Source organism: Pleurodeles waltl, chromosome 1_1, assembly GCF_031143425.1.
Source record: "Pleurodeles waltl isolate 20211129_DDA chromosome 1_1, aPleWal1.hap1.20221129, whole genome shotgun sequence".
NCBI classification, from domain to species: Eukaryota; Metazoa; Chordata; class Amphibia; order Caudata; family Salamandridae; genus Pleurodeles; species Pleurodeles waltl.
In genome coordinates this window covers 130,817,937-131,106,294 of record NC_090436.1, presented here as the reverse complement: position 1 = coordinate 131,106,294, position 288,358 = coordinate 130,817,937, and the positions used below count along the sequence as shown (strand labels likewise).

The window sequence follows — 288,358 nt, the reverse complement described above, 5'->3', positions numbered from 1 at the left end:
AAGATGCCAAGACCCCCGCCAGCAAAGGATACCTCCCTGATTGTCATCCAACTGTCCCACATTGACACCCTGTCCATTCTTACACTGCCCCTGCTCCACTTTCCACAGGCATCTAGACAATGCACCTGTGATACTGATAGTCTGGACTCTGCCATGGACAATCCTCCACCATCACACCTCAACCATTTGCAACCACCCACCAATTTAGAGCACTGTAATAAACACACTTATTGCATAAAACAATCTGGAGTCTGGCTGTGATTATGTACAAATGTATTAGACATTACCGTGCCAAATGGCATATTCACATTGTGATGCCAACATACCAATGTCACACAGCTGTAGTCCATGGGGAAATAAAGCAGATGTCACGCAGTGGGGCCCACATCTCTGAAATTGGAAGGGAAAGTCACAACTCAGTTACCATACACTGGGGGGAAAAGGACAGACAGTAGAGAGGTAGTAGGGGTTAAGTATATGTAATATGCCGGAGGGGATTCTTACCTGTGTGTCATTGAAAATACTGCTGTATTACTGTGTTCCTGTTCTCTATGTCGTCCTCTTCGCCTTCCTCCTCTTCACTTTCCACAGGCTCCACAGCTGCTACAACACCACCATCTGGACCATCCTCCTGCAGAAAAGGCACCTGGCGTCGCAAAGCCAGGTTGTGAAGCATACAGCAGGCCACGATGATCTGGCACACCTTCTTTGGTGAGTACATTAGGGATCCACCTGTCATATGTAGGCAGCGGAACCTGGCCTTCAGGAGGCCGAAGGTCCGCTCGATCACCCTCCTAGTTCTCCCATGGGCCTCATTGTACCGTTCCTCTGCCCTTGTCCTGGGATTCCTCACTGGGGTCAGTAGCCATGACAGGTTGGGGTAACCAGAGTCTCCTAATAGCCACACACGGTGCCTCTGGAGTTGACCCATCACGTAAGGGATGCTGCTATTCCGCATGATGTACGCGTCAAGCACTGACCCAGGGAACTTGGCATTAACATGGGAGATGTACTTGTCCGCCAAACACACCATCTGGACATTCATGGAATGATAACTCTTCCTGTTCCTGTACACCTGTTCACTCCTGCTGGGGGGGACCAAAGCAACATGTGTCCCATCAATGGCACCAATGATGTTGGGGATATGTCCAAGGGCATAGAAATCAGCCTTCACTGTAGCTAAATCCCCCACCTCAGGGAAGACGATGTAGCTCCGCATGTGTTTCAGCAGGGCAGACAACACTCTGGACAACACCTTGGAAAACATGGGCTGGGACATCCCTGATGATATGGCCACTGTTGTTTGAAATGACCCACTTGCAAGGAAATGGAGTACTGACAGCACCTGCACTAGAGGGGGGATCCCTGTGGGTTGGCGGATTGGTGACATCAGGTCTGGCTCCAACTGGGTACACAGTTCCTGTATAGTGGCTCGGTCAAGCCTGTATGTCAGTATGACATGTCTTTCCTCCACTGTCGACAGGTCCACCAGCGGTCTGTACACTGGAAGATTTCTCCATCTCCTCGCATGTCCCAGTGGACGGTGCCTATGAAGGACAACAGCGAGCACAGGTACGTAACTACAGCTTGCACATAACACGATTCCCAATGCATTGAATGGCTTGTATGAGTGTCGATGCAAGGCCTAGGTATGTGTGACGCAGTAGAAAATAAGGCATGTGGGCCCTTGAAATGGCGGCTGCCTGACCTGTGAAGTGCGACAATGGGATGTGAGGTCAATGCGCTGGCGTGGGACACTGTGGCGGTAGGCGGTCGAAGACCGCGGCGCAAAGCTGCATTGGTTAACATTGAACCCTATGGGTCTCAGGAGCCAATGACGATGTGCGCCGGCGGTTGCGGTACGCACCACCGCGGTACGCACCGCCGCGGGCGTGACCGCCATTTTCTATCAGCTTAATCACTCAATACCTGATATTCCACAGGAGAGGACCTACACTGCAAGTGCTACTGTGACCACGGTCTGGAAGAGACAATGGCTCATGCGACTGGGGAAAGGGCCCCTGCCTTCACTGCTCAGGAGTTGGAGAAACTCGTGGATGGGGTCCTCCCCCAGTGTGCGCAACTCTACGGTCCTCCAGACCAACAGGTAAGTACACTGAGACCATGCTTTGTGGGCAATGCCTGTGTTGAGTCGGTGGATGAAAGATGGTTGGGAGGGGAGCGATTGAGGCATGCATCAAACGACAGATGAGAGCATGTGCCACATGGCAAGAGTGGGGATGGGGGGGCCACTCACATCGAGCATGCAGAAGGTGATGATTATTCTTCTCTCCCTGTACATGTCACATAGGTCAGCGCCCACCAGAAAATCGGTATTTGGCGTGCCATCACCAAGGAAGTCCGGACCCTAGGGGTCCACCAGAGACGGGGCACCCACTGCAGGAAGAGATGGGAGGACATCCGACGCTGGAGCAGAAAGACGGCGGAGGCTCAGCTGGGGATGGCCTCCCAACGTGGAAGGGGTGCACGTCGTACTTTGACCCCCCTGATGTCCCGGATCCTGGCGGTGGCCTACCCCGAGTTGGATGGGCGCGTGAGGACATCGCAGCAGACACAAGGGGGTGAGTACACTCAAATCCTGGTTACTTTGCGCGCAGTGGAGGTGTCTGGGTGGGGGAGGAGGGCTGTGGGTATCCCTAGGCCAGTGCGATATCTGTAGGCTAGGCCTCTCTGTAAGGCATGGCCCTGTGCCCCCGCCCCCCACCTCTGTAGGGTGCCAAGTACAGCTATTCATTGCCCTGTGTCATGTATGTGAGCAGAGGTCGCCCATAGGCTTGTAGGCCATGTCCCACGGATTGCGTAGTCGACCCCAAGTGCGCGGCGTAGTGCAGGGGGCTTCTGTGTCTGTCCTGTCCGCCAACGGTGTCGCCAATGCATGCACTCAACATTTCTTTATTTTGTTGTCTTCCTGTTCATTTGTGCATTAGCATCATCAGGCGGAGGAGAAGTGGCATCGGAGCACGAGGGAGCTGCATCTCACATGGCCATGGCGGGCCATGCAACTGACTCGGATTTCACCAGTGAGACGGAGGGCGAGGGGAGCTCCACAGCGGGGACTTGTGCGGATGTCAGTGACAGCGACTCGTCCTCTGAAGGGAGCTCCCTTGTGGTGGCGGCAACATCCGTGCCCCCGCTACAACAGGTACAGCCGCCACCCAGCGCACCAGCACCGCCCTCCCAGCAGCCCCTCAGCGTTTGCCCCGTGCCCGCTCACCCAGTAAGTTGGGCATCTCCTTCGCCCCAGGCCCTGCCCCAGTCACCCTGCTGCCCTCAGTGAGGAGGTCATTGACCTCCTGCGGACGCTCATTGTTGGGCAGTCTACCCTTTTGAATGCCATCCAGGGTGTAGAAAGAGAGGTGCACCAGAGTAATGCATACCTGGAGGGCATTCATTTGGGTCAGGCTGCCCATCAGCGATCGTTCAACACTCTGGCCTCAGCACTGATGGCAGCAATTGTCCCTGTCTCTAGCCTCCCCCCTCCAACTTCCTCCACCCAGACCCAATCCCCTGTACCTCTGCCTATCCCAGACACACCATCAGACCAGCCTGCACACACCTCAACACCCAAGGGAAGCTCATCCAGACATAAGCACCACACATCACACAAGCATTCACACAAGCAACATCCACATGCAGACATACCAACACCCACTGCCTCCACTGTGTCCCTCTCCTCCTCGTCTCCCTCCTCCCTCCCTGTCACGTCTACACTCACACCTGCATGCACAACATCTTCAGCCACTACGTCCATCACCAGCACACCCACCAGAACCCCCCGCACACGTGCAGTCACCAGCCCCACTACCATTCACACGTCCCCTGTGTCCTCTCCCAGTCTGTCTGTCACCCCCTCTTCCAAGCTACACAAACGCAGGCAGCCACCCACCCAACAGCCATCCACCTCACGACAGCCTCCAGCACAAGCACCTGCACCCAAAGACACCAGACTTCAAACTCCTACAACCACAACCTCCTCCTCCACTCCCATACCTACTACACCTACCCGTCCCTCTCTTCCTAAACTTATTTTCCTTTCCAAACTTGACCTCTTCCCAACAACTCCCCCACCCCGTCCATCTAAAAAGACTCCAGTCAGCACCTCAGCGACCACAACAGCGGGCCCTCAGAAGACAGTCTGCCATGGACTGTGGAGTCCCCCACCCACAAGGGCAGGCAGCTCAGTAGGGAGCCAAGGCACGGGCAACCCAAAATTGTCAGTGCCCAGCACGAGAGGCCTAAAACACCTGGGACAAAAATTCCTACCATGGCTCCGGCAGGGAGTGTGGTGCCACCTGGCACACCGCCAAAGGTGGGGAAGGGCCACAGGCGACCAGGGAAGGCTGGGAATGGCAGCACGCCCGACAAGACCGCCAGCAGCCCAGCTGAGCAGGAGGGCCCCGCATGCCCCATCCCAGGTGGGTAGGAGGAGACCAACAGGCCCGGGACTGCAGCCCAGGAGGGCCCCACCAGGCCGATCCCAGGTGGGCAGGATGGCGCAGCCAGCCACAGGTCAGGTGGCGAATGACCTCCACGCCATGGGCTGATCCGCTGAACTGGGCACTCATCCGAAGCACCGCTCCGCTGGGCCCTTCATCTCAAGCACCGCTCCGCTGGGCACCGCCGTCTCAAGAACCGCTGAACTGGGCCCTTCATCTCAAGCACCGCTCCGCTGGGCACCGCCGTCTCAAGCACCGCTCCGCTGGGCACCGCCGTCTCAAGAACCGCTGAACTGGGCCCTTCATCTCAAGCACTGCTCCGCTGGGCCCTTCATTTCAAGCACCGCTGAACTGGGCCCTTCATCTCAAGCACTGCTCCGCTGGGCCCTTCATCTCAAGCACCGCTCCGCTGGGCACCGCCGTCTCAAGAACCGCTGAACTGGGCCCTTCATCTCAAGCACTTCTCCGCTGGGCCCTTCATCTCAAGCACCGCTGAACTGGGCCCTTCATCTCAAGCACCGCTCCGCTGGGCTCTTCATCTCAAGCACTGCTCCGCTGGGCACCGCCGTCTCAAGAACCGCTGAACTGGGCCCTTCATCTCAAGCACCGCTCCGCTGGGCACCGCCGTCTCAAGAACCGCTCCGCTGGGCACCGCCGTCTCAAGAACCGCTGAACTGGGCCCTTCATCTCACGCACTGCTCCGCTGGGCCCTTCATCTCAAGCACCGCTGAACTGGGCCCTTCATCTCAAGCACTGCTCCGCTGGGCCCTTCATCTCAAGCACCGCACCGCTGGGCACCGCCGTCTCAAGAACCGCTGAACTGGGCCCTTCATCTCAAGCACTGCTCCGCTGGGCCCTTCATCTCAAGCACCGCTGAACTGGGCCCTTCATCTCAAGCACCGCTCCGCTGGGCCCTTCATCTCAAGCACCGCTCCGCTGGGCCCTTCATCTCAAGCACCGCTCCGCTGGGCACCGCCGTCTCAAGAACCGCTGAACTGGGCCCTTCATCTCAAGCACCGCTCCGCTGGGCACCGCCGTCTCAAGCACCGCTCCGCTGGGCACCGCCGTCTCAAGAACCGCTGAACTGGGCCCTTCATCTCAAGCACTGCTCCGCTGGGCCCTTCATCTCAAGCACCGCTCCGCTGGGCACCGCCGTCTCAAGAACCGCTGAACTGGGCCCTTCGTCTCAAGCACCGCTCCGCTGGGCACCTCCGTCTCAAGCACCGCTCCGCTGGGCACCGCCGTCTCAAGAACCGCTGAACTGGGCCCTTCGTCTCAAGCACTGCTCCGCTGGGCCCTTCATCTCAAGCACCGCTCCGCTGGGCACCGCCGTCTCAAGAACCGCTGAACTGGGCCCTTCATCTCAAGCACCGCTCCGCTGGGCACCGCCGTCTCAAGCACCGCTCCGCTGGGCACCGCCGTCTCAAGAACCGCTGAACTGGGCCCTTCATCTCAAGCACTGCTCCGCTGGGCCCTTCATCTCAAGCACCGCTGGCCCATTGGCGGAAGGGGCAGGCCCGCATCTGTGTCGGGCAGGGCTGCACGAAGCACTCTGGGCACTAGTCCCCCTCCAGTACCATTGGAGACTGATATTGACTTGAGAGACTGTGGCTTTGCACTCCCCAGGATTGAACTGTGGGCAAACCACCCACTGTAGAGACTTGAGAGACTGTGGCTTTGCACTCCCCAGGATGGCACAGTGGGCAAGCCACCCACTGTAGAGACTTGAGACACTGTGGCTTTGCACTCCCCAGGATGGCACAGTGGGCAAGCCACCCACTGTAGAGACTTGAGAGACTGTGGCTTTGCACTCCCCAGGATGGAACAGTGGTCAAGCCACCCACTGTAGAGACTTGAGAGAGTGTGGCTTTGCACTCCCCAGGATGGTCCAGTGGGCAAGCCACCCACTGTAGAGACTTGAGAGACTGTGGCTTTGCACTCCCCAGGATGGCACAGTGGCCATGGAGGCCCCTCGTGGATCTGGCGTCGTGGACTCATCTGGCTGAGGTGCCCCCCCTTCCCCCTGAGGTGCCTGTAGTTTTCCTATCTGATGCCCCTGCAGTGTTCTCTCTGTTGGAATCAGGTATCCTGTGTGGGCTTTGCCCATGTGATTTTGGCCCAAGGCCCACGAACAATGTCTGATACACATATCGGACTGGACAATTTATGTATATAAAGTTATAGATGTGTGATATATTTTATACTCAGTCATACAATATATTTCTAAGTTTATAATCATTTCCTTTTGTCTTTGCATTCTTCCGCGGGGTTTGGGGGGGTAACTGTGATGTGTTGCTATGCATTGATGTGTGCGTTGTAGTGGGTGAGGGTGAGGGTGGGTGTGTCGCATATGTGTGTCCCCGAAATGTTTTGCCTCCCCCCACCCCTGTGTCGTAGGTGCAGTACTCACCGTTGTCTTCTGCGTCGGCGTTCGTGCTCCTGGTAGAGGAGCAGGAAGACAATAGCTGGGAGGATGTGGAGTTCGGGATCCATGCTGTCCATATTCCTCGTGGGGTGTATGGAGGTGAGCGTTTTCCGTTTGAAATGTCTGTTTCCGCCGTGTTTTTATCGGCGGGGCTACCGCCTCTGAAAAGGTGGCGGATTGGTGGGTTGTGATAGGGTGGGCGGTACATTGTCTCCCGCCTGTCTGTTGGCGGTGACCACCGCACTGTTTGTTTGTCCCGCCAGGGTCGGAATTGCATTTTTTTTACCGCCAGCCTGTTGGCGGTTTTGCCGCCGCTTTAACACCGACCGCCAGGGTTGGAATGACCCCCTATATGTTTTACGGCTCTGAGTGTAGAATATTCAGTTATCCAGATATTTGTTTTTGTCACAGTGCAGGTCTTATCTCTTCCTGCTCTCTGGTACTCTGTTGACCGGGGCATAGGAGACCAGGAGGAGCAGGTCAGCTATCCACATCACCAGCGTCAAGCAGAGGTGCTCAAGGGCATATTTATACTTTTTGATGCAAAACTGCGCTAACGCAGTTTTGCATCAAAAAGTATATTGCGGCCAGGCCATTCCTCAGCGCCAGCCGGGTGCCATATTTAAGGAATGGCGCAAGCCAGCGCTAAGCTTGGGCTAGCGTCCAAATAAAAGGCGCTAGTCGGGTGGGGGGTGGTGGTATGGGAAAAGGAGGTTGTGTGACAGAAAATGGAGCTAGCCAGCCTAGCGTCATTTCCTGACTCACAACCACCCAAAAATGACTCCTGTCTTACTAAAGACAGGAGTCATGCCCACCATCCCAATGGCCAGTACAGGAGATCAGTGTCCCCTGTGCCTGGACATTGCACCCAGTGCCAGGCAGGGGGCTCCTATGTAAGGGCCCCCAATGGCACTTAACATGAAATATAAAAAATACTTACCCTACTTACCTGGGATGAGGTCCCCCATCCTCTGGTGTCCCTCTGGTGTGGGTGTTCCTGGGGCTTGGGGTGGACACCTGTGGGCCCATTCCATGGTGTTTGGCCATGGAAATGGGTCCACAGGTCCCCTAACGCCTGGTCAGACCCAGGCATTAAATAATTACATTAAGCAAGCTTCACGTCATTATTTGGGTCTGCCTCTCACCTGTGCGTCATTTTAGCACGGGGATAAATATGGCGCTAAGGCTATAGCGTCCTTTTTTGGATGGGAATGCCTACCTTGCATCTCATTGACGAAAGGTGGGTTCACGCATCCCAAAAATGGCGCTAACTCTAATATTTTGACACTAGACATGTCTAGCATCAAAATATAAATATGGAGTTAAGTTTGCGCCATTTTAGCGGCAAAAAAATTATGCTTAAATGGCGCAAACAGAGTATAAATATGCCCCTCTGCGTCTTAAACGGCCTGCACATTGATGATTGTACACTCCCATCTAATACAGTAGCTGTGCCAAGGCTAAACCACCTCCTACTCCTACACTTATAGGAGTGTGGTGTACAGAGTCCCATATTTATGGGCTTTGTGGATCAGGGCAGTGCAGCAAGTCACCTTGCTATGCTGCCCTGCGTCGGAGGGAAAGGGCAGGCATGTGCGGCATTTATCCAATATGGAGCATTCCTGCCCTTTCCCCCGTGCTGGTGCCCTTTTGGCAGCCTAGCACCAATGCAGACACCCTTGCACCATGGTGCAAGGGTGCCTGCGTTGAATGCAGGATTGTTTTTGTGCAGGAAGGAACACCTTCCTGCACAAAAACAATCCTGAGAGGCTTGTGCAGTACACATAGAAAGAGGGAAAAACAAGAAGAAGAAAACATATTTCGTCATGGTCCGCCTCTCCTTAGTGGTATATCTTTTTGGGGCATTCCCAGGTTTACAGGTTCTTGTAAATCTTGTATTGTGTCAAAATCCATAGATGTTCCTTGGGAACACCCATGGAAACACATCTGTGTGCGCAGAGTAATGTAACAAAGTGATTACTCGAGATTTATGAAGCCACACGGGGCAGAGGAAGGTAGCCATGTGTGGCTTCATAAATCTCACATTGCGTGGTGGAAGAAATATAACCCTGAGTCCTCAGTTAGACAAGATCTTAAACTGGCAATGCAAACTGGCAATGCTCAGAACTTGTATGTTTAGAGGGAAATAGGGAGATGGGGACATTTTCACTTTACTCCTAGCATCCAAGTTCCGGATCTATGATGTAAGATGTTTCACCGTCTCTCATCTAAGCTGGTGCATGTAGGGAAGCACGAACATGCAAGATTTTTTAGCATTCCCGGCAAAGTAGCATTTTCTCTGCTGGAACCCTTCTAGTGCGCAAAAAAGGCCATTTTCTGGCCGTTTACTTTGATTTGGCACCACCGTGGGAAGCAGGTATAACATCTGCACCATGTTCCATACATACATTTTCTTAAAGCTGTTTGTACCCACACACTAAGGAATGGTACAGCCCTTGAAAAGTTTAAAAAAAATAGCAGACCTGCAGGGTTAGTAACAGTTTATACATCTGACCACCTGGTCCATGACCTGTGCCCCGTATTTCTGTATTAGCAACAACAGCACATGATAAACTGCTTTCATATCGGTGGCCTGCGAGGGAACAAAGGACAACATAACAATTATCAGTAGCATTAGAAGTCTAGTTATGAAAACAAAAGCACAAAGCTTCTGCTTGGGAATTTTCATTTTTAAAGTGCCCAGTACATCATTATTTCTGGACTTTAATTGTGCAATTTATTTTTTAATTGGTGAGACCATTTCATAATTGATGCAAAGCACAATAACAAAGCAAATTACCTACTGAACATTTTTAGGCAGACAGTAAACAGCGATTCTAAGCAGCCACAGGCAGGAAACTTATTGCATCCTGAAGCATCGTAAAGTTCTTTCTTCAGGCCATCCCTTGTTGCACTTGCTCATGAGGATTTAACTGGCAGCTGCTAAACAAAAACAGACAAACTCACGGATAAATGTACTCCACCTGTCTCCTCTTCGAATGATCCCACAGATATATTGTAGGCTCTTGAGGTGAGTCGCCTTCTTGGTGGGAATATTAAACCAGTGTGAAGTAGGCATCACAAGAAGTGGAGTAGGCAGAGGAGAAAGAGATTGTATCGAGGTGAAGACAGTCAAAACGACACAGAATAAAGGTAATAGATGTAAATATCATCGCCACCTGCAAAGAGAGTAAAAGTTAGCTCCAGAGAAAACAGTGAGACTGTGTACATCTTTGAGGACATTTCGACCACAATACTTGATTTCTTTCACATGAGTGCCTTCACCATTGTCTGGGTAGTTTGGGCATCCCATGAGTTATGGTCTTTGCTGGTAAAATAAGAGGGATGAGGGGAAATGTGGATCCAAGTGGAAGGGAGCAATACGATTGGGCAAATAGAATTGTATTGAACAGCGGTTCGTAACTTTTTAAGTTTTGTGGATCTGCACTGGATCACTACTGAACGCTGGGGACCCCGGCCTAAGCAATTTCTATATTTTGAACCTCGAGACAATACACAAAAAATCCGAAAGAATTATTTCACAATAAAAATATAAACATTTTAAAGTGAAGGCTGACTTTTCAAAATGTAGTTCTATTTCTAAAAGACGAAGAGATGCTAGACTGCAGCATATCACTTTGTTTTTTTTTTGCTCCAAAGTTATTTTCTCTATTTGTCAGAGTAAACCAGTTTTTCAGTTGAGGCTGCCAATCATTTGTGCTTGATTCTGTTTGATGTACTTTTACTGCGTCCATTGTTCAATCTAAGCTCCCAACCTAATTTTTAGCCACCAATTTCAAAGCCCTACACATTCACAGACCGTCTTAAATTTTTAAATGTTACTTTTTTATGCATATTTCCTTCATTTATCTGCTAACAGTATTTAATTTTTTAAACAGTGACTGAACCCCTGAGTAGGCGTCTTGTACCTTAGGTCAAGAACTACTGGTGTAGAAGAATTGTTGGGAAACTTGTCAATTATTTAGAACCAAACCAGAGCAAGCCCACATTTAACAGATGGCGTAGGAAATGTATTTTCTGCATCGTCACCCTGTTTTTTCCACTTTTTGCTGGATCTTATGTTATTGCTGGTTTTAGAACTCTGTGCACTCCACTCCTGCTAATCAGTAGTGAAGTGATTTTGCTCCCCTTTTAAACATGATTGAATTGGCATATGGGTAACTGGTATATCTAACTTACCTATAAGTCCCTAGCATATGGTACAAAGTGTACACAGGTCCTGTACCTTAAATGTCACCAGTGGACTGGAGCACCTATTGTGCCCTCCATTACATTGAGAGTGTAAAATATGACTTCTGGCCTACCAGTGTAGCCTGACTATGGTAGTTTAAACACTAAAATTCAACCTGGCAAAATAACCTCTTTTGACCTCTGTAGATGCTCTAAAATACACTAAGATTCCCCTTCGATCAATACATCACACAAAAACTAATTTAGCACCAACACAACCACCACAATTATATAAACTCCCACACTCAATCACCAGTGATAACCAAGAGATACAAAAATATTCTTCTTTTTAATATAATAATATCAATGATATAAATAACACACCTTTAAAATCCCCCGCAAAATATCACTCCAAAATAACTCCTCCCTTTAATAAAGCCTCCTAAATCTTTTCCTCAAAACATAAATGTAGGAAGTTGGCTCTGTATATACTATTTCAAAGTAAGAAATAGTGTGCACAGAGCCCAAGGGTTCCCCTTAGAGGTAAGATAGTGGCAAAAAGAGATAATTCTAATGCTCTATTTTGTGGTAGTGTGGTCAAGCAGTAGGCTTATCAGAGGGTAGTGTTAAGCATTTGTTGTACACACACAGGCAATAAATGAGGAACACACACTCAAAGACTTACTCCAGGCCAATAGGTATTTATATTGAAAAATATATTTTCTTAGTTTATGTTAAGAACCACAGGTTCAAGATTTACAAGTAATACTTCAAATGAAAGGTATTTCACTTAGATACTCTAGGAACTTTGAATGAACACAATATCATGTACAGTCTTTGTAAAAATGTCAAGAAGCTATTTTAAAAGTGGACACTGCAAAAATCAACAGGTCCTGGGGGAGGTAAGTAAAGGTTAGTTTTGCAGGTAAGTAAAACACTTACAAGTCTCAAAGTTGGGGCCGGGGTAGCCCACCGTTGGGGGTTCAAGGCAACCCCAAAGGTACCACACCAGCAGCTCAGGGCCAGTCAGGTGCAGAGGTCAAAGAGGTGCCCAAAACACATAGGCTTCAATGGAGAACAGGGGTGCCCCGGTTCCAGTCTGCCAGCAGGTAAGTACCCGCGTCCTCGTGGGGCAGACCAGGGGGGTTTTGTAGGGCTTTGGTGGGGGACACAAGAAGGCACAGAAAGTACACCCTCAGCGGCACAGGGGCAGCCGGGTGCAGTGTACAAACAGGCGTCGGGTTTTAGGTAGAAAGTAATGGAGGGACCCGGGGGTCACTTCAATGATGCAGGCAGGCACGGGGGCTCCTCGGGATAGCCACCACCTGGGCTAGGCAGAGGGTCACCTGGGGGTCGCTCCTGCACTGGAGTTCGGTTCCTTCAGGTCCTGGGGGCTGCGGGTGCAGTGTTGGTTCCAGGCGTCGGGTCCCTTGTTACAGGCAGTCGCGGTCAGGCGGAGCCTCTGGAATTCCTCTGCAGGCGTCGCTGTGGGGGGTCAGGGGGGTTGTCTCTGGCTACTCACGGGCTCGCAGTAGCTGGGAAGTCCTCCCTGTAGTGTTGGTTTTCCACAGGTCGAGCCGGGGGCGTTGGGTGCAGAGTGGAAAGTCTCACGCTTCCGGCGGGAAACGTGAAGTCTTTAAAGTTGTTTCTTTGTTGCAAGAAAGTTGCAGGTTGTTGAACAGGGCCGCTGTTCACAGGAGTTTCTTGGTCCTTGGTTGCAGGTCAGTCCTCTGAGGCTTCAGAGGTCGCTGGTCCCTGTTGGATGCATTGCTGTTGCAGTTTTCTTCGAAGTTGGGAGACAGGCCGGTAGGGCTGGGGCCAAAGCAGTTGTCGTCTCCGTCCTTTTTCTTGTTAAGGTTGCAGGAATCTACTTTCCTAGGTTCTGGGGAGCCCCTAAATACTGAATTTAGGGGTGTGTTTAGGTCTGGGAGGGCAGTAGCCAATGGCTACTGTCCTGGAGGGTGTCTACACCCTCTTTGTGCCTCCTCCCTGTGGGGAGGGTGGCACATCCCTAATTCTATTGGGGGAATCCTCCACTCACAAGATGGAGGATTTCTAAAAGTAAGGGTCACCTCAGCTCAGGACACCTTAGGGGCTGTCCTGACTGGTGGGTGACTCCTCCTTGTTTTTCTAATTATCTCCTCCAGCCTTGCCGCCAAAAGTGGGGGCAGTGGCCGGAGGGGCGGGCATCTCCACTAGCTGGGATGTCCTGTGGCGCTGTAACAAAAGGGGTGAGCCTTTGAGGCTCACCGCCAGGTGTTACAGTTCCTGCAGGGGGAGGTGAGAAGCACCTCCACCCAGTACAGGCTTTGTTCCTGGCCGCAGAGTGACAAAGGCACTCTCCCCATGTGGCCAGCAACATGTCTGGTGTGTGGCAGGCTGGCAGGAACTTGTAAGCCTACACTGGAAGTCGGGTATGTTTTCAGGGGGCATCTCTAAGATGCCCTCTGGGTGTATTTTACAATAAATTGCACACTGGCATCAGTGTGCATTTATTGTGCTGAGAAGTTTGATACCAAACTTCCCAGTTTTCAGTGTAGCCATTATGGAACTGTGGAGTTCGTGTTTGACAAACTCCCAGACCATATACTCTTATGGATACCCTGCCCTTACAATGTCTAAGGTTTTGCTTAGACACTGTAGGGGCATAGTGCTCATCTACATATGCCCTCACCTGTGGTATATTGCACCCTGCTTTAGGGCTGTACGGCCTGCTAGAGGGGTGACTTACCTATGCCACATGCAGTGTGAGGTTTGCATGGCACTCTGAGGGGAGTGCCATGTCGACTTAGTCATTTTCTCCCCATCAGCACACACAAGCTGTGAGGCAGTGTGCATGTGCTGAGCGAGGGGTCCCTAGGGTGGCGTAAGACATGCTGCAGCCCTTAGAGACCTTCCCTGGCATCAGGGCCCTTGGTACCAGGGGTACCAGTTACAAGGGACTTACCTGAGTGCCAGGGTAGTGCCAATTGTGGAGACAAAGGTACAGTTTAGGGAAAGAACACTGGTGCTGGGGCCTGGTTAGCAGGGTCCCAGCACACTTTCAAGTCATAACTTAGCATCAGCAAAGGCAAAAAGTCAGGGGGTAACCATGCCAAGGAGGCATTTCCTTACAATAAACATGCAGGAGACACACATAAGATGTTCAACAATTGCCTAAGACAGTATTTCATCAGCATGCTGAATGACCGTTCCTTCTATCTCACAGTCTAATTATAGCATGTTCCTGCTAATGCAGTATCACAAATGTGTTGACGCATTTCAGTAGTCTTCACCACTTTATTACCACCTTCCTCAGGACAGTGACAAAAATATCAACGACTTATAAATAATGTTGGTTGCCTGAATATGCTTTCTCAGCTCTGGCTTGTATCAGGGGGAGTGAGCTTCTTCCTCCTGTCCAAAGTATCCCCTTTCTCTTTGAGACTCCCCATGGTAGAGTAGGGTATATTTCCCTACTTATTTCAATCTCCCATTCTTCAAATTTTAAATCCCTGGTCATTTTTGTCAAATAAACTTCCACAGTCTTTTTCCTGTGGAAACTGAGTCACGTTTTCTTATAGCCTCGTCTGCTGTGTTTCATCACAGGACCTTGCTCCCCACATCCACAATCAAGAAATTATACACTGCTCTGTCCCCTTGTTTTTAGGGGCCCTCTCTCTGTAAGTGCCCTCTGTAGAAAATCAGAGAATAAATTAAAATCTTACTACTGTATCTCAGGAGTGGGATGTTGATGCACACGATAATACGGTATCTCTGTATATGAATGATACATGTTCATATTCAAACGGAATTGCATCGCCGCCGTTAGATTCCCCCATCGTGAACTCTCCATCAACCCCAGCATGAAGGTATTTGGTCAGGCAAGCAATGTGACACAGGCCTGAAGGTTAATGACTGACAGGTCACAGGTGGGATAACATTTAGCTGACAGCAAAAATTGCACACAGGACATCATACATTAAGATCTGACAGATAGGCAGCTACACCACAACAGTTCCAGGAGACTGACCCCAATAAAGCACACATGGCCAGAGGGACACAGACATTCCAGCACACCAGATAGTTAGACACCGCATGCAGTTAGGTACACCCAGCCAATCATGATGCAACACACACAGCACACAAGGTGACCACGCGCACCTCAGGCCGGACATCTGGACAAGAACTTGCTGACCCACATTTGTGTCCACACCAGTTCGGGACCCACCTGCGTTCGCTCTCTACAATTTATGTTCATGGCTCCAGGGCAGCTGTTCTCATTTTATGGTCCTCAACAATAATACAAAATGTGTCCCGAATGGAAGTACTTTGAGAGACAGTCCTCAGACCCAATATTGTAACTGTTCTCCCGGACGTAATGGTTGATTAAAAAAACTGTTTTCTGCTCTGCCAGACGCCCCTTGTATTTTGTTTTTTAAAGTAAAATCTAATTTAAGCAACATTTTAGCAAGCTAGCCAGGAGAGATTGGCATTTTGGACCTAACTGCAGCTGAAGGAAGAGGACCCAGCCCAAACAGATTCACATTTGCGCAAGAACGAGTTTTGGCCTTAGGGACTAATTACGACATTGGTGGTCCACACTCCAGGCGGTCCGCACTCCACACATTACGAGCCTGGCGGTGAGACCACCAAAGGACTGCTGTCCCCACCAGGAACATGGTTCCTGACTGGCTGACAGTGGTTGGAGTCCTGGTAAGCCACGGTGGTGCTGAGTTCAGCACCACCGCACTGATCACGAGTCCAGTTTCTGCCAGCCTTTTGATGGTGGCGACCCAACTGTGAAATGGCTGGTAGAAACACAGTGCAGGTGGCCACAGGGGGGGCCCTTGACCTGCCCACAACCCTCAGAATGCGCACTGTCTGTAGGGGTAGACAGTGCGCATTCTGAGGGTGCTGGGGGCCCCCTCTGTGCAATGACTTTGGCCTTGGCTCCATGAGGAGCCGAGCCCAATGTGGCTGCACGGTGTCCACTGGGCTGACTGGCAGAAACCTCTGACTTCAGAGGTTTTCACCGCCGGTCAGCCCAGTGGAAACCTCGTAATAGGCTGGGGAGGGGCGGGTAGACAGCCAACTCTGCTGCAGTCTCCTCCCCACGGTGCTGCCGGGCTGACTGTCGGCCCACCAGCTTCGTAATGAGGCCTTAATTCAAAAGGTAAAATCTTTGACCGGGATGACTCTGGTTAATATATCTGATTTGCGCTCCATCTTGGTCTTTATGCTTCCTATTCCTACTTAAAACCTTAAATTGAAAGTTCATGTCCCCAATACCCTTATTGGATTTTTATTAAATGTTACCCAGTTTTCTAACTCATTTGGGGATTTTTATTGTGTAACATTTCAACTTTATTACTGTCTTGTTACAGCGTTATTACTTTATACATTGCCGTGAGTTAAGCCTGTCTACTCTGTGCCATATCTGCTAGGGAGATGAGCTCAGGTTAATTTAGTGACTGTGAGAGTTCTCCCTGACACAGGATGTGTCCACCCCAAATAATAATTCAATTTTTACTGAGGGCTCATAAAATGGATATTTTGAAAGATGTGGTTTAGGATAAACTCAACTGTTGTAGAACCCTTCTGACTGGGGTCACCATAATGCGAAGTTGCCTGTGATTGTCACGACTTACGTGCTGCTTTAACCTGGAGTCCGCAGAACGAGTGGCGAGGATCTTGTTCCTGAATGTTCGGCCTTGGCCCAGGTAGGGGCGAGTCTTTCTGGTAGCCACGTTGCTGCAGGCAATGGAAACGCCAAGAGCTGGCTGTGTCCCTCAACAGTAGTGCCAGAGAGAAAAAAACCCTGAAAGGGGAAAAAACCTCCAAAAAGGAAAGGTTCCTAAAACAGGAACAAAATGAATAGGTAAATACAGGAGCAAAAGTACAGGAAAAAACACTGAAACAGATGAGAGCCAGTATAGAATACGAGGAAGCAGGAGCGAAGACACCATCCAAACAGAAAGTGTTGCAGCGCAAGGAGAGAAAGAATCACAGCCCTTAAATACCAACAAACAGGAAGCGACCAACAGGAAGTACAAGGGCACCATCTTAGATAGGGAAAAACACATAGAACATAATGGACTAGGAGCCATAGAGAGTAGGGAACAAGGAATGCTGGGAAGAGAGGGGTAATATGGGAAAAGGAAAAAACATAAAGGAAGGCACAACAAAACAACAGGAAAGGAAGAAGAAAAGAAGAACAGGTGAGTGGGGGAGGTCAGACCTGCCTGGAAGCGTGTCGCGCTAAAAAAGAACGAGGCCCCATGCCCAATTTGGGGCCTCTAAATGTGCACAGCAGGCTGGGTACGCGGCACGTCTTCAGACCGCGTGCCGCGGCCCGAGCCGAATGTTTGGCTCGTGCCGCGCGCAGCGGCGCGTCAATGATAATATATAGCAGTTCAATAGTCAGTCATAGTACAAGTCTCTATGGGTTTTTTCGGTCTATGGCAGACCCAACACGGCAAAGACCAATCCTGGAAACCCTCTTTGGGTTCTAACTAGTGACAGAAAGCACAATGGTAGTTTTACTTGTTTAGATGGAGTGATGGGTGCTATAGTTTGCAGTGCAAATGGAAGACATTCTGGGTTGTGATGAGGTTCCAAATATCTCATTTCCACCAATCACAATATTGGCGCCAAAATTCCTAGAGAGCTGTTGTTGGTCTATCAGAATGTAACTTCGGCATCAGGTTCGCTGTCTGTTCTTGGTGATACAGTGAAAACAAAAAACAAAGAGCCCCTCTTAAGCCGGTCCTCATGGGGCCTCCTTCTTTAGGAATGACTTCTGTTATGTATATTTATATGGTGAGCATTTCACCCAGTAGGGTATCCTGGCGCCTCAAGAAGGAGGGGTGGCTCTAGCCGAGGGCCTCCTGGAAATTCAAGGACAGCTGTTGCTTCAAATGTACAAGGGGTGGTTCCAGGCTTTAGGAGCCAGGTATGAGAACGTGCACTCGCAGAATTTGGCTGTTTGGTTGCAGGGGATCTGAGCAGGTAGGAGGCCAGCCGTGGGGAGGTTTCTGGTAGGGGTATGGAGGCTGATGTGGTTGTTCAGGTAAGCAGGGCCTAAATTCTACAAGGCTTTCAATATGTGTGAACTTTTGGTGCTCAATTATGGAAAAATGATACTGGCTACAATAGACCAATGGCAATTTGAGTACCTCAGATGTGCTAGTGGCTAGAGGTGGGGTGGTTTCCTTATGTGGTAGACGTTTCCTGTTAGGCCTTCAGACCTCTGGATGCCATGATCCAAACAGTGACAAGCAGCCAGTCGTATGTTCATGTAATTTTTTACTTCCTTTTGAGGGATAAAACGTCTTGGAACCTCAATGAAATTAAGGCATCAATCCTGTCAAACACTAGGGATGCTAACCACAGATGGGCGGATCTTAGTCCAACAAATATGAGCAAGTACAATATTGGAGTATATGAATAAAACTCAGGTACAATTAACAGGCAGAGGCTTGCCATTCTAAGCTACCCAAAATGTGGAAAAATAGAATCCTGGGAAAATGATAAGGCCACTGTCTCACACCCACTTGGATTGTAATCTGATCTGGGAACATGGATTACAATGAAGTCCTAAGGAATATCAAAGGTATAAAATATTGTTTTAGTGTCGTTTTTAATATCATTGTAGGAAATATAAATGTAGAAAATATTGTTTGTGTTAATTAGTATGTAATTTATTGTAGTGTATTTGATTCTCTATGTTTATTCATTTTCTATTTGTGTCTTTAGTAAGATAATTTATTAGTTAGGAAATTGTTGATATTTGTATCTGTAGTTGTACTATTGTATATAAATAATGCTTTTGTACTTTTGTTTAGTAGCAGGATATTGGAGTTTAGGAGCTAAGGGTAGAGAGATGTTTTGTATCTTAAAGAAAATGTATGTTAATTATGTTAGTTGAATGCAGAATAATATTTTTTAATTAATTTTCTTACATTAATATGTTTAGTGCATCTTAATTTAAAATGAATTAAAATTTATATTAATGGTATTAAATTTAAAAAAAAATGAAAATGTGAAAAATATTAAAACGTTAAAAAATATTTCACTTTTGAAAATAATTTATCAATTAAAACATATACAACATATTTTAATGGAGTAAAATCATTAGAAATGTTTTTATAGAGCTATTCTATATTGTTTTGTGAAAAATATATTTAAATGATACCAATATGTCATTTTTTCTTTTTTTTTTAATTATGATTTTATATCAAAAAAAGATTTCTTTTTAATAAAAAATGGTTTGATATATTTGTTTATTTCATGATTGCTAAGTTTGGATTATGATGTTTTTGTTATTTTATGGTTTAAAGTTTAGGAATGGCAGTACATATTTTAAATATCAATTTTAATAAAATATTTATTCTATATGTTAGTGTTTAAATATGAATAAATAGGTTTGTTGTTTTGGTTAGTGTGTTTTTAGATTACATTTTAATTTATTTTATAGTTCAAGAATTATGTGCGAGTATGGAGTACTGATTGTGTATACAAACTATTTAATGTGTCTTACCTTGCATAAATTGTTTTAGATTGCAGTGCGTCCAACACCTTCTTTAAATAGCATTAGATTGGAGTGGGAATAGTAAATGTTACTCCTTGAGAGTCCAGCACCTTCTCCCAGTATGGTTAAATTGGAGTGAGAATAGTACATGCGACACTTTTAGCGTCCAGCAGGTTCCCCCGGTATGGCTAGATTAAAGTAGGAATAGTAAATGTCACCCCTTTAGTGTCCAACATCTTCCCACAATGTGGTTAGACTGGAGTGGGAATAGTAAATGGCATCCCTTTAGTGCTCAAAACCTTCCCCCAATATGGTTAGACTGGAGTGGGAATAGTAAATGCCATCCCTTCAGTAATCAACACCTTCTCCCAATAAGGTTAGATTGGAGTGGGAATAGTAAGTGTCACCCTCTTAGTGTCCAACACCTTCCCCAAATTGGGTTAGATGGAATGGGAACAGTAAATGTCACCCTTTTAGTGTCCAACACCTTCTTCAAATTGGTATTGTAAATGTTAACCCTTTAATGCTCAGCACCTTCTTCAAATTGGTACAGGGTGGAGTGGGAATAGTAAATAACACCCTTTAGTGTACAATATGTTTCCCAAATTGGTTTGTATAGGTGTGGGAATTGCATTTTCACCCCTTTAGTGTTCCATACCTTCTTCAAATTGGTATAGATTGGAGTGGGAATAGTAAATGTTACCCTTTTAATGTCTAACACCTTCCTAAAATTGGTATAGGTTAGAGTGGGAAAAGTAAATGACAGTTTTAGTGTCCAACACTTTCTCCAAATTGTTTTGGATTAGAGTGGGCATGGTATATGTCACCCCCTTAGCCTACAATACTGTCCCCAAATTGGTTTAGATTGAAGTGGTATAGCATTTTTCACCCTTTTAGTGACCCACACCTTCTTCAAATTGGTATAGGTTTGAGTAGGAAAAATTATTGACACTATTTAGTGTCCATCAGTTTCTTAAAATGGTCTATGTTGAAGTGTGGTTATTTAATTTTGTAATTTAGTCTGAAGTCCTGTGTTTTAATTTTATCTGTATATAGTAAAAAAAGTTTTGTTAATATTGTGGGTGATAGGAACTATAATAAAAATACTTGCAGCGGTCCGGCTGCCACATTAGGAGGTTGGTGGGCAGACAGCCAACCTACCACCATCCGCTAGGATCTTCGATCCAGATGGGCTGACCGTGGGTGCAGGCTGTAATCAGCTAAGGTGGTGCTGAAGTCAATGCTGCCCTGCTGATTACAACCTTGTTCTCTGCCAGCCTTTTCATGGCGGTACCACTGCCATGAAAAGACTGGCAAAGAATAGGTGCAGGGTGCCACAGGGAGTGCCCATGGCATGAGCAGTGCAGGGGTCCCCCTGGCCAGCACCCTTGACAGTGCTGTAGAAAGTGCACATTTTGAGGGGGTGGTGCCCCCTGTGTGTGGCAGCATTACCGCCGGCTCAATTATGAGCCAGCAACAATGCTGCAGCTGCTTTCTCACTGGGGTGACCGACAGAAACCATGGTCTCCACCAGTCAGCCCAGTGAGAAAGTCATAATGGGGACAGCGGGGAAGTTGCCAGCAGGGTGGCAACCACCCCATCGGGAGTTTGCCAGACAGGTGTTCCAGTCCGACAAACTCGTAATCGGCCCCTTAGTTGTAGGTTTTAAGTAATATTTATAATTAATTACATTTGTTATAGAATAAACAGAGGTAACACATTTTTCTCATTTTATTTATATCTTCAAAATGTATTAAATACACAGGTTTTCAAACTGCAGTGCGCGCCCCCGGAGGTCTGTGGCCATGTACCCATGGGGGCCAATGTCTCTAAATGAAAGATGGCCTTTGTCGCCTTTACAGGCTATCTTCTTTACAAGAAGCGCTTCAACTGCATAAAAAAGCAGGACAATTGTAATCCTGAACTCTGTGGGTGCAGGATCAAACAGGTGGTTAAACTGAACAAAAATATTCCAAGGAATTTTAATATTTTTTTCACCTTCAGAGAACTGAATATAAAATAATGCACGCAGGTTTAAGTGAAAAATAAATACAAATTAAAGTAATGGTGGGATAAGCACTCTTTTACGTAATGAAATCTCACTTGGTTAATGCAATAACTCCAGATGTCTGTCTGGAGACTACATAGTCACAGAACTGAATCCTAGTTGGCACAGTCTGGAAGAGTGACTTGTATATATACTGCTAGGGAGCCCCACTGGGTAACATCCAGCACTGTGATTATGTCATGATTTAAAATTGTATTACAGCATTTGGCTGATTTCTGTTGCCAGGAGCCTGGAAGGGACTCGCAGGCCCATAATGCACTATTTGCCTCAGGAGGAGGGGCTTCCCTGCAAGGAGGGTGTTGCAGGTGACGCGCTATAAAGCACTTGTATCATCCCTGCAGCGCGGGATGCATTTGGCTGATTACTGCTGCCAGGAGCCTGAAAGGGACTTGCATGTTCGTAACCCACTATTTGCCTCAGAAGGAGGGTCTTGACTGCGAGGAGGGCACTGCATCTTCCCCGTGGCACGGGCCTCACCTGAGCGAAGTACAGGCAAAGTCTGGGCCAAGGGCAGGCCTGTCCCATATCCATCAGTGCCAGGAGGAGTCGGACGGGGCCATCCCCCTTGGCTCTTGGACATGACATTGCAGGAAAGTAACATCTTTATGGAAAGCTGGGAGAGGTCTGTAAGTTCACATTGCGGTGCCTTTCTGAGTTTGGTTGTGCACTTGTTCTAAAGTGAAGAGGGTTTGCTAACCAAGGGTCACATATTGCCTATTGATCTTCCTTTCTGATTGGTGAGAGATCGGCATGAGAAAGGCGAGACCTTCTGTCCTCAAGTCCCCCAGACAGCGACGATAGAGGGATTCCTATCCCGGGCAGTGAGCGTGGTATCTAAAGAGATAGAATTGGCTGAAAGAAGGCTGTCTATGTCTAGGGAGGATCCCCCACTGTTCTCCTCTGCTTCAGATAGCCCTGTGGAGATTTTAGCTACACCTGTAGAGCCAGATACCACTGCCAGGGCACATTTATTGGGGCAAGGGGAGGGGGTGCACATGTGGATTTTTGTTTATTTTCAGGAGATGTTATTAGCGAGGGGGAGCTCAGAGATCTTGCATTGTTATAAGCCCCACCACTGGCCCAAGATTTAGGCGCAGAAGGCGGTTGGCTATTACTAAACCACAAGATGTTTTTGTTACGGTGGGGGTGCAGACAGTCTCCTCTGTGCCTTCTGCCTGCAGGACAGGTGGGTCGGGGGCAGGAGACCACTTCTGGGGTGGTGAGTGGCATGGGGAATTTGAAGTTTGATGCAATCTCCTCTAGGCTGGAATTAATTGAGGTGAGTATTGCTCAGCTGGGGTCCAAATGAAAGCCCTAAATGTCTTATATAAGCATTTGAAGCATCCAGTTGAAGAAGGCCATTGAACCAGCAGTCCAGAGAAGCCTCAGTATTCTGTAGTTAATCAGGAGAAGGTGGCCGTCTCATCATCACAACCAACCAGGCTATTGCCAGCTGTTCCCTATACAAACTCAAGCTCTAGTATCTCCTTGTCGGGGTTATGTCCCCCTGTAGTCACTCACACATGAGCCCCCCCCCCGGAGTTGTGATTAACTTGCCCCCAAAAGCATCCCCTTATGTGGTAGTTTTAGGGAAGGCCCCTCAATACAATGGTCGAAGTCCAGAAACCTTAGGGGAATTTAAAGAATAAGGTTGCACATTGGTTAAAGGTTCATGTGAACTTAGGCATGGAAATTTATAACTCTATCATAACGGTTAGGAAGGTGGTCTGGATAGGACCGGATGATAAATGGGCAAGGGATTGTGTGGTGGTTAATTTTAACAACTCTCACATTCCAGCATATATCTTGACTAGGCTGGTCTTAACTTAACAAGTCGTTTAAAATGACCAATATCTAGGCACTCCCTTTGGTTTTCTTTTTCACAAGCCAGATATTGAATGTAATACTCCCTGGATACCTATAAACAGTGGTCCAGGGTGTTATGGCCTCCCCATATCATCTTTAGCGGTTCCCTCTCTGTCCATGAGTAACAAATTTGAGCTCCTGTGTCACTTGGACTCTTGTGATTGACTCCCAGGGAAGGAGTATTCTTTGGTTTCAGTAGAGTCCTTGGTCCCTCTGTGATGATTTGGGATTGCTGTCTTTGATCATCGCAGGTTTTTCCGCGAAGCTCAATGATAGAAACTGGGTGCAGTTTGTTAAGACCTACCATGTGATTTGTCTCCAGGAAACATGGGATAATTCCCTCTTCCTTGAAGGTTATAAAACCTTTTTTGTTCCTGCGGTGGTGTCTGTATCAGGGAGGATCAAGGAGGGGGGCTTGTTTATCTTTGTAACATTACTGCTATGTGGTTATTAAAGACCTTAAGTGGGATTCACATTTGTTTCATGCCCTTAATCTGCATGTACTGGGTTCTATAACAATTGTCCTGATTCATTTTTACAATGCACGGTCCACAGCTCCTGGGATAACTAATCTCCATAGCTTATGGTCGGCTATTAACACCCTGGAGGGGTAGGGCATGGGTCGGAGAAGCTTATCCCAGCGGGTGACTTCAACTGTCATCTGTGTCCTAGCTACTTAGATTTTGGTGACGCAACCTCAAGATGCATGATTGAGGAGGTATTTCACATGGCACATACACCAGAAGGCAGCTCGCTTAATATTTTCTTACACACTCACAATTTGGTTTTCGCTTTAGAGAAGCTAAGAAACGCGTCTAATCACCATAATACTCAGACATTCAAAGGGAGGGGTTGTGCCCCGATAGTAGATTTCATTTTGTTTCTGCTTCTTTGTCCTCATTCATTTCAAGTTGTAACATAATACACAGTCCTTTTAATGATCATAACCCCCTGTCATTGTCCACTGGGGGAATAAGGAGTGGGATTAAGCCAGTATCAGCAATAGAGAGTGAATGTATCCCCTCTAATCAAGGCAGTCGGTTTAGATAGTCTCTTGTGGACCCCAAGGCATTCAACCGTTCACTCTTGGATCACTCTGTTTGGATGTGGGTGCCTCAGATGTGTCGATCCTTTCTGCACTTGAAGGGATTGCGCAGAAGGTGTCGGCTTTACTTGCGGTCCAAGTGATTAGGTCCAAATCAGATCATCCCAAATGGTTTGACCAAGATTGTTAGAAGAGTCTTTGCCTTTTGAAAGATGCTCTCAAACAGTCCCCTAGAGATAAGAAGCTCATTGATAATCCCCCCTGCTTTATTCTGGGATAATATTGACGTTTGGGGGCCAGTCCTTACTCTGGTTGAAAATGCTGCGGTCAGGGAGGAAGCTCCACTCTTGTGATCCTCGGCGATCATTGTTCTGATTTTTAAGAAGGGGGATAGGGACAACCCACAGTGGTACAGCCCAATATTGTTTATAAATGCTGTTGTAAAGGTTTTAGGGAGGACTTTGCTAAATAGGCTCTTGTTGTGGACAGACGAAAATAACATACTTTCTAAGGTACAGTATGGCTTATGGCTGGGCAGGTTGACTATTGATCAGTGCCTCAATTTATATCTAATCATAAATAAATATGTCGCCCAGCACGGCTCACTCCTCCTAGCATTCATGGACATCACATCTGCATTCCATAGGGTAAATCGTAGTAAGCTCAGGGACTTGCTCCTTCTGATGAAGTGGATCCACAAATTGTTTTGCTTCTCCAGAACCTCCACGCCAGTACCCCTGCTGGGGTGAGGTATTCTCAGGAAGGAGAACACACAGAGGCCCGTATTTATACTTTTTTAGCACTCACATTGGGTACAATTAACCTCTGAGTACTTTGCAGGATTAGCATCAAATTCTTTTACCCTAATCATGCAAAGCGCCGAACTAGCATGGAAAATTCTTACATTAGTTCCGTAACTATCACCATGGTGCACCGAATATTAAATACGGTGCACACATGGTGGCGTAAGGGGGTGCTAAGGGGCTCAAGAAAAGTTGTGTTGACTAGGTGCAGCGCCACGTTTCATTAATCTGCCCCCAAGTCTTTTAGGGTGGAGAATCACATCTTGGCCAAGATCCCAGCCTCACCCTGCCTGGGGGTATTATTTGATGTTCATATGAGCTAGAACCCCTTGATGGAGAGGAAGGCTTGTGAGCTGGTTAAGACCACATGGTTGGTAAAGAGTTTTGCTCAGAGGTTGGGTTCTTGGTCGCTGGCTACTTCAGTTAAGCTCTTCCAGTCTAAGTGTACCTCTAAAGTATTATATCGCAGTGACGTATGGAGCTGCAGATAAGTGGACAAGATCGAAACCGCAGAAAATATGTTTCTAAGGTGCATCCTTAGGGTCCCACACAGTATCTTGGTGTTGTCTGTTCACGAGGAGGTGGGTCTGAAACATATTAGTGACCTGATAGCTCTCATGGCGTTGCTCTGTTGGGTTACGTTATGGACTGGGGAAGGCCTTCTGCTTAATAGATTGATCTTGTCAGATTGTTTATCTCTTGATCTGAATAGTGTGAGCAAAGGCGACTCTGTCCATGCGAAGGCGACTTTGTCCAGCATAGTGCGGGCAGACGTGAATATAATCATCATTCCCTGCATCCGTCGGGGAAGAAAAGGGTAACAGAATTGTTTTTTTAGTGTGCCTCTATTCACCATGACCCTTAAGAGCTTTTGACATCCATGGTTCAGGGTCATTTCTTGTTAAAAACTGTTTGGGGTATGAAGCCATACCTTTTATTGTTATCTAATGCAAGGGATGGGTTTGTGGTGGCTCGTTTCAGATTCGTTTTGCTACATCACTTCTTGGCCTCCCCAAGTGGCTGATTTAGTCTAGGCTCCTTAGGGGCCTGTGGCTGCGACATTGTTTCTCCACAGGATACCCTATATTCTGTATTGTTGTGTACATATTTTAGTGTCCCCAGGCAATGATCCCTTTTCCAAATTTTAAAAACTCTAGGTTTTGCTCAAGTTCGCCGGCCCTTATGTACCTCCAGCTACTGCCAGATGTGCTCGTGCTGTCTGCTGTTTTACGTTTTTTTTGTGCTGCTGTAAGATTAAGGCACTCTAGGCCGTATTAACTTTCTTGTTGTCCCAGAATTTTATTTGTTACTTGCTGTTTTTTAATACTGTTGATCTTTTATTCTTTTACAGGTTGATACAAGGATGTATTTATGGTTGTTTGTGCTTCTGTGATGGTATTCACAATCCAATAAAGATTTTCAAGCATGTATTAAAGCACAGTGTAAGCAGGGCCACTGGAATTATGTGGCAGCAGAAGACCAAATGATGCAGCGGGGTTGAATACATTAAAGGCCAAGAAAAGAAAAATTATGTGGCATAACGCAGCACATTTTGTGATAGTATTGCTTTATTTTTTGAAGTTTTTACAGATTGCAGCACTGCCTGGGCAAAGATTTTACCTGATTACTACCAGTTAAACACCCAAATACAGCAATATTTCATTGAAAGATGACCAGTCAACCTTTGTGAGAGGCTTTCCACTCCATAGGGACTCATGTTTCCTTGGTTTTAGTAATTTCTGTTTTATATGAAGCTACAAACAACGTTGTTTGTTTCATATATTTATTCAACATTTTTACATTATTTCTCATGAATTTCTATGGGGAGATAGTATTTTTTAAGTATTATTTAGCAGTCATTTTTTTTACCGCTACCTTCAATTTTATAATCTATCAGTGTTATTTTTAGTCTATTTTCCTGGAACTAGGTTGCGGTAAGATGCTGCTGTTCTTTAGAACAGGTAAGCCCTTTTTAAGGATTTTTAAGGGTTTTGAGGTTGGGGGGATTGGAGGGGCAGCTCTAGAAGTTAGTTATTGTATTGTTTAGAATTTTTGGTATATTTAGATGTATTAATAGTAGTGTTTTTCACTAGTTTGTAGTTTTCGGTTTTCGTATACTATTTTAGTAATGTATCATTATGTTATGTTAAATTGTGTTGTATTAATTATATTTTTATGAGTGTGATGTACATTTATTTTTAGAAACATAATGTATTCTGCGCGTGGGTTTTCGTGTTTACTTTACAGGTTTTTGATTATGAACGTTCAATGGGCATTGGGAGTTACCTTTTTTTCAAAGGAAGTCACTTTTAGTTTATAATAAATCAAGATTTTTATGTTGGGTTTGATATTTTTGGTTTCCTATGAGAGTTTCTTTTTTTTTTAAACTTTGGGTCTCATTACGAGTCTGGTGGTCAACACACCTCCAGACTTGCAGTGGTGGTCATGTCTACCGCCGGTTTGGCGCTCCCACTGCCAAATTAAGAGTTTGGTGGTCAGATCGCCAAACTACTGCTGTCTCTGCTGAGTTCCCAGCAGGCTGACGGCAGGTGCAGGTTGGAATCAGCCAGGGTGATGCTGAATTTAGAGCCGTCCTGCTGATTACAAACTGGTTCTCAGCCAGCCTTTTCATGGTAGTTTCACCACCCTAAAAAGGCTGGCACAGTACAGGTGCAGGCTGCAACAGGGGGGCCCCTACATTGCCCATGCCCATGAAATGGGCAGTACAGGGGTCTCCCTACCCCACACCCTCGTAATATGCACTGTCGCTGACAAGAGTGTTGGTGCCCCCTGCGGGCGGCAGCATTACTGCCAGCTCGATTACGAGTTGGTGAAAATGCTGCTGCCACCTTCCCGCTGGGCTGACAGGTGGTTATTTTATGTGACTGAGTTTGTTCCTTGAACTTTTTGGTCGGTGAGGTTTAGATTTTTCGTGTAAATAAATGATATATTATTTTATTATCAGTCTTATTTAACATTGTAGGTTTATTTAATGTTTAGACTGATGTAAAAATATGATGTTTATTATTTATATAAAATTGATTTGTTATGTTAGTTTACATTTTATCACAGGTTGTTTGCACTTTTGTAGGTTACTATCATTATATATCATATGCTTCTGGCTATTATTTCTAAGTGATCTACTCCTCTGGTTGTTTATGAAGATTTTGACTTTGCACTGTAGCATGCTGCACATTCTTTTGGTTTGTTTGCGTGTCGGTGGGGCAGGCTTTATGGCAATTTCCGGCACAGGGACTGGAATCCTCTTTGGGTTGCAGAGTTTTCGGAACGCCCCGGGGACGATGCGTTGAAATCCTGGGCATGCAGGACGAAGTCAAAAGGGTTGCGTTGATCTGGTAGGCGTTGCGTGGAAATTTATGCCGTATGGTAGGCGCTGCGTCAATTCCTCTCAGGAAGTCGGGCTGCATCGTTCTGGTTTGGCGTGCAGTGATTTTCTCACCACGAGGCAGGTGGTGCATCGTTTCTTGCAGGCTGCGCATCGATTTTCACCGCACAAGGAGTTATTTTGCAGGAATTAAGTATTTTTGGTGGTCCCGAGACTTCAGGGAACAGGAGGCAAGCTCTATCCAAGCTCTTGGAGAGCACGTCTCAGCATAGCCAGAAAGCAGCAAGGCAGCATGGCAACAGCAAGGCAGCAGTCCTCCTCAGAAAAGCAGTCCAGGTGAGTCCTTTGGTCAGCCAGGCAGTTCTTCTTGGCAGGTTGCAGGTTCTGGTTCAGGGATTCTTCACCAGTGGTATCTTGTCCAGAAGTGTCTGAGTTGGTAGGGTCAGAGTCCCTGCTTAAATACCCAAATGTGCCTTTTGAAGTGGGGGAGACTTCAAAGAGGGGCTTAGAAGTGCACAAGGTCCCCTTTCAGTTCCATCCTGTCTGCCACGGTCCCAGTAAAGGGTGTGGCAGTCCTTTGAGTGAGGGCAGGCTACTGTCCTTTGACATGTAAGTGTCAGGCCCTCCACCCTCCCAGCCCAGGAAGACCCGTTCAATATGCAGATGTGTGCAAGTGTGACTGAGCATCCTGTGTTTGGGGTTTGTCTGAGTGGAATGCACAAGGGAGCTGTCAACTAACCCAGCCAGATGTGGATTGTAAGACACAGAAGGATTTAAGTGCATATAAATGCCCACTTTCGAAAAGTGGCATTTCTAAAATAATATTATATCCAACTTCACCAGTCAGCAGGATTTTGTATTACCATTCTGGCCATACTAAATATGACCTTGTTACTCCTTGCAGATTAGAATCTGCCACTCAAGCAGTATATGAGGGTAGCCCTAATGTTAGCCTATGAAAGGAGTAGAATTTAGGAGTTTTACACTACCCGGACATATAAACTGCACAGGTACATGTCCTGCCTTTTATCTACATAGCACCCTGCCCTATGGGTTACCTAGGGCTTACTTTAGGGGTGATTTACATGTAGAAAAAGGGGAGTTTAAGGCTTGGAAAGTACTTTTAAATGCCAAGTCGAAGTGGCAGTGAAACTGCACACACAGGCCTTGCAATGGCAGCCCTGAGGCATGGTTAAGAGGCTACCTATGTGGGTGGCACAATCAGTGCTGCAGGCCCACTAGTAGCATTTAATCTACAGGCCCTGGGAACATGTAGTGCACTTTACTTACAAGTAGATTAAATAAGCCAATTGGGTATTAGCCAATGTCACTATGTTTTAAGGGAGAGAGCATATACACTTTAGCACTGGTTAGCAGTGGTAAAGTGTGCAGAGTCCTAAAACCAGCAAAAACAGTGTCCAAAAAGTGGAGGGAGGCAGGCAAAAATGTAGGGGTGACCACCCTAAGGCTGTCAGGTCTAACAGTAGGTAACAACGACACCAAAGGTGTAGTGCCGCATGACAACCATATATTAACATTTTTATAAAACGCATGTACGTACAGGCCCAAGGGCCAGTCCAAAACCATAGTGCCCGAGCACACTGGGCACAAGATGACACCCCAGCTTGACTCCTGGCTGCAAAGTGCAATGGGGAATGCAGGCACCTCAGGGGTGGGGGGGTGTATGGGCAGTGGGGAATTTGGGTTTGGAGGGGGGTCCTTCTGTCAGGGCCTGGAGGGGGGCCTCTTAGGTGTGCCCTTAGATGGGGGTCCCTGGGCTTGCTCCTGGATGGTGGTGGCTTAGCAAGGGGGTGCGGTTTGGGCTTGCCCATGGATGGTGGAGGCTTAGCAAGGGGGTGGTCATGGGCTTGACCATGGAGGTGGATGGAGTGGGTTTGGCCTGGGAAGAGAAGGGAGTGGGCTTGGGTTTGGCAGCAGGAGCATTAGATGTCACAGGGGCAGAAGTGGCAGGTGGCAGAGGGGCACAGGCAGGGGCAGTGGGGACTGGGATGCGGAAGGTTGGGCCAGAGGAAGGATAGCAGGGCGCTTGGGGGGACAGAGACTGGATCTGTAGTGGGGAACAGTGAAAACTCCTGCAGGAAATGTATTTTGGGAACACATTGGAGGTCACTGAAAAGACGTTTGGGAGTGGAGGGAGTGGGTATGGTTGTGAGGTGTGTGTGTGGGTGCGCCATGGGTGCAGGTGAACGGGTGGATGAAATGTGTGTGCTGGGGACTGTTGGGTAGGTGAGTGTGTGTGTTTAGATGTACTGGCAGGAGGTGGGGAGGAGATGCAGGGAGATGGCAGGGGGAAGTGTGAGTGTATGTTGGGGTAGTGTCTGCAGGTGTTGATAGTTGTGGTGTCTGTGCCAGCGGTGTATGGGGTAAATGAATGGGAGTCAGAAGTGACGGTGGCAGTGAGGGCACATGTGGGAGGAACAGTGACTGATGTGATCCTGACTGCAGGTGTGAGTGTAGTGTGGACTGTGAGGGGGAGGTGGTTGGAGAGTCAGTCCAGGGTGTGGATGTTGACATGTCTGCATTGTTGTGTTGAGTGTGTGCATGACGGTGGTGGGTCTGTGGTGCCTATGTATGTCCTTGCGTACCGTGTCTGTTGATGTGGATGTATGTGGTCAGTAGGTGTGCCTTGGATGGGTGAGGGGAGAGGGATGTGGGATTGGGAACAGGTAGCTGGAGGGGTGATAGAAGAAGAAGGGACACTGGCTGCCGTCAACGAGGAGGCCAGAGCCTGAAACGATTTCTGTAGGTCAGACAAGGCACCGTGAATGTCTTCCAGGAACGCATTCGTCTGTTGCATCTGGGATGCCAGTCCCTGGATGGCATTCATGATAGTTGTCTGCCCCACAGAGATGGACCTCAGGAGGTCAATAGCCTCCTCATTGAAGGCAGCAGGGCTGACTGGGGCAGGGGCAGAGGTGCCTGCGGCAAAGGAGATGCCAACCCTCTTGGGTGAGCGGGCGCGGGCAACTGGGTGAGGAGCTACAGGGAGCGCAGTGCTGGTATGAGGGGTGACAGACAAGGATGGTGCTGGGGTGGTGCCATCGGAGGAGGAATCTGAAAGTGTAGTGGCCGATCAAGTCTCCCCTGTGGCTCTCCCCTCACCCTCCGTCCCACTGGTCCCCTCGGCTCCACTGGTGTCAGCCTCCTCGGTCCCGTGAGCTGCAGCTTCTCCACTCGCCAGTGCCCCTTCTCCTTTGCCAGATGATGCTGATGCACACAAAGATAGAGAATGACAGGGAGGGAGAGAGAGAGACAGGGTGCAATCGGTCAATGCCAGCACAACAGTCACACAGGGTAGTACATCTGCATTTGATGCAATGCCATGATACATTTTGCCAACCCTGTACATCCTACTTCTTGGTGACACCATGGGGGATGGAGCAACAATGCACATGTCAACCGCAGACGGTCTAACTCGGGCATATCTCGACATAAGGAGTGCCATACCTGCTGTCGTAGTTTGGACTCTTGCTCTAGGCAAGACTGCTGGTTAAAGGATGACAGTACTTTTGCTTGTAGGCGACTAGGCCTATCCTACAACAAGTCGCAACTGTTGTCCCAACCTTACCGGCTCACTAGCAGCACCTCACCAGAAACACAATAGTAAAAGGTGATTCGTGGCAGCCTTTACGCATGGACTCGAGAATAAGACATCTCAGGGAGTGTCATGGTTAAATGGAGATTACCCCTTTCTCACAGATATATCATGTCTCATACAAACACAGGCAATGACAAAGATGCAGTAAAGTTTAAATCGTTTTTTTTTAACACAACGGAAATTTGCGATATGTTGCATGGGCTGCAATGATTAGGATAATGAATAGTGCAAGAAACAGAATTGTGAAGACGAGAGTCATTATTACAAAGACCCCCACCATCTTGCAATGTGTGTAAAAGACATATAAGATGTAATATGCCCCAATACCCTAATGTGATAGGCCTAACCTCCTACTTAAAGGAGAGCTGGGTTTGCTAAACCTAATCTGCCAATGCCAGGTCCATGAGAGGAGCCCCCAACCCTCGTTACCTTGGAATGAGGTGTCTATCTCAGACTCCGCAGGGACACGAAGACTGGGTCAGCGTCAAGATGATGTGCAGCATCGATATCAGCAATGGTGACGATGCCCTCTGGTCGGAATCCCTCTGATTATCTGTCTAAAGTGCGATGTATTTATACAGATCTACCAGGACCCCTGACGTAGGTGTGTTCCCAAACAATAACAGACATGCTTGGGACGGCAATTATTATAAACAATCCCTCAAAAATATAGAGAGGGAAAATCCCTAAGTGTGAACATCTACTGTTTGTTTGTCTTTGTTGCTTAATCTTGACGCCTTAGCATGGTGGCACTGATAATGCAAAGCATAACAAGTGGCCTAACTATAAACAAGGCAGCCATCTTAGATGAATTAAATAATTAATGGGGCTAAGACAGAGCAAGCTAAGTAGGTTAAAAGTCACTAGGTGACGGGGCATAAGTCTGCAAGCCAGAGGCTAAGCTAACTCCTGTTATCCCATTAAAACAAACTAGAATTCACTACACCCTCCCCATTGCCGTAACAGGTATGATGAAGGTACTGGAACCCAAACGCTAAAATTGCTCTGAACTAAAAGCTAAATGCATAAAAACTAGCTGAAAAACTCTTTAAAATGTGTTAAAAAAGATTAAAAACAGTTCAGCTAAAATACATACAGAGATGTTAATGTCAACCATGACAAGCACAGCGTGCCAAAGCAAGTTAATTTAAATGCATAATTTTAATCGGGAATGGCAAATCAATTCATCAAATTATTTGCTGTACGCGTGATCATCTAAGTCACCAACCAAGGACCTCAAAAATGAGTCCACATCATCTGATGTTAAGTTGAGTGCCGGGCGGAAAAATGGATCCACAGAGCAGTAGTGAGCAGTACTTTCTGGTGTAAAGTCATCCGTTGCAGTGCCGTCGTCCATAGTAGATCTCAAAACGGAAGGCTCATAGGTGGCCTCGCGGAGCAACCTCAGTCTCAAGGGGCATGACCGTGTATGAACCCTCATCGGGGACATCAGCAGTTCGTGGCCCACAGGAGATGTCGGTGCAATAGCAAGACAGACCATAGGCAGATGTTCAGAGGCACCATATGCAGTGGAAAACTGGTTGTACGCACCAAAGAAGGGGCTGAAATGACAACGACCAGTCATGCTCCAGTTCCACCTGCAAGGGTGCACCGAAAAACCGAACCATGCGTTCACGGCACAGCGGAGTTGGTGGGAGCGGTTCCATTGCTCAGCGTAGCTGGAAAGAAACAACCACTGCAAATCAGAAGAAATAGCAGTAGTAGTCTGCCAATCAAAGCCAAAATAATTGGAAAGCCACTTAATACACTCGAAAAGAGCGAATGGATGGCTGACGGGATGACTCCGAAGACAGTCTGGAAGATGGATATGAAACCAGACCCGACAGCCTTAAAGAAGTGGACAATCCCAGTGGTGCATTGAATATTCTGGATACCAGTTCTCCAAAGTGCTTGGGGAAGTTGGTATTTAATAGGGATTGTATCTCGGCTGATGATCTCGCAATCTAGAGAGCATAAGTCTCTCTTGCGGATGTCAAGGCGATCTGTTTTTGAAACAATAGCGCCTTTAGCCTGCTCAGCTTGTCATAGTTCACATTAATACTATCTATGTGGGGCCACATGTCAGATACTTTTATCTCTCGTGTGGGGGGAATAAAACATGTCCACAACACATAACGACCTTCGAGACCGAGATTGCGTAGGCAATTCCTGGTCGCATGCCGCAACAACTTTGATCGTTCAGTACCACATAACTTCCATTGGAAAGTACATGAAATACCGGGTGAATCACAGGGACCGGAGTACCCTACAGTAAACAGGCCAAGTTTGCGACCCCCGCATTGCAAAGACCGTGAAGGGACACCTGCTTACATATCATCGAATGACTAACAGCAGTCTCACATTCGCTTCCGCTAAGAAAGACCTCTGTTTCGCCGTTCAGACATTTATAATCAAAGGGCAACTCCCACTCTTCCTTTATATAGCTATCTCCTAGTTGCTCATACCTTCCCACTGCAAGATGCTTCAGGCAGCTTGAGAAACAAAAGGTGGAAACGGGTAAAATAATTATGCCATGCAAGAGCCAGATAGTTGAAGGACACTCTGCTACCGTGAAGGACAACTTATCTAATTTTTCTACGTGAAGCATGGTGAAACTAGCCTCCCTTTTAGCCATTGTCTGTTGTTCTCTGGAAAAATTAAAAGCAGTGAAGAATTCACTCCCATTAATGTACTTCCATGGAATACGGCCATTTTTCAGTGTCTGTAAAGTCCAACCCAGCTGCATGATGGAACATAGCTGTGTCTGACCATGATATAACTGGGACAAGTCTGTCTGAGTGATATCAATAGCAGACAACACTATATTTGATAGTGAATAGATCCTGTTGGACAAAGTATTCATGCCGTTGTTGACAACTGCTAAAGCCTTCTCTAAATTTTCCTTATCCAATTGCTTTAAACGCGCAGCAGCCTCAATCTGTGAAAGTTTCCAGATTTCATTGTACATAGCATATAGGAACCTTTTCGAGCACTGTTTTCTAGGACCCAGCAGAAAATCCTGCAAGTCTACATCTTCGGAAAAGGGGGTTCAGATGTTTCTTAACTGCGGCTAATGTGTTAGTCTGCATCCTTTGCTGGCACAGTTTACCCACACTGTATGTCGTAACTATACCTGTATGTTGACCCGATACAAAGCGAGGGTCTAGCCTGTTAATTTAAAAAAAACCTGAAGAGTTCAACAAACGCGCTTGACACTCATTAATGTCAGTGGGCCATATTAACCACCCTCCGGGACTGAAAAGTGAAGAATTATAGGTACCAGCCTTAACCATTGCATCTAGCCTTTCCCCTGTGATATTAAGGAAATATTGCCAATCTTTAAACCTTGCCAGAGTGGGTATACTGAGCGTGTTCATGTCCTTAATTTTTGCTAACCCCAGACATGATGTCTGCTGAATAGTGTCATTTAGAAAAATCTTTTGCACAGGAATCAGGCATGCTCGAAATAAAGCTTCCCTACCCTGTATCTGCCAATCTTGTGTTCCCCATACACTTTTCAAGTCAATCGTGCTCTTCCAGTATTCATAACCTTCAACTGCGAGCCGGGAAACAAAGGGATCTGAATAAATCAGTTTTGTGTCAGTTAGCAAAAAAATTCTAATTTGTCTGGAGGTATTTTAAAATAACACGACTGCTTTTTTGTGTCATGCCCAGAAAAATATGTAAATTTATCACTATAGTATTTTGTGCTCCCCACTGGTGGTGTAGAACAGTGTTCCCACTGTGTGTAGTTTAATACTGGCCTGTATCTAGTGGCACGGTGTAGGTAGTAATGTTCCCCAATTGTTATAGCAGAACATTTCCCCATAATTCATTGTGTGTTCATATACATCATCACTTTCAAAAGCAGAATAGTTCTTCATTTCAGTTGGCATGGAATCAACGGTTTGGACATCCCAATCATCAGAGACAACATCAGGTGTAATTACATCTGTAATAGATATTTTGAACACATATGGTATTTGAATAATCTCTGTAGGCCCGTATATATCAAAGGGAACTTTGTTTCACACAATCCCATCAGAAAACAGGGGACAAGTCACTTCGGACCTTATGTGAGGAATGGTATGGAGTTAAAACTTCATCAACAAGCTCAACAGAGGAGCGATCAGGTATATAGTGACCATTTATAAGCAAAAAGAAAACAGTCACAAAACCAACCCATAAAAATAATGCTGAAAATGTCAGACAGAACCATAAATAGTTCCATGGGTATAGCAAATAGTTCTTTTTAAGCCATCAATACAGATTACTTCTTGTTGAGACGTTGTCATTCACAGTAGTGGATGTGTCTGAAGAAAAGACATCAATATCTATGAAATAGCCAGAGGCAGTCTCTGCAAACACTGGAGCCGGTGCATTATCTGCACTTTGGTCTACTACACATGCAGGCTCTTGGTAGACAGTATCAACAGTCTGTGAAGTGTTTCTGTAAAAAGCAGCCAAATCTTGGACAGGAGTAGTCACTAAAGTGGTGACTGGAACTAGCAAGAGTTAATTTTCTGCCCTCTCCATGGTCGAGGAGGTACCTGGAACAGCGTTGGACATTGTTGCACAGTCCCTAGTAGTGTTGTTCATCCTACTGTGTAGACGTATGTCCTGTTGGGTAGTGAGACGGGATCGGGAACCACCCAAGGGACCTCTTGGTCTACTGTGAAGGATCGGCCACATGGTGTAGTTTGATGTCATCAATGGAAATAAATCTGTTCGTTCGAGAGCCAGACAGTGGTGGTAAGATGACAGTCCTGGTACCTTGAATTCCCAAGACCGGTACAGGTGCTCTGTATGATGGACTGAATTCCTTCTTCACAGCGATCTTCTCACAAACCAGATCCCCAACTTTAGGAATCCAGCCAGTTGAAGTTTTCGCTAAATCCCTTATTCCTAAGGTGGCAGCACCGGTGGATGATTTATCATCACAATATTACTGAAGCTCCTGTAAGACAGTGAGATGTTCATTTATGTCAAATGGTGCTTCTGCTGCCACCATACCAGAGGCATCCAGATCTGGAACATACATAGGTATCCCAAAGAGAACCTCATTAGGAGTGCGTCCCTCCAAGGACCGTCTTGGCAGATTATTTAGTACTCTCTTGACCCCATATAGGTGATATAACCAACTGCGGCCTGAACCTAATACTCGAGCTGTTAAGGACTGCTTTAGATCACGATTCCACCTCTCCACAACCGTATTTCCCTCAGGATGGTATGGTGAGGAGTAATGGAGTTCAACACCCATCGTGCCCATGGTGTCCCTGAATGCCTTTGAGGCAAATGCAGGGCCCTGGTCCGAATGGAATGCTGCAACCGCATATGTACTGATAAAGATCAGCAAGTCTTTTATAACAGTCCGAGCGTCAGCTGACCGCTGTGGCCATACCCACAGGAATCTGGAACAAGAATCTACAGCGACTAGAATGTATTTGTATGCACCATCAGGCTGTAAGGGACCACAATGTTCTAGGTACACACACTGTAGTGGCCTATTGAACACTAAGAGGGATGTCTGCGGTGGGCGTTTGATATTAGAGCCCTTTATTTGCTGGCAAATGTCACAGCAAAGGACATATTTCTTTGTCCGTCTGCAAAGACCAGGCCACCAGAAGCATTTCTGTAAGAGTGTTATCGTGGCCGATATACCAGCATGTGCAGAAGCGACACCCTCATGCGTTGCTTTTACTAGATCTAATCTCTGGTCTTCATTGGGGATCACACGATCTCCAACCCCAGGAATTGTTGCGTAGGTAACATTCTGTGCACCAATATGGTAAGTATAGTTTGTAGGGTATCCCTTTGGAAGGGGCTTGCCTGCAGCCGAAGCTTTCACTGCAGTCAGTATTTCATTATCCGCTCTCATTTGTGAACGAGTAACTGCAGCCACAGAAGCCGTAGCTACTGCTGCATTGGCTGCTTCATCAGCCAATGTATTGCCAGTAACGTGTACTTCTACACGTTGGTGGCCCAATGTATGTACTACACGGACACACTGTAGCTTATCCTTAGGATCAACCACCCTCCCCCACAATATTTTGTGTTTAATGGTGTTCCCTTTAGAATCTCTAAACCCGTTCAGCTTCCAATGATTGAGATAATCATTGCATGACTGAACGCAGTAGTATGAGTCACAGACTATTAAATTCAGGCTTCCTGGCTCAGTATGTTCTAGCGCTAGTATAAGAGCTTTAAGTTCAGCCAACTGGGCTGTGCAGTCCCCTAAGGTCTGCGTGTAGGTATTATGAGGGTGGAAGACTCCATCTTCCATCACTCCGCTCACAGCTGCGCAAGCTGCTGAGTATTGATGTTTAGTACCTACAGCTGTTTGTGCTGAACCATCAGTGTATATGACAGTATGGTACCTGTCTAGTGACAAGATATTTAGAGGAGCGGGGTACTCTTGTTCGTGCTGGAGAAACTCTTGTGTCTGAAGTTTTGGATCAAAAATGTAATCAACATCAGTGGCGGTCCGAGACGTTGCCCATTATATCCAACATGGATGTAATGCTTTAGCGTTAGAAACACTTGCTTTGGTGACAGCCTCTAAGGCTGGCACTGGGGAGACAACAATAATACGTTTCCCCTGGGCAAGTGGCCTCTCCTTTATGACGGCCATCTGAACTGCTGTCAGAATCTTTTCTGTAGGTGCAAAACGCTGTTCTGCATTAGATTTTAAATGTGATTTATATGCTATGGGTACCGTGTCACCCTCGTTGAAGGTGACATGAGTAAATCCATTGGCACCAGCAATTATTCTGATGACCAAAATTTGTTTTATTATCACATGTGTGTAGATGTGTAGCTTCTAGCGTGTCCTGTTGCATTTCCCTAAGGATGCGTGTGTGTTCAACTGTCCAGTGCCTGCTAGAAAAATTCAGCTGAACCAAGTCATAAAGTGGCTTGATACATTGTGCATAATCCGGAATGTATGTTCTGCCAAAGTTAAAGAAACCTAGTAGTGACTGTAGTTTCTTAAGTGTGTTAGGAGGGTGCAGTTGAGCACATTTCTCTAGAAAGTGCAGGGCCAGGCTCTTTTCCCTCGTTTGATAGCTCATATCCCAGGAACAATACATTGAGAAAGGCGATCTTGCTTTTCTTAAAGTTGAATTTGTAGCCGAGGTCTGCAAATCCCAAAATGATCCGATCGACCCTTGTATGATGAATGTCCAGGCCGTCGTCTGTGAGATATATGTCATCCACATAGGATAACATCTCGGAATCAATATCATGTAATATTGATGTTACACGGGCTGAAAATAGCCCCGGGCTGTTTTTATAGCCTTTTAAAGCGTTTTTGAGAGCCAAATGAGAATGCACTCATGTCCCGACTTTTGTGTGCTAAATTCTGGCAGAAAAAGCCATTAGATATGCCTAATATTGTTTTATATTTTTAACGCACTATATTAGTTATTAGTGTTGTGCTATGTGAGTTTTGTATAGCATATGTGTATGTACCACTATTTAAATGTCTATAATCAATGACTAGTCTGTATGAATGGTCTGGCTTTGCAACGGAGAATAACGGATTATTCATAGCAGATGTGCAGGGCTCAATTACTCCCTGGTACTCAAGTTGGGTGAGGATCTCCCTCACTGGAGCTTTTGCTTCATGTTTTACAGGATATTGTGGCTGCGGTTGGGGTGTACACCTAACGGCAATAACATGACAAGGAGACGCCTTGTCCCAATCTACATGATTGCCGTATAATGCAGGTGCCTGCGCTAAAGACCATTCAGCAGCATAGGCTTCTTTTTCTGCTTCCGGAACAAGATCGGAGAAAGAAGGCAAAATGACATCTTCCCCATGTGGGAGCTTACGGACGTGCTCAGGTGGCCAGTCTCTTTCGGCAAGTAGAATATCACTAGTAAGTTCATCCCAAAATATCACACTAATGGTGTGCTCCATGTCTCCCTCTATCTGAATTTTTAGATCATAAACCCTGTCAGGTGGCGGTTACGCGGCCGTCGGCACTTTCAACTGCGATGAAATCGCTAGTTGCTGTCGCATCCAGATGATCTTTCAGACTCTGGTGACATATTGTGACCTCTGCTGCGCTGTCTAACAGAGTCACTGCCCACGTCTTGTTCCTCAACAGTGTTCTCAAGTGTACTGGCATTTTTAGCTGTCAGTGCTGCCACCTTTTTCTTTTTAAACTGTGGCTTTTGCTGAGGAGTCTTTTCTTCTTTTTTAATGGTAGACTGTGGTGAGTCTTTCTTTTGTTTCACGTATTCAGGACGTCGGTCTGGACAGCCCCCTCTCTCGCTATGTCTATCCAGTGCGTCCTGAAAGGAACGAGAGGGACGTGAATCAGTATATCTGTCAGGAGCTTTAATATTCTCCCTATTTCTGAGATTGTATTTCCTTTTGGAGTTCTCCAGGTGTGGAGAATCCGATCTCTTATTTTTTCTAACTTTGAAATCTTTTTGTTTTTCCCAGCACTTCTTAGGGCCCTCTTGTGCCTGCTTTGTACCCTCCTTATGGTACCCTGTAACTCCAATTTCTTTGGCTTGGCTCCCAAACTATCCCGTCCTATACTAGTATAGGTGTCGGAAATAATTTTGGGTAGCTGTCTCTCTTGTTCCTGGTGTGGCGTTTCCCGGAGACGCTGGCGTATTGCCAGTGCTACCACTTCCCCTTTAGTATTATTGAGGAAACTGCATCAAAATTACGCATTAATTTCATCCCCAAATCCAAGGCTGGTGCAGCCCCGTGCTCATTTTGTACTTGTTTTAACACCTCCGGTAAATTGGCAAGTGTCGGGGTACCATGTGTGGTAGTGTAAATAGCAGCGAAGACTGCACCCCATGTGGCACAGTCATCCACCGAGGGAACCATCCCAAAGGGCAAGCACATAGTGAGCTGTCTATGTTTTTCCTGTGGTCCCGTATCGGGAAACACAGCTTCCAGCTGATTAGTTTTCTGGGCAATCCAGAACGGTATTTTCTCCCGTTCTGTGGGTACTTTACCCATGATAGTATGCACTGTTTGTGGATTAATCCCAGTAGCCAATTGGTAACCACCAGGTGCTGGTGGTGCTGGACGCGCTGGTGTGGTGTTAAAAGTTCACATTACAAACTGAACTAGTCGTCTATATAATGTCACCAATTCATTATATAAATCTCGCAGATCTGCTATTGGCATATTTTGTATGCCTGGATGAGGTGTGTATGTGGCAAACATAGGCCACGTTGGTCCATCATTACTTAAGGGACCTAGCCTCACTCTTTGTAATACATGTGGTAGGGCGCCTTCAAACCAGTTCAGGTGCTCTTGGTATGTGAGTGATATTTCATGATACTGGTATACTCGGTACCGAGGAGGTACGTTTGCAATTTCATATGTGTGGAATGTATGTGTTCTTTGGTCTACCTCAGGAAAGGTGACCCAACAGTAAAATGTTTCTGTTTTGTATGCTTCATTAGCCTCTATTATAAGAGTAACATCGCTGCCCTCATCTGTAAGGCCATGTGTTAATAAATGTTGCGTTAGTGCATGTCTAGCATTTTCAAGAATGTCAATGGCAGCAGCCATTTTTGTTTAGAAAAACGGAACACCAAAAATGGAGAGTGTAAGTCCTTTTATGAGCTCGAGCTCGAACAACCTACAGCTTAATCAGGTGTCACCTTTTCAGCTGAGGAGAATTTTCCCAAAGACCATGGACGTCTCCGTATTATGGTACTTAGGGTACCTGTTGTCTGTGAGACAGTGATAGTCGGGGTATCCGTAAATTAGTGCCTAAACACCATCGTTAGTGGTGCCATGTCATAGTTTGGACTCTTGCTCTAGGCAAGACTGCTGGTTAAAGGATGACAGTACTTTTGCTAGTAGGTGACTAGGTCTATCCTACAACAAGTCGCAACTGTTGTCCCAACCTTACCGGCTCACTAGCAGCACCTCACCCGAAACACAATAGTAAAAGGTAATTTGTGGCAGCCTTTACGCATGGACGCGAGAATAAGACATCTCAGAGAGTGTTGTGGTTAAACACAGATATATCATGTCTCATACAAACACAGGCAATTACAAAAATGCAGTACATTTTCAATTGTTTTTATTTAACACAACTGCAATTTACGATATGTTGCATGGGCTGCAACGATTACGATAATAAATAGTGCAAGAAACAGAATTGTGAAGACGAGATTCATTATTACAAAGACCGCCACCATCTCGCAATGCGTGTAAAAGACCTACGAGATGTAATATGCCCTAATACCCTAATGTGATAGGCCTAACCTCCTACCTAAAGGAGAGCTGGATTTGCTAAACCTAATCTGCCAATGCCAGGTCCATGAATGAGGTCTCTATCTCACACTCCACAGGGACACGAAGACTGGGTCAGCGTCAAGAAGACGTGCAGCATCGATACCAGCGATGGTGGCGATGCCTTCTGGTAGGAAACCCTCTGATTATCTGTCTAAAATGTGATGTATTTATACAGATCTACCAGGACCCCTGACGTAGGTGTGTTCCCAAACAATAGATAACAGACATGCTTGGGATGGTAATTATTATAAACAATCCCTCAAAAGTACAGAGAGGGAAAATCCCTAAGTGTGAACACCTACTGTTTATTTGTCTTTGTTGCTTGATCTTGACGCCTTAGCGTGGTGGCACTGATAATGCAAAGCGTAACAAGTGGCCTAACTATAAACAAGGCAGCCATCTTAGATGAATTAAAAAATTAAATGGGCCAAGACAATGCAAGCTAAGTAGGTTGAAAGTCACTAGGTGATGGGGTACGAGTCTGCATGCCAGAGGCTAAGCTAACTCCTGTTATCCCATTAAAACAAACTAGGATTCACTACCTATCCAACATCTGCCCACTACCCAAGGCCATTGTGACACGCATTCAAAGGACTGGACACCCAAGAGGATCCTGCACGACTAGTTAGATGGCCCCCTTGGCTGATGTCAAGAAGCACTCTCACCACTTGGTGCACCCACCCCACCATACATGCAGTGCCTGCCAGCTGATTGAGATCATAGATACACCCCTGGCACAGTGGTTGGCCAGGGCCAATCACAATGCCCTGACACCGCAGCTCTGAAGATCCAGTTGCCATGCGTTTGCAGGCAGATCTAGCAAGTAGGTGGCCAGACAGTACTTCATTGAGGAGTCTGCCCCGCTACCACTGACTGCATGGCATTATTCACACCTGTGATGTCAATCCTGCCCAGATGGACACAACCCATAGTGGAGATCAGTGTAATAAGCATCCACCGTACAGCTATCTAATGGTGCACACACAGAGCCACCATGTCAACACATGTCACATATGAGAGTGAGTAGTCACCCCATGTGGCTGCTTTGCTGCCCTCAAGCGCCCATCCACCTCAGGGTAGGCCACCGCCAATATACAGGCCAATAGGGGGGTCAGGGTCCGAAGAGCCCCTCTCCCTCATTGGCAGCTGGGCCTCTGCGGTCTTTGGGGCCCACTGTCTCAGATCCTCCCACCGCTTTCTGCAGTGGGTGCTCTGCCGGGCATGGACCCCCAGGGTCCGCACTTGCTCGGTGATGGCACGCCAAATCCCCCTCTTCTGATGGGCGCTGGCCTGCATGGGTGACACAGACAGAAGAACATAGTCATGTAGGATGGCATCCCTGGGACAGTAGTGGACAGCACACATCAGACATCCACACCCACAAGTTGTTAGCCAACCTAGCCCTCGGCCCCTCACCCATATCCATGCTCCATTTACACTACCACCTACCAAGGAACCCATCCCATGGGCACAACTCACATACAGGACAATGACAAGAGGCTCACCTGCTGCTCTGGTGCCCCATACAACTGTCCATACAGGGGCAGGACCCTGTCCACAAGCCGCACCACCTCTTCTTGTGTAAAGGATGGGTCCCTGCCTTCTACAGGACGCAGCATCTTGGCTACCAGAGTCAGTACACAGCAGCACACGCAGTGAAGGTGCTCAGTGCACAAGGTTCAGGAGTCAAGTGAGCAGATGAATTGGTGGTTACGGCCGCTGCGGACATCACCGTCACCACCAGCGGCAATAACCATTGGCTCCTGCCTCCAATTGGGAACTGTGTGAGTCGATGGCGAGTTGCACAGCAGTCGTGACTGCCTAAAGCCATGACGTGTTATGCTGGCGGGATGATCTCACTTCCACCTGTCCGCTGCATGCAGACAGGGGGCAACCATTTTACAATTACAATGTGTGATGTGTGTGAAATTTAGTGCATCATACTTCTATGCTGCCTGACATCCTACCACCTCGCTCCTGTTCCCAAGTACTATGCATGACTGAGGATGAGGAATGTACTGGTGTACAGGCACCTAGTCGACCTTGCTGCCCTGGAGGAGCATCACATTATCCAAACCTATCGCCTGAACCATGTGACTATAATGGAACTATTGGCCCAGTTAGAGCCAGAGCTGTTGTCTGCCAGACGGAATCCCAATGCCATCCCTCCCACCGTGCATGTGTTGTCAGTACTCCATTACCTTGTCGCTGGCTGCTTCCAGGTCACAGTGGGCCTTGCAAGTGGGATGTCACAGCCCATGTTCAGCAACGTCCTGCGGGATGTACTGTGTGCCCTGGTAAAACATATGGCCATCTACATCCGGTTCCCCCAACAAGCAGATCTGCCCACTGTCATGGCTGCATTCTACGCTGTGGCAAACGTCCCACATGTTATTGGTGCCGTTGACAGCACGCACATTGCCCTGGTGCCACCCAGGAGGAATGAACAGGTGTACCAAAACAGGAAAAACTTTTATTTGGTCAATGTGCAGATGGTTTGTCTCGAAGACTGATACATCTCCCAGGTGACGGCCAAATAACCAGGCTCTATGCATGATTCCTACATCCTGCGGAAATGTAGCGTCTCACACATGATGGCACCACTCTAGAGGGACCGGCCTGGCTCATCAGTATGTACCCCTGCATATGTGTGCCCCTCAGCTCACTGCAGCCTTGTGTCCCTGCCCCATTGCCCTCCCGGCCTTGACTTGCCTCTTCACTCTATGTACACAGGTGACTCTTGCTATCCCAACCTGCTTTGGCTCCTGACACCCGTGAGGCGTCCATCCTCAGCTGCAGAGGACCATTAGAATGAGGCCCACGGTCATACCAGACGGGTCACTGAGAGATGCTTTGGTGTGCTGAAGTCCAGGTTCCAGTGTTTGCATGTCTCATTGGGTGCCCTGCTCTACAAGTTACAGAAGGTGTGCCAGATCATTGTGGCCTGCTGCATGCTGCACAATCTGGCCCTGAGGCGTCACATCCCATTGCTGGATGAAGAGGAGGGGGTAGCTGTGCCAGTGGCTGATAAAGGGGACCTGGGGAGTGATAAAGAGGAAGATAAAGAGGATGAAGCTGACTCCAGGACGGAGCTGATTCAACATTACTTCGACTGAGATGCAGGTATGTGCAAATTGTGTGGTATGTGTCCTCTACAACTGTCTGCCATATATCCCTGCTGCCACCTGTTGTGTATGACCGCTGATGGTATTGGTTGCAGCTCTACCTCAGGGTGTGTTTGGGGGGGTGTCACATATAGCCATGACTGAGGTTGTAACAGTGTACAGGTCTGGCGTCTAGTCAGGCAGGGATTGTGCTGGTGCACTGGTGCCATCAATGTGTATGTGGAATGTTCCCTGATTTCCTAGTTTAAGTGCTATGCGTTTGCCACACAGGGTTTTGCATGTGTGCAGCATCCATCCTGGGAGTCGACATTGGGTGGCAGTACAACATTGTTGTTGGTGTCAATGGGTGTGGGGCCATGTCTGACGCTGGGCGTTGTGAGGGTGGGACCATTGGATTGGTATGTATTGTGTATGTGTGTTGGTACTGGCCATATGGATTTGGACCTGCCTGGCATGTCTGCCCTGGATTCCTGTTCCTACAGTGCCTTTTTGTGGAATTGGCATCTGTGCCTCCTACAGTGATAGTTGTCCCTGTATTGGTCTCCTTTCAGGACAATGTAGTGGTGTTCTGTGTTCCCTGCCTGGGCTGTTGCCTCCATTGACACATATGGCCTGCCACTGCCTGCTACACAATCGACCTCCCGGAATTTTGCACACCACGCTGTCACCCTCCCATGAATGTGCTGGGCATGGGTTTGCACTTGTACACATATTGGCTGTTCAATGCATACTCATGGGAAATAAACATGTAGATATGGACTGTGCATAGTTGTTGTTTATTTGTGATCTACAGGTGCAAGGGGTCATGAGTGGGGTCATGGCGGCGGAGATCATCAGAATGGTAAGGCCAGCTGTAGGTAGTCGAGGTCCTGTCTGCTGGCCATGGGTAGATGGTGATATGGGAGTGGACAGTCGACAGGGTGTCACACACACGGGAGAATGTTCAGGAGAGGTTCACTTCCTGGTGGTGGTCCTGGTCTGGGCATCATGTCTGACTGGATGTCTACTTGGACGTCCTTGCTTGTGTGGGGGTTCCTCAGCTACAGGGGTAGGGGTGGTGGTGTCCTGCGAGACCTGTGGTGGGGCCTCCACACCACTGGCTGCCGCTGACATGGAGGGCTGTGATGGGATGTGGCCAGTGGTAGGGGCCTTCTGGTGGGTGGTGGACTCATGCATGTCAGTTGTCAGGTCCTGGAGCACCCCTACAATGGAGGCCATGGTGGTATTGTGGGCCTGCCACTGTTGCAAGGCCTCCAGATGGTATTTCCCCTGAAGCCGCTGGGTCTCCTGCCCGGTGGCGAGGATCTGGGCCACTGTGTCCTGGGTGTGGTGGTATACACTTAGGACTTGGTTGAGGCCCTCCTGGGCAGTCAGTTGGTGTGGCTGTGACAAACCTTGGGTCACGGTTCCCCTCCCTGTGCCTGTGCTCCTGGCACAGTGTGCCCACTCCCAGTATCAGCAGGGCCATCAATGTCTGGGGTGGGTGCTTTTGACCCTGGTGGCTGTACTATGGGGCACATTTCTGATTGTTGGGTCCCTGTGGCACAGGTTTGGGGTTCAGGATCTGGCTGTGGTGTTGTTGCCACATGGGTAGGGTCTTAAGGGTGCCCAGGGTGGGTGTGCCATTGGTGGACTGTCCAGTGGCCCCAGATGGCCCAGGCAAGTCATCCTCATCCAGACATCCAGTGGTGCCTTCATCCAGAGGTGTGGGGGCTGTCTGAGCCTGGCATCATCTGCAAGGTGTCAGTGGCAGGGGTACCTGTGGATGGATACGGTAGATGTTAGTTGTGTGACTGTTGTTGTTGTATCCCTGTTGTGATGCATGCAGTGGCTTGACTTGTTACCCAGTGACTGCAATGACAGCTTCTGCATTACAGACATTGGTTTGGATTGGATTGTGGGAGCTGTGGTTCTTCCACATTGTGCTTGACATCCATGCATTCGGGGATGAGTAAGGATGATGGGAGTGGGGTGATATGGCATGCAGAGGAGGGGTGTGGGGTGTTTGGCACCGGGTCAGTGGGGTGGGTTGCATTGGTTTGCTCAGTGGTAGGGAGGCATGCTGGGCATGGGTGGTTGATGCTTGGGGTGTATTGCTGACTTACCAGTGTCAAGCCCTCCACTGATGCCAGTCAGGCCCTCGGGATACATGATGTCCAGGACCGTCTCCTCCCAGGATGTTAGCTGGAGGGGAGGAAGTGGGTGCCCACTGCCGTTCTTATTACTGGCTATCCTCTGCCTGGAAGCTATGGACCGGACCTTCCCCCTGAGGTCGTTCCACCCCTTTCTGATGTCCTCCCTTGTGCGTGGGTATGTGCCGACTGCGTTGACCCTGTCGATGATCCTCTACCATAACTCCGTCTTTTTGGCTATTGAGATCTGTTGATCCTGGACTCCATTGAGCTGTGGCTCTACTCTGATGGTCTCGTCCACCATGACCTGCAATTCATTGTTGGTGAAGCGTGGGTGCTTCTGGTGTGACATCTTGTGGGGTGGGTGTATGTACTGCCTGTTGGGTGCAGTACGGGGTGTGTAATGATGTGGGGGTGTTTGGCTGTGTGCGCTGGTGTGCTGCAATGTTGATTTGTGCAATGGGTGCTGTGTGATGTTTGTAGCTGTGTTTGGGGTATGCTTCTTCTTGTCTTTGGCTGTGGCTGCTCGGATCTGACGTGGGGGATTGTAGGTGGGTGGGGTCATATGGTGGTGTGGTCAGGTGTTCATGATGAGTGTATGGTTATCAGTTGTGGGTTATTGGAACTGGCCAATGTGGTGTTGGGTACTTTCCGTGGTGCCTTTTTGTTCCGCCTCGGTGCGTACTGCCATCGTTTTCCGCCATGCATATTCCGCTGTGCTGGAGGTTGATTCATAATATGACGGTTAGAATGGTTTCGGCGTGGCAAGCCAGCAGTTGTTCAGGCACTTGTGGGTTGACCTGATGGTGTTGGTTTTGTGTCTGTATTTGGGCGGTTTGTGTTTTGTGACTCGTAATACGGCAGTCGCTTTACCGCCACCACTGCTGGTATAGTGGCGGCATTTTGCATGCCGGTCTATCCCGGAGACCGCCAGACTTGTAATGAGGGCCTTTGTGCAGATTGCTAGATGTGTCTCCATATGCTTTGACTGAAACAGTATTAACAGCCTTGTATCTGTGTTGGAGTAAGTTTTTAAAATGGTTTGAATCTTGGCTTGCTCAAAGTCCATGATTTGTTTTGGGGGTAGTAGTTAGTTGTTTTACGTTTAATGTAGTTTAAGAGGTCACAGCAAGTCCTGCTTTGTTTATTTGGTAGTATGGCATATACAAAAGTGATATTTGTGTTCCGATATTCACTGTATATGGTGTATATCTGAGTGAATGGTTTGAGACATATTTTGAAGGTACCATCCATCATCCAAGTTGGACAATGGCTTAGGTATAGAAAATTATTTGCTGTAGAGAATGCTAGGATTAGTTTATCATTGTTCAGGTTGTCATATAAAAGGAAAGCGTCCTCATTATGTGTCATTGTTAGTGGTAAATGTTCATGTATTTCTATGTCTTGATATCTTCTAGGGGCAGGAGGAGTATATTTGGTGGCTTTTTTAGTTTGTGCAATTAAACATTTCAAAGTGGGTCTAGGTAGTAATTGGCCTCTGATGTGTTCTGGGACTTTAGGCAGTATATCTATAAGGAATTTGGCTGTGGATTCCTGGAAGCTAGTGCATGCCTCTACTTTATCCTGCATTACTTCTTTTTCAGTCACATTCGTGGGGTAGTTTTGCTCTCTTACATGAATTACAACATCATCTTTTGTAGCTGCACTCACTCCCATAGCATGCATTAGAATATTACCTGGTACATTTCAAATTTATATTTTCTGTTGATGCACTTTCTTGGCTGTACGTGTAGCCCATGTGATTTAATAACTGTTTTCTATTTTGTGATTTTATGAATTTTGCTGTCTCTGGTATTGTATCTGAAAATTGTAATAGAGTAAATGTATACAATATCTTGTTTGGACATTTGTTATTTACATGTAAGATTAGGCAACAACTTCTCTTTCATATACTTACATGTTCTTTTTAGATGTTTTCACATTGTTTTGCTGCATTTCCGCTGAGTGTGTTCTAATGTGGAGCAGATGCTTTCTGTTCTGTTGGATGGAGAAAAAAATTCATTTAAAATGTTTATTTGTTAGTAGTTTATAGAATTTGAGGTTGTTAGGTTTATTTTTACTGGCCATTTGGGGGAGTTTATAGTTGTTTGTTGATTTATGTATACTTACTTTGTTATATCTTTTTGCTGGCTTCTGATAGTTACTTTTTTCTGGCAGATTATCACTTTCCAAGTCATAGGTTTTTCTTTTAAGAAGTCTTTGTAAAGAGATAGAAGTGGGAGAGTTATTACTTATTTGCTATTTTACATTTTTAGTTTAATAACAATTACATATTAGTTTAAATATACATTTTACTTACTGGTTAGGTAGTTGTTGAGTCATTTTTAATGTATTTATTTGTTTAAATTAGTGTGCCTTTTCTGCTGTTGATTCAATTGTCTGTCTCGTTTTATTGGTTAAAGGTGTTTATACTTTGATTTTATTGGTTAGTTTAGTTTTAGTTTGCTTTTTTTATCAGTTATGTCCTTCTATGGTAAATGCTAATTTAGGTTTTATTTATAATGTATGATATATAGTTTGCTAGCTTTCAGTATAAATGTGCTGAGCCAGCGGGCATAGAAACGCTAATCATATAAACGAAGCCCTTCTACGGCAACAATCAACATTGTCTCAGGAAAACGCCTGCACCCCAGGACATTGCTTTCACCATTGTTTATTAAAGTTCATGCATATCGACCTCGTGGTCTTCTTCCGCGCAAGAAGACCGCAAGGTTGAAACTTGTAAGCTTCAATAAACAATGATGAAAGCAATGACCTGCAGTATGGGGACAGCCAGCTTCCCGGGGCTCAACTCATTATGTGTGCAAGTGGGGGGCGCCTGGTCCCCCCACAGGCTCTGGGACCACCACCGCCTCAGGGCTTTAATAAAATAGAGTGCAGAGGGTGAGCAGCCCCTCACCCCGCAGTCTCAGGGACCTCCACCTCCGCAGGGCTACAATAAAATAAAGAAGAGGGCCTGTTGCAGAGCCCCGGGGACCACCACCTCCCTGGGGCAAATAGAACATTAAAGGGGACCGCGCGGCCCACCTCATAGAGCCATACATGACCCTGGGGGCCACCACACCCTAGGACCAGCTTCTGCTATGTCCCGGGGTGCCCACCTCCCGACTTAGCTGTTTTCTCTGACTTGGCAGTAGCTTTGACAGCTCAGCTAAGTCAGAGCAAACACTCCTGTTCCAGCAAGTGAGAGCTGTCAAGCAGCTCTCGCTTGCTGAGAGCAGAGGTTTCCTCGGTTTCCGTGCCCATGGACAGAGAACAGAGAACAGAGAAATCAATTGCTCTCAAACAGAGGGAGCTGCATCTTTAGCAGCTCTCTGTCCGTGACGGCAATGCTGGCTCCAGCAGGAGGCAGGGAGGCTGCTGGGACTGTGGGGGCCTTCTGGTTCCCTTTGCGGTCCCCAACTATTTTAACTGGGTACCCTGGATGGCCATCAGATTACATGGTTGGGCTCTGGGGGATGAGGTTCCAGGGCCCGAGATTGGCCTGGGGATGGGGGCCTCCCCCCCCAAAAAATGTTTAGGCCTGGTCCTGGGGGATCAGTGCCATCATCTCCAGACTTAGATGCTGTCCTTTACATAGTAGATGACTACATGATTTGTATTTGTTAGGACTGTTAGCAGAACCGTCCAATGATATCTGTTTGATGATGCCTTATTCATGATGTTACGGGAAACAAAATGTCACTTTGTCTGTGTTTTCCTCAATAAAAGAAAAATACAATTTTAAAAAGGTATGCCCTAAGCATTCCACAGGGTAGGGTGCATTCTATTTAAAAAGTAAGGCATGTGGTTTTAGTTTTATGTATCATGGCAGTGAAATAGAGCTAAATTTGCTTTTCACTACTGTGAGGCCCATCTCTCCCATTGGATAACATTGGGCTACATTATTACATGTAATAAGTGCTAACTTCTGATTAGGAACAGGTAGAAATGTCAGGTTTGTACTCAAATGAACTGTCATTTAAAATCTTCTTTAATTAGAAAGTTGGACTATAAGTCCCTATTCTGAAAGTGCTACTTTTATGAAGTTGTCATTCTCTTGTCCAAACTATTTGGTGATTGAAGCCTGAGTCCTGGGTCACATGACTGTGAAAAGTCTGTCAGTTGGGCTTTGTGTATTCCTCCCAGACAGTGAGACAAAGGGGGAGGACTGGGTGTTGGCAGGATGGATCATTCTTCCGGGATGGGTCGGCAGTGCTGTTCCATGCCCCACTTGCATTTGAAAGGGCTGCCTCCAACACACTCACAAAGGAATTTGACACCAGTCTTTTGTCATCCTAGACTACTTGGAGCCTGGGTAGTGGAAGGAAGGAACTTTCCAGAACCACATGTGAGGGTAGCCTAGAAGTCTCCCCTACTTCAAAGATTGGCACCAGGTATAAATATTTTTTTCACCAAAAAGTGTCCTGAAAACTGACTAAAGACCAAGATCTACCTGCTCACTGACCCACCCAAGGTGCATTACTGGTTGGTGTGACTCCGCAGTAGCTCCGCCTATGTTCTCCCACTGAAGGCATTTGGCCTTGTGAAGCCCCTGTAAGCTGCAGTCTGCAGCTTTGTCCTGCTGGAGATTTTCAACTTCCAAAAAAGTGACAAAGTCACCCAATCTCAGAGAGTTATGGTAAGTATTGGGCACTGATTAGAACCACACCAGTCACTCCGGGCATCACTGGTGCGGCTGGGAGCAGTGGTGTAGCAAGGTGTCGGGTGCCCAGTGATTTTTAATGGAAATTGGTCTTCATGGTAACAGGCCCCAGGCTCTGGCTAGGAAAACAGTTGGGGAAAACAAACAGGTAGGTTGTAGACAAAGGGCACTTGGGGATCTAGGTACACCTTTGGTCCTTTTCTCCAAGGCCCAGGGGCGATGGATCTAGGGGTGTCATTAGGCGTTGGGTTTTTCTGCCCGGGAGCACTCGCTGTCAGGGGGTCCTGGGTGTTGAAGCTGCCGGCATCTTAAGGGAGTCCAGCAGGGGTGAAACCAAGGTGGACTCGAGCTCAGGGGAGCTGGGGGAAATCGTTGGCACCAGGGACCCACCTCGGGTTGGGTCATGGGCGACGGGGGTAGTGGTTGATGGAGGTGTCAGGTTTTCTCTCACCATAAGGCCATGGGAGAGCAGGCCTGCACGCAGAGGCTGCAGCCAACTTGAGGAGAGTCCAAGAGGGATGAAACCTAGGTGGACTCAGACCTTGGACAGATTGGGAACCTTTCTGGCACCATTGGTTTGCTTCACCTCGGGTCGTGGACATCGGGTGCAGTGGTCCCTGCAGGTGTCGGGTCTTTTTTGTTCCCAAGGCTGCAGATTCCTCTCTTGGGTCTTTGTTACAGAGCAGATCTGCTGCTCATGGGAGGCTTGAGTCTTTATGGAAGCCAGGCAATCCTCCTTAGTTTCTCAAAGCTCAGCAGCAGGACAAGCCGTCTTTTTGGGCAGAGACTGTCGAGGTCAGCAGGCAGGCTGGTAGGGAGGGTACCAGGTCAGCTGCTTTTCTTTTCCTCTTCCGCAGGTGTTACTCCTCTGTGTCCTTTTCTTCATGGGTCATCAGGATCTGTGTTCCAGGGTTCTGGGGTGCCACCTAAATACTCAATTTAGGGGCATTACAGTGAGTGCCAGGTGGTAGCCAATGGGCTGACCACCTTTAAGGTGACTACACACTTTTCATGATCATTTCTGCTGGGAAGTGGGCATAGCCCTAACCCTAGTGGCCTAATTTCTTCCAAACAAAGACGGAGGGATTCTGCTTCATTAAGTGGCATTAAGTGGGCACACCCCCAGATCTGCCTCATTTTACCGCCTGTTCTGCTCCCAAAAGTGGGATCAGAACAGGGGGGTCGGTCACCTTCACTACTTGGAGGACCTGGGTCACACTACAAAGGTGGCTAGGCCTTTGAAGCTCCCCGCCCTGTAATGTCCATCCTGCCTGGGTAAGGTGCTAACAACCCCGCCCAGTGCAGGCTTTTGTCTCTGGCCCTCAAGAGCGCTGGCTCTCACCTTGGGGGGCCAGAAACATGTCTAAGGTGGTTGAACTAGTGAGGACCAGTCAGTCAACACACTAGTAGCTGGTAGGTTTTCAAGGGCACCTCTAAGGTGCCCTTCAGTGCAGTTATTAATAAATCCCTCACTGGAATCAGCGAAGGTTTACTAATCTGAGATGCTGGATACCAAATATCCCTATATTCAGTGAAGCCTTCATGCAGCTGGGAATCTCATAGAGATAGAGACAAGTGTCCAGCACATGCATTTAAAATGGCTTCCCTGTTCCCTTACTATGTCTAAGAATCGACAGAGACATGGCAGGTGCATATGTGCTCATGCACATATACCCACACATGTGTCAGGGTTCACCCTGCCTTAGGGGTGTCTTGCACCTGGCATATGCAGTGGTAGGGGACCTGGCACACAGGGGTCTGTGACAAATTGTGTTTTTAATTTCGACCTGCACCAACACACTCAGTCTGCAATGGCCGCACTGTGTGGGTTTGGTGAAGAGTCCCAGGGGGAGGCACAACTGGTACTGCAGCCCTCGGGGACCTTTCTTTGGTACCCCAGGCCTTAGGTACCTGAGGTACCATTTACTTGGGACTCACAGTGGGTGCTAAAGAATGTGCCAATTGTGGTAAACAATTGTGGAGGTGTGGGAAAGAGCACTGGGGACCTGGTTAGCAGGGACCCAGTGCACTAACAGTCAAAATTTACCTCAGGTACCAGGCAAAAAGTGGGGGGGCTAAGCATGCCAAAAAGGATGCTTTCCTACACAATACTAATTACTAATACTAATCAGTCAACATACCAATGTCCTATGCTATCTGGATTGTATTATAGCACTGCTGCCTTTGGGCAATTTTACCCTAGATGTACTTTCTTCTTTGTTGGGAACCAGTAGTGCACTGTATATTGCAAATGTGCATTTATTGCAGGACACGGGCGTTCTATAAACATTTTGACATGCTATTAACTTTGGTAAACTATTACCTTGTGGATGTTTATTTGCTTCATTGTACAACATTTATTAGTAATTAATCTTCTAATAGTAGTCTATAAAGAATTGTAAGGTATGCACCAATTCTGGTTTTGTTACATTCTAAGACAGTGGCTCGATTTACACACAAACATTGAGAACCATACTCACCAGTCCTCTGTTGTAGTTTATGGTCACGTTTTGTATATGAGGTATGGGGAACACAGCCACCCCGTGCGTGGACAAGCCTTAGTGCCGAAACGCATTGCAGGGGCTTGATTTCAAGAATAAAGCATTTGTATTACTCTGAGTGCGCACGTATATCTTCTGGGGATTTTTAACTACTGAAGCCAGGATCCACACCCGACACCACGTGCCACTCCCGAGGGGGCTGCTCGGCATCTGCAGCACTATTTGGTGGTATATATATTTCCACACTGACTCATGCTTCACACATGCAGCAAAGGCAGACCATTTTTTTATGGTGCTCCTTTTTTTGTGGGTGGCACAATAAGTGCTGCAGGCCCGCAAGTAGCTTTCAATATACATGCCCGGAGTACATGACGAACAAGTAGTACTATAATTAGTGTATATATATGGAAAATGTCACTTACCCTGTGTACACCTGTTCGTGGCATGTTCGGTGTGGTCAGTGGTCAGCGGTGGTCAGCCTGTAGGAGTTGAAGTTGTTTGAAATAATGTTCTTAGTACAGCCTGTCCTACTGTGGCTTGTTGTGTTGCTAACACATCTACACAGTAGTGTTTGGTAAACGTATGAGGTGTGGACCAAGTGGCTGCCTTACAAATCTCTGTCATTGGTATGTTACCTAGAAAGGCCATTGTTGCCCCTTTCTTTCTAGTGGAGTGTGCCTTTGGTGTAATGAGTAGTTCTCTTTTAGCTTTTAGTTAACAAGTCTGTATACATTTAACTATCCATCTGGCTATACCTTGTTTGGATATAGGGTTACCACTTCTGGAATGCGATGAACAATTGTTTAGTTTTACGAAATGGTTTTGTTCTGTCTATATAGTACATTAGAGTTCTTTTTATGTCTTTTTATGTCTACTGTATGCAGTGCTCTTTCTGCTAAAGAGTCTGGCTGTGGGAAGAAGACTTGAAGTTCCACTGTTTGGTTTAAATGAAACGGTGAAATGACCTTTGGTAGAAATTTTGGATTTGTGCGGAGAACCACTTTATGTTTGTGTACTTGTATAAAGGGTTCCTCAATAGTGAAAGCCTGTATTTCGCTAACTCTTCGTAGTGAAGTGATAGCCACTAGAAATGCCACTTTCCAAATTAAGAATTGAATTTGACAAGAATGCATGGGTTCAAAAGGTGGGCCCATGAGTCGTGTAAGTACAATATTAAGATTCCACGAGGGTACTGGTGGTGTTCTTGGCGGTATGATCCGCTTTAGTCCTTCCATGAAGGCTTTAATGACTGGTATTCTAAATAGTGATTTTGTGTGTTTAATTTGCAAGTAAGCTGAAATTGCAGTGAGGTGTATTTTGATGGATTAAAAAGCAAGATTTGCTTTTTGTAAGTGTAGTAAATAGCCTACGATGTCCTGTATGGACGCGTGCAATGGTGTGATGTGTTTTGCTTGGCAGTAGAAAACAAATCTTTTCCATTTATTAGCATAGCAATGCCTGGTAGTAGGTTTTCCTACTTTCCTACTTTTCCTACTTTCCTACTTTTCCTACTCCTACTTTTCCTAATGACTTCCATACGCTTGTTTGGAAGATTTGGATAGCCAAACTCTAAGACTTCAGGAGCCAAATTGCTAGGTTGAGCGTCGCTGGATTAGGGTGCCTGATCTGTTGTTTACGTTGTGTTAACAGATCTGGTCTGTTTGGAAGTTTGATGTGAGGTACTACTGAGAGGTCCAACAGTGTGGTGTACCACGGTTGGCATGCCCACGTTGGTGCTATGAGTATTAGTTTGAGTTTGTTTTGACTCAGTTTGTTGACCAGAAAAGGAATGAGTGGGAGAGGGGGAAAAGCGTAAGCAAATATCCCTGACCAATTGATCCATAGAGCATTGCCCTTGGACTGAGGGTGTGGGTACCTGGATGCGAAGTTTTGGCATTTTGCGTTTTGTTTTGTGGCGAACAGATCTATGTCTGGTGTCCCCAACTGGCGAAAGTAATTTTGTAGTATCTGGGGATGTATTTCCCACTCGTGAGTTTGCTGGTGATCTTGACTGAGATTGTCCGCTAATTGATTGTGAATGCCTGGAATATATTGTCCTATTAGGCGAATGTTGTTGTGAATTGCTCAATGCCAAATTTTCTGTGCTAGGAGGCATAGTTGTGATGAGTGTGTTCCCCCTTGTTTGTTTAGGTAGTACATTGTTGTCATATTGTCTCTTTTGACAAGAATGTGTTTATGAGCCAGAAGAGGTTGAAATGTTTTTAGTGCTAGGAAGACTGCCAGCAGCTCTAAGTGATTTATGTGTAGTTGTTTCTGTTGACTGTCCCACTGTCTTTGTAAATTGTGATTGTTGAGGTGTGCTCCCCACCCGATCATTGATGCATCTGTTGTGAGAATGGCGTGAGGCACAGAGTCTTGAAAAGGCCGCCCTTTGTTTAAATTTACGGGGTTCCACCATTGAAGCGAATAGTGTGTTTGGCGGTCTATCAACACTAGATCTTGTAGTTGACCCTGTGCCTGAGTCTATTGTTTTGCAAGGCACTGCTGTAAGGGCCGCATGTGTAGCCGCGCCTTTGGGACAATTGCGATGCATGATGCCATCATGCCTAGGAGTTTCATGACTAATCTGACTGTGTAGTGCTGATTTGGTTGTATTTTTGGTACCATGGTGTGGAATGATTGTACCCTTTGTGGGCTTGGACTGGCAATCGCTTTTTGAGTGTTGAGTGTTGCTCCCAAGTATTGTTGAACTTGGGCCGGTTGCAAGTGTGATTTTTGGCAATTTATAGAAAACCCTAGTGTTTGTAGGGTATCTATGACGTAACGTGTGTGATTTTGACACTGCTGTTGAGTGTTGGCTTTTAATAGCCAATCGTCGAGGTATGGGAATACGTGCTCCTTAAATGGGCTGCTACTACTGCAACGCATTTTGTAAATACTCTGGGGGCTGTTGTTATCCCGAAGGGTAATACCTTGAATTGGTAATGTTTTCCATGTATGACAAATCTGAGGTATTTTCTGTGAGATGGATGGATGGGTATATGAAAATACGCATCTTTTAAATCCAGTGTTGACATGTATTCTCCCTGTTTTAGTAATGGTACTACATCTTGTAGTGTTACCATGTGAAAGTGTTCTGATTTGATGAATAGGTTGAGAGTCCTGAGATCTAAAATTGGTCTTAGTGTTTTGTCTTTTTTGGGAATAAGGAAATATAGGGAATAAACCCCTGTTCCTTTTTGTTGGTGAGGTACTAGTTCTATGGCTTGTTTTGTTAATAGTGCCTGCACCTCTGTTTGTAACATTGCTAAATGTTGCGACAACAGTTTGTGCGCTCTTGGTGGAATATCTGGAGGAAAATGTGTGAATTCTATACAGTAACCATGTTGGATAATTGACAGGACCCATGTGTCCGTGGTTATGTCTGACCAATGTTTGTGGTAAAATCTCAGTCTTCCTCCCACAGGTGATGTGTGTTGGGGAGGCTGGAGGGCAAGTCACTCCTTGTTATTAGTGGCCTGCTTAGTGGGCTGAAATTTCCCCCTTGACCTTGGGAACTGTCCCCTGAAGGAGCCGCGAAACCCCCCTCTCTGATATTGTGACTGGTAGGTGGGTTTTGTTTGAGAGGTGGATGTTTCTGAAGACTGTTGTCTAAAACCTCCCCTATATTGCGGCTTCCTGAATGTCCCTCTATATTGAGATGAGTAGAGCGCGCCCATGGCTTTGGCCTTATCAGTGTCTTTCTTCATCTTTTCGATGGCTGTGTCCACTTGTGGACCAAACAGTTGTCGTTGGTTAAATGGCATGTTTAAGACTGCTTGTTGTATCTCTGGTTTGAAGCCTGAGGATCTCAACCAAGCATGGCATCTAATCGTGACAGCATTGTTCACTGTTCTTGCGGCATTGTTGGCAGAATCTAATGCAGATCGTATCTGATTATTAGATATTGCTTGTCCCTCCTCTACCACTTGCTGAGCTCTTTTCTGATATTCCTTGGGGAGATGTGGATGATATCGCTCATCTCGTCCCAGTGAGCTCGATCATAACGTGCAAGAAGGGCCTGCGAGTTTGCGATGCGCCATTGATTGGCAGCCTGTGACACTATCCATTTTCCTGCTGCGTCGAACTTCCGACTCTCCTTATCTGGAGGTGGTGCATCTCCAGATGACTGTGAGTTGGCTCTCTTTCTCGCAGCTCCAACCACTACAGAGTCCGGGGGCAACTGTTGTGTGATGACCACTGTGTCCGACGGTGGTGGCTTGTACTTCTTTTCCACCCGCGGTGTGATGGGTCTCCCTTTCACAGGCTCCTGAAAAACTTGTTGGGCATGTTTAAGCATGCCTGGGAGCATAGGCAGGCTTTGGTAGGAAGCATGTGTTGTGGACAAAGTATTAAAGAGAAAAACCAATGGCTCTGAATGCATGCTTACGTTATGGAATGCAGCAGCCCTGGCCAAGACTTGGGTGTATGAGGTGCTATCCTCAGGTGGAGAGGATTTCGAAGGGTAGCACTCAGGGCTATTGTACGACACAGGGGGGTCGTAGAGGTCCCAGGGGTCTGCATCGTCTTGCGACTGCACAGTGTGTGTGGGTGACTGTGCAGTGTGCGTGGCAAGAGGTGACACTGTTCTTGTGGTGAATGTGGAGGAGAAAGTTCTGGTGAAAAATGGTGAATGGGCAATTTTTCCCTGGGCACCTTAGCCTTTGGCTGTTCAGTCTCTGATGGTCCCTGGAAAGCCAGTTTTCTTTTTAATTTGAGAGGAGGGGCAGTTTGGATCTTCCCAGTATCCTTATGGATCTGTATCCTTGCCTGTGTTTCGTCAAACTCTTCCATTTGAATGTCCTCCTCAAATCTGTGTCTTTCCTTTAGTTGTTTAGAGAGTCCATGTTCCTCGGTGTACGAGGCTTTTTTCGGCTCTGAAGCTGTTTTTTTCGGCACCAAAATTCCCATGCTGATGGAAGGCCTCGCCTCCAAAAGGCTTTTTCGAGGCTTCGTCGACTCGACGAGTCAATGCCGAGTTTTTTTCGGTGACGGATTCTCGGCTCGAGTCCGAAGACTTCTGCACGATTTTGCCCTTTTTCGGTGCTGAAGGTGTAACATGGTCACCGTTTGATTTTTTATGGGTTGAGCCATGGCCTTGCGGCAGTGACGTCCCCGAGGCCTTATGCTTCTTAGGTTGGCTGTCGGCTTGGGTCGGGGCAGGCGTACTCACGTGTTGGCCTGCTGTAGGCAGTCGGTCTGCATCGAAGTCGTCCGAGTCAGATCCTTGGATGAAGATAGCCATCTTCTCCTTTTCAACGGAAAGGGGTCCGGTCCATTAGGCTTCGACGTCTTCTGCAGTCGGGCCAACCAGGCCCTGTTGGGCGCGGGAGCCCCGTAGGGCTACCGAAGCTGTGTTTCGCCGGTGTCGATGCAAGATGTTTCCCGATCGAAAACAATACCGACGCTTTTCGGTGAAATCTAGTCTTTTTCCGATTCGAATAATGGAGCGAAGAGGAACACGTCCGAACCCGATGGCGGAAAGAAAACAATCTAAGATGGAGTCGATGCCCTTGCGCAATGGAGCCGAAAGGGAGGAGTCACTCTATCCCGTGACTCGAAAAGACTTCTTCGAAGAAAAACAACTTGTAACACTCCGAGCCCAACACTAGATGGCAGGAACAGTGCACAGCATGTGTATCTGCAGCTACACATGCCATCGAACATATATATATATATATATATATATATGTGTGTATAGACTTACAAGTAAATTAAATGTACCAATCAAGTGTAGAGCAATCTTCCCATTTTCAAGTGAGAGAGTACAAGTCTTTTAGCACTGGTTAGAAGTGGTAAAATGCACAGAGTCCTAATGCCAACAAAAACGAAATTCAGAAAACAGAAGGGGAGAAGACGTACATTTTGGTGGAAGACCACACCAAAGATGTCAGGTCTAACATTGCCTCTTCCCCCTTCCAATTCATTGTGCAATACACTGTTATTTGTGGCTGCCCAGTGACGCTAACTACGCCAGCCTAACATGTCCTGCATTTTTAGGAGCTCCAGCCACTCCCTCATTCACCTCCATTGTTCTGACACCACACCTCTGTTACTCATTTGCAGAGCTGTTTGGATAGCTTGTACTTTATCTTCTGGTCTGGTATTTCCACAGGTAGAAATTATGGGGGTTATTCTAACTTTGGAGGAGTGGTAATCCGTCCCAAAAGTGACGGTAAAGTGACGGATATACCACCAGCCGTATTATGAGTTCCATAGGATACAATGGACTTGTAATACGGCTGGTGGTAAATCCGTCACTTTTCCGTCACTTTTGGGACGGATTAACACCTCCTCCAAAGTTAGAATAACCCCCTATGTTACCTGGGGCCAGATGTAGGAAACTGTTTGCGACTCGCAAACGGCAAAATTTGCCGTTTGCGAGTCGCAAAACGCAGTTTCCTATGCAGAAATGCATTTTGCGAGTCGGAACCGACTCGCAAAATGCATTTCCGACTCGCAAATAGGAAGGGGTGTTCCCTTCCTATTTGCGACTCGCAGTGGGATGCAATACCATTTGCGACCGCGTACGCGGTCGCAAATGGCATCGCAGTTACCATCCACTTCAAGTGGATGGTAACCCACTCGCAAATTGGAAGGGGTCCCCATGGGACCCCTTCCAGTTTGTGACTGGACCCAAAAATATTTTTTCAGGGCAGGGAGTGGTCCAAGGGACCACTCCCTGCCCTGAAAAAATACCGAAACTAAAGGTTTCGTTTTTTTTTTAAGTGCAGCTCGTTTTCCTGTAAGGAAAACGGGCTACACTTTAAAAAAAAAAAACTGCTTTATTTAAAAGCAGTCACGAACATGGAGGTCTGCTGACGACAGCAGGCCTCCATGTTTGCGAGTGCCTATACTCGCTATGGGGCCGCAATTTGCGACCCACCTCATGAATATTCATGAGGTGGGTCATTGCGACCCCATAGCGAGTCGCAGTCGGTGTCTGAGACACCGTATGGATACCAAATTGCGAGTTGCAATTTGCGAGTCGGATGGACTCGCAAATTGCAACTCGCAATTTGGTTTGTTGCTACATCTGGCCCCTGGTTCCCACTTCTGGTGCTTAATCAGCTGGAGCGTAATGCAGGGCGTGGGTCTTATTTGCATCACATCCTATATACTGGGCTGCGCTGTGAATTTTACCTCCTTGTGGGATGTTCTGTGAGAGAGGGGGACTGGTTTTTGCCATGAGTAAGACACATACATATCACATCATATCATGGAACATTAAAGGAGTGCACTTCCCAGCTAAACAATTCAAAATCCACTCATATTTGAAACATAAAGGGGTCCACAATGCACTGCTGCAGGAGACTCACATTACTAAACTGGAAGGAGTTTACTCTACAGACGTTTCAGCTGTGCTAGGGGTACCCTGATAAAGGTTAAGGTGAGTATACCCCCTTTACAGTCTTATCTGAAGACATCGACCCTGAAGGCTGCTTCATCCTACTAGAGGCCAGGCTTCATGGCTCCCATAATGTAATTGGTAATATTTATGCCCCGAATTCTGATCAACCTAAATTCTTAGAGTACCTCTTGATCCACCTAGCTAAATGGGGCACACGTTCCTTGGCTGATGGTGGGGGACTTCAATTGCTTCCTTGATGTGATGTTAGTCAGATTACATCCCCCACACCCTAGACCACCAACAGTCACTAATGTGCGAGCTCCTTCTTCATGGCTACAACAGTGGTCCCTGCAATACACGTGGTGTAATTTTAGTCCTGAGGCTACTCATTCGGTTTATGACCTCTGTGTCAGACTTGTTAGAATAATTGCTCAGATCTCACATGCAAGTTTATATCCTCTCCAAACTACTTGGGTAGGGAGCCAGCAGATCAATACCCTCTATTACTCACCTTATCCTGGGTCAAAGTGGCCTTTTGTATCCCCACCTGGCGCTTACAACCTACTGCCTTAGGGGACCTAGTGTTCCGGGATATCCTAGATGATAGCATCAGTGTGTACTTTGAAACTAACACAGGGCTGGCCTCCTCCGCCACAGTGGAATGGTAGGCATCCAGTGTTGTGGTCCGGTAGTGGAGGCTTAAACCCACACTTCAGGACTTATTCAGCTTCAAAAATGAGTATGTTGATACAAAGAGATGAGCATAAGAGGACCCGACGCTTTGGAACTCCTGTGTGAGAGGGAGGCGGTCCTTCTGAAATGTATGCAATACCTAGATTATTCAGTCTCTAAGCACTCAGAGAAGGACAAATCTGGCCACCTGCTGGCATGGTCACTCAAAACTTAAACGAAGCAGCTGCAGATGGAAGTCCTCCGAAAGAGAGACTGGGTGCTGTAGTATTCCTGACAGGCATTTTATGATTACTTTTTGATAGAGACTTCTATACACACATTCTTCACCTTAGAATATCCCCCAAGCTTCACACAGGTAGAATGCGTTGTTTGGCTCTGTATCGGCATTGTCCACGTCAGAAGTGACATTTTTTGACTAACCTTTTTAGACTTTTTGACATTGTTGAGATTTCGCTCCTTGTGTGCTAGGGATATGTCCTCTGCAAAAACTTCAGATTTCAAGCCTCGAGGGGATTGTCCCATCCCCACTTGGTCTGTTTCTGGTGCCTGGAGTTTGCGACACGACCCCAAGGCCTATGTGGATTGCAAGTCAATGCACTTACGGGTGATTTGCAAGTGGAAAATGAAGCTCCTGGCGATGTGGTAAATAAAGGCTCTGCTGTGCCCTGTCCCTTGGAGTATCTTGGAGCTGCTCCCAGAGAGGTTCCCGCAAATGATTATCTTCCTGCTCCAAAACCTCCTCGCCGAAGATAACACAAGCTGAAGAATCACAAGCACTAGAAAAAGGAGGCTCCCCTCCTGATCTTGTGCTTCTAGACCCTCTCCCACATTCCACCTGTGGAGCCAACGTCAGGGCCCGCTCCACCTGACCCTGAGATTCCTGGCCCTGGAGCGACACCCACTCAACTTAAGGGATACTATGATGCCATGCATGCCATCTTTGGGCCACCCAGTTGTCAGTGATTACATCTGACAAGTGGGTGCTCAGGTCTTGCAGAAGGGATACACCCTACCATTTGCAGAAACACCTCAGCCTCTACCACCATCCCAAGGACTTCTGACAGAGGCCATCTATCCTTACTCCATCAGAGGCTCTTTTAGCCAAAGGAGCCTTCGAGATGGTGCCTGCACCAGAAGGAGGGTGTGCTTATTATTCCAACTACTACCTAGTGCCAAAAAGGACAGAGGCCTTCACCGTATTCTAGATCCTAGCCCTCTCAACTTCTTTCTGAGGAATGAGAAATACAAGACGCTCATGTTGGCTCAGGTTAAGTGTGCACTGGATCCCGGAGAAGTGATGGCAGGGCTGAAGCTGCACGACCGGTGTCAACACATCCCTGTCCTGCTGGCCCACAGATGCTACCTGGGGTTCGTAGTTCACCTCAATCGTTTCTATTTTGCTGTGTTCTCCTTTGGCCTCACCAGTGCCCCCTGGTGTTCATTTAAGGGATTAGGTTGGTTGCAGCACATCTGTGGAGGCCAGGGGTTCCAGTCTTCCCCTACCTCGATGACTAGCTTTTGAAGGTAGGCTCGCCCCAGACAGTCATCACTTACCTCAAAACTTTGGTGAACTTTCTGTATTCACTGGGGTTCACTAGCAACATGCCAAAGTCACTTCTGATCCTTTCTCAGATGCTCTCTTTCATCTGAGCCATTCTCAACAAAGTGCAGCACTGCGCCTATCCTCTGGACTGAAGAGTCTGGGATATTCACAGTATGATTCTAATGTTTCAACTTCCATCCTGGATTTCGGGGAGACTGACTTGGAGGCTGATGGGTTTCATGGCCTCCAGTATCTTACTGGTAAAGCATGCCTGATGCATATGTGGGCTCTGTTGTGGGTGCAGCATCAGGGGAAACTTTTCAATCTGATCCAGATATCAGGGTGAACTGTGAAAGATCTGCAGTGGTGGCTGATTTACCGCGATTGGGTCAGCGGGAGACCCATCTCCTTCTCCTTCCAGAGTTCACAGTGGTGACACATGTGTCACTCCTGTGTTGAAGCAGCCCCCTTGGAGAGGAGGACTGTGGTCTCTGGGGGAGTACCAGCTCCAAATCAACCTTCTGGAGCTGAAGGCAATTCTCTTGGCACTTGAAAGACTTCCTTCCATCCATCAATAGGAGGTACGTTCAGGTGTTCACGAACGACACCACTGCCATGTGATATTGCAACAAATAGGGCTAGGGTGGAATCAATGGCCCTGTGCCCAGAGGCCCTTCGCCTATACATCCCGGCTGAAGCAACAGGACATCTTCCTAGTCGTGCAGCTCCTGCTGGGTTCTGTGTGCCAGAATGGACGAGCTCAGCTGCCGATGCCTTATAGATCCTGAATGGTGTCTACATCCCGAGATGGCGCGTGGTCTCTTCCGGAATTGGGGAGAAACTTGGCTCGACCTATTAGCCCTACCAAAGAGAATGCACAATTATCAGCACTTCTGCGCATTGAAGTTTCAAAGTGGCTCTTACTTGAGACAAGGTCCATTTAGACTGGAACCTGGGACAAGTTCTACTTAGACTGGAACATGGGACTACTGTATGCCTTCCCCCGCAATACTGCTTCTGCCTCGAGTTGTTAAGGTCAGAACCGACTGGGCCTAAGTGATCCTAATGGCTCTGGACTGGGCAAGAAGAGTTTGGTATCCAAAACTCCTGAGCATAAGTGTTTGTCCTACGTTTGCCCCTTCAGGAGGACCACCTGTTGCATCAACAGGCCAGGGTTCTGCCTCCGAACCTGTGTATACTCCACCTTTATGCCTGGAGATTGAGTGGTGGCAGTTGGGGACTTTTGATCTCCCTCTGGAATATTCCTGAAGTTTGTGATGTCACAGTGGTAGCAAGCCACTGGCCTGATGTTCCTCACGCCAAGTGGACACCTTCTCTGCACCTTTGTCAGCGATTTTGCTGTTCTTTATATCTTTGCCTCGCCAAGGTCTTGCCTTGTGCACTGTTATGGGTTACTGTTACTTGTCAGCTATGTTTGGCTTTTCTGTGCCTGTTGGAGCTACCCCTTTGTCCCAGTCACCTGTTGTGACTCGTTTTTTGCAAGGTTTACAACATTTATTCCTGTCTGCTCACTTTGAAATGCCTCAGTGGGATCTTAATTTGGTATTTATCTCATGTATTCTCCTTTTGAGCCCCTGCATGGCTGCTCTTTGTGGAAGGTTACCATCAAAATGCTTTTCTTGAAGGTCAGTACATCGGCCAGGAGGGTCAGTGAGCTTCAGACTCCGTCGGTTGACCTGCCATACACCAACTTCTTCTCAGACAAGCTGGTCCTTCAGACGCATGCCTCCTTCTTCCCATAGGTGGACACCCCTTTTCATATTGGCCAGAACATCACTCCGCCTTCTTTCTACACTCCACCTCACCCTTCCAAGAAGGAGGGAGACTCTATTTGTTTGCATCCTAAGAGAGCTCTCTTCTTCTATATTGATTGCACCAAAAACCTTTGGGTGGATGACCAACTCTTCCTTGGGTTCACCAGAAGGAAGAAGGGCAAAACTGAGTGGAAACGGACCATCTCCTGATGGATAGCACTCTGCATAAAAATCAGCTATGCATTGGTGAAGAAGCAAACCTTCCCCCCTCCCAAAGGGCCTACAGGCTCACTTCACCAAGGTCAAGACATCCACTACTGTGTTAGCAAGTGGGGTACTTGTCCTGGACATCTGCCAAGCTCCACACATTCATGAAGCACTACTTCTTGGACAATGATGGGCATTTTGCCCATTTGGTCCTCCAGGGTGTTTTAGTTTAATTTTGGTTTAAGCCAGTTTACCGACTCGCCGAAGGGGGTGTTGCTTATGTATTTCTTCCAAGGTTAAAATTCTCTATCAGAAGAACAACTTACTTACCATCTGTTACACTTTTTCTGGTAGAGACTATATAACCCCAGATTCCTCACCAACCATCCCTGCTCTGTAAACTGGCCTCTTCATCTGAAAGATTCTATTAGACTCTGCACAATGGTCAAAATAAAAACATTCGTTTTTATGTGGCTCCACGTTTTTGTCCCGGAAAGAGTCACAAAAGAAAATGATGTCAGTGTGTCAGGGCGACACCTATATCGGCACCACAATGGTCCTTCTGACTGGGTGACGCCGACATGGAGGCGAATGACAACACATACCAGCGTGCAGATGCTTTCTAGATGTGCTTTCTTTCCCTTGGTTGTAGCCAAATGATTGTGGTAATATTTATGCCCCCATTATGGTCAAGGACGTCAGGGGGGCAATTACTGAAATGGCAGCTGGTAAAACACCGGGCACAGACGGCCTACCGGATGAGTTCTATTTGCTACCACAGGGCATCTTAACTAGCTGAAATATTTAATGAGGCCTTAGAGGCTGACTGCCCTACTATTTGCTGGGAGACCGCCAGGACCTTAATATTAAAGCTAGGGCAAGGTTTCACTGACTGCCTCCTTTCTTCTTCTAGCCTTTATGAATATGGACTACAAGATCCTTAGTAAAATCCTGGCCACCCAATCACAACAGGTTCTCCCACAGTTCATTCAAATGGGTTTACCCTAGGTAGAAGCACTCAATATCCGACAGCTGTATAGTATTATGGAAGCAGTATGCCCCAAATGGCCCAGGACAGCTGTCCTCATACTAGACCAGGAGAAAGTGTTCAAGACATTTGTTCTGGGAGTACCTCTTTCTCATCTTTGATTGCTTTGGATTCGGAGCCCTCATGATATGGATGATCCCGCTCCATTCTCAGGGATAATATCTGCACCTATTTTGGTACATAAGGGTCCGGGCACAGTTGCCATCTGCATCTTCCACTCCAACACTGATCTTTTAGAAGGGAACCGGACCTCTGCGCTTTCGTCTCTCTAAGTGCAGATCGCATTGTGGCAGAATCTGCCATTGTCCCTAATGGGATGCATAGCAGTGGCAAACATGGTGATGCTGCTTTACCCTTTACACTACTTTCCCAATCTCTCGGTCTTCCACACAATATTTTCTGAGCTCTGGAGGGACCCCTAAAGCCTATCCAGACCTTAGAGGGCTGCAACTATATTTTCTAGCATAACGACTTTGAGCTACTCTGAGTCACCTCCTGCATCTCCCAGATCTGCTGGAACACTTCTGCGTCCATGAGGGCCAATTCCTTACCTATTGCCTGGTGAGGAACACCTTCTGGCAGATTTGGTCCATAGCTGATGCAGAACTACTCACACACAAACTGATGAATTCCCTGCACACCTTGTGCGCTGGACGCAAACTTATCACTTGGCTCAATAAAGCTCTGATTACTCACACACAGATTTCATTACAAACCACACAAGATCTCTGGAAGGGTGAATTTGGAAGAGCTCTTCATGATAGGGAATGGGCTAGGGCGATAGAATTCCTGGAATTTGTAACACTAAGCTGCAGCTCATACAATTTTACATACTATACAGAACTTACCTTTTCACCTGCACTCATCGGCAGAATATTCCACAGGCCTACAGACTCCTGCACTTTGTGCACCACTACAGCAGCTGACACATGCTCTGAGATTGTCCCTCCTGGGGCACATAAATGGCTGAGGTAACAAGTCGCCTTCACTTTAAGACGGTAACCAAGATCCTTAAGATAAATTCGTGGAAGGTGGTCACGCTAGTCGTTTACCAGAGACCAAAGAAATGCAAGGTGGCTTTCCCTTTCCTTGACCTGGCATTAGCACTTGCAAAAAAAATGGTCACTCGTTAGCTCAAACTATGGGAGGAAGCTGACAGCCTGGCCCTCCAAAGGGAGGAAGCTAGGGGCCTACAATTGCTGCTGACTGGGATAAATTGGTGTCTAAGTTGGTTGATATCCCAGGTGACAATGGCGCTCCCTCCTGAACACTTTCCCACCTTTCCGAGATTATAAATACCTTCAATGAGACTATCACACTGTACCGCCCCTAGATGGATTGTCTAGCCTGTCTCCCACTGCCCACTTGCACTGCTACACACTATGACTGCCCCCCCCCCCCCTTTAAGGTGGACTTCTTTTCTCCATCAGCCATCCAGGTGTGGACCTCCGGATGTTGTACTAGTCCCCGCCCCCCAAAAACTTGCAGGAGTTTCCTCCGCTTCTACTGAATTGCTAACCTTTTTTTATTACGGTGCAGGCAGACTACTGACATTGATTGTTAAGAATTATACCTAAAAAACTGTCATATGTGCCCTTTCGTTCCGCTGCTAAACGTTATGCTGTATGCTGTGGATACAAAATGCCAATAAAAATAAATTTTAAAAAGGGGGGTTAGTGAGGAAATGCCCTTCTAGTCGGACATGTGTATTTGAGGATCTAACTATTGTCAGGAAATGGTCGGACCTGCCTTTTAGGCAGTGATAAAATAGAGAGATTACAACGTTTCACCAGATATCCCGTTATAACAAAATCCACTGTGTTTAACGCTTTTATTAGAACAATTATGCGGCCACAATCACATATAGTTCATAACTGTATGGCAGTGTGTAGCTTATCACTAGATAAGACATCCTTACTACTGTTCACGTTGGCCGTTGTGGGCACGTGTAGGCCAGTTGCCTACATAAAACTCTGTAGTCCTTGAATCCACCAGCGTCCCATCTCAAATACAATACAAATTAAACACTATTGATTTCGAGCTCAGCCATGAGAGACTCGAGCTAGATTGTGTAAGCTCGGAGGTCTCCCATAGATGTCACAAGAATGGAGATGAAAGAGTTGACTTGGCTTTGTCCTACCCCAAATTAAGAAAGAGCTCTGGGTCAAAATACACTTATTGGCCAAGATTTTCTCTTTACCTACTGACGTATTACTGCTGGGTGTTGGCATAGCTAAGTGTGTGGAGGTCAGGTGCTGGATGAAATGGACACCCCCACCAACAAGGAGTGATATACGTGCAAAACATTTTTCAGATAATTGAACAGACCTGGCTAGCTGGAATTTGCCTTGCTAAGGGATCAGTGACTTTTAGGACAGACTGCAGACCGTATCAGTTTGCCTCCCCCTCCATACCGCATAACGGAGAATGTTAGAGCTATATAATTACATTACACTGTGCTAAGTATATTTTCTAGTTATGTACTGTGGTGTAGTTGAGAGATGCCTGTGATTTTTGTAGTATGTCTTCTGTTTCTCCTTTATTTTAAATAAAGTAATAAAAAGTATACATATTTCCCCCACACCAGACATGTTTTACGGAAATGCATGTGCAAGCCCATCTTGCACTTGCATCCAAAAAGGCATGAGACATTTAGACAGAGGTGAGAAAGAGTAATACAGAGCGAGAGCAAAGCCAGAGAATGTGAAAGGTTGGTGGTGTTGAGTACAATAAAAACACAAATGGAAGGGTCAACTGTGTTGCATTATATACTGTCCACGTCTGTTTGTCGATACTGTACTCTTGCAGGATGGGTCTACTTGGTATAGAGAGAATGAGTCTCCTGGTCAACCAAAACTAAACAATCACCACAGGCCTCATTAGAGCACTGTTGAATGTGGCCCTAAACAAGGACCATTGAAGTGGGTCAGCATGCCAAGTAGACAACGGCGGGGGACAGACAAATAAACGTGGTTCACACCATGGATGTAGTTAGCAACTCAATTCGTTTTTATTAGTTATAAATAAAGTACAAAAAATCCACCAAAAGTGAATCTAAGCATTTACACATTTTCTAATGCTTCATCATCCAAACAATGCACTATTGCTTTAATATTAATAATAATCAGAATGATAATAAATAGTTTATAGCTTATAAAATAGTCTATGTAGCAAAATGTTGCACAACAGAACAACAGTAGGATTGCAGGGCTGAGGATAATCCTTTCACTTGTGAGTGTGAGTAAATGATAGTAGTCTGGTGGTCCTCTTTGTAAATCAGACCTTTGGAGAAGGATGGATGTGAATGTGCATGTCTTGGGTTAGGACAAGTGACCACAGGAAGGCAAAAGGTGAGAATGCTGTGGCGTAAAGATAAAAAAGAGACAAGGCAGGCAAATAGGCAGATAGTTTATGAGAACTAAGGTAAAAAGACAGTTTCCACACAAATCATAGAAAAAAACAAAGAAAATACCAAAGACACATCTACCAACATATTGAACAATGTTTCTTCTTTTTTGGAAGTTTTGAGCATTTTCGAGTTTCAGGTCAATAATATTGGCTGTTAATCAATTTGTAGAACTGATACTGTTAATTTTGATCTATAGTGTTTCTTTTTTAGAATATAACAGAAAATTTGGTTTGCAGTGCTCCCTTTTCCAGTTTCTTCTCAACCTGTCAATTGAACGGTCCATGATTTTTCTGAAGATCGGCGCTCACAACACATTCCTAGTACTGTTCATCCATAATATGTGTTGTGACTTGGTGCAATGAGGAATATACTCCAGAACTTTCTGCCCAGTACTGTTTTCGTCCTAATAGACTGCAGACCTCAAGCATATATTTTTTAGGATTGGTGAACTATGATTTATTTTTGGGGTACGATTAGCAGAAACAGGTGAAGCATTCGGCAAAAACATACTTTTTTGGAGACATTTGTCAGAAAAAGAAATGTTTTATGTGAAAATATCCTGTAAAAACGTTTTGTGTTTTATGGTGTTAGTAACTTACCACATAGGGAGGTAACAGCAGACAAAGGTATATGGCTCAAATGTGATTCAAAGCTGCTTGACGGAAGGAATGTTTATGCTCAAACTTCCAATTTCAAGAAATTGAAGAGTGTGGGAGAAAAAAACGAGGCAATTCCTGGATGCTCTACTAAATCACACATTTGATTTAGCCTATTAGAAATATCTGTAGTGCTTAGTATAAACAGAGCTGTACCACTGTTAAAAAAACATAAAACCGATGATGAATATGCTAAACCACAAAAAGAAGAGGTGAGTGTGGAAAATGTGGCACATTAAGACAACTTAAGTATCGAAGGGTTTTACTCTTTCTGTGTCTGTGGTGAAAAGCGCTGATAGATAAGGAAAAGCCTTGGTGTCCATATTGGAACATCTCTTGAAAATGCCACAATTTAACCAGCAATCAAGAAAAGTAAGACTAGTGCATAGAAACACTGCTCTATATATGCTGCACAATGCAGCACACATGGAAGAAGAAAGTAACAAGGATAAATAAAGATATTTCGCGCTACGACTCTGTTGGGTAGGCACACCATTTTGGCGCAATCCAGGTATACAAGCATTTGCAAATCTGGGTTGGAGTCAAAATACATGGAAGGCTGCATGGGAATGCCCATGCTCCACCCATGTAACGCCTACCCAAAGCAAAGTAATACAAGGCAGTGCTATGCACTGCTTTGCGTTAATTTGTATTTTCTAAACCACAGAAAGCACCAAAAAGTGCCTTTGCGTGGCTTAGTAACTGCTAAAAAGGATTTTGCGTCAAGACTTCACCACAAAAGTGGCACAACCTCGACACAAAATCTTAGTGAATCCCACAATGTCTACAAGGACAATTAAGACTTTGGGATGGGCACACAATAAGCATGTCTGAATACCTCTACCTTTAGGGGGCGGTGTCGTGGTACTACCTCCACATCAACACATGGTACAATGAAGATAAGCATACTATTTTTAGCATCCTTTCTTATCACTGCCTTCTAGCCTACCATGTAAATGTCATGCTAAGAAGTACCTGTCCAACCCTGGTATGGCCCCCTTGCAATTGTTTTTTAAGTTCATGGACAAACCATGGGGTGATAATTTGATTGTGTTTTTTACTATACATTGGCTGAGGCCCTGATAACCTCATCCACTCTTACCATTAGATTCTCCAAACTGTGCCCTATTGGTTCAGACTTGCCTCAGGGATTTAAAGCAGAGTTAGATTTGTGAGTAACTGAATTTGAGATCTCGCCATCTTTTTTACTCATATATTCTTTAGCTGGCTCTGTAATCTGATAACAGAAATGTGTCTTCAGAGACTGTTCCACTGTGCACAGATTAAGCAGATGGGTGTAAGGGCATGCAAGCATGGCTCATACCTTTTCTCTATATTCAGGGGCCACTGGGATTATGTAGCAGGAGAGAGTCAAATTATGCAGCAGGGATGACTAAATTATGCAACACGATAAGGCAAATTATGCGACATATTGTGGCACATTTTGTGATAGTTTACTTCATTGTTCAGTTTTGGCCTAGGTAGCACCTCATACGTACCATTTTAACATCTAAATATTGCAATAAGCAACAGAAAGGAGACCTCAGCCTTTGCAGGGGGCCTTTCACTATGTGGTTAAACGTGTTGCTACATTTTTAGTAACATTGAACCTTTTGAGCTTGAAACATTTTTTTGTTAAAATATGCAAATTATGCAGCAAATGGTTGATTATGTAGCAAAACAGCAAATCCACAACCATGGGAAAAACGCCACAGCCGCACAACCACAAAATTCCAGTGGCCCTGTCTATATTAGAGGTATTGCATGATGCAATTGCATGTAGTTCTAGGTAAAGTTAAAAAAAATATGGGGGTTATTCTAACTTTGGAGGAGGTGTTAATCCGTCCCAAAAGTGACGGAAAAGTGACGGATTTACCACCAGCCGTATTACGAGTCCATTATATCCTATGGAACTCGTAATACGGCTGGTGGTATATCCGTCACTTTGCCGTCACTTTTGGGACGGATTAACACTCCTCCAAAGTTAGAATAACCCCCTATGTCTCTATCCTAGATAGTAGAATTCTTTAATGTAGCGGTCTTATCACTGATACTATTAGGAAACCTTTCTTTCGACACATTACATGTGTATTTAGTATTTCATTCTCTAGAAAGTACAAGAAGCAAGGATAATGGCAAACACTGAGAAATGTGTGTCCGTTTTTCCATCGTTTTTTTGTTGTTGTTTTTGTTAAGTAGCAGGTACCACCTACGCTTGTAAGCGAGATTTTACAGTTACTAATGTCAATTTAAATATTGGTAAGGGGTGTGTGTGTCTCTTATTACAATCACATTCCCCTAAATACCTTGGTATGTTGTTTGTAGAACATGCATAACGTGGGAGCAAAGATGCCCTCATGCCTATTTTTCGTCTCCAGACTCAACAGGGGCTGTATCACGAACAGCTGTGCGTCTGTTTTTATGTGCTTGCACTCTCTGCAGTGCATTAATGTAATATACTATTTCTCCGAACTAGAGCTTGATTTTGCTTCATTTTCAGGGGGCACAGCTCGGAAACCCCGAGCAGTTGTCCTCTTTCTGTCTCTGAGCTTTGCTGCCTGAAATAATGCACTGACATGTAGAAATATCGGGTTTATCGAATGCACCTGAGACCCTCCCCTCCACTCACACAGCGCAGCTGTTCATGCTAAGGCCCCAGCTATGCTGGAATGTTGTGCACATGTGGTGATGAATGGACAAACATAAAATCGAAAATTGATGCCCCCAGTCAAATAGCCTACAGTCACTATTCTGGAACTTCCGATTTGGACCACAAAGTTCATAGTTGATACTTACTGTTATCAGATTTATTGTCTGGACCGGTGTGCAAATCTAGGATCGAGACTGCTGGTCATATCAGGCCCTACGCCAGGGTTCTGCAAAGTCGGTCCTGGAGAGCCGGGTCCATGCCAGGTTTTTAGCATATCCACATTTAGAAAAAAGATGTTTCAGAAATCTACATTTTTCTAAGTGTGGATATGCTAAAAATCTGGCATGGACCCGGCTCTCCGGGCCCGACTTTGCAGAACCCTGCCCTACGCAAATGTTTCACTTGTGTGTCAACTGAACGCTATCCAGGATAGGTTTGGTTTCTATTTTCTTGGTAGAGCGGCCACATTCAAAAGGATCCTGGAGCATGCGCCTAACACAGTATACAGTAATGTCAAGCAGAGGGACAAGCTTTCCTTAACGCTTCATTGCATGCATACTTTTAAACAACCAGTACGCTATCACACTTTGTAAGGACCACTTCCATCAAGCACAACAATTTTAATACAGTAGGCTTTGCTCTGTGCATTGACGGCGCTGTGGCACTGGCAATGCCGGGGTGCTATACCGAAACCATCCGTGCATATTATGAACCCTAATACAATATTATTGTAAATATTAAACACATTCAAAAATCCACAGTAGAGATACGCACTCAGTGGTTATACTTGTGCAGAAAACAAACAGGTCAGTAACCACGAATGCTAAAACATAACAGCTCAAATTCCGTTTGCCCCGGCCGCATGTGCTGTTTTTACACGTGGTTTGCCTCTCAGCGCTATTAATGGAAAGAAGCACACGCGTTTTTCTACCGGGATTACGGCCAGATTGTCCATGTTGGCACTCTGTACGCAAAAGAAGTGCTGGTGAGGGGTATAAGGACAACATGTATCCTGAACAAGTAGTGTGGAAACTGCCAAGTTTAAAAAATCTAATCTCTGGCACGTATAGACATGGCACAGTTACACACAATTACAGAGCAGCACATTCTGCATTTTTAAAGCATTTTTAGTTATTTCACTTATATATTCCAGAGTGAAAGAAGACACAAGAGCGAGAAAGCCTACAAGCACAGGTCAGTGAGTGGCCCGTGGAGCATGCAGGGGTTGATCCAGTGAGTTGTGCCTGTTTCTGAGTCTGACTAGGTTCAGTACTTTTAACTCACACCACCTTTTTCTTCCATTGAGAAAAGTCTGTCGTGGAAAGCCATGCCAGTGTTAGCCTCACGTTTGCCTGTTATTATGATCTCTAGGTTACGGTTTCTTTGTCTATCCCCACAGTGATGAGGCATGGGTAGTGACTGCAGTAGACGTTTTACATTCTCCAGTGACAATCTCTGCAATCATCTAGATCTCACATCTAAGGCTGTCAATTTCTTTACAGGAAGAGACAGAATGAATGTCACTGCAGCATTGCGCAATCCTTGATTGGTCCATACAGTAAAGCAAACTGTGGGCAACAATGGACCATGCATGTTTCTCCAGTTCAATTCTCTAGCACAGGTGGGCAGCAGAGCGCGACGCATTGTAAGAATTACCACTGACCTCTTTCTGGGTGGACAAGAATGATTTAGAATGTGAAGATGTCCCTCAAGAAGGACACACGCCACTCCTCCCATATGATTAAAGTTGTTCTTCTGTCATAGCTCATTTTACCGAAGTAAGAAAGGTATAAGGTTGAATTTGCTCCTGAGGTACTCATCTCGGGATCAAAGGTGAATTTCAGCATCAAGTGCATTAATTTAGTGGATGGTTTTACTACCAGTGGTCTCATCAGCATTAGCAATTGAAGCACTACATGCATAATTGTGATTTGCTTCTGTCAAGAATGGTTAGACAAATCAGCAAGGTACTGCTTTTATTAGTGCAGAAGGTGTAATCCCACCAGTGCACCCCATTCATCAGCCTCTTTTACTATCCAACCGCGGAGAACATTTTCATTGTTTGTGTTAGGACACCCTTGTTACCCCACTGCAAGGCAGCCAGTAGCAGAGTGACTGTAGGAATGCTTATAATGAAATTAAAAGGGGAACAGCCCTGATATCTGCACCTCCCTCAGTAAGTACATATACTCACATTGTGTGTTCTAAAGTACGGCTAGAGGTGCAGCGTAGAGAAAAGGACATTTTCCAGACTTAGGGCCATATGTACGAAAGCTTTTTCCCATAGACACAGAATGGGTAAAATCCTTTGGTACATCTGGCCCTTAATGTGCCTGTTAAGTTTAATGGGATATCTCAGCACCCAACCAATCATCTCAGAGTTGCCAGACAGGGCAAGACTTGAAGTATGCAGCACCAGTAGCTTGTCATTCTTTTGCTAATATCAAACAGAGAGGATTGTTCACCCAAAATGTTATGGGAAAAGTATAAACATGCGGATGGTCTAACACCTGTCCCCACCCAGCGGAAAACATCCGGCCATGCTCCTACCTAGGAAATGACATAGCTGGGTAACGTCCCAGTGAAGTCCATCATTAAACCATTACTTGCTGATCTATACTTTATGACCTAGCAATAGAATGCATAACCTTTGAAGTAAACAGTGGTATACGTTTAGCTATCTATGTTGAGAAATCCGGATTAGGAACACCACTGCATCAAAACCTGATTTTTATGAGAAAGTTAAAAATACTCCTTGTTAAGAATCTGAGCGTCACAGGAGGAAGGCGTGCAGCAGCGCACCAACACCGAGGCACAGAAAACTGACAGTAATTTATAAATTAGATTTTTAAAAACATTTTACTGATTTTCTAACACAAAGATGTCAGACATATCCACAAATTAAGCAGCCCTCATGGAGCAACAATGTCCCGGCCCTTTCTCCTCTGCCCTCTCCTCCCTATAAATTAGATTGCTGATGGCAATTGGAATTGGTTTTATCCCTTTGATTTCTAATAAAAATTGGATTTTGAAAACATGTAACAATGTTCCTAATCCTGATATATGAACATATGTAGCTAGCTTCTAACCCATGAAACATTTCTTGGTGGCTTCTTCCGGTACTTTATATAATGGGAATTTGAACCAACAGGAGGTTACTTTAGGAGTGGTGATAAGCCCACTGTTGGGCTCTCTTCCCAACAGATTCATACTTTCCTTCCCTATAAAATATATTTTTATTAGTGGTATGAGGCGCTCATTCATAAAATAGTTTACATAAAACACCATGGTTTTCCACAAGAACTTTTACTAGCGAATGGACAGTGACCATAAGTACTAGACTTATGCATAGAGTTTGCATAGGATCTCTAATGCTCCTCACCTAACACAGGAGTGTCTCCTGTGTTAATAGAGAGCAGCGGACTAATCATTTGACACACAGGAAGGCAACACTTGGAACAGAAGCCAGTATGTACAGTACAGCAATACAACATTTAAAAAAAGCGAAGGCTGTGTGGATAACCTGAATACAACGGAAGACAGTCAAACTGCAAACCACTTGGAAGCAGTGAGGAATTGAAGTAAGCAAAGGCAAAGGTCGGCCATAGTGAGGGAGAAACCACTATGCTATTGATGCGGCAAATTTGCAAGTTTTCAGTCCAACCTACCTGTCAACTTAGTATGTACCAAAATCAGATAACAGCTCACAAGCTCATAAAACTGAGTTATAAAGTATATACATAATTTGCCTGGTCTGTGTTTTGATTCAAGTTTCCTCATAGTTTTACATACGGGAATGACCTTATGAAAATGAACAATGGGCTTTGAAAACCATAGGACAGAACAAACAAACATACAGATCTATCATGTAATATGAAAATACATAACCAATAACTGTGACATGTACTCCTACAAAACCATTTTGGGGTTCTGTGGTCTGTTCTGATCTTAATACACGGTTCACCATCATCCCTTTTTCCAAGTTGCTGCCCTGGTCTCAATTATTTAGTGTGCCAGATAATATATTATGACCTCATAATGCCAGCAATGGGGTACTTGGATATGCTAATTTACTGAACTAAAAACAAGTGGACTTCCAAAGGTTTTTCTACAAGACCAGATTAGTGGGAGATTTTCAGAATAATAAATATGTATATGTCTGGTGATAGTATCTGGGATATCTGCATGTTCGCCCAGAACTGTGAGCAGCTCCAGAGACAAAATCTGCTAGACTCTTTGTGGTGCCAGATCAACTAACGGTATCCTATTATAAAAAAGATGTTGCAAATTAAGCACTGCCAGGAGGCACAGTGTAATAATTTTCAGGGGTGCTGGTGACAAAACAACCTTAAAGCCCTACAATGAATAATTTGCAAATATCAAAAGCATGATGAGATCAATTTGTATAAACAAAGTTTTCTGCTATGTGTACTTTATACTACATTCTCCATTTTTAAGGATTTTGCAAGGGTCGGAATAATTTATCTATTCCCCCAGATGTGTTTTAGGACATTGGTACATGTTGCTTATGTATTTTTTTTTATCACATTGAATTGTTTTAGGATTTTCATTGGTCAAACACCATACGTTACAGAAGTGATGCCAAACCTATAAATTAAGGCCCGAAATTCAGAAGTATGACATCATTACTGTTAATTATAGATTGATAAGAATAGCAAAACTTGATATCTGTACATATATGAATATTTAAGTATACATATATTAAACACTTTCTCTATTCATGTATGTATACGTATCCATATAAATATATACATATATACACACACGCTCTTATACATATATATTTACACACACATATGTGTATTCAAGTAGTCGTAGAAATTATGGACTGCATATGTGTACGTCTGTGTATCACAAAGAAGGTACCACTGAGCCCCTGAGCTCTGTGTGACAAATAGAGCTTCATTGTTACCATGTCCACATAAAAGCTGTCCATATTTCATTTATGAAACCCCATGTCAAAATGATTATACTGTACATGGTGTAGTGGAATGTGAGATGAACCAAATGTATATTTTGCAGTAAGCATGAAGTGAATGAAAGCTAGAATATACCGTTCGTCTTGTAATTTTGAAAATGCAAGAAACTACAATGAACAGTGGTTTTGTTTTAAAAATAATTATAGCTATTTTAAATAGTAGTATTTTTTCTTAATTTTATAGGAAAAATAGGGACAGGCTTCCTAAGCACATTTATAGCTGACCGCATCTCTTCTTTCCTTGCTGTTTTATTCACTTTCTGGTGCTCATGTGCTGAAAGAAGGAGTGTGTCCAAGAATGGAGAGTCAGATATAACTTTGCTAATATTTAAGTGTTTTTCTTCACTGAATTGTCAATTTTCTTGAAACGATAAATATAGCAGGCAAGAGATGTGTTTTAATGGTAAAGTTTTTTTACCTTGAAATCCAGAACACATGCAATGAAATGGGTAAAAAGAAATACAGCTTAACTGCATTGCCTAGTACATTGCCACCATGATTACATGTTTCCAGTCCAATTCTCTTCTTCACCTCCAAGTTCCCATACTCGTCTTCGCTGGACAGAGAACACCATATTGTTATATCTACAGGATTTAAAGTACCAGATTATCCTACTTCAGTACAAATGTTCTATTTGATCAATCCACTGTTCCTTGGAGATGCTTTATGACCACTGGGCGTATATTCCACAAAAACATACAAAAAAACAAATGTTTTGCTCACTAAACATTGAAAAAACTATGAGTACAAATCAATTTAGGAGAAAATGGCTATTGATAGAAGTCTGTAATTTCATATCCCCACAATCCAAAAACGTGGTTTACCTCCCTAGGGACTTAGTGAGTATATATGTCGTGAGATGATGAATAGGCCAATGGGAGAACAATTTTAAGAGTTTCATAAAGATATAAATACATACATACACACAAACCCACACACATGCACACACACACACATATAAATACATATATATGTACAGACACACATATATATATACATATATAGATATATATGTATATGCATACACACACACATAGATAGATAGATAGATAGATAGATAGATAGATAGATAGATAGATAGATAGATAGATAGACAGATATTCCTAGAATAATATACATATGCATATAGATGCACATGCAAATACATATACAATGTACGTAAACTATTTCAATGATATAACTAGCATGTTCTTGAGCCAGGCTACAAAATTTATTTATAAGATGGTTCTTGCTATATGTCACCACTTTTATGACTTTCACTTGTAAGAAACAATCTATTTTACTCTGTAATGCTAATTAACACGAAAGACACATTTTCAGTGCAAAACAAAACACCTGAGGTCTTCACAATGCATGACCTCTGCACAACAGTTTTGTTCTCTGAAATAATAGTACTCAAGCTATTATATTTGGTTTTTGAGGAGTGTTACTTGTAACTGTTTAATACATTAGAAAGCAAGTGAAAGGATTATCTCAGTTTAATTATGAGTGCAAATAATATTCATATATATGTGCGCTAAACACGTTCACTATATTGCAGTTTTCCACTATGTCACAGCATACAGAATCAAAGGTTTGCATTTGTATGGAATGTTTCCAAGATAAAGCACCACAGTAATACAGTTTGTAATCACACACCCTGATTTTTTAACAAGATAAGTTTTCAGTTTTTAAGTACCGACGCATGCAAAGCATTCCATTCCCAGAAACAATGCAAAATGAGGTAATAGGAGTTATCAAAAAAATTAGTATCATTTCTAAATAAATAAATTATAATTAAAAATGCAAAAAACAACTATAAAAATAATTAAATAAGAACCCACAATATCTACAAGTTAGTCATAAATTATGATTGTTAAATATAAGGCATTTAAACTCACAAAACCCTGTAAACTATCATTTTTTTCCTAGAAAGGTAAATCATTCTATGCAATTCTACTCGCACGAGATAGCAAACACAGGAGAACCAGACACACCAGTACAGTTGCAGACACTACGAACCAGCATTGTAGGGTTGCATCCATTCACACAGGCCAGAGGATTACAATAGGAATTTGGTGCTTCTTCACCACTTTAAAAACTGTGCTTGTTCGTTAGGCAATTATTTTAATACTTTTGCGCGTTAAAACACTCAATAAGCAGAACTCAAAACCCACCACCCACTACCATCCCCCAAATGGTTTGCTCCAAGCTACTGATTGGCATAAGAGCACGGCGCGGACCAGTGTAGCTTGGAGCAGCCACTTGCATATATTTGTTATTGGTAGTGTTGACAGCGAAAGTGTGCATCTGCTGTTGCTGGAGGCTGGCCCAACTTTCTTAACCAGGCAGTTTTTTGTCCAAAGGCACTCAAGTCTTCCTACTTTTTTAGTGCTCAGTATATCGCTTTAAATAAGTATAGAGAAAGAGCTGCAAACTGCGAAGTACAGATGAAGAGCTGCAAACTGCGAAGGAGGCTTTATAGCCTTCCACATGGTCAACTTAAATGGCTTAGTAGCAGCTTACATTTTTTGACTATTACTTGAGACATTTATTGGAAGTAACCGTTTCAATTCCTTTTTATTCGGTTTTGCAAATAGAGAGTTAAAAGGCAAGAATGGTGAAAATGCTACGTGATTTTACACACAGTGTGACAATATGTCTGAACACTAATCATGGGAAAAATGAAAGACCAGTCTGGCCCCTATGTGTGTCCGTTTTGGGGGCACATTTAACATTTTAGTACTTGTGCTATCCCCAAACTAAAATGGCTGCCGTAAAAACAGACCCACATATTTTAAATCTGAATTCCTATGTGGTGTTGAAAAGGGCCATATATGATGATATAGCATTGTAGGTAAACATTTAGGCTAAATCATAAATTCACAATGAGCAACTGAGAATTATATTATGTAATACAATTGCGGAATTCTGTGGTAAACCAAAATACAGCGAGCAAATGTTTTGAAATTTCACCTAAACCCTGAAATAGCATTATTGCAAATTATACTACGTGGCATACTGTTTGATAATTGCACTGTGATTTTTTAAAACTTTTTTAAATAGTTGAACACGTGAATTATTGTAGGTGATAACATTCATAGGGAACGGTTTGCTTTGCAAACCTAGCCCAGTGAAATCTTATTTATGGCTATATATTATGTTATCAAGAGGTTAAACAGGAAAGGGAGAGAGGTGATCCCTTGTTATAATACGGTTCCAGGCTATTTGAGTGCATACAACTGAACTCTTCAGCATCAATAATCCCATGAAAGGTCAAAGTGCACACGTGCCCTGCTAAAAAGGCATAGCTATTTTTAACACTAAACGCTTCATATCAACCTTCAACGAGCAGTTATTACTAATGGAATGTTGTGCCTAGAATTACATGTTACTATTGAAATATTAAACAATACCGTCGTGTGTTAAACAAAGAGCTGCTCTGTGAAACTTTGTTGCAACATTTTTAGGCCTTAGCTTAAAAATATGCTCCCTAGATTGATTATTTCCAATATGTCAATGGCAGGAAGGGTTAAGAGCCCATTAATGCAGAAGGTGGAGCACCTTGATTAATGGGCTATGCTAGGAAATTTGTTTTCAGGTGGCCAGGAGCAAGACATGCCTAGATTGGTACATTGTCTCTCTTCCTTTTGGCAGGGTACACCCAACAACCCCACTTCTAAACATTTATATTGGGGCAATTGGCCACACTTCCAATGGGATGTTCCTGACTTTGTACACATCACCCACCCTTATCCCACGCACAACCACAGATCTGACTATTTACAACGTGTAACTGCATGCAGCAAATAGAAGTGATCACACTGGTGGTGGGGTGGAGAGTCCAGCAAAATGAGAGCTAGCAACCTCACGGTGCAGCCACCAGCGGGGAAACTAGAAAAAAAACAGAGCAGGCCTCATCGTGCAACGCCCTAGTGTCCAGCAACAGCAGACCCGTTCCAGCAAAGCCAATATTCTTCTTTCCCATTTCGTTTATCCCTTAAGGATTTTGTTTCTTTTTAGGCCTTTCTATGTCTCTCTCTCTCTCACTCTCGCTCATTGCAACTTTCTGTAAACATGATAAAAAACACAAAGCCAGGCAAAAAAACAGCCGAAAAACGCTATCCTTTTAACTGTAAACAGGATTTAGCTTTTTCATCGCTTCCGCCTTTCGAAAGATGGGAAGATTCGACTTTTTTCATTAATGGTTCATACAGGCACCAAATAAAAACAAGGAATCTATGAAAAATATTTGGTGCAACTTAGAAAACAGCGAGATTTCGATCACAAGATGACTAGGGCACCAAACACAGGACATTTCTTAAGCTCACATGCTCCAGTTGCCATCCACAGAAATAGCTAAACACCCCTACATGTTTCTACATACTTGAGAGGTATATATACAATCCGTTGACGTGTAGGATTGATAGGCCAGACTACCAGACTAGTACCTTCAGGACTGGAAGGAAATCTTCTGCAGCGCAGGGCCCTCTCGTTCTGGGAAAACCAGCTCCCATACACTGGGCCAGTATGGCTGTTTGGATCCTCTCCTACCACTACGTACCACCAATGCCTTGTTTCACAAATGTGCTTGCAGGCTGTCCTCTAAATCAGTTGGCTCAGAAGGCAAAGTTTTGCTGCAAGGTCTATGGCCGTGTGACCTGATAAGGAAAATTCTGCCTCCAGTTCCAATTTCAGCTGTCGGAGCCCAGTTGTGTTTCAATGTCCACCCGGCAGATTGGGCACTTCTTGCTTGTAGCTAGCCACTGGTCAACGCAGACTTGGTGGAAGAGATGCATGCATGGTAAACGCCTGTGAAGTAAAGAGAGAGCTGATTAGAATTCCTCAGGGACTGGCGTTGGCTACAGATGAAGGGATGTCCCTATGATGGGTATGAAGACAGATGCACAAGTGACTGGTATTTCAAAGCTCAAAATAGAATTTCTTCTCCGTGCATGCAGCAATGAGCCAAATGCGGAAAAACACATTTAATTTCAACTCCTACATTTATATGTGGTCACAAATAATGTCATCAGTAAGACTGATCATTGAGAGAAAACTGCTTGGCCTCCTAACAATTATAGCCTCAACTTCATCTTTATGTTACATTAACTTAGAACTTCTCAATACATGTTCATGTTTGACTTTCTCTGTAGACCATGACAGAGCCCTGGTGTCCAGCCAGGCCCCTTGAGTAATAGAGAAAAACAAGGAGTGAATATTTGAAAAGGCTCCTGGACTGACTCTTGAAAGACACTGTCCTTAATTCCAACGCTGACAAACTGACATTGCTAGAACGTGTACTTGAATATTGCATTTAATGCGTGCACGGTCTCATTGGAATTAATTTTATACACACTTTCTAATAAAATAAGAAATACCTAATCTTCAGAGTTTGGATTGAGGGCCTGGTGTACCTTTAGCTACTCGCCTAACATCATGCAAGCTCAAACCTAAACAATTTGAAGCTGAACAAATTAAAAGTATTATTTTATCTTAGCTCTTAAATAAGATGGACATTACTAGTATGGCTACTCCAAACTCGTGACTCCCCGATTCGGGGAATTACCAAAATGCTGCAAAACAGTTTTTTTTAAGAAACACCTGATGATGTTGTCATGTAAGAATCTGAACTGGTATAAAACCACCAGGACCAATAAGAAGAAAAAATACAATTCATAAAACTTGACAAATAAAGCTGATAGGTCGCAGTAGTCTGTTCTGTTTTACATGACCTAATAGAGGAAGCAGGGAAGAAGAAAATAACTAGGACATAGGAACACACAAAGGAGGAGGGGTAGTAATGGATTAAATAAAGATGGAACAGAAGAGGAATAGGAGGGGAAAAGCATTGGAAAAGCCAATAGGTCTGGCTTGTGTTTTGAGTCTAACAAAATCATTAAACACCAGCCTACTGCAATAAAAATAGTCCAATCAAATACATTTTTCTGTAAGTAAGTAATGCATCTATGAGTTAACAAAAATAATGTGTGTTGATTCAGTGTACTTATGAGATATAAAATAGTCCTTCATGCATCACAATGCAAGCACTCATTCAGAGGCGGAATGATATAACAAACAGCCAACGGCATGAAGTAGGAGAGCGATACTCGTCTGGGGGCCGGAATCCACCCTTCATATTTTGAAGAACTGATGACAGATGGTCTTGCAGACAGCTGGGCTGTCAAATCAGACCTAAACACGAGCGGGGAGGTGGAGGAGAAGCTCACAAACCAATGAAAGAGATTAGAGGGGAGAGAGATAAAGAGCGGCAAAAGGGAACTTAGAGGATTGTAAAAAGCTACATGGATTTATGTAATTCAGGCAAAAAATGGACTCGAGGAATTTTGTTGAGGTAAAGTCATTCACCAGATTCACCAGTCCTTCCCCAGATTCAACAGCTTGGTGAATGCTATTTTGTAATATTGTGGACTCCGGATCGTGAAAAAGGCTTCTTAAAAATGTTTGAAAGTCGTAATCACATGTATATCCCAGAGCATAAACTGATTAACTGCAAATTACGAACAGAACAAGGGATATTTTTTCTTAACCACTGAAGTATCTCATTCTAGGTCAATATGAAAAATCTAACCTATCTTTCGACAGTTGCATTTCACACGTAGGTACATACATCTTTCTTCATAGATTCCCCCATGAAGGTCTTCGCAACGGGTGCTCGGATTTCTAATAGCCACATGCAGCTAGGCATTTAGGTGGTCATTATGAACACGGCGGAAACAACCACCGTGTTCATGCGGGCGGTCAAAACACTGACCACCAGCGACCCCGGAACCCCACCGGCCAGATAATGAACTTTTCTGTGGGCCGGCGGGTGGAAACATTGTTTCCGCCCGCCGGCTCACAGAAAGGCTCAGCTGGGACATTGACGGCGGCTCTGTGCAGCAGGTGCAGTTGGACCCGTCGCGCAGATCACTGCCCGAAAATCGGACAGTGACCTGCGCGACGGGGCTCTGCACCGGGGCCCCTGCACTGCTCATGCACAGATGGTGTTTCAACTTGCCGCCAGGCTGCCTGACGGCAGGAGCCTGGCGGTGGGTGAGGGCTGCCGCTGGCGGCCCTAACCTTGTTCATAATATGGCGGTTTGGCCCACCACTGCCGGCATGGCGTGCCAAACCGCCAAGTTCGTAACGAGGGTCTTAGACTCTGATTACTGGAATGCTTAACTTCAAGGTGTACCAGTAAACACAGTGACTGTCTTCAGAAAAAATCACATTTGGCTTCAAAGTTAATCTTTTGTTTAAGGTTTTTAACTACACCACGTTATGAGGACTTCTAGCTACAAGTGGTCTATTATTCAACGTGCTCTATGTCTCCCACGAAGCGCTTCACAGTGGATCGCTCTCTTACTTAGCAAACAGAGCTTGTCTGCTGGGCACGTCTCACACCCAGACACCCCCAGTTTGTAGGCTTCTGCAAATTCCTTCCCAGCCTAAGTCAAAACTACACAGGCCTGCAAAGCATTAACAATAGCTGCCTGTGCTACTGGAAGGCTGCTGTGTTTTAAAAATAAAAAAACTTTTTTCTATCAGTGAGCTTAGACTAATTTACTGATGATAAATATACATATTTTCTTGGATTAATGGGGAAATTATTATTTCACATTTAACAAAGTTTATATTCTTACAAATAGGGCAGTTAAATTGAATGTAGATGTCGCCTTTTAACAGTGTTGAACAACAGAAGCATAGAGACCGCTTCAGAACTTGACATTTATTGAGAAGCCAATGATTGTTACAATTCTCACCGTCGCACTGGGCTTTGAGGCTGTTTTGCAATCTCCTAACATTTACATTCACCAGTGATTTAATTTTTAAGTTACACTAAGCCACAACTTTTAAATACTTTTTCATGTTTGATTTGAAATGTTACCTCAAGCCATTTGTTAACACATTAAATGAGGTACTATAAACTGAATCAAGGTAACATAGCATATTATATTTCCATTAAATTACGTAGCATGTCAAATAATACTCTAAGGGCCATATGTACAAACACTTTTTCCCATAGACATAGAATGGGTAGAAACCTTTGCTACATCTGGCCCTTAGTTACTTTCGTAGGAACCAATTTAACATAAGATTTTCTTGTAGAGGCGCATATGTGCTCTGTTAATGTTGTACACAAGAAATATATATAAATCAAGTAGTAACCTAACATGTGAGCTTTACATAAATACAACTAGGGTCTCTGTTACAGTTCTGAATAAGATTCTGTATAGAAATCAGGATAACAAAAGCTACCATAAGATCTTTACATCAAAGCTCATTGGGGCTCTGGTATGTTTGGGAAAAAAATATTATAGCTGAACCAAGTTAACGTAAGATCTTTACACAAGTGCATGTAGGGTCTCTGATAGGATTTAAATAGGAGTATATAGGAAACAAGATAACATAAGCTAACCTAAAATCTTTAAAGAAAAGAACATCCAGGCTCTGTTACAGTTGTCTATAAGATACTATAACTGAACTAAGTCAAAATAAGATCTCTACACAAATGCACCTACGGACTTTGATAAGGATTTGAGTATGGAACCAAGAGAACATAAGCTAACATAAGCTAACATAAGATCTTTACGTAAAAGCACAATGGGCCACTGTTACAACTGTGAATAAGGTACCATATCTGAACTAAGTTAACATAAAATCTTTATATAAATGTATATAGGACCTTTGTTAAGGCTGTGAATAAAGCAGTATATTTGAAACATGGTTACCTAAGACGTTTACATAATTGCACTTAAAATAAATATTAACATCCTTTGTTTATTTATCTTTATGTTCCAGTAGAGACGAGACATATAATATGCAACATAAATGTTTGCGGTACATGTAGTCAGTACAGGACAGTACCTGACCGATGTTCTAGTTATTATAACAAATTTCTAACTGAGGCATCGTCTAGGGTTACCATGTCTTGGGTTCCTTTAATAATGTGCCCTATCTCCTTATGGTGCCTAGGGGGCCAGAGGAGACCTCACCATATCCAACCATCCCTCTGGGGACCAGGCCCTGCAGTCTCAGGGGCCCTCCACACCGCTCATTCTGACTGCTCTGTAGACAATGCCTCAGATTGTGTATTCTATAAAGCTCTGAGTCCCTTCACTTCACATGTCCATGAAAAGGAGTGCCTCCACCGTCTTTGACCATTGTTCCCACTTGCATAGGTGGGACCAGCCCTCCCCTTCCCATGCCTTGCGATCAGTTTCTTGGCTAAAGCCAAGGCAAAGTCTAGCAGTTTGTTTCCTGCTTTCTCAGATGTGGTTCAGGAGAAACCACCCAGAAGGCAGACCTCTAGCATCAGTTCCAGTTGATGACACAGTGTGTCCCCTGGTGGTGAACTATTTGTGGCTAGTAGGTTTATACTACTGGGCAGGCCCAGACCATGTGGAAAAAAAAATACTGTTAATGACCTGCATCTCAGACAGGTTCTCGGGTTGCCCCCAGAATGTCTGTTATTCTCCAAGGGAATAAGTATGTTTGGTGCAAAATGTTAAATTGTGTAAACGTTAGTCTGGTGCCCCTTGACCCTTTTTGAGTCTAGGTCAATATCCTTTCCTATTCCTTGTCTGCGATCTTGTGCCCGAGAGCTGTCTCCCATTGACTTTGGGCATTAGTTAGACTTTTCCGGACCATCCCACTGAGTGCCCTGTAGAGCCAGGTGATCAGAAGGTTGCTGTTCCCTAGTGACATATGCAGTTGCAAGAGCTCATCTGTCGTAAGCATGCAAACTCACGGGTCAAAGCTAAGTAATAAAAAAATTACCACGGTGCTAAGTCATGATCTGCTATTATTTTGTCTAGTGGCGTTAGGGTACCATCAGGAAAACAATCTGCCACCGTTAGCAAGACAGCCTTGGTCCAGTGTGCCATTTGGTGCACCATAAAAAAGGAATTCCTGTCGCCGTATGTGAGGCCAACCAAGGGAAGTGCTAGAGCATAGAGAGGACATTTTGGTGGTCAATTTGATACATTTCCTCCAGCACCGTATAGCAACAGAAAGCAGCGTGGATAGCTTCTGGTGATCCAGAGCTTTACGCAACAAGAGGGCAATCAACGCCCATTATTCAGCCTGCCCCTCCCCACCCCCAAACAACACCAAGCTCCTCTGTATGCTATCAATCCAGCCACTCATGTATCCACTGACTATGTGCTGTCTGGTGATAAAAGTCGTAATCTAGGACAGCCAAGCGTAAATATTAACACTGATCGTTAACCTTCAAATAAATGCACTTATGGCCTATGCTTCAACTCTACCTGTGCCACTATAAATAAACAACGTTAAAGCTGTGATGTGCTCTCTCTCTCTCTCCATATATTTGTATATATATATAGCCGGTTACAGTGCTTAATTTGTAAATAAAAAGGTGACGGTGCCCAAAGCCCTCCTCTTAAACATGCGGCTGCTGCAATTAAACTTGTGAGCACGGAATACTGAGGCAGCGTAATCCTGAAGCCATCTCCTGCCTCTTCAATCCATTTACAGCCCCTCCAGCTCACTCATGCAGCTTTCTGCTTTCTCCCATTGTGACGCTTTTTCATTTTTCTCTTCCTCCGTCTTTCCCATATGTGTCTTTTGCTCGCAGTAAATGCTTGAGGGAGAAAAATAAGTGCCGGCCCTCAAAAATAAGTGCTGGTGCTCTGCACCAGAAACAAAAGGCACAAATTAAGCACTGGCCAGTTAACATAAACACATGGTTATTTATGCAAACTACCATTACATCAGGGTGACAGCCTGGCAGCATTGGAATTATGCATTAACACTAACGGCATAAAAATACTGATGGGTTATATCCCGGAGGAGAAATTCCTAGCAGTGCAGCCTCAAGACCACAACTTTTCATGTGTTTAGTAGCTAAACAAATATTGTGGCGATAGATAAAATGCAGTACTAGCTAGTTCAGTTTCCTGGACAGGGATATGGCCACCTCAGGAGAAACCACAGCAGACAGTGTGCTCAGTGGCCCCCTGCACTTTTTCTCTGCCAGCCTTTTCATGGCGGTCAAACCGGCATGAAAAGGCTGGTGGAGAACAAGGTTGTAATTAGCGGGGCAGCACTGAGTTAAGCACCACCCTGGCTGATTACAGCCAGGACCGTCATCAGCCTGTTGGGATCATTGATCCTGGCGGGGACGGCAGTAGGCTGGCAGGTCTGCCTGCCAAACTTGTAATGTGGTGGTAGGACTGCCACAGCTGCGGCGGTCCGATTGCCACCGCAAGGCTGCTGGTCTTGAGACCGCCAACCACGTAACCGGGCCATAAGTGCCATAAAATGAATGTCATCAATATTAATGATCCTAACTCACGTCTCATGCAAAGTGAGGCTGAGCTCCGAGTATGATGGTTCTGTTTTCCTACCAGCCTCTCTCCACTTCAGTTTTTTCATTAATGCACTTTCATCTCCTTTGCTGTCTTACTATACACCATAAACTGAATCTCTATAGTCTTCCAGTTTCTTTGCACCAGTGCTTAATTTGTAAATAAAAAGGTGCCGGTGGCCAAAGCCCTCCTCTTGAACATGCGGCTGCTGCAATTATATGTGTGAACACGGAATACTGAGGCGGCGTAATCCTGAAGCCATCTCGGGCCTCTTCAATCCATATCAAGCCACTCCCTGCCCCTTCAGCTCACTCTTGCAGCCTTCCACTTTCTCCCTTTGTGACACTTTTTCGTTTTCCCCTTTATCCGTCTTTCCCATATGTGTCTTTTGCTCGCAGAAAATGCTTGAGGCTCAAAAATAAGTGCTGGTGCTCAGCACAGGAAACAACAAGCATAAATTAAGAACTGCTTTGCACATAAGAAAAGTTAGGAAGAAAGAGCTGAGGATCACACACTTTGGCCAAGGACCCTAACTTAAGTCTCCAGGTTCTATGCGCTACAGTTCAGCCACCACAACATATCTCCACTCTTGCCTTCTTTCTTCTCTTCGTTATCATGCATTCTTACCTTTTCTCTTGCTCTCACCTTCTCTCCCTTTTCCTCACTACCCTCTCTCAAAATGACAGAAATGTATGTTCATTTCTAACGTGTGTTAAATATAAAGTGATATTTCTGTTTCACTTTGCAATGTGTTAGGTGCACTCATGTATATGCTATACGTAGGCTACATTTGATTTGATCCAGCAGATATCATCTCTAGATACAATCCAATCTGTGACTAGGTAACAACAATTTTCAATTAAGTGGATAAAGATGGAGCCCAAAGCTAAGACAAGGGACAACTCTAGTTCCATTTCCTGCCTCATACATGCGAAGTTAAGAGTACCAACCATTTTCAGTGCAGTTTTGGCTAGCAATGAGCTCCTGACACAGCCTGAAGATGAGAGGTGGATGTCTTCTATGCATAAACACTTCGTTCAGTTTCAAAACCTGGCAACAACCACCACCATGTTTAAATGGCAAACATTTTGCTATCCCTATTTTGTTTGTCATTGCACTGCTATCCTATCACAACCTAGTCACTGACATGTCCTCTACCAACCAAAGCATCATTCTAAAAACCATTTACCTGACATCATTATGAAACTAGGTATTTGCTCATATTTAGGAACAGAGGGTGGCAGCAACAGATGGAGCTTTAATAACTCTCAAATATGGGACATAGACAGACTAACATATGGGCAGGCAAACAAACAGATGGGCAGACAGACAAATAGCTTGTCTGTCAGCTGCACCGCAAACAGATGGATAGACCGAGAGATGGAAAGAGACAGAGCATGGGCTGACAGACAAAAAAACGTCAATGATAGCAAGAAACTTTTGTCTCTAAGACAATTCTGTGTACACATCTGTAACGATCCATTCCTTCATGCTACTGGCATTTGTTGCACCATTGGCAAAAGACTACAAAGAGCACACTTCTCATTCTAGGCACTTCTTCCAAAATTACACACCTTAGTAATAGAAGAGGGACAAGGCTAAATACAGAGATTGGAGTGAAGGTTATCCATGGGAACAGTAAGTATCTCTGCATCATCTAACAAACAAAACCTTACACAGGCCAGCAGAAATATTTATTTAAATGCACTTTTTAATTTGACAGAAAATAAAGTTTGACAAAAAACAATTTATTGTCGGAGTTTGTGACTATCTGAGTCTGGATTCATCTGAGTTTTAATGTCAAGGTCAATATGTTCCATGAGTCTCTCAGTCTTCTTCTGTTGCTTGTTTCTTCCTGTATGTGTGTGTTTGCCTGTCGTCGTTTTTGATTGCCTGTTTTTCTCTGTCTATCTCAGTTTCAATAGGCACCTGCATCAAAAAGGCCATTGGGTCCTCTTGATGTAGAAGACCATTGAAACTCCACATGCATCCATAAATAAACATTAGACTACATTGGATATCTATAGACAGTTTTAAATCTAGATCCCACTCTAAGAACATATTAATTGCTTCATTAGCTATTAACGTTGAACCCACCTTGGTACATAAGTTACCCTGGGGGAGGACTCGATGATGAAGCATGCCACTAATAACCTTATTGGGTGAGGGTCCTTTAAAATAAATAACGATGCTCCCACTGGACAATATAGAGACGCTTAAGTGGTCCTGTGGACAGCCATGTCTGTCTGGGTCATTCTGCCTGCATCTCCATAGTTGTGAGGAGTCCATACATCTCTATCGGTGTTTATACATGCCTCTATTTCAGTCTGTGCACATCTGTCCGCCCAAATTGACTAATTGTACATAGCATGCTGCAAAGCATAAGCTTGTAAAATCACAAAGACCCTTTTAACAGATGGCAGAGTTTGCCTTGGGCAATGCCAATGTCAGTGGCATTCCGGGACACGTACTGAACTCCTACTCCAGGTAGCCATATAATACAAACTCAATAGATGAGCTATTTTAAGTCATTGCAATTAAAAGACAGCGGTGAAATGATCACTAATGTGGCAATAATTATATAAATGACCACTAAAGTGATGTTAAACTACTTATAAAATTACTTGATCTCAAAAACAAAACGAAAGTCAAGTTACCTGACATCCTCTCCGTCTTCGAGCATAGAGAGACAGATTGTGCATTTCTCATCAGTGTCAGACTCCTCCCCATCCGGCTTCTCATGTTTTCCCTCCTGTGGTCTCCTCTGCACCAAGGAAATTTAAAGATTTAGCTGTTTAAGTGAATCGTTGCAGTGTCACTAACACACGTCTCCACAACTCGATTGAACGCTGATCAATACCCGCTCAGATACTGGATCAAATGCCTTTACACCATGTCAGATCACTGATACTAGCATTATTTGCAAGAAAATTTGTTTTTGTATGCATTCAAGTATTCAGGACTATGTATGCTTGTATATGCATTTGAATCCATGCATATGTGAATTTATGTGCATGCACGTATGCTGTTTTCTGCATCAGAAGAACATTTTGATCATAAGACATAAGGGTTTTGCAACTGCAGTTTGCAATGCTTAGCTCACTTTGGACCACTAATAGTACACAGAACGTTCACCTGCTATCTACACTTCATATATTTGGGCATCGGTTGCCCACCTCACACCCTTATTTTCTTTCTACTATCTACAATGTTTTGATGAGATGTGTGTCGGAATGGAGTGACAATATTTGAAAACCTCTATGGACAAAGCCATGTCTCTACCAATCTTCATACTTTTGTGCCTGTGACCAAGTACATACAAATTGTGAAAGAGAGAGGGAGAGTGCGTGTGTGTTTGCATATTTTTGTAGTGCAAACTGAAATATGCCACCCCTTCTGGGAAAGGAGTGCCTGCACTCTCTTGCATAAACCTTACATTTATAAAACTCCCACAAGAGAACTCAAAATGCTCATTCAAAGTATTGGATATGCAGATACTATTTAACCCTATAGCGAATAAGGGATACTGAAGGAATCAGTGGTTTTTAATAACCCAGTACAGGAAAGAGGCACCTTTCATTTCCCTCCCTTCATCATCGTCATTGGATGCACCACCAAAAGGCTAAAGTCTCTCCTCCCTCATCATCTTTGCCAAACCCCACTCTCATCTTGCATTCTTATTTTTTGCTCATGCTGTCTGCAAAAAGGGGAAATTCTCCTGCATTCTTCTCCTTTCTCCCCAATTATGATGTAACAATATTAGATTGAACATCTTCTCATCATCGATGTACTTCAATGAGTTAAATAGATTCACGACCTTTAAGAGTTTTACATAGCAATGGTCATTGTAATTTATGTGGATCACATAATTCCAGGAGGTCACCTTCTCCTCTTCACCAGCTAGTAAAGGTTGTTCAAACTTCAAACGTTTTTCGCATTTTCTAAACTAGGAAAATAGTTTTCATGGTGGGGCAATCCATCCCTTCCCAACACCTCAATAAAATATGTAGAGTTCCCTTCCTTTCTCCATCATACACCTACTTATTTCCACATGGTGGGTGTGGCCCTGTAACCTGCTTGTGAATACCTAACAAGATCCATTTGTGTGGGTGCTCTGAGCATTATTTATGGCCTTTCCTTAAGATACTCCAACTTTCCAACCCCAAAACTTCTGAATATGGAAAATAGATCATACTGCTGTAAGCTCGGTGGCCTGTTAATCCCAATCTGGGACATTTGTACATTTTGATGATGTATTTTGAAATTAGCAAGAACGTTTGTGAATGTGACAGTGCACTCAGACACAGGGTAGGCAATATTTATCTTTACACCTTGCCCTGAGGTTATGTAGTTACGTTTCCAGCGCAAAATGGGCTAATTGTTACATGTAGTATGTGCTGCTTTCTTGTTGTACCCTGCATATTGGATATCATCAGGTGAGGCTTTGACAATTCCTTATGCCACTTTTATTACAATATCTGAAATAGTACATTGGTCTCTAAAGAATAAATAGAAAAAAAATGAGTACTATACCACATTTTTTAATCAAGGACGTATTTTAAGAGGCTGTACATTACATATTTATGTTAGTATATATGTATTTGATATTTATGTAGTGCAAACCTAACTGAAAGGCAGCGAGCACTGTACAGGATCAAAGGCAAAGGCACAGTCAACACGTGATCGGATGGAAGATAGTTTGTGGATTGTTACTGCACCATGGTGCTGTGCCCTTCAAAGAGGTGTCTTCAGCTCTTTCCCAACTTGGAACAGTATTGCAACAGTCATGACTGACCCTCGGATGCAATCCTTGGTCCAAGGTACGTCAATGTACACGGCCTGTTGCCTTGTTTTTTGTTGTTCTTTTTCAACTTCTTTGTTTCCAGTCGGATGTTCTCCTGGCTGAGGGTATGCAGAGAGCTGCCAGAGATGGTGAAACTGACAGTGAGGTAGACAGGTATGCCAGTTGTGATGGCTCTGTAGATAGGACAGTTGGTTTTGTGGATGGTCCTGGGCATCGAGGGGATCAGAGCCTTAGAGACAGAAAAGGCTCCAAACATCTTGAACCCGCACCTCGACCCAGCCTATTCTATTCTATGCACATTTGTAAAGCGCATGGCTACTGTAGGGCATCCAAGCGCTAGCATTTTCAACACAGACTGACCATCATGTAACATCAAGGCAGCAACATAGGGAGAGGGTGATGTGGGGGTGGGGCTCGGAGATCTGTGTTTTGCAGTCTTGGTATGGTTAAGTCTGTATTCTGCTGTGCAAGCTGTAAATGACTGTTGTTGCCATGGAGAAAAGGAACCAGCATTTTGTGTTTGAATTTGCAGACCGCCGTATGTTCATCAGAGACAGTTCCCAGATAGTTAATTCACACTGCATTCATTTTTAAAATGAAACATAACTCATAATTATGCACAGTGTTGAATTGCCCCAAGCTGCAGAATGGAAAGTGCCCTTAAGAAGCAGTGCTGATCTCAGCCTATGTATGCCAATAGAGTGCTCTATTTCTCTCTCTCTCTTTCTCTCATGCACACACAAGTGAGCAGCCAGCAAAATAATATACTCCCCACATTGAACCATGCCCCAAATAGCTCTTAGTGAAGGGAAGAGGCGAGCAAACTTGGTATTCGTTCATACTGCTCCCTCTTAGAGGATTTTGAAATTCTTAACTTTTGTTCCTTCCTTCACCCTTGTCTTCTGTCAGTCTTTTTCCATCTTGCTTTGCTTCTGTTTTTTCATCCATTCTGTACTTTTGCCTTTCATACATCCATCCTTGTCTTTTGTATACACCCATGCTTCCTTCTCACCATCTTTCACTTTTATTCATCCTTTCTTCTCTACATCCTTCTTTCCCTTCCTGCCTTTTTAATCCATCATCCATCCTTTCTGCTATTGATATGTCCATTCATCTAGCCATTATAGTGTCCTTCTTTCCAGCAGTTACTACATCTTTTCTTTACATCCATTCACCCATCTCTCCATCCATTGGCCATCCTTCTGTTCATGTATCCCACATCCTCCTCTTCATCTATCTCTGCATCCATCCATCCATTACTCTATACTCTCTCCTTCCATTTGTCCATCCTCCGTTCGCTCCATCCATCTGTGCATCCATCCATACTCTTTCCATCCTTCTCTTCATCTGTTTTCTTCTCCTCATCCCCTCCCCTCCATCCTTCAATTGAATAAGGTTGTTTTCATGACCTTCATGGACATCACAGTCTCCCATCAAAGTTAAAGAAGTCTGTTGGACATGCTCCTCTCTGCAGGGTCACCCTCAAACCTTTTGCCATCACCCCTCCTAATTTTTTCTGAATTTGTTTTTGCTGGCCTTCGGACTCTGTGCACTTTACCACAGCTAACCAGTGCTCACTCCCTAAAACATGGTAAAATTGACTTACACCTGATGGGCATATTTATTTTACTTAAAGGTCCCAAGAAAAGTAGTATGTCATATACTCAGGGCTTATAAATTAAATGCTACTAGTGGGAAGGCAGCAGTTATTGCGCCACCCACTTAAGTAGGTTAAAACATGTCTTGGGTCTGCCACTGCAGCTTGAATGCAGTTTTAAACTGCCAATTCAGCTTGGCAAAATAAACCCCTTACCAAGCCTCAAACTTCCCTCTCAGTACATACAGGTCACCACTAAGGTAGGTTCTAGGTAACCCAAAGGTCAGGGCGCATTGCAATTAAAAGTTTGGATATGTATTTTTACGTTTTACATGTCCTGGTAATGAAAAACTCTTAAATGTGTTTTTCCACTATTGTAAGGCCCACCTCACCCAGAGGTTAACATTTGTCTGCCTTATTAGATTTAATAGCTGGTACCTTGATTGGGATAAGGTTGGACATTCATGTCTGGTGTCTGAGAAATTGTAATTTAAAATCCTCTTTAATGGTAAAGTAGGATTTTAAGTCACAATTTTGAAAATGCATGTTCATGCCCTAACTATTTGGTGCCTGTTCCTGAGTCACATGATTGGGTGTAGTTAGCAGCTGGCCTTTGTTTATTCCTCCTAAAACAACCACACAATCGAGGGATTACTTGTGCCTGGATGGGCCATCAAGGCAGGATGGAAAGAAAATCAATAGGCTATGCCCTGCCTTCACACAAAGAGAATGACATTAGTCCATTATGCCTGCAATCAGGCTGGGGCCAGAGCAGGGGAATTTAGAGAACTGCAAAGGGAATCTCCAGAAACTTTTCCCTGCTTCAAAGAAGGCACTAGGTATAAAATATGACCATCATACCTACTCTTTGGTTCACTTGCTTGTCCTGCAGAAGGAATCTTAGAGGGCTGCCTGCTGCTGTGGCCTATTGTGTACATCAGAAGATGTCTTTGCTGCACCTGGAAGGACTGTTCTGCTTCCTGAAGCCTACCGTGAGCTTGCAGAGGTCAGTCTGCTGCTTGAGCCCCGTTCAACCTCTTGAACCCAGGACTACCAGTGTGACTGCAAGAGTTAGTTGGCTGGCCTCCTGATAAGAGCTTTAGGGGCAGAAAAGGCTCCAAATATCTTGAACCCACACCTGGACCCACCCTATTCTATTCTATGCACATTTGTATAGCGCGTAGCTACCGTAGGCCATCCCAGTGCTAGCATCTACTACAAAGACTGACCACATTGTAACATCAAGGCAGCAACATCAAGATAGCAACATAGGGGTTAATTATCAAATAGCCATGATTTTAAGTGTTTCTGGAAAACCAGTTAATTATCAATGAGCCACACTGTATGGGGGAAGGAGTTGCACAGTTTGGTCATGATGTAGGTAAAGGAGCGTCTTCCTCTTCTCGCTCTCCGAATATGAGGAAGCAGCAGCAGACAAGCCTTAGTTGATCGGGGTGTAAGGTGGAATCAGAGGTAGTAATAGAGAGGGGACTTTTGCTTGAAGTGCCCTATGTGATATGCATAGGGCTTTAAATTTTGCCCTCTGTTCTCCCAGGAGCCAATAGAGAGTGACCAAGGCCTGCCGGGATGATTAATGTCTTGGGATATTGAGCAGGAGAGCTGCTGCATTCTGCAAAACCTGAAGTCTCTTAGTTCTGGATTTGGGTGCTCCCAAATACAGCAAATTCCCGTAGACCAGGGGAGAGAGAATTAATGCCTAGACCACGAGCCTTCTAGATAAAAAGGGGAGACAGTGTAGGATTTTGCGCAACATTCTAACAAGGTTATGGCCGATACTTTAGTTGCCAGGTCATCTATTGACAGGGATTTGTCCGGCCATGACCCCAGACTTCCTATAACCGTCTTGGGGGTGGGGAACGTGCCTAAGCAGCCAAGCAGTCCTGCCAGCCTAACCTCAGAAGGGGGTTGGGGTTGTTTCCTAATGCTAGAAGTTATGCTTTAGCCTTGTTTAGCTTGAGGCAGGAGCTGGCCATCAGGCTTGCTACCTACTCCATACAAGGTCCCAGACATGAGGGTTGGAGACTGTGTTTAGGGACAAGGGAAAACACCATTTGTGTGTCATCGGCATATGACACTATCAATATCCCGAAAGCAACACAATTTCTGTGAGAGGGCGCACCTACAGTTCGAAGAGCACGGGGCTCAGTGAAGAGCCCAGCAGGACCCCACACTTCAGGGAGAAGGTGTCAGAAGAACAGGATTTGTCGACTACCTGAAAGGTCCTGTGGAATGAAGTATGCCATTTCAAGGCTGTTCCAGTGTATCCTGCATTATTAATTATTTCAACGAGAATGTCATGCTTGACTGTCAAATGCTGCACTTAGATCAAGGAGTATGATTGCTGATGTACCTCCTTGATCTAACAGCATACTCAGTTCCTCCACTACTGCCATGAAGGTGGTTAGTGTTTTAGGCATTGGTTGAAAAAGAATCTGGGCTGGGTGCAGAACATTATTTGCTTCTATGAACCCAGACATATGCTGGCTAACATGTTTCTCAGGACCCTTCTCAATCCTGGGAGCAATGAGATAGGTCTATAATTACCTAGGCAAAGAGGGTCCAGGTTAGGTATTTTCAAAAGAACTTTTACCAACGCATGTACCCATGCAGGTGGTACTGCTCTATTTACTAAGGAAAGATTTAACATTTCCAGCAAGACCGGAAAGATGTGCTCGGCTGCTTTTGAAAAGATGTGCGGCGGGCTGGATCAAGTGGAGATCCCGATTTCACTTTGTTAAATAATACTGCAAAGTTAGCCGGGGTGGTACTAGGGTAGTCTGAGAGGCAGGCTTTACCCTTCGCTTGTTTGCCACTATTTCTATTAGATTCTAAATCTCTATCAATATCTTGGAAGGAGGAGTAAGTGATTATTTTTTTAGAAAGAATCTTGCAAAGTCATTGCAGTGTGGGCTACAGTGGGCTCAGGTGTGGGACTATCCAATTTTGGCTCCATCAATAATTTGACAATCTAGAACATTTCTTGAGGAGAGTTAGAAGCACTATTAATTTTTGATTCATAGTAGTCAGCTTGGGCAAGTTTAATTTTGGTAAAGTATCTCCTTATAGCCTCGAGATAATGATTTACCTAGCTCATCATATGCTTTCCTACATTTCCTCTTACATCTTTTCCATTTTTTCTTTAGCACCAAAAGGTGGGGGGTATACCATGGAACGGATTTGTCCTTGGCACATTGATTAAGAGTCTTTACAGGGATAACTTGGGACAGAGAATCTTTAACCTATTGGGTAACCCTTTCATTAGCTAATAAAGGACCCTTGCCCAAATCAGGTATAGAAATGCTAAGGGCAGACTTCCATTTCTCACTATTCAATTTCATCCAGCTGTGATCTCTCCAAGTGACTGTCCTAAGGGGCGAATGGAGCCCAGAGTACTCAGCACCATGGGGATCATAAAATGGTCTGACCACATCACAGGTAGCGGACCTAGAACATTCCCGTTTCTGTCATTACTGAAGATAGGGTTGATCAAATGCCCTTTTTCATGTTTTGGGCTAGACACTTTTGGTGGTAGTTGATTTGCAGAGAGATCAAGTAGTAGCCCAGAGGACTGGGAACATTTGGGGTCTTTGAGGTGAACATTAAAATCACCCAGTACAATAAAGTTAGGTTTATTAATTGCACAACTGACAATAGCATCAGGAAGAGCCTGAGCAAAATAGTGAGTCAAAACACTCCAAGTGGTGCCTCTCCATTCCTGGACCCTTGGGGTGGTGCTAAAGGTGCCCAGACAGCCAAAATCCAAAACTTGGGACTTAGAAAATGTTTGGCTAAAAAGTGCTCTGAGAACCAAGAAGATACCGGGACCTACCCGCTCACCAATCCACCCAAGGTGTATCCCCCATTGGCCTGACTTTGCATTATGTTCTTCACTGCAGCAGCAAATCATGTTAGGCAGTCCTTTGCAGAAGAGGTGTCTGCCCTCGTCGGCTACAGTTTGGAGCTGCCTCCCGCTGGAGACTTTTTACTTCCAAAAAAGAGACTACGGACCTGATTTAGAGTTTGGCAGAGTTTAGGCTACTATTGGATTGTAAAGGGATCGTAATACAGCAGATGGGATATCCGTCACACTTGTGACAGAGTAACTTCCTATCCCCAATCCACTTTTTGTGTCTGACCCGCGCTCCATCGCAGCAGGCTGTATCTTTTGGCTTTGACCCAGCCTCACGTGACTAGATATCCATGACTGGCAATTTGATCTTCTCTGATTATATTAATTAAAGTTTTGTCGTGTTGCTGTCACATAATTTATTAAACTTCACTCTATTTTTCTAAATTGGTGTAGGATTTTTCTTGTGATGGGTTTTCACTTTATTACTGTTTGCGTGCTGCATAAATACTTTAAACATTGCCTCTAAGTTAAGCCTGACCGCTTTTGTGCCAAGCTACCAAAGGGTTAAGCACAGGTTTAATTTAGTGACTTTTTGTGGTTCACTCTGATAAGGATTGTGGCTGTTGCTTGAGCAGGATTAATACCCCACTCAACTGACAGCCCAATTTCTCACAAAGCCATAAAAAAGTAAATGTTTCAGGTTACACAGAATTGGCCAGTGACATACACACTCACACTTCACATCGCTTTACACTAGCAGGTGCCCTCTTTAATGAGCCTTAGGTGTGTTATTGCAATACGCGGGCACATTACTGGTGGAGGCAGCTGTGCTTGACCCATGTCTTACCTTCTTGTATTTGTGTGGAAAGGTGAAGCGCTCAATGATATTCTGCACAGCACCCCGATTTACGCTTCCTAATCGATCTTCCAGCTGGAGCAGCTCCTTAAATAGAAAGGAACCGAAATGAAATCAACTATTTACCACCTTTCCAAACAGTGGCACTAACAAGTCTCGCAAAGTCAAATATAAATTAAGAAAGAGCACCCACTGCTTTTAGCACCACCTCACTGTAACATTTCCAGATATGTTTCAGGTGGGAATTCCAGTTGATCCATAAGAAATGGCATCTGTTGTATCTTGGTTTCTTGGCATTTATTGTTCTGCAAACGCATTTTTATTAATTATAGTGACATGTTAGAAATAGTTACTCGTGGCTACCGGTGTCCATTAGACTACCATTTAGTAGAGCAAAGAAAGAAAGTATTAACATTTTTCACTAGTTTGTTCCCTTAGGTATGCATGACTCAAATGATTTTGTGAATCGGCCTCTGAATCTTTAGAGTCTGTAAATAGAGAATGGTTCACACAGAAATTCAATTACAATGGAAACTTCCCGGAATATACTGACTGAAAAACAAGCACTGACCGACACGCTTTGTTTCGAGACAGGTCTTGCAGGTTCTTACAACTGACAGACTGGAGCTCACCGCATCCATTTTCTGGCAGTGTTACTCTCGTGAAAATAACCGCAATGGAGCCCTGTGCGTTAAATAGTGACAATAGCAGAAAAAGATGCACACGTTTAACAAGCTCATCTTCCCAAAAGAACTTTATGCAATCAATCTAGTGCACTATGTTGGGCACATCATTGTTATTTGATTTAAGAGAAAAAGTATATGTTAAATTGATGTGTTAGTTGTCGATGCCACTAACTGGCCTGCTTATATTCTGGTATCTGAAAGAAATGTTCATGACAGACCAAGTTCAGAACACATTTAATGCACCTACCGCTTACTTAGTTGTGTAAATGGTCCGGGGACCCCTGAGAGTCCGCAAAGCCTCCTCAGGGGGTCCGCGACTGCTTGGAAAATTAAATAATATTAACAGATTAGGTCCCCAGCTTTCAGTAATGACTTAGTGGAGGGGGTCCCCGGATTCCAATAATGATTCAGTGGGGGTCCCCGGGTTCCAGTAATGACAAAGTGGGGGTCCACAGAAGTCAAAAGATTGGGAACCACTGGTGTGAAACGTAAAACGTTTTGGCCACGGGCTAAAATGTATGACTTTGATTACCAGATTCAAAGTTAGTGACCACAGAAGCCTGCAAGGCTGAGGGATCTCCTGCAGCAATGAGTTTTAGGGGCACAGGCTGGAACAACGACGTTGGGATGGTGGTGAACATTCACAAAGTCGGATCTTCCCGGGTGGTAATTTATTATGTATAGATTTATGACTTTTTTTCCTTGGGGATCGGGTTGCAAACAAGATACTCGCCATGAAATAGCATGGTGTGGTTCATGCCAAAAATAGATGTCTAGAGTCAGTTAACAAAACACATCCAAAAACCAGGCTCGAGATGAAGTCACTTGACATTCCATGCCACCTCGTGCCCAGTTTAATGGATATGTAAGATAAGATGCTATCTTGGGAACTCACCTCGTAGCTTTCCCTTACGGCGGATGTATGCCTTGATGGATTCAGACCCTGTAGCGCAAGGAGATGAAGCTGTGGGTAGGGATAGTTGCGGATCTCATGGACAACCTGTGGAGAATATATAAAAACGAAATCATGTTTTAAAACACAGTAGGTAATTTTATTCCTGCAAAAAGAAAAGTTTAAGGCTGCATAGATTCCAAAAACAACTGCAATTTACAGTTACATTTTAGACTGAATTTAAGTCAAGAATGTCTATATTTCCAATTAATGACATTTTATCAGAAGTGTGAAACTTGTGAGTTCTGGTAATTAGTGATCCCGCCCCATCCTTCCTATTTTTTTGTTTATTTTTTTTTGTTGAACGGGTGTTACAGCATTCTAATGGCATCCATTTGTAATGTAGGTGTCATATTTCCTTTTGTCAAAATCCAAGATCGTGCCTGTTCTGATGAGAGGTCTGGCAATCTAAAACAATATTAAGCTGTATTAAGCAGAAAAATATAGTTGTTATTAGTTTTCTTTTATTTGTTAAAATATTACTGAAAAGCTCCTCATATGGCAAAAAGAGGCTAAATATTGTAGAACTGTATGAAAGAAAAGCACAATACAGTATACTGTAGATTATTATCATTACTATTTCTTTGCTTTGTGCTTAAAATATCTCAATTTATGGCAGTGTGAATAACATTGAATACATAGATCAAACCTAAATAAGATTAAAAACATGAATCACTAAAGACCCAGCCAATGCAGTAATAATAAACAGATGAAAACAGGCAGTCTTAAGTACCTTGCACAATTTATTAAACTAGTTATCAATGTTTTATGTCGAAAGAAATTCCATGGGGCTGGTGATTCACCCGTGAAAGCATGCCCATACAGTATTCTTTCATGAAGCTCTCAAGATATGAAAGGTGTGCAATTTCAGAGGACTAGAGGAATACCGTATGGAGCTTAATATGCTGGAAGGGCTAGTCTTAATTGCATCCGGATTTCATCCAAGTCCATTGTAGTTACATGTGATTGGAAGTTAAGCAGTAAATCAAGTAGGCACATCTAAGCATTGGACAAGGTGTGCTGAGCCTGTTAACATACCGGGATTGGCAAACATCATGAAATCAGAGCTAGAGGGAACCAATCACAAAATCGAATGAACCCTGTTTTAAAAGCTACTTAAATCTGTGGCACATGCCATGCTTCAAACTTAAGATATTCTGAGATAGGGTACCTGTGAAGTTGGGAATGGACTGGCCCCATTAAAGAAGAATTATGTGGACAATATCTACCTTTTTTTGGTCACTCTTTATAGCCATCAATCATCATTTTAATATTTGCTAATGGACACCTACTCCACTCACATGGAAACCTCGATGTCATTTTGGACACATTGAGGTCGGATGGATAATAGATGGCCTACCTCTAGAAGATCAAAGCTTTATGCTACTCCTACAGGTCACCGGCCTGCAGTTGAGGTGAATGTACATGTCAGACTGTTGTCTATGCACCGATAAAAAGTGCCCAGTGTGGAGGAGAAGCACTAGAGTTTGGTGCATCAGTCATGAATGTTAGGTCAACCTGCTGCTGTGATACTCAGGTATGTAACACAATTGAATTTATCTATGTTTTCCGATCATCCAAACTTCGCAAACCTTTGTGAGGTCAAGGTGAATATAGATGCCAGTGTTATAGATCAAAATGGTGTTCTTAAAATGGAACAAAGGTCTGTGTGTTTCATGCTTATGTGCAATCAATGTATGCATGAGGGTATATTTGTGGCGTGTGACTACTGGAGATCTTGCCTCCACAATGTCTGGGAGGTTCAGTCAATCTATTTATGGTCCATCTGGTATGGATGATTTATCCCGGTGTACATAGTATAGGCAAGGTCAACTTCAACTACCTAGAGACTGATCATAAGTTTATTAACTCATGGATCTGAGACTTCTTCCCCTCCTTAGGACAAATCTGAGCTCAGGCCAGGAGGCTATTGGTCTTAAAGAACACCTTTGATCTTTGGCTGAATAATGGACTCTTTTAGATGGACAACATCTGTGATCACCTGTGCTGACTCTTCTGGGGCTTTCAAAAATCATTCGGACAACTGCACCAGTGTTTGCCATTTTTAACCAAATGCATCACTTAGAGTGAGGAGGATTCAGCATATCAGAAAAAAGGCACTTGTTTGGCCTTTCCTAAATTGCAGGAATTAAACATTGATATGATGCAGAGGACCAAACAATCTCTAAGCCTTTCATAGAAAAAATGGCTTCATCTCAATTAAAGAGGCTTTTTCAAGTTGCTGGATTCCAAACTTTCATGTTTTAGATCTTCCAGTGGGGCAATATGAGCAGTGTTATATCAAGTAAAGTATCCTCACATTCTATCTCTTTTTCTTAACAGACACACACTTTAATAATAACTTTTTAAATGAGAGCCAATTTAATTAAAAAATAACCAAAGGAAAATTTGAAATTACGACATCAAGGTAAGCAACAAGAATAAGATTTGCAACATAGTTAGGGGAAAGTTTAGAATCAGGTTTAAGGCTGAGGACAAAGTAGAGTTAAACTCAGGTAAAGAATACATCAGGATGAGAGCAAATGTAAGCATTAAATTGGGATTAGGTTTAGGGGAAAGGCAGTGGTGCTCAAACAATTTTCGGAGTGGGAGACTACTACCTTTAATGTTACATCACTGATATCATAAGAACTGTGAAGAAATCCAAGTGTCACGCAAAGAATGTGTGTAGCAGATGAGCCACACCAGGTCAGCATGAGAGTGCTAAGGGGAGGGTATGAAGCCGGTAGTACATTTCAGAGCGCTCTATCACAAATATATTACTAAAGCATGACGTGATTTACAGACAGCCCATTTTCCTGTGAAATGGCAACAAAAGTTGCATAGCGCACAAACTAAAATCAGGTTTCAGCACATATTATTTATCATTTGCACATCACCAAGTAAAATGTCTTTGTTTTTTTACCCTATTAAAATGGTTGTTCCCATGACACTTCAAAATTAGCAAAAATTATGCTTAACTCATTTGTGCTTTCCTTATGGCTGATATGTTTTGAAATATTTGTACAGTTCATTTACAGGTATTTAAATGTTGTGTGTTATAAAAACAACTGGCATCCTACAGCCTTTCCTTTCATATACTCATTATGATAATACCAAATACTGTAGAAAGAATAATTTTTCATCAAATTGCCATTTCAATGAAAATTCGTAGAATGGACAGTCTTATTCCTGCATTAAAGGACTAAGCAGGTAATAAGAACGGAATTGCGTGCATTTAGATTTTAAATTCATAATCTTGGAATGAACATCCACAACCTATTTTTGGCATGTGTGGTTAATTTTCCCTCATGACATCATAATTTGATACATGAATTTAAAGATAAAGAAAACCTATAGGTTACATCTTAAATGCCTCCCCGTCAATACTACAGTCCAAAACTGAAAAGGAGATACAGGGTTGGTTGAAATATAACAATTGCCTCATACATAAGAATTGATCCAGGAAAGGTCTTACTTACCACCTGGGCTGAAGAGGTGTTGCGGGGAAAGTGGTGCATTCGAGGAGTTGCCAAGTAATGTTGGTAGTGTTGTGGGACGGGTCGGACCTGGAACTGAGCATGTGTCAACCCTGCATCGACACTGAGATCCCTGTGACAGTGATACAAGAAAAAAAGCAATCTAACCTGTTCTATGAATCAGAGCCATTTGTGGCTGTTGTAAAACACTACATACACCCCTATGAACACAAGACAATATATGAAAGCATGTCATTTTGCTCCTACAGAAGAGCCATAGACTAAAAGCGTCAAGTCACTTGACATAAAAACACACACCGGTTACTTGACACTGGCTGCCATCTGCTGTTGCTTACATGAGAGACCACAGAATAAGCATCTTGCACAGAGCTGGAACTGCTGGGGTGAGCAACCCCGCCACTATGGTTTAAGGGGATCTAAACAAAAATGGCACTACATTTTCTATTCTCAGGAAAAGCACCTACTTTGAACATCTTCCATGCTTTGATGTTGTGTGAACGTTTTCTAGAAGTCTTTGGACTGTAAATTAATTTGAAGTTAATATATGTAAATATGGTACTAAGATGAGTGCTAACATGTAAGATAGAGGATTAGTGGAGCAAACCTATTTGGAGAGTTGATTTAATATCTGACCTCAAGATAGACCCTCAGCCCATACTATTTAATGACACCAGTGGTGTCTAATTGTATATCCACTTTTAATACTTTTGTAAGGGAGCCAAGGGATTAACTGCTGTAGACTTTACAATGGTTGTGAAATAGTGTTGCAATAAAAAGTATATAAAGAGAACATCAAAATTAAGAACTGGTTTCTAAGCTCATCCATTTGGGGCGGGTGCTCTTCGAGCTCATTAACAAGCTCAGGACAAATCTGAGCTCATGCCAGGAGGCTATTGATCTTAAAGAACACCTTTGATCTTTGGCTGAATAATGGACTCTTTCAGATGGACAACATCTGGGATCACCTGTGCTGACTCTTCTGGGGCTATTTGAAAAATAATGAATACGTTCTTGCCTAAACAAGAGGGAAGTGAAGTAGCAATGGAAGTTCTAATAAGATATCATGATAATGGTGAATTAGGTTTGTTAATCCCAAGTTGTACTTATTCATTTCTGAGCTGATTGTTCGGATATCTGTTTCAATCTTCTACTATTGAACACTATTTAATAACAATAGTTAAAACGTTTGTTGGGGCAGTCTGTGAAATCAAAACGTGTGTTGGCGCAGTCTATACAATCAGTAGGACATAAAGTGATGGAAGATACTCAACAGTAAACAGTCCTAAAAGTGTTCTTTTTTCGATTATCTATTTGGTTTCTTATATTATGAAAACCCAGTGACTTCTTTCACTGATAATGTCAAGTATTATTCGGACAACTCTCGCACATGAATATAATCATATGCTTGCTATCTAAGTATATAACATATATTTATAAAATACACCTACAGGTGTCTTTGGGACTGATTTAAATCTTGGCGGATGGGGTTTCTCTGTCATAAACGTGGCGAATATCCAGTCCGCCGTATTAAGATTCCATTATGTCCTACGGAAATCGTAATACGGCGGACAGAATCACAGTCACGTTTGTGACAGAGTAACCCATCCACCAAGATCTAAATCAGGCCCTTAGAATCAAATGAAAAAAGCGAAAATCCCAAAATTTTGTAGCATTTTACATGGAAATATTATTGTAGTTATTGCTATGATCTTGGAAGTAAGTATGATCGAGTGCAAGGGAAGAAAGATTAGTAACCTCCGATGGCATACATTTTAAAAACATTGTATATTGGAAAGGTGCCAATGTTTACATTGGGTATGTGATGCTCCATTTCCAAGGTAGGCACTTCCTGTTGGGAGAATTCAGGAGTTTAATATTCATTAACGTAATTTTGTATTTGACCTTTAATTTTATCTAATTGGTTACAAGCTTTTATCTAAAAAAGACCAAATCATAGTCACCTGTTCGATATTCACATTTTAGACTCCCCATGCCTATCAAACAATACCTGCAGATAGGAACTTCTCACACATCAATCGTGATTGCATGGCAAGCACTAGGTCTTTGCTATAGTACGTCCGCAAATGCCTGAAACTGTGCCCCCATCAGCCACAAAATTATGGCTGTTTCAGGATCGGAAATCAGAATTTAACTATTTTCCTCAAATTTGGAGTGAGATGGTAAGAAATGTGCTGCTAGTTCCATCACCAGACCACAATTACAATAGAGTGGGCAGGAAGATTAACTGCTACCATTCGCGTTGCAGCAACCAGTCTAACAGCCCCTTGATATCATTAGATTTGTCACAATTATGCGGGCGGCGTGCTAATGATCATGGTATTAATCCGCGCCACGCACATAATAGCTGCCATCAGTTCCCTACTTCCGCGGCACCATCATAAAGAGCTCTTAACAGACAGCTGTCACATTATTATTTCAGTCACTTTCGCTGAAGCTGCATCACTACGCTATCGGCACAGCGCAGAGACTCAAGTAAGGCTGCGCAATTATTTCTGAACTGCCTGCAAGAGTACCCTGACACAGCCGTCGGTGAGCGATAACACGACACATTGCCAGAACTCCAGGCACAAAAAAGATGTTTATGAAAATAGGATTTGGATTTTTGCCAATAACCCTTCATGGTTGTTCACCGTGCTGCAATAATTAATGGTTTGTTATTTGTGCTTTCTGATTTACCCTATGTTTGATTGTAGATGGAGGTTGTGGTTGTTAGTGAGGGGACCGCCTGTTTGTAATTTCCTCTTAACGTGGGATACTCTGATTAGTTGGAAGAGATACATGTGAATATGGAAGAAAGATGGTACACGTTTGCCATTGACAAAGGTTGACATTTTTTCATGAAGCATTAGGGTGAGCCTCTCTTATCCACGGAGTCTGAGATAGAGACCTCATTCCAAGGTAACGAGGGTTGGGGGCTCCTCTCATGGACACGGCTTTGGCAGATTAAGTTTAACGAGCCCAGCTCTCCTTTTAGGTAGCAGGTTAGACCTATTCTCCTTAGGGTATTAGGGCATATTCCATCTTATACATATACATATATTTCTTTTATATATTGCACAATGGTGGGGGTCTTTATAACAATGACTCTCTTCTTCACAATACTGTTGCTTGGTATTTTCATTATCCTAATCATTGCAGTTCATGCAACTTATCACAAATTGCAGTTATGTTGAATAAAAACTATTATAATTTCACTGCATCTGTGTTATTGCCTTTGTTTGTATGAGACATAATAAATCTGTGAGAAAAGGGTAATTTCCGTTTAACCACGACAACCCTGAGATCTCTTACTTTGAGTCCATGCGTAAGCGACTGCTACAAATCACCTTTTACTATTGTGTTTCTGGTGAGGTACTGCTAGTGAGCCGGTAAGGTTTGGACAACAGTTACAACTAGTTGTAGGAAGAGACTTAGGGCCTCATTATGACCCTGGCGGTAGAGAACCGCCAGGGCCAACGGTGGCGGGAGCACCGCCGACAGGCCGGCGGTGCTCCCTTGGGCATTCTGACCGCAGCGCTTTGGCCGCGGTCAGAACGGGAAAACCGGCGGTCTCCCGCCGGTTTTCCACTGCCCCTAAGAATCCTCCAAGGCGGCGCAGCTTGCTGCGCCGCCGAGGGGATTCTGACAATCCTTACCGCCATCCTGTTCCTGGCGGCTCGCCCGCCAGGAACAGGATGGCGGTAAGGATTGTCGTGGGGCCCCTGGGGGCCCCTGCAGTGCCCATGCCATTGACAAAGGTTGACATTTTTTCATGAAGCATTAGGGTGAGCCTCTCTTATCCATGTTGTAAACACAACGAAATAATTGTCAAGTCCTGTTGCATTTTTCAAGTAGTTTCAATATGATGTGCATTGGAGGGTCTTGCAGAGCACCAGCAGGCACCACTTCCTTTGGATTCAACTGTAAAGGTCCAATAATTCAAACAATGGCACGAGTAAAAGGTAAAAGGAGTAACGCCAATATCATGGCTTATATCCATCATTGAATATCCAATGCCATCATATTTGATTTCATTCTTGTTCCACCTCCCAACAAACTGCACAAGGGTGTACACAGTGTTTACAACTCTGATGTTGCAAAGAACATCATTTCTGGACACCTCAGTGGTTAGGCAGCACATGGCTCAATGTTGAGTTCTAAGGACATCACTACAGTAAGACCTGGAGTGTAGATTGAATCCTTTACAAAATAAGCTCCAAAAGATCTCCAAATCAAAGTATATTTCAATGTATCAATTTACAATAACATTTTCCACATGGGATTTGTGACCCACTAGGATAATCTAAATTTGCAATGACAGAGCAATTTCTGAACTATACCTAAATATACATAAATACATATTTAGGTATACCACAAACTAGAGTAAAACAAATATGCCACTGCTACATATAACGGAGATGTTGGCAAATAGCATATTTCTGAGCCTCGCGGGAATTCCCTTTTAGCCTAACCATCAATGCACCATTGAGGAGCTGAACAGGCCTTTCTAAATGGCATTTCTAAAAACCCATGTTTCAGGGATTCCCTGATTGCAAAATGGTTAGTTTCCATGCTAATTTAAACCAAAAAAGCATTGAAGAATTTAGGGAAAAAATGTCTTGAAGAGCGCACAGCCAGCTATTGACATTGAAAACTACTCACACAATCTAAACTGCAAACCAATATATAAGGTATATTACATACAAATTCCAAATAATTGTTTATTGAATTGCAATTGAAACACAAGTTTAAATAGAAAGTATTCAGTAAAATACCTTGCTTATTAAAAACAAACCTAATGTTTCTATTTACACACCCACAATTTCATATATCTGCTTCAAAGAGATAGGACCCGATAGAAACTATAAACATGAGAAAAGGATATAACATCCCTTAAAATCACAACATCAAAAATTAGATAACGGGCTGATGGATAGCCATCCAGTCGGGTGACTTGGCTAGAAATGCCTATATCATTGTTAAGTTTACATGTATGAGAAAAGCTATAAGCAGTGGTTTTCTGAAAAAGACGCGTTAGGAACACAGAAAATGCCTGTTCATCAAGAAACAGACAGAGCTAGTGTGGGTAAAAACAATGCATCTTGAATTTAGTACCTGCAGAGCAGTTATCAATCAGAACAAAGATAAACAACTTTGCTAATGTATTGGTTTGGGAACAACATCGAAAAAAACGTTTGAGCTACAGAATCTGAGGTACTGTTTCCCTCCATTAGAGATGTTCAACATTGATCAGAACAGCTATGGGCTATGAACTTGATTCCCATTTATAATCAATGAATCTTAATCAATCTCATGTGAACAATCCAAATATGTGACATTGCAACAGCACTTATTGATCAATGTGGACACCCCAATCTAAGGCTATTCAAAGTGTTCATTAAATAATATTGGCAGATGAGTGCCTTTAAAAGTCTATTGTCCTTAGGTCTCTGATTGCCTGAACCAGTTTCCATCAATCATGCAGCCATATTCTGAAATGCCTACACCTTCTCTATGTTTTCTCCAGGGTCCCCAAGGCGACTGAAAATCTGTTGAAACCCTTCTGCAGAAATCACCCAGAGGGTCTCCAAAGGAACACAGTGGCTCCTAGCATCAAGGTTCCATGCATTGTCCCTCCTCAATACCCCATACTTTTTACTTGGGTGCATTATGTGATGAGCCTCTTCTTACTACAGTGGAAGACAGGACTATTGCTGAATGAATAGAAACTTTTGATAGATCTGGCATTGCTTTAATAGAAGAGGTGGAAAGATGTGGGCACTTAAGCATAGAAGGCCATTGATCAGGCAACCCAAAGATCAACAAAACAAAAGAGGACGGGCTAGTAGGATGCAGCGTCATATCGGCCAAAGTAACACAGCCCTTTTGGTGGAAGAATTTGTTTTCAATATACTTTAAAACAAACATTTGTATTGAAAATCCTAGTTTTTATCATTACTTGTGGGTATGGTTAGTTTGTATCTAGTGTTGCCAAAATCAAATATAGTATGTGCTCCAGATCTGTAAATGTAGTAACTCAAAGTTTGCTCCTGATAGTCAAAGAAGATGTATACTCTATACAGCATAAACTAAGCCAGAATGTGATATGTGTCCTTCAAAGAAAAAAAATAATGGGTATTTTTAAAAATAACCTATATGTTAGTTTTTCAGTGTAACTAGTTGCCTTAGGGGTGCAACCAGAAAAACAGTGACATCCCTAAAGAGCTTCGTAAACACCATGGCTAAGTCTATTTATCAGACACTATGATTATTTGGTACAGTACGTACCACTGAAGCCTATCTTTGGTTAATCGAGGTAGTAAACTAAGCCACTTGGAGAGCCATGAATGATTAATTGAAACCCATAACCATCTGCCATGTAGTCTTAACATTTAACAGCAATGGCTAAACAAGAAAGTTTGCCTTTTTTAATTCCTTACTGCTAAGTTCAATAAGTTTTTTTGTGTTGTTCCATCATATAAATTTTAGGCAAACTGAACATGAACCATAGCATGTCACCAATACAAATGAAGTGAAAGACTTACCAGTCTGTGCCTTCAGCCAAATACCTGGGCTGGGGCCCCATTGGTTGAGGAGATTGAAGTTGGTGGCTGAAGTCAAAGCCTGGACGTAGTCGATGAGGGTGAACAGATACGCGCTCCTGAGTCCGCCTGTGAGAACATATAGACTCACTGGTTAAGGAGACTTGTTAGCGCTTTGTGTACATCCCTGAAATGTTACATGTTATTGCCAGATAAGCTTGAAGCAGTTTGGCCAGGGTGAAATGAAGCTCTAACTAAGTACTCAAACAAGCGAACAGGCCATTATGAGAGCAAGTGCATAGAAGACCAGGGTCAAGTTCTACAGGGTGACTTGAGTTAGAGTAATTACAATCCCTTCCAAAAATACAAAGACTTACCATATAATGAACACTTTCTGAACTCTTATGTGGCTAGCTAAGGAGTAGCTGGATTTGGGATGTCTTAGTTATTTATTTCCAAAATGTATTTCAAGCAAAATGGGTAATTAATGGAACCACCGAAATTCAATACAATATATGCCAAGACAAGAACTGCTACAAGTCATTGTAAAATTAGTCATGACTGGGCGCTGCAAAAGAATAAAAACAAGTAATGGCAAAGCTGATAGGTCTGAGTACAGTGGGCTAACCATGCAGTTTTAACTCATTAAAGAAAGACACACTGGTGGGAGCCAGCAGGAGTGGATGGAAAGGGCTGTAGTTGTGCTACCACTAGAGTGGAGGTGGAAAGATACACTCATACAGTCAGTATTAAGTGAGATTAATACAACGCTTGATTAAGCCAAGAAGTTAGTGAAAAAGTATCAAGCAAATGTCTGAAAGAGGCTGGATGAATAGAGCCAATGGTGGAAAGAGGTGGACCCAAAACACATATTATGTATACTAATAACAGTAGGTTTGAAAGATCTGCTCTCAAAACCCACACCTGAAAAGAGACAATATAGGAAACAAAGAATTCTATAGGCAAATCAGCAATGAGATGATGCAATGAAATTCAACAAAATCTCAGAAGACTGGCAATGAAATCACAATTCACAAACCAATGAGTACATCTCCACACAAAGGTTTATGAACTTGCTTTGGGTATAAAGTTACAGATTTTGGGGATTTCGCAAAGGTTTCACAGGGTATGGCTATTAGTATATTACAGTTGCAGGTTTCCAGGCGCACTCCTGGGAAACTTTTGTGAATATTCAAATGTGGCCCTTCTGCAGCAATTCCGCATGTGCAATTTTATGTACTAAACAACTGCCTACAGGAAGATGCCGTTGCATCTGTGTAATGTTATGTTTATTTCCCCATAAACTATTATTCCCCGTAAAGAATCTTCTAAATCCTTTATGCCTATCTTTTGTGGGAGTTCCCTTTCCCACCCTGGAAAGGAATTTATTCATGCCCTTGACAGGGGTACATTTTCTATAAGTTGAAGGGTGGGAATTGGTCGTAGAAATGTTTGAGAATATACAGAAATTCAGTTGTTTGTTCCCAAACTTAACAAGGAAACTGTACCCCTGAACTCCTGCTTCAAACCATGTGAGATATTTACTTATGCACATAAAGGCAAAGATAATATTGTGAACAATTAGGAGGATTTGTGAGTGCAAGACTACCTTTTGTGAATATTTGAAACTTTTAAACCAAGCCATTTGCACCACTAAGTTGATCGTACAAAAATTCCAAGTGACGAGTTTCGAAAAAAGATTGTTTGCACATGTGTTCTAAAAAAACTAAGCCGGGTTTTGTTCAGTGGCTCAGTGAACCCACGAATCTTAGAAAAAAACACAGAAAAGAAAGAAGATACTAAAGTCCATGAAAAAAATCATCTGGTACCCGATTAGAAATCATTAAAGAGGAAAGATCACTGAAATCCATGAAGAGATCAGCGATGCCTGGAACCACAGTTTTCAAGCAAAAATCTGTAAAGAAGGGAACCACTGAAATCCAACAAAAATTAAGGCACGGATTCTATTTGTTAAAAACAAAGCAACTAAGAAAGGAACAATTAGAATCCAAATGAGACGCATTCAAGAGGTTCATGAAAACATAAATCTAACAAAAAATCGGGGCGAATGGCAATTACTGAATTAAAAAAAAAAAAAACAGCTTTCAGGCGAATTACTGATTTCCACAAAAATGATACAAGACGGGAAAACAAAATCCTAAAAAAACATTGAAACCATTGAATACCAACAAAATATGTAACTATGAGAATCACTGACTTGCAAGCAAAATGCAGCCAAGATGGGCAGTATTGATTAAAAAAAAAACAATCTCCTTTCTGCTATGGCACGCCTGTTGTTGGTGCTCTAGGCGGCTGCACTACTAGTGTGATGAGATTGACAAGGTCAAGGAATTGATTTACAATCAGTCTAAGAAGCTTGAATAAAACCTTGGCACTACCCTTTAATGGCCTAGCTCTGAGAAGGTATATTCTCAGCATTCGCTCTCACTTGGGTTCTAGGAACTTTCACGTGCAGACGTGCAGTACTAGGGCGACTACAGCTTTTCCCAGCAGCCTTACTGCATCATGTTTCATATCCAGGAACTGCATCTCACCAGAGTGGCTCAGCAGCTGACTCATCCCATAAATCCAAGGGGCTGGTCATCTTTCTGTGAGCGGCCTCATAAAGTGTACTAGCTAGGAAGCATCAGTCTGCATTACCAGTTCCTGTAACACGTGTTGGTTACAGTTACAGTTATTAATAGTCAAGATGTTCACATTAGTGATGACAGGATGAGAAGTCGTAGCTTAACCTCCCCGAACTAAAAAGAAATAAGGTTGCTGAAAGCTTCCAACGAGTGATCTGGAACTCCGGAAGGTTTTGTGCAACTGGGCAACAAGTAGAAGCCATGTATATCAGCCAATGAATCATTTTAAAAGATCTGATCAGAATCAGCTCCTTTGCGAAAAAGATTTAAGTTTATTTTGTCAACAGCCTGATCAATTGGCCTGCTGTGTTTTTACACTACATGGATCAACGCAGAAAAATTGTGTTTTCTCATGGTTGGACAACAAATCAATTACATTAAAAGGGGAAATCATCTGTAAGTAAACTATCATTGCATATGAAAAACATATTGCAAACAGTTAGTTACTAATGAAAAGGCTCAGCATGGGTTATTACACAGATGCAAGATGGTGCTCTTTTGTCATGCCACAGATAGTAAAGGAAGTAGCCATTCTTGAGGGTTGGTTCAAGGCCAAGGCATGGTAGGGTTACACAGTGGAAACTGACCTAGGGTGTGGCATGAGCCTGCGGTGCTGGGCTTCTAGGAGCTGTTGTTGGAGGAGGTATTGCTGGTGTAGGGCCTGAGGTAGGAAGGAGGGTCCTGTCACATCTTGGAACGGCAGGGCTGGCAGAGGCGGCAGTGTCTGGTGCAGTGGACCATTATGCTGGTGCGACGTCGTCATGGGTGGGCTCAAGCCTTGCTGAGGCTGGGCTGGGTGCGGATGGGCAAATTCAGTGGAGATCTGTGGTTGAGGGCCCAGGTGGAAGTGCCGGCAGGAGGTAGCATGCGCATGCTGAGACCGCTGAAATGGTGCACCTGAAAACAAGAAATAAGGTTTAGATGTTAGCCAGAGAGAATCAATCACCAACTGTAAAAAAAAAAAGTCCTACATGCATACAAGAAGGTGAACATTCCTACACCTCATGCAGAAATAGCACGTTCTTTAGCACATACATTTTAGCTGGTTAAAACTGCCAACATGTGGATGGGAGTATACTGCACACTCCGAGTTTTGCAGCTCGGTATGTGTCAAAACACAAAACATGTAGTATTGGGGTGTTTTCCTGCACTTCCAGAACTCTGTTTTTTTAAACATATTTTATTGCTTTTCTTTAACAACATCGGGATACTCACATTTGCCAACATGGGTAGCATCATGCGTTAGATTCATAGTGTACAACTCATTGTATTGCTGGCACATCCCGTCCCAAATTCCCCATCCCCCCCTTGTTCCATATCCCCCTTATACACCCTGTCTTATACACCCTTCCCAACTGTGCAGCGTTACCTTTGACATTACACGTCCACACACCTATCCCCAAGCCTTGCCCCATACTTGCTTCTCATGCGTATTCTGCTTCGCCCCAGTTTTTTTCCTCCTTCTCCCCTCCTCAATACATCATTTTAGGGGATACCGGATGGCGAGTTAGTTGATATTGTCGCCAAGAGTCTGAGTTCTTCCACTGAGATCGACCACCCCCTGGCCCTCTCAGTTGGGCAACCCTGCTTCAGCGCCTCAAGCGCCAGTACTGCTCCTTCATAATCTGCCCACTTTAAGAGTTCTTTGCACCATGCTAGTGCTCATGGGCTCTGTGTGGCTTTCCAATTGCAGGTTATTTCCCTTTTAGCTAGTATGAAACCCAAATCGAGAAAACTGCTTGTAACCTTAGTCTTGGCCATATGTGGGAAGTCACTCAACAGACAGTAAGCGGGATCTCTGGGGATCTCCTTTTCTACTAATTTGGAGAGGGTGTCTATTACATCTTGCCAAAATCTAGAGAGTAGCGGACAACTCCAGAACATATGTAGGAATCTAGCCCCTCCCTACCCGCATCTAGGACATTTGACCTCTGAAGTTCTGAACATCGTATTCAGCCTGTGTGGAGTGAGGTACGCCCTATGAAAGATGTAGAAGTGTATTAATTTAAACCTAGCATTGCGGGAGATTCTGGGTACCCTTTCCATTAAGACTTCCCAACCTGCATCTGTAAAAGGTCTGTCAATATCTGCTTCCCATTTCTGTTGTAAGCACGTTAGGGGTGGTGTCTGGTTACAGTGTATCCTACGATAGAGACAAGTGACTGCTTTCTGTGTGCCCGCTGCTGTCGCTATATATGTGCAGCCCGGGTGTAAAGGTGGTTCAGCTCCCCCAGTAACCAGTGTTGCCTAATTGCGGTTATAACGGCCCCATGTACCAACAAAAATTGCGGGCTAAGGTCAAATTCTGCGTGCAATTCGTGGAAGCTGAGCAGTGTCCCAACTCTATATAGGTCTCCCAACTGGCACACCCCTGCTTCCTTGAGCTGGTGTAGTCCCATCTTGTGAGCACTGTGGACTAGTGGAGCTAAGGACTCAAGCGGAAGTTCCGCCAAGTAAGGGTGTTTAGTCCCTGTCTTTTTGAGGCATCTATTCTAGCATAATGCCACCGCCACATGCTCCTTCGACTCCCACTGTCCTTCGTTGTTAAGCCCCTGGAGGAGTCAGGTAAGCTTGGACATTGTAGATGTACCCAAACGCCTCTCATTCGGAGGGTACTGCTGGCTCCACAGCCATTGTGTGAAATATTGCAGCTGTGCTGCCACATAGTAGTCCTTAAAGTTAGGCGCCGCCAGTCCGCCAGCGGAAGTTGGACTTTGCAAGGTGGCCAAAGCCACTCTCTTGCGTCCTGTGCTCCATATAAAGGACTAGGTCATGCTGTCCAGTTCCTTCAACACAGCATGCAGTATTTTAATAGGTAGGGTGCTAAAGTAATAGAGTAGTCGCAGCAATGCTACCATCTTCAGCAGGGCCACTCGTCACATGACAGATAATGGCAGCTTGTTCCAAAAGTCCATAGCCTGTTTTAGGGAACCCACTGCTCTGCCAATATTACCTTGTATCATTTCTGAGTGGCCATGGTACACACTTACTCCCAGATATGTAATCTGATGGGGTTCCCAGGGGATGTTGTCCTGGACCGCTGGAGGTGGGTTTCTGGGCGGACAGGGAACAAGCATGTCTTCTCCCAGCTGGCCCGAAGGCCTGACATCTTTCCAAAGGATCGCAGTAATAACTGCGCTCCCGCCAGGTCCCTCTCCCTATCCCGTAAGAATATCAAAACGTCATCCGCATATAATGCGATTTGTTGCTGCTCCGCCACTATCTTCAGGCCCCTATAATCAGTCCCCAGGCAAGCTCGGATTGCCAAGGCCTCTACTGCCAGGGCAAACAATAGCAGTGACAATAAGCAACCCTGCCACGTGCAACACTCTATTACAAAACTCGGCAAAATATTGTGCCCGTTTTAACTCTTGCTTGCGCCTCTGCGTATAATAGTTTGACCCAGCGTAAGAATCCATTGCCCAGACCAAACCTAGCTAGCAACTCCTCCATGAAGTTCCATTCTAAGCTGTCAAACGGTTTTTCAATGACAATAGTTAATACTGCTGCCTGTGGTGATATGGTCGGGGCTTTCTCCAGTATTAGCAATAGCTGACGAATTTTTTGGGCTGTGTTGCGATTCGGGATAAAGCCTGTTTGGTCCCTGTGGATGAACTGTGGTATGTGGGTTAGCAGCCGGGAGGCTAATATTCTACTGATAATTTTATAATCAGTGTTAGGAATGGACAGTGGGCGGTAGGCCTTCATGTCATGCGGTATTTTCCCCCGTTTTAACAAGGGGACCATTAGTGCCTCTCCGGTTGTTGTCGGAAGGGTTTATGTTTGTCTAGCCACATTGTATATGTCCACCAATTTAGGCGCTACTTGCTCTACGAATGTTGCGTAGAACTCTACGGGGAGCCCGTCCGTTTCTGGTGTTTTCCCTCTCGACAAATGTTGTATGGCTGCCCGTATCTCTGGGAGTGTTATTCCCCACCCCCCCTAGTGATTCTGCTTCTTCCAGCTCTATTCTAGGGCAGATTAGGAGTTGTAGGAATGCTTTCATTTCAGTGGGAGTGACTTGTGATTTACTTTTATAGAGTCCTGCATAGTAGTTATGGATGGCCTCATGGATCTCAGATTTCGTAGTGACAGTGTGCCCCGGTTGTGTCTGGATCTCTACTATCGGGGACCCTCGGACACTTGGTGACGCCAACCAAGTCAGCAGTTTCCCTGCCTTATCCCGTGTCGTATGTGTTTTTATCATATAATTTTGGTAGTCATGACAACGGAGTTGTTCCACTAGGCTTGCCACCTGCTCCATGGCTTGTAGTACTGCTTCTTTATCTACCAACCCCTTTGTCAGCTCAACCTCCACTTGCTTCAACTTAGCTTCCATGGCTTGAGTTTTCTGCAGCTGAGTTCGGCGTACTCCTACGGACTCTGCTATGCAGCGGCCCCTGAAGACCGTTTTAAAGGTGGCCCATTCTAAGCCTCTGGAGTCAGTAGATTCTTCGTTCTCTTGGTAATATTGTGTGATACATGTACCTATTTGCACCCTAAATGGAGGGTCCAGTAGTGCCTCTGGCCTAAGCTTCCGTGTGGGTATGGACGGCGGGTCGGTGCCCCAGCGTACATACAGTAGTTCTGGGTTGTGATCTAATATAGTTCTGGAGAGATATTCTACATCGCGTATTTTCTGATGTAATGATGGTGTGCTAAGAAATGTATCTAACCCTACATGCAAATTGTATATGGGGGAGAAATATGAATATTCCCACCCTTGAGGGTTTAACACTCGCCAGGTATCAATTAAGGTCCAATTGTTCTCACAGTCCTTAAATGTGTGTGCTAGTTTATGGATCACTGTTCCATCTAGTGGCGGGTGAGACCTATCCTTGTCGTGGTCACTTACGCAGTTGAAGTCGCCTCCTATCAGTACTTCCCGTGTGATATAGGAAGCTAACTGCCGGGATAATTCATTAAAGAAACCTGTCTGATTCACATATGGGGCGTAAATGTTTATGATAGTGATGTCTTTCCTGTCTTGGCGACCCCGGAGTGCCACAAAGCGCCCCTGTGAGTCCACCCTATGATCCGTACACTGAAACAGGACTCCCGGTTTGACCCAGATTAGAACCCCTCTAGCGAATGCCGAATATGTTGTATAGTACAGCCGACCCCTGCACCTCCTCTGTAGAGCTTGCCCCTCTTTCTGCTGTAAATGTGTTTCCTGTAGTAATGTGACAGGACAGGACAGATATGAGAATACTTTATACCATTTATTTAGTGTATGGATACCCCTCACATTCCAGGAGATTATGTTATAACCCTTGGGTCCTTGCATACTGTGTGACAATTTCAGTTAGTGGTTCTCTGTCCTACCAAAACAGGTCATTCTAGGAAGCACCAGGGTCAGTTACTCAAGTGTCGTGGATATATTTTCTCTGTTTCATGGCGTGCTGCTCTTTTCCCCAATTTAACAAGCAAAAACTTAACTTCCCAACTCTCCTTCCCCTGGACTGACAAAACCTTTCCTGTCCAAACTGTATTCGTAGACACCAACATTGTGGTGTACACCACCTCTCCGGATGAGGGGTGGTTGAGGGTCATGTGCTGGTGTGGCCCGTTACGTCAGCTATCAAAATGCGATAATGGGTATCCCAGGTGCGGCATAGCGTCTGTGATGGTGATCCTGGTCCTTAGGATGAAGTCTGCTGCGATTTGTCTGAGTTGTAACTCAGCCAGGTCAATTGCCGCTTGCCCCAGTACCGAATCCAAGTTGTGAGAGTTTATTCACAGTCAATGTACCACTGGTGGTCACCTCAAGGGCCATTTGGCTGCTGGTTTCAAAGGAGAACATCTGCTGTTCTGGGTGTGACTATGGGGAGATCCTGCTCAGAGTCTGATAGATCAGATTTGTGAGACTGGTTTGTTCTGGTACTCAGGCAACAACAGTGTTCTCTTCCCTGTCCATTGAGTTATCTCCACTATTGGTGGGGTGGGATTGTGCGTGCCTGCCAAAAGCCACTATGTCTGCCAACGCCCGGTGACCAGCCTGTTGCGCATCTTCAGCCAAGGGGGGGACCCGTGTGCTGCTTCCTTCTTTCTTTTGGAGCATTTCAGGCATTGCGTTTGCCAGGTCTGAGTGTCCTATGAGTCCTGCTGTGGCTGCGTTTCGATCCATGACCACAGTTCCTGAGAGGTGTTGAAGAAGAGGGAAAGTCCCTGGGACTGAACCCTCAGCTGGGCTGGGTAGATCATTGCATAGGTTACTCCCAATTGTCTCAGTTTCTGCTTCATTGCCTGGAAAGTGTTCCAACGGGTTTGAATTTCTCTCGAGTAGAATAGGAATACCATTACTCTAGTACTGTTGATCATTATGTCACCTTTTTTCTGAGCTTGTGCCAGGATTGTGTCCCTGTCCTTATAATGCAGGAGGTGTGTAGTTATTGCTATAGGTGATGCCCCTGGTAGAGGTGGTCGTGGAGGGACTCTATGCACTCTCTCCAGCGTGAAAAAGGCAGACAGCCCAGTTGGTGCTATTTCCTCTTTGAGCCATAGTTCAAGGAAAGTGATCATGTCCCGGCCCTCTGCTTTTTCGGGTATCCCCAGTATCCATATACTGTTTCGCCTGGACCTGTTCTCCGCATCATCTGCTTTCTGTTCTAAGACTCTGACCTTGCTCTCCAGTTCCGTTAGTTGTGCTTGCACTTCAGTTATGGCAGCTGGGATATCCGCTACTTCTCCCTCCACTGTGGTTACTCTCTCTGCCAAACGGCAGTGATCATCCATTAGTAGTCCAAATTCGGCCCCAAGTGTGTCTATCTTCATTTCCAGTGCCTCGCGGGAGGCCGTTATTGCCTGAAGTATGTCACCTAATGTAGGGCTTCCTGTTGGTGTTGGGGATACGTCTCAGTGATCTAGGGTGCCGGGTCTGGCCAGTAGCGCATCCCGGTCCATTCTTGCTTCTCTTTTTTTGCTGGCCTTCCCCATGTTAAGGTAAGTTATGTTTACTTGCCATCACTTTTTCAGGTCTCTGCTCAAGTCACTGCAAGTACTCCTCATGCAGCTTTATGGTGGGCATCCTCAGTTGGCTCCCCTGTTTTATATTTGTGGAACTTTCTTCGTGTCTCCGCAGTGCCTGTCGGGCCAGCCAGGGTTTCACCTCCCGCTCTCTCCCGTCTTCACTCCCAGGTCATGAAGGATTGACGTGCACATGGTGCCTAGCGCCCCCCCTCAGGCCCTCTGTATGTTGGCAGGATCCCCGCCGGTGGGCCCCCACTCAGAGGGGCCCACTCGCCAGGTCTGGGCCTGTCCGTTGCATGGTTCCCCGGTGCTTTACTCTGATTTCCAGATCATCTCTTGGGGTCGGGGGGAATGCCTGGCAAATGAGGGAGCGACTTCTAATACGGAGGCATCCGTGTTGTAGTACCCTGTCCACCCAATATCTCTTTTCCTCCCATTCTTCTTGTTGGGAAGCGCCTGGCGCCTTTGCGCAGGAGATTCCACCCAGGGGGCAGGGGCCTTCACCTCCGTTCGCAGTCTGGTCCCAGTGATGCCGCCCCGACTGGTCCCGCTCTGGTCCCAAGGCCCAGACCCTCTCCATCCGCCCCCAGCCCCAGTGGGGGACAGCCAGTCCATCAGGCTGTTTGGCTCCCTGAGCCCGATGTTTTGTCTGGTAGGGGAGTCAGGCCTGTCTCGTCCCCCGGGCTCCCCTGCGTCCCCTGCACTCCTGCTTCTTTCACCGGATCGTTCCCAACGCGGGACCGCTGTTTCTGGCCTCTGCGCTGGTGTGAGCGGTCCTGCTGTGTTCGTTGGCCAACCAGCGCCTGCAACCAGCACCGGTCAGCTTCGCCGCCCTCAGGTCTGGGGGGACGCAGGAAGAACAAAGGGGGAGCGCGATCAGAAGGCCCCCGCCAACCAGCCTTTAGGGGGGGCGTGGGCCTGATCCAGCTGCAGCACCGCCAAGGCCAGGGTTGCCCTACCCTTCTCCTGTGGCCGGCTCTCTCCTCTGTCGGCTCCTTGCCCCGCGTGTGCACCACGATATCGCCCTGGAGGGCCAGGGGCCGGCCTGGGCGCCACAATCGGAGTCTTCCCGTCTCCCAGGGCCCGCAGCCTCTCACCTTCGGGTTTGGCCGGCCGCGCCATTCCACAGGCCCTGGTCCACGCCCCACTGCCAAGCGCCGTGCTGGCAGCCCAAAAGTGTCAGCATCCGACCCCAAGTCACTTGCTTGAGGGCACCGGGGCGATGCGATGTGTTGTGCTGTTGCCTGGTGCAGGATGTGCGAGGCTGATGAACAGGCCATAGCGGAGCAGCGTTTTACACATCTGCTATTGCCGCCATCTTGGCCACGCGCCACTCCCAGAACTCTGGAGGGAATACTGCACACAGGAAGCACTGCACCAAGCAGTAGTGGTATGCACCAGCTGAGGTGATACCTGCGTGAAAGTCTGACAGCGGATGAGCTTTGCACTTCACTTGTGTCATGTTAATTCTGTGGGCTCCCTCAGAACTTTGATTTGTTAATGTGTGTAATTGCCTTCACTGGAGGTGTTGAGCCTCTCATGAAATCTGTCTCGTTGCTTAGTCAGGGGAAGCAAGTTATAACATTAAAACAGATTGCTCTGCCATCCCTTAACTTTATAATATTTTTGTAGAAATTATTTTTGTTTCAATTGCATTTAAACTGTATTAGGTATCGTTTTTTTCTTTGTTTTACACAGTGTGCTTATCTAGCTCCTCGCAGAAATAAAGGCAAAGCATTTCTCTTTTATATAAACCTGAAAAAAAGAGAGTCCATCTAGTGGGTGAATTAACACATTACAGGCTCCGGCTCGTGCCAGGGAGAAGCACCAGCTGGTGACGCAGTTAAAGCACGATCTACCGAACTCTCCACTGAGATATACAGAATGTGTGGAAAATCTGTCAAGACGCAAAAAAAAACATCTATTTCCCCATCAGCTGCAAGGTCAATGTAAACAATATAGGAATTGAGCATTTCAGAAGGAACGGGGTGTTGCCTTCATTTGGAACTGGGTAATGTGCAAGGTTTCTGTCAAATGCCTGCCACCCCATTTCAGCAGCAGAGGAGGGATATAGCAAAGGAGATACTGGGGCCTAGAAGGTCATAGAAGGTCACAGAGATAAGGGAAGATGTGTCTGAAATCCCTGCTCGTCGACACGGCGCGGAATCTTAGGTAAACTGGAAAGAAACGAATCCTAGTAGAAACACAACTTACTCATTGCATTGTCGGGGCTCTTAAGCGCTATAAAAATGCGTTTATAATTACACAAACTTATGACGAGAGAGCTTTACTTGTGTGCGACCACTAGGCTGCAAGAGATGTTCCTTAGTGGTTGGCGAGGCACTGAGAGCTCGAACCTGATGCTTGGCTCTGGATCAGCAAGAGATCCTGTTGGAACCTCGAGCCCATAACGAGCCGAGCTTTCATGTGGCTTCTGTCTACCACCCTCCCTTACCCAGGATGTAGAGCCATGGTCCGAGCTGCCGACTGTGGAATTGAGTAATCTGGTCCGGGTCAGCATCCTGTGATTCTGGGCAAAGCCCAATCTCCCTAATTAAAAACCAGAGGTTTGGCAGAATATGCTTATTAAAGGAACTAGTACTCATGTAAAGCGATCCAAGTTCGGCTACATGAAAAATGCATAGGCGGCAAAAAAGCCCTTAAGAAAAGGAAAGACAACTAGGTACCCATTTACTAGCTGGTTTGTATAAAGTGAAACCATAAAATCTGGAAAAATTGCGGCTTTCCTACTTAACTTGAATGATCTCAGGGCAAACATTTTATTTAACCACAAGTCTTTTTATCGCATGTGAAAGCACTTGCAAACATGTGATTTAGAATACAGTTGTGCATAACCCTATTGTGTTTGATTTAAATAGATGCTATGATGTTGCTCTCTAATAATCTGAGCCAGGTACAGGGTTTAAATGACAATTCACTTGTCTCTAGTACATGCTTCATAAATTATGTGAGTATTTTAAATTTATAATTCCTATTCGAAAAGATGATTGCTTTTTCCTTGCTGGTGTTGTGCAAATAATCTATGGAGGGCCTTCCGCTGGTTACGGTAAAGAAATGTACTTAATGCTTGGCTTCTATTGATCTATTCAGCTCTTCAGTAGTGGCCAGGGAGGCCCATCTGAATTCATGAATAATGTCAGAGACACCATGCTGTTCATGTTTCACATCTCAGCTACAGGTAAGGTTCATAGGGTAAACCTTTATGAAGAGCCATCAATCCTATGTTGTTTCCGCATTAGGAGGCTGCCCGAGGAAAGTTGTGAAGTAGGCTTTGAAACCCATTAACAGATAATGGAGCCAGGTTTTCCAGCTGACACGATCAATTGCAGTTTACCGATAAGTCTGCCAGGCTCGCAAATGCATTGCTTTTATGAAACAAGTATTGACTAAGCTAATATATCTCGCCTTTTGTGGTTGGCAGTGCTATTTAACGTTTACAAAAAATGGTTATTGCTGAAGATGAACCCAACTATGTATACGCCTGAGCATGTATGAGTCATGATGCTACTATCAGTGGCCGTGATAACATATGCGCTCATGTGTTACCACTCATGTGCACGCGTCATGACATACCGTTCCAAGATGGTGGGCGGCCTTGTAGCATTAAATTTTAAAAAATACATATAAATAAAAGAAGCTTGAAGGAGAGGCCTGGTAGCACATTGCAGCTATTGGGCACTCCTAATCAGGTAAAATAAAAATTAATTAAAAAACAGAGGTCGGGCGGCGAAGCAATAAACAAGTGTAGGGAGAGCAAGTAATGGAGGAGTGGGGGTAGAGGGAGCAAATAAACTGCCAACAAGCTGCAGCAGCTAGCAAAGAGAAGCGTGGGAGCAACTGGTGTAGGCCGAGCAGGATAGGAAGCAAAGGGGTGAGCAACAAACAAACTGGGTGGTGGGAAACCAATTGGGAGGGCTCTGGGGGCAGGTTGTGAAGGGGGAAGCAGCACACAAAGGGCAGAGGGAGAAAGAGTAAGAAAAGACATGCATTTCATCAAGTTCTAAAGGAAAAAAAAGTTCCCAGAATGTGAGCAGTGGAAGGATACAGTCATCCAACCAAAAGGATGATAAAGGAGCTATGCTCTGGAAAAGCTCAGTGCATCACTGGAAAGGTCACCCTCAGTATCAGTTATGGGCCTTCAGCAAACCCCCCCCCCCCCCACCCCCTGCTCTCATGCAGCTTGAGGTATTACTTCTTAAAGTAAATGATAGGTGCATTGGGAGCTAGAATCTTGTCATTGGTGTGTGCCGGTAGAAGGAGGTCGTGCCAAGGGTCTGAAAAGCCAAAGGGTTGGAGGGAACTGGTCTCTTTGCCCATCTCCCTTCTCCGGACGCTTCCTGAACCAGACGCACAGCATCTGGGAAGCAGTCTTTGACCATCTGCTTACCAGTCTTCTGTAGGGTCTGTGCTCGCTGGGGACTGTTGGTGGAATCATCCTATTTACCAATTTGCGTGAAGGACAGCTGACGACTGATTGCTGGTTAATTGTTGCCATTGGGGAGATTTTGGTATATGGCTTGCCCAGCATGAAGTGCGTGTCCAAGGTAAATGAGATACTTTAAAATGATAACTATCTAATGAAGGAAAACATATGTAGGTACTTTAATACACTTTTATACACAGTATTTGGAAAGAGTTTTGCCTGAAAACTGTCAGCACTTATCCCATGCTGGTATAAATCATATTGCTACATGATGTTTAGTGCTTTTCGAGGGGGCCAAATTACTATTGACGAGGGTCTAGCTTGCACAAACCATAACTTTTCTCAACAATGACCATAAATGAGACTATCCCACTCTTACCTGGTGTTATCTCGCTTTAGCAGAGACCATAAATAATACTGCCCTATGCAGGTGGGTGTTTTATCTTATCTTCAGTGATAGTACATAAGAGTAACTCCTAGTGGGTGCTGTGTCCCCTCACCAGTGACCATACACATGAGTATCCACTCCAAGAGGGTGTTGCATCCTCTCCTTCCTGGCTGAAAAGAAGAGTACCTCAGTCCTAGTCAGTGTTATATCTTCTCATTAGTGACCACACATACAAGTATCCAACTCCAAGAGGGTGTACATCCTCTCACCAGTGTCCATTACAGAAGAATATCCCATACCCAGTGGTTGTTGTAGTCTTTCACTAGTGATCATACATGGAATTATCCCACACCTAGTGAATGTTATATCCAAGCACTAGTGACCATTCACATGAGCATTCCACTTCTACAGGATATTTTTATCCTCCTAATACTGACTACACAGAAGAGTATCCCAAATATAGCGAGTATTATATCCACTCACACATTACCAAAACGAATATGAGTATCATCTTAACAATGGCAATACATAATCCCACTTTTAGTGGATGATGTATCCTCCTACCAGTGACCAACCATAGACTTGTCCCACCCCTAGTGTGTTATATCCTCTCAACAGCAGCAGTAAACGTGTCCCATACCTAAAGGGTGCAGTAACCTTTTACTAGTGTCCATAACTAAGAGTGACCTACTCCTACAGGTTGCTGTATTCTCTCACCAATGCTCACACATAAGAGTATCCTACCTTTGGGGAGTGTTGTATACTTTTAAGAGTAATCATAAATATGAGCATCCCACTCCAACAGGGTATTGCATCTTCTGATCATCGTCCATCCACAATAGTATCCCGCTCCTACTAGATGCTGTTCCGTTTCACCTGTGTCCCTACATAAGAGTATCCCACTCCTAGAAGTGCTGTATCCTCTCACCAGTGTCACAACATAAGAGTATCCCACTCCTAGAAGTGATGTATCCTCTCACCAGTGTCCCTACATAAGAGTATCCCACTCCTGGAAGTGCTGTATCCTCTCACCAGTGTCCCTACATAAGAGTATCCCACTCCTGGAAGTGCTGTATCCTCTCACCAGTGTCCCTACATAAGAGTATCCCACTCCTAGAAGTGTTGTATCCTCTCACCAGTTTCTCTACATAAAATTATCCCACTCCTAAGGGGTGCTGTATCCTCTAACTACTGACTACAAACAAGAGAATCCCACTCCTAGCTCGTGGTATATCCTATCAGCAGGGACAATACATCTCACTGCTGCATGGTGGTATGTCCTTTAAACTAGTAGGTACACATAAGAGTATGCCACTCCTACAGCACGTTGTATCATCTCACCAGTGTCCACACATAAGAGTATTCCACTCCTAGAAGTGTTGTTCCCTCTTACTATTGACTCTAAGAAGCCTCTCTCATTCCTAGACTGTGGTATATCCTGTCAGCAGGCACCGTACACAAGTGTTTCTCACAGCGACATGGTGGTATGTCGTTTAACCAGTAAGGAGTATCTCACTCCTACCGGGGTAGGATTGTCCACCAGTGTCTATACATAAGAGCATCCCACTCCTACAAGGTGTTGTGTCGTGTCACCAGTGTCCATACATATGTGTATCCCACTCCTACAGGGTGTTGTGTCGTGTCATCAGTGTCCATACATACGTGTATCCCACTCCTACAGGGTGTTTTGTCGTGTCACCAGTGTCCATACATACGTGTATCCCACTCCTACAGGGTGTTCTTTGCTCTCACCAGTGTCCAAACTTAAGAGTAACCAACTTCTAGAGGGTGTTGCGTCTTCTCACCAGTGAACATACATATGTTTCTCCTACACCTAGCGGGTGATTTAAGCCAAATGAAGACATAATGCTATGAATATGAATGTCCCAAAGTCAATGAAACAGTGTAAGAGGTAGGACCATTTTGTGAGTACACAACGCAGGTAAGTCAACAATTAGATGCGCTAAAAGAGCTGTGGGACACCACCAGCAATGGAACAGCGAGGGTACATTAGACATTCCCTGGTATTTTGTCTAAAGTTATTTATTTTGTTATAAACTGACTGCTGTACAATCCTTTCTCTGTGAACATTCCTTATTCATGACCACCGACTACTGTTTGTATTGTTAGTTTATTTTGTTTTAATGCACATCCCTGATGTTGTACATCCATGAGAAGACTAGACTAAAGCTGTATATGTCCTTTTGTGTGCCCAACTAGGTACGTTCTATGTTATATTACATTCTTATCATATGTTTAACCTTATTTGTTTTGCATGTTCACTGGCGCTACTGTTGAAAAGCACCGCTCCTGGGAGTCCAACGCGCTATATGAAAAAAGATATTAAATAAATAAAATAAAAATCACCCTGTACCTAATTCCTGCCAGCCAAGAACAAGAAGGCCATAATAGTGTGGTAGCTTGCTTCAAACTAGTTACTGCAATGTGCTGACGATCACAGTGGTGGCATCTGTAGCCGAGACGTCGGCACAGTAGATGTGCACTACTGAAGCAGTGCGAGGGAAGTCAATAGAAGTGCATTGCTGGAGCTGTGAGTCAGTGTGAGGGAGTGTGATGGAAGTCAGCAGGAGTGCATTGTTGGAGCTGTGAGGGGGTGTGATGGAAGTCAGCAGGAGTGCATTGTTGGAGCTGTGAGGGGGTGTGATGGAAGTCAGCAGAGTGCATTGTTGGAGCTGTGAGGGGGTGTGACGAAGCCAACAGGAGCGCATTATTGGAACTGTGAGGGAGTGTGACGAAAGTCAGTAGGAATGCATTCTTGGAGCTGTGAGGGAGTGTGACGGAAGTCCGTAGAAGTGCATTCTTGAAGCTGTGAGTGAGTGTGAAAAAAGTCAGTAGGAGCGCATTCTTGGAGCTGTGAGTGAGTGTGACAAAAGTCAGTAGGAGCGCATTCTTGGAGCTGTGAGGGAGTGTGACTGAAGTCAGTCGGAGTGCATTATTGGAGCTGTGAGGGAGTGTGACTGAAGTCAGTAGAAGGGGTTCCCTCTCCTCGGCCAGCGCAGGGCCGTTGCACATTTGACACTTGCATAAGCCAGGTAAGTGTGTGTTGTTATGAGTGATTTGATCCTAGGGAAACAATTCTAGAAAGGCGCATTACGTGGAGGATCTGCTCTCCCTGGCCTCATAAGAAGCAGCACAGGATGAGGTGGACTACTGAAGAGCACAGCTTTGAGGACAGGATTAGGAATCAGTATTGGAGCCTCCAGTATATTCCCCGAGAGGCAAATATATTGACAAGGACATTTAACCAGAGTTTGATAACAGTCCAGCAGAATGTGGATTTCCCAATAGAAGACCTACCTAGTACCTCCTCTGAGCCGGTTCTAAGGAAGTTTCACTGGCTCCAACCTTGGGTCTCTCTCATCAGCATATCTCGAATGAATCTGTGCACGAGTGGAGGGGCCCTGGTAAAATGACCCTACCTGGGTTTATCTCTAACATATGGCAGATATGGCTAAAACTGTTCAAGTCTGTTGCAGGGGGTTAGTTGGTGGCCAGCCTGGTATGTAGAACCTCCTCGGTGGAGTAAACAATCCTCACATCCCAGATAGATAAAAAAGTTGACTCCACATTAATGAAGAGTTTTATGGTCGCTTAAATGGCGATGATGCAGGGACTTATGAGTCCTACAAAAGTCAATCCCTCATTTCTGATGTCAAGAATCTTCTTAAGGCAACCGGCGAGAGGTTGGAAAGCTCCATAGTGCTTGAAGCTAGAGAAGGACTGGTGGGGTTCCTTTTCGGCATCTTTTGACCAGCGCAAGCTGCAGCATTTGTGAAAGGTGCTACCAGGTCCACTGGAAGGAATGTGTCCTTAAAGGAAGGGCACACTGACTCAGCCCAGAAGTCAACAGCTCTGTATAAACCTTTTCAAGGTGTTAAGTTATTTAGGGCAGAAGTTGCAGAGAAGGTGCATCACTTTTTTAAAGAAAACAAGCCCTCTCTTCATTTCAACAGCCTGCAGGTTCATCAGCGTGTTCAGTGCAGATGTCCTGTAAATCCTTCAAAGCCCTCAAGACGTCCCTGGGTATAGCATCAGTCTTCATTTCCAAGGAGACAGCAGAGTAGGAATTATAGGAACCAATGTGAACAGGAAGGTAACACTCCCTCTCCAGTGAAGACTCAGTGGCTCAGACTATGCCAAAGATAGCCTGCTGTGCCCAGTAGGGGGACGGATAAAGCATTTCAGGGTGACGTAGGAGTCATCTATCTCAGTTACTTGGGTGCTGAATATCATCAGGAAGGGTTACTAGATCGAGCTCTTCTCAACGCCTCCAGAAATTGGGACTATACCATAACTGTGCCTGCACAATCTTGTCAAGAAGAAAGGGGTGACTTCAGCAATACACTTAGGTAAAGAAAGCTATTTATTCCAGTCCTCTGGAAGATGAGGGGATTGGCATTTACTCAATAGTTACTCAGCCTGTTTTGGTTACCAAGGCACCAGGAGACTTCTGAACAGACCAAGAAGATTCAGTCCAAGATAGAGACTCTTCAGGAGGTATCTTTGATTCCAGAGGGTGCGTCCAAGGATTACACCTGATCGCATGGACTCATTTTCACATTCCTATATCAAAGGATCCCCAGAGATTCTTGATTCTTGTGTCCTAAGAGGTCATTATCAATGCTGGGTACTGCCGTTTGGCCTCACGTTTCCGCAAGGGTGTGTTAGACAATGATGGCGCTGCTGGTAGCAGCTTTACATCCCCATGGCTGTAACATCTTCCACTACCTGGACAACTGGCTGCTGCATGCGCAAACAAAAGAAGAGACACTAAGAGGACTGCAGGCTGTTCAGTAATGTCTTCAGGAACACGGCTTGATTATTAAGATCCCAAATGCAAAAAGGAGCCTGCACAGAGCAAGTTTCATAGGAGCGCATAACGGATGTGGGAATGGTTTTCCTTCCAGTAGAAAGAGCAGTGAAACTGAGGTTGTTGCTTTTCACTGTTGTTGCCACGACACTAGGCTCTTGCTCGATTTCATTTAAGGATACAAGGACTTACGGCATCTTGTCTGTTCCTGATACCTTGAGTTTGTCTTCTTATGCGTCTCCTGAAGTATTGGAATCCTACTCCCATGATCTTAGAGAAGGAAGTTTCAATAACCCCCCAAGTGGTGGCTGAATCCGAAATCTCTAGACTGGAGTTTCCTCTTCATCCTGGTCCCCCGTGAGTGGTAATAGCAGACGTAAGTGCAAGAGCCTGGGATGCAACATAGATGGCTATATTGAAACAGGGAAGGTATCTATAGAAAGAGAAGAATTCTTCAACTTTGCGAGAACTGTCTGCAGTTCATCTTACCCTGGTCCAATGTCAGTCATTTCAACAGAAGCCACATGTTCCAATTTAAACAAATAATCTGGTGGCAATTTCTAACCAAAAACGGCAGAGCAGAACCAGAACAACATCCCTTAATCCAGTAGCTTTGAAGATGTGAGCATGGGTGAAGAGTCATCTCTCAATGAAGGCTGTTCACATCAGGAGGAAGGACAATGTGGCAGTGGGCAATCTGAGCAGAGTCCTCTCCTCTCAGAATCTGTCCCTGCTTCTAGAGGTTCTCAGAAGAAAGTTGTGTCAGAGATTCATGGGAACCTTTACTAGACCTATTTGCCTCTCCGGAGAACACGTAACCTTCCAGACTTTGTTCTTAGTTTTGCAACGCTAGAGCTTAAGAAGTGGATGTCTCCTCTACACCTTGGCTTCAGCAGCCCCTTCACACTTTTCCTCCTATTCCTTGTATCCCTCGGCTGTTTCTGAGGATTCAGAGGTAATGGATCTTCCATTCTGGCCTTGCAGGATGTGATTCCCACTCCTGAAATGCATGGCTCTGCCTAGAGGAATCCATTATCATCCTTACCTCTTCAAGCACCGGGGCACCTTCCTCTTCTAGGTCTATCGGATTGGGCATTGAAAGGATTGGGCTTCAGGGCATTCCATGCCATTTAGTAGAACTACTCAAAATTCGAGACTAGTGAAGTTTTATTTTAAACACCGGTCCTCAGTGAGCAGTGTTGCTCAGTTAAGTCTGCCCCATATTTTGTGATATCTCTACCACACTTCAGTTTTTCTACGAGGGTTTCAAGAAAGATTTGGCAGTGGCTACTCTTAAGGTCTATCTCTAGCCCCGTGGTTCAGCATACTTTTCTTCGTTGGGGTTTTCCTTTAGTTTTGAGATCTCATCAGGGGATGCCTTTTGAACCTTTGAGCTAAGTGGGGTTAAAATACTTAACAATAAAAGGTGGTGTTTCTTTTTGCAATCATTTCTGCTAAAAGGATTAGGGAATTTGGAGTTCAGTTATGTAAACCTCCCTTCATTAGTATTTTAGATGATGGAATTGTGTTGAAACCTAACCCTGCTTTCAATCTTAGGATGTTTTTTATGGCTCACAAAGATTAGGAGATAATGGTTCCTGTATTTTCCCGCTTCCTCACTTGTGTCACCTACTGGATGCTGAGAAGGCAGTGATAATCTACCTAAATCATTGTAGACATTTTTGAAACTCTGACTATTTTTGGTAAGATTTGGAGGTTCCGGTCAAGGTCGTAAGGCATCTAATGTTTCAATCAGCAGACGGAAACACTCCACTATTTGCATGGCGTATACTTTATCTGATACTCTGTTCCCAGAAACTATCCCTGAAAGATTGACAAGAGATTTTTCAGCTTCTTGGGCTAAGAATGGGGGTCTTGTTAGAAATCTGTCATGCAACTACCTGTGATTCATCTCACGCGCTTATTACACACTAACGTATCCATGGTTTGGGGTTGGGAGGGTGTTTTTGGTCCCATTACTTTGAGTTCTGTTTCAACTTGATAGACTATGTTGGTGTGCATTAACTGTAGACCTAAGAGGCATGAGTAGTCACTGTACTTCCAGACTATGGGGGTCATTCCAACCCTGGCGGTCGCAGCTGGTGGTGCTTCCCTGCCCATTCTGACCGCGGCGGTAAAGCCGCGGTCAGAAAAGGGGATCCGGCGGTTTCCCGCCGGATTTCCCCTGCATGGTCTGAATCTCCATGGCGGCGCTTCAAGCAGCGCCGCCATGGAGATTCCGACCCCCTTCCCGCCACCCTGTTTCTGGCGGTTTTTACCGCCAGGAACAGGATGGCGGGAACGGGTGTCGTGGGGCCCCTGGGGGCCCCTGCACTGCCCATGCCACTGGCATGGGCAGTGCAGGGGCCCCCTAACAGGGCCCCAGCATGATTTTCACTGTCTGCTTAGCAGACAGTGAAAATCGCGACGGGTGCAACTGCACCCGTCGCACCCCTGCAACACCGCCGGCTCCATTCGGAGCCGGCCTCTGTGTTGCAGGGCCTTTCCCGCTGGGCCGGCGGGCGCTCCCTTGGTGGGCGCCCGCCGGCCCAGCGGGAAAGCCAGAATGGCCTCCGCGGTCAAATGGCGGTGACCGCATGGCGGTCAGAATGACCGCCTATGTCTTGCCAGTCAGATTGGCTTTGATGTTCCTCAAAAGGAGTGACTGGGATGAGGACGAGGGGCACAGGGATAGTGCCTCCGCTACTTACCTGTGATCTTCATTATTCTAAGCCCTACTCATTCTTGTCACAGTACTTATGACTGTCTGCTCCCTCTCATGGCTGCTGCCCTTCAACTGGCTTTGTTAAATGAGGGAGAAAGAGGGTAGTTTATACTCTTATAGTGCCCACTACAGTGGGTGAAGTTAATGCCTGTATTGTCGGTTCGTTCTCCTGTCCTGAAGTGGGAAATACCTCGAAAGTAATTATAGTGACGAGGATGAGAAGGACTAAAGATACCGATTACTGGTAAGTAACTTGGACATTTCCTCATGCCTCCAAAGGGGCCTTGCACATCCGAGGCAACACAAGCGTCAGGCTGGTGGTAGCAGCGCCCTCTGACTGTTCAGCATGCTGCCAAAGTAGCTGCTATGGAAACCACTGGGTCCACAAACTGGAAATCCAGCTCTTATCTGTGCTGTAGACTAGCCCACGGCAAGCAGGCCTCCTGAGTGACCCTGTGCAGTACTGGAGAGGTAATGCATGGCTGACAAATCAAGCAGGCGCACTTGCAGTATGAGGAAGGTCCGCTTGGCATCCTCTGGTGTTTGCCCATGTGGTGCACCATGTCAACACGTGCACATGGAGAGACTGAGCAGCGCTGGACTTAAAGGGGACTCATTATGAGGTCCAAGGAAATCCTAGGCAGTAGTTCCACAACCAAAATACAGATACTGAAGGGTGTTATGTGTATCAAGTGCAGCATCGCCACATAATTCCGAGTTCATTCTGCACCTCAGAAGAGGGGAAACATGTAATACCGAGTGTGTTAGCCATCCAGTGTGCACACATTCTGAATAATGTGCTTTCCTCCGCACAAATTCCATCAAGTTGGCAAATCCAACCGGTCTCGTCTGCTTGACCTATTGGATTTGCCAGTGTTTTTGTTGAAGCCATTTAGTATGAGCCAAAAGAAATACTCTTGGCTGCTGCTGTGCACCATCAGCAAAAAAAATCCCAAAAAAAGAAACACTAAAAAAAGGCGCAAACACTCTCCCGCTGGCTGCAGAATTCCATATGATTATGACCTGAGGGTTAAATTCTGAACTATGCATTAACTTCTGTTTGCACAGGGATCAGACGTCTGAGTTGTGTGGTAATTAATACACCACCACTGTTTTCCCCTGGCAGGTTTCCCCGAGTAGCTTTTCCCTGATCTTAACCCTAGCTTGCACTGCCTTGTAATATGTAACCTGCATTGTTGAACTACGTCTACCGCAGTAAATGTGATTTCTTAGTCTTAGACCATCTACCCGTTTATTGTGCAGACTTCCATAGATTTGTACCTTGGAGGCTAGATCCATTTCAGATTTTCATAGAAATGACTATACTGATTATGATTCAGATTCATTGTACGTAAAAGTAACTCTTGTAGGAATTGTGAAAACCTTGTATGGATCCAGTCATAATCTATGTTAGACTTCTGAATTTCATACAATTTTACTTTACAGAATCTCAAGGCCTGTACTTTTGGCCTACACGCTTTTCTCTTTTAGAAGGTCTTTTGTTTTGTTTTACACTGTCATTTTTTACGTGCCTCGGCTTTGCGTAATGTTCTTTTTCAGTATCTATGGGCCACATTCCCTTCCCCCATGTAAAAATCTTTCAAAGTGGGTGTTATTAGTTCTCATTTTGGAGGTTCTGTTTTCCATGCATGGTGTTCCCAATGTCTAGAATTCCTTCCCCTTCCGTTATATTCTGTACCACTGCGTAAGATCTTTCACCTTGGTTCCTGTTAGATCTCTTTTCTCACGATGTGTGATATTTGTACCTAGAATCCGATCACTCTGTTATTTTCCATTCCCTGGGGTACAGCTGTAATATTGGGTGGCATTTGTTCTTATCATATATGATTTTCTCCCTTTGCATTGTATTCTCTTCTAATATGTCCAATCCCATTCCATCATGCTATAGTCCTGTCCCGATCTGAAGACTTTTATCTTGGTTTAGACTATGTATTTTATATAGCAGCTGCACAATTTTTATGATGTTCACTTCCACTACCTCGCATTCCTTCTTCTTGGATTACACACTCTTCCACTATGTAAGATCTTTCAGATTGATTTATGGAAGATCTCATTTCTCCTGTGTAGGATTGTTTGGCGTCCATGAGCTTCTCTACAAGTATCCGAAGTGCCATTCCTTTGGCTTATATCCATTTCCCTGGGAGCCTTAGGAATGGTGGCCCCTACAGGTTGCATCCTGTGATGCTAAATGTTATTTATTTTCTTTGATGGGAACTGCGTTTCGCACACTTCATACGCATCCTCCATCTTTGGTTATGCGGAGTATTAATCCAACTGTGTCATTACAGGGCAAGACCTGCCACCCCTGGTTTGGGCCTTGGTACCCCTGGAACCGAGGTTGCTACCGCTAGTTTCGTCGGTTCAGAAGGCAGCAGCTGGTAGGGAGAGTAGTAGCCACTGGCAAAACCAACAGGACTGGGTTAGCACATTAGAGTCATCATCTGGGGAGCAAACAGGAAACAGCCTGAGGGCAGAGTGGGATGAGGGCAGAGTGGGATGAGGGCAGAGTGGGATGAGGGCAGAGTGGGAAGAGGACTCAACGTTGTGATGTCATCAGTGATCCAGGCAGCCTGACTGCACTTCTGATGCTTCTGGCGTTTAACACATCGATGTGGATATCTTAACAACCAGCTTAGAATGCACTGCAGACTCTGACTTTTAATGCTTCCTGGCTTCAGCAGTATCATCCCGGGGTGTCACTTTCATATGATACACAGAATAACAGATATGAATCTTACCAAGGGGTACTGAGGGCCGAAAATGAAGATCGACTTGTCTATGATGTTACTCCGAGGTGAAAAGCGTCCCCTTTCTTCACTTTTTACCATTTTATAAATTGAGGTCACCTATAGCATAATCTGTCCCTGCTTTCAGCTGCTATGCAAAGGCAGAGGAGTAATGGACGCCATACAGAACATGGTTACTCCCCCACAATATAAAAACTAAATATCCAGAGTGCAGCCAACTGGCCCACCCCTCCTGTGACATCTTACCCCTCCCTTTCCAAGGCTGTGTCCTCCGCATGCCATCAAAGCACAGGGCCGCCCTGTCAGAGAAGTTTGGAATTCCTTTGTGACATAGCAACAGTGGGAAACAATTCGGGCAGATCTTATATATACTCACATTTGTGCAGAACTATTGAATGTGCGTAGTTATCTCCACTTCCTGTTCTAAACTTAAGCTATTTTACAAGAACACTCGGCTATTGAAGGAACATAACATTCTGAACCCCTGGCTGTGTTTGTGAAAGGAGCACACTGTGGAACGATCTGATAAGGCTGTTCCTCGTGGACCACTTGATGCAACTGAGGTCTGCGCTCCATCTGCTCAGCAGCGGCTCATTGTGGTATAAACCGCGGCATTCGCTAAATGTGAAAGTCTTTATCTCCAGCTCTAAGTTCTTGCTTAAATGAATGGCTATGCCTCCTTCCAGGAGATCCACATGCACCCAAAATCTCCATCAAACCTTCTGTTACCACTGACAGTCTCAGCGGCAAGAGAATGTGAAATCTGAATATCTTATAGATTACCCCACCATCATTGTATGAGTGGCTGGAGGGGAGGGGTGCTTGTGAGACCCATGCACCTAAGGCCCAGGAACTAACTACGAAGAAAGCCTGGTCTTCTGTGAGATGGTTGCCACCTCCTGAAGAGACAGCTTAATGAAAACCGTAAACTGTGTGCCTGCCTCTCACTCCTTCATCCATCACACCTCTAATTGCAAGCATCCTACAACACAGTAACTGCACCTCGGTGGTCATCACGCATGACATGGAAACAATTCTCACGCACGACTAAAGACAACACACCGTGATAGCTGGAAACGGCACCCATTGCGTGATGAAGAAGGAAACCCTTCAGAGGGCTCTGCTAGTATTGTTTCCCGGTCAGTGGAGCACTTCCCCAAGTACCACAGGCGTGTGCTACCACACTTCCGGTAGTGAGGCCCTTGTGTTTGTTGAATCAGATGGACCTTCATCCATGGGCCTCTAAGAGCGGAAGCAAGCGTAGCTCTTGAGAGCCACCAGTGGAAACTGAAGTGATGACTTGGCTCGCAGATAAAATATATACATTCCTCATGGTTCGATACGTGTCCTTATTTGTAGTGATGGTAGCCACAGATATGACACTGTTGCTTTGATGATAGAACTTCACAAAAAAATCTTAAAACCTGTGGAGGAAACAAAGTGCCTTGAAAGGTATCTTTTGTACAGTTTTTGTGCGCGTGGTAATAAACCTAATGGCTATCGATATTGCTTCAGAAGACGTGATTGGCCAAACCCGAATCCGTTTGCTAAAAATTGTCACTGATGCCAACTGGTATTCATACAAATACCACACGATGAACGAGAGTTACATTCTCCTTGGAGATGTGGTGAGAAAACCAAACTGTCCACTACGAGCGCAGGGTTTTGTTAAATCACGGCTTCTCCATGCAAGTTGTGTGATATTATGCAAATAACTTCATTTTCAAGCACCTACATATCCGCACCTTGTCACTATAAAGCGAGATCAGATACACGAGGCTATGAGCTCCATAAACAACTTGAGGTATTAACTGTGCAACATAACTGGAATGGCATCCGATTTTATCTTGCCTTAGAACAGTGGTTCCCAACCTATTGACTTCTGTGTACCCCCACTTTATCAGTACTGGAACCCAGGGACCCTTCCTGAATCATTACTGTAATTCAGGGACAACCCCCTACCAATGAATCATTACTGAAAGCTGGGGACCTAATCTGTTAATATGATTACATTTTCTAAGCAGTCACGGACCCCCTGAGGAGGCTTCGCGGGCCTCCAGGGGTCCCCCGACCACAGGTTGGGAACCTCTGCCTTAGAATATATTTGTGTTTATTGCTGGGCTATGCTGGTTGGCTCATTGTGTTGGTAACTCGGGTTCTCTTTGCTGTTTCTGCCTGTGCTATTCCTGCCATTTTTGTTAGGACAGCAAGTTTGTGCAGTACCGGTTAATGGCCCATATGCAAGGGAAGCTGGCAGTGCTGCTGTCTGTGCTGCACTTTGTCTGGTTTTGAGGGAAGATAGTGCTGTCATTGTCTTTGCTAATGGCTTTGTTACACCTGTTGTCTGTGTGAGGAACACGCATTGCTGCAGCCTCAGCTGCGCCAGTTCTGTTTGTGTGGGAGAATTGCACTGCTGCAGCCATTGCTGCACATCTCCTGTTTGTGAGAGAAGCTTTTACTGATGCAGCCCATGCTGCACCTGTCCCAGTTGTGGGGGAAGAGTACACTACTGCAGCCTTTGCTGCATCTGTCCCGTTTGTGAGGGAAGCTTGCACGGCTGCAGCCCATGCTGCACCTGTCCCAGTTGTGAGGGAAGCTTGGACTGCTGCAGCATGTGCTGCACCTGTTCCATTTGTGAGGGAGGCATACACTGCTGCAGCCTTTACTGCATCTGTCATGATTGTCAGTAAAGTATACACTACTGCAGCCTCTGCTGCATCTGTCCCATCTGTGAGGGAAGCTTGCACGGCTGTTCCATTTGTGAGGGAAGCGTGCCCTGCTGCAGCCTGTGTTGCACCACTCCCATTTGTGAGAGAAGCTTGCACCTCTGCAGTTTATGCAGCACCTGTTCCACTTGAGAAGGAAGTGTGCACTGCTGCAGTCTCTACTGCATCTGCCCCGTTTCTGAAGGTAGTGTGCACTGCTGCACCTGTTCCACTTGTGAGGGAAGCGTGCACTGCTGCAGCCTCTGCTGCACCTGTCCCATTTGTGAGGGAAGAGTACACTACTGCAGCCTTTGCTGCATCTGTCCCGTTTGTGAGGGAAGCTTGCACGGCTGCAGCCCATGCTGCACCTGTCCCAGTTGTGAGGGAAGCTTGCACTGCTGCAGCATGTGCTGCACCTGTTCCGTTTGTGAGGGAGGCATACACTGCTGCAGCCTTTACTGCATCTGTCCTGATTGTCAGTAAAGTATACACTACTGCAGCCTCTGCTGCATCCGTCCCATCTGTGAGGGACGCTTGCACGGCTGCAGCCTCTGCTGCATCTGTTCCATTTGTGAGGGAAGTGTGCCCTGCCTCAGCCTGTGTTACACCACTCCCATTTGTGAGGAAAGCTTACACCTCTGCAGTCTATACAGCACCTGTCAAACTTGTGAGGAAAGCATGTGCTGCTGCAGCCTGTACTGCATCGGTCCTGTTTGCGAGTGAAGTGTACACTCCATTTGTGAGGGAAGCATGCACTGCTACAGCCTCTGTTGCACCTCTCCCATTTGTGAGAGAAGCTTGCACCTCTGCAGTTTATGCAGCACCTGTTCCACTTGAGAAGGAAGTGTGCACTGCTGCAGTCTCTACTGCATCTGCCCCGTTTCTGAAGGTAGTGTGCACTGCTGCACCTGTTCCACTTGTGAGGGAAGCGTGCACTGCTGCAGCCTCTGCTGCACCTGTCCCATTTGTGAAGGAACCTTCAATGGCTGCAGCCTCTTCTGCATCTATTTAATTTGTGAGGGAAGTGTGTTCTGTTGCAGCTTGTGCTGCACCTGTCCCTTCGTGATGGAAGTGTGCACCGCTGTAGTCTCTGCTGCACCTGTCCCATTGTGAGGTAAGCTTAGACTGCTGTAGCTTTTGCTACACCTGTACCAGTAGTGAGGGAAGCATGCACTTCTGCAGTCTCTACTGCATCTGCTCGGTTTGTGAGAGAAGCTTGCAGTGCTGCAGCCAATGCTACACTAGTCCCACTTGTGAGGGAAGCGTACACTGCTGCAGCCTCTGCTGCACCTTGCCGTTTGTGGGAAGAACTTGCACTACTGCAGCCTATACTGCACCTACCCAGTTTGTGAGGGGGACCGGCACTGCTGCATCTGTCCCATTTGTGAGGAAAGCTTGCACTGCTGCAGGCTATGCGCCACCTGGACCGTTTGTGAGGGAAGCGTGCACTGCTGCAGCCCCTGCTGCACCAGCCCCATTTGTGAGGAACAGGTGCTGCTGCAGCCTATGCTGCACCAGTCCTGTTTGTGAGGAAAGCTTGCACTGCAGCAGCCTATGCTGCACCTGTCTCGTTTGTGAGGGAAGATTGCACTGGTGTGGTCTATGCTGCCACTATCCGGTTTGTGAGGGAGTGTGCACTCCTGCTTCCTCTGCTGCATCTGTCCCATTTGTGATGGAAGCTTGCACTGGACTTGTGCCATGTGTGAGAGAAGCTTCCAATGATACTGTCTGTGCTGCACTTGCCCCAGGTGATAGGGGGAGGGAGTGCTGCTACTGTGTGAGCCACATGCCCTGTTACACCTGTCCCCTGTGTGAGGAAAGCTTACACTGCTGAAGCCTTTGCTGCACCCGTGCTGTTTGAGAGGAAAGCTTGCAATGCTATTGTTTGTTCTGCACTTGTCTCTTTTGTGAGAGAAGCTTGCAAAGCTGTTGTCTGTGCTGCCCTTACCCCAGGTTGTGAAGGAAGATAGTGGTGCTGCTGCCTCTGTTAATATCTCAGTTACACCTGTCTCATTTGTGATGTACACTTGCATTGCTACAGCCTGTGCTGCACCCACCCAGTCTGTGAGGGAAGCTTGCAGTGCTCCTTTCTATGCTGCACATGGCCTGGTTGTGGGTGAAGCTAGTATTGCCGTGTTACTGGCTTTGTGACACGGGTTCTCATTTGTGAGGGAAGCTTGCGTTGCTCTTTTCTGTGCTGCACATGGCCTGGTTGTGGGTGAAGCTAGTGCTGCTATTGCCGTGTTACTGGCTTTGTTACACCGGTCTCATTTGTGAGGGAAGCTTGCACTGCTAATGCTTGTGCAATCTGCCCTGTTACTGAGGGCTGCTTCCTGTGCAACTGCCTGTGCTGTATCTCTTCTGCTTGCGAAGGATGCTTGCACTGCTGCAGCCTGTGCTGCACTGGACCCATGTGTGAGGGAAGCTTGCACTGCTAATGCTTGTGCTATCTGCCCTGTTACTGAGGGCTGCTTCCTGTGCAACTGCCTGTGCTGTATCTCTTCTGCTTGCGAAGGATGCTTGCACTGATGCGGCCTGTGCTGCACTGGACCCATGTGGGAGAGAAGCTTGCACTGCTAATGCTTGTGCAATCTGCCCTGTTACTGAGGGCTGCTTCCTGTGCAACTGCCTGTGCTGTCTCATCTCTGCTTGTGAAGGATGCTTGCACTGCTGTGGCCTGTGCTGCACTGGACCCATGTGGGAGAGAAGCTTGCACTGCTAATGACTGTGCTGTGCCTGCACTGTTAGTGAGGGGTGCTTGCCTTGTGACCGCCTGTGCTGCACCTTTCCCACCTGTGAGGGTTGCCTGTACCGCTCCCGTCTGTGCTGTACATATCCTCTTTGTGAAAGATGCTTGCCCTGGTACCGCCAGGGCTTTAGCTGTCCCCTTAGCGAGGGACCCCTGCACTGCTGCAGACAGTGCTGTACTTGTTCTGTTTGTGAGGGAAGCTTGCACTATTGCTGCTACGCTCTCTGTGTTTGGCATGTACGAGAGGAGCTTTGACTATGAGTGCTGCTTGTTTTGTGTGTGATGGAAGTTTGGGCTGTGGCTGTCCACGTGGCATTGTTTCTGTGGAGCTTGAAAACACATTTCCACTACACACACTATTGACTTTCTTGGTGCTTGTTTCCATTAGAATACGTGTTCGTGCAAAGAGCAAATGACATCGGGTGGAAAGATCTTGGCACACATAACACTGATAATTAAAAATAAAAAAAGTAATGTGCACCTGGCCACTAGCCATCTGCGATAGTTCATAACAAAATACCCTTCTTTAAACAAGCACTTGCAAAGCCAATGGGTCTGCCAGTGGCTGCCAGCCTATTGGCATTGTCATTTAAAAGGGCTGGTTGAAAACCTCCAAAAGTAAGTATATTATACATATAATTTTAGGAAAATTAAAAGATCTTGGCTAACACCAAGCCTAGTCACAACAATACATTGCAGATATCACACCTTTAAAATGCCTTCTCTTTTTCAAATGGGCAAAGTAAGTTATCCAAAAATTATCCGATCAACCAGCTCTCATGTACCTTCTGCTATGAAAGCTTCATTTTGTCAGAGCATCTGATTTTCACATCAGCTTCTTGGTCCTGACAGCAAACTATTATATAAGTGAAATCAAACCCACTACTCGAGATGTATCACCTTAGTCGTACCCAACTGAGAATCCTGCGGTCTTATTGGCCGCTGGTACCCCATCCCTAGCACTGCCTGGCAGTGAGTGCCACCTGCAACAGATGCATGTAAGACAGCCGCCAATGTAATCTGCAGACACAACCTAAAACAACAAATGTTAAATTACCGGTATTAGGGATAGTAGCTGGTCCAAGTGACTTGCCATTTGATACCTCAGGCACTGCCTTGCTATTCCTGGTTTCAGGAACAGGAACCAAACAGGGCTCTGAGAGAAATGTTTTCTTTGTTCAGTTTTCACTCTTTGCCTTTCTCAAAGCCCACTGGTGGCAACTAGAAAGTTGTGGTCAGTGCTTAGTTTGTGAAAGAATGACTGCTGGTGCCCAAAGCTCTGCTCAGAAGCCCGCTGCTGGTGCAATTAAATGCTGGCGCGCCCAGTATCAAGGCAGCTGGTCTTGAATCCACTCATGCCTCTTTAATCCAATACCAAACAATCATCTCACTATGCAGTTTCTTTCTTTTTCTCTTTGTGATGGTTTTTCTGTCTTTCACTTACTCCATCTTTCCCCTTTGTTTTTTTTTTGTAACCGTTTTTTGCTCTTGGTAAATGTCTGATGCAGAAATCTAAGTGCTGCTCCCTGAAAATGAGTGCCTGTGGCCCCCACCAGCAACCACCGGCCCAAATTAAGCACTGGCTGTAGGTCAAATTTTAGGACAAAAAGTCAAACCTGCTATGTCAGCAGAGGTCAAAGGGTGTATGATGTCACTTCCACTACACCTACCATTTTGTATAGAGGGTGAAAAGAAGACCACAATGCCCTAGTTTTCAGGATGTCAGACCTTTAAACAGCTAAAGGGCCTGAGCTGACCTGCCTTCTGCTATTGGTCGCTTCGGCCCAGTGCTTGATTTGAGCCAGTGGATACGTTGCTCATCACTGCCAATTAATTGTCAACACCGGCATTTATGACAGTCTGCCACATGGTAGCGCTGTTTGTCTAATTCAGAGATGAGCACACAATACTTGTGTATTAATTAATTGTTGAAAATTACTAATACCTGCCGCCCTAGTGAATCGTAAAACTCTGGGGGCCTGGAATAGCCTGAACTGTCACACTTGTAGGGGTGTGATGTTGTTTTGTAATTGACGGGCAGTGCAAGTTGCAGTGGCCTCCTAAGGAGGGCTCTGACATCCTTAGTTTTTACAAATTAAGCACTCTCTCAGCCCCACTCCTGGAAGGTACCAGTCTATCATTGTCCCTAGTTATGATGATGAGAGACCCTGACTGGTGCTAGCACACTGCTTCCATCCCTGGGTTCAGCCTCCGGCAGGAGGCTTCAGGCCAGATGCAGCAGACTGACCCTCGGCTTGTGGATAAGACCTGGTGCAGCAGCTCAAGATGCGCCGTGCATCGGGCTTCAGCTTTGCTTCGAGTCTTTAACCGGCTGGTAAACACTCTGAGCTGCAGGGATTACAGCCTAATCCATGCAGAGTATTAAACTACTTTGCTCTGTGCAGAATCACCACTGTTGAATTATAATTAGGTAAATTGAACTGGATAGTCTGGGATTCACATGTATCTGTGACCTTCAAAGATCAGTAAATGGTAGGGCTGGCATTTTTATTCAACATAACCCCATAGTGAGTGAGAGAGTCTGATAAAATTAAATTATGTAATTGACACAGAACACAGTCCTCACAACTCTGAGCCACTAAAGCGAAACTATGAAGATGTTTGAGGAAGATGAACATCTTTTACACAGATGAAATATAATCAATGTCGAGGAACACCATTTTCGAACAGGAGAATAATGCTTGAAGGTAGATAACTTTAGACTGTCAACACTGAACTTTCAGAGTTGTACAAAGCAAGCCGCAGTTGGGGTGGACATTTTAAACAGCTATATATGCTGCAAATCAGTGAGCAGAGTCCCAAGACCATGCTAGTTCAACTTAAAAAAATAAGGTTACTTACCTGTAACAGCTGTTTTACCAGATTCATATGTCTTGCATTAATCCTGCCATCAAGTGGTTAGAGATTGTTTCTATTAAACATAAGCTACATTGCCTTGGAAACAGGTATGTCTGAAAACAGAGCTCATCAAAAGGAGATGACAAATCTCCTGTTTTGTTGGCATGTATTCAGATTGCGGTAATCCAACGAAATTTCACTTTGGACAAATAAGTATTTCTTCTTCTATATGCCAGGGTTCATAAAGCGCAATTGTTCACGTGACATTTTAGTGTTATTTTGGCCTTAGGCAGATAAATGCGGCGATAATGATGAATCATCAAGGTACAACCTGGTTTAACCGCTCTGAGAAATTCACATCTGAATAAACCGGTTTTAACCTTCAGATAATCTACAATCAATCAATTAAGAGCCATCTGTTCTTGATCATCAGCATAAGACTAGTCTGATCGTCCAATGGGTTGAGTAACAAATTAGTGGACCCCAGTTGGGAGGCCAAGTTTGTGAGAAGGATCTCAGCTTTGATGTCCTTCACTTTTAAAAGACTGATCTGGAAGTGTGGAAGCTGTCGATGATGGCCCGAGATCCGTTCCTACCTTACAAAGAATCTCTTACAGAGTTTTCATCAGCACACATAAGAAACTTTCATCCAAAAAACTGAATCAGAAATTCCAGTGCGGATTGGTAAATATTGTAATATGGAAGGGAGGCGGCCAAACCTTCATGACGAAGACTGCCCTTTTGGATGACTGAAGGAAGGGACCATCCACTACCTGACGGAGGTCAGTCAAGACTTACTGGATCTAAATAAATGGTTTCAAAGAGGTGTGGAAAGCTGCAGAAAACAATACCTCAGTAGCTAATAGGTGCAGAAGAGGAGATCGGAGTTTTTCATGCACAACATGTCCAACACACAAAAACGTAACTGTAGATGTGCTGTTGTGTCTCACCTACTGACAGCTTTAGTTGTCCTTTGTTGAAGACCTATTGTCCATGGAGAACAAGCTTGCTACCATGTCATATGTGTGGCGTCAATGTCAGTCTACTACCTTACCACACAAAACCCCTTGTTTTGTTGAAAAACATTGTTTTTTAGAAAGGACCTTCACCCACCCACTTAGCTGGTGGCATGATTCAGCACTGGGTTCCTGCCTAAGACGCAGAATGCATCTTAGGTGTGCTGCGATGCCTGATTACAGAGGAGCTGGTTCTAATGTTGGGTCGCTCAATTTTTAGGTCAAGCGTGCAAGCACTTTGACCTGTTGTACGTATTGTAGGGTTTTAACCATGCCCATCACTTTCACTCATTCTTGGGCTTGCCTTTCAAAAATCACTTGATGTCACTGATAAATGCTTTAAGTTTGTTCCACCTTGAGGCTGTTTTTGTCGCTCCTTGCAGACCTGTTACATCGATTATTGCAAGATTGCAAACTATTTATTTTGTCTCTCCTGTTTGTGCTGCATGGCCGCAATGGCACCCACAGCGCGAACAGGCACACCAGCGTGAACTCGATCGGCAGCATTGGAGCACTGGTCACACTGATCACAGTTACCCAATCAGAGTCATTTCTTGTGGTTCTCTCCTTAAAACACTTGAAACTGGTGAATGCTTTGTGTCAGTGGTTCCCAGCCTGTGATCCGGGAACCCCTGGGAGTCCGCGAAGCCTCCTCAGGGGGTCCGCAACTGCTTAGAAAATTAAATAATATTAACAGATTAGGTCCCCAGCTTTCAGTAACGTTCAACGTGCTCTTTCTGTCTATATCATCTTTGGGCCCCCACATAAGGTTAGTGGGGACCAAAAAATAATAACCCCTCCCACCATTCAATGTCTGTTTAAGCTCTCTCTTGGCTGGAACTTTTGTTTTATAGCTGGGAATAGCTTGTGGTTTAAGGGCCTTTTTTTATAATATAATTGTTATAGAGCAGTTACTCCTGAATATATGTAATATACTATACTATGTCCTCTAGGGGCTTAATATATGGTTACACTGCATTGTTCATTGCCATTTTCTTTTTGTTTGGTTATGTTCTCTAGGGGCTAACTATATAGTTTCATGACCATGCTTCTTACAAATGCTATTTTCATTGTGGTGTTCTCTAGAGACTGTTCTATGCATTACACTCATATCAACATATTTAAATTATTTGTGGCATGGAAACTTGTCCCATAATCCTTTGCAGGCCATTACTTTTACAAACTATTTTTTTGCTCATAACTCAGCCTGTGGTGGTCCTAGGACAATGGGACCACCTTCACGACACTGAACACGATGTGCTCTTTCTGCCTATATCTTATTTGGGTCCCCACACTATGTTAGTGGGCACGCCAAATTAATAATAACCCCTACCACCATTCATTATCTATTTAAGCTTTGTCAAGGCTGAAACTTTTGTTTTACATTTGAGAGAAGTTCTGTTTTATGGGCCTTGTTTGTAATATCATTGCAATAACCTGTTAGCCTTGAAAATGTATAATGCACTATGCTCTCTAGGGGATAAATATGATTACATTGCATTACTTTCTCCCGTTTTTTATGTAGTTATGCTCTTTTAAAGGCTGACTGTATGGTTACATGACTATGGGGGTCATTCCGACTCCCGCCGGCGGCGGTAACCGCACGCCCGGCGGGAGCCGCCGAATGACCGCAACGCGGTCAAAAGACCGCGGCGGTCATTCTGAGTTTCCCGCTGGGCTGGCGGGCGACCGCCAGAAGGCCGCCCGCCCGCCCAGCGGGAAACCCCCTTCCACGAGGATGCCGGCTCCGAATGGAGCCGGCGGAGTGGAAGGGGTGCGACGGGTGCAGTTGCACCCGTCGCGATTTTCAGTGTCTGCCACGCAGACACTGAAAATCTATGTGGGGCCCTGTTAGGGGGTCCCTGCAGTGCCCATGCCAATGGCATGGGCACTGCAGGGGCCCCCAGGGGCCCCACGACACCCGTTCCCGCCAGCCAGGTTCTGGCGGTGAAAACCGCCAGAACCAGGCTGGCGGGAAGGGGGTCGGAATCCCCATGGCGGCGCTGCTTGCAGCGCCGCCGTGGAGGATTCCCTGGGACAGCGGGAAACCGGCGGGACACCGCCGGTTTCCCGTTTCTGACCGCGGCTGTACCGCCGCGGTCAGAATGCCCATGGAAGCACCGCCAGCCTGTTGGCGGTGCTTCCGCGGTCGTTGGCCCTGACGGTCCATGACCGCCAGGGTCAGAATGACCCCCTATGTTTCTTCCAAATGCTATTGTATTGTGGTGTTCTCTAGGGGCAGTTCTGAGCACTGAAAGTCAACATACTATTGATATGTGCAGCATGAAAACTCGCCCCATAATGCTTTGCAGGGCATTACTTTTACAAAACAATTTTCAGCCTGTGGAGGTCCTAGGACAATGGGACCACCTTCAAAACGCTCTGTCTACATCATCTCTGGGTCTCCACACAAGGTTAGTGAGGAACCCAAAATAATAAGCCCTCCCACAATTCAGTGACTTTTAATCTTTTTCATGGCTAGAACCTTTATTTTACAGCTGGGAGAAGTTTTGTTTTAAAGGTCTTGTTTGTAATCTCATTGCAGTAGGCCTGCTAGCCCTAAAAACGCCCTCTTGGGCTAAGTATATTGGTATCTTGCATTACTTTCTTCATTTTTTTTTCATGAGGTTATCCCCTCTAGGGGCTAACAATATGGTTACATGCCCATGTTTCTTACAAATGTAATATTTTTGTTATGGTGCTCTCTAGGGACTGTGTTGGAGCATTACCATCTAATGCCAAAGGTTTATTTCTGATAAAGGTTTATATGATAACTATATATGATGTAATAATCTCTCCTTATTACAATTATGACCATAATTCAGGCCAATTTAACATCTTTATTACACTATGACTGAACAGTCTTGATATCTTAGGGTGGCCCTTCTAGTTTATTTCTTCTCTGTGGCTGTCTTGTGTCTTTTTTGGGGGGGAATTGTGTTAGGCAGCCAGCAACTCTGATTGTGGTATGATGAAAGTGGTATTCTATTGGAATTGACATGGCAGATTTATATTGGGATGCTAAATGGCAACATTTTCATTTTTGCTGCAGATAGAGAAAAAGGGTAAATGGGAGTGCTTTAGTTATATGCAGGGCCACTTGAATTATATGGCAGGAAAAGACGAAATTATGAGGCAGGGTTGAGCAATTTATGTGGCAAGAAATGTCCAGTTATGACTTTACAATGCCAACAGCTCTAACTCAAGTAAATGCAAGGACCTATTGCATTGCAAATGCTTTTTTCTTCTTTTAGCACTCATGCACACACATTTAGTTTTCAATTTACTGTTCAAAAAATTGCTTTCAGCCATCTTGCAAATTAGGTTGAGCATACCAGCGCACAAGTGCTGCTTTTCCCGATGTGTAGTTATCTATTTGGGCTTTTAACTACGCCCACCTCACGCCCATCACGTTCACTCATTCGTGCGCTTGCCCTTCAAAAGTACTTTATCATTGGCAAATGCTTTACGTTTGTCCCTCCTTGGGGAGGTTTGGTTACCGCCTTGGGCATCACCCCTGTTACATGGCTAATTACACTTTTGCTGATACGTTTGACTGCAAGCAAACTTCTTTTTCTTTTTGTGTGTCTCCTTTACGCTCATGTTCATGGCAGCCGTCGGCTCACTTATGTGAAACTGTGTTACTTTTTATTTTCAATGTACTTGGCAAGAAAAGTCCGATTAGGAGTTTACAACGTCAATAGCTCTAACTTGAGCAAATGCGAGACCCATTACATTGCAAATGCTTGTTTTATTAAGCATCGACTACTAGGGTTATCCTGTTTTCAAGAACGCACAGTTTTTGGGAGACAAGGAAACTGAGGCACAGGAGTATAAAGTAATTCGGCCAAAATCACACAATTTTGTGGCATCCGGATAGCATCTCTAAACATTTTGGGGGTTATTCTAACTTTGGAGGAGGTGTTAATCCGTCCCAAAAGTGACGGAAAAGTGACGGATTTACCACCAGCCGTATTACGAGTCCATTATATCCTATGGAACTCGTAATACGGCTGGTGGTATATCCGTCACTTTACCGTCACTTTTGGGACGGATTAACACTCCTCCAAAGTTAGAATAACCCCCTTTATCTGTTCTTATGAGTGGAGAAATAGACCACCATCTCTCCATTAACTATTTAGTGGAGTGGGATCATAAATCACACTATAAAGGGGCCTGAGGAGCTGTTCAAAGCTGCCAGCTTACTGAAAGCCCAACTGTGCACCTGTCTCTCACATTTCATCATCCATCGCACCAACCATGCTGGTCATCAAACACCACATGGAAACACTTTTCACACAAAATAAAGACAACACCCTACCAATCACATACTTTACGTGGTTCAGCATGCTACTCAGGAAGGTAAGCGCTTAAATCACCCCACATTGCGGTAGTTAACGCTAAATAAAAGTCACAGTAAAATATAATATGTGAAAGTATAGAAGGCGAGCTGGGTGGGAACACCCGAGAAACCACGTGATAACATGATTTCCTTATACCTATTGGTGAAAGGTCTTATTTCCTGAAATGTGCTGGGAGTGTTAGCTGGGAACAAAGAGGGGTGGGGCTGTCAGTGTTGTAGAGGTGCAGTGGCACCAGGGCCAAGGGGTGTGAGGGGCTCACTTCACCCCTTTTATGGCTGACTTTCACTACCAAACACGGCGTGCCCTGGCACATTTTTCTTCATAGCATTAGAGCGCACACCACACTTGAGGGAGACCATGGCATTATCAGAGGGAAACTGACTATAAATTTAATTATATTTTCTTTATAGGTATTAGAAACTGACTATCCCCTTAATCAATAGATCTTCTATACAATCCAAAATATGAGCAACAATAGTGTCCACCGAGATTAGATCTCTATTTTGATATGATCCCGAGTCAAGGTCATATTTGAGGGTGAGCCGACGCCTCATTAATTCAGAGCAAAACAGGGGTTTGAATAATTACTCTATTTTCTTGCGCCCACCCCCGTGACCCGACCAGTAATGCACCAATCAGAGCGGTGCTTCTTGTGCTTTTATAAGCGACTTCCAGGCGGAAGCAGTGAACCTCGCCTGTCAGTCTCCTAGACAGCAATCTCACCACAAACGGTTCATTTCAAAGAAAAGGATTGTGATTATTCTTTCGCGAAGATAGATGAATACTGTTCCGAAAGGCGGCATTTTTTTCAGCTCCCGGGGTTTCATTTTTTTGATTTCACTATTATTAATTGTTTGCAGCTGTTTTGATAGCATATTTTGTGATTGCAGCAAGGGTGAAAATACGTTTTGTTCACACAGTCCAAGTAAAGGCTGGGGGGGGCTATCTCTTCAGTATTATGTGTATCCATAATATGGTACGCTATTCCGATATGTATAGCTCCTACCATCACTGTAAAAGCATAAGAGGCGCTCGCTTAAATCTGCTGCTCTGACAGACTGTCTTCTTTCTTGCCAGTAACCAGGCTTGCCCAGTGTAATTGGCCGTTTTCAATGTAAGGAAACACAACACACAGACACCTGCCTTAAAACACGATTTAGAGTTGGAGTGTATAGTAAAATTCTCACATTCCTAGATACGTAATTAATCCAGCCACAGGGATATTTTGTGAAGGATATTTCTCGAATGGAGTCTGTTCCAGGGATAACAGTATCTGGCATGCATTTCATTACCACCCCTCTAATAATCAAAATCGTGAGACTTTGGAGCAAAACTTTAGCACCTGAGCTGTTGAGGATGCAACTAAAAGCCAGCTCTAGTTTTCGCAACCTCGCTTACACAAATCGTGTGATCCTAGGCAAAATAATGTATCTTTCTGTTGTTTAGATGCAAATAATTGGAAATAGGCTAGCCCCAGTGTTCTATGCTTTAATTAAAAACTGCACTTTCACACTTACCTTTTCAGATTTGAACCCCACTGCACAGGACCCGAGCTCGCCCATCCCTGTGTGCCACACACGTGCGATGAGTCTCAGTTCGCCAGAACTGTTCACAGAATGACAAGTTGTAAGGTAGTTCTCTAGCCCCAGGTTCGAAGGCACAGCTCTGGCGGTAAATTCCCACCCACAGCATCCAAGATGCTACTAGAAGCAGTATTCAATATTACTGCCCTGTGTGGCATTAATATTGCAGGTACATTTTGCCATTGGTATTTGTTGTCAGTGGTAAAAATACTACGAGTGGGACATCTCGTTTTCTGTTACTCGGCCACGAAGAGCCTGGTATCTTCTACCACCGGAAGTACGTTTTTACTCCAGGCATAAAAAATAGCACTATCCACAAACAAAAGCAAGGGGCAGCGACAGGAGCACAGTTCCTGCGCATGAAGTGAACATACCTAGTGTAAACCTCAGGTAGTTGCAGCTGGTTAGATTTCTGGTGCTATTTAAGAGCAGAGCTGTTCCTATTTCCAGTGGTAGATATTACCGCTGTCAGACAGTCATACACCCTGAAGTGTAGGCGCTGGGGTAACTTAATTACCACCAGCTGTAATTTTACCACCATCTATGATCATGTAGTCGTAACCCAGCAGGGGTTTTGTAGGCAGGTGGGACTTGCTTCTTCCTTAATAAGAGACATCTTGCAACCAGAGGTATTTTGCATGTACTACTAGTGATATAATTACCACTGCTTCAAAAAAAAAAAACATTTACACGTTTCCTGGAGAACTGGGAAAAGGCATCATGGAAGTTCTGGCAGACTTGCAGTCAGTCCACTGCTTAATCCAGACTCTTGTGCAGATCTGTGCAGTACTTATGGGTGCTCCCTTTCCTGTATGTTGGGGCTCTTTTGGAGGTTAAATAACTATAGTTTAATCCGATTCTCACCTTGACCCGGTTGTTGTTGATTTCGGCGTTATCTTTTTGAAAAACTTTCACATTTCTTCTTCTCTTTTCGGCGCTGTCTCAAAAAACTTCGGAGCCCCTCCTTTGCTTCCATACCCAAAGGCGGAAAAAAAATATCTGAAGATAGCTACCATGCACAGGAACTTCTGGGGCGCCATCTGATGTCATACAGGGGACGGACCAAGCACCAAATGGCGGTCGATGCCCAAAAAGAAAAAAAAGAGGGGAAAAAGAGACAATTCCGGACCCAACCACTAGATGGCGGAATGATGCACAGCATGTGAATCAAGAAAAAGATTCATGCTGCAAAACTGCAGTTTAGCACAATTGTAATCTGAGTTGTACAGAATAAAAAGAACAATGAATATGATCCAACAGATGAACCGAAAAACATAATCGATGAATGATATGTGGAGTAAAGCAACCCCACTGTCCTCATGAAGAGTTCTGTGATCAAACAGAAAAGGGCCAAATGTTGAGCTCCTCTAGGAGATCGGATATCTTCCAGGTCACATTTAAAATCATCTTTGCTTGTTACTCACACTAATTAATTATTTGTGACTTATTTAGAGTTGGACGGATGCAAGACATCTGCCAAAACGTGCTGAATGTCCTGCATCTGCTGTGTTTTGAGGACAGCACATATGCTTCTTTTCGGCAGATGCCCTGCTCAGTGTGCCAGAAATATTATGGGAAATGAGCTGTATCCCATTGATGAAGATTGCTAGTTTTCATCCTTTATGAAATGTTGCCTGGACCAGGCTCAGCGGCCGCGTTACGAAGTTTAGGCAGAGCACGAAAACAACACGTGGTGGCGTCATCGATGTGCGACTGTACATTTTCATTTTTTCTGAAGCAGGGGGCCCAACAGAAGTACAATGCTGTCATAACGTTTAAACTAGAAAGGCCATTTACCAGCCATAAGCCTCTTGCGCTTTGACGAGCAGATAGAATATTTGATTTACAGAAAGATTTATAGGGTAAGTGAAATAGTTTTCTAACTTTCATTGCTCAAGTTAATTTATTTTTTACATATTATCAAGTGGAACATAAAACAAGGGTCACTCACCTGAAATAAAAATACTTTTCGACAAATATGCAACTGACAAATGTGCAATAGAAACGGTGTGGAGGTATTTGTGCACTGAAAAATGAATTAATGCTAACGCTGGGGGAAAGAAATATGATTGTTCTGGTGATTCACAGACATGGCGTGTGTTGGTTGGTGTTGCCATGGCAAGAAGCATTTATGGGATTATCGTATGTAAATGTACAGTAGCATTGTATGCACGCCTGTCAAAGGGACCAAAGCATCAACATGTCATTTTTCAGGACAAAGACCCAGCGTTCTGACAGAATCGCAATAAATATTCACTCCAGCCATCCCAGCAGTAAGGCTCCTGAGAGGGAAATAAAGCGAGAAGAAAGACTGCCTTGTTCCTGAACGTTATCTATATATGTTAGTGCACTGCAGCTGTAAAGAAATCATATTATAACAGCTCCTAAGTGGCAAATCCTGCCACGCGGCAATGCTTCTTTGTATCATGACGGACAGAAGATGTTACGGTCTAGTGTCATTCGTTTTGAACCACATCCTCGGATTGCTTTTCATTTGATAAGGCATTTGCTTTTAATGGGAGTTTAAAGAAGGTGTTAGGTCTAGCTGAAGAAAGTTTTAGAAAAAAATGACGAGAGATAAAGGTGGATTGTGGAAGGAATTGGAAGTGTTTGGGAAGTCTGCGCGAGCAGGGCGACAGGCCTGGGTACACCTTTTTGCCAGTACTTGTGTTGCGCATCTTTGAAGGTTTTGTGTCGCGTGTACTGGTAGGGCTTTAATGTATCTTTACAAAGTTTATTGGAATTAAATAATGACGGTATTTTTTTGGGGGGGTGGTGGGGTCGATTAGAGCCAAGTGGTGCATTTTCATGCACATCAAAAGGTCTGTGTGAGTGTGCACCAGGGGCAGTGTCAATAAGCCCCAGAAGTTGAGAAGCTCCTTACACCCCATATATAGTTCCCCTTTTCTACCTAATGTTGGGGGTCATTTTTCTTGCTTGCGTTGGGGCCTATGACACTCTTCCTATGCTGCTGACAACAGCCCACCCCAGAAACAGTCCTTTACACCTCTTACAGCAGTTTTGCACCAAATAGTAATTAACAGCCCACAGTGGCCTTTTGGCCCAGTCCTTCTTGCATTGCCCCATTGCCAGATATGCCAGTCCAAGCCTGGTGACAGGGAATGACGCAAATGTATGATTACGCATTGCCCATCATTAAAGAGTCCTGCAGTGCCCGTAAGCAGACAGCAGAAAGCAAGGTATGCTCCTGGGATGCCGGATGCAGAAGCACCAGGCAGACGGTACCACGTTGTTCCAGACTGAGGGGTGCTCACCACGCCCTAGCATGTGAGATAGCTCCAAATCAAGCTTGCAGGAGGTGTGCCCTTCCTCCCCTCTGCACTGGCAGTCTGAGTAAGCAGTGGTGTGCCTTGTGCTCTGGCGCCACCTAGGGGGGGTCAAGGGGTGTGGAGTGCAGGTAGAAGGCCTGCTGAGGACAGAAGAGGAGCAGTGACAGGCGAGAAGCACAGAGATGAAGCACGGACATGAAGCACACAGGTGCACAGCAAGGCTACATAACGATTTGGTACACTGGGATGATACACGCAAGGAAAGGTGGACGGCCCTGAGGATGATATAACGAAGAAGCGGCGTGCACAGGGGAGTGACGCACTTATAATGGGGCACAGAACAGAAACTTGGCGAGCAGAGAGGAAGTACGACGAGGGCGAGCTGGGGTACAGTGAGTGGAGTGAGGCGCTAGCTTTCAAAGGACGGGTGGTAAAGCATTATCAGCCATAGGTGCCAAGAACTGCACCCACTGGGAGGGCGGGGGGTAACCAAGGGTGCTCTGCTACAGCAAACATGTGATAACAGTTGTGTTCGTCTGGTGTAGGGCTGTGAGAAGTGTACTCGATACAATTTGGTAGCTAGTAATGATCTAGAGGGCTCCAGAGGTATACCCAATACACAGAGATGCAGGGCACCAAGAAAGGAAGGGGCAGGGCGATGTGAGGCACACATTGATGTGGGGCACAGATAAAGGGATGCAAGGACAGAGAGAGAGAGATAGTGTTTATAGACAGACAGGTCCAATGGAGAATGGAAAGACAATGGCTCAAAGGCAGTGCCAGATAATGTGCAGAATAGCTTTGGGAGTAGGCTGCAATGTCATGGTATTGACCACAGAATTGCCTCTTCTGTATGATCCAGATGGCAGACAACTCTACTGGTGCACTGCAGCTGTAAACAAATTATATTGTAGCAGGAGGGGCAAAGGCAATTACTGGTGCAGTGTTTCATGTTATTATATTTTATTGCTAGCATACACCACAGGAAAAAAAGAAACTGTGCCCCCCTTCTGAAGGTGGCTGCCATATGCTTGCAATAAGATTTAAATACATACAATTTTTACAGAAAGGTACGAGAGCTCCTTAGCAGATATGTGTGCTTATAACACATATAGAAATCTTGTTTCGCTTTAATGCACATAGAAGAAATGATGATTCCGATTATTGCAAAGAAAATTAACTGCTGGCTTTTAATCACTGGAACCTGAAGACAGTTTGAGCACGAAAGGAATGTGGATGTGCACATGTGCTCAGAAATAAAATCCTGTCAGTCACAGTGCAAGAAAGTGGGCTGCCCACTGCCCCATGCTGTATGCTTTGGTGGACAGAAACAATTGAACAGAACAATGGCTAAAGAGCGATAACGTTAAGCCCCTCTCTGCGTATTTACATGCATGATTTTTTTGTTCAGGGTTTTGTTTTAATGACATGAGGCTCCCCAGGCATCAAACGCAGTTTTTAGGCCAGACCTAAAATGGCACTAGGAGGAAAGAACTGTGTACAACCTATTTAATGCAAAGTTTTAATAATTTACTTGTACCCCACACAGTTTAAGCATTGCTCTCTGAACAGAAAAATCCTGCAGTAACAAGTCTGGCCAATGTAAAGTTACACCACAACATTCATTGTGGTGGAATGTGCACAATTACACAAGGAAGGTGCCGTGTGTTTAAGGACTTCCACCAGGCCACTAGTGTATCTAACACCAAGAAAACGCACCGGAAGCTCCTAGAATTATTTTTTGTTAGATCACTTCAGTAATCCCACCTCTATCGGTAGGGTGGGCAAGTGGCACAAGTTATATGTCAAACCAATCCTCTAGACAGCAGGAGCAGGCAGTGAAGGGTCCTTTCTCCTGCATAAAGCAAGTATGTCCTCGAACGTGTATGCAATAGTCCAGCCGCACTGGGCATAATGTGTTTAAATACACCGCCACAAACTAGCACCATACTTTCAAGTTAACAAATTTGTGTTTTGAAAAATGTCTTACAATTGTACCAGAGGTGCCTTTTTGTGTCAACATCTTTTAAGTATGGCAAAGTTACTTGCGTTATACGACCAGTCATCTATTCCAACACCTGTCCTGCTTTTCCCAATTTTCTTGGCCACTAGAAAGATTTGAGTATTAATAGACAATGTATTTAAAAACAAATATTGGAGCTGTTCCTTGTCAAATACTGGGACTATTCCTTGACGCTGGCACAATGGGCATGTAGCATAGCACAGCAGCATTCTTACCTGGCACTCTACAACGGTGAGCAGAGGAGAGCCCAAGTTGTGCACAAAGCAGCAGGGTGGTGCGGGTTTCAGGCGCCTCTGGTGAGATCATGCACAGGTTTGCGTGTTTATTCGACTTAAATGAGGCTAGAAAGGGCTTCCTAAGGTTTCGTGCCTCCGTCGCGGTTTCTTTTAACAAAAACTTTCTGATGCGGTTAAGTCATCCCAGCCTAACTCCCTGATCGCCATATTAAAGCCATATAAAGTGTGATATGTCCTTGTTAGACCAGTGGGAGGTGAGTGATAGCAGCTGGCCAAACCATCGAAAACACTTTTCATTTCACCTGCTTTAACTAGAAGAAATTAAAAAGAAGAGTCCTTTGCATTAATATATAATTGTTTAGAACCCTAAGAGATGGGACGCACAGATTTTGCCTCAAATTATGACCCGTCCGTCACGTTTGTAAACAAGAGAACATTGCAATACGGTAAAAACAGTGCAAATGCAGTTTAATCCACTCTTGTAAAGGCGCAAAACCTAGGAGCAAATCGGTTTCCCCTACTATGTAAGCTACAATATTGGTGCAAAATGCATTCGATGTTTTTTTCGCCGAGGAGCAAATCTTTGTGTGATGGGGCTGATGGTGGCTGCTTGTAAGGCTAACAATGAATTCATTGTGCTCGGTGTGCATCAGCTAGGCACCGCATTGGCTACATTCGTACGCACTCATGGGTGTATAAATAGGAGCGGTATGTATTGATTGCATTTCTTTCCTGACACATGCTCCCTAGGAACGCCCCCCGCTCACTACGAAGCTTCCAGGCAGTGTCCATACGCGTAATTGGCGCGCCTCGCGGCCACCTAGTCCTCTATCCGACCCAGAAATTGATGACCAATGGCAGAGGGCGTGGGCTCTTTGTAATGGGGTTAGAGGCGCTTTCCCTAGGGGCTCCGGCTCACATTCACCTCAAAAATCGTTAGCGTCTGGGGTGCTGTTCACTGACCTGTGGGGGCGGCTGAGTGACCTGAGCGCTGTTCCCAGCAGGCGAGAGCCCAGTCCAATTAGAGCTTGGCCACAAGTGGAAAGGAATTGGGGCTCACTTACCAGAGCAAACAGCGTGGACAGGGATGAGTGAACATGAAATTCAACCAGTGCTTAATTTGTGTTGGTGGTTTCCTGTGTGGGGCACTGACACTTATTTTTGAGGGCCGGCACTTATTTTTCTGCCTCAAGTATTTACTGTGAGCAAAAGACAAATATGGGAAAGATGGAGGAAGAGAAAAACGATAAAAGCATCAGAAACCAGAAAGCTGCAGGAGTGACCTGAAGGGGCAGGGAGTGGCTGTAAATGGATCAGAGGCCTGAGTTGGCTTCAGGCTCACCTACCCCAGTCATCCATGCTCGCACATTTACTTGCAGCAGCCGCATGTTTCAGAGGAGAGCTCTGGGCACCAGCACGTTTTACAAATTAAGCACTGAATTCAACCCTTAACCTGCCCAGAGGCTCTCCCTTTCTTGAGCAAACATGGTGGTGAAGAAACCTTACTAATAGAGAGCAACATTCTTGAAGGAAACACCCTGCAGCTGAGTACGTATTTCCTAGAGGATACTAGTTTAAATGACAGGCCTCTTAGGAAAGTGCATGAAACGGAAATATAAAAGTGTAGGCACTAGCTGTGCTACTGATAAGTGCAGATAATCTCCTATTAACAGTATTACACTCCTGCTAAAAAAAAGTGCAGGTGCTCACTCTCTCTTTCAAATTCCAGAAATGCAGGTATTGAGTACCTATGAGTGCCCGCCTATTTAAAACCCTGCCGTACTAGTTATTGCTACAATGTACTACCATCACATTTAAGTCCTGGGGACTGGCAAGCGGGATCAAGACTTCCAGCAGTCACTGCGTTATCCACAGTAGCAACAGCGCATGGAGGGGACTAGGCCTTCTGATAGCACGCTGCCTATTTATCTGTAGCTATTCACTCACAGACCTGGGAGAAATGGGGCCAGATGTAGCAAAGGTTTTTACCCATTCTGTGTCTATGGGAAAAAGTGTTCGTACATATGGCCCATGGTGAGGCTGATGAAAGCAAACCAAGAATACAACATCAGGAAAGCATGCGGCTGTCACATGAAAGTCCGGCAACTATTACACTGTCACACGTAACAGAGTACGCCTGGTGACATGGAGTGAGGTGGCCTCCTAGCTATGAACCAGATAGGAACCACTAACACTGGAACACAAGGCAAGCGCACAGCTGCCTAACAAGGTCGAGTTCATGGAAAGAACTTTAATGGAAGCAAAACTTCAAAATGTCAGGAAAGAGCCGTAGTGAAAACTGAACTGTTTATACGGAGGCAGAGTACCTCATTGCAAACTGGTCAGTACTTTACTGTAAATCGTGATTGGAAGTTAAATGAAAGATCCAAGCACTACAAAAACAGCAAAGTTGCAAGGCCTTACGTTGGTGATTTGTTTGAGCGCTACTAAAATCGGTCTTTGTATAATGAAACATAAAAGTTTCATTTACTTTAGAAGATTGGTAGGTATGTGCCAGACAGCTTTTGCTTGCTAAATAAGATCACAGAATTACCCCATGTCACCAGAGTTGCAGAACTCCAGTCCTCACCTTTTCCTTTACAAAACATTGTTTTCAGGTGTGCAAGTTAAATCAGATCAATAGAAGTGAGCCAAGACAACAACTCCCAGAATGCAATTGTTTGGTAAATAAAAACCTAGGACTTGAGTGATCTTGTAACCTTATCCCTAATTATTTATATCATTAAGGGGCGTAGCTAGCATTAGCACTGCAGGTGCAGGGACGGCAGTGCCTCACAGAACCTTAATTATAACTTTTTATCCCTCTAACCGAAAAGATTGCAATTTTTACCAGGTCCACCCTTGAGTAACTCCTCCAGTCCCCAAGGGTCGGATTGGCAAGGCGGGCAATTCACCAGTATTTTTTTTTGTTGGTGGATAAAGCAGCCCCACATACCTTGGCGGATTTTTTCTAACCAATAGACTGCTGCAGCTTCAGGTGAGAGGCACTCTGAGCAAACCATATATTAGACCCATCAATTGTTCTTTGTAGCATGAACACATCATGTGGTGCACCTCTTCCACCCCGGGTCTCAGAAGGTGGCAGTGAGCCTTGGAGGGCTCTGTGTCATTTGAGCACCAAATTAACGCGTCTTCGGTGTGGGGAGGAGGCTTTTGCCCTCCACAGCGGGTCACAATGATGGGACAGAGGTGCTGCAGGAGCCTGCTGCCGATTTTCTCGGATTGGGATTGGGAATTTCATTCAAATAATGTGCAATGGAGTGAGAGAAAAACACACCAAGACCCATAAAAGTCTTAAATAACTTTGCAACGAAAAAAAATATCTGAATAGATACAGATAAAAAGGATAAATCTTCTTTTGGCAGTGTTGCTGTAAAAATCATTCACCCTCCATTCTGGGATAAAAGGGGAGAGAAAAGGGCATGTGAGAGAGAGGGAGGAAAGATTGAGTGGCGAGAAGGGTTAAATGATAGATTGGCATTGAGAGCGGAGGATGGAGAAAAAGAGTGTACAGCGAATGATGAAACAAAGCATTGATGGAGAAGAGGATGTCAGAAGTTTCCTGGTCAGTGAAAATTTGGAACAGGTGGATTAGTGCCTCATACACCATCCTTAGTTCTCTGACGGCCCAGTAGTCTTTGGTTTGATTTAGAACTTGGCGGACACCTACAGGAAGGGCTGAATCCACAGAAGAACCCACTTATGGAGTTTCCATTAAAAAAAAAGACAGTGTGATAAAAGAAGCATCCCCAGTCAATTTTCGTCTGGTATTTAACTCTTCATCCAGAAATAGGTGGCTTTCTCACCTTCAAACTCAAAATCAGGTTCTTTGTCTGTCCACTACCAGAGCCAGCACACGTTCCATCCACTTCCCCGAATCACCCTTGGAGGACTGTAGAAATCAAAGTACCCACCAACTTCGAAATCCATTAAATTTCTTTGGGGAATGGCAGACTTATGAAAATATTAAGGCTTGCTAAAGCTACTAACTGCAGGAGTCGTCGGTGCAATCAGGAGCCCTGAAGACCTGAGAGTGAACAAGGCTTTGGGCAAGTGGGAGTGAGCATGAACCTCAGGAAACTGACAGTGAGCTACAAGCTCAGGGACCTGAATGAAGCAATACCCCTGAAGCAAATATTCACACTCCCCCCAATGCCTAATAAGAGTAAACAAGAGCTTTAGCGATCTGGTGGTGACTATGTGCCAAGCAGCAGGGGAACTGTGCAGAAATATATACTTTGCTCCTGGTGAACTTGGTTTTCAGTGAACTGAGGGTATCCTGAATCTTTTAGGTATGAGTGGGCAAGAGCCACTGACCCATATGGTAAACTGGGACCAAAGAATGGAAGGAGCTTAAGGGTCCTATTGATAAGTGGGTAGTTTAGGGGCCACTGGTTAAGGTGAGCAGTAGCCTACAGACTTGAGGCTCAGTGTGAATCTCTGAGGCCATGTTGGTTAGAAGCAACTGAGAATCTCTAAGGATGAGCAGGAGTTTTAGGTCCTGACATGTGATCCAGAGATCAGAGGGTGAGCAATGGCTTGGGGATCTAAGCGTGAGCAACAGTTCAGAGACCTGACAGTGAGCGCTTTAGTGACCGGAAGGTATGTGTCAGAAGACGTGAGTGATCTGTATTGGAATAACTGTGTTTGCAGTCTTGGAGGATGGCACTGACCTTTGAAACTTAAAGCATAATTTACCACAAATTTCTCCCCAAAATAAGCCCCAAATGCTAACCCCACAATGATTAACGAAAGTTGCGATCTGCAAATGTGGGCCACTTTTTTTTGGGTGCCCGGGACAATTTTTCATCCCAATCTGACACCGGATCCAATTTTTTTTCTTTGTAGTCCAGGACTTCTCTGGATTTTAAGAACAGAATAACTTCTGAGAATGGGCCTACTCAGTTCGTAGAGGAAGTCCCCACAAAAATGTGACTAAAGCATGGCCCCTATCTAGGGTGCCCAGATGGCTTGATGTCACAGGGACAGCACTTCTCTATTACTGGGCTTTGCTTTTACATATCATTGTTATCTGTGTGTTGGTCCAATTGCCTCAATGTCAATTAACCAAGACTACTACTCCCATAATGCATTGATATGTAAAAGCAGACTCTAGAAAAGACAAAGTGACTCCCTCCACTGGCATGAAGCCATCTGGTCAGCCTACCACTGACAGCGCTCTACGTCCAAGAACTGCTCACCATAAACTAAAGCATGCATCAGCTGCCTTCCTTCGATTTGTCTGGAAAGGGGACGGCACTCGAGGCCCTAGTAGGAAACGGGCTGCATAAAAGAAATCATTAATGAACCTGCCTGCTGTGTGGTGCGCAGCAAGCGGGAGCAGCCCACAGAATGGAAACCCCGGGGGGACATTCGATCTCTCCTTTCCGTGCCCGGACCTTGGGAACAGGAAATGTGCTGAGTCCGCGGCTCTCGCGGTTTGACAGGCAGCGAGGGGGCAGGCAGCAGTTGTTAGCAGCTGCTGGCTTTTCTGACGCGCCCACAAGGCTGCAAAGGCCTCGTTTGTTCTATGCCCGCCCAGTGTTTTTACCTTCCATAAAAAGCAGACATCTGGCTGCTTAATTGTTCCCATTTTCGTCTGCTGGGTACATCAGTGTTTGATTGTTGCTCTTGTTAATTATTTGCAGTGTAATAAGGGATGTTGCAGGCTCCTTTAATGCTTTTTTTTCCACCGAGGCTGCTGTCTGCAAATAGACGTTATTTTTAGTCTTTTGGCAGTGAGGACCTAACTACCAGTTGGTTGGTGGAGCCCCTCAGCAGCGTCACAAAGCATATATATAGACAGCCCCTCTACACGCCACTCCTAACCACAGCATGTACACCCTCACCCTTTCCGCAGACTGTTCACTCCTCCAGCTCTCCTTTACTCATCCCAAGCCTCATCCTATTACTATAAACTCCCAATTAACACTTCTGGATTCTTCCCTCCTCTATCCCTCCATTACTCTAGTCAATCCAACTAACAAACTCACATATCCTCTGCTCAAATTAACTCATAAAAATACTAAAACTGAACTCATCTTTCTCTATACTAATCCACCACTAATTCCTCTTGGGTTCGGGAGTAGCATGCTACTCGCCGAAAAGTGCTTCAACGCCTCGTCAGGGCTTGTAAGCACTATATAAATACTATTACAATTACTACATACACCAAGGCGGTATCAGGCGGCCACCCGCTGAAGGGGGCGCCAAACTGCCCATAAAATACGGCATAATATGTGTGAGAGGTTGCAACACAAAAGGCATTTCACCAAGGGCAGTAAAGCCTGACAATGAATACCTTCCTGCACCCTGCTTCTCTGGTACCTTCCTGCACCATGCTTCTCTGGTACCTTCCTGCACCATGCTTCTCTGGTACCTTCCTGCACCCTGCTTCTTTGGTACCTTCCTGCACCCTGCTTCTCTGGTACCTTCCTGCACCCTGCTTCTCCGAAAGACCTTAAGACAATTGGTAATTTTTGTAGCACTTACTTTCAGGCAAGATTTTCTTTTACAATGTTCTGTTCTTCTCCTGAACTTTCTTAATTTTCTCTAGGTGCAAGTAAAACGCACCACGTATGGTCATAAAATAGTGGTCAGTGAAGGCTTTAGCCAGCCAATGCATTTTCAAACATCTGCAGGGCTGCAGGTGCAAGGTGAGGGACCCATTTCACCAAATTCTACCCATCAGAGGAGTGGGGAAGGCATATTATTCTTCTCCATGCAATGGCACTCTTGGTGCTTCGGTTGGCATTACAACACAAGGCCACCAAGCGTACTGATTGTCAATATTCTAGAGAATTAGGTATGTTCAACATATCTGCCAAGGAATTCTGGGAAAATGGTGAAGCTTTAGTACTGTTGGGAACCTTTGGTGGCCACTAGATCCAAGAACAAGACTGGTATTAGGCATACAGGTTTTGTACCTAGGATTTTTTGGGCGATTTGTTGACGATAATGAAGCAGCAGATGGCCAGTAATGGATGGTGTAGACTTGGTGCTCCAAAATGTAAATGTTTGACCTGCTGTGTTTCCCTGTCTGACTTAGAACATCCTTTCTTCAACCAGTGGATTTTTCTGATAGCATTATAGCTCTTTTGACTTGGGCTATAGGGTTTGTTAGAGACACTCTTCATCGTTATGGAACCTCCCTTGTGACTCATGTCTATAACCCGGCCAGAAGGCCTTTAACCAGTGGCGGACGGTAATTTTACGAGAGAGAAGTTACACATGCACACATACACCTTACTTACACCCATTCATTCACACATGCACCCACACACCCATTCACAACACTCACTAACAAATACACATACATTCATACATGCACGCACCAAACATAAAAAAAAAAAAATTACCACAACAGCTCCGACAGTGCAGCCTCGGAGGTCCCAGAAGGGTTTGGACTGCTGTCTTCCCCCACTGGCTGACCTAGGGTCAGTCAGTGAGGGAAGGCACCAGTACCAATCTCATCACAGAGTGGGATGGGGTCAATGAGACGGTTGACCCCATTCCACTCTGTGACGAGGTGTCAATGATTGACACTAGGACCTGGGCGCTTCAGGGCTTAAAACAGGTCCGAAGTAATCAGTGACGTTCCCCCTCGTCATGAGGGGGAGGGCCTTGAGGCACCTTTGCCCGGCTGAAGAGGTCATGCCCACAGGGCTGTGACTTCTTCAGCCCAGCAAAGTTCATCTCAGTTAGCCAGGAGTCTGCACATTTAGCGCATGTCCAGCTCCCCTGACTTTTGTTCAGCCTGATGGACACTCTTTGTTTCAGGAAAAAGGTAGGGGGTGTGGCCCCTCAGCCTGTATGGACGGGCCGTTGCTGCCTTTAACAAAGGTACAGCCCAAGGTAACAAGCTATAATATTATAGGATGACACACATGGCCTGTCTTTTGAAAGGAGACTGTGCAGCACGGCTAAAATCAGACTTACAACCAGGGCCTATTAAGCTGACTCAAGAGGCCGAATACTCAGAGACACCAATGTGCTTCCACTTTAGTGCTCTACATCTTTGCTGCAGCAGTATGGCTGTGGGTGGCGGTCTGTCCCTCAAGGGTAGGGCCAACACACAGTAGTCTAAATAATTTTAGTTCAGCCAGATCAAATGAGGTCGGTGCAACACGGTGGGCACTAAAAATGTATTGTCTGTGGCGTTAAGGGCAGCCTACGACTGTCCTTCTACAGGCTTCTAACGATGGGACAGCCTTTAAAAGTCCTGATGGGGGCAGGCAGAAACCAGTTTCCTGTGCATGGTATTGTTAGGAGACGCAAGTGGATCGCGACCAACATGTAACATTTCGACGGCAATATAGATACCATAACCTGATTTCCCATCATGCCTTTGGGCACTGTAAACTACAATGGCTGCAGTCCTGTTCCTGAATTTACACATTACAGGAGAACAGGCGGGGATCTGTCAGTGTGTGATCAATATGGTACAAAGAGCACAGTGTGGGTGGGACAAGCAATCAGTGAGCCCGAATTCACCGACTACTGGTCAACGAACAATGCAAGCCACTTAAAGGTGACTCACATTCATGACAGGTGGCAACTGATCTGAATTAGAAAAGATCAGAAAGGGAAGGGATTTAGATTTCAGGACGTGCTTAAGCACAGGAGGGCATTAAGCGTTCAATGGGCTGCCTGCACGTCTGCTGGTTAAGTGGAGGAAGGGAGCAAAATTGTGATTAACAATGAAATAAAAAAAGATTGAATGAATGGAGGGCTCCGCCAGGAGGTGTCTGTTACCACGGCTTCTCCAGTTTCTCAAGTATTATCTGAGCACCGTAACGAGACGCCCCTTTGTACTTCGTCCTTGTTATATCATGTTAACAAACGCGTACCCCTAATCCCGTGTAATGTGCTGTGACCAAGTGGTTGAACTAATGAGAAAGTATTGGGGGGACCGGAGGGCGGCAGTCCAGCTGCCTGGCTGTCCAGAGCGGCACTCCCGAAGGAGAGGCCTCCAGGACCCGAGCAGGTGTTCCCAGTGGCGCCCAGGATGCAGAAAAACACACGAGTAGACCGCATAGCGTATACTACAGCACTCATGGGGAAAACGAGCTTTTGTATTTGCCTAAGTCTTTGCTAAAAACCAGTTATCACCGAACCCAGCAGTGACCAGATTGATGTGGGGACGGCGAAGATGCCAAATGTGACTCAGGAATTCAAAGGTAATGAATATCACATTATTTGGATTCTCCGCTTATACTTTTAGCAAGATGGCTTCCAGCACTACCATCCTAAGAAGAGGAGCACCATAGCGGTAACAGTGGTGAAGGCGCTGTTGCATCTGATTTGGGGTATCTCTACCATTAAGGGGAGGCCCGGTAACCCCAACTTTATCTGGGCCAAATCTCAATACACCATTATCAATATACAGGGGGATAGATTTATATATATCAATATCAATATATTACAAATGAAAACACCAATTAATTATTGTGGATAGTTATTGTCTTTTTTTATTTTTAATAATTATTAATGTTTTTGTGTCTCCCTGTTTGACTTACATCCAAGGGTGGAATTGCATAGTAAACACAATTGTACACATAACTACATCACTATATTCCCAACATTATACAAATGGACAAATAACCAATAGACTAACAAACATCCTAAAACCACACAATTAAAATGAATGAAAATAAAGAAAAATGATTTTTATGGTTTTTAGCACAGAAATCAGTCTTTCTTTAAGTAAGCTGCTGAACCTTCGTCTGGCAAACAGTCTCGTTTGTAGACTCTTTGACTACAATGCCTATGGTGTTAGGCTGCATTACCCGTTTTTGCACAGCGCCGTATTTTCCAATTATTTGGCTTATTAGTGCTTCTTTTTTGCAGAAATGTGGCAGTGATTGCTGGTCACTGAACACCCTCAGTGTGAAGAGGGAGGTCAACCATCCACCCCGTACCTGAGGGAGGTTAGAAGATGAAGGTTCTCCCCGTGATGGTGCCCTGGTGGGTGTTGGTTCTTGCAGCCTCTGGTCACTGTAGATGTGAAGCACATTACCATCTGTGCTGTGCACTCATAATACAATCATCCAGGAAGCTCTACACCCAGTTACTTAGTGATTTGGGCCTTGCATTCACATTATTCAAGAACACGAATGGCAGTACATTGTAAAGGACTACTAAGGACATCAGCAATCACATCGTCCTCTGATGCGGCATCTTCATTTTGGAATAATCAGTTAAGTTGGGCTTGTAAAATGTGCCTGAACTATTAAGCCTGCATCAGTGAGAATTTCATGGCATCTGCTCAGAATCACTTGCCCTTCTGTGAAATTAATACGCATTCATTTAGATCACATTTATTTTCATTGAGCTTCAAACTAACACAATCCGCCAAGAAACATTGGTCTTAACCATTCAGTTGGTTTTCGTGGCAGCACTATGATGACAGCAGCATTTCTCACGTAAGGTTCAACGTAGATGACAAATGGAGGCAGTTGATAGCCATAGGGCCTGTGGTGCCACTTGTTGACGCACAAGACAGATATCATGTTCAAAGCATGGTCAGCAAGTGATGATCAAGTTGTGAAGATCACAATGGACTGTGGGTGCCCTACTGCCGGACAAGTAGACTGTAAGGTACCTAGGGGGTTATTACAACTTTGGAGGAGGTGTTAATCTGTCCCAAAAGTGACGGTAAAGTGACGGATATACCACCAGCCGTATTACGAGTCCATTATATCCTATGGAACTCGTAATATGGCTGGTGGTATATCCGTCACTTTACCGTCACTTTTGGGATGGATTAACACCTCCTCCAAAGTTGTAATAACCCCCCTAGTCTCAGGTCGACGCCAGATCACAACATGAATCTGCCATGTGCTGAAAAAATGAATGTTTGGCAAATACAACCGAGGAAGATGCGACTGCTAATGCTCTGAACAACAGGATGCAATATTCTACCATTTATTGATGGTGAGCATGAGCACCATACTAACCCCCGTAGACAAGCTGGTGGGAGTGCTTCCTGAATGGTGGAGTTACAGTGACAAGGCACATAAGTCTTATTGGAAAACAGATGGTTGGTGTCAGCATTGCCTGATGACTTGTTTACCCAAAGTGGTGCCAGTGTTGAAATCTCTTCTTGCACCTCTTTTCTGTCTGCCTAGCTTATCAAAGAGACACCACTGCCTGATGGTGTTAATCAGGTGTACAGCGAGCCATTCTCTACAAAGGAGAAACAAGACATTTCAGCCTACTCCGTGCACGTGTCTCTTGCATGGATTAATATGTGGGGCAAACAGTATCTACCAGGGGCACACCACTTCTTCCAATGTACAGTGCCCAGTCAATCATCCTAGCAGCACGTTAAAGCACTACACTACAATCCAGGGTGTATCAATTCTATCTAAACTCCGCTTGCAAGTAAAAGGACAGTCCCTGGGCTCTCTGCATGACCTTCAAAGCAGCAATGATAAGTAATTTCCAATCATGTTGAATGGGAAATTTGACCTGCTTGAGATGCCCCTTTGTTCCTCATCTGAAGCAATAGCCCTCTAAGCTTGAAATGTAAACGAGGAATGGAATTAAAATCACACCAAAGTCATTCCACCACAGATCGTGCCTTTTGAAATGGCGTCACCATCACAGTAGTAGCACTTTGTAAATGTGAAACTAAATGTCCACACGACACCTACCTATGAGATCGCACTAATAAGCATTACTGGTTTTTTGGAGGGAAACCTAGGCCTGAGACCCCCTTCAGCAGCATCTAGCTTAAACCTGAGAGTATGTCTTCAGACTTTGGTTTTGTTCACCACAGTAAAGACAGCGTTGGGGTGTAGCACATATGGACAAATACGTGAATACTGAAAACTTTTGTGGAGAAACTGAAATGTTTGTAATCTCTGATGCACAAGTACAGCACACACAATTTTTCTTTAAATAAACATCTATAAAGCCATGTTGTCAGCTGGAACTATGGCAATGAATGAATAAACGAACAGGATATCAGTTTTAATCTCTCTCTGCTGGGATAAGCAGAGGTGGTTGGGTGGTGGGCCTAGAGGTTTGGAGCCTCCAAAGCCCCTTTATCACTGATGAAGCAGGCCACTAAGGTAGGTGACGTGTAATTGACTGGGGACCTGGCGAGAGCTTTCAGCCTGCCATTTTATCACAGGAGTGATACTTTAATAAAGATGGCATGCCAGAAGGGCACCAGTCTCTGCAAGCCAACCCCTAGGGTCTTGATGGAGAAGGGGGAAATTGTATTACGTTGGCCATGCAGGCAGAGTTGCTAAAAAGCGGCCCTCCCCCCACTGTAGCAATATCATTGGAAGCCTTATCCCAGAGGTGCTCGATCACACAGGCTAGTGTTTTGTACCGGTGGACTGAAAGACACAACAAACTAATGAAGACATAGGAAAATCATCTTCGGCGGGTTGTCTACTGAGCCGTGCTCGAGTGCCTGAGGAGGGATGTGCTTTGCATGTGCCATTTATCAGGGGACTCATACTGGGAGGTAACAAGGATGAAGACGATGTTGATCTGCGATTCTATTGATTAGGCGGGAGGCTTGAACTATCTGTCCCGCCTGTGGCTCCTCAGTACAGAGTGTTCCAGGGAACGATGTCTAGGTACATTCCCACAGACACCGATGGCCTTTACCTGCCTTTGATTAACATACAAGAAATCCGTCGTGAGAGGCATGGAACAACACGGGGTCCTGAGAATACTGCAGCTAGAGCAATGCCTTCGGCGTGCAAATCTCTGTAGCCGAGGATACAAATATCAGGTCTTTTTCAGAAAGAGCTAAAGCGGCTCCACAGTGATCAAGAAATTGCAAAATGGATGCACAATTTTAAAAATAAGAATACAGATTACCTTGAAGTAATATATGCATTAATTCGTAGCAGTGCGTTTGGTTGGTTGTTTCAGCAATGTGTTAGTTAGTCCCTGTATGTGGATTAACAGTAAAAATCACATTCGTATTCATTCGTTTGTTTTACATTTTTCTAACATAGTGGGTTCAAACCAGTGAGGAACAATGTAAGCAAATAGATGCGGAAAAGAAAGGCAGCGTCCAGAGGGTCTCAATTAATATAGTGAACAAAGGGCATGTGCTGCAAGGACATCTTTGGGCAATCAACAGTACCTTCTGCCCCCTCGACCGCAAATTATCCTGAATGCATGGGCTACATAGGTACAAATGTATGATCTGCTGCGCCTGCAGCTATAGGAAGTGGGCAGCATCAACTCTTGGCTCAGAGTAACCTTAGTGGAGTGGGAGGTATACTTCAGACTGCATTCCCATTGTGAAGGCAGTCACTGGGAGCATCCAGTAGATCCCATGGTCTATGACAGTGGTTCCCAACTTGTGGCCGGGGGCACCTGAGGGTCTTCAAAGCCTCCTCAGGGGGTCCGCAACTAATATTATTAACAGATTAGGTCCCCAGCTTTCAGTAATGACTCAGTGGGCGGTCCCCGGATTCCAAAAATGATTCAGTGGGGGTCCCAATGTTCCAGTAATGATAAAGTGGGGGTCCACAGAAATCAAAAGGTTGGGAACCACTAGTCTATGGCATAACCCCCCTGCTCACCACCACCTCACCCCTTTTCCGGCGCCTCACATAGGTCTACAAAGCTGCACCAGTCCGTGTTCCACAATGAGACATGAGTCAGCCTTTCCTTCATGAGTGAGTGAATGAATGCCCACCTAGGTAAACTGGGTGAGGTGACCAGAAAAGCAGTGAATTGGAGTTTATAGGTGGTTGAGCATCCCTGGCTCACTATGCACGAGGGCCAAGGGCGACCATGTGCAAGGCAAATGAATCCAAATGTAGCAAAAATAAGATGTTGCATATTTATTCTTGCTATACATATAAACGTGCTCTAATGTAAAGAAGCGAGACAGCATGGCTATTGTGTGTAGCTATGTTGTTATGCTCTGCATTTTCATGTAGCGCCAATCGGCCGAGGCAATGACTTAGCCTCTTAGCTCTTTTGCTACAAATCAATGGTCCGGGATTGTTGCTGAACCCCGAGAAGGACTTCCACATGGGGCGTCTGAGGACGTTTTTTTTTTTCTTGAAAATTGATGCAACTTATTGGCCTTTTATTTATTGATCAAGTCATTCTGGTTCTACAGTTTTCTATTTCTGCCTCTCATAGCCAGCAGGTACGATGGCTCAGTGAATCAAGCGCTTGCAGCTCGAGAAGTGTGCGGCCTGCACATCACAGGCTTTCACCTGAGCGGAGCTGGTTCTTACTTGCACCTTCTAGAGGTAGTGAGTTGGGTATACCTGACACATCTAACAGCCCACTGACTGCACAGAGTGATACTCTCATGGACCCCACCATTATACACGTAACTGGCATGAGTGGGTGGTGGGAATTCCAGTTGACCCGTAGCAAATTACTTTTACCAAATTTAAAAATTGCTGTGCAGCTTTTCGCATTTCTAAAGAACTAACACGGATATCACGCACCAGTTGTTAGTATAAATATGCATTTATATCTCTGATCAGTTAGTTTACTCTTTGTTTTCCTGCAACATATATTAGTGCACCTGTAGCGAAGTAAAACCTACTAGTAACTGGGAACAGGACTTTGCAGTTATTAATACACCCTTCACTCCCACCAATGAAACGCGTGAAAGAAACGGCAGTTGTTTTTGACTCGCAGATAATCCCTTTAAGCGCACACACAGAAGATGCAGTAATGTGGAAATAACCCCAGGCACCGGAGTGATGGGGGCGGGGGCAAGAGGGCCTTCGCGGCAGATTCTGTCGACTAATTCCCACCTGTGAGTAAAAGGCGCCGGGCGTTCCTTCTTCCTGGTTGAAAAACGCGCCAACCCCGCTTTGAGTCACCCTGTTGGGGCGCGACCCGCCGCCGCCCCGCGCACCATCTCAGCGTTACTGACGGCGCTTCTGCCTCGGGCCAGAGATGGGATCCGGTGCAGCGGAGCGGCCTGTGTTCATGGACCGGCCGGGACCTCGTTTGACATCTCTTCTGATTTTATGAGCCCTGGCAGGAGCTTCATAGGACCTAATCACGCAGAAGCGTTGCTTGTTCCTTCAGTGAATGCCGTCACCCGCAGAGGGGAGGGACGAAAACACGGAGAGGGAGCCCTCCCGGGGGCGAGGGGGGGCGGAGAGATCGGGGTCCTAAAGTACTCGCACCTACAAACGACACGAAAAGAAACGGAAATATAATTGGTGCACATGAGATGGAGATGCGTCTCTGTAGTCTACGAATGAGTAAGGTATTCAGTCATTTGGTCATCAGAATCACCCAATCCCAGCTCAGAGAACAGACCATAAACTCGCGCTACCAGCTCGGCAGCAAGAGGGGTATAGACGGCGAAACAATGCTCTCAGTCACAACCAACCACATAAAACCTCTTGTACCTACAACAGCACCAACAGACGAAAATACAGACTGTGAACTGATGGTGGCAAGCACCACAGAGGGCATCAGAAACAAACACCAGAAACACATGCAACCTAGACTGGGGTAAGCACCCGGAGTACCAGCACCAGATCCGCTTCTAAAACTAGACAAGGTGTAAACTGCACAAAGGATGTTGTTTACTTCTGCCACAAAACCACTCACAAGACCGTAAAACATACCAGAATCACATACAACCCAGACCACGGTAAACACCGACAATATCAACACCAGACCCACGCGGAAACTAGGCAAAGTGGAACTGCACAGAGGATGTTGTTGACTTCTGCCACACCACCAATCACAAGGCAGCAAACCACGCTTTAACTACCCAGCAGTCTTCCAAGCATGAGACCACTAGAAGAACAGAAGATATGGAAAACAAAACTGCTCTCAGTAAATCACAAAATAATCTACAGTACACCGTAAAACCCTTCCCTCGGCCACCAATACCCCACCGCCCCTAATCCAAACTGCCAACCAACAATCAGGCTCTAGCATCGGAAATTAAGGACAGAAGTAGCTCACCTCTCACCACTGTTGCACATCACTCAATACATTGGACCATCCCCCAGCAGTTCCCAAAATACCCACACAAAAAAAGTACCAAATATAACTTGAGTTACCACCCTACAGATTAACAATACCTGCTGTGTCACCAGACACAAGATAAAATGCAGTGCGATTAATGCACATTACAGACAACCCAGGGGAACAAACAAGTAGCAGATAAGTGCTGTAAAACAGAATTATGGAAATAGCAAGAAAATAAAATCATGAAAAACACATACAAAAAACACAAATACAAAATATTAAAAAGAGAAAGTATGAACAAAAGAAAAAAGGAGACTTGAAATTAAAAGAGCAGACCTTGAAACAAGCAGCAAAGATAGAAATCATAGAGCTGCTGACTAACAAAAAATACAGCAAAGAAAAAAACACTTGTAGGACTCTAAAAGAGTACCAACATAGAAATGGACAAAAACGCAGCGGGGGAAACAGTGGAAAAGGAAGAAAGAAATGGATCATAAACCAAGAAAAAAGGGAAAGTTTGCTTCAAGGGCTAAGAGTGGCAAGGAAATGATGGGAAATAAAATGTTGAATTACAGAAAAAAATATGGAGCCATGGTTGCAGAAAGTATGAACTCACCAAAGAGAATAAAAAACCACAACCTATGTGCTCATGGTGTAGTTGAGAGAATGGCCGGCAGAACAGAGGGGGCTGGCAAAGGTCTTCGTGTCTAGAGTCATCAAGAGTTTCAAACGGATCCCAACGCAGCCGCTGGCCAAAATAACATACATCGTTAAAAGGTGGGTGAATCCGGAGAGTCACTGATGAGTGCCAAAGTGATGCCGACGTAATGAACACAGAGGAGGACATGGTAAAGCAGGGTTGATGATTCACAAAACAGAAGCACACGATTTGCTGCTTTTGTCTCAGAATTACACACTCCCCTGCACCGAAAGCAAGTTAGTTTTGTCAGGACAGAGATGCGAAAACAATTCTGGCTTCTTGAATTAGATTTCCACCACTGTTTTTCACTTTCACTTGGTCAGGGTGTGGGTTTGCTCCCCAGGACTTGTGGAAGGGTCAGTAAATGAAATGCTCTTTTTGTCAGTGATTGACAAACACGTGTGAGAAACGCATTACATGTGCTTTTTCTACACACACAGAAATGTAGGCAGCCATTGGATTTGAGGGAGCTTCACAAATGCCTACGGGTAATTTACGCATGGAGACATGAATGAAAAGTCACCGAACTATTATGTCTGCTGTTCACTGCGTTCAGAGAAAGAAGTGCAATCAACGGCCCAGAGTCTGTCTCTAGCGCTTCAAGCCGCTTTAGGGTGCGGCTGCTTCTGCAGACATAAACTGAGATCTCCTCACTCATATAGCACGTGGTTTCCAGTTCTGATTTGGGAAGTTGACCCTTTCGACCCAACAAAGTCTAATAACTCGCAAATCTATAAGGAAAGGAGGCGTGGCGTTATGGAATGCACCAAGTTCCTGTGCCTCGAAGGGGGTGTCATGTCAATGCTGCTAATACCGATAGTGCACACTGAGAGTCAGCTCTGTGAGGTTCAGTCGCTCTGGTGGGCTGATGCACTGAGATGGGGCGAGACACAAGCTAGAAGCAGATTAGATAAATAGCAGGACATGGACGTCAAATTTGGCGAATCAGGAGCTCCACCTCTGTCTTGCCCTTTGTTAACCTTGGCCCTGCCCCTGCTGCCACTGGTTTAAGGGCCATTCAGGCAGGGAGAGAAAAAGAAAGGAAGCGGGGGTCCAACATTACTTTCTGTAGGTTACATTACTTGCACTCTCCTGGCTACACAGCAGCCAATAGGAGACTGTTGACAGGCCACGAGCAGTAAACCAGGCCAGACATACAGGGTATATGTCATCTCGTTTATGCTAACCCTATCGTTTTGGTGACTGGCGACCATGAGCAGAGCTGGATTGGCCAATCAAGGCACAGGGAGACCTTTTGTAGGCTGGTGGCATGGAACCCTACAAGGTTGGATGGACCACACGGTTCAAGGCCCATCGAGCCCTGAAAGTAGCACTGGTACACAATGTTATTAAATGCATATCTAATATTCTAAAGTCTAATCTAACAAGGCTCCAGTGTACTACTATGCCAGACTTTGAAGTTCTAGAATATGCTAGGGGTATATTTTTTTCCAAACACCTTTTAAAACATGTCTTTATTGTTGATATATTTGGATCTGTAAATTAGTTGAACTGCTCTGTAAAATGATTTGTTTTGGATCCTTTGTTTAAAGCATTTTCATGGGGAGCCCAGCCGCAACCCTCCGTGACCAGTACATACACATTGCAAGGCGTGGCTCCAATGTAACCTGCAAGGAGCAGGAAAGAGCTGAATATAAGGACATTGTGCTTGGGAACGTGCAGTACAGGCAAAGGTACACTTGCACCACAGGAACCCTTGTAATCCAGAAAAGGTGCAACACTGCACCAGTGCCACTGTAATCCGTGTAATCTGCCACCATAAGTAAGAAATACCCTGCTGCTGCACCCTGGTCATTACACCCTCACGTGGCTCATCAAGGGATGCTCTAATTTCAGTTATTCACTCTAAAGTGTAGCCGATGTTCTTTTACATGAGATTATGACGTCATTCAAAACGAACGAAAAATATATGTAGATTAAGGATTTCCACCCTGATGCCAGCCCTGTTCTTGCAATGACTGGTCTATTGCGCCCATGATCAAGTCTTCTATTGCTGCTCCGAGAAGTGAGTCTTACATGGCAAACACCTCAGCATTCTGGGCCCGTTGACTCCTACTTCATTTTATGCCTTGAAATTGAACGTTGGCCACATAAAAGTTCAACCTTAATTGACAGAATTAGGGCTGGAAGAATATTAGGTGCGGAAAGTGCAGTGCAGAGAATTTGCATTTTGGGTGGTGCTCCCTGCAAGGGTTGGTGAACACCCAGAGGCCGAATGCTTTGGGGTATTTTTATATCTCTATAGTTTCCTGCCCTGTACAATGTGCAAATTGACAGCCGTCATGGGAAAAATACATGCATTTCGGAGCACAAATATGGGAGAGATTGCCCACATATTTGATTGGTGCGTAAGAGGAAAATGTATAGTAAAAGTTAAATGGGTATTGGTATTGAATTTGATAATTTGCGTCAGATTTACAAACGCTGATTTTTGTTGGCTGGTGGAAAATCCACGTGTAAATGTAAAACATATTTAAGATAAACTAGAACTGTCAATGATTTATTTGAATACTTCTGAAATGGTGAGTTGCGTGAAAGTTGGAAATTTGCAAAAAACATATATGAAATCCTATGACAGCAAATGTCTGACTTCCACAGAGAAGGCTTTGAGAATCTGCCCATTTCATAGCATCCAAACTCCTGGCAGTCTCTGTCAGGTTTCACAGCCATGATTATGTGGTAAATAAGAGCTCTCAGTCAAGGACTGGGGTGTGCATGGAAATGTGCCAGAGTATTTGGTAGTATAGAAGCCTCACTCTATCTATTTATCTATCTATCTATCTATCTATCTATCTATCTATCTATCTATCTATCTATCTATCTATCTATCAGAGTCTCAAAACTCACTTAAGTCATCCTTCTTCATGTCACACTGCATGAGCTACAAACGGGCACAGTATGATGCTGGCGGCCATCTTGGTCTGTAACTGCTGTCAAACAGAATATTTTCTGTATCTCTTCAGTTCTCGGTTAAACAAAGGGTGGTCCCACTGACCAGTAGTGCATTAAAACGCGCACTGAACTTCACCTGAGAGTTCAGCTTTTAACAGAAGTTGGATGTCAATGCATGTTGGTGGTATTTAAATCAGGCATCCCCATAGCATTATTGTAAACAATTGAATGATTCCTGGAACTCCAGATGAGGGGTGCCCAGCCTTCTGGGAACAAGGCAGCATGCCGGAGGAGTGTTCATATCATTTGCAATTCAGTGATCCGAGAGGCCTTGCGCTGAGAGGCGGGGTTCAATTACTCAAACCACGTATTGCTACCAGCATGAATGAATAACAGGCAGCGCTGACAGGATGCCACATTTCTATTCCAGACTCGTATGAGGCGGCAGAGCTCCTTTTCCAGCTATTTATTCCGATAGGCATCAGAGATCGAGCCAGTGAATTGCACCTACATTACCAAACTGACATTTTCAACCTAAGCAATGTGGATTTCAAAAATGATGCCTGCGTGTAAAAAAAAAATTCTCTAGCTAGGAAACGTTTTTCAATGCGGGGAAAATATTTCTCTGTATTAGCCTCAACATATTAACACGATTATTGGCTTTTCACATCGAAATTGTAGATCTCCTGCAAATTGTGGAAGTTTGGGACTAGTGTGCTAATTCCAGCGGCAATACCCCAATATTGTGACAGCATGAAGGTATATTATTACCACCCTATCTACTCCCGCACATGTATTACACGCTGATGCTGCACCATGCAAGAGTACCCTCGTGACGGGGACCCATCATTATCTAATTTCTCTACAGCAGCCCATATTGATGAAATGTGCAGTAAAGCTTTTTGCATAATTTTCAATGATTACTGCACGGCTCAGGCAGGGCAATAACACGTATGACTGTGTAGGTGCATCGCGTCCCCAACTCCATGCCTGCGCATTCCATCGGAGCACTAACCTTCCTGCTCGAAAGCCTGAAACCCCCGTACATCCCACTGAAACTGCAGGAGAGCACAATTCTTCCTCTTTATTTAATTGTACATGAATAGTCCCTGAATATTCTCTTATGTTCCCATTATGTTATAGATTTTTTGGGCCTGTTCTCAAAGACGTGCAAGGGTACACGAAGAGACCAGTACTACAGGGGTACTACTTTACGAACCCCCAAAATGCTAGTGTGACACAAACAGCGCACTATAGGAAGGCCATTTCCCTTTCCAGGACTTCTTTCCGAGGCGTTAGTCTGGGACAACTGCTTTGTGTGTAGGGAGTAAAACTCAGCACCCCACTGGGAAGAAGAAACTTCTGAATTCCAGAAGATACCCCAAGACCAAAAGAGCGCGTGCTCAGCATCAAGAACCTGGCCATACTTTACTAAAAAAAATAAAAAGCATGGGTACACAAGGTTGACGACTTCAACTGTAAAGGATGCTGGAATAAGGTTCACGGAGGTCAATGGATGATTGACGTCACTTCCGTTACCACGGCCATTTTGGTGAACTGACGTTGATGTGTCTCGAAAACAGACGGCAGGATGCAGGGAGACAGCTTAGTAAACAGACCTAACATAACATGACAGAGACCACAAGATTTGTCTTCTTGGGACCAGCTATGAGTTGTGTCGACAAGTGAAACGTTTCAAATGCAAGGATCCCCCCCTCCCCCCCCCCCATTAGCTTTGACCTGACTATTTCGCTGCTTAGTCAAAATGCTTTGTATTGCTGTGCCATTGTGCTCACCCAGCAGCCTCCTCCGCGGTGTCACCTTCAGTTGTGTGCCATGCACTGATGTCTAGGGTTACAGCAACGCCTCTCAGGTGTCCTTTCAAGACATAAATATGGGTCAAGGTGCTTCACACAAAAATTGGAAGCAGACTTCTTTTGAAAAGAAAGTGGTAAGCGCCACGTCTGCATGGACAATGATCATTGTTGTGTGGTGGAAGCAGATGGTGCCCAAGAGGCGCGACCGCAGCAAATGGTGTTAAGCAGGACGTAACACAGAAGACTGAGTGCTTGTTAGGTGGGTCCCACTTTTCGGGATCTCCTTCATGGAAGACTTTTCCATCATGAGTGACTTAGGATTCCTCTCCTATTGCCCTCCACCACCACCACCTTCTGTTGATATAGTCTCACATTTTCTTCTTCTTAAAGATATCACCATCAACCAATATGTATAATGGCCAAATGCAAGTAGTCACAGACGCAATAATTAACCTTGGCGGTTGCCCCAAGTAAACCGTACGAAAGGTGAGCGAAAGATAAGGCAGGCTTTAGGGTAGTTTCTACACTAGTGTTGTTTCTTGTAACCCCATTCCACTTGTTTGCTGCTCTTGTGATTTACCCCATTCGATTACTGAGCTTTTAAAATTAACTTTGCCTTTAACTTTTTCCAGTTTTTGTGCCTCATAAAAATAATTGTTTTCTATTAACACGTTCATGCCATAATATATAAATAAAAAGTAGAAATGCCTGCCAGCATGCTCACAGGTTTTGTGTTGTTACTTCCCATGAGGTCAACAGGCATGTCATGTCCCTTCCGCAACGCCTATGATTTTGGTGGCATTTGATGCAGTTACCTTTCAGACTCTAATCAAGCAGAAAAAGGCAGAAATAACATCTGCTGCCCTTTAAGGGTTAAACTAATAGTACATATGAACAGCACTTTCTATTTGTCTCTAGTAAAGGGGACCAACGACAACACTGCCTAGAAGGCAGAAGTGGTGTGGTACAAAGAGGTGAGGAAGGACACAAATGGGGGTTCAAGACACAGGGGACCACTACACATCCGTGGCAACCAACTGTGCGCCACTATTTGTGCCTATGCACTAATTCAGTGGTTCCCAACCTTTTGACTTCTGTGGACCCCCATTTTATCAATACTGGAGCCCGGGGACCCCCACAGAATCATTATTGGAATCCGGGGACCCCAACTGAGTCATTACTGATAGTTGAAACCTAATATTATTAAATGTTCTATGCAGTCGCGGACCCCAGGGGTCCCCGGCCCACAGATTGGGAACCACTGCACTAATTTAAGGCATTTACATATATTTGGGAAATCATCTAAATATGCTTTGTGTCATCAAGGTACTGGCATTTAGTGTATGCCCTTCCCCAAGCCCACCCTCCTCTGACGTTCACTTCCATAGAGTTTCAGCCCCCTTCAAGCTCACCTGGGGTCATTTAACAGTCGGAACTGTATCACTGCCCCTTTTGAGTCAGTGCCTTCTGTTGGCCTTCCTCAGTCAGCTCAATCCCTCCCTCGCTGGGGATGCTCGAAGTCGGGATGTTCAGTTTCACCCATTTCTCACGTGTCTCTGTCTCGGCCCTTCTGCAGTGTTATTGCAAACTCTCCTGCTGGAGACTGACAGCAGAAGGGTCACCTGGGTATTTCCCCCAAAACAGAGGTAACAGAAGCAGAATAGGCCACCGCTGTTTACATCACAGAAAGTGACATCACACACAAACTTTGCAGTGCTCCGAAAAAAAACAGTCCATATTAACATGCACCATTTTTGGTTTGTCTAATGGAAAACTGAGCAATTGGAATTTGCATCAGGGCAAATCTGTCAAAGTGAGTTCACTGAATTTTTCTATATAAACAAAATGAGAATTGGAACAAATACAATTTTGTGGCTTTCAAATATGCAGAATGGAATTATGTTGGACTCAAAATAATGTTTCCCACGATTTAGTGCAGAATAAGACGAAATTAGGATAATGATTATTTACTAACATAGATTTATTTGTGAAATTCACTATTACTCGATTTAAATCAATTATTTACCTGGTGGAAAATATTTTTGCTGTATGGACTGGAGCAAAATAAGTTTGCAGCAAACAGAGAATGGTGCAAATGGATTTGCAGTGAGTTTGCACTAGTGCAAAGGTTATAGGTAACATGGCCAATTACTGTGAGGCAGTTGTGTACAAGGCCTCTATCCCACAAGCTTTTCTCAGATTAATAAGAATGTACACAAAAGGAGGCGTGTGACCGTGAAGAAAGCAACACCACAAACGCAGGGAGTCACGTGGTGAGACTTTGCAAGCATTCAAAGCACTAGCAGCTTCCAAATGACAGCTCTGCACGCAAACATCCTCACTGCATTTGCATTCCTAACAAACCCGGCTGCTTTTGCATGTCCGTGTCTGATTGTTTGTGCTGCTAGAGTGCAGCCTGTGTAGTTTTACATAATCGTCGGCCTGCGGGTGCCCGGAGAGCGCAGTATGTCTGCGCGTGGCCTGCGTGTGCCCGGAGAGCGCAGTATGTCTGCGCGTGGCCTGCGGGTGCCCGGGGAGCGCAGTATGTCTGCGCGTGGCCTGCGGGTGCCCGGGGAGCGCAGTATGTCTGCGCGTGGCCTGCGGGTGCCCGGAGAGCGCAGTATGTCTGCGCGTGGCCTGCGTGTGCCCGGAGAGCGCAGTATGTCTGCGCGTGGCCTGCGGGTGCCCGGGGAGCGCAGTATGTCTGCGCGTGGCCTGCGGGTGCCCGGGGAGCGCAGTATGTCTGCGCGTGGCCTGCGGGTGCCCGGAGAGCGCAGTATGTCTGCGCGTGGCCTGCGTGTGCCCGGAGAGCGCAGTATGTCTGCGCGTGGCCTGCGGGTGCCCGGAGAGCGCAGTATGTCTGCGCGTGGCCTGCGTGTGCCCGGGGAGCGCGGAGCGCAGTATGTCTGCGCGTGGCCTGCGGGTGCCCGGAGAGCGCAGTATGTCTGCGCGTGGCCTGCGGGTGCCCGGGGAGCGCAGTATGTCTGCGCGTGGCCTGCGTGTGCCCGGGGAGCGCGGAGCGCAGTATGTCTGCGCGTGGCCTGCGGGTGCCCGGAGAGCGCAGTATGTCTGCGCGTGGCCTGCGTGTGCCCGGGGAGCGCAGTATGTCTGCGCGTGGCCTGCGGGTGCCCGGGGAGCGCAGTATGTCTGCGCGTGGCCTGCGGGTGCCCGGAGAGCGCAGTATGTCTGCGCGTGGCCTGCGGGTGCCCGGAGAGCGCAGTATGTCTGCGCGTGGCCTGCGGGTGCTGCTGGATTCGATGCGCCTCGTATCTGGCATCTTTTAACGCAGCAGGAGGCAGGGCGGGCCTGTGTCTTAGGACCATGGACTCATCACAGCAGGAGGGGTCGGTGCACCTTATACCCCCTTCTTGTTTTTATTTCATGTAATTTGCTGAATGGAGACGCCAATAAAAGTAAGCGACTGTTCTACCTCAGGCCATTTCGAATTACCTTCCAATTACAGAGTGGAGAAAAACCATGTGGGAAGCATACAGGAGAGCACAAGAGGGAGGATGTTGGGGAGAAGCAGTCAGGCAACATAGAGCAATGCGAAGTGCAGGGGGAGAGACATATAGGCGAGATGTAAACTTGGGAGACGACTCGAATATATATATATATATATATATATATATATATATATATATATATATATATATATCCTCCCTCCCTCCCTCCCTCCCTCTCTCTCTCTCTCTCTCTCTCTCTCTCTAGGCAATAGTAAGCTATGGGCAGGATATATGCCTCAGGACAGACAGTGCATGTGCTGCCTAGTAGGCGTGACCTAAAAAAAAAAAAACACCCTGGGATTCCTGATACAAGGGAGCCCACTCCAGCTAGCACACCCATCTGGGATGAGCAGCATAAGCCAATGATGAAGCATGTCACTTTCAGTGGAGGAGGTTTGTGCTTCCTTTCAACAAACAGTCCTTGAGAAATATGGTTTCTGTGATGCCGACCTGGCATACAGCTGCTCTGCACAGACTTGTCAGGTCTACCGGTTGTTTGCTTATGATCATGTGCCCCTGTTTGTATGATGCAGCACTTTGCCTGAAATTTAAAACCTAAAGCTCTAACCAGTCGAATACAGTGAGGTAGAGTAGTAACTTAACAGTAATTGGCAACTTTACTTCCTGGTGTCACTTTTGAATTTGTCTCTGGGTATTAAGGCTCAACCCCGATTCCACATCCAGGATTACAGTGTGAATCCATACTTCTAGGTTTACATGCTCAAACCTGAGTTCACCTGAAGGCGTGAAGCCTTAATATTAACTCACAGAATCACCTCTACAAATACAGAAGACTTCACACAAAAGTGGACCAGGTTCATACCTGATGTGGCCTCTTCTTCCACAGGTTGGATGCCTCCTCCATTGTTGAGACTGTCTCATTTAAATATGTGCATAAGTTTTAATGTCTCTGCCCGGCTTCTGTTGTATGTGCTATTGCTGTCTAAGTATAAATTCATGACCAAAACATGCTCCACCAATCCGACATAATTATGAAATGAGTCAGACAGGGCTTCCATAAAGGTATAATGGGACAGTCGATCAGTTTATTCCCTCTCCCTAATAAGGGAGTCTCTCTATTCCTGTTTTGGAAGTGAATGAGCAGGGCTACAATGCTTGTTAATGCCCTTAGGAGATGAGGACCATTTAACAGTATACATTAACAAACAGGCTTATCTTCAGATCTTTCACAAAACTCAAATAGTTAGGGCTTTATGTACTAATTACTGGTCGCAATTTACTTTATGTCCTGATACACTAGTTCACTAAATAACAAGTCCAAATGGGTAGCAAATTGCCCAGTCCACATGAATATTAATGAGGTAGGTAGAAAATTGCAATAAACTGAAATTGGTGGCTATAGCAGGGATAGAGGCTTGCTGGGGTCAGCAGATCACCATGTCTGTGATCACCTTTGAATAAAGTAAAATATTTTTTTAATGCAGTCCGTTTTCCTTAAATTAATCTGGGCTGCATTTAAAAAGAAAGTGTAGGTAATGGCCTTTTCTGCAGGGTTATCCCCAAACTTTTTGCTTTTCTCCTATTTTTTTACCCTCTTTTGGTTGGCTTTACGACTCTGGGCATTTTACTACTGCTTATCAGTGCTAAAGTGCATGTGCTCTCACCCCTAAAACATGGTCTGATTGGCTTATGCCTGTTTGGCTTATTTAATTTACCTGTAAGTCCTTTGTAAAGATGCATATCATATACCCAGGGCCTGTATATTAAATGCTACTAGTTGGACTACAGTGCAGATTGCGCCATACACAGAAGTAGCCTTTCAAACATGTCTCAGACCTGCCACTGCAGAGCCTGTGTGCACAGTTGACTGCCACACTGACCTGGCAAATCAAACTACTTGCCAAGGCCCGACTCCCTTTTTGCTACACCTAAGTCACCCCTATGGTAGGCCCTACATAGCCCTATGGCCAGGGTGCTGTGTATGTAAAAGGTTGGACATGTACCTTTTTGGGTTACATGTCCTAGGTAGTGACAAACAGTCTATTTAGTTTCTCACTACTGTGAGTGCTGCTTCTCTCATAGGATTGCATTAGAAATTCCTTCCTATATGTCTAGGTGGTAATTTCGGATCTATAAGGAGTAGCTTGGACATGTTTGGAGTGGTAGTGAAAAATCATGCTTACTGGTGTAGGTGGATTTTACATTACTATTTTAGAAATGCTACTTTTAGAAAGTGGTCTTTCTCTGTGCTTAGAACTCTGGTGCTTTGCAGCAAGGCTTCAATCCACATCGAGGGGAGGGTGACAGATCCACTTTGTGCATATTCGCCAGACAGCCATCCATCAGGAAGGGTTAGGTTTGACATTTGCATACTGATGGTCTTCTTGGGCTGGGAGAGAGGGAGGTGAGGCGCACTTTACACTTGAATAAGCTGTGCCCTGCAGTTGCACTAAGTGCTCATTTAACCCCCTCTGATGCCTGGGGCCAGAGTAGAGAAGGGGAATTCTTGGAACTGGTCAGAAATGGCTGAAACCTTGTCTCATCTTCTAGAATCTGGGCATTCTGAGTATAAGTAGAGGGGCTGTAGCCGCCTGATTTTTAGAGCACTTTTGGAAATAGGACCGAACCTCTGCTAGAGGGACTGCTGGACAGCACAATGGACTCATTCAGACTGCTCTTCTTTAGTTGCCCTGCTACCTAGTGTCTGCTGGGTGGCACAAAGGACTCATCTGTATTTCTTTTCAGTATGTTGCCCTGCTGCCAGCCTGTTACCTGACTCTGGACTGCCACGGTTCTGTGGGACTGCTAGGAGGAACCGCCACTTGAACCCCCTCTTTTGTGCTGGCCAGTCCGCCCCTTTGGGTCCCCTCTAGTGCCTCCCCAGGAGACCAGCGCATGGGGAGTGCGGTGTTCTACTCCCTGACCTTTTTCCAGCATTAGCGCATGAAGAGCGCTTCATAAAAAAAGAGCTGTCAAGGCAAAGTGCCTCATCATTTCCTGTAGATTCTGGGTCCACATGAGTGAGCGCTAGAATTGTTGCATAGCGTAAGGGAAGCGCTTACTGATCTCTCTCATCGCCTCCATTAACTCTGCACCCCCCTGAGGTTAGTCCTGCAACCTCCTGTATACAGGGCTACCCTTCTCTCTCGCCCTCCCAATGCTGCGCTATCCGACACCTGAGAGCTGCTGTAGCACCAGGGGGAGCCCCTGCCTCAGGCACACAAAACCAGCTGAGATACTTTGGATTTCCTTCCCTTTATTGGGGGGGCACCTTCATCCTGACTGAGGACCTTATGGCTGCCCGCAAGAAATCTCCCTAGTGGGCCCCCTCCCTACCATGACTGACCTGGCAAGCAGAGCCCGCCACTGTGGTCTGACATAGGGGTTGGAACCCTCCCCCAACGAGCCCCAGGAGGCAGACCCCAGTGCCAGAAGAGAGGTGTTAGAGAAGACCGTGTCACACTCTCTCCAGTCAGCTTCAGCCCAATTCTCCTGCTGCTTGAACAACAGGCAGGGTGGGAGGCTGCCCAGGCATCAGAACGCAGCGTTCTTTGCCCTGGGGCAACAACACCACATTGTGGGTGAAGCCATCCTCATATCTCCCCTCCCCCTAGTGACCGCAGTCACAATCCAGGAGGTATTGTCTCTAGGTCAGCCACCCCGCACGGACGAGAGGATGCAGGCGAAGGCCCCACTTTCTTCTTTTGACTTACCCCACACAGAAGGGAGGGGAGGTACCCAGTGAAGTCTCCCCTCTGGCCTGATTGCTCAAGTGCCTTAGTCGTGCCACAGGGATGATTCCTATGTGGGATGGGCTTCATTTATGGCATATTGTTGAGTTGGATGACGTCATAAGGGAGGGTGATAAATCGTTTCTTTCTTTTCCTGGGTACCTCACTCCCAGGATAATGATTTGTGCAACCTCTATGACTCATGGTGCCTCATAACGATTTATGTATGTTGTTTATCTGGCCCCCAGGACTTACTAAAGTCTACTAATGCAATGACAACCTCCTGCTATTATTTCATGTCATAATATGTATCATTTTGGCATGCGTCTTCATGGATACTAGGAACTATTCAGTAACTGCACAAACGCATCCCACTTAGGCCCTATGAGGTTTTGTTACATGATAAAAGTACAATATATATGATATTTTTATATATCATCCTGTGTGGAGTCTCTATTTGTGGTGTGTGTAGTGAGTCACTACTGTGAGTGTGTTACACAAACGCTTTACACATTGCCTCTGGGATAGGCCGGGCTGCTCTGTGCCAAGCTACCGGGGGGGTGAGCACAGGTTATGTTTGGTGTGTCACTGACTCGCCCGGACTACAGTGGCGGTTACTGCCTGGCTGAGGTGCATACTCTAGCCAACCAGAACCCCCCTATTTCTAACAGAAAGTTTTCATTTTTTGAAGTTTGTTACAGAGTTGGCAGTGGTCCGATGGACCACGGCTTTCGTCCCAACAAGCTTCTTTTTTTACATTCATGAAGGAGAATGGGTCAGAGAGCTCTTCCCTTTTGCCAAATGCATTATCACCCCTACTTAGGAGCCTGTACATTTCAACCTTTTGTAACCTACTTTAGGTCTCAGAACAATAATATATTTCATATAGATTCAGTATTTGGAAGGGATATTACACCCCTTCCAACCATTTTAGGAGTCTGTGAATGTTTACAGATTCCTAAAATGGGATTTGTACCATTTAAAAAAAGCATTTTTGAAGTTGCAGACACCGAATTGGAGTGTTTGCAGTGTAAAAATGCTTTGTGCATCGAGCCTATGTTCTCAAAATATTGATTAGCTGTACCCTCTAAATTCTGGGAATGCCTGGACCACGGGAAAAGCTGACAACACTGCAGGATACCATTGACATCACAGTGGCGAGGATAAGTGTTCTGATGCTCACTATGACCTATTTGCAGTCAGTTTCTTGGCACAGTTCCATCATGCCTCCACTCCTTCGAAAGCCAATCATAAAACATTTTTAATGTTAAAAAGTATTTAATTGGCTGAGCCCAGCCCTACAACCTCCACTGGAATGTAGACTGCCATGCACACAGCAGCTAAACGCAGGCAGAGATCACTGTCTGGAAAGCTGATAGAGTGCAGTTGTCCTTGAGACGACCTTGCAGACATGTTGCAGCCAAGGCTAGCTGTGGTGGTGGGTACATAGTAGGGAGCGGGCGGGGTGGAGGATACATACACTCTTCACAGTGGTGAGAAGAGGCCAAACGAAGGAAATAACTGAGGGTGATAGAAGCCAGACAGTGCAATCGATGTGGGGAGTAGGGAGACGCAGAATGACTGCTAAAGGCAACGTCTTTCAAACGTATGCTCTCCTTAAACACCGTGATTGACTCTCGCCTTGATCACGCTGGGTGACAGATATCTATCAAAGCACGATGCACCTCCACCAACCACAGAAGCGATTTAATATCGCGCCACTCTTCTGCAATGAGCTCCTGGTGCTGATAAATGGACTGATTTCATGTGGCGAGCTATAATTCACTGGCCTTTCATTCTCAGCAATCCTGGCGCCCCTAGCTTCATTGGCCTGTTTGTCTGCAACCCCCCACCTCATATGAACAGGCTGATGCAGGTGAATTGATTTTTTGCAGCGCTTGTTAATGAGTAGTAAAAGCTCCCTCTATTAGGAGCCCTGCAGCCAGGTTCGAACCATTTGTTTACATGTCAAGGAACAGGGCTATGTCTCAAAGAAACTTTATACTGCGGTTAACACTCTTCATGCGAGTGCCGCGGATCACTTTTGGAAGGATTTCCACCATTTAAGTCCAATACAGTGGCACCACTGGACCTCTACAGGTGATGCAATATGTTAGGGAGGGTGACGCTCTGACATGGAATGGATTGGACTGCAAGAACTACAACGACCTTCTCATTCTTAAACATATCCTACAACCCTGGTGGAAATTCCCATTGGCCAGTTACACAGTCTTACACAGGATTTCTGCTAGATCAGTTGCTGACACTGACATTTGGCTAGTTGGATTACTGATGAACAACTAATCCCAATTGATTCCTGTTGCGCTTTTTAATAGGTTATTGGTGTCTAATGGTTAGGCGGGGCAAGTCTAACCCCCATTTAACAACATCCAGTTTTCTAGATTGCTACAAATTAATATGTTTGAGTCTGTTAACATACAATGGCTATCAGCTTTAATTTTGCTGAATATTACGAAAATTTAACTAGATTTTACAATTCAGTTATGACTCCAGGTCTTGTTTTAGTGTTTATTAGCAGCAGTTACAATATTTAGCTTGTAGAATTTTCTTTGCTTTACCACTTAAAATATATGGGCCAGGTTCCAAAAATCCATAGCTGTATTAGTATAAAAATGCACAGCGCTCAACAGAGATTTCCATTACTGGCCTTCTGAGTCAATGTTTTGTGCTACTTCTTTTTCTCAATGTAAAACTTTTTGCGCATCTGTCAACACATTTTTGACTCTTCCAAAACCATATTAACCAACAGAACACTAAATTCGAGTGAATAAGCCTCAAATGGTTTTGTTTTCCTTGCCAAGTTAGCTGCTGTAGGCGAGCCCAGAAATAACTTTTTGCACCAGTGGAAAAATGGAGCAAACTAGTTCTCCACTTGTGTGGAACTACGGTGTAATTTTTCAAACCCTACTGATAAAGAAAGGTGTAGATAGGTATCTCTTTGCACCAATTACAATTTAGCAATCTTAACGTTTTTTTGTTGAATGTCCAGTTTATAATTTGGTTGTATGTACATGTTTTGGTAGATCTCCTGCTTTAAAAAGAAAAGTAATAGTATATATTTGCTGGTTTATATTGAGCTAAATTACTGAGATATCTGGGTATCTGAGGCATAGAACATTATTTTCTTCCACCACCTTCTCTACCTGGGCTTATAAGCATGAGATGAGGTAACCTCAGTTTGCTTTACACCAGCCTCCGTGTTCATCTCCAGCTTCCTCACCTGACGTCACTAGTATGTAACATTCTTCTTGGAGGCCATTTTGAATGGAATTTTTTCACAAATATAGGGTAGTAGGAGGGTGGCGGGTAATACTACTAAACCTAAGTTCTCAAACAGGATTAGTTCTACCCAAACTCTTCCACGGTTTTTAACTAGTGGTTTCATGTCAAAGAGTGCAGTCTCATCAATGGCTTTTGTAAATGTTTTACACTAGCATTTATCTCAGATAGGGCTCCAAAGTAAACTTTCTAAAAATAGTTTGATGGGTTTACACTTTTCAGTTGGGGAAATTAGTCAACATTACCTTCCAGTACTGTTTATTGGCTAAACTGTAATGTAGTGCATTTCATTTCTTCATAAGCAGACTTTGTCACAACAAAAGCCGTTTTAGGGGTTCGTGACAGTGCAGTAAAATGCTTACATACATAATTTGCATTCTTAGCCTCATAAGGCATGGGCATCAAGCTCTGATTCACAGAAGGCTGTGACAGTTAGACATTGGCCCACACAAGCTAAAATGAAGGATAATGGTACCTCAAGGCATTCTTCATGTTTTAGACATGTTAACTCAGGCATTTCCATCAGAGGTGTGTTCTTTTTAGAGTCTCCTCAAGATAGGCGTCAACAAAGAGGCCCAATGTGGCAGATAACATCCAAAGTTGCTTACTGTACCAAGCTGTGAGGATACAACTTGAAAGATCAACGCAGACAACTCTTTCTTTGGGGAGACTCGCTTCCAACACGTTTAGCTCTTCATGTACCAAGGTTTTTCTCCTACACACATGGATGGGTCTTTCATCATTAATAAAGAATTAAAATAAAGTGTTTTTGAATCAATCAGTTTTTATAAAGCGCAACTACTCATTCGAAGAGTCAGGTTTTGAGGTTCTCCCTGAAGAAGGTGAGAGATTGGCTTTGTCGGAGGTGCGTGGGCAGATTGTTTCAGCTCCTAGCTGCAGGGTATGCAAAAGATCTCCCTCTGGCTGTGGTTTTCCAGATGTGTGGGGTAGAGGCATCTTGCAGTGTTATGGAAAGAGATGCAATGGTTCAGGTAGGCCAGTCCGATGTTGTGAAAGGCCCTGTAGGTGTGGGTGAGTAGTTTGAAGTTGATTTGCTTCTCTACTGGGAGCGAATGGAGGGGCCTCAGGTTTTGGGAGATGTGTTCTTGGCGGGGGAGGTTCAAGACGTGTCTGGTGGCAGTGTTTTGGATGAGTTGTAGTTTCCTTATGTTCTTTGTTGTGGTGCCGGTGTCGAGTGCGTTGCCGTAGTCGAGTTTGCTTGTGACTAGGGTGTTGGTGAATATTTTGCGGCAGTCGACCGAAATCCATTTGAAGATTTTGTGGAGTTGGCGAAGGGTGTGCCAGCAGGAAGAGGTGACTGAGTTTACCTGTCCGGTCATTGACAGGGAAGAGTCGAGAATGATTCCTAGGTTGCGGACTTGGTCTGTTGTAATAGGTGGTGCGCTGAGCGATGTGAGCCACGAGGAATAGTCCCAAACTGAGGTGAGGTTTCCAAAGATGATGAGCTCAGTCTTGTCCGAGTTGAGCTTGAGGCAGCTCTCCCTTTTTGGGACACGCGGACTGAAATTGTTCTGGGGGGGGAATGAGGCTAAGGAGTTGGCACATTCGGTGATCCAAGAGTTGAGCTTGTGTGCTGCGGCGTTGTGTTAGTGCTCTCTCTAAGTCCTACTATATTCAATTAAGTTCAATTTTGCATTCCTTAAATCATGAATCCTTCTAGCTCTTATCCATTTACCCAGTTAAGGAACCATAAGTTGCTCATTTTTATAAATACATATTTTTACTAATGTTTTTTACTTACTGCGGCAGTAACAAAGACAGAAAGCAGGCAGTGTTTTCTGACAATCTTGCATACAAAACAAAAGCACCGAGATGGGAGGCACACTGTGTCCCAGGCCAGCTGAACACTGAGCCACAATTTGAGATTGGGCCAAAGGATTCCACAATTCATAAGATAGCTCGCATCCACAGCCCTGTGTAATTAGTCTCACGGATTGTAAGCTAGATAAGTGCAGTAGAAATTCCAGCTGCTCATTTACAAATGGTTTCTATTCGAATCAGTACCTGCTACAGAGGCTTTTTAACATCTACTTTTCCGTGGAGAAACTGGTATTTATGTCTGGTACTTAATTGATGGCATTTGAATTTACACATATTTTTTCTCTAAAGGGCATATGTATAGACCAGTGTCCAAAACAACTCTGTTGATTACTGGTCCAATGGAACTTCCAGCAAGGAAGGAAGAAGAGAAGGAGGGTTTGTAAGGTGTTTCTACACCTTTTGTAAACACACTGGTCAAACGAGGCCCGTCTCTGGCTAGTCAGGGTATGACATTATGGAACATCCTTTCTGAATAAGGAACTCTCAACCATGCTTGAACTAAAAAAAAAAAAAAAACAAGGCCCCTGTGGGTACGACCTAAGAATATCAGATCATGATCATTACTCCACATCCAACTGAACTAGCATGTATTGTGAACCGCTCAATGTTATGTTTATCTTTATGTTCCAGCACCTTGAAGTGGCCTAGGTGAAGTTCGGCTCTAAATGAAGCCTCAAGATGAATAATTTAACAGTAATCATCACATGGCGGGGTCTTAAATGACAAGTGTATGAACACACTGTGGTGATCCAGCTTGTAGAACGCTTGAGGGGAGAGGCAAGCTTAGGTACTCCTATTGGATAAAGAAGTATTTTCCACCTAGGGTGTCTGTCCTGACTGCTGGAGGGAAGAAACTGATTACATGGCCATCACAGATTTTACTGGTGCATGCAGGTATAATGGGCGTCAGAGCGATTTACATGGAAACACTATGGTTAAAGCTTATTGTGCGAACATCCACAGACCTAAATGTGGAGCGTGACATTCGAGAGAGAAAAAAAAAAACAAGTAGTAACCACAGGGTTCTTCACAATAAATATATATATCAAACATCTATTCAATATGGGTAGTGCAAAAATAGAGGCTGAAATCTGGAGCAGAAGGATAAGGCGTGAATATATACAAAATGTATATTGAAAGGTTGCACGCCATTTTCACATAACATGCATTTAAACAGTTGTGCACCCTCCTAGAGGGCAAGTAGGTTAATGACAGCATTTTGTGTAGAAGTGAATAAAAATAAAACCATAAAGACGAAGTAGAACGTTTCCTGCACACGTGTGAGTAAAGCATGGGTAGAACTTTCCTGCAATCTCCAGCAAGACTCACGAGGACAGAAGTAGGGCAGCAAACTCATGGTGGTTATGCAGACATAGTTTTTATATTTAAGAATCGAATCATAGTTCCCTTTAGCAAAACCTAAAACGAAGGTTATCATGAGGCTTGGGTTTAAGAACAGGTTAGCTTTAGTTTAAGTGCCTGGGCATGGGTTAGCACATAGTGTTTAGGCTTGGTCTCAGGCAGGGCAGGTGTACGCATAGACTAAGCTTAGCATTAGGTTTATGCTCAGTGCTAGTTTGAGGTTTAGGGTACCAGGCTAGGTTTAATTTTGGTGCTAGCATTAGGCATAGGCCAAGAATTATAATTTGGTTTATGACTTGTATTGGGTTTAGATTCAGGCTTTATGCTCAAGTTTAACCCGAGTCCCTTACATGGTTTGTTTTTATGCATTTCAGGATTACATTTTCCATATGTTTACTGAGTTTTTATTTTGTTTGTTACATATCTCAGTTTAGCTACTGTGATCCACAACCCAGACAGCGCATGCAGTATTGGAAGGAGCCACGTATCCTTTGTGTGGACTGCATATTTTAGCAATGCAGCGGTGTCTAGTTATCACACTATCAAAATAGGAATTCTAAGAAGCAGTGGCTGAATAATAACAATGTCACAGATTCCCAAAGAAACTGGTAACCTTACAAGTTTTATGGTTGCACTAATAATTTTCATAAAGTTATGATTGATAAAGACCACCAAGGTACGCATATCTACAAAGTCCTACATTCCTGTTTGTAGTCAAGCAGAAGGTTTGGCGGTGCTGGAAAACCCACTGGACTGTGTTTAGGACGGAGGAGTAATGCACTGTCACATTTTTTGTCCTCCACTTGAACGTTTTTTTTTCGGTGAAGAAATACTTTTCGTTACAGACCCAGTACACAGCAGTGTGTGCTTTTTCACAACAATTTGCATACAAACAACCTGATGTACAAAGCCATTTTGTGGTTGTAAACCCTGTAATTTACTAAACATGAGGGCTTGAGAAAAACAGGTTTACCAACCCATTCCTCTTCGCAACTAAGAGGGGGAGACAAAATGGTGTCCCATCCTAAATTCGATTCGGGGCGGCATCTATCAATGGTTTGTGACTACGATTTGTCGTTGCACACCACTGAAAAGTTACCGACCCCTCAAAGGAGACTGGTCAGCTTCCCTTTTGGGAATTGTATAGGATGAGCTAGCATGGAGAAGGTAGTAGTCTGGTGTCCTCAGACAAGATTCCTTTTAAAATAGCACCAGTTCCTTTAGGGGAACATAGCCAGCACAAAAACTTAAAAACCTGCCATCCTTGAAGATTCTGTACTATCATAAATGCCATCTTGGGATAGAAACATCTGCAGATTCCATGGGTCACAATATGACGTGCATCCATCAGTACTTAGGTTGTTCTGTATGGCAACAGACTGCTGTACACTCCGAGTAGGTCATTCCTGAAATTAGAGTTTGCAGCACTTTAGTAAAGTACTGCCAGACAGTACTGGAGACCGTGACAAAGGTACACAGAAGCAACCAACTGATTGTTTAGCAGCGGTCCGGACTCCATATTATGACTGCAGGGAAGCAACCACGGTTCGACTGCCGGCACCGCCTGTCGACAGCCTGGCAGTGCCAGCGGTCTTAATCTGCCAGGGCAAAGCTGCCCTGGGGATTACTAGTCCCCTCTCTGCTGGCTTTTGCATGGCAGTCCCACTTGAAGGCCAGCAGAGACGGGGGGCCCTGCACTGCCCATGCGCTTGGCATGGGCAGTGCAGGGGGCCCCATGGAGAGCCCCATTGCACTTTTCACTGCCGAAATTACAGGCAGTGAAAAGCGCGACGGGTGCTGTCGCACCAGACGCGCCTAAACATTGCAGCTCGCTCAATTACGAGCCGAAGTCAATGTTGTGGTGAGTATTCCGCCGGGTCAGTGGGCGGAACCGCTGTTCCTGCCTGATGGCCCAGCAGAAAACTCATAATTGGGCTGGCGGGCGGAAAACTGGAGTGGCTGTTTTCCATCCGAAAGAGTTTGGCGGGCGGTCTCTGCCACCTGCCAAACTCAAAACAAGGCCCTGAGTCTCTAAGGTGAAGATGGTTTCCACTGTAAAGCACAGCGGCTTGTGCTTCTTTGGCTATGCTTTATCCGAGTTCTAAATATGTTCCATATGCCGAAGACACACACACCTACATTATTGCTCTGCTCAAATATGGCCAATATAAGTGTGTGTTTTAGCAAAGCATAGCTCATATTAATTTGTAAACAAAAATAGTGAAAACATTGATATTGCTTATAGTGGAAAAAAATACTTCTTGCCGATTTTAGCCCAGGGCTACGCTATCAACAACGCTGACGAGAAGACTTAGCTATGTGGGTAGGGAGGTTCGAATTACATACTTAATACACATGTCCATTTCAGTTGGGCATTGATACACAAGGCTGTGCTTCACTTTGTGACACCCACAAACTGCATTAGCAAATTTGCTACGAAGCGCAGCATGAGAGATGTGCGTATCTCAGCAATGTGCTTGCACATTCAATGCTATCCAGTCTCAGAAGAATACGCCACTCTGTGAAACACATGACAATTGGTGTATCAACGTTCATGACTGGAAAGCAAAAGTAAAATCAATTAGTTAGAAAACTAAAATTGAATAGGAATCACAGCAGCAAAGCACGGATCCAAAATAACTTACTGCATGCAGAATCTAGAATTCTTGGTTTATTTACTAGGCTCAATCATCCTGATAGTTTCAGGGATGCTTATGGGTTTATACACTGCTGATGGCCATAAAGGCAACCAAATTTACCTCTTGGAAACCTCAGAAGCTTCACCAATTGTCAAAGGGGACGTTAAATTCACAAGTCATACACTGATACAGAGGGTTGCTTTAATGGTGTGCATTTTCCTGAAAAGTTAATATCAGCAACCAACACTGATCCTGAAGTGCAAACAGTGATGGAAAGTTTAAAAGTTAAAATTCAGCATGTGAGAAAAACGTGTTTTGAACTTTTGTGCTCTGAAATCTGAGCAATGCTTTCTAGGACTATTAAAGAGACTTCAAAGCTGTGTAAGCCATGGTTACTATAATGACTGGCATATTCTTGGAGAACGAGGTGATACATTTACATCCTTGAGCATATCATAATTCATAAACTGAAGCAAAATTACTTTTACTGAGAAGTTTATTAGTGCATTTGATTCTATTTTCTTGCAAGTTTATGACAGCCAGCACAACCGAGTTGAAGCTTGATGACCGTGACAACTCTTAGATCAAACAAACGACTAAACCGGTCTTTCTAAGTTACATGGGCAGGATTATTCTACAGTACGAATAAATCAAGGGAAAATTGGACACCGCATGGAACCCTCTTAATAAATCTTCTTATATGCTCTTTATTTGTTCCCTCATATCATGGCTCGATTTTTAATACTAGCATAAATGTAGTCATCCTCCAGGAAAAATGCAATTGCTTTTCTTCTTTCTTCCAGATTCTCTTGTTACTAGACACTTAAAAGAAGTCACACTTGACAAATCTATGCACACTAAAATTAACAGCAAAGCAGAAACGTTGGACTTGCCTATCCAAAGCCCAGTTTATTTGTGCTACGCATGGAGCAATTAGGTTTATGCAATATCCTGTGCTCTTCATTTTCATGTCACAAGACCAGGAACATGTGCATATTCTAAAACGTAACCAATGGGGATTTATCTTGGATCACGTAATCGTGCTCAAACTTTGATTTTGAGGAATTGCGTTCTAATTCAGAGCAATATAGTCCTAATAAAATATGCCCTGGAGAGGGGATTAGACTTTGAATTGAGTGTATGATTAATTAGGACGCAAGGTTTAGATGATGACTTCTATTTCTAATTTTTGGAAGAAAATATTGAAGTTGGATTCTGTTTTCGATTTTTTATTTGTACATTTTAGCATTGTATTTACATTGTAAAAATTGTAATGCATAATAAAATATTAGCTTCCACTCTTTTTTTTTAAATTTTAGATCAAATAGAAGTGAATTGTATGTGCTACAGACAAATTTTCATTTTTTTCAAAAATCTAGAAATCAATAAAGTATTTATACATAGAAAGATCCTTTTATATACAGATGTTTCCAATTATCCTCATATAACAATAGCCTAAATTCAGTATATCTGCTGGTTCAATATTATGGACTATATTAAAGAGAAATATGGAAATCCAATAATACGTAATACTTTTTAAGCTGGCTGGGCATTTATGCAAGGTATGTTCAGAGCTCACACATCCCAGACTTATACGCTAATGTGAAGAGGTCTAAACACAAACATAAGATTAATTCATACAAACTGTCAAATTTACATAGAACTATGCTCTGAAATGCAGAGTATGGAATCACATGTAGTTCAGTAATTGTCCACACCTAGGCCCATATGTAAATGTAAGAGAATGAAATAATGTGGATGCATTACTCTGTGATAAATCTGCCAGGGTCCACTTAGAGTAAGTGGCATGTGAATCTATGTAATGCACTGTAGGCATATTCCAGCGTTCCGACACCAACGATTTACCATCCATGCTAAGTGATTGGGAAAGATCAATCACCCTCTGAGGAGAATGTTCAATATCTAGGGAACATGCTGCCGGCAGTCACGGCCTGAGAGCATCAGCCAACAGTCCATTGCAGTAGTGACTGCTATCATTAGAAAACATTAGCTAATAAGGAGGAATGGAGATTGTCTAAGCAATAGAGCGGCAGGGAAGTTTCCCTTCATGCTGGAGAGAATTTATGATTTGAGGTTGTGTACAGCAATTTTTTTTTTTCCACCGGAACATCCAAAAGCAATCACCATGCCCCAAAAAGGAATATAATTTTAAACTACAAATGGTGCGGTAGTAGTCATACTATTCAAATCAACTGACAAAGATGTTTACTTTAGTTATGCTGGATATTTTAGGCAAGATCCCACAGGGTCAAATTTTCCATGAAATACTGTGAAAACAGCAGTCGGTGTATAGATCAGTGGGAAATCAACAAGGAGCAAAATGGGATTAGTTTATGCAGCAACGTCCTTTTGGATCCATCAAGATACCCAGAGCAAATAAGATCAACATTGAAATATAATTAACCATCAAGGGTTTAGCAAAGTGACCACACAATTGATTCACAATACCCCGAAGAACCCAATTCCAACTGCATTCCCAGCATCCAAGCTCGGCAGCTGCTTAATTGCAACATCAGCACTACAACCAGCCTCCACCACCGCGCTGGAAGGATCGTTCTTGTACCTGCTCATTATTCACACGTACAGCAGATTCCGTGGCCCTCAAGCAGCCACCACAGAAGGTGGGTTGCAGGCCAGCACCTTCTATGGTAGGATAATTACAAACATATGAAATCAATCCTGCCTGCCAAAACACCCACTCATCATCTTCCCAGCACCATATCTCACTAGCCTCATATGTCCCACATCATCTGCGATGCAAACATACAACTCCAGACAGCCACAAAACAGGTGTCATTAACACACTCTGCCTTCCTTTCAATGAAGAGTAGAGTTCAATCACTGCAAAAAGTAAATCACACATATTTGGCCAAGTTTTAGGCTGAATGTCTCCCTTTCAAATCAACCACAGTAACAACAAGCTTTTTCTACTAAATTCCAAAACTGTAAGAGCGTGAAGGAGTTGACATGTGCAAAGTTTGTAGGTCACATGTATATTTCATAAGAACACATGATCACTCTACCAACCCTAACAACACCATCATTCTAATTCTTGCCTTCCAAAAATCACCTGTTTCGGTGGAGATGCCAATAATGGTCTTTTTTACTCCAACCATATTCCAAAAAATCCTCCCAATGGGTACTTCTAAACTGGACAGACAAGTCCGACCACTAATATGCCGTGGTGGAAACTTGTAATATGGGTTATTTGTGGTTGACCCAATTAATAAATGCAACCACCCACAAATCTGAGCACACACTGGATTTAGTCACCACTATTTGATGTGGAAAAGTCTAAAGTGGAAATTCTTTATCACACTGTTTAACTAGTTTGTCTGGCCATCACCATCTACAATCACTCTATCTAATCCATTCCTCGTTAAACCCTTCATAAAAGTCAACCAACTTAAGGGAATCCTCCAGAGAAATGCATATCCCATTATCAATCGAAGTCAACCCATAGTTGTCACTGCAGAACTCGAACTTCATTGTTTCAAAACCTCTCACCAGCCAAATAAAAACATTGGCATATAAATAGCCAACGGAAGACAAAATATGGTGCACAATCCAAAAAGGCAGGCCACGCACACGCATGCAAGGCTGAAAAAATGTTACATTGCACTTTCTGGCTAAATAACAAAATAAGCACATTATTCAGTGTAAGGTAAAAGCAACAATCCACAAAGAACCTCTCAAGAATGTGCTATTTCCATTACTAGCATAATAATATCCTCTTCAAACACGTTAAATAGAGTAACATAAAACCGAGACATGTCACAATATGCCTGCGATTTTGTTTTTAGCCATTGTAACCAATTCAACTTGAGTGTCAGCATTCCACATTGATGATGTGAATTCTACAGCTCGTGGGATGCTTTATCTTCTGTCGGCCATCTCATGGCATGGGTGTGCCAGCCGAAAGCACGATGCCTAACGCAGAGCAGGCAATATAGTGAGGGAGAATTACGGCAGAAAACCTCTGACCTCTAATTTTTTAACGGTCTAAAAAGATAAATGAAACTAAACTGACATCCCCGGAGTGATGGAGACATGTCCTTGGTGGGAGCAAATGAAAGTGTTCTCAATATACTGCATCAGGGATGCCAAACTGTGCCAATGCCGAAAACATTACTTAGACTAAAAAGGCGTTTTGTTGTTTTAAGAAAAAAATGGCCTGCTTTTATAATTTTTCTCTCGCATACAGAAACCCTTTTGCATAAGGAGATAGTTACTATTTCTTTTAATGTCTATAAAAAAAAAAAAAAAGGTTTTGTTGCTCCCCACACAGATGTCTTGGTAATATTGAGAATAGGAAGGCCAGGTGTCCCAGATTTGCCTGGGACAGGCCTGGCTTTTTACCATGTGTGCTGGCAAAAATCTGTAAATTTTGCAAATGTCCCAGTTTCACATTGGGTCGACTGCCCACAGAGGGAGGCGAGGTTTAACGTGTTCCAGTGAAGAATTAGTGAACAGCCTTTGGCAATTTAGTTAACACAGATGGTACTCTGTGCAAAAGTTGCATTCAATTCGCCTGGTTGCCTAATTTTTTTTTATTTTTTTTTTTAAAGTTGGTGACCGCTGTCAGCAGAGTCATTCTGTGCTCCTTTGGAATGGCCTGATTATCAATTTTCAAGATCTCTTCAGCCCAATTATGAGACCAGTGCTCACTGTATCATGACACCACTGAGGCAGCAGATGCACACAGCATGACCACTCAACACGCCACCAAGCTTAATGAAATTAATTTTAACTTTATGACAGGAAGTGACATCACAGAACCTTCACCTACAACAAAATTATAGGAAGTTACTTGGGCCCCTTAACCATTCCTATGACTGGTAAATATAATTATCTTGGTGTTTGGTTGTCAGACACATGGAAACCCTCCTACCAAGTAAAGATAACTAAAGAACAAGCTACTAAAACTTTGTTTGCCCTTACCATAAACTACAGAGCCCAACAGCGGAGACAATCTGAATAGCAACGCACACCAAAACGATACCCACCACAACCTAAGGGCAGCTCGCATATCCTGCGATGCTCAGAACGACTAAAGAGTATTACCATATAGGAGTATATTCAGTCTTCCCCAAACAACAAGACGTACACTGATCCAACTGTAGTTTGGGTTGGTAAATATGGACACAGAGTGCAAAAATGATATAATCAATTAATACCGTGTGGTCAGATCAGACGCAGACTCCCTGAAAGGAGCATTACGCACAATATTCCAAGACGCCAAGAATCAGTAGGCAAGGTATCTCAAAAGCGCCATTATTACATTAAATCTAAATACAGAATGCCTTATTGACCCAGCCATTAGGCTGGAGCATTTGAAGACTACCCTAAAGAAACAGGACACGATTCTGTCGAAGGAAGGTGACCTAAATGAAATCAGGCACATTCCAGGCACAATAGGGCATGTGGCGTCCCATGAAGAGGTTCTTGTCAACCATATTTGATAGCTGCAATAGGAAGACAAGCCTTAAGGAACATATTGATGACTAGGCTCTGGACACTGCCGATAAGTGGATACAGGACACACTGGAAGGTAAGGGCAAAGGCAGTGCAGGTTGTGGCCCTGCCGTTTGGCATCTACAGAACATTTAGTATGCTGTTGCACTGCGCTGTTACTCCAAAAGTGGATGTTAGGAAGGCCTCTATTCCACTGGCACTCAAAGAAGCTGTGGGTTATATTTATTTGTCTTACGTCCTTATGGAACTCGCACGAATTGTCAAGTAGTTCTCTACTGCAGGTAGGCGTAGAGACCTTTACACGGCTGCATTACCCTTGATTCTGTGAACTGGCAGCTGTGATTTGGTTATGGTTTTAAGTGCACATCCGATCCTATCTGTGGGCTCTAAGGCCTTCTAAGTTAGAAAGATGGCTGCATGCATTGACAAGCATGCTGCACTTTGTCCCTGGAAGAATCGCCCCTGGTGAGAGCTGGTTTTGCACTGATTTAACTGTTGCAATTGTTCTCCCCCTAGTAACACACGCTCTTGAGAACTTAGGGCCAGATGTACTAAAGCATTTTCCCATAGACACAGAATGGGTAAAGTCCTTTGATACATCTGGCCCTTAGTCTCCTTGCCGCCGCCAGAATCGCACTGTCCTATAGCGCCCTTTAGACGCTCTTTTTTCTTTCTAGAAACCTTCCATCCATCTCTGATAGGACGTCTATTTGAACTTTATTTTTGTTTTAATAATTGCATTCCTTCGTTCCTCATGCACTCTGCACTTTACAGCACATTTGCACTCATTCGATTCGTATGACGTGTTAGCTGACTTAACTCTCATGCCCATTCTAGTATTGCTCTTTGAGTCTTGCATGTTATGTGACTGACATGAACATATTTTAAAAAGAACGTGATCGTATGACTATGTAACTGGATCACAAATGTTTGACTATTCGTTTTATGCTATGGCTTTGTAAAGATTTTAATTAATCACACAACAGATATTTACTTTACTTTTACAGGAAGTGAATTAAAAGATCCAGAAGTGCCAAACTAACTAATAACTGCAGTACCCCAGGAAAATAGGTTATAAGGCAGGAGCAGACTGACGCCTTTGGCGCTAGTTACTCAGCCACATAATTCCTGACCACAATAGGTGGGTTCTGGCGAGTAGTGGCCAGGTCACAAAACCGCCTGTGTCTTCACTTCGGTGGGCTCTAGGGAGTCAAGAGAAGTCATACTTTAAGCTGGGAGCCTCAGTGTTATGGTGGCTACTACAGGAATTAAAGAAATTACAAACCCTCAAATACGCCTAAAGGGCATCCGCAGAGAGGCTGCTTGTCAGGGCCAAGTGTTAGCTTGGGCAGTGAGGTTCATTATTAGAAAGAGATGCGTACATCTACTTAATCGCTGCCCAGAATTTCAGTGGCAAGCAATGAAGAATGTTTCCAACTGTCCTATAAGACCAAAGCCTCAACCCAACAAGATGTCTGGAGCGCTGACCTTCACCGCAGCCAGGGCGTGGGGGTACTCACAGGTCCCAGCACACTTTTGGATGCAGGGTGCACACCAGAAAAGCGGCTACTGTGGTACTGAATCACGCGCTCTACATGTGCACTGGAACAGCCCTAAAGAAGCACCAGGGCTTCATTCAGAATTTAAATAAAAAATAAACATTAGAAGAAGCAGTCCATTGATACCATTAAACAGTGAGCTAGCTGACCAAGGGAGTGCAGTATGGTGGAGGGGAAAAGCAGGAATCCTACCACTCCGTCTCAAGCAGATGACAGCAGAGTGAGTTTACAACTGATGGTGACAAAAGTGGCAGATGACGTGTCACACTACTCTGCACCCCTGTGTCACAAACGAGCCACAGAAATGCTCGCCTTTCAAGCACAATAGTGAGGTGACAATATTGAGCAACCGGTACTCAACAGAAAAGAGTAAGACGGTGTGCAGTTGATTTACCTCACTTTCAGACAAAGGGTAGCAGACCAATGCTTACAGTTATTGCATCAATCACATGGTTACAGAGATGTATTGAGTTTATTTTGCCTACAAGTTTCTATCTTGAAACGGAGAACAAGTAACTGAACTGTATAATTTTTGTTACACTTGAGGGCACCACTGGCCATCGCACGCACGCACACCCTCCCTGGTGCAGGTCACAACCATTGACCGACGCCAGGGAGGCTTTTTTAAATTTGCACCAGAGGATTTTAATTTTTTTTTTAAATCCCTCCAGGAGATGCTGAAGGCCTTCCGTGTCTTACCCCCTACCCATCTGTGAGGTCAGCACGCCATGAGCTGACGTCACAGTTTTCCCCATCGGAGGAGCAGGTAAGCTTCCTCTCTTTACTACCGGGGGGGGGGAGGGAAGGGGGGTGCAAATCAGTCTTGCCAGATGCTAGGGAGGCATCAGTTGAAAGAGGAGAGTCTCCCCTTTCCATTGAAGCCTTCCTGGCACCATTTCCTGGCCGTGGACTGCAGCACAGCCATGATCCACGGCCAAGAAACAGCACCAAGGATTGCTTGGAGTGGGGCCCTTGTGTAAGTGGGCTGCCCTAGAAGAGACGACTTAGCAAAACGAAAGAAAGTTAGCTTTAAAAAAAAAAAAAAAAAAAAAAAAAAAAAAAAAACCTTTGCGATTTTGTTTGTCCTGCTGTGCACATTTTTGACAGTCACAAGCTTTCTGTTTGCAGGGAACTAGAAGTAAAATACCAAAAACAAATAGTACTTCAATCACGTTGAAAGCAGCGGATAGGCACTAATTAAAATGAATAAATCAGTGCTTGATCCCTGCTCCACAAAGAGAACCGGAAATGATAGCAGACGTGCCATGACGAATTACCAGCCTGTAAAGAAGAGTGCCACACAACCAAGCAAATTGTGAGCAACAGGCAGACTTCAAACCCTTTACTGAACAAAAAAGAGTCTCGCAAGAGAGAAGCATGTGCTAGCGCATGCACTCGCAGGCTTGACACTAAAAAAAATAAAATATAAATATATATATATATATATATATATACACACATATATATATGGAAAATGTCACTTACCCAGTGTACATCTGTTCGTGGCATGAGACGCTGCAGATTCACATGCTTTGCACATCCCGCCATCTAGTGTTGGGCTCGGAGTGTTACAAGTTGTTTTTCTTCGAAGAAATCTTTTCGAGTCACGAGATCGAGGGACTCCTCCCCTTTCGGCTCCATTGCGCCTTGGCGTCGACTCCATCTTAGATTGTTTTCCCCGCAGAGGGTGAGGTAGGAGTTGTGTATTATAGTAATAGTGCCCATGCAATGGAGTAAATATGTATGTACATAATATGGTTTAAAGTGATATATTTACAAATTTACAAATGTTCAAGATCAACTTCAAAACGGCTACAGGCTCCCGGGGAGGCGCATGTGAATCTGCAGCGTCTCAGGCCACGAACCGATGTACACTGGGTAAGTGACATTTTCCGTTCGATGGCATGTGTAGCTGCAGATACACATGCTTTGCATTGACTAGTAAGTAGTTATCTCCCCAAAAGCGGTGGTTCAGCCTGTAGGAGTTGAAGTTGTTTGAAATAAAGTTCGTAGTACTGCTTGTCCTACTGTGGCTTGTTGTGCTATTAACACATCCACGCAGTAGTGTTTGATAAACGTATGAGGCGTAGACCATGTGGCTGCCTTACATGTTTCAGTCATTGGAATGTTTCCTAGAAAGGCCATGGTAGCACCTTTCTTTCTGGTTGAGTGTGCCTTTGGTGTTATAGGCAGTTCTCTTTTTGCTTTGAGATAACAGGTTTGAATGCATTTAACTATCCATCTAGCAATGCCTTGTTTGGATATTGGGTTTCCTGTACGAGGTTTTTGGAAAGCAACGAACAATTGTTTCGTTTTTCGAATTTGTTTTGTTCTGTCAATGTAGTACATTAACGCTCTTTTGATGTCTAATGTATGTAGTGCTCTTTCAGCTACAGAATTTGGCTCTGGAAAGAACACTGGTAGTTCTACTGTTTGATGGAAGTGGAACAGTGATATGACTTTTGGTAAGAACTTAGGATTTGTTCGTAAAACTACTTTATGCTTGTGTATTTGAATAAATGGTTCTTGTATGGTAAATGCTTGTATCTCACTTACTCTTCTTAGAGATGTGATGGCAATTAGAAATGCTACTTTCCATGTTAAGTATTGTATTTCACATGAGTGCATGGGTTCAAACGGTGGACCCATGAGTCGTGTTAAGACAATGTTAAGGTTCCACGAAGGTACTGGTGGCGTTCTAGGTGGAATAACTCTCTTTAGGCCCTCCATAAATGCTTTTATGACTGGGATCCTAAATAATGAAGTTGAGTGCGTAATTTGTAGATAAGCTGAAGTTGCAGTAAGATGTATTTTAATGTATGAAAAAGCTAGCTTTGACTTTTGTAAATGCAGTAAGTAGCTTACTATGTCTTTAGCAGAAGCGTGTAATGGTTGAATTTCATTATCTTGGCAATAATAAACAAATCTTTTCCACTTATTTAATGTCTTGTGGTTTGTTTCCTTGCTTGTTTTATGACCTCCATACATTCCTGTGTAAGGTTTAGATGTCCGAATTCTAAGACTTCAGGAGCCAAATTGCTAGATTCAGCGATGTTGGATTTGGGTGTCTGATCTGTTGTTTGTGTTGGGTTAACAGATCTGGTCTGTTTGGTAGTTTGACATGAGGCACTACTGAGAGGTCTAGTAGTGTTGTATACCAAGGTTGTGTTGCCCAAGTTGGTGCTATTAGTACGAGTTTGAGTTTGTTTTGACTCAATTTGTTTACCAGATATGGGAGGAGTGGGAGAGGGGGAGGGGGAAAAGCGTATGCAAATATCCCTGACCAACTCACCCATAATGCATTGCCCTGAGACTGATCCTGTGGGTATCTGGATGCAAAGTATTGGCATTTTTTGCGTTTTCTTTTGTTGCAAATAGGTCTATTTGTGGTGTTCCCCATTTTTGGAAGTAGGTGTTTAATATTTGGGGGTGAATCTCCCATTCGTGGATCTGCTGGTGATCCAGAGAGAGATTGTCTGCTAACTGATTCTGAATCCCTGGAATATACTGTGCTATTAGGCGAGTGCAGTTGTGAATCGCCCAATGCCATATTCTTTGTGCCAGGAGACACAACTGTGTTGAGTGTGTTCCTCCTTGTTTGTTCAGATAATACATTGTTGTCATGTTGTCTGTTTTGACAAGAATGTGTTTGTGTGTTATTATGGGTTGAAATGCTTTCAACGCTAGAAACACTGCCAGTAGTTCTAAGTGATTTATGTGAAACTGTCTCTGCTGAGTGTCCCATTGTCCTTGGATGCTGTGTTGGTTGAGGTGTGCTCCCCACCCTATCATTGAGGCATCTGTTGTCATTACGTATTGAGGCACTGGGTCTTGGAAAGGCCGCCCTTGGTTTAAATTTATATTGTTCCACCATTGAAGCGAGGTGTATGTTTGGCAGTCTATCAACACTAGATCTAGAAGTTGACCCTGTGCCTGTGACCATTGTGATGCTAGGCACTGTTGTAAGGGCCGCATGTGCAATCTTGCATTTGGGACAATGGCTATGCATGAGGACATCATGCTTAGTAGTTTCATCACCATCTTGACATGTATATTTTGTTTTGGATACATGACCTGTATTACATTGTGAAATGCTTGTATCCTTTGCGGACTTGGAGTAGCAATCCCTTTTATCGTGTTGATTGTCACCCCTAAGTATTGCTGTGTTTGACACAGCTGAAGGTGTGACTTTGTGTAGTTGATTGAGAAACCTAGTTTGTGGAGGGTTTCTATGACATACTTTGTGTGTTGTGAACACCGTTCTTGCGTGTTGGTTTTGATTAACCAATCGTCCAGGTACGGGAACACATGTATTTGCTGCCTTCTGATATGAGCAGCTACTACTGCCAGGCATTTTGTAAAAACTCTTGGCGCAGTTGTTATCCCGAATGGCAACACTTTGAATTGGTAATGTACCCCTTGGAATACAAACCTTAAGTACTTTCTGTGTGAAGGATGTATCGGTATATGGAAGTATGCATCCTTTAGGTCTAGTGTTGTCATGTAGTCTTGTTGTTTGAGCAGTGGGATTACGTCTTGTAATGTCACCATGTGAAAGTGATCTGATTTAATGAAGGTATTTAATGTTCTGAGATCTAATATGGGTCTTAGAGTCTTGTCCTTTTTGGGTATGAGAAAGTACAGAGAGTAAACTCCTGTTCCTTTCTGTTGAATTGGTACTAATTCTATTGCTCCTTTTTGTAGCAACGCCTGGACTTCTAGTCCTAGAAGATCCATGTGTTGTTTTGACATATTGTGTGTTTTTGGTGGGACGTTTGGAGGGAATTTGAGAAATTCTATGCAATAACCATGCTGGATAATTGCTAGGACCCAAGTGACTGTTGTTATTTCCTCCCAATGTTTGTAAAACTTGGTTAGTCTTCCCCACACAGGTGTTAGGTGTTGGGGATTTGTGACGTGGAAGTCACTGCTTGTTTTGAGGAGTTTTGGGACTTTGGAACTTTCCTCTACTCTTTTGGAATTGTCCCCCTCTAAATTGTCCCTGAAAACTTCCCCGCTGATATTGGCTCTGATAAGTGGGCCTTGTTTGTGAAGTTGTGGGTTCTGTAGTTTGTCCTCGAAACCTCCCTCTAAACTGCATTTTGCAAAATGTGCCTCTGCTCTGTGGGGAGTAGAGTTCGCCCATGGCTTTGGCCGTATCAGTGTCTTTTTTAAGTTTTTCAATAGCAGTGTCCACCTCCGGCCCATTAAGCACAGCTTGTTGTATTTCCGGCTTGAATCCTGATGTACGCAACCATGCGTGTCTCCTTATGGTTACTGCTGTATTTACTGTTCTAGCAGCTGTATCTGCTGCATCCATTGCTGACCGTATCTGATTATTTTAGATACTTTGTCCTTCCTCCACCATTTGTTGTGCCCTCTTCTGGAACTCCTTGCGTAAGTGTTCAATGAAATGTTGCATTTCGTCCCAATGAGCCCTATCATATCTTGCTAGCAGTGCCTGTGAGTTGGCAATACGCCATTGGTTGGCAGCTTGTGCTGCAACCCTTTTCCCCGCAGCGTCGAACTTGCGACTCTCCTTGTCTGGAGGTGGTGCGTCTCCTGAGGTGTGATAGTTTGCTCTTTTGCGAGCTGCCCCTACTACCACAGAGTCTGGTGTTAATTGCTGCGCAATATATACAGGGTCTGTTGGCGGTGGCTTGTACTTTTTTTCTACTCTTGGAGTTATGGCCCTGCCCTTCACAGGCTCCTGAAACACCCGTTTGGAGTGTTTTAGCATTCCGGGTAGCATAGGTAAGCTTTGGTATTGGCTATGAGTCGAGGATAGTGTATTAAACAAAGTCATCCTCAATTGGTTCTGCGTGCAAGGTGACGTTATGAAATGCAGCTGCTCTTGACACCACCTGTGTATAAGCTGTACTGTCCTCAGGTGGCGACGGCCTAGCTGGGTAACAGTCTGGGCTGTTATCTGACACTGGCGCATCATAAAGATCCCATGCGTCGGGATCATCCTGACTCATTCCAGTATGAGTTGGGGATTGCATCAGTGGTGGAGTGGCTACCAGTGATGTGTGCGTTGAAGGTGGTGGGGATGGTGGCGGTGTTGTTTGTTTTGCCACCTTTGCCTGTGGCTGATTGTCCTTTTCTTGAAAGGCAAGTCTTCTTTTCATCCTAATTGGGGGAAGAGTACTTATCTTCCCTGTGTCCTTTTGGATGTGGAACCTTCTCTGAGTGTAGTCTGGCTCCATTGACTGTAGTTCTTGTCCGAACTTATGTCCTTGCATTTGGGAGGACAGTCCCTGTTCCTCTGTGTAGGAACCAGATTTCGGTTCCGAGGCTGGATGTTTTGGAATGGAAATCTTTTCGGCGTCCCGGTCTCTCAGTGAGACAGATGACTTCGACACATGCGTGCCCTTTTTCGGTGCCGATGGTCGGTCACCTATTTTTCGGGTTAAGCCATGGCCTGCTGGCGGTGGCGTCCTCTGGGCTTTTGTGGTCTTCTCGTGAGTTTTGTGTGTCGACGTCTTACTCACGGTTTTAGGCGTCTCTTCGGGATCGAGCTCTTCCGAGTCCTGGATGGAGAAGGTTTCTTCTTCCTCCTCCAAGTGTCTTTGTCCTGTCGGCGTCGACGCCATTTGCAGTCTTCTTGCTCTTCGGTCTCTTAGTGTCTTCCTCGACCGAAACTCTCGACAGGCTTCACAAGTATCTTCCTTGTGTTCTGGAGACAAACACAAGTTACAGACCAGGTGCTGATCTGTATACGGATACTTGTGTGGCATTTGGAGCAGAAGCGGAATGGGGTCCGTTCCATCAGCCTTGAAGAGACACGTGGTCGGGCCAACCAGGCCCCGATGGGGGAATCGAAAAAAACCCCGAAGGGCCACCGGAGCTCTTCAAAAGTCGGTGTCGATCTGTTGTAACTAACCCGATACCGAACGCAAACAATACCGTCGAATTTTCCGAGATTCTAACTATCTTTCCGAACCGAAACACGGAGCGAAAAGGAACACGTCCGAACCCGATGGCGGAAAAAAAACAATCTAAGATGGAGTCGACGCCCATGCGCAATGGAGTCGAAAGGGGAGGAGTCCCTCGATCTTGTGACTCGAAAAGACTTCTTCGAAGAAAAACAACTTGTAACACTCCAAGCCCAACACTAGATGGCGGGATGTGCAAAGCATGTGTATCTGCAGCTACACATGCCATCGAACATATATATATATATATATACATATATACATATACACACACACACACACTTATAGTCTCTATGTGTGTATATATATATATACACACACACACACATCTATCAGGCATAGATATCTTTCAGGCAGCAATAAAAATGTCCATATAACTCTTGTGATTATGTTCCTGCTACAGAAAGAGATTGGACTTGTCTAGTGTCAGTTTTGATGCCATAAATTAGCACAGAAGGTTTATATGCCTGCTGCACAGAACAGATCTGTATTATATAGGAGTTGTTGAGTGGATTGGTAAAGCTAGCCATTACCTATGCTTTAAAACGAATGAAACGTACGTGCAAGGGGGTTATGGAGCGGTGAAGGCACTTTTGCTGGGCGGAAGTGAGGGAATACAAGGAGGAGGTCATGGGACGGGCGCACCAAAATGATTGCCGCACTTTGCGCTACTAGCACTAAAGGCTGTGATGATGGGTATGTGGCAGGGTGAAGTGATAGTGTTTCTTTTTTGTTTGTTTTTCAGTGTCTTCAGAGAATCTGCTGATTCAGAGAACCGAAGGTAAGATGACTGACATTTTCTGTTGCACACATCACACACACCCACAAGCAATTTTGTGACCCTATCTGCTTTCTTCGCAGGGTAGTAAGTGCCTTGGGGGGGTGGGGGGAATAGCAGAGATGGTGTCTCGTTTGATGACTGCTGCTGAAGACATAACTCAGGTTATGGCCAACAGCTCTGAGGCAGGATCAGAGACTGCACCAGCAGATACTGAGACAGCATCTGATGGAGAAGACAATGGAGCAAACTTTGGGAGTGATTTTTCAGTAGGAGGGGTCCCATCCGACAACTCATCTTCCAGTGATTCTGAGGGAGGCAATCCGGGTAGTTGAGCTGTCCCTTCGCAAGCACAGTCGGTGCAGTGGGACAACAGAGGGCTAGCCCAACCCAGAGAGCAGGTGCTTGTGCTGCAAGCACAGACAGGATGTTCCCTTGGCAGCTCCCTAAGTTAGTTCAGCCCCAAATTCCACCTTTTACTGGTGACCCTGGATTTAAAGTTGATACACCCAACTTTTTTGACAGTCAACTACTTTTTGGATGTTGACTTCCTTCAGCAAATTGTGCAGCAAACACATTTGTGTGCAGAACAATTTCTGAGGGATTCTAGGGTCCTGCTCTAGGACACACCAGTGGACTCCCACTTCACTGGAGTTGAAGATATTTTTGGGCCTTACGCTCATAATGGGGTCAGTGCAGAAACCCCCCTTGCAGTCCTACGGGATGACTCGCACGGTTTGGGTAATCCCAATCTTCAAACAGGGCCGCAACAGGGAAGGGCCCAAATCGTATTGTGGAGACATCAAAATTATCTATCACAAAACAACCTGGGTTTCTAAGGAAGGCACCTGCGTTTTTGGTCCTGGCTCAGCAGCCATATAGGGAAACCTACCAAACCCAGACATTTTTTTTAAACTAGACACCCAGGGTAGTCCGTGTAGGTGTGGCTTCTGTGAATTCCTCAAAGTTTTCAAAGTTTTTTTACCCAGAAAACCTTGCAAAAGTGAAACATTGAATAAAAACTATTTTTCCTTGAATTTCTGTCAAGGACCCTACAGGAATATTCAGGGATCCACAAAATTACTACCACCCAGCACTTCCCCACTTGTCCTGATAGAAACGCTACCCCACCTGTGTGCCTGTGCCCAGGAATGGATCACCCCAGGGTCAACAATTGCCCTTGTGTAAGGACTACCATTGTGTGATCCATTCCTGTCACGGGCACAAGGCCTAACCACACCAGGTACCATTTTTTTATCGGGACACCTGGGGGAATGCTGGATGGAAGAAAGTTTGTGGCTCCCCTTAGATCCCTGAGCTTCGCAGCACCGAAATGTGAGGAAAGAGTGCTTTTTAGCCAAATTTTCGGGTTTGCAAAGGATTCTGGGAGACAGAACCAAGTGAGAGCCCCACAAGTCACCCCATCCTGGATTCCCCTAGGCGTCTAGTTTTAAAAAAAGCACAGGTGTGGTAGGTTTCCCTAGGTGCCGGCTGAGCTAGAGGCCAAAATCCACAGCTAGGCACTTTGCAAAAAACACATCCATTTTCGTTCAGGCGTGTGGAATTTAATAAAATATCTACTTGTCCATGGGACAGGTTGCTTCTTAAATCTACTTGTCAGGTAAAAAAAAAAAAAAATCTACTTGTCCCTTTGGTACCATGTAGTGCGGTGACAAATTATGGCAGCAATTTCATTATGTAAGAACTCTGTTAATAGCCTCTCTAATTTTCCCAGGGCTACTACTATAGTAGTGCATGAATACTTGCAATTTCAATCCTTACTACGGCAATTTCCTAATTTTGGCAGATTTCCGCAGATCTACATACTGGGGCTGGAGTAAGGAATAAGCAGTAGTTCCTGAGGATAGAAAGCCTTTGAATCTGCAAACCTACTAACTTGCATATTTTGAGGATTTTCACCAACTCTTCTCTAATCTTTTCCCATAATGATAAAGGTTGGAAATTTACTCCTGACAAGGGCAGAAGCAGAAGATTTTGCAGGGTTGGGAAAAAAGTGGTTGGAAGGAAAGTGAACTTGTAAATGCTCAGTAGGTTTTCACTTGAGCAAACCTACACATGCATATTTGCCCATGCTAAAATACAGTTCACAAATATTTTCTAGGAGTACGATTTCCTGGTCTATTTCTGTAAGTTCTTGTGAATTCACAAAAACCACTAATTCAAAGACATATACCTTTGTGACTTTAAGACCTGGGGCTCTACTTAGGTCTGGCATTAACAGACACATTTTGTTTTTATTCAACTTCTATTTCTCTCTCTCTATCTATTGCCTGGCTTTACTGTGAGTGATAGCATTCTGCTCTTCCACAAAGAGCATATTGGCCCACAAAGTAGTTTTGTTCAGTGCCTGGAACCACTGTGGCATAACAAAACTGGAGGGGGGCCCCCTCCTGCAAAGAACATGGTGTGCCTCCCCTCCAGTCTCACTAAAGGCAGGTGTTGTGCTGAGGGGGCCTCCTGGAGGGTGGTTGCAGGGCCTTTCTTATGCAACCGGTGACAGTGTGTGCTTTTCGAGACTAGAAACGATTTTTTTGTTTTGCCTGTGTTTGTTACAACGGTGAGGGCCTAGCATCTCCCACAACAAAAAAGTTTTACAAAAGCTATGTCAAAACAAGACAGGCATCAACAAAACCAAGAGACTCACAAAAATGTCGGATTGGTTGGCTTTCCCAGTCCTTGCTTATCTTCATGCTCTCCATAATCTTGTTGAAAATTGTTACATTAATTTTCCATTAGGAATATATATATATTTTTTTTAAATACTAGCATGCATCAACACGTTTTACTAAATGATGCTTCAAAGAAATAGCACCTAAAAAGTCATAGTACCAAAAGTTTTTTTTTTTTCCTATCTGCATTTTTTCTGAACAAATTTTATTTTGAACGCAAAGAATCATCACGCTTGCTTCCACGCTTCTGCAAACATTTCCATCTAATCAGAGAGCATTCTGGGAGCATTATACTTAGCCACAAATTGGTAAAGTTTTCAAACATGTATATACTTTTTTTTTTTTACTGGCATCACTGTCAGAAGTGCAGTATGACCTTAAAACGTTTATTTACAGCACTCACCCTAATAATGAAGGCTTTTAATTAATGAATCATAAATACAAGTTCAATCAGCATTAACATATGGACACACATTACCTCAACTGCAAACAGTTCCCTTCTCTGTAAACTGGCAGCCAAAGGGTTTGTGCTGCAGAGGGTTGGGCCTACTTGAAGACAAAATAAACATGAAAACTTGTTGCCCTTGACCCCAAACAATATAGGCATTCCAAATCAGTCATCGGAAAAATGTGCTGTGTCCATGTTGTGTTTTGGGGCATTTCCTGTCGCCGGCAATAGTCCTACCCACACAAGTGAGGTACAATTTCTATTGGGAGACTTGGGGGAGTGCTAGGCGGAAGAATTAGTGGCTCCCCTCAGATCCCTGCACTTTGCAGCACCGAAATGTGAGGGAAAAAGTGTTTTTGCAGCCAAATTTTCAGGTTTGCAAAGGATTCTGGGAGACAGAACCCAGTGAGAGCCCTCAAAAATGCACAGGTTTGGTAGGTTTCCCTAGGTGCCGGCTGAGCTAGAGGCCAAAATCCACAGCAAAAAAAAAACAAGTGAGTTTTCAATGGAAAAATGGGATGTGCCCATGTTGCGTTTTTGGGTGTTGCCTGTCCCGGGCTCTAGGCCTATCCACACGAGTGAGGTACCATTTTTATCGGGAATCTTGGGGAAAACACAGAATGGAAGAGCAAGTGTGATAGCCAATTGTCTTTCTCTACATTTTCCCTTCCAAATGTAAGGCTGTGTAAGAAAGAAGTCATTTTGAGAAATGCTTGTAATTGACATACTAATATGGGATCCCCCAAATTCAAAGATGTGCAAATAACCACAATTTGTAAACTCCTTATTTTGTGCCCGTTTTGGAAATAGACAGGTTTCCTTGATCTCTATTTTTCACTCTTTATATTTTACCAAATATATTGCTGTATACCCAGTACACAATGAAAACCCACTGCAAGGTGCAGCTCATTTATTGGTTCTGAGTAGCTTTGGATCTTGATGAACCTACAAGACCTATACATCCCCGCAACCAGGAGGGTCCAGCAAACATAACAGTATACTGTTTTTAAAAAATCTATCATAGATGGAAAAAGTTACGGAAGAAAACAGAAAGGGCTGTTTTTCCCCCCAAACTCAATTTCAATTTTTTTTTTAAATTTCAACTGTTACTTTCTGTAGGAAAATCTTGAAGGATCTACATTTTGTCTACTTTTCAGAATGTTTAGCTGTACGGGATCCACCATTGGTTTCACACCCATTCCTGTCACTTACTGGAAGGAGGCTGAAAGCACAAAAATAGTCAAACTGGGATATGTCCCAGCAAATTCCAAAACTATGTTGAAAATTTTGGTTTTCTGATTCAAGCCCACTTGTTCCTGAAATCTAGGAAGATGGTGATTTCAGCGCTGCAAACCCTTTGTTGATGCCATTTGCAGGGGAAAAAACAGATACTTTCTTCTGCAGCAATTTTCCCCCATTTATCCCCCCCAAAAAAACAAATTACCTATATTTCGGTTAATTGCTTGGTCTCCTCCAGGGGAACCCACAAACTCTGGGTACCTTTATAATCCCCAGAATGTTGGGGGAAAAAAAAGGACACAAATTTGGCATGGATAACTTATGTGGGCAAAAATGTAAGGGGGCCTAGGCATGAACTACCCCAAATAGCCAAAAAAGGGCTCAGCACTTGGGGGGCAGCTACGTCTGTAATTCGGAGTGCTGTTCTCCCTGCACATTACAAATACAGCAGTTCCGTGAATACAGGTTGAGACCGCAATGATTATAGTGAAATCAAACTACCTCCCTCACTCATCATGTAACATCATTGTTTATTTGTGTAGAATGAATGCCAGACACTTTTCTTCACAGAAAGCTAGAAAAATTGGCAGTTTAAAATACAGGTTCACCTTAGTTTGGACAGGGCACATTTTTTTCTGCACTGCTGAAACATCTGACTTAGTACATAGTCCCAGTGTGCCCTATACATTTGTAGAAGACTTAACTAAACTACAAGATAGGCCCTAATTTCAACCTTAATGTGATTTCCATTTCAGTTGCAAACACCCAAGTCAGGGCATATTTGCACATGCGGCACATATTCCTTTTGTCCATGTGCAAATTACCTGCCACATGCTCTCTGCATACACGTTTCGACACATAAAACCTGTCAAGGTTCTGGTTTGCAGATAGCATGCAGACCATGGAGCACCCCAGAATGCTTCCAGACTCACACACAGAAACAACTGTATGTGTTTAAGGGGGCACACATCACAATTTGGTGCTAATTACCAACAAGATTCTCGTCCAATTTTACCTGATGAAAACCTGTGGGCAAAAAGCACAAGGTAGACAATGTACGCCTGGGCAGACCCCCTCCGACTTGGAAGTGTGTACCTGAAGCAGAACTAAGACAAAGGGTGTCATTAGGGCCATAGTGTGTTGTACAACCCATCCAAATCCAGTTTTTCCTATGCAATGCTTCTTGAGGAGAAGGATTCCATAACACTTCTAAATGAAGCAAAGTTCACTGCCTGGTTTGAACAGTAGTTGAAATAAACACTGAACTGCTGGGCATGACTGAACTGAGGCTACACACTACATAGACAAGAGCCAAACAACAGTAGAGTCCATGGCTCCTCTGACACCACACAAAGCAGCATAACATCAGCCCCTTAAAATGTAGCGATGTTTCCACAGTGCATTAAAATTTACTAAAGGCATGCTTACGTTAGCAGCATTTAACTACTGAAAATCGTATATCAGATTAGCAGCAGTCCAGATCCTGGAGTCCGGGTACTGGAGAATTTTTGGTTGATCACATGATATTTTGAGCTTGTGTAATTACATGTCCCTTGTGTACGTAAGGCAGTGTTTGGTGCAAACACTTTTCACAACCGTATAATGAAAATGGATTTAAGAGGTGGTTGGGGCAAAAAAAAGTTGGTCTCTGGAACCGCACACACTAACCTAGAGGATGTTTCACCATACAGAAGCACTGACCGGCATTTTTGCTGGGTCCTGCTCTTCTTACACACACTAGAAATGAAATTATTTCCCCAAATGCCTTTACAACTGCTTAGCAGCCGAGAGTTCATAAAATAGCACTCCACCCAGATGATGGTTACTCTTGCATGCATTACTCAAAAAGTTTCCATAGCACAGTGTGTCTTTCTATCTAATGAAATATATAGGTTTGGCCTTACCTTTTGTATTTGTATTATAATATTTACATAACTCTTACTACTTCTATGTAAGTTGCTGAAGCACTTGCCTGTGTGGGTAGTATCCTATACTGTGTAGGTTGTTTGGTTGAAAGTATGCTGTCTTTGTTTTGATCTTGTGTGCTAAGAATTCTCAGGTTGTGCATGAGGACCACCAAAGTGTGGTTATCGTGTTATAAACACAGTGCATAGCCGTATGATGGACAAGGAAATGTGACAGATACGCACACAATTTGTTTTTCAGTAGGCTGGCAGCTTTGAGCAGCTCCGCAGGTCCCTTTATGCCATTTCTTGTGTGCGTAATCCAGGCTGTTGGTTACTGCACTGGGTTGTCCATTCTGAGGTTTTTTTTGGTTTTAAGTTTATGGTCCTGAGCAAGTACAGGTTAAAGGGAGAACCAGTGGAGAGATCTTCTTGGATGGATTTCGTTACTATCATCCCAAATCTGATAGTCATTGTGAGATGCCAAAAAGTGGCTGTAGTATGTAGTTATTTGGGACCTGCAGTGGTGAACTAAATTAGAATCCTGCTTTGGCTATTGGCAATGGGCACATCTCGTTAGTTACTCCATACTTGATCATATGTTAATTGATGGTTTATTGTTGTGGACTGGTATATCACTGGGTGATCCACGAAAACCTAAAAAAAAAAAAAAGCCATCGAGATGTAGGAGAAAATGTCAAGATTTGGAACTACTAGATACTTTTAAGCAATAAGGCAAGACATTGAAAAGGAAGAGAGCAACCCAAGGAGGCTGACCAACAGAACAAAGTTTTTGGTTGTTCCTTAGTCTGTTGGATTTACTGTCGTTGTTTCTGGAAGTTCACTCATATTCCTACTCTTGGATGGGTCTGCATTAATGCTTCACTTGATTAACCTGCTATGTGTCACATAACGTAATGTTGTCTTTACCTTAAATTATTTTCAGGAACAGGCCTCCTCTGTCACTCAAACATACTGATAAGTTAATTTATTTCCTCAGAGTATTTTATTCAACAGTTTGAGGGAGCAGGAAGGAACATTAATCCAATTGCATGAAGGGTCTAGTCATCCAAAAAAGGACGCCTCAAGGTAGAAGAATAAAAAAAAAGGACAGCCAAACTTGTGGGTCGTCAGAATAAAAATGACAAGAAGTGAAATAGGGCAATAAGAATAGCACTACAGGTTGGATAGCTAGAGAAAATAAGAAAATAGACCACTTTTTGGAATGCCACTACAAAAAAAGAAAGAGCAACCAGTCGAACTGAACGTAATTGACAAACAGATCAAAAGTACTCATCTTTGCAGTACTAAACGAAAGACTAAATTCTCATGTGTGATTAGTTCACCAGTCTCCTAATATTTTTTATCACTGCCAAACCTCATTCTGTGTTCCCCAACTTGTCTCACTATTTTATATATGTGCAGGACGTTTTGAATGGCTGTACTAAAATCTAACTAGGCTACAGCTGTCAATTCATGTTTTCAGCCAAATACGATAGTTATGTAATACACAAAACATTAAATTGTGTCTTAAAATGAACTTAAGATCTAAAAAAAAAAAAACTCTTAGAAAGAGATTTCATTGAATTCCTTAAAACTGTAACTGGCTAGCCTGCATCTCCCTATAATGGCTTTAACACTGTAACCAAGTTACTTGCAGTATGCTTCTGGTTTGCCTCTTGATCATGACTGGATGACTCTTGTCCATCCCCACTCTGTCCTTCTCATTTGATGGTTTACCTTCTTATCCTCATCTCTGGCCTGCCCAAGGAGCGTTGCTGTCTCACCATGTTGGCTAAGTAATTGTATCCTTCGATTTATGTTGGGGCCTTGCACTGGACTGCATTAGGGACTATTTTCTCTCTACCTCCAATGCGGTGTGTGCCATCCACCACTCTTTTAAACCCCCACCACTTTTTCCTAGACATGTAATCCTCGCCCATTGATACGATTCCATAAAAGAGGATGCAAAAATATGGAAGAGGAAATGGAACCGTTCTAAGGGAAGTCACAAATCTGACTGCAGTTTTGACAGGACAGTCTCTGTACTGTAATATATTCATACTGTGCAATAATTGTGCTAGCTCTACTCGCAAGGAGGAGGCTGGGGCAATTCGTTATGTAACTTCACAACACCTTGATATAAACTTACACAGGAGCAGTGTACAATCCTGAGTATGTCTACTACAGAGGGACTGAAGGTGAGAATGAACTCAAAAGGAGCCCACCACTTTCAATGACTAGTGATTTTCACTGCACTCCAGCTTTAAGCACAACACCTTTTTCACAGATACAAGTATATGGCACTGCAACACATTCCAGTATGACAAGGTGCATAAAGAACCCATAGAACAGAACACTTCACGTTCAACCATCTTCTGCCTACGTGAGATGGAGCTGAATTGTTGTTGTGTGGATGCTTGGTTGCAGGCTACCAGGTGAAAAAAATATATCCCGCTGGTGTGACCTCACCTGCAGACTCGTCCGCAGTAACACCAAGGTGAATTCATCTGTCAGTGTTAGCATAAAAGGTAGGATTTGGCCTCGATACATAAAATCTAGTCCAAGATCAAGGTGGTGGTTGACCTCAAGATCTAATTTATATATGTTATCCCAAGAAGCAGGCCTAGAAGTTGTTCTTCTGTCATTGCATCTGTCATGGGTATAAAAATTAAGTATATCTCTATATTAAACTTTAAAAATCAGAGATTCACTTGTACCGGTTTCAGAGTACTAGTTCCTCTTTTTACAGAAAGGGTACAGCATACTTGCCTGATGTTATTTGTTACCAACATGCAGCGAAGGAACAACCAAACTTTTTCTGATAAAAGATGCCATTTCAGATACTGACTGTCACATAGCAGACACACTTACATAAAAAGAAAACAAGAATTCTCATAGTCAATAGATCACCAGGGTGACACTGGCCTTTAGGGCAATCAGCCAGTGCCCGAAAGTCTGGCCAGTGTATGAGCTGTTTCTTTGGCTGTTTGTGGGCCTGTTTAATGGTCTGGTGGGCCGGTTTTTACAGTATATTCCTCTGATAACCATTGCCTGAAGCAACCACAGATGCATGCAATCTCCTATATCTCGCAAAATACCTAGAATGCTTGCCTTCACAAGTTCAAAACTGCCCCCATTTCCAAATGTGGGGGTACTATTTTGTTTAGCTATCTGAATGGCTAAATGGAGCCACTTTTATTTTGACACCCCCGTCTTTTTATATCCCAGTCCGACCCTGTAGATCACCATTTAACATGTTAGCGCATACCTATTGGCTTTGCCAGTGCCTGCTTAGGCATATTGTGTGGCCAGTGCATTCCTAGATGGCAGCCCATGCATCTACAGATATGTACACACATAGGCAGCACTCTTTGTAATGTTCTTTTTTGTTAACATTTTACAGTCATCTACATGGCCGTGGGTGCCTGTGCGTGCCACACAGCACAATCCTGCAAACATCTTTTGCAACACTTTATTTTTACATTTACTCTTCCAATGTAGAGGCCCGTTTTTTAATAGAAAATTAAGAAATAATGTATATGCAGAAAAATACACATGTGCATTGGCGATTAACCAGTGTACAGTTGCTAGGCTGTGAAAAAAGAAATGAAGCAGGACTGCATGTTGGGGGGCGAAAGGACCAAGAGCAAGGAAAGTGATACAGCCCCATGGAGTGCCGAGACAAAAAAAAAAAAAAAAATGTTATTTCACGTCAGCAGTAGAAGGAAATAAGTCAGCCAATAAGAAACAAAGTAAAGAAGAAATGCTCCAGGGGCAGGACAAACAATAATATAAAAAGCGTCAGTGAATAAGGAGCAGGAAACTGAGAAACAAGAAAGCCATCCAATCATGGGAAAGAGGTGGGGCTCCTATTTTTTTATTATATCACAAAAAATGGAGCTTCATTAGTCGCGACATTTTTACAAAAAGGGGGGGGGGGGGGATTTTACACTGTCACTACCCTACAAAGGATAAAAGTCTAAATTATACCATTCATTACTAAATGAGATCCAGGTATAGTTGTCCTGATGCAGCATTAAATCATTGTTCACCACAATGTTTCTTCCCCCTCCTCTTTGAGCCCGATTAGATGGCTGGGTTTATGCCAAAGTGCATCAATGCTGAGCAAAATCACTTCATTTTTCCAGCGAGATGACAACTGCTGTCCACTCCCCTTTTAGAAGAAGTCAAATACAGACATGGAATCTCTGTTTGCCGGCCAAAAACAACAGAGGAAAAAGGGTGCATCTCAGGTTGAGGGGGCATTGTGGGTATTTTTTTTTTTTATTTGATGAAGAAGTTCACAGAAGCGGTGGGAAGTCAGGAGAATGGCCAAGTCATTCTTTGGGGTGTTGTGCTTCGCTCAGATGTCTGGTAACACACAACGCTTTTCATGAAGGACACATTACGTCTGGCGGAGTCTTGATCGTAACAGAAAAGCTCACATGTAGCACAAAAAAAAAAAATGTATCCTCTTAATTTTTTTTTTTTTTTTTTTTTTTAAAGCTACCTGCCTAGTGACAATTGTGTGTTCAGTGAGTGCTACAGAAAGCTTCTTTGGATACGCCTCAAATGGCCAATGTATTTTCAACAGCTATGCATATATCTCACTGAAAAATTTCCATCTTACATTTTATGACATGCCCTTATGACACTTGTGTTATTTTCTTCTTTTTTTTTATTTTTATAAATAACACGCTACTTATTCACCGTTGGCAGCCACGAGCATAAGTTTGGAACAGAAGGTTCTGGGAGCACAAAGAGTCCAAGACATAATCCTTGGACTACCACCAACCTGAACGTTAAACGTCACATCTTGCCAGATGTACAAGCAATAGGAGCAAGTCCTGCTACTTAACTGAGGTCTCAGAAAGTAGACATGCACAGCACCAACTGCCTGCAATATACTCCCTGAAGACATTCGGCTGGAACCGGACTCTGCCCTTTCATAAACCTCTGAAGACTCGCTTTTATGAAGCCCTCTTCTCACAGACTAATCCTTACCTTCTTGCATTTTAATGAATATGGACTTTCATCCTAAATCCGGAAAGCATTGTAAAACAAGCATACTGACAAGTCAACAAGTCTGCCCATGGAAAATTAGTGGGCTTTTATTTTCTGGTACTTTCCATAGCAAGCTGATGCCACAAAAAAAGAAAATATGCCACCTGTCTAAACGTAACCACCATTTGCTCACAATAAACTTCAAAATTTAAAAACATTCATTGATGTGGCTAAACTAAAAGCTCAAACCTCAGGCAGCTATATTGTTATAATGTCACTAAACACTTTGTAACAGTAACTTTAAAGAGTAGATGGAAAATAAATCCCCATCTAACTGGACACCCAAAGTGTACGCAAAATAAACAGTTTTTAACTTTAAATATAAAAAAAAAAAATAAAAAAAAGGGGGACGCTTTGAACCAGCCTCATCACTGAAGAAAAGGGAACTAATTATAGGTGGATGTGAACAACGTGAGCAGTTTTTTTGCAGTCACTCAGGGGGAGCGAAATGTTAAAGTCTATTGCCCCATGCTGTAGCAGGTGTAAGCACAATGTGAATGCAAGTTCAACAGCTGAATAAATTATGCCCGTTGACCAAAAGCCCCTCTAAATAGGCATGAATGTATGAATTTTTGGGTAGAAAAGGCTGGCAAGGTAACTACGGCTTTCTCAATGGCTAGGCTTACAAGCATTTGCAAAGCAATGGGTGTTGTGTTTGCTCATGGAGATTATACACCTCAAACTTCCCAAAATAAATGTCAGCAAAACATCTACATTAAATATTAAATTACCTCAACTACTCCCACAAAATATATATATTTAGAATTAAAACAAATGTTGGAATGAACCAACAACTATATTATATACAAATACTTTCCCACCATGTGCCTGCAAATATATGGGTGCCAAATGCTGGGTAGGATTCGTACCTCAATCAGTCCTTACAAACGAGACCTTGTCTGGAGCTACCTCAAGATAATTTGGGGAAGTAGCGATTGTGATCCCTCCAATCTTTCTGAAAGCTGCAAGCACACACTAAAACCAATTTCCGTGAATACTGGGCTAGCCTCAAACAAACCAGATCTGACCTGGGACTAACAAAATTATTCTTGTAGCTGTTACAATGGATCATGAGAATGTATTTTTTTAGGCGATAGCATTCACCCAGCCTCATGAAGTCTTTCTTTTCGGCACTTCCTCATTGTATCCACAACATCAGGTGGAAGAATAGTCAACCCTCACACCTAGCACAGGCTCTCTTCTCCAATGCATCTTTATTTTTTTCTCTTACTAATTACAGACTCCTACTCTTCCCATCCCAAGCACAGGGCATTCCAATGGGGCACCCCACAACCCGTTAAGCAAAAACAAAAAGCGTCTTATGCAATGGATCGCAAATGTATGCAGGGAGAGCTAGACATATGTATGCAGCTTTTCACTGGTGCCTACTCCAACAGTGTAGCTGATCCACATACCACAAGGTTGCCCGGTCTGTCCACATTCAGGATAGGTCCAAGAGGATGCAGGGTCAGAAAGCTTAGGTTCCAAAACCAAGCCGACACTCAGCCTGACTTTTATCCTCTCAAGCATATGCAGTGTTCGTTGTTGTTACAGTAGCAGATGCTATTCTTTGTCTCTTCTTTTCCCTTAATCTTTAAGGAAACCAGAGGAGCACAAATAAACAGTTAAAAAAAGAACAGAGCAGGAGCCTCCTTGCTGTGGCGTCGATCAGGCCAAGCATTCTCAGACCAGGAGTCGGCTGGTAAGAGGTGAACTGGCACACCCATATTAAGATTGATCAGTCTAATTTCCGGGTTACACACATGTGCTTGGACTGGTAAGGAAACAAGGGTTAGAGATTAAGTGCAAACCAAGAATATACCCTACACTACAGGAGGACTTGGTTCTGAAGAACAGCAATCACAGATAAGGTTATTCTTTTTGAGACACAAGTTTGTGTGTGGATTGTGCGGTCTTTTGGTGTATTTTTCTAACAGTCCTGCATGAATAAGTAGACACATTTTACTTTTGCAAAACAAAAAGTGTTTTTATATGACGGCTTCATTTTATTCTGGATTTCAACTGAGTATCGTTGGAGGTCTTATCTTGTAGCTCTCCTAAGAAATGATGGCAGGTACACAGAATGACCCATCATTTAATGAGGGAATTGGAGGGAAAACATGCTTGCTCACTGTACTGTGTAGACCTAAAGGCAATATTTCCCGGGGATCTTTCATACAGCACATCTTAAGCAACAGCAGTCTTAGAATAAAAAACACTTCATGGAAAACATTTTGAACTAAGGATCATCTTGATTCTGCATCTGAAGAGTTACTAGTCTCCTACGAAACAAGCATTAGAAAAGACAGTTCTCTATCTGATGATTGGTTTTGCCATTTTTTGTGTTTTTGTAAAGTCTCATAACAAAAACAATTAAAACTGGCTACCCATGCATCCAGACACACGAGGCTGTCTTTGAATGGTTTTGTAAAACCTTTCCTATGATAGAACAAAACAAACAAACAAAAAATTCCCCCCCGTTTTAGATTCCCTAGGAAGTTTTACTTGCACCTACAGGCAAAATCAACGAACACATTTACTTGGCATGAAAGTGGAACTTTACTCAAAGCAGGATTTCTTCGGTTTGGCATAGATCAGTAGTGTGAAATACAAGAGTTAAGAAGCTGCAGAGTAGGGTTTGAAAGGGTCAACAATTGCATAGCTCTACTTTAAAAATCGACAATTAGAAAAGTTATGGGGTTTTTTCTTACATCAACATTTTTATGAAATATCGCGATTTTGCAATAAAAATGTTAAAAGTTCTAAAAAGATTCATTTTGCACACAACCTTACCAAACAGATTGTTCATGGAGGGGTAGGCAAAGGATGTGGCCCCTGCTACACGTGCGGAGTTTGGCCGCAGTCATGGACATACAGCCATGCACAGCAACTGTTGGTAGTCCACAATGGGTAGGTTGCAGGGCCTGGCAGTAGACCAGACTCTCTGGCTAAATCCTGCTGCGCATGGACGAAGGTCAGAAGCAGCAGGGGTTGAGAATAATGTGCATTATAAAAAGCCCTAGAAATTCACTGGGAAAAAAACAGTTAACATTGAGTTAAGCCTGGACTCAAAGGCACAAAACCACTAAAATTAACCAGAAATGGTTAGCAACACACAAAACACATACCATAACTCAGGCTACCCACCATGCTCAATACACCATTTAGCCAACAGCAAAGGAAGGCATGAGGGAGGGAAGGGGAAGACCATCAAGAGAAAAATATACTGTGTGGCATCAGTTGTGTATGGCATGTGTTGTGGGCATTGCTAACCACAACTGATGAAGTTCAGTGGCCCCTCCCTTATTGTAACATATGCAATTGTAATGTTTTCTCTAACATTTACATCCCTGCATCCGTAACACTATGAAAGAAAAAACTATTATTTGGTTTTAGTAAGTTTTATTTAATTACACTGTGCTTTTAGGGGTTATATATTGGTTCAAATATTGTGGTGTCATAAGCTTTACATTTGGTGCAAGAGTAAAGCTAATCATAACTGCACCTCAACCTTTGTTTTTCTAATGAATTTTAGGTTTTTCTTTTTTAATCATATACTACATCCAACAGTTTACTGCAACTAGCCCACCCAAGGGGGGTCAGCTTGCAGGCCTATGGCCAGGCCCTGTGCCCAACATCTGCTACACTTGGCTTTCAGCCATGCACACTAGGGGTTATACATAGGACCTGGCCTTTGGACAGCTTATGTGGAACCCGCCTTGTGTAGGAAACCTGTCCGGTTGTCCGCTATTTTTGTTTGTATGGGCTCGCCTGCTGGGCAGTACACATGCTGTCTGTTGCAACATGATATTCTAGCTTACAGTGCACTAAGAGCATGTCAGTTGCTTATCATTGATTGGCTTTTTTGTCTTGCTTCTTATTCGTCAGCATGTGGGCTTTCTTTTCTCTCAAGTCTGTCCATCCCCTGAATGGGCCTATCCCTGCATCCTTACACTGCTCGCTTATTCAGGAACTACTTTTCCAATTACCCTCTGTTGAGAGTGCTTCTCTTCCGCTTCTTATCTCTCGTCCTTGTGCACCACACATTCTAGGTCGCTTTCTTGTCCATGTTTCCCCTTTCCAGCTCCACAATAATCTCCCACTCGCCCATTGACTCCCCCTGTGTTACCCCCAAACCTTGCCTGTTGCTTCCGCTCCACCCCGTGTTGTTTCTGCGCTCCCACCTGTGGTGCATCCTTCCAACCCCTTTGCCTCTGTGGTCCTTCTGCACTCTCATTGTGTTGCTCCGCACTCGTTTGACCCCCCCCCCCCAAATAAAAACATTTGCCAATCCGAAGGGAATAAAAAGGCAGCTGTGTCATTTTGTAGGCAAGCACATGTGATATAATACCTAAAAGACGACCTGTAGGGTGCAGGGGTGAGTAAAATGGCATACCATGATGTTCAGTCTATACTGAGCCTCGAGTAAACTCTTATTAATGTTGCCAAATACTGATATTGTGTGATGGAAAGGTATGATGGTCAAGGCCCAAGGTTAAAGTACACAGGAAGAAGTGTTGAGCCAGATAATGAAACCAATAGGGTTTCTGATTCCTTTGGCATGTCTGATCATGTTCCTGGATTTTCGCCCTTCTTATAGTCTCACATTATGCATGGTATCTCACAGATGCTGTTGGCAGCTAATCAAGAGCTCACTGCTCAATGTACTAGATATTTTGAACTGGCTGAGAATCCTGCGGTCCCTTATGGCTACGGAGATGATCACACATGTGCTATGTAACATGAAGAAGAGATTTTGGGAACATGTGGATCATTTCAGACTTTCTGGTTTTGTCTTTTCCACGTATGTGCATTGATGGTTAACTGGAGTCCAGAATCAAACCCATACCCATCCTCCCACCCCCAACGAAACACCTTAATTCCTATTATTGTTTGGGCATGAAAAACTACAATGAAAATATATTTTTTTAAATGACAGTTCTATAAATGTATATAGTCAGGCTGCTGCACAGCATTGGAGATGATGTATAGCATAGCTAAAAGGCACTGGCAAAGCCAGGAGGTCCCAAAGGGGAGACCTACTGGCATTGTCAATGCTTGTTCTTTAAGAGTTTGCGAACCCTTGATGTTTCATAGACCCACTTTGGACCATCTGTGAGGTCTGCGGATCCCACTAAAAAGGTCTGGCATAAGTTTAGGACACTTGACTTGGATTCACAGTACCTTGGCAAGGTTTATGGACTTTATGAGCTGCAAACCAAGCCCGGAGTCAGAAAATTGAGCGGCAAAAAGGTCCTATTATTATTATTACTGGCTTGTTTAAAATACACAGTGTTAACGCGTATGCTGATTCCACAATGTATGCGAATTCCTGTCTATCTGGTTGTAGTTTACCCTCAAATATTTCATGGCTGGTGCCTTTAGTTGAGGAACAAAGCACATGCTTTTTTGGGTATCCACAATAACATTCTACTCTGGATTCGAGAATTCGAAATACAACAGCATCAGTTTAATGAATTTCCTGCTGCAGTATTAATGAGTAGCTAACAAAGTGATGGGGTTTAAGAATAATCACCCAATTCCATGTTCCTCACATCTAAAGCCACTTTGGCACCTATGCTTCTAACCAACATGTGCCAGTTGATTGTATCCTACACTCGTATAAACACTGCTACATGGTGCCCAATTTATATGTAGACAGAACTTGCAATGAAGGTCTTGACTCAGTAGAGCCTTGTGTCTCAGGTCAAGTTAAATGGTGTTGCCACTGAGAAACCACTGAGAAGACAATGAGTGTTATCTCATGGTGGCTGATCAGCAGATAATAAATGAGTCATTATCAGCTGCATCAAACCAACTGGACAATTAGACCAGGTCACACCAACCTATTAAATGACAAAGTTAATGTCTCTTACGTGCATTTAGGAAACCCACTATGAAGTACCGCCACTTACCTTTCACTTCTGATAATACCTCTCTAAAAGTTTAAAATGTAAGTCCTGTTAGGCAACCAACATTGCTAGGATTTGCTACAGGTTGGTATTTGATGTTGTCTAAATGCTACTCATCATGAATATATAAACCACTTAATGGCTAACAAAGCATTGGATGAAAGACATGTAGTCATTATAAAAACGCATAGGGTGGCTAAAACATCTTTAGTGAACTAATCTGGAGAAAAGTTCCCACCATAAACTATTAAAAGAATAACAATTAGTTTATCAGTGGCGAGATTAAACATGGAGGAAGTAATGTACCAACATTAGATCTGGCAAATAATAAGTTTCCTCTTACTCATGAGCTTTAGGCCTCAGAGAGCATCGTTTGGGAGACAATAATTGTGGTCACTGCCACCCATAACGTTTCCAACTTGAAATATAGAGCCACCCCATAAGTGTGACGTCAACAATTTATTTCTTGGAACTATGAAATCCAAAAGACATCATGCAGTTAAATATGTTCCATAACCTTGTGTATGTGCGTTATAAGTTATGGCTTCCAGGATAGGTGTTTCCAAAACTAATACCACCAAAAATCATGGTCATATCACATTTAGGATTAAGTTTATATAAAGGCTTCAAGAGCAGTAAAGCAAAAGGTTATGCTTAATACCCATACTACATATGGAAGATTGTGAAGAAAAGTCAAACTTCAGAGTTCCAAAATATTACTCCCCATATAAAACGGTGTTAGGATTATTCCTCAGGTGGCCCCAATAGATTTTTCAAGGTTTAATCTTAAGTGATCATCAAATATACATATACCGCCCAAGAGCAGAAATTTACACAAAAAACCCTTTATCAAAGCACTGTGGAAAGGGTAACAAATATTACTTTTCGACATGAAAAATAAAAAACCTCATTTTTATCTCAGAATTTTCATAAGTACTTCCAGAACAATCTAAGAGGCACTATACAGGTTAAACTGCATACATTTGTATGTGTAAACAAGTTACTCTAACTGGTGAAGGTTGGTCATAATCTTTTCCCAACCCATCTTTAGCACGTGCTTCAAAGATAATGAAGTGGATAAAGACAAAGGAAATTACTATTTTGTAGTTACCCAATCAGTGAAGTGCCTGCAATTCCATTCATCCACAACGCGCCACTTCACAACCAGTAAGCTAGCTAGTGAAAAAGTGACAAATAGGAGAAACTAAATCTGTCCTAAAGCGGTTTAGGAGAGCAGGCTAAGTCACTTACGTACAAAACGTGGATCTAGGAAACTTCCATGGTGCGTTTCTTTCTTCCCACACACAAATATGGTAATTTATGAGAAAAATGTTGGTTTTGCTGAAATGTTTGTAGCAAATATCTACAAGAGATGCTGAAGTTCGCATGCCATATCCGTGACCTATACAGCCTTTGTGATGTCACTCCTGTGAATGATGGGATTTTGTGTCGGCATCCTTTGGTAATAACCAGAAATTCCGGTATTAAAATAAAAAGAAATGCAGGTGTAACTGGTGAGAGTGGATAAACTAGGAGACACACAGTTGTAGATGTACCATAGAGATGTATCTTAGAAATGAACTATGAAGATGTTGAGCAAGGAAAAATTGCGGTCATTGGGAGATGAGATGCTCTAAGAGTGGACAAGCAGATAGCTTGGCATGAGCTCCAACTGTCTGAACAGTTACTTTGCTTCGTGCCCTGTTTCAACCAAGCTATAATGAAAATGGCGTATACTGCGGTGGGTGTCAAAACACCAGTTTACGAAAAGAAAGACAACATGGGCATTAGTTGGGGTGGTTAATAGGGCAACCGCATCTTGTGTAAACACAGGTTATGTACTCTCTTTCTCGGGTGAACAAAAGGGGGTGTTTTCCGTCATCAAGCAGCAAATACGGTGAATTTCCATGGGTAAAAAAAAATTAAAATCACAGGTTTTGAAATGATCAGCCCCAAAAACATGCATATTTCTTGTCCATGCAAGCTGAAGCAGTCTTTCTTGGTGGTTTGGGTGCGTGTTTATGTATACATGTCTCGTGTGTGCATGCCTATATCATTTTGTACACGTCACAGCAAAGTGCTTAATGTACAAATTTAAATTATAATGAAAAAAATGAGAGCAAGAGAAAGAAAGAGGACAAAGGACCGGGGCATACATCCAGGAGAAAAGTTGGTGTTATTTGACTGTACACCAGGAAGCAGGAATATGATGGTCACACAACATCAGCAACGTAGGTGCACAAGGGAAGAGGAGCAGCATGATGGACAGCAAGTCTAGGGATGAGAGAGCGAAGAGGCTTTTCAAGAGCACCATGGGCTTGTTTAAAGTCACTTCCCAATCAGCCTGGATTTTTCCTCTCTAATCTGCTTTCTTCCCATTGCATAGTTGGCAGAAGTACACTTTAGTCCCAAGTGATGTAATTTGTATTACATATTTGTATGAAGTCGCATCCAATGAGGTTATCTCCATATTTTAAAGACAATGGAGCAAGAGCTACAAAGCCCGCTAATGTATTGTTATTGGCCACCAGTTGCACACAGTGATCTACGCTGAGTGTTTTATAATATTACCCTACCATGCTGCAGAGAAACAAACCGGAAATGTTAATGGACTCCCTGTATAATTGGGAAGCCAAACCTGAAGGAATATTTCAGTGTTGAAGGGTTGACTCGTTAAGGCAACAAAATATTTCGCCTGACAGACCTTCGTTGTAGTCAAAACACATCCGGGTGTGCATTTATTGAAAGGTAGAGTCCTAGGTCGAGTAGCCACAAGCTACAGAGAATGAAAGGTGAGGATCACAACGTTTCAAAGACTGCCTTGAAAACTGGAAATTACCCTAGATGTTTAGAGATTGCTTAGTTGTGAAGGGCTCAGCATTCCTCCCTTCCTGTGAGGAAAGGCAGCAGGACCCCTTTGGAAATAGGTCTCCGTGTCTAATTTTGATAAACCTTTGCCTGAACTTTAGAAGCAGAGCTTCTCTCTTTACCGGCTATTTCAATGTTAGCATAATAAACCAGTCTTTTAATATAATCATTTGCTAGGATGATGTTTTGTTTCCAGTTTCCAGCCTGATCTTTATTATCATTGTTAAGAATTGAGACATAAAACTAAAACCAGTATACTCTGTACAAAAATAACATTCCAAGACTGGTGGGAAGGTTTGATTGTCAAAGTGCAATCGGTATTCCATAGCAAAACAGTTGCGTGGTGAAGCCATGTTGGATATACATACTACGAGTGTGTGTGTACGTACAGGTATTGTAGATATGTATATCCAGATTGATATGGAAAGTTATGGGGATGGCAGAAATAACAAGGTCCCATGTGTAGTACCTTCAACGCAGTCATTCACAACTTACAAATGGGGAAGAGGTAAAGCGAGGAAAAATATTGTAAAGAGGAGGAATACAACAATAAATGGGTAAACAGCAATAGAAAAGGCACACTAGGTTAATGTAGGAAAACTAGTTTCTTTATTGAGAGATTGTATATTAGTATTAGTGGAACTGTGTGTAACAATGTCACCATGCACACAATACAAAAAGGCCAAGGCCCACCATGCTTTGGGGGGGCAAACAGAACAAAAGCAGCGTACAATGAGCAGATGTATTGGCTAGAGCACATTACATTTCAGCAGGGTATGTCTCTACAGAGATTTACAATCAGAGAACTAGGTAATGTAAAAAAATACAGACCATGCTTTAGTTTTAGTACAAGAAAAAAGGTGAAGATCCACAACCAAAAGGATATTTGATACAGAAAATTACCCACAAAATAAGAACAGGAAGTAATTTAGCACAGCAGAAAAAGGTTATCCCTGTTTAATGGAAATCCATTTTGCCAGAAGGTATTTTTACAACAGGACAACACTTAACAATTGAATACAATTGTTTTTGGTGTGAATTTCCCAAACATTCACTTTTTTATGTTTTGGTATGTAGTTAACACAGTACATATCTTTCTATAGAAGTAATAATTGAATGTATGTACCATTAACTACGAAGGTTAGTCTACTTTTTAAAATAAATCCAGGTATAATTCCTGGAACGAAAGCAGGGTAATTCTGGTTGGGAAATGATCGGATATGTCATGTAAACAAGATGCAGTACCCCTCTGTATGATGCATTTTACAAAAGCATAACAAGAATGCTGTAACATGCATGGCGAATGGAATAGACAGGAGCTGCATAAAGCACTTCTTAATAATGGATGTCATTGCCCGACTACAACAGAACCAAAGCCTTCAGAATTTCAGGCAATTTGGTAACTGTTAATAAATATATATCTTTTTATAGATAAAGGGTTGTTTTGTGTGCATTCAATAGGGGACAAAATGCAGCCACGGCAGCAAGGAATGACTGGCCTAAAATGACCACAAAACATAAGATACTGCATCCGCAAAAGCAAAATGAGTCCACTGAACAGGAATTTACAGTGCAATGTATTTATAGCTAAACAAGATGAAGATACAAAAATGGCTGTTATTCTCTACATCTATTTTGAAATGGCCTACACTCTATGCAACTACAATGAAACTAAAAAGAAAACAGATTTAAGCTTACAGTCTCTACAAGGTTTACAAGAAGATTGTGATTTCAGTGTCAAGCATTAGTATCTTCTATCACAAGAATGCACCATATTGTCACCTCGCCGTTTCTCTTTAGCCAGTGGTGTTATCTCTTATCGGGTGGTGGAGTCAAATTAAAGAGAATCTACAAGTATAATCAATTAATGCAAAACGTAAAAACGTTCTATAAAAGGTGCTCTACAGCCTCCTGTAAAAGGCACTTGAAAATAACAAATTGTGCATCAAAGTACGGCCAGTACAATGTGTCTAGTGCAGTGTCAACCCACAATGAATTGGTTCGCACATGCATAAAATTACAGACTGCACGTGCTAAAATTGGTACGGCTTAAAATGCGAATGCAAATACATTGCAGCCTCCGAACAATATATGATAAATTGTATTCTGGCAAGTTCAATGTTGTATACAATCGATTAACTTCAGTTGCGTGGGTTGCCAGATGCCACCAGTGGCTAAATGCAAATGAGACGAGTGGGCATGGCCTTGTCCATTCGTGAAATGAACAGGGCCCTTTGGAAAATACAAATAAAATGGCAGTCGAGCGACAGGAGATACTGCAGCTTAAATAAATAGCAATGCTTTCCTTGGATGAAAACAGGAAATGGTTAAGAAGGGGTGTCACAATACAGCTAAATGCAGAGGCAGAAGAGGGCCACACCACACAGCAGCATGTCGACCATTCACTGTGCTACACAATGAAGAGACAAACAAAACAAAACAAAAAAAAGATTTGATAAATGCAAAATGTATGTCATCATCCCATATTCACAGAAGAGACTGCAGTAAAGCCACAGTCACGTATGCTATAGACTATTGTAAACACGCTGCAGAAGACACAAAAGGTGTCTGATTATTGTTTATATCGTATCTGCTTAACATTTCAAGCAAAACAAAGCTTAACAGATTTGATTTTAACTTGCTTCATTTCTTTGAGAATTATAGGCTCAACTAAACTAATAAACTAGTGTGTGTATGTATATATATATATATATATATATGCATACACACACACGTGAATATACTATACAATATACACATACCATATGACTAGCAAATTGATGTCCTCTAAAAAAATGTGTTACTTATTGCAAAAGTGTTGCAGTTTAAATCGTGTAAACATGTTTTAAGTGTCATGAATAACGTGGCTTAACCCGTTGGATATATCCATTATTCAAAGGTGAGGAATAGGTTATAACAGAGCCGCAAATGGTGGGTAAAATGCATGTATTATTAATTTACGGGGGGGGTAATACATATTCACACATAAAAATGTACTGCCTGGAAGGCTTAATACTAGCTAGCCTAATACTACAACAGCACAACCCACCGTAAAAACTATAGAATCGAGAGTCCCTATCAACCATATAACAAAGCCTAAACAGGAATCCCAAGTGAGAGGGGAAAATGTATACAAGGCGGCTGGTAAATTCTATGCAAAGCTGAAATGCATCCGATGAAATAATTGAAACCATGTTGTGAGCGTTCTTGGTGCATGCTTCCACCCAGTGTCTCCTTCCAGACATCTGTAAATGTGTATTAGATCTGTTGAGAACCCATTGTGCCACTTAGGATACACCCCCTCCCCCCCAAGAGCTGTAGCAGGAATACAACAGGGGCGAAGAGAAGACAGACCATACAGCCTCGCCTCCAGTGAGACCTTAAAGTCTGGCACAAAAGAAAGTGGGAACAATGGAAATGAAGGGGAGTAGGAGGGCCAGGCGCTACGCTCAAACAAGGGGAATTTATTGTTGGTGATGTCTGAAAGAGTCCAAATTAAGCGTGTGCCCACCTATAAATGCAGATGGTGCCACCCTACCCATGTCAATTAAAAAAAATAAAAAATACTTGTTTTGTGTACATTTACCAAGACGCTACACACAAAAAAAAAACATACGGTGCCTAGTGTTATTTGGTGGGGGAGGACGTGGGATCTCCAGCTAGCTCAGCCCTGGGCACAGACATTCACAAAGGGGCAGTGCGGAGACAAGACAGAGAAGAACCCCTGTCGGGGGTGAGAGCACATAATACCTCTGTTTCGCACAGAGCCAAAGACTGGAAGAACGAGGTATCCGACGTGCACCAACACCATGGCGCGGCTGCGGAGAGCGGGGTCCCTGCGTGGCTGTGGCCGCTGCTGGCGAGGACGCGGGCTCCGCTGCCGGGGGGTCTTCAGGCGCTGCTCCCGCTGCCCGTGTCGCTTCTGAGACTGCCGCCGAAGCTCCTCCTGCTGCCGCCGGGAGACAGATGGCCCATGAAAATGTGGTCCTTTCCAGCCCCTCTGTACATTCAAACGTGCGGCCGGAGAGGTGCTGCAGCTGCCTCCTCGCACACAAAGAGGAGAGGCAGGCGGAGGCGGGGGGCCGCAGTCACAGTGCCGCCCAGCGGCTGCCTCGCGACACCGGCCGCAGCCAATGGAGACGGAGCGGGGAGAGGAGGAGCGGCGGGAGCCCCTTCCGACACAGGAGTCAGGCTGCGGCTGCGGCTCGAAAACCGAAGCGACCAGGCCCCGTACGCGCAGCTGCTGGGGCGAAACGACGCGGGTTGGAGGGAAACGAGGCGGCCATAATTGAATGGAGAAATTTAGCGTTAAGTGGGATCCACGCGGTGTCATCCCGAAAGTGGGAAATCTGTGCATTGTTTTAGTTCTTGTCGGATCTATCTAAATAAGTATGGTGAATAATCAGACCTCTGTTTAAATACAATGTGTCGTAATATTAGTATGTTCAGTATTAACATATTTTATGTTTTTCTTTTCAGTAATTTTTAAAAATTACTTACAAATGCAATAATTTAAACTTTTTTTAGTTCGTCGGTAATTTTTTGCTAGGCTGCCTGTTTAAAGGAAGGGCAAACGCTCCAGGTTTCAAGATGGCAGCCAGTGTGTACTCCGGACAGGTATCACGCGCGCTTCCAAGATGGCCGTCAACGGCTGTCAGCGGGCTGCGGCCGTTGAAACACCATTTTCTATTTATACGTGGAGAAGGACTGTACTGTATGTAGTGTTCTTGTACCGCCAACACGGCTGCTTGACAGAATAAATCAGACGGTACACGCCTGGTGCGCTAGGTGTGAGACAAGGGCATCATACACCTCCTAAAGATGCAATGGCTATTTAAGGAGAACAATGCATACACAACTGTGTATGGAGTGAAGCGTGTACCGTTCATTAGCCCTGATGAGGTAATGAAGCGCTTCATCGGATGCCCTTTGTCTTTCGGAGTTTATGCCTGAGTCTTGCTCTCGAAAAAAAAAAAAATGAGGATTTTTTTTCCACTTTGTATATACGGGTATTTCTTTGGGCTAATGCAGGTCATGTAAGAATTTGATTTACTCGTCGTTCACCCTAAATCACCTTAATAGCTAAAAAAAAATGTCTCCGATATTTGCAACCGTTGCAGTTTCCTCCTATCGACGAACACCGGTGGCTCTAAGCAGGAAAATGCAATGCCTGGAAAAAGCCCATTTATCACTCGCAGATGGTCAATAGGAGATTAGAAAAGATTACTCAATTCAGTGAATGAATGATAAAAGGTATCTGTGTCCTACTAAAATGTCTAGCCGAGTAATCATGCATGTTTTCTTCTCCTTTGCAGAGAGCTATTTTAGTTGCGTTATTCTTTTATATCTATAAATGATGGCGTTTTTGTTCCAGTCGTTTATTCATTTATTTAACTAGCACAACTTCTCTTGTTTTTTCAAACCAATCGTAGCAAGTCAAGTTGCTCGTAAACTGAAATTATGCATCTGAAAACAGTAACGACTATTTGCAGCCGTTTTCTCCTGCGCACAGTCTAACGATGAATTCACTAGCTAGATGTAAAGCAGGCACCTCCACCTATTTATCCGAATCATACAATAAAAGAAACAAAGGAACGTGGAATTCAGGGTGCTAAGTATTTATGCAGGAAATGCCATACATGATTTGAATATTAAGGACATCTCACGGTACACACGGAGTTTATCATCGGAATAATTAATGGGCACTTGAATTTTAGAATTGGAAACATAAATGTAATCTTGAATCTTGGAAATGGGGAGACATTCAAAGAAACGTGTCATGTAAAGCCCACTTACCCTAAATTTCTGACGGAAACAATGTGCAATTACATCACAGTTAAGGATACCAAAAAACCTGAGTTAGACGCATTTCAAAAGATCTTGTGGCATGTATTGTCTGCCAACCTAAACGTATGACCCTTCCCTTCCCCCTGAAGGCACTTCTGAAATTAGAATGGCTGCTACTGACCCAAGCGCATGTGTCTGACAAAAGCGCCGGCTGGGTTTCCATCCCCCCATCAATTCTGCTCCTTCCCCACCACAGCAGCTGGCCCCTTTCAGAGACCCTTAATCAGCTGAAACATTATCCCCAGACACAGCCCTTCTTAATGCTCAAGTGCTGGTAGTCTGTGCCAGTTCAACACACCAACCTCCCACCCGTTCCCAAAGGCAAATACATTCATTTCCATTGCGACGACCTTCCTCTGGCACAGAATGACAACTAATGGTCGTTCATACCTATTTAGTGACCCTCTACAGAAGACTATTATAATTTCAAGTGTTCTTTTCTGCCACTTTGCTTAACCTAAAATCCAGTGTGGCAGACCCCTCAATACGAGTGGCATATTATTTTCTGGTATATATGTTTTACTTCACATTCCAGAATTATGAGTTTTGTGGCTAACAACACAAAACTGCACATTTGTCTAGGTAAGTTTCGGAAGATCAACCCTCCTTAAATTTACTGGAGTGGGAAATGGCCAGTTATTACCAGAACATGCAGATTTTTATGTATCCTTAAAATTTTGAAATTTATGCTGTTTATCACATGTTGCAAGCGCTTTAATATGGAAATAAATTGAGGCTGGCCAAGCAGGATCCTGTGTAGAAGTTCTTTAATTTGCCTCAAAAATAGAAGCCCACAACCAACATGACATGAGCACAGGTAACAAGGAGAAAACTGTCAAATCGATGTCACACTTACATTTAAAATTCAAGTTGTGCCATTCAAAATACAACATGTTACCTGCACACGAGCCATCAGCTTCAACAACCAAATATCAAACTGAAACTCACGAGTCTCTCATAAAAGAAAACACACGCTATTGAAAATAAACAGAACATGCTGCTGCAGAGAACCTAATGACGTAAACATGCAGCACACGTCACAGCGAGAGCCTGCGCCAAGCACAGTGCACAACAGCAGGAGCTCACGCTGTGACAGCTGAAAGTAAACAAACAGTAACACCTATACAGCATCACACCAAATGAATTCTGGCACCAGCGGAGTCGGGATTTACCAAACACCAGGCCACTCATAATTGAGGGCCTTAGAAATAAAACAAAAGAAGTGGCTTTTATCTGCCCAATAAAATAAAATAGACCAATACTTAAAGTATTAAAAAACATTATAAAATAATAAAGAATCACTACAGATGAACAACATGTAGGCTCAGTTTACATAGCTTTTCAGACACGTCATGCTTGGTCTGCCTGGAGACAGAACCAAATCCAGTGACTTCTGATGACTCCCTTCTATTGCCATGTTGACTATGTTAGTTTAATTTCCTGTCGCTGCAACAACATACACCAATAGAAAAAACTGACCCTGATAATCTGCCTTATGTATAATGTAACAGGTGTACAGCAAAGAGTGTATACAGGAGCCGAGCCTCCACCCACCTTCTTTGTCAGTGAAAGCATATGGCCCATTGAGGGATTGGATCCGTACCCTGAGCATGTTTTGGAATTAGACAAAAAAGTATAGTGCCTCCAGAGTATTTTGTTTGTGGTTCCATAACATGCATTGTAAAGTGTATGATAAGATCAAGAGGAAGGTCTAATAGAGATGTTGCAGCTATAATAACATTGGGTATCTGGTAACTTGCTGGGAGGCAACAGCGCTCACCACATAATGTGTAACACCATAATAATAAGTATGATGTTCAAACTAGTAATCACTTTATTATTTATTAAGTTATGCCTTCAGTATAGCATGTGATCTCCTCCTGATCCTGTAATCATATCCCCAGATTTTTGGTTTCATTGGTGTTTCTGCACTGGGGCTCTTGTTGAAATGTGGAGCACGTCTTAGAATGACAGTCTACACTGTAAGATATCCGAAGAGCAGATGTGATGCCAACGTTTGTAAGGGTAAAAGATAAGGTGAGTCTGGTAGTAAACAATGATTGTGAAGCAAACATCAGGCGTCTGGGACTGTCACAAAATGTCTGCATGTGGGTTTTATGCCACCTCACAGAAGGATTAATGGATGCAAAACGACCACATTCAAGCCTTTCCTGGCAGCAAAGTATTAGTTTGTCTGTTGCAGTGGACCACAGGTTGAGTTGCAGGCAACACAGTGTACACAGCCTCACAATCAAGTGGACATTTGTGCCATCTTCAACGCCATCCTTGGAATTCATCAGCAATGGGGGGTTCATGGCAGGATACTCATAGGTGTCGCACCTCCGCAACAGCTGCAGCTCTGATGTCTTTGTCTCTAGTGGACTTCAGTGCAAGACTATCCTTCTCCTCTGTGCCTTACACTCCTACGCTCTGCAGATGCCAAGTAACAACCCAACTAGTCATCAGGGTCACTTGTGAACTAGTATTTAATGAGGGACCATGTAACTTAGCTGGGCTCACTCATGACTGCACTGGCCCACATCATACCATCAGCTACCGTGAGACAGTCTAGCTTTCACTTTCCATGCTCAGTTACTCCGTGAGACCCAGCTGTCTCTGAAGCCTACTTGAAGCCAGGGGCTTAGTTAGTGCTGTAACTCATGAAGGGAGCTACACTGTAGACTGAGAAGCTCAGTACCCAAACCTTTAATCTAGAACTTTGTTGAATCACACAAGTTGGCAGACTCCTAGACTTCTCACGACCCTGTCAATGCTAAAGATCCAGAAGTCCAATATCTTTGTGAGGCAACTGCCCTAGGTCGTTCGTCATGTTCAAAAACCGAAGACACAACATTCATTGCAGGAATGGGGAATGAAGCATGATTTTTACACTGACACTCCACCTGCAGATACTTTCCTCGAAATGAATCAAGGACCGTCTTACATGAGAACAGCAGGAATGGAAGGATAAAGGGTGGAGTGAAGAAAACATCACGTTCCCAAGAATATCTCCTGAGATGTTAATGCCATTTTTTTCGTACAGGATGCTCGCCTAGATGATAGAAAATGAGTTAAATTAAATTCAGACATATAGATGAAGTTATATTGTCTCCCTCCACTGACAGGAAAAACATGATGCTGCCGTTCCATTATACTAATTATTTAATGCCTTAGTGATCTCTTTCAAAAGAGATCACCAAGAGAGATTGGTGAAAGCATTGAGTGCAAAAGTCAGAGATATACCGTCATCATATGAAGGGATTTACACATTTTTCAGGATTCCCCACTAGATCGCAAATCATAAGGTCGCCTCTTTCCTCTAAAGTAAACCAAGCTCTTCAAAAGTTTATCCAAGGCTTAAGTTGATCCACGGAGAATTATGAGTTCAGGTTCTATTCATCAGTGTTTGCAAAGACATTCTCAACAAATTAGGTGCTCCAGAAGTTGGTCCTATCACAATATGTCCCATGTCGATTTCTTTTGAAAACCAAAATATCCTTACCTGAAATGACAAGATAGCCACTAAACACTGCACTAGCTCAGTCATCAATAAACACAGTGACACATTCTTTGTATTCATTGCAAGCCTGAAACATTAAGAAGGCTGTGGCATGTCTTCAGAATTACCCTTAGTGGCAAAATATTGAACTGTGTAGGTACCCAATACCAATAGTACATTATTTAGAGAAATGGCCCTATTAAATGTGGATACAAACAATCATCACTACAGTGCAAAGGTCAAATTCAAGTTTATTACCACAGTACAGCAAAAGGGATTCCAGAAAATCACTTTTCACGTTACACAGGGAATCAACTGTTGTGATAGATGTCTCTTCACTGTGATTTTACCTTGCAGTGCAAATTTATCCTAGTTTTGGATAAATATGTTATGTTTAAAGCAGTGGTTCCCAACCTTTTCACATCTGTGGACCCCCACATTATCATTATTGTAACCCAGGGACCCCCACTGAATCATTATTGGAATCTGGAGACCCCCTACTGAACCATTACTGAAAGCTGGGGACCTAATCTGTTAATTTTAGTTTATTTTCTGAGCAGTCACGGACCCCCTGAGGAGGCTTCGCGGACCCCCAGGGGTCCCCGGCCCACAGGTTGGGAACCACTGGTTTAAAGAAATACACATGCAAAAATGTGTATTTGCATGCACATGCACAGAGTATAGTATGCTATTTATGACCATTGTTGAGGGAGGCATATCATAGCTCAGTCACAACTTCACCTCTCTCCACACTCAACAGTAGTAATAAGTAGTATATTTTATATACAGGATCTATGCTGCTGAGCAGAGTGTGTGTGTGTGTGTATATATATTCACTTAAAAAAAACAAAAGTTACAAGGACCATATAGTTAGGTTCTGAATTTACTCACACAAAACCAGAGAAATTCAGCAGTTATAGTTATTGTTAACTCAAGTAACTATAACTTGCAACCCCTCTATGCACTTTTTTTCTCATAAATAATTTTATTGCAAAAGTTGCAGTAATAATATCAGTGATGTCATAGAAAGTGTAATCATTGATGTAATATGTGGGGTAACTAGCTGTGCATGGTAAAGTCGCAAGTTATAGTTATCGTAGGGTGCAAGTTATAATTATGTGCGTTAACCATTACTATAAGTGCTGAATGCATCTGGGTTTGTGCGAGTACATTCAGAACCTAACTATAACGTCCCTGTAACATTTGTTTTTTTCAGTGAACTTCTATGTTTTTTTTAAGTACGCACAGATGTAAATGTAATCAGTGCCGTGCATGGCCGAAGGGCCTGCCCTATGGTCAGGCTCGGCGGGCAACTTTACTACATGCACCCAAACCCAAGCTGCACACGGCCTTTGCATGAACCCAAGCTGCACATGGCCTTTGCATGAGGTTGCATGCAGTGGTAGTTTTTCTTTTAACATTTTTTGTCTGGATCTGCAGATCCAACAGTGGATCGGCAGGTCTGTAGATCAGACAAAAAATAATAATTGTGCAATTGTTTTGCAGGCAACCCCTTTGTGTCCTATGGGGTCAGCACACCTATAGCCTGACCCCTTATGTGTTTTTACATTCTTCTTTTCCCACCCCCGAGACGATGCAGCAAACAAAATGGTGGCTGTAACTTCTCTGTCATATTGCGGCCAGCCAATTAGGGCCTTGCTTTTCCCTCAGATCTGTCGATCTGGACCCGGGTCCATATCCACGAAGGCCCACGTCCCTTTATATCTGTATTTTTTATATTCTGATAACTGAAAAACCACTGAACAGATTTACACCAAATCACAAAAAGCACACTTTCTGGACCAAGAGCTAGCTTTCTGCCAGATTTGGTGCAATTCCGTTCAGTGGTTCAGCTGAACTGACCAAAGTATATGTTTTTAAAATTTTGTGAAGATTCATCAAATGGCACCAAAGTTATTGGCAAAATGAAAAATTCTCTGTAAATATATATATATATATATATATATATATAATAATGTTAGACATTGGAAATGGAGTCTCAAGTTAGCAGTTGTTTGCACCCTGTCCAAGTAGGGACCCTCACTCTAGTCAGGGTAAGGGAGCCACACAGCTAATATAATCTCTGCTCACCTGTTAAGTATTTGTGTACACACACATTAACACAGTGAAAACACCACAAAAGTACTCCACACCAGTTTAGAAAAATAGCCAACATTTATCTGAGTAAAACAAGACCAAAACAACCAAAATCTAACATACATAAGTAAAGATATGATTTAAAAAAAATATTGAATCCTCGTATAGTGCTTAGAAACACAATAGCTCCAACTGGGGCTCTCATGGCGTCTGTACGGAGTTGATTCCAGCAGCCCAATGCCACCCACAAGAGAGCGCAGCCGGCTACAGGGTTGTGTAGACCCTGGTTACAGTACTTTGGAAAACAATGTGGAACAAAGATGTTTCACAGAGTCGGGAAGGTGCCGTTGCTGGACCCTGTGCGGCGTCGGTTCCTTACTGTCACCAGGGAGGTGAAGCGTTGATTCCTTATGGTTGCAGAGGAGGTGATGCGATGTTGGCAGTGAGGTGTCGGTTCCTTACGACAAAGCAGGATCGATGAATCCAGCAGGCCAAGACGTGAGGTGTTGACTTTGCGGTCTCACAGTCACACCACAGGGCCACAGCTGCTGCAGCGGGTGCCACAGACATCCGTGAGACAGCACTCTGGACTCAGTGTGGGGGGCTTCGGAGATGCTACTGCGGCGTGGGCCTGTGTAGCAGGTCACAGTGGTTGCACTCAGCGGGCACCATTGCTTTGGTGCAGGCGGTGGCACAGAGTCGGAAAGCGGCACAGATTCCAAAGTCATTCTGGAAATCAATGCACTAGTTTCTTCCTTGTTGCACCAGAACTCACTCCCAAGGGGCAAGGAGCTAGATTTGGCACCACTTAGCAAGTCAGGACTCTCAGCAAGAGAGACCAGGCTCTGTCTGGTGAAGTCTCTGATGTCCCTGAGACTTCTTGAGGAAAGCTCAGTGCAAGCCTGTGGAGAACTGTTGGAGGCAGGATGTAGAAAGCCAAGTCTGCCCTTTCATTACCAGGACAGAAGCAGCAAGCAGCAGGCCAGCACAGCAATATGCAGAGTGGCAGTCCCTCAACAGCATCCAGCTCTTCTTCCTGGCTGAATGTCCCCAGACCAGCAGTGTTCTAACTTTTGTGGTGTCAGAGATCCAGTACTTATACCAATTTCTGTCTTTGAAGTAGGCAAACTTCAAAGAGAAGTCTTTGTAGTGCACAAGACCCTGCCTTCCCTGCCCTGGCCCTAGACACACTCCAGGGGATTGTAGACTGCTTTGTGTGAGGACAGGCACAGCCTGATTCAGGTGTAATTGTCAGCTCCTCCCACCATTCTAGCTCAGGAAGACCCATCAATCTGGTGATGGGCCATCAGGATACGCAGGACATACCCCAGCTCCCTTTCTGTTAATACACAAGCAGACCAACTGTCATCCTGACCCAGATGTGTATTCAGCAGACATACACAGAATGGTTATGCAAGAAAATGCCCACTTTCTAAAAGTGGCATTTTCAAATTCACATCAATTTCAAATTCTTTTAGAAACTCAGACACCTATAATTTAGACGAAAGAGGGAGCAGGAGAGAACGAAAGTACAGATAAGGAGGAGGAGACAATGGATATATATATATATATATATATTTATATATATATATATATATATACACTTGCCTTTAACAATAAATCAGAGAATCAGCACTCCAGAGCGTCCAGAGCGTGTATTCTTAATGATTTATTGTGCAAGCACAACAGGAACGCCATTCGGCATTACTGCCTTCATCGGCCTGTTGGGCGCCATCTTTGTTTACTATTTATATTATTTCATACGATCGTGTCATCTCGGATCTGTTTAACCAAAATACATTAATTCAAACCAATGCACTAAAAATACATAATATCTCACATTATATTCATCACGTCATGTAATAAATTGAAATTTATCTATTGTCATACAATTCGTTCTTAAAAATCGCCCAAACAAGGATCAAAACGATGATAATTGCTACACAATATCCCACGTGGTCAAAACGACCGTATCAAATATATCAAAATGGAATTTTTAACATCAAATCTGTTTCATCTATGATATTAACTTGTTTGGGCAACTGTTGTATAAATACTCGTACTAATACAAAAAAAGATGAAAATAATTAAAAAATAATGAAAAAAACGAGAAAAAATGAATTTCTGGCAGAAATAATTATAGACATCATCGACAATTTTAAGATGGCCATTCAAGCCATTGACAAGCAGTCATATAACCAATGCTATATTTCATCATAATTCCTTGATCACTTTGATTATTATGCTATAAATATCCCATTATCTGAAGTCAACGCATAATGCAATCTAACTCTTTAAATGTATGTATAACGCTTCACTCCTATTTAATCCATTAGGTTCTTTTGTGTCAAATGCTAATATGTACCTCGACTCAAGAATTCTTAACCTCTTCTCTCTATCTCCTCCTCTAGGATCCTTTAGTATCCCATCTATCACACTATATCTTAGGTTTTTTATGTCTCCTCCATGTACTTCTTGGATATGTCTGGCTAACGGATAGGTGTCGTCTTTATTTTGAACTGCTCTCAGATGTTGTGGAATGCGTTTATGCACCTGTAATTTCGTGCTTCCTATATACATCTTAGGGCAGCTGCACTTAAGTGTGTAAATGACATAATCACTTTTACAAGGATATACTCCCTTGAACTTATGTATGATTTTACAATTTTTGTCAACTGTCTTAATGTTCTCTCCACTCCTACATGCGGTACATTTGGAACATTTGTAGAAACCATCGTTTTGAGCTAGCCACATCTTTTTATTATCATGCTGTCTGACATCACTTCTTACAAGCTCATCACGCATAGATTTTCCTCTCCGATAAGTGATCTGTGGATTTCTTTTAATATCTTTTCATATGATCGGGTCATTTCTTAATATGTGCCAATGTTGTTCAGTTTCAGCACCACCGGCGATTTGGTGCGGAGCGACCATGCCAATACTAGTGTATATATATATATCGCCAGGAGGTAGTTATAGTTAGGACCTAGATTGATAGCATTTTTTGTTTTGCCAACAACTTTGGTGCGGCTTGACAAATCTTCATGAAATTTTCAAAACCTTTAATTACAGTAGTTTCAGCTGCTGTCTTGAAAGTTTCAGAGTGATTCATCAAGCGGGTGACGAGAAAAAGAGGGGGTTCCAAAACGTGTTTTCCCCATGGATTTTACCATAGGGATTTTGAATAAGACTACATCCTGAACCGCTGGACGGAATTACACCAAATTTGGCAGATAGCTAGCTGTTGGTCCAGAAAGCGTGCTTTTTGTGATTTGGTGTAAATCCATTCAGTACCTTATGAGATATTAGAGTTTAAAAAATAGAGATATTAGGGACGCAGAGTATCCGCAGATCCAACTGTCCCATGCTATTTGACTGGCTGCCAACACTTCAACAAGAAAGTGTTGACGGCCATTTTGGGACTCTGCGTCAGCCGAGTCCCACAAAAAAAGATAAAAAAAGAAAAGGGGACATGGTAGGGACACCCTGAAGCCCTAGCCTTGGTGCAGGTGTCCCCCAGAGACTCCGCCAGGCCTAAAAAAGCATTTTTTTAAACAAATCTCAGAAAAATCCATGGGTGGATCCACAGATTAAAAAAAAAAAAAAAGCACCGTCTCCTGCTCTCTTCCTTTATATTGTCCATGGGTGGGTCAACTCCTAGGAGCATTTGGGGCTGTAAAAAAGAGGGAGGTGCACAGGGCCCCACTCCTTTGGCTTATAGTAACCTTGGGGACCACTACCTCCCCGGGCACAAGTTAATAAATGAATGTGGGGGCCCTCATGGCCCCTGCAGTCCGGGGACAGCCACCTGCCTGGGGCAAATGTAGTTTATGAAAAGCGGGGGGGGGCGTGTGCCCCCCGCAGCCCCAGGGTCAACCACCTCCCCAGGGCAAATGTACTTTATTAGAAGTGAGGGGCCCGCCCCTTCCCTGGGGCAATCCATAGAATGTATGGGGGTCTCATGGACCACGCACCCCCGGGACCAACACCTCCCCAGGGCTAAAATAACATATAAGTAAGAGGTCCGTCTAAGACCCCCTGGGGACCGCCACATTCCCGGAGCTCAAATAAATTAATTGATGGGGTCCATCACCTCCCAGGGAGGGCAATTCAAACAATTTATGGGAGGGCCAAGCAGCCCCCCGGGGCCCACCACCTCTCGGGGCAAAAGTTAATAAATAAAGACGGGATGTGTCCCCCTCCCCCGAAGCCACAGGGTCCACCACCTCCCCGGGGCAAATGTACTTTATTAGAATTGGGGGGCCCGCCATTTACCTGGGGCAATCCATGGAATGTATGGGAGCCTTACTGCCCCTGAATCCCATGGCTCGCTACCTCCCAAGGGCCAAAATAACATATAAGTAGGGGGTCTGTTGCAGACCCCCGGGCCTGATGCATTCCTGGAGCTCAAACAAAATAACTAATTAGGTCAGTCGCGGACCTATGGGGACCATCACCTCTCAGACAATTCAAACAATTTATGGGAGGGCCATATGGCTCCACCAGGGACCACCACCTCCCCAGGACTCAAACAAAATAATGAAAGTGTGTCTGTCACGGACCCAGGCATGTGGAATTCCTATCGCTGGTTGCCCGGGACATATTGTTTGGGGTCAATGGCAACAAGTTTTCATGTTTATGTTGTCCTTGGGACAAGTAGGCCCAACTCCTGCAGCACAAACCCTTTGGCTGGCAGTTTACAGAGAAGGGAACTGTCTGCAGTTGAGGTAATGCGTGTCCATATGTTAATGCTGTTCAAACTTGTATTTATGGTTCATTATTAAAAAGCCTTCAATATTAAGATGAGCGCTGTAAAAAACGTTTTAAGGTCACACTGCACTACTTACAGTAGTTCCAATAAAAAAACAAAAAAAAGTGTACACAAGTTTGAAAAGTTTAACAATATGAGGCTAAATATAATGCTCCCAGAATGCTCTCTGATTAGATGCAAATGTTTGCAGAAGCTTGTAAGCAAGAGTGATGATTCTTTGGTTTCAAAATAAAATGTTCAGAAAAAAATGCAAGTAGGAAAAAATGTTTCGCTACTATGACATTTTAGGTGCTATTTCTTCGAAGCGTCATTTAGTAAAATGTGTTGATGCATGCTAGTATTTCCCAAAAATATTCCTAATGGAAAATCAGTGTAACCGTTTTCAACAAGATTTTGGGAAGCATGAAAATAAACAAGCACTGGCAAAGCCAACCAATCTGACATATTTTGTGAGTGTTTTGGTTTTTTTAATGTGTGTCTTTTTTTGACATGGCTTTTGTAACACTTTATTGTTGTGGGAGCTGCCAGGCCCTCACCATTGTAACAAACACTGGCAAAAAGAAAAACAGTTTTTAGACTCAAAAAGCACACATTGCAACCAGTGGTGTAACAAAGGCCCCTCAGCCCCCCCTCCAGGGGAGTCCCTTAGCACATCCCCAACCCTGAGTGAGTCTGGGAGGGGCCTCCATATTCTTTGCAGGTGGGGGGGTCCCTCCTGTTTCGTTACGTTACACCACTGATTGCCACAGTAGTTCCTGGCACTGAACAAAACTACTTTGTGTGCTAATATGCTCCTTGTGGAAGAACAGAATGCGACCACTCATACTAAAACCAGTAGATAGAGAGATAAATATTGGACCGCTTGTAATGTGGTGGTCTGGCAGCCATATTACGACCGTGGCATTTGCACCATGGTTGGACCACCAGCACTGCCAGATCACGACTTGTTGTCGGTCTGGCAATGCTGGCGGACCTGATCCGCCAGGACAGCGCTGCACGCAGCGCTGCCCTGGAGATTACGAGTCCCCTCTTCACTGGCGTTTACATAGCAGTAGCCCCACCATGTAAAAGATGGCGGAGACAAGGAGCAGGGGCCCCCATGGGGTCCCCTTCATTGCCCATGCCAAGAACATGGGCAGTGCAGGAGCTCCCCTGGCCAACCCTGTTGCGATTGTCAGTGTTTGCTTTGCAGACAGTGAAAAGCGTGATGCAACATTGCCGCCGGCTCAGTTATGAGCTGGCGTCAATAATGTGGGCTGTTTCCCGCTGGACCAACTCTGTTTCCACCCGCTAACCCAGCGGGAAACTTGTAACAGGGGCCGCAGGAAGGGGACCCCACTGGCGATAACCCGACCGCATGACTTCGGCAGATGGCCTTTTCTGTCGTGATCTGGCAGTGCTGGCAGTCCAACCATGGCGCAAACGCCATAATCGTAATGTGGCTACCGGTCTGCCACATTTGCGGCGGTCCGACCGCCACTGCGGCTCTGGCGGTCTGAAGACCGTCAGGGTCGTAATGACCAGCTATGTGTCATCTTTCTTTAGATTTGATTGCTTCCTCATTTTCTAAGGCTGTGTTTGGAGGATTCCAGGACAGATGAAGCAACAGCATTTTATCAAGATCTGTGTGAGGATCTTCTGGATAGAGGGCCATTGGTTGTAAATTGACCCACAACCTCATTTGCTTTAATTGACTTAATTTTACAGATTGAGCAATAGCATGCACTCAGGAGAAAAAAGACACAATGTGATGTTTGTCCTACTGTGTATATTCTTGAACTGATCCTCAGTCCTCACTCCATGCAAATTAGGAATGTGAAGACGTTATCAACAGAAAAAGATTGATACTGTGCACATATCGGGTATTAATTGCACTCTTCTACAGTTACCGGAAACCCCCTGAACAATAAAAAAGAACCCAGATTTAAGACACCTGCTGCAGATGGTGCTCTTATTTTATTGAAATGTCTCTCCCTAATGGCTCATCATGTATAACTGACCTCTTGAATTCAGCTGCTTCTTAGGCTTTTATTAATACTCAGCTTGCAGCTCCCAATGGTATCTGGTTTGTTTTCAAAGAAATAGTCAAACCCGTTTGTGCAATAGACTGTACACCATTATCTTCAGCACACGTCATAAGCAATGCATCCTATTTTTTAGGAAACCTAGGTGAGTATGATGAAGTTCTCACCTTTAATGTCATCAGCACTCAAGCCCTTTCTGTCATATAGAGAGGCATCTGGTTAAAGACACATAACTTAACTGAAGGGTCAGTTTATCTTCAACATATTATTAAGAAAATGGTTTTCCTGTCCAACATGAGTCTTCCAATGGATGGTTAATACCAATCCTTGAATGACATAGACAGATTCTAACACAATTTCAAGACTTCCATTATGTCTTTTCCGAAACAGAGACCAACAAGTTACCACCACATCAGCCCTTTGATTTTCTGTTGACTTGGCAACCTGTGCCAGAATTACTTATACCTTAACACAATGAGAAGAAGAGTAATTGCAGTTATAGATCCATGATAATATAAAAAAAAATTTTAAGGTACTATACCTGGTCAGGAGGCACGCCTATCTTTTTTGTACCCAAACTGCATGGTGGCCCTGTATGAATTATCAAGAATTAAATTCAATTATTATTAGTAATTACTACTCATTGTAATCTGTTACCTTGAACCAGATGAAATCAGCTCACTAATAAGTCATATCTTTGAGGAGGAGGATACAACATGATAAGGATTAAGGAAGATGATAAATGGAGACGCCACTCAGCATCAGATACAGCTATGATGAATATCTATTGATGCCATTTGGATTATGTAATGCTCAGCCCACATTTGAGCATCTAGTAAATGGAATTGTTCATGATATCCTGGATGTACATGCCACCATATAACTAAGTTATATATTGATCTCTAAAACCCTGACAGAACGTAATTTTAATGTGCATGAAGTCTTCTGTTCTTGCTCTGTGCCAAGTTGGAAAAATGCACTTTAGAGGTCAATCTAGTCACCTTTTCGGATGTTCTAATTTCCTCTCAGTGTCAGAATGGGCAATGAAAAAATGAACATTGTTTTACCACCACCTACTCCTAAATCCCAAAAAGTGGTTTAGACATCCCACACTTCACTGGCTTTACCAGCCTTTATGGGCAATTTATACAGTCTTTTGGTGTAACATAGCTTATATTGCGCAGCTAAAAAAAGACCCTTTTCATTAGGGTCTACCACAAGAATAAGAGCTTCAGTTCGAGGTTGGTGGTCCTTCCAGTGATGGTCAGACCACCGCAACTGTGGTGGTCTGACCGCCACATTACCCCATCGCCGACGACATGATTCCTGACGGACCGACAGTGGCCTGAGTTGTACTCAGCCAGGGCAGCGCTGAGTTCGGTGCCGCCTGACTGATTACAACTGTACTTACTGCCAGCCTTTCTATGGCAGTCTGACCACCATGGAAAGGCTGGCGGTAAGTCAGTGCAGAGGCCCCACCGCCCGGCACTCCTGGAATGCGCTCTGTCTGCTTGCAGACAGTACACATTCCGAGGGTGCTCGGGGTACCGCCTGTGAGACGACATTGGACTCGGCTCCATGTGGAACTGAGACCAGGGCCACCACACAGTTTCCACTGGGCTGGCCAGAGGAGACATTGGTTTCCGCCGGTCAGCACAGTGGAAACCTTGTAATGGGGTTGGTGGGGGGACCACCAGCTCCACAGCGGTCTCCTCACTGCGAGCGTGACGGTCAACTTGTCCGACCGCCAGACTCGTAATGAGGCCCAAACTCTTTACTACTTTCAAGACGGCATTCACAACAAACCTATTTTACAGCACCAAAAAACAAAACTGACATTCTAATGGAAAAACAAGCTTCTTCAACATAAAAGGGAGCAGGCTTTCACAACAAAGATACAGTATATGTATATACATACTGAACCTTGATATCCTGAGACACAAATGCTGGTAACAGGGCAGAATTATGCTATACATGAGCAGAAATTACTGGCCATTGAAGACTCATCTTCTCATTGTCGTCATCATCTTGAAGGTGCTGCTGGTTTATTAATTAAATTGTCTAGATGGATCATGAAAACCTTGGGTTTTTACACTCAGTGTGATGTGGAAAACATCATGCATGATTAAAGTAAAATATTTTCTTGCTTCCATTTTCACATTCATTATCACTCTACCATAGACATGGCAGCACAGATTTCTTGAATACAAAACTTTACACATACCGGTCCCCTCAATCTTACTTTTCAGTTAGCCTTATCCACCCAGTAGTGGATACGTATTTGAGATGGAGAACTCTGGATTGGATGTGAACCCATCCAAATCCTAAAACAAGACATTCAGGATCATTACAAATGACCGGGTTCATAGCACCCAAGTTTTCTGTTTGTCTTTGTGTGACATTTCTACTCTTTCAGTGGGTTATGTGTGGCATTTTAATGCTTCTTGTGTAACACTATGTGTGACATTTAATCTCGGGTTGAGCAAAAGAGTTATGTTCACATAATGTGATAAAGTTAAGATATTACCACCCGTTACACAATATTAGGGTCTGAAAAAGGCATCGAACCAGTAGCAATGCTCCTGAAGGTCTTTTGCAAAGTTGTCAAACTATGTTCCTTTTCTTTGCATTCTGTGAATTTTGATCCCATTCTGTAGTTCATAATGGGAAAAGTTGGAGGTGGGATGAGATGATATGATAATAACAGTGGCAAAACACAAATGGCTGTAGATAAAAGGCAGGCTTAACCAAAGCTGTCAGGCACAGCACACAGCTATTTGCCAGCTATTTCATAGACCTACTTCACAAAGGCCTGTTCCCTCCCCCAAAAAGAACACATAATTTAGAAACAAGGATTCCAAATGAAAGATGTTCCTCATTCTGAGATCAGAGTAATATTCTTTTTGTATTTACCTGATCCTTTACAATCATTTGGACCTGCAAGTTGCAGTGGACCATACAATTGTCATTTTTTTATTGTTAGCATGAGATGAAAGCAAGTCATGACATATAGGAATCACTTATTCTGTAAAGAGCAGAAATAATCTAGGACGTTTGCTGTAGGATGTCCAGCGCCATTAAGTCATGACAAATTAGCTTTTCTGCACACCTCTGAAAAGTAACCCTATCATATGTGACACCTCCAGCCAGTCATAGGTGTGACATGCAGTTTTTCGGTTTCACCTGCACATGTGAAGTCTTTTGTAAGTAAATAAACTTGTTCAAAGGGGCTTACAGCCCGCCTCCAGCTTCCTCCAGGTTTCCATCTGTTTTCCTGCTTGTCACTCTGTTTATCTTGGTAATTATTGGCTTGGATGTGCTATTTTCTGTTAGTTTCTTCTCGATTTCTTGTGTTTTCGAGTCTGTGGAGTGTCGACCAAGTACTTCTTCCTGTTCCAGATTCCACCCGCTTTACTTGATCTACTTGTTTTTTTGCCATGCAGCTCGATTGATGACTGCACTTGTTTTTGGAAGCTGAACTGGTAAGCAAGCTTGTTATTTTTGTTTTTTTTCTGGAGGCAGCAAACTTTATCACAAGCTTACTTGGTGACGGAGAACATCTTACAAACAAAGGTGATATTTATAAAATAGCAAATAGCAAAACCGGGAAACATAAGAAATGTAAACCCAGCTTCAAATCCACATTTTGTCACAATTATTGTTGATTTAAGCAAGCCACCTGTTCGTGCATAATAAAACATGGGTTCGATTAATGACAAATTTGACGTTTTGAAACTGGTTTTACATTTCTTTTGCTTCCCGATTTTGTCATTTGCTATTTCATAAATATTAAGTTTATTTGGTGAGTGCACAAAATCAGGGTTGCATTGCACTTGGCAGTAATGCAAAGCTTGGCGGGAGCCTCTCTATTCCTTTTAACCATATTATAATATTTTAGTCCTGTGATTGTTTTACATAAACTATAGAAATGCGATTGGAAATGCAACAACGATATATATTTGCATGGGCTCGGTCAGATGGTGCACCTATCCTGTCTGTAAAACTGTCTATAAAGTACTGCAGGCTTAGCCCAATGAGTTAAAAAAGCGACACGTTGACCATAACGAAACACGGGTATGACTGATGCCAAACGCGAGGGGTTTTAACTGGTTTTACATTTCATATGCTTACCGGTTAAACACGCCTGCACTGTGTACTCTTGTGTAAATAGGGAAGAAACACATTTTTTTACAAGCACCCAGTATTGTACCACATTGTGATGAGAACACCGTCTTTCAATTTATTGTCATTTTTTTTTTATAATCCCCCCCTTGGTTGGTATAAGCCCCCTAGCACATTCATTTATTTTTGGAGTGTGTCCATTTTGTTTTATTGAGTACACAATTTTATTGTATGCAAGCGCAACTTCATATTCTGAATAAGTGGGCATAGAAACAGCACTGAGCAAGTTAGTTTAAAAAAAGGGGGTTTTGACAAAGGTGGTATAAGTCACAATAGGGAACATCTTTTGGAATGCTGGAGACTTCTGAAGCTGTTTTAGTGCACAATAGGATCTATGCATAGAGCTTATTGTGCGCTGCATCAGCTTCAGAAGTCTCCAGAGTGACGGGGCACTAATCACTGTAAATTGCCGCACAGCACCATATGCTAAAGTGACAAATACATTCTAAAAGATGCTTCAACGGTGTTTCACTCGCACCCTAGCCTCTTCCCAAACACTATTATTCACAACGTTTGGATGTATTAAACATGCTGGCACTGTGTACTCTTCCTCAAGGAAGGAAGAAACAATAACGTTTAAAAGCATTTAAGAGAAGCAATTGGCAGACTAAACATGAACGTCCTCCCTGTAGCTGTTTACACGCCATTACAGCCCAGTCCCCTCAAGCCTTTCAAAAATGTTTCTGCTTTGCACATGGAATTGCTCAGGGTTTATCTGTTTTAGATGTAAGTATTTTGTTACTTTTTGACCCAGTTAAAACATTAGTAGTAGCTTTTTGATTTATTTTAGATATTTATGCGCTCTAATGCAATCACCTAGTACATTTATACGATAAACTGCTTTTTATTACACAAATTGTAATTTTTTAAAAAGAACACTTTCATCGTTTATTTCACTTTTTTCATGGAGGGCCACAGAATGGAGCAGTGATCAGTAGCGTGCCAAGGATGCCAGGGGCTCTACTGACGACAAACGTCAGCATTTTCAACTGCACTGCTGTGTTATGTGCTATCTCCTGCTCTTTCTGAAACGTGTATCACAATTAAACAGTGTTCCTTCACGACTATTCTGCAAATGCAGGTGAAAAAGGCAGGTATCATAGTTCCTATTAGCAACCCTGCCTGCAGAATCTCTCAGCGGCGTCACTCTGATGCAGGATGATTTTGGCCAGTTCTCAGTGTTTATGGCCCATTCATTCTGGAGAAATCTGAAAGTGTTATAGTTTAGGATAAGTTTTGTCAGTTGTAAAGGGCCAGCCAGCCTGTTGGTCGCTTTGAAGTGAATGCAGGTGCTATAAAACAATCATTCGCAAAGCCAATAGGTTTCGCCTATGTGAATTCTACTGACTTTGTCATTTTTTTCACATATTTCACAGTAGTTGAGCTGCTTTGCAATATAACAAAGTAAAAAAAAAAAGTGCAATGACATGGACAATAGGCAAAACCAATGCTTGTTCTTCATATATGGGATGTTGATTAAAAAGCCAGAACTTGTCAAACATGTCCTACATGACAGTTTAGGCTATGTTTCTTAAACGTTTGTGAACGTTACTTTAAGGACAATCTACAGTTAGGTGGGGGAGTTGTCGAAGCAGAACATTTTAATGTGGGAACGGCTTTAAAATTAGCAATCTAAATTAGCTGTGTTAGCTTTTGTAGCGTATGTTGCAAGTGGCTATGAAATGCAGTACAGCTGTGGCCCAGATCTAAGCCCACAACTAAGTTACAACAAGTTTATGACCTCACCATAGCTCAGAGAATGCATCAATATACACCCTGGCCAGCTGCAAAACCTTGCGCTGGTAAAGGACTAACTCAGTGGTTCCCAACCTGTGGTCCAGTCTGAAGTGCCCGTTGCATTAGTGCGTCTCCACCTTATGAGAGGTGTTTCCTCACACGCATGCACACTTTAATCTTGCACAGATCGGAAACTAAACTTTATGCAGATACCTTGTAGATTCTAGACCTGTGAATACACACCCTGTTGTGTCAATCAGGTGAGCACTGTTACCAGGGCCTGGTGCTGCCGTGCCCTAAATATCCTTTCGCCGAACTGTCACAAGTCCTGCCGTGGCTCTCACAGGGCGGACCAGAAGCACACATGACGGCTTGTTTTTGCTGCACAGCAGCTGATACAACGTATCCAACTGGAAATCCGAGACTTTGCCGGTCAAGGCCTCCATAGCAACTAGTGAGGTACCCCAAACCCAGCCACCAGGCTATCAGAATGTGTATTGTCTTGGCAAGCAGAATGCTGCAGTTGTGCAATAGGGTGAATCATACTGGCTGCTTTCATGGCAGCAGTGTACCTCATTAATCCCCACAGTGAGGCAAGGAGCTCTGTATGTGTGAATAATGCTTTTTAGTTTGGTGATGCAGACACTATGTAAGTCTTGTAGCCCACAAGGTAGGATGCATGCTATTCAAAAGTGGGACATGTAGAAATGTCCCTACAGTAATAAGGCCCCTAACGCTGTTTTCACTGTGGTAGACCTAGTTGTCCTATGTTGAAAACCAGAGGACAGATTAAAATACTAGTATTGTATCTCACGAATGGGACCAGCTATAATTATTTTTAATAATTAGTAAAAATCTAATTCAATGGTAAAGTCAGATTTTTAATAATTATTAAGGAAAAGTAACTTTTAGAAGGTTAGCCCTTTGCCTGCCTGGACTGTCGGAGGCTAATTACCAGAGCCTGTGCTCTGTCTTGAATAGGTCTGAAATGTCTGCAAGGAGCAAACAATAGAATGACATAAATGGGCCGAGACGACTCTTACGAAAGCCACATAATATGCTGGGTGCGGGCTGTGAGTCTCCTTCTGACAGCACAGTGTCAACACTGCTTGACAGGTCTGTTGAGCCACATTTAATGATTGGGATCAACTTGAAAGTAAGAGAACAGGAAGCCAAAACCTGTTTTGTGGATCCCCTATCTAGTTGGAGAAGGACCCTGCTTTTTTCCTACCTGAGAACCTTTACCCCATTGACTGCACTGGCTGTCTACAAATACTAACCATTCATGAGTTTTGGGGAACTATCATGCCGATCTTGGTGCTTACCTCACCAAAATACGCATGTTCCAGTAAATAATGAGCAGTTTTCTCCCATGTGCGGTAACAGCAGTTACTGCACATATTTCAATTAAGCTGACCACTCATAATGAGCGCTTCAATGTCTTCTTTCAAGAAACAAGAAGACGTACTTTTCAACTGCAGACTTGCATGGCAAGATTTTGCAGTGGTGCCGAATAAGTGCAGCGTTGTATAAGGAGTTCAGTAGACGTGGTATATAAAGTGTTACATTGGCCCTGTGTTAATAATACATAATAGCTCATGTCTAGCTCTCTGCCACTTGTATACAAGCTGAATCATTGCACACAAAACCCATGGGGTTCTTACAACCACGTCCTATATCCATACAAATATGGTCCATCATTTCCATGGTTATTGTACTGGTTCAGTTTCTACCGCAATGCTGTACTGTCATACATGGTGGTGGATTCAGTTAATAGGATTTGCTATATCACTGCAGTGCCCAGACTACCTATAGCCACCAAATACACTGATGTTTTCCTGAAAGAAACAGTAAGTTGCATGATCTATCCTAAGCAATCATCACTGATAGAGTTTCCCAGTTCACCTAACATTTTTATCTGTATTACTGTCTCTACTTGGCATTGACTAAGCACGCATCGTCTGGCCCCTGCTTAGCACTTGCATCCATACCTGTATCTAGTCCTCTGACCAGCCCAGCCCTTTGGGGCCCAACTCCAGCTCTTACATGAGGCTCCTCGCCCCAACCTACTCTCTTTCCCTCACTCGACCTTCCACTATCTTTGTGCTCCTCCTAAGCGCTCTCTCCGAGATGCTTTCTGTGTCATTTGCTCTCTCTCTAATTTACTCTTTCTATGCCTTTCACTTTCATCCTTTGCAGTTCCAATGCTGTTGCTATTCCTCGCCAGCCGACACCAGAGGTGCGTTCACCTGTGCCTTCTGCCTTTTTCTTCTGGTAGTGATGTGTGTTTTCAATATCGTAACACAGCAGCAGTTCACTAATATTACTGCAAATAATCTCTGTGACACCCTCCCATTTCTCATATGTGAGGTCCTGTTTTGATTTAAAAGAAACCTTTTTATGGATTCTGCAAGAAACATAAAGACAAAATTTGTCTGCAAAATGATTGTAATAGATTTTCACTCATCACTCACATTACAAATAAAGGAAAACAATATTAAGGAAGTTCACATGCTTTTAAACCAATAGGATTTTCTAAACACAGCAACCCCGCCCCTACCACCACCGAGGTCAGCGCCACTTGCGGCTGCATCGGTCACACAGCCCCAAAGTTGTTCCTGAGGAGGATCATCTAATGCACGACTACATTAAATAATCAAGGTCACAAACCTTGAAGGTAATTGTCTCTTGAAGTTCTAAACCCTGGGGCAGTTTCTTTTATTAAGTTTAGGATGAATTCCTTTATTACAAGTGGCAGATACCAGCTTTTATTTTTCAACACATGGTAGAGGCTTTAGACTTTCAGAGGGAGAAGAAAGGTCTGTAAAACTTGTAATGTTTGCTTCTAAGAAAATGAGTTGCAATTGGTGTGAGTAGGAACGCCACTTGACCTATAGGAGAATGTAAAGTCCTTTATAGAGGTTTGAGAAATAATTCTGTCTGTGTATATCAATGTGATTTTGATATAAATACAAGTTTTGTAAAAGGGTATTTGGTACATACTTGAAAAGTATCAAAGGTGTGTGTTTTAAAATAAGAAATGCTATTTAAAGTTAATAATCAGAAAAAAGATTGTTTTTAAATGTAATGGGTAACTTATTTATGGTGTTTATTTTAGATTGCGTCTGTACTTAACGGGTTGCACCAATTTACACAGTTACAGTGCTACCTTTGCAAAGTCTAAATGACGGTTTCTAGTTCTGATGCTTATTCTTAACACTTTATTGGAAGGGATTTTATATGTGACTTATCATTTTTTGAATATTTGTTTGGGTTTATAAAGTTTTTCAAACCATTAAACATAAAATATATAATATTATTTCATTTCAATAATTTGGACCAGGGTTTGTAACGCAAGCTTTGAAACGACACATCTATTTATTTTTCATAATTATATGGCAGTCTTTAAATTATGTCATGCACATATTGTGGAAATTAGCCAACCTGCTTCTGGATGAGACTCATAATTTCAATGACTACTAACATTTGTATTTATGCTGAGGTGTGCAAAAAGGTAATCTGTGCTTCTTAATAGCACAACTTAATTCACAGAATGAATGGAATATTTTAAAGTGGAAAGTGTTCTAACCATGATCGATTTTTCATCATCAGAAATTCAGGGTTCCTAGGGGAGGGGATAGCTCTGTAAAATGAACAAAATAGATGCAAACTAGTACATTTGTTGGTTTTCACAAATATTTTTCAGAATGCTTTTCTTACAGAAGCACACATAAAACTCTTCATCCTATCACTACCAGTAAACACTTTTTCACAGTGGGAAAGTGAAGGGAACCCCCATCCAATTTAATAAGGATGTGTCAAAAGGGCTTTCTCCCTACAGAGAAATAGAACTAAGAGTACAGGTTTAGGCTTCCGAAAGATATAAGTACTGCAAATACATGTCATACCCTTGGAAATTTACCATCTTCATGCATTTCTGGGACTACGTGTGGGATTTCAGACTTTTTAAAGTTGATCTGTAGGAATCAGGCACTTTGGGCCTCATTTAGATCTTGACATGAGTTCCATCATCCCGCCATGACGGCGGTTCCAAGTACCCTTTCAACCTGATGGAATTCCATCTGCCATATTTAGATGCATGGCGGCTGAACCTCTGTCCGCGTCAACACGGTGGAGTCTGCCATGTAAGCGGTTTACTGCTGCTGACATGGCGGACTCAAATACTGGCGAACAGTACTCCGTCGTCATCAGCACGGTGGGATTGTGGCAAGCATATATTAGATTTCACAGTTGTGCATGCGTTGTTCTTATGGCAGATTCCTGACAGCGGGAGTGCATTGCAGGACCCGCTCAACATTGTACTATGTCTGTGGCCATTGGATGGATGCCATCAACACACGTAATGTATATTGGCCAATTGTGGACACCTGCATACCACACTATAAGACACATTCCATTTCAGTCCATGATCCTTTGCCATTCCACTGCACAACACCATTTTGCTGCTGGATTTGCCACTCATAGCTCAGGTTATTTTTCCCTCCCTCTGTTCATTTGTCATTTGTCACATTCTTATTTTTTTCATTAATTTGAGGTCCATCATTTCCTTTATTTGTAGTTACTTATAGTGGCAGGGAGGAGAAATCCCCGTTTTACAAAGGGAGAATTCTTAGTCATGGTGGATGAAACCATTGGAGTAGAGCCATGATTGTATGGAGCCCAAGTACAAAATACAACCATATCTCAGAAAAAGCAAATGTGGGCCAGAATAGTTGACAGAGTGAATCCTGTAGCAAACAAGCTGAGCACAAAGGAGGAAATTCGGAAGAGGTGGAACAACCTGTGAGGGAGAGTTCATTCCCTGGCCTCCAAGCATCACCTGGAGGCCCAGAGGACTGGTGGTTGTTCTCCCACCCACCCCTTACTACTATATCCCTGGGAGGAGAAGGTTTTGCAGATTCTACATCCTGAAGGCTTGACAGGAATCCCTGGTGAAATGGCGACTGTTACGTTATACCTTCTGAATGTCTCACTAAACATACATTTCCTTTTTGCACTTGATAGCTGTTGAAAATTTGGTTTGTACTTTTGTAAAACATATAACAGCAAAGTTAAATTCTTATAATCTCTTATAATCATCAGAGCAGTAGCATTATGGTACTATCTCTCATTTTACAATATGTGTGTTATTCTTCATTGAACTTGAATTTTCTTATTTCTATGTTTGTTTGAATGTATTTTGTTGTAGTCAAGATAACTGGATACAAACTCCATCCATAATCCTATGAAGGTATGGTGCCTGTAAGTGTTTTCTCACTCAATAACACATTTCACATATGTAATTATTTAGCAAATGTGTGTACATCTTCACTGCACATATTTTATCAGGAATGTTCGAATTAAAATTTGCAAGTAATGTCAAAAAGAAAGGATTACAACTACCATGGTGCCTTGTTTTTGTATATGGACAATATGTTTGCAATGTGATGTTGGTCATACTCTCTTTACTTCCATATATGCAAAGTGTCAGGCCCTTCTTAAACCACATTTTATGCAATGAATAAAAAGTGGATTATTTCATATCATTTTGTATGTTGACACTTTCTTGTCATTTCATTGAAGTGATGTAATTGGTTTCACTACTCAAAGTATGTTGACTTTAGGAACGTATATCATGTTGTATTGTATGTATAATATAAGTACCAATGATAATACGTTTGCTTAGCAAACTTCATATGATGACCAATGCCATTAATCCTACTAAACTATATGATAATCTGGATTTTTGCCTTTTGCCTGCTAGGCCTTGTTATGGTTAACTTCTCATCTCTCTGTTATACTGAGTTGGGTTGAATGTGTGGTAATATTTATATATACTTCCTAAGTAACCAATTTATTTTCACTGCATCTCTTTATATGCCTTGTTTTTGAAGTTTGCATGTGTGTAATTTTTGATGTTTAGGTAATTAACTAAGAAACCACTGAAAGATCTAAACATATAAGTAACAAGTTATGAATTTGAGTTTGCCTCATTTGTAGCTCAAAACAAATTTGATGCATAATCCAGAGTTTTAAAATGTGTTTTCTTGTGATTCATACCTCTGCTCTGGACCACGATCAAGCCTTTCCTGAGGACTCCACTCCTGCAAGTCCGGGTGATATAGAGGAGCCTGGTCCATCTGGTCTCTTTCGGCAGACAGCACCAGTGAGTCTCACTCAGCCAACACCTCCACCTCCCACCCCAGCTGTAACAACACCTCAACCAATAGGCACCTCCACTTCTAGTGTCCAAAGGAACATCAGCCAATCTTGTCCTGGCTGCTGTTGAGCCAACACCACTACCAACACCACCTCCAGTTCAGCTAGGACCCAATGGAATGGGGCACATTGGCTCAAGGGCACAGTGTAGTGGGGGTAGGGTATGTGAGAGGGAGTCTGTGGGCCAACAGAGTGGGGCCATTGAGTGACCTGTTATCCAGACCACCATTGACCAAGTCTTGGAATCCCTACACTAGTCCCAAGACATGATGGGCCAGGTCCTTTCAGAGCTCTGGGACGTGAATCAGTTGCAGAGTAGCACAATGGAGAGATGCACACTCTAACCTCAAATTTGGTTAAATTGTAGTTTTACAATGTACACTGAATACATTTGTTCCTCAATATATTTTTTATTTCATATAGGAGACTCAGTTTATCCTAGCTGACCATGGTTGTTTGCACCGCTGAGAAATCCAACACACCAGGGGAAGTCCACTTCAGTGACGCCCATGGAAGAACGCGGAAACCTGTAGAATGGGTTTTCAGGCTCGTAAAGGCTAGATTTTACTGTCTGGAGAAAACTGGTGGAGCCCTCCTCTACTCACTTGATAAGGTGTGCCAAATCCCCATGGCCTGCTGCATGTTGCACAACATAGCCCTGCGACGGAACATCCTATACATTGCAGAGCATGAAGAGCATGATGAGCCACCAGGTGAGGATGTTAAAATGCCAAATGAAGATGATAGTGGTGAAGAGGAAGGAAATTACATATGTCAAGATGTTATTGACCACTTCTTCACGAGTGTAAGTATATCTTCACCTAACGTTATATTAGTTAGGATCCTTCATCTTCATTTGGTCATTTCAAAGTTGTAACATTTGCAGTTGTATTCTGCTGTTGCAAAGTACAATGGGAGCATGTGTTGATCCTCTGAAAGACAAATGTTGTGGATGTGCATATCTTGTACAAAGACAACTTGAACACTGATTGAGTAGAAGTTTATAAGATTGCATTAGACTTACTTTCTGTTGAATTTTGCCATCAAGACAATATGTGCTGCTTAACTTGCTCTGACCCCATGTGTAAGTCGACCCATAGCATACTCATCTCCCTTCACATTTTTGCAAAGCCTTCATTATGTGTTAAGTGTATGAAGCTGTTGATGTGTCTCATCAATGTTGGAAGACATTTTAATAGCACACCACTGAAAGGTGGTTGTGACATCCCACCAGACACTGCCACAAGTGTATTACAATGATCTTGTGGTCACAAAATTGTGTGCTGCCATGAATTTGACCACTGTTGTTATTGATGTGAGATTCCTATTGTGAGGCAGGGGGTCTGGCTCCAGTTGATGACATGAATCAAACAACTGAGTGTGCTTGACCGCAGAAGAGGACATCACCAAGAGAGCAAGATGGCCGTTGCGTAGTCTGGAAGGCTTGCCGGCACGCCCACTCCGGATATCGAACGCCAGCCCGCGCCGTGGTGCACAGGACGCGGAGAGGCCAGAGAGAAGCTGCTCTCTCCTGCCGCTGGTCGCTTTTTTTGTTTGGTTTCTCTTTCGCCGCGGTTCAAGGCGGCAAGGATGGTGGTATCGGGAGCGACCCCATGGGCATAAGAGCGGCACAAGAGAGCTGCTTTCTTTTTGGAGCAGTACGCTCCAACTGACGACAATGGATGGCACGATGCCGAACACACGGCGGCCTCTAATTTTGGAAACCCTGGGAAGCCACGAGGAGGAGGGAGCACTGGAAGGGGAAAGTACTTCCCGCCCACCTTTTCCTTCTCCCCGAGCCTGCAAAATCTCAAGTAAGATAAGGGGGGAAGGAACTGAAATGACTGGATCTGCTTGGCTGTAGACTTTAAAGAGGCACTAGCAGTTTTAATGGTACCCCAATGGACTTGATACAAACACAGGGTTTTGAGGGCACTCACCCTATTGAACTTGTGAACTATTTTAAAGGAAAAACAGGCTAAAAATATTAGCATTGTAAGTGTACTATAACTACTAAGACTAAGAAAATTGAAAAAAGTTCGCTTCTACAACAGGGGACATCAGCCATGGGGGTATCCTAACTGATCATCAGATCCTAGCTGGAGAAAGCTCTCCCCAAGGTCGATAGTTACACTGGCTTCAAATTTAACAAGTGTTGGGTGGCTCCAATGTTATTGGTTACTCAGGTTGGCACCACTAACCTCTTGTGCACCCCTTACCAGCCTGCAAGGGGGGTTATTAAAAGAGTGATAAACGACGTGATAGCAGCAGTAGGAGGACTAGCTGGATTTGTGAGAGCACTTCCTCACTCTTTGAAAATAAGGATGGCACCTAAAATGGCTCGGAAGTCTGGAGATAAGACGGACTAGGAAAAGATAAAGGGTACCCAGTTGCGGCGAACAGGCGTCCCATATCGACAATGGCCAGACAAACTGGGAGAAACACAGCCGGCCTAGGGAAAGATGCCAAGATTGACGATAACATCACCCCCCTTTTGGAGGTTAGGGGGAAAGGCAAAAGCCAGCCCACTATTACGTCTTTTCTTGCAGGAGGGGCGCAAGAAAGCTGTACTACGCATACAATCCCCATCCTCCGGAGATAGTCAGTTTGTAACAGAAACTATACCCTTGGGTGCTCTCGGCAAGAAGACTTCTACGGAAATTAAGGAACCCCCTGTAACAGCTGAACAATGCGGCAATGGTTTATCAGTGGGCCTAGATAGCTGCGTGGTGGTAAGAAGGAAGGAAAGGGGTTCCCCCACTAGTGAAGAGTGGGCTCAAGCGCAGCAGCCCGGGAACTTAACGCGAGTAGAGAATGCAAGCAACATAAATGCTACACTGGGTACCGAGGCTGGGCAAAATACATCGCTAAAACCAGGGGGACGGGACAAGGAAAACGAAAAAGAGACGAGAACTTTGGATTGGGCAAAAGACAGCGGTGATAAATTTTATTCTCTGACAGAGGAATCCGATCTCAGTAGTGGTGAGCATAACCTCAGCGAATCCGGTAGCAGTATATCCTCTGAGACAGGAAATATATAATCAAGTAACGAACCCACAGTACGGCAGTTGCGGCGGCAGCGTAAGTGCACAAAAACAAGGCCTGGCTCACAGGAGGGCTCCGAATTCTCTATATCAAGTGGCAGTAAGACTTTAAAATGGGACTACTCTGGTATTAGACTAACAGATACAACAGATATATCTGCCACGAGTGGTCAACAGCTGGCGGACAACAACATGGAAGGAATTACTGGGGGTTCGATAAGCGGTGCATGTATGGTTGGCACTGATTCTGGGATGTTGCAATGAATATACAATTCGATTAAAGAACTTCAAACAGAAACTCGGATTGAAAATCGCTGCACCAGGGTAGCAACAAAGCGGTTGCAAGGAACAGTTCGCAAAGTCATGTGCTGAGATTGAAGCTAAATTATGCTCAATGGATGAGAGGATGGAAGCAGTCGAAGAGGATGTTGATATCCTGAAACAACAGAACGCTACGCAGGAAGGTCAACTGACTGACATAGGGGGTCATTCTGACCCTGGCGGTAATTACCGCCAGGGTGGAGGTTGGCGGTAGCACCGCCAACAGGCTGGCGGTGCACCGCCGGGCATTCTGACCGCGGCGGTACAGCCGCGGCCAGAAGCGGAAAGCCGGCGGTGTACCGCCGACTTTCCGCTGCCCATGGGAATCCGCCATTCTGACACCGCATACCGCCATCCTGTTCCTGGCGGTTCGCCCGCCGGGAACAGGATGGCGGTATGGGGTGCCGTGGGGCCCCTGGGGGCCCCTGCAGTGCCCATGCCAATGGCATGGGCACTGCAGGGGCCCCCGTAAGAGGGCCCCACAAAGAATTTCAGTGTCTGCTTTGCAGACACTGAAATTCGCGACTGGTGCAACTGCACCCGTCGCACCTTCCCACTCCGCCGGCTCCATTCTGAGCCGGCGTCCTCGTGGGAAGGGTGTTTCCCACTGGGCTGGCGGGCGGACTTTCGGCGGTCGCCCGCCAGCCCAGTGGGAAACCCAGAATGACCGCTGCGGTCTTTTGACCGCGGTACGGTCTTCTGGCGGTTCCCGCTTGGCGGGCGGCTACCGCCGCCCGCCAAGCTTAGAATCACCCCCATAATGTGGAAGCTGGAAGATTACGAGAACCGACAGAGAAGAAATAATAATCTGTGCTTTTTGGGCATAAATGAAGGGTTGGAAGGGAGTGACATTCGGGCTTACATGTTTAAGCTACTACGGGGGGCTTTTCCCGAACTGAGCAACTGGGACTGGGATAATTAGATTCAGCATGTCCACAGGTTCCCTGCAACTCAGAGGGAGGGAGCGCACTCAGCAGACTCAAAATACCCTAGAGCTATCCTGTTTTTTTTTGGCAATTATTTGCTACGGCAGGCTGTTTTTGACAAATCTCGTCCTAATGCCCCACGTAGCATGGAAGGAGTCACTTTTTTCACTCGACCTGATTTCTGCCATACAACTGTGGAACGTAGATGGCAGTTCCGACAGCTGATTAAACAATTTTTGGACAAGGAAGGGGAAGCCTATTTGATAGCCCCCGCTCGCCTAAAAACGATTATGAATGGGAAAGTGAGATGGTTTACGTCAGAGATCCAAGCAAAGGAATATTTGATGGGGTTAAAATGATGTGAGTTAAAGATGTCAAGTGAATCCGGTGGTGGGCGGGCATCCCACATCTACACAACGCCAACATTCGGGCCAATGGTGGTCTGATTGCCCAACAGGAAGGGGGGGGGTTGGCTGGGAGAGGGGAATCCCAACCAGCCCTAGTGGGGGGAGGAGGGGGCGGATGGGAGTGGTGTGGGGAGAGGGAAGAGGGTGGAAGAGGGACCGGGGAGAAGGGTGGAAGGGGGAAGGGGAAAAAGGGGGGAAGGGGGAGGGGAGAAAGGGGGGAAAAACGGGAAAGGAAGGGATAAAGAGAATTAAGAGAAGTATAAGGACAAGAGAGGGAAAGGAGAAGGGAGGTATATTTAAGACACTTGAGATTTCATACAGCCGGGATGGAAAGCAAATAAAAAAGAATGGGAGGGAGAAAAGGGCGGGAAAGGGGTAGGGGGAAAAAAAAGGGGATAGAAATGACTAGACTCTGAATAGCTTCTATTAATATTTGTGGATTAAATGATCCCTGAAAAAGAAGAAAAGTTATGGAAGATCTGAAAACTCTTAGGGCGGATATCTACTGCCTACAAGAGACACATGTGGAATATAAGAACTGCAGAATTTTAGGATCACTTGGTATGAGAATGATAGTGTGCTCAGAACAAGATGTGAAAACCAAAGGGGTGGCAATATTGGACCAGAGTAATAGATTAAAATTTGTTAGACAGAAGGCTGACAGGAATGGGAGATGGGCAATTGTAGAATGCTCCTATGGTAAAGGACGTTTTACTTTATGCTCTGTATATGGGTCAGTAACCGACGATCCGGTAGTAATGGATACTCTGGCTATAGAATTAACCGGCTGGCCTCTCCCGTATATTCTATGTGGGGATTTCAATTTTAATGGCTCTTGGGATGGATTGCAGGATCTATTAGCGCCCGTATTTAAGAAATATCAGGGACGTAAGCCTCGTGTATTCAAGGCAATGGTCGGTATTCAGAAGGAGTTAGGATTGGTGGATGCTTGGGTTAAGCTTTGTGACTCAGATCCTGGGTACACCTGTTTCTCTGCCCCCATGCGAAATTGGCTCGACTAGATTTTTTCTTGACATCCCCCGAATTGTTAACACATGCTAGTATGGAATTATTCCCATGGATTATGTCAGATCATAACCTCATTGGTATTCGACCTGGAGCTAGATGGTCTTGAGTATAAAGCCAGGAGTTGGACCTTTGAGAGAGGGCTCCTTAAGGATTCTGAATACTGTGATTACATGAGGAACTGGATAGTTGAATTCTTAGAGATTAATCTGGGGTCTACCCCTATAGAGATAGTCTGGGATGCCTTGAAAGCAGGAGTACGGGGGGAAACTTTGAGCTTCCTCCTTAAGAAACAAAAAAGCACCCAAAGCAGAGTAAGGGACTTGCATATGAAGCTTAGAGATGCAGAAAGACAGCTGATTACAGCCATAGAAAAGGGGGAGGATATAAACAAAATCCAGGAGCGGATCGCTATAGCAAGGGCCGCAAAAAATGAGGTCACCGCACAAAGAATAGCGGAAAAATATCTTGTGCAATGCTCTGAAGGGTATGAGTTTGGAGAAAGGACCGGGCACCTGTTGGCGGTAAGGGCAAGTCATAAAGCAGCAGCTGGAGTCATCAGAGAGATTAGGGATCAGCAAGGACAAATAGTGTCAGATGCGGATGGAATCAGGAAGGTGTTGCAGAGATACTATACGGAGCTATATAGCGATACATCTGGATTTCTAGCTACAGAGATGCAAGAATTTCTAATCTCCATTAAGTTTAATAAAGTAATAGAGGAGGATTATTCGCAACTGGAGGGACAGATTGATAGCCTAGAAATAGGCAAGTCATTAAGCAAACTCGCCATTGGGAAAGCCTCTGGCCCTGACGCGATCCCCCTAGAGTTCTATAAAACCTTTAAAACATTGTTACTTCCTCTGACGATAGAGCTATTTATTCAGGTACAGAATGGTGAAGAAATCCCGCCATCATGGGGAATGGCCAACATAGTAGTTTTTCTGAAGAAAGGGAAGGCTCCACAGAGCCCGGCTTCTTACCGGCCGATAACATTAATCAATAGCGATGTTAAAATCTATTCAAAAATACTTGCTGCTCGATTATCTTTGGTGATCAAGAAACTGGTAACACCTAGACAACATAGGTTCGTCCCGGGTAGAGACAGAGTTGAACATATTCGAAGAGTTATCACGCTCTTTGAAGCGACAGAAGTCGCGGAGGAGCCCATGGCTGTCGCATTGTTAGATGCAGAGAAAGCATTTGATCGGGTTAACTGGAAATATCTCTGGCAGGTTATGGAGAACTATGGCTTTGGGTAGAAGTTCATTCTGGCAATAAAAGAAAGCTATTTACAGGTCTCCGGGAGTGAGAATACAATTAATGGGAGGGTAGTCCGAGTGTATACAAGTAGGGCGAGGCACTAGGCAGGGATGCCCATGCTCCCCGTTGTTGTTTGCTTTATATATAGATCCCCTGCTCAGACAGCTTGAAGGGAATAGCAGGATCTCGCCGGTGTGTAGGCATGGATGGTATACAAAAGTTTTAGCGTATGCGGATGATATAGCCATTATAACTTCTAACCCAGATCTAGTGCTGAAAGAAGTTGAAGAGATGACGAGCAAGTTTGGAATGGTCTCTTGGTATCTGCTAAATAGAACTAAAACACAGTCGCTGGCTAACCAATATACAAATTCTCAGGACAATCGGAGGGTGGATCATGCAGTTTACTTGGGCATTGATAGCACACCAAGAGTAGGAGAAATCATCAACCTGAATTTAGACCCAATGCTTGCGAAAGCCAAAAACGATTTGCATAGATGGAACAATTTGCATATGACTATAATGGGGAGGTGTAATATGGTGAAAATGATTCTCTTCCCAAAACTGTTGTATATTTTCCGTGCCATACCACTGAACTTTACAAACTCTCGGTTTGAGGATATGGAGCAAGTAGTCATGAGATTTATTTGGGCATATGGCAAGTGCTGAAGAGCGGGTAAATTTATGTCTCTACCTCAGGAAAATAGGGGGGTGGTCCCTACCAAATATGAAATTATATCAAACGACAGCAGCTTTTCAATATATGCGTCCATTATGGGGGGAGAAGGACAGGGAAGAATGAGGTTGAGGACTGTCCCAATATCTACGAGCTGCTCGTGGGATCAGCCGCTAATGGGTGTTTGTTAACCTTCCACGAACCTGGGTACTATAAGAAAGCTCGATACATGGTATTAAAGGCGGCCTATAAATGCTGGCGGTCATGGCGTACAAAGAATGGGCTTGGAAGATTTAATTACTATACTATAATCAAGAACAACCCATCGCTTCCCGAAATATTTAAGGATATTCATATGGTAAAATGGGCCTCCCAAGGCATAGAGAGGTTAGGAGACTGTAAGAACAGTATGGTCTAGAGCAAAGGGATTTCTTCAAATATTTACAGATACAAGAGTTTTTGGGCAAAAAAACAGGGGGGGGGGCGCAGGGATTCAGAAGTAACCTGCTGTTAAAGGGTATCTTGGGGAAATCTAATATGACTATTAAATTAATTTACTCATCACTGATGGCAGAACAACCTGATGATTTGGGGAAGCATAGTGAGAGGTGGAAGGACAAACTGGTTGATGGAGGTACTAACTTTCTCAAATCACTTGAACTGGGACATACTATGTTACTTTCTTCCTCTCTGCAAGCACAACATTATAAGACCATGTTCGACCTGTACTATACACCGGCTCACGTCGTCAAGTGGGGGGGCTCACAAGGGACAAACTGTCCAACCTGTGGGGCTCACTGAACAGATATTGTTCATATGTTTGCCACTTGTGGGGAACTGAAGGTACTGAGTGACGGCATGCAACTCGTGCTAAAAGAAATATTGGGATATGATTTGGCCCTTACCCCTGAGATCATAGTTTTAGGGGTCGCTGAAGAAACGAGGGGACGACATAGAGCGTTTATTTTTCTTGCCATGGCGGTCTATCGAATATGTATCTCCTCTGCATGGTTGAACCCGCAACCACCGTCATGGCACCAGTGGCTGGGCAGGCAACTGTCTGTGTATCATCTGGAAATCGTATTGTACGAACGTAAGGGGAGATCGGCCAGGAAAAAGGGAAAGTAATTTGGGGACAATTTCAGAATTGGCTTCTGGCCCATTAGTGAAGGTTCAATCTAAAGTTCTGTCCTGATGACAAAGGAGAAATTTGCTTCTTTCCAGGCTAATGGGAATATGTAATTATCTCTCGAATTTTATGTTATGGGCAAAATGATGTATGAATGTAATTATCTCTCTTTCTTTTCCAAAGAAAAAAAGAAAAAAAAGAAAAGGACATCACAGTGTTTGGTAGTTGTGGGCGAAGGCCCCAGCCACTGCAGAGAGCTTGGTCAATTTTGCACCTTCCTGATCGATAATCTCTGGAATAATTCTGGTGTGTTGATGTGAAATCAGCCAGTAAAGCAGCTTTCCGTTCTTGTCGCCCCAGCTGTAGATTCGTGCTGTGGAGGACTCCCATAAATGTTTGACTGCTTCCATAGATTGGAGATGTATTTACTCCCTTACCAAAGAGAGCCAACAGGAAACTGCTTCCCCTGGACTTAGTGCCAGGGTGTCTTCAAGGCAGAGTGCCTGGGCTTTAAGCCGAGGAATATGCTCTGAGCAAGCCCACTCTTGAGCTCTTATGTAACTTTGAGCAAGCCCTGAATCACTGCTTTTCCGGCAGCCCCTCGGGTGCCTGCTGAGGAAACTGAGCCATCGTTAATGGCAAAATATACCTGGGATTTCACCTGCAAAACTGTAGTACCACGCATTTAGCTGCCACATAGGTCTCATACCTGCTCCTTGGAAGAAAGCACGAAGGAAGAGTGGAGCATAGTTGGAAATGTCCCTTGGTAGGATCTCAGCATGGGTAATCTTGCAGCTGTCCGGGGTGGGCATGAAGAGAAGATCAATGCTGGAGTGTGTGTGGTGTGCTGCTGATATGAATTTGAACTTCCGTCTTGGGTGCCAAGACCACTACACATCACAGAGCCACAAGGAGTCAAGCCAGTAAAAGAGGTGTCAAGCATTGGTACATCTAGAGGCGGAGGAAGGGTCTGAGGTGTCTAATTCAGGATCGGGAACCACATTGAAGTCACCATCTATTAATGTTATACCCTGTGGAAGATCAAGTATAATTTTGGAGCGATCTCCTAGAAAGGATTGATGGGGTGCTGGGGGAGCATATACTCTCATCAAATTAAGTTTGCGCCCCTCAAGTATGCCGGTAAGGGTCAGGAATCTACCTTGCTGATCTTTCACTGCCCTGGTGACTGTCATAGGAAAGGAGCAGTGTAAAAGTAAGGCCACTCCTCTAGACCCTTGGGCAAAGCCTGTGTGATAGACCCTGTTGTATCCTCTGCATGCTAGTAAAAGGCAGCAGTTACCAAAAGATGGGTCTTCTGATTCAGTAGGATTTCTGGGTGGTATTGCTGGGCAAATGTTAGTACCGCTGTATGCTTTATCCTGTCCTAAAGCCCATTAACATTCCAGGACAGAGCATGTAGAGATGCTACCCTGAGACCTGGTAAGTATATGTAGGCATAGCAAGGGGAGAGTCCTTCCCCTTCCACAGGGGGGTTCTTCTGTCCAGTGTCAGACTGATGAGAACTGGAAACGCTGTAGTGAAAAACTGTGTTGTGTATCCCATTGAGGGTCTGTGCCCATACTTCCCTCCAGAAGCATCTGTCGCCCTCATAAAACAAGTCTAACCCAAAGAACATAAGATAAAGAATTGTGGTGGGCCCCTCCATTATGTTGGATGTTACATAGCCATCAGATCATAGTGAGTACATTCAGTTCTACGTGTTGTCAGGTTCTTGAGTTCGGACATAGGAAGAGTGTCAAAGGTCAGGACTCAGGGAGAGGTCCGTGTCACTGTGCATCGGCATCTGACGGAGAGAGGCCCCTCCTGGCGGTGTCCTGAGTGGAGTCAGTGATGTATTCCCCATATGCCCACTCAGCATCCGTCAGCCGCAGAGACCGACTGTAGGTCCGGGGCAGCAGCAATATGGAAGCAGATTGTTGAGTGTTTCCGTCTCCACTATCGGATACATTTCCACTGGGGTTTGGGCTCATGGCCAGGGCGGTCCACATCAGTCGGGCCAAGTTGATGCGGAGAGTCTTTGGGAATACTAAGGTGACGTTCCTCCATGAGCCACATCCAGGCCGCTGCTGGTGTATCACAGCAGTGGGACTTATTAGCATAGATGACCCAGAGCCTGGCCCGGGAATAGGAGACACTACTGTAGCACCATTTCTCTAAGTTTCTGTTTGACTTCTAGATATGAACGGCGTAGTTGTTGAACCTCTATAGTGTAGTCACAGAAAGGAGAACTTTGGCATCCCTGCAGCGCAGGTCCACGTGAGAACGGGCCTCTTGCAGCACAGCATCTCTATCATGAAAAGTGAGGAATCTTGCTATTACTGGTCTTGGTGAAGAGCCCAGGGGCAGTCTAGGGATGAGGGCCTGATGTGCCCATTCAATCGCGAACCTTTATGAGAGACGAGTAGAGGGCATCCAGATCCTGATCCAGTTTTCAAGGAAGTCCATCATGGACTGTGGCTCATTGTTCTTGGGGATGCAAATTATGCACACATTATTGTGCTGAGAGCGAGTTTCGGCATCTTCAGCATGACGGTGTATTTCAGAGGTGCATCTGAGGAGATTTTATACCAGGAATGTAACAGTCTTTATTACATCATCCACAGTGGACAGCCTTTTCTCGGCTTCGGAGATTGTAGTCGTAGCATTGCGAAGATCTTGGTGCAGTAGTGCCACTTCTACTCGTACCTCACCAATCTTGGTTTCCACTGCTGCCTGCGAGGATTGTATTGCCTGAAAAATTGTAGCGAGGTCTTTCGATGGTGGTGTCACTTTACCCACTCAAGGCTCCCCAGTTGGACCAGTGGTTGGTCCAGTGGTGTACTGTTCCATGAATGATTGAGCATTCATGGAGGAACGAGAGGCCTTATCTGCCCATGTTCGGAGTTGCATCACCAGGTGTCCGTGTCAGGTCCCTGGAATCGGCCCACTTACCACAATGTGTTGCAGCACGAGCAGCCGAGTTGGAGAGGCAAGGGCGTCCTGACCACAGAGATATTAGATCCTGGGGGAGCAGCATCAGGTCCGTAAGCCCCAAAGGACTGTTCTACTGATATGATGGAGGATCTGCAAATCTCTAAGGGGATCAAAAGTGCACCAAGAGTCTAGTGTTGGACACACTGTGGAGTAGAAGTAGTAGAAGTCAGTAGGTCTGGGTTCCAAGACTCGTTGGGTCCTCCCGGTCTGATAAACAGGACAAGCAGCAGGTCTCTGGCCTGGGGTCTAAGGAAATCACACTTAGTCGTGGGGTGTAGCTGGGGGTCAAGCAGGGGTTAGATATAGCTGTATTGCCAAGGGGAGCTCCTTTAGGTAATTTGGGGGTGTTTGGCTCAGTAGGTGGCCGCACATTTCCACCAGCATCAAGATAGACCAGGCCTCTTATATAGTGTCTCTAGGGACCCGTTGCGCAAGACCAGCAGACAGCCCCCACAGTCAGGGTGGTGCCATCCCGCCCTAGAGGGGAGCTACTGTGTCAGTATCAATGTTGTCTTTTCAAGGAAGCACCCACATTTTAGTTAAGGGGCCTAGATCTGGGCAGTGGATGTCAGCACCTCTGGTGCAGCCGCAGGTGTAGGGCCTCTCAAGCAACACCTCTGCCAGTCACAGCAAATGTCACCTGGCTCACTGTGTGAAGGGCATGGTGCTGCCTAGATAGTGGTCTGGATTTCCTCACCTGGCAGAACCAGGGCAAGCCCAGACGCAGACTGGTTCTTTGTGAGCCTCGAGTGTCAATCACCAGGGTCCGCCGTCAATAGCAGGCACTTTCAGGATTCACCCAACTGCCCCCGCCACACGTGCGCAAGTCTCTTGAAGGAGGGGGGTTTAGATTGGCAGTGTGCAGCCAGCCCGGGTCACAGGCCGAGGAACGCACTGCAGAGCACCCACCTCAGGGGAGGCAGCAGCAGACACCTCTCAGAACCCCCAGACCTCTGACAGTGATTTCTCTCAGAGGGTGACAGCAGCCTTCTCAAAGTCACCATGGCTCCGTCCGGCCCAGCAGTATTCAGGACAGCAGCTACGGCCCGGCATCAGAGCCCCAGCAAGTCAGCAGCTCTCTAAGTGATTAGAAAGACGAAGGGTGGCCGCAGCATGGGTCGTCTTCCTTCCATGGATGCCTGTGTGTTCTTTTCCCACAGCGCACCAGTCCCCAGGGTTCTCCAGATGGGTTGGACAGTGTTTCCTCGGCCGCTGGCAATGGTCCTCCACTCCTCCCAGGCAAAACAGGCCCTCATCGGTGCAGGCCTATAAAGCCGACCACCAGAGCCGGCACTGTGTGGGGTGGGCCACAGAGGTCAAGAAGTGCTCCAAGCAGTTGACGTGGTGGCCCTGAGCGCCGCCACAACAATGCGAAGAAGAGGGGTGCACCACTCACAACATGCCTAGGGAGGCCACTGACTCACAAGAGGCCTGTATCTCCTCTCCTCACACGGTCTGCAGAGGTGCCGGCCAGGCCTCCGGGGGGGTTAACATTTAAAAATACACTGGTTTACAATCCAAAATGGCGGCCGTCTTACCTTGCTGTCAGGGCATTTGCAATCCAGTGGCCGACGGCAGAAGTTGATCATATGGTAGGTAAAACACTCCACGACTCACACAGTCATAGGCTAACTTGTGATGCCAGCGTATGAAAGCCAATGACAGTGTCCGTCTGCATTGACGATCATGTACGTCGTGTAAATAAACGCTGCGTTACGGAAAAACCTCAGTTGCCTCCTAACACTGCAGCCAACAACGTCTCCTACACTGTTGCTACTGTTACCAACCTCTGGAAGCCCCAATGCCGTGCAAAGCAGGTGACATGGCCCCTAGCTTCTCAGCTGAGGAGTTGGAACTGCTCACCACAGAGGTCCTGTCCCTGTTCATCCAGCTGTATGGGAACCCAGGAGAACAGGTACCTGTTTGAATGGAAAATGTATTTCTAGCTAACTATTTATTTTTTTAATACAGGCTAAATTGTCCATTTTAGTTACTTCGTGAAGTGTTGTGATTGGAGTATAGTTAACTCAGTTATTTAGCTGAGAACAAAATGAGGTTTAACAAAGTTTTTGAAAGTCTGTAAAGTTAAAAGAAAAGTTAACTGGATGAATAAGATAACTTTTCATATCCGTTCACTCACCATTCCAAATTTGCTGTTTACAAACTGCATGTTCCTTACTTCCAGTGGCCAGTGGAAAACGTGCCATAAGTATAATTGATAATTGCAGCCAAATGTTGAAATGAGAGAAATTTAAAGTTCAGGAAAATAATTTTCAGTTTATGAACTTGTATGAATTTTGTTTTGCACTTAAAATGTATCCCATTTTCTGATTAATGATTATCTGTATATACTATACTTGTAATGGTGCTACAGATGGGGAAGGGTATGTCCTGAGCTGCAAGTACATATGACACAGGCTCTCAGTCACCAATACAATTATGTCCAATTCCTACACACACACACACACACGCATGTTCATACATCACCAAAAAACATGCTCTCACTGACATACATGGCAGCCCTTCCATACTCCCCTTATTCATAGTATGTGGTTCTAACCATAGTATCTGGCCCTACAAACAATAGGCATTAAGGCAATAAAGCTGGGTGTGCGTACAATGTGCAAGTTGTTTTGTCTTCAGTAGCTCACAATGATTTGTACTGATCAGAAATGCACTGTAAGAAATGTTTTTAGACCTCTGGCCTAGATGATGTTTGTGGCCTAGATTTGCACAAATTAGGACAAGAAAAGTGATGAGGGTACTCAACAGGTCAACACAAATGAGTATTTTGTAGGATATAATAATTTGAGAAACTATTCTGTACTATTTAGAAATACTTGTGATAGATTTACAAAATTGTGTTACAGTAATACAAAAAGACTAAACCTCACCAAAATGTTCTTTCTTTCTTTTTTCATATCCATACAGGTCAACACATATCAGAATAAAGCGATATGGAAGGCCATCGCTAAGAAGGTGCAGACCCTGGGGTCTACAAGCGGCGCAGCATCCATTGCCACAAAAGGTGGGAGGACCTACAACGCTGGAGTCAAAAGTCATCTGAAGTCCGCTTGGTCAGTCCTCCCAACCTGGGAAGCACCTGTGCAACACACTGACCCCACCAAATGGCCCGCATATTTCTTCTGGCGTATCCTAACTTTGATGGCCAGTTGAGAGCCCAACAACAACATCAAGGGAATAGGATAGTTTTTTGAGTTCTTGTTGTTACTTTGCTATTTTTTGTACCAGCAATTATTTGTGACACACATCCAGTGCACAAGAGGATTTCTGGAAGGTGTAAGTTTTGCACAAGGTGTATTATGATGTGTTTTGGGTATTGATTGTATTAAAGGTTGCCAATAGATTGCTTATCACTGCCAAAGGACTATTTTGAGCAAGCACATGTCAGCCTAAGAAAAAAGAGGTACATGGATTTTGTCTATGTTTTGAGGGACAATTGTACCAAACAGGCCACAACTGATGATTCTGTCAGGTGTGATGTCCATCACAATTGTGAGAAGGTTATGTTGGCCCTATTCCAGTGACATAGCATACATTGCACTTATGATACAGTGGATGTTTCTGACTTCACATTGGTGAGATGGTATATTGGGTAAACAATATTGATAATCTGTTCCAAAATCACCTGGAACATGAGAACAATGGCAACATTTCTTAGCAAAAAGCTTTTGATAAATATGTTTTCACTGTAAGATTCAAGTTAGTTCACGTAAACAGTTGCAGAGTGGTATGAAGCCTTACTCCTTCACAAATGTGCATGTTAGCCAGTCTGTGTCAACAAACAGGAATTTAGTAGCAAAACATTATTAATCGAAGCAGGCAGGAATGTGTACACATTGCTAACAGAATTGCACATACCCCAAACAACATTGTTGTGTCCTTTGTTATGTCCAAATGATAAATCAATGTTGAAACTCAGGCATTATTGAAAGGGACTTTTGCAGATGGACAATGTGCATGGTACAACGTTTTTTTGCTAGAAGTTTATTTTTGTGACATGAGTTCACTATACAAAACAATTAATCTATACCATTAAGAGGCGCCAAGCAATTCCATAAGAAATTTGAAGTGTTTAAGAGAAATTATCTCAAATGAAATGGGACTAATGATAATGATTGACAAAATTGTGAGCAAATGGGTACATAATATGTTCCCTACATGCATGAGGTAATAGTATAGTATACAGAAGTTCTTTTTCCTTTAAGCAGGTACCAAATTGAAATTAGGATATGTTTTGTTAAATAACCTTGTGATCATTTTGATTTGCTCAGATATGATAAAAATGTTGTATGGATCTTTTCAGCATCATTAGCAGCAGGCAAAGGAGACATTAACCAGGAAGGCGGGGAAACAGCTGGCCGTGTGTCGGGTAGAGAAACATTGGACACTGATGGACACAGTGGCATGAAGGGTGAGGGGACTAGCATGGAGCCCACCAGCTCATCTTCATCTTCGGAGGCCTCCACAAGCAACCAGTCTCTAGGGGTGGGGGACCCTACAGCACCTGTTCCATCTGCATCCTTGTCCCCCATCCAGATTCCCATCCCCACCCTCCCTCTTACTCCCCCCGGTTGGCCAAACATGTTCCCCTACAAGGGCTGGGGTCTCCTTTACCGCAGGAACTTTCCCCCACCCCTGCCCCCTCAGCTGTGCTCAGTGAAGAGGCTATTGATCTCTTATGCTGCATCTCTGTAAGCCAGAAGTCGATTGTGAATGTCATCCAGCTGCTTAGTTGCTAAATGCAACAGATGGTTGCATTCCTGGACGCCATTCATAGTTCAGTGTCTGGCATGCAGAGATCACTGGTGAAGATAGTCTCTGCACTGACCGCAGCCCCCTACCCAGTCCAACCTGGTGTGTTTACTCCCGTCCCTTCCTCATCCCAAATCCCAACTCCTGCCCCAATCCCATGCATACCCACTCCAACAGACACAAGCAGCATGCCCACACATAAATGCAAACACACCAAGAAACACAAACATACACCCATCCAACAAACACACTACTGAGACTACACCCACAGGCACCACAACAACCACCACCACACCAACAGCCACCACACCCATAAGCACCACAAGCACCACCACCACACTCATAACCACCACTTCAGCCACAACCACCAGCACACCCACAAGCACCACAACCACAACATCCACCTCTACATCACACTCATCCGAACACACACAGTCTCACACACCTACTCACAAAACAATACCCACCAAATGCACACACTCCATTCACATGAATACACACCACCTGCAAAACAACACACATCCATACTTATACCACACACACATGCATCTACAACACATACAGACCCACATACCACCACAACCACACCAACCACATTAACAGCACACTTATCTAAACAAACACACTCACAGAAAAGCACACACATACCAACACCCACCAAATGCACACACTCACCCGAACACCATACAACTTCCAAGACACACACCAAAATATACACCAGACCCACATACACCTGCAAAACAGACAAACACACACATAACACCCACTCCAGCTCCCTCTACCTCTGAAACCCATCCTCTTCTACTCCTTCTACCCCTTCTCCTCCACCTGCCTTTACTCCTTACCGAAACCCACTCCTCACGAGAAAGATCATGGAGGTGTCTGCTCTGCCTACTATATGCCCCTTACTGTGGAGGTTGTCCTTGGCAGTGTCATTAGGAGGCAATTTCTGGGCCAGAAGTCCAAATATATATTTTTTATTACTTATTTGATCCTGAGAGAAGTATCACATTTGTTCATTAAATTATCATTTATTTTCACAAATTGTGTCCTGATATTAGTTTTACATTAATAGTAAATGATTGATGACAATGTTGTTAATGCATATGTGAGTTACATGAACTTAAATTCATTATGACAGTGACAAACACAGGTTTTGTTTTTTACATATATGTATAGTGCATAAATTAGTGATATACATCTGTAATGGACATGTTAATTTTGGTGCAAGCATTATTCATGATAATGGACAACAGTGTTGATAATAAACACAAATGCATTACACATGAAAAAACACGAGTTAAATGAAATGTAATGATATAGGCAAAATGCGCTAGAAAATGTGACATTAATACATCTTTGACATATTTTAAGTTTAGAGGTGACACTGGATGCACATTTCGTGTAATCCCACTTGTTTTGGGTAGTGCAATTGTTACATTTTTTTGGATTTATGTTGTTCAAATATTGTGCAATACATATGTATCTGATTTCATTGTTTAGGCATAATGACTAAACACACCTGTATGGACACATTTTGAATCTGGGATTAATGTGACTTTTTGTGTAGGTATCCATTAGCATGAAGTTAGTATAACGGGGTTGACACATGGAGTTCCAACAATGCCGCCAATGAGAGTCAGTTTCTCCTGACATAGAACTTTCTAGCCGCCGTTGCCTCTCCACCTATCGCCGTTGAGGACTCATATGGAAAAGGAGGCATGGTGGAGCTGTGGGAAAGGAGCCGAAAGAAGACACGAACCAAGGAGAGCAAGACAGAGACACAGAGACAGAATGCCCAAGCTGGAGCAGCAAACAGGACGAGACTGCGGATACCAAGAAATAAGAAGCAGCAGCCGCAGAGGGGGGTGCGACACGGAGGAATGGACCAGGCCGCTCAGAGATTGAAGGCTGCATGCTCCAAACTGCCATGACTGTCAGGGAGTCAATCCCACAGGCAAGTCCTGTGCTGGGGTTTCCTGTATCGTTGGTGTTGAGACAGGAGTGCGGGGGACAATTAAATGCGGGGCAGAGGGTAGTAGCGTAAACAAACTGGGACATCTGGTCACTTCTGGCTTGCAGTGCACAGCTCACCTGGGTGTTGGTGATGGTGTGGATGCTTAGCTAAGGACGGGGTCTGAGTGTGCCTTTGTTTATATTTTTTGTATCCGAGGCTTACTGGTTGCAAGCTCCTGAACTCCCGAAGTACAATAAACTGGGTCAAGATGAAACCTGCACTCTACAAGCAGAAGTTCAGAACAGGGTCCAAGGAGCTGATCACTTAAGCCAAAGGAAGAACCAGAGTTGGATGTGCCTTTTGATTTTTCCCACTTTTTTGTGGTACATCTTGACTAAATAGAAATAAAACCTAAAACCCCACCCACAAACATGGTTGTGGTCATCCTTCCGCTCTCCACAGTGGTGTCAGAAGTAGGATCAAGGCCTCCCAAAGGAGAGCAGAGATGACCCGACCCTTCACCATAGAGGATGTGGTGAAACAATTGGCAGAGACACTAACAGATCGCTATAGAGCAACAGGCCCAGGCTGCTAGACAGGACCATGACAATTTACAGACAGCCCTAAAAACTCATGTCTCCTCATTGGCTGATGCTCAACAAGCTCAGGATAAAGCCATCCTGAAGCTGGTGGGCGCCATTAATAATGCCAAGGTCCACCCCAGTGTGCCCAGTTCCATTCTACAGAGGTATAAAACAGTGTAATACCCTAATGCCTTTTTTTACCAACTTCCAGAGGGTAGCTTCCATGGCGTCCTAGCCTCGCAAATGATGGGGCCAATATATTGCTCCTCTGCTAGTAGGTGAACTTCAATCAGCATATCAGGCATTCAACCCATGATGAAGTAAAGCGAGCGATACTAGAGAGACTCAAATGTGATCCAGAGTATTACAGGATCAGGTTCTGAAGGGAGAGGTGGGGAAACAACGTCAACCCTAGAGCCTTATTCTACAGAACACAGGATGTAGGCCTTAGGTGGCTGAGGCCTGCTATGTTGTCTGTGAATGAGATAATAGAAAAAGTCCTGTTAGAAAAGTTTTTGGATGCCCTACCGAGTCCAGTGTGTTCTTTGGTAAGGCAACACCCACATCTGACTGTGGCAAGTGCTGTATACTTGGCCTGCACTTTTCATAGGTCACCGGAATTTTGATCAATGGTCTGCAAACCACAGGTCCCTATGGGTAGACAGGGAAGAACCACTGTGAATCCTTCAGCTAAACCCTCCCCCCCTGACCCCAAGTCAATTTCAAAGGGACCTAGAAGAGAAGCAGGTCAAGGCCCTCAATGTTATAATGGCACAGAATGGGGTTATATCGCTAAAAACTGTCCACAGAAACCACCTTCTCTGGAACCCATGGACATGAGTTACTCAAGGGGACATGTTTTATGCATGGGAGACACAAAAAGAATGAAGTATATAATGACCGTTGTGCTAAACGGGAAGCCAAGAAGGGCCCTCATTGATTCAGGGTGTGGGTATACCATTATAAGACCAGCTCTAGTCAGGACCCAACAAGTGCTAAGGGAGAGGAAGGTAGTGATAACATGCGTACACGTGCACAGCAGAGACTACCCTGTAGCACGGGTTGTGATTGAGTGGCAGGGAATTAAGAAAAAAATGGATTTGGGACTTGTAGTTGCAGACATGATTGTTGACATGGACTATGGCGATTTCAGTAGGCTACCACTGGCAGCAGGTGAAGAACAAGGGCATGTCCGCTGGTTGGAAGAAGCCCCATTCTCTAGAACTGATATACCACACGGTACGCAAAAGCCTACATTGTCTAGGTCAGACAGGTATTTTTGTTGACCAACTGCTCTGAACCCTAATTTCTTTTGTCCACAAATGGTGAGTGGGAACACCGATGCAGTTTTAGGGTGGCTGAACGAGAGGATCAGACCGTATCCCATGCTTGGATCACGCAACAGATGAAGGTGCGGGACAGGTAGGACCCCACTTTGTTGTACGAAAGAGTTTATTATATAGGATTATGTGTAAGAATGTAAGAAAAGATTGCCAGTTTATTGTCCCTAGCCCTTTTGTAGGCAAGTACTTCACCTAGCCCATAGTCAGGTGTGGGAGGACACTATAGTAGGGAAAAAAACAGAAGAATATCTTCTTATATGCTTTTACTGCCCAAGGGTGTTCTCAGATATTAGGAGATTCTGTGTGGAATGTGAGACATGCCAGCTAGTCAATCCTTCGGCTACCCGCAGAATCCCTTTAATACAACTCCTGATTATAGATGTCCCCTTCACACGGGTAGGATTGGACCTGGTGGGTCTGCTAGTATCATCCTCAAGGGGATACCAATATATACTAGTTCTACTTGACTATGCGACCAGATAACTGGAAGTGATACTCCTTACTAGTCTAGTACCACTACTCCAGTAGTGACACAAGCGATGGTTGAATTATTTTCACAGGTGGGCTTCCCAAAAGAGATACTCACGGATCAGAGAACCCATTCATGACCCTCCTCATGGCTCAGGTGTGTAAACTTTTGGGGATACAGCAGATACGTACCTCTGTCTACCACCCACAAACAGATGGCCTGGTAGAGAGGTACAACCGAACCATTAAAACCATTCTAAAAAAAATGGTGGCAAGCAACGGAAGGGACTGGGATAAGCAGTTACCATTAGCCCTGTTTGCCATACGAAGCCACAAACAAAGTTCAACAGGGTTCTTACCCTTTGAACTGTTATTTGGTAGGCAACCCCATACATTATTAGATATAGTGGCAGAACAGTGGGAGGAAGAAGAGGTTGAGGGTCGTAATCACCTGGAGTATGCAAAAACTTAAAGAACAGTGTACAGTCCCTGTGGGAGGAGATACGAATAAACCTAAAAAGGCACAAGAAAACCAGAAAGTGGAGTATGACAAGAATGCAAAGGCCCATTGGCTATCTCCAGGGGAGAAGGTGCTAATACTACTTCTATTGCCCGAAAACAAATTGCTGGACCAGTGGCAAGGTCCTTATAAGGTCCTCGAGCAGGTCACTCCTGTCTCCTATAAAATTGCAGTGCCATACAAAACGGAGATAGGCCAGATATACCAAATTAACTTACTAAAAAAGTGGGAACAATCCAAAGAGCAAAGGGGGACACGGGACAGGCTCTTTTCATAACAGACTCAGAACCTTTAACCATAGAATTCACCCCCCACCACAGAGGATGGAGACATCACAAAGGTAGCAGTAGGGCCCGACATCAACCAGGATCACAAGAAATAGTTGAGTGACCTTATACAACAGTTTCCTCAACTATTTTCGGGGAAACAGGGAAGAAAAACCTTAAACAACACAAGATAATTACTAAAGGGTATAAGATCATGAGGCTGAGACCCTATTGCATCCCTGCAGCTAGAAGGGAAGCTGTTGAAAGAGAAGTTGCCAACATGTTGCAAGATGGGATTGAGCCCTCAACTAGCGCCTGGTGTTCCCCCATCATCCTGGTATGGAAACGAGACGGGTCTTTATGCTTTTGCATAGACGTTCAACAGCTGAACAGTATATCTAAATTTGACACGTTCCCAATGCCTAGGGTAGATGAGCTAATGAGAACCTGGATAAGACAAGCTACTTGCCAATCTTGGACCTGACAAAGGGCTATTGACAGATCACATTGGCCAAGGACGCCAAGGAAAAGCCAGCCTTTTCTACTCCATCGGGATGAATCAATTTAAGGTGTTACCCTTTGGGCTTCACAGAGTCCCATCAACGTTCCAGAGACTAATGGATAGGATCCTAAAACCCCACCAACACCATGCAGCTGCATTTATGGATGATATAGTCGTTTTTAGCCCCTCCTGGTAGGTACACCTACAACATTTGTAGGTCTCAGATGTCTTTTTAGCCTTGCTGGAAGCAAGCCTCACAGCCAACCCACAAAAATGTACACTAGCTACTGACTCCACTAAATATCTTAGATACCAAATACAAGCATGTACCCTACCTCCTCAAGCAGAAAAAGTACAAGCCATCAAGGGCATACCACCTCCTACTACAAAGAAGGAGTTCCGTTCCTTTTTAGGATTAGTGGGATAATTTATCCCAAAGTCTAACAGACCTGCTAAAAAACCACCAGCCTGCCAAGATAAACGACTGGTCCTTGCCACAACAGCAGAGCTTTGAAGGGTTGAAAGCCTGTCTTTGTGAAATGCCTGTGTTGATTTGCCCCGATTTTCAGCTACCCATTGTGCTGGGGACTGACGCCTCGGGTAGGGGTCTAGGGCCAATGTTATCCCAAGCTGACAACAATGGTGACCTCCACCCAGTTGTGTAGATTAGTCGGAAACTCCTTCCACTGGAGCAACGATATCTGACCATTGAGAAGAAGTGCTTGGTGATAAAGTGGGCTATCGGAGTCCTTCAGTATTATCTTTTGGGGTGCACTTTTACGTTATTGACTGATCATGCTCCACTAGTATGGCTGGCCTGGAACAAAGACTCAGACTCTTGTGTGCTACCTTAGTTCCTGTCCTTACAACCCTTTTCATTTCAAGTGCAGCATCGACCAGGTTGGCTTCAAACTAATGTGGATTATCTGTCATGAGAACCTGTTTCAAACTGGCCCGATCAGCCATTCCTGGAAAGGGGGAATTGTAACAGGGTCAACACATGGAGTACCAACATGGCCGCCAATGAGAGTCAGCTTTTGCCAATAGTGAACGTTCTACCAACCATCGCCTCCTCACCTGTCACCGTGGAGGACTCGGGCAGAAAAGGAGGCAAGGTGGAGTTGTGGAGAGAGAAGCCCAGCGAAGATGCGGACCAAGGAGAATGAGTTGATGAGGATATGGAACGCTCAAGCAGCAGCAGCGAACAGGACAAGCCTATGGAGACCCATGAAGAAGAAGCGGTGGTCGCAGAGAAGGGCACAGAGATTGAAGGCTGCATGCTCCAGACCACCATGACTCTTTCAGCAAGTCATGGCCATAGACAAGTCAGCGGTGGGGTTTCCTGTATCTTTGTTGGGGTGAAAGAAGTGCAGGGGATGATTAAATACGAGGAGAAAGGCATTAGCATAAACAAACTGGGACTCCTGGTCACTTCTGGCTTGCAGTGCACAGCACCTGGGTGTTAGTGACAGCGTGGACGCTTATCTAAAAGAGGGTCTGATTGTGCCGTTCTTTATGTTTTTTGGATCTGAGGCTAACCGGCTGCGAGCTCCTGAACTCCTGAAGTTAAAGAAACTGGGTCAAGACGAAGCTTGCTCTGTATAGGAAGCAGTCCAGAATGGGGCCCGAGGAGCTGATGATTTAAGACTGTAGGAAAAACCAGCGTTGGATCTGCCTTTTGATTTTAATTTTTGTTTTTCTCATTTTGTTTTGTGGTACATCTTGATAAAATAGAAATAAAACCTAAAAACCCCACCCACAAATGAGGTTGTTGTCATTCTGAGGCTCTCCACATGCTGTAAGGGCCAAATTGGTAAATGTAAATAAAATATAGAGGTGTAGTTCTTTAAGTTTCTTAAACTACCACATTACACACATATGCATTGGATATTATTGTACTATTGCTTGCAATAATTTTTTAAACATGCACAAGTCTAGAGCTAATGTACACAGATAATTCCGATGGTAACAGATGAAACAGTCACTTACCTTTGGTTCGGCAACAATTGGGTTGATTTTCATTGTGGTCTAGGAGCAGCAACAAAGGTGGGACTTGTACGATCAGATTCATGGTAGCAAGGAGGGTGAAATGAAAAAAGTTAAGTTTTGAGCTTATATGCCTTCGATTCCACCAACTCATGTGTGGAGGTTTAGCCGCCACACCTATGTCGGCTGGAAGGCACATCTTGATTGGCCCGGCGGTAAAACTGTCTGTGGTCCTGCTGCCAGCCACGTTTGCCTAGCGGGCCTTCAATGCAGGTGGAAAATACTGGCGGTGACAGCGGTTTGCCAACTGACTCATCTAAGGCCCCTCCAGCATATAGAGCAGGCAGGCCACCTAGTTGATGGTCCGTTTATCTGAAAGAAAAAGGGCGGCGGGACCAACGCCACCAAAATCTAAGTCAGGCCCTTTGTCTCTAAAATGCCTTTACATTCATTGCACTGGACGAGGCAAAGCCCACTTTATTGACCATTAATGTGTCGGCGCCTGTATACCGAGCACAGGTGGACTCACATGAATTATGAGAAAAAAAGACAACACCAGCGGGATCATATCAAAAAATGAATAGACTGAGACTCACTCACTTTCAGGAAAATACAAAGCCAATTTGTAAATTGTACGCCCATTATCAAGGAAGAAAGGGCTAGATATACAAAGCATTTTTATGTTCGCAAATGGCCTGATTCACAGAATTGGGCTGTTTGTGACTGCAAAAATGCAATAACCGAATGAAAGTGGCGTGCTGAGGGAGTCCATCTCTAATAGCAAATCAGTATTATGTACAAATGTTTTACCACTAAAATGTGCTTGTATTCACAATTTACCGCCAACTCAAAGTTGGTGGTAACCCATTCCCAAATTTGAGAATGCTTGGAAAAATATTTTTAAGAGAAGGCAGTGGTTGAAGGGACCACTGCCTGCTCTTATAAAATGAAACTTCAAAGTTTCATTTTTTTCTTTTTGAACACATCACATTTTCCTTTAAAGAAAAGGGGTTGTATTAAAAACAAATATTTAAAAGCAATCAAAGGCATGATGATCTGCTGACCCCGTCAGGCCGCCATCCCTGTGATGGCAGCAAATCCCAGTGTGTCACAAATTACAACCTACCTCATCAATATTCAAGAGGTAGATCTATTTGCGGCCCACTACATCTCGCTAATGAAACTCAAAAGAGTTTCATACATTAGAAATAGCATTTCCTAATTGTGATTCATAAAAAATCACAAATAAGTAATCACTATTCGTTTTTTTGTACATCTGGCCCTAAATTCACTAAAATGCCTGGGGCAGAGGACATGACATCACTTAATATCTGACCCACCAGTGACTTCACAGGATCTTTAACAGATTTAAAGTTGAGGGCCCAAAGTAAGGATAAGTTTTGGAAAGTGACAGAAAGTAAATATGATTTTTAGAATGAGACTCTTATTTACTTTCTTGCCGTACTAATGCATTTATAAACCAGGCCAGTCTTAGCAGCAACAGCACCGTGGATAAAATGGGGAGCAGGGGCTACACTCCCCTAATTGATGCCTCTCATAGGATCATGTGGCTTTTGTTCCTCTGGTGCAGAACACTGCACAATGTGCTTCTAATTGATGTTAGTGTGTTCTCTTGCAGTGGCCTCTCTCTTTGTCGCCGTCTTCCTTATAGTTTACATCAAGCATCTTTCTACATTGTTGTGCAGGAAACATTTAAAGACTTGTTTATTTGAGCCTACCCAAGTTCTTTTTTTAAGTAGGCATACATTGTACCTTTCTCTGTTCTGATGTTAGTCTTTTGAACAAACATATTGTACTACGATTTCTCTAAACTCATACATAAATTGATATCCTGCCACACGAACGATTTGAAAGTGTCTTGCCTCTCTGTTCCTCAACAATGTACCTTGTTATAATGTTGCATGTGGTGGTAAAATGGAAAGCAAGTGATACAGAAGTTCGGCTTCAAATAAGGATTGGGCTGCAGTTCGGCAACAATGTAGATGTTTAGGCATGGACAAATAATTGTATTTGTATCTAGTTTTATATTTGCATATTTGTAGACCGA

At 44.3% G+C, this 288,358-nt stretch overlaps 1 protein-coding gene across 3 annotated transcripts; it reads right to left on the bottom strand.

Annotated features, from left to right (window-relative positions):
- Positions 1–80,831: 80,831 nt before the first annotated feature.
- ARK2C (arkadia (RNF111) C-terminal like ring finger ubiquitin ligase 2C) lies at positions 80,832–235,954 on the bottom strand. 3 transcript variants are annotated; one of them, XM_069218869.1, is made up of 8 exons: positions 235,477–235,954; positions 116,728–117,037; positions 113,496–113,621; positions 106,933–107,062; positions 103,394–103,498; positions 101,804–101,899; positions 93,342–93,448; positions 80,832–84,160 (listed from the first exon to the last, which is right to left on the bottom strand). In XM_069218869.1, the coding sequence occupies exons 1-8, from the start codon at positions 235,535–235,537 to the stop codon at positions 84,043–84,045; spliced, it is 1,053 nt and encodes a 350-aa protein (XP_069074970.1). In that variant the 5' UTR covers positions 235,538–235,954; the 3' UTR covers positions 80,832–84,042. The 3 variants fall into 3 exon arrangements, with proteins under 3 accessions (XP_069074970.1, XP_069074969.1, XP_069074971.1); XM_069218868.1 differs by lacking the exon at positions 113,496–113,621 and having other exon boundaries at positions 235,477–235,786; XM_069218870.1 differs by lacking the exons at positions 113,496–113,621; positions 235,477–235,954 and adding an exon at positions 173,874–174,161.
- Between the last annotated feature and the right edge of the window lie 52,404 nt (positions 235,955–288,358).

Coding starts and splice junctions, on each gene's coding strand:
- ARK2C (XM_069218869.1), bottom strand. CDS start 235,537: ATGGTGTTGGTGCACGTCGGATACCTCGTTCTTCCAGTCTTTGGCTCT. Junction 113,622..116,727: donor AGGCTCATGCCACACCCTAG/GTCAGTTTCCAC, acceptor ATGTTCTCACAG/GCGGACTCAGGAGCGCGTAT. Junction 103,499..106,932: donor ACACCTCTTCAGCCCAGGTG/GTAAGTAAGACC, acceptor TATTCTCCACAG/GTTGTCCATGAGATCCGCAA.